The following is a 237,478-nucleotide window of genomic DNA, read 5'->3' as shown; positions in this document are numbered from 1 at the left end:
AGCACCTCCCCTGTGCCAAGTGCTGCCGAGGTGCTTTTCCTACTTCTTCCTCATGGTCATCCTGTGGGATAGTGGGTCTACACGTGAGGAAAGTGAGGCTTAGCAAGAGGGAGTCACAGACCCACGGAGTGATGAGTCAGGTGTGACTCCAAAGCATATGGTCTTTACATTTTAAATGTATTTTCTTTTTATAATTTTTGTTATGTGAATGTGAGGCAGGGTTGGAGGGTCACACGTAGGCCCGATAGCTTGAATATATTGTGTCCCTTGATAACAGGGCAAGCCCAGTTCCCACCTGAGTGTTCGACAAAGCTACAGATGCTGGGCTGTTACTTTTTAATCCCCCACGTATTCTCACTTCTCCCCATCTGACTTTGTTTCTAAAGGCGTTTTGAGAGATTGAGCCACCTTAGCTTCAAAAAGCATATCCTTTGATTACTGAAGATAAAAGATACGACCTCAAGAGAGAACACTGTCTGCGGGATTAATAAGAAAATGAAGTCTTCTACGGAGAAGGCAAGACGCTCTCCCTGCCTGATGTACTTACTGCTTCTCTAAGGGCTGTCACTACAGGGTCTCACCTGATACAACTCCCTGTGGTTGCGAGGGGCTTGTTGTTAGAGTCTCCATTTGACCCCTGAGGGAATTGGGGTTCAGAGAGATTAAGAAATGTGTTTGATACTATATATAAAATAGATAAATAACAAGGACCTACTGTATAGCACAGGGAACTATAATCAATATTCTATAATCTATAATGGAAAAAAATCTGAAAAAGAATGTATATATGTATAACTGAATCACTTTGCTATACGTCTGAAACTAACCAGTTCATTCTTTTTTATTGTTGAAGAATAGTCCCTTATATGGATATACCACAATCTATTTATTCCCTTGGTGATGGAAATTTGGATTATTTCTATTTGGGGGCTATTATGAATAAAGCCACTGAGAACATTGATGTGCCAGTCCTTGTAGTGGACATAGGCTTTCATTTCTTTTAGGTAAATACCCAGAAATGGAATATCTGGGTTCTGTGATAGGTGTATGTTTAAGTTTTTAAGAAGCAGGGAAACTGTTTCCCAGAGCGGTTGTACATTTTTACAGATCAGTAGCATATGAGAGTTCCAGTTTCTCCACATCCTTGACAACACTTGGTATGGTCGGTCTCTCCCATTTTATACATTCTGATAAGTATGTAGTAATAGCTCATTGTGGTTTTAACTTGCGTTTCCTTGATGACTAATGATGATAAATATCTTTTCATGTGCTTACTAGCCATTCATATATCTTCTTTAGTGAGGTGTCTATTCAAATCTTTTGCCCATTTTAAAAATTGGATTGTTTGTCTCTCAAGTGTCACAGCCCTTTGTTTCCTAATGCTCATATTTTGAAAACCACTGTTTTTTTTTTTTTTTCTAGTTTTTTGGTTGCTTTAGGCAGGAATTGTAAATCAAGTCTCTGTTATTTCATCTTGACTGGAAATGACAGACTAACTAACCAAGGTCTTTGACCCCCAAAGCTGTGCTCTTTCCTTAAGAAGCCTGATGTAAGAGAGAGTGGGTAAAATCTCACCTTTAAAAAAAAGATTTCATGAAAAATTGTTTCAATAAATGATTAAAACCCTGTCCCTCACTCCCTGTTGTGTGGTTCCTATACATCAAAGTTTAAATTCCCAAGTTTTGATTCTCATACATTAAATCTATTACTTTGGTTCAGTTCTTTATTATGGAAAGTCACAAAAATTAATCTCATGCCAAGTTTACTCATTTGGAGGTGATGGAAAAGGTACTGTTTCCTCTGTAGTTCTGATATTTCATTGATTTCCTAATATAGAGGACATTAGCCATTTAGTGTGAGAAGTACAAATTTTTCTGATAAATCTTATCTTGTTTGCAAACAGAAAGTAGAATCCAGGACTGTGGGATATTGGTGGCTCTAAACAGAAATACTAATGATTTATCATATATACTTAGCTTCACTTCATTAAATTTTTGGAAATGAATGTGTTGGGAAAGCTAATCTAATGTCATCCATTAAATAAGAAAAATGGAAATTAGATCATTAAAGTGAATGTGGCTGGTGCCAAGGCGAACACAATGAAAAATGCTTTATTACTCTTCCTTATTTCAAAGCAGCCCTTTAATTAAGATTTCTTCCACCAGCAAAACTAATTTCACAAGTTTATACAGCCAGCATATTTCCATTTACACTTCCCGAAAGTGGTCCTTTTGCATTATAGGGATTTTTTTTCTTACTTTTTAAAAAATAAATTTATTTATTTGGCTGCATTGGGTCTTTGTTGCTGCGTGCTGGCAGCAACTCTTCGTTGCAGTGCACGGGCTTCTCATTGCGGTGGCTTCTCTTGTTGCAGAGCATGGGTTCTAGGTGCACGGGCTTCAGTAGTTGTGGCACGTGGGCTCAGTAGTTGTGGCTCATAGGCTCTAGAGCACAGGCTCTGTAGTTGTGGCTCACGGGCTTAGTTGCGCCGCTGCATGTGGGATCTTCCCAGACCAGGGCTCGAACCTGTGTCCTCTGCATTGTCAGGTGGATTCTTAACCACTGTGCCACCAGGGAAGTCCCCATTATAGGGATTTTTTTAAAAAACATCTTTATTGGAGTATAATTGCTTTGCAATGGTGTGTTAGTTTCTGCTGTATAACAAAGTAAATCAGCTATACATATACATATATCCCCATATCTCCTCTCTCTTGTGTCTCCCTCCCACCCTCCCTATCCCACCCCTCTATGTGGTCACAAAGCACTGAGCTGATCTCCCTGTGCTATGTGGCTGCTTCCCACTAGCTACCTATTTTACATTTGGTACTATATATAAGTCCATGCCACTCTCACTTCATCCCGGCTTACCCTGCCCCTAGGTTCTTCATAACCTTTTTTTTTTCTTTTTTTAGATTCCATATATATATGTTAGCATACAGTATTTGTTTTTCTCTTTCTGACTTACTTCACTCTGTATGACAGACTCTAGGTCCGTCCACCTCACTACAAATAACTCAATTTTGTTTCTTTTTATGGCTGAGTAATATTCCATTGTATATATGTGCCACATCTTCTTTATCCATTCATCTGTCGATGGACACTTAGGTTGCTTCCATGTCCTGGCTGTTGTAAATAGAGCTGCAATGAACATTATGGTACATGACTCTTTTTGAATTATGGTTTTCTCAGGATATATGCCCAGTAGTGGGCTTGCTGGGTCGTATGGTAGTTCTTTTTTAGGTTTTTGTTTGTTTAATTATTTATTTATTTATTTTTGGCTGTGTTGGATCTTTGTTTCTGTGTGAGGGCTTTCTCCAGTTGCAGCAAGCGGGGGCCTCTCACTATCGTGGCCTCTCGTTGCGGAGCACAGGCTCCAGATGCGCAGGCTCAGTAGTTGTGGCTCATGGGCCTAGTTGCTCTGCTGCATGTGGGATCTTCTCAGACCAGGGCTCGAACCCATGTCCCCTGCATTGGCAGGCAGATTCTCAACCACTGCGCCACCAGGGAAGCCCCTATTTTTAGTTTTTTAAGGAACCTCCATACTGTTCTCCACAGTGACTGTATCAATTTACATTCCCACCAACACTGCAAGAGGTTTCCCTTTTCTCCACACCCTCTCCAGCAGTTACTGTTTGTAGATTTTTTGATGATGGCCATTCTGACTGGTGTGAGGTGATACGTCATTGTAGTTTGGATTTGGATTTCTCTATTGATTAGTGATGTTGAGCATTCTTTCATGCGTTTGTTGGCAATCTGTATTATCTTCTTTGGAGAAATGTCTATTTAGGTCTCATTATAGTGATTTTATGTTTATTATCCAGGAAGGAAACGAGACCTAAAGGCAAGGGAGACAGCTCAGCATGGTGGGATGACAGTCGTCCTGTTCAGCTCGGGCAGACATAGTGAATGGTAACATTTTCAGTTCCTTAGACCCAACTTAGTATTATCTATTTTTCACATCAACAGCAACTCTAAGAAATATTGTTGGCAGTATCAGGCTGGCTCTGGATTTCATCCCTCCTTGAATGTGTTGATGAAAGTAGAAACCTGAGTACCAGTAACATTTCCAGTTGCTGGCTTCTGTGAAGATGGGGCAGCCGAAATTCGATAACTGTTCAGAATATTAATTTAAGCTTCAACCTGACAGCCAATGATCACTAGAACATATAGTACTGACCCAGCTGCTCAGCTTTCCTAGAAATGACTTGATTACACAGTTAGAACAGCTGCTGGAGCTAACCAAAGACACAGTGGGAAAAAAAACAGTTAAAGGAAAAATAAGGCAGGATTAATTTGTGGTCTAGCTCATTAAGACCTCCTGCTGTCATCCTTTACCAAGCCACTAAGCCTTCACTTTTTAGAAAATGATCACATGCCTCCAGCTACTGTTATTAGTTTCCATGATTTTGCAGAAATCATAACACCAACCCCCAGGAATCATTAAAAGCTCTGGAGCATGTAATTTGTTCAAAGTGGGAAAAGCCTTCCCAAGGAGCCCAGGGATGGTCCACAGGGCTTTGGCCCTTCTCTGGTGGTGGTAAACCACTTGTACAAGTGGCTACACATGCCCAGCGAACTGGTCACATTTCTGCCATCCTCCCCTCCCCCTTCTTCTTTTCTCATCTTCTTTCTTCTCTGCTCTTTCATCTTTCCTTCTCCTTTTCCTTGTCACCCTCTGGATGCTGGAGTACGGTTGAAGGTGAGGCATCAGGGACATAGCCAGATCTGAAGCTACTGACAACGCACTTGAGTCATCTGTATCCATCACTCATTTAATCCTTACAAGAACCTTAAGAGGAGGCATATCTCCCCATTACATAGGTAGAGGAATTGTGGCTTAAAGAGGTCATGTCTGGCTTCCCTGGTGGCGCAGTGGTTGAGAGTCCGCCTGCCGATGCAGGGGACATGGATTCGTGCCCCGGTCTGGGAAGATCCCACATGCCGCGGAGCGGCTGGGCCCGTGAGCCATGGCCGCTGAGCCTGCGCGTCCGGAGCCTGTGCTCCGCAATGGGAGAGGCCACAACGGTGAGAGGCCCACATACCGCAAGAAAAAAAAAAAAGAGAGATTATGTCATTTCTTTAAAACCATTAAACTCGTGATTATGCAATTTCTCTCTGTTTCAAAACCTCTCTTCTCTGCTCTGTTCTGTGATGCTGAGGCTGGGACTCTGCAAATCACATTTCTGCTTTGTCTGTGGCTCTTTCTTGGCATGTGAGGACAGTCTAAGGCTAGACAAGGAAGAAGGGACTTTCTTCTCCCTGCTTGCTTCCTGGTACTGTCAGCATCACCCCAGTAATGGTTTTTCACCTCAGCAGCAGTAATTTTCCACATTCCTAGAACCAGCCCCTCAGAAATACCAACATCAGTTAACTGGCACCCCCTTCCCAGAGGTCTGGGTTCCAGTTATAAAGGCCTCTACTCCGAGCTTCTGGGCTCTAATAACCTTATCCTCTTCTCTTTGTGCCACTAGCCTTGGGGATGGGAACTGCTTCCTAAAGTTACTATCTTTCTGGTGCCCCAATATCTCCTTTTACCTTTTCGGGTCTTTGACATCCTTTTAACCAATTCCCACTATTAAGTTCTTTTCTGTTAAAATTATTGGTTTGGTTTCTGACTACTACGCAGAGAAGCAATAAGATTCAGAAACAAGTATGTCTGACTCCAAATGCAGGCCCTTGATTTTTGTTCTGTGCTATTCCCCTCCATGTCCACCCCCATTTGCAAGCTGGTGACAAAGATTCTTTGCTTGACCAAACTTTATTCAAGCTCCTGAAACTTCTCCTAGGCCATCAGTGCGCTCTCTAGTTTTACCAAGAACCCTGCTAAGTTAGTTTAACCAGATTCCTCTACTCCCCTTGATATCTGATCACCCTGGATATCTGATCAGTTCAGTGATGTCCCACCAAGTGATGTCTGATCACCCTGGCTTGCTTTCAGAAAGAATCCTGTTAGGTCAGTTTAGCCAGAACCCCCTTTATCCCTAATGCTTCCTCTTAGGGATAATTTTCCATCCACTGACCCCCTGCTTCCTGCTCCTTGGCTACAAATCCCATTTGCCTTGAGCCCAGTCTCTCTCTCCCACTGTAAAATCCCATTGCCATGGTCCCTGTACCCTCATGATGGTCCTGAATAAAGTCTACCTTACCATCTTTTTTTTTTTTTTGCGGTACACGGGCCTCTCACTGTTGTGGCCTCTCCCATTGCGGAGCACAGGCTCCGGACGCGCGGGCTCAGCGGCCATGGCTCACGGGCCCAGCTGCTCCGCGGCATGTGGGATCTTCCCGGACCGGGGCACGAACCCGTGTTCCCTGCATCGGCAGGCAGACTCCCAACCACTGCGCCACCAGGGAAGCCCTACCTTACCATCTTTAACAAGTGTCATTAAATATTATTTTCGTTAACATGGACACTCGAAAATCAGTTTGAATCAAGTGTAACTAGGAACTCAAGTTACAGTCTTTCGGTACATTTTTTGGGGAAAGTCCTAAACATTACTGTGTTGATTATTGAAGATTCCACTCACTGTTAAGCGGTTTGGAAAGCACCTTTCCTACCATAAGTGAATATGATAGCCTCAGCTAAGTAAGATGGAGTGCTGATTAATATGTTCCTAAAAAGATCACAGAATTGACACATTGCAAGTCATAGCAAAATGGGAATTTACCAGCTCTGAGTTTTGACTGGAAATCTCATTTCTATAAAAGCAGAACATATGATATATTTTTGACCTTGTCTTGGTGATAATTGCATTTTGCAGAGGAAGAGGAAGAAACAGAAAGAACTTTCCTCCTAGATTTAATTCTGACCTCCCAGGAAGAACTGGTTATTGAAGCAGGAATACAGGAACCTAGAGGACTGGGAATCAGGGAGTGTCTTTCACATGGGGGATTAAAATGCCCAAGAAAAGCAATTCTGGAGAGGCTCTGACATGAATCCTAAATGTCAGTATGCAGCTCTCAGAAGCTCAGAGGAAAGTGTAGTCTAGTCCCATAGCCAGACAATCAGAAAGAGAAATCTGTATAAGAGGGTGACAGGATCTCAAAAATAAAATTCTAAGGATGTAAGAGTGTGGCTCTTGATGAGGAGTGAAAGGGATTGGCCTCCAAAAACACCAGTGTGCCTGCACAGGGAGCAGTTTGATGAGCTTAACATATCAAAGGGCAAAAGATGGAAGAAGTGTACAGCTGACGATGTGTCAACGCCTCTTTGTTTCAGGTACTGTCTAGAGAGGAGCAACCCAAGTCCCTGCCTTCCATATACTTACACTTCTGGGGAGGAAGTGTAATAAATAAACAAGCCAATAAATAAACAATAAGCCTGTAAATATATAAAGGATGACAGGTAAGTACAATAATGTTATATGTGTGCACTAAAACTATTGAAATTGACAATATTCTACCGTTTTTGACCTACAAGAAGGGCAGTTTCATATAGTGCCATCTGCAGTACTGTTGGGAGGGTGAGATTCTACATAAGGTTGTGAGAAAAGGCCTCTCAGAGAAGCTGACATATGAGTAGAAACCAGGACACAGTGAGGGAACGAGCCATGTAAAAACCGTGGGAAGAGTGTTCCAGAAAGTTATAAGGGAAAACCAAGTTACAAGATTTTGAGGTTATAAGGGAAGTTATAAGGGAAAAGCAAGTTACAAGATTTTGAGGGATGCTGGGTCTGTGTCAGGAACATCCAGAGGCCCAGTGTGGATCCAATAGAGGTGTGGAGGCAAAGAACAGTAAGAGGTAAGATGTCAGAGGCAGCCAGAGACAGAGACAATTCACATAGGGTCTTACATGACCTACAGGTCATGACAAAGATTTTGAATTGTATTCTGGGAATAAAATGAGAAGCCCTTAGAAGTATGAGAGCAGAGGTGGTATGATCTGGATATTATTTTTTAAAGATCCATCTTGGGAACCCTACGGAGATTAGCCTATAGAGGGGCAAGCATGGAAGCAGAGTGACCAGTTAGAAGGCCATTGCAGGAATCCAGGAAGGAGCCGATGGCCACAGGGAAAGGTTGTGAGAGGTGAAGGTGGCGAGAAGGGGAAGTGGTAGGCTTTAGGATGTATTTTGAAAGTAAAAGTGGCAGGATTTGCAGATTGAATTTGACCTAACAGTTGAGAGTGAAAGATTACAACAAGACTTTTGGCCTGAGTGACTGGATAAAAGATGGAACCATTTACTGAACTAGAAAAGAAAGAAGGTGAATATTTACTTGGGTGGAAAAAGTAAAGAGTTTGGTTTTAGGTATGTTCAAAGCAACATTGTTCTCAGACAACCAATCTGAGATGCTATATAGGCAGTTAGATAAACAAATTTAGAGTTTTGGGGAAAGGGCAAGACTGGAGATATATATCTGGAAGTTATTAGCCTACAGATTTATTTAATGCATGGGCCTGGTAGAAATCACCTAGGGAATGAATGTAAATGGACCGGAGAAGAGGTCTAAGAGTGCCAGGGGACCCCAACCATTTAGAGGCTGTGAATAAGGGGATCCCTCACAGAAGCCACAGTCCTATTTGGAAGAAGGTCTTATCAGAAGGTATAGGGAAGCTAGAGAAACATCCACAGGAGAATCCTTAGGCTGTAACAGTTCAAAGAAACACGAGGGCTCGACTCCAAAGAACCACTCCCTCCAGTGAGATAAACCACTGTGCCACCTGCACCTCTCCCCAACCCCAAGTGACAAAAGTCAGTTCTACACACCAAACATAAGCAAGTCTGTCAGCCCATATATTTCAGGTATAAAAAACCCTTTTGCCATTCCCATGGGCACAACAATTATAACTAACAAATACTCATCAAAATGCAAGTCACCTTCTGGAAGTTTTTCAGAAAGCAGCTTCCTGCCTAGGGTGTAAAAGGTCTGGGTACAAGGAAACCCAGTGGGCAAATTCCCAGACAAGTATTGGCAAAAATACTAAAAGACAAATGATTAAATTAATTAGAAAACTAAACGGGGAGAAATAGGAGAATTCAACTAGATTGTCAAAGATGAAGTAAATTGCAAATAAAGAGCCATTCCGGGCAGTGCTGTTTGGAGACCACCTCTAGAAAACTGTTATAAACCCATAGAAAAGCCCTCTGGGAGAGACCAGATCTCTGTCACCCAGGGCAATTAAGTCACCAGGACTTGCCCCTCTGGCTACAGAGCTGGGTAGGGGAATCTGTCTGCCCATCCCAACCTCCCTCAGATACCCAGAAGAATAAGAGACCCCCAGCAAGAGAGGGCCCAGTTAGGTACACCAATCAAAACTGCTTCTTGACTCAGGGTGCTTCCACCAGTTGCAAATTAATGTTTCCATTCTAAATATCTATGTAGATAGATCGACAGACAGACAGACAAATGCTGGTCTTGGGGTCATGGGATGTGTACAAAAGCTATTCAGAGTTCATAGATTTAAAATACAAATAAAATACAGTGTTTACCTTGTGCATTACTGGTGGGAATGTAAAATGTTTAGCCCCTGTGGAAAACACCATGGCAGTTCCTCAAAAAAATTAAACATAGTATTACCATAGGATTCAGCAATTCCACTTCCGGGATTCTTTTCACTTCTCTCAAAAGAAATGAAAGCGGGGATTCAAACAGATATTTGTACATCCATGTGCATAGCAACATTATTCACAATAGCCAAAAGGTAGAGGCAATCTAAATGTCCATCAACAGATGAATGGATTAAAAAATGTGGTATATACATCCAATGGAATATTAGCTTGAAAAAGGAAGGAAATTCTGACACACGCTACAACAGGGCTGAAACTTGAAGACATTACGCTCAGTGAATTAAGCCAGCTACAAAAGGACAAATACTGTATGATTCCACTTATATGAGGTACATAGAGTAGTCAAACACAGAGAGACAGAAGTAGAATAGAATGGTGGGCGAAGGAGGTATTAGGGAGTCACTGTTTAATGGGAAAAGAGTTTTAGTTTAGGAAGATGAAAAAATTCTGGAGATGGATGGTGGTAATGGTCGCACAGCAGTGTGAATGTACTTAATGTCACTGAGTAGTACACTTAAAAATGGTTAAAATGGTAAAAACAAAATTACAGTATTCAAAGAGTATAAAGTTAAAAAAATGAATAGCAAAGGTGTCTCAAAAGAATTACTAAAATTGTTTAGTTGGAAACAAAAATCCCATTGTTACTATTAAAGAAGACATCTTTTAAAAATATGTAGGGGTGTGTGTGTGTAAAAGTTGGCGTGTGTGTGTTGACAATAATTTTTGTGTGCATTGCCTTTAAGATTCTATTTCTTCTCTTTGTGTATGTGAAAGCTATAAATTCATCAGTGAAAAATTACAGATCTCAGTATGGTTCTGAAAGCTAGGGGACAGGTGTGCTGGAGGAATAGCACTGGACTTTAAATAATTAAGCCAAAATGATTGTGTTAATTAACTTACATCCTTATCATTAATTGTTCCCCTGACTTTTGGGGAATGAATAGTTTTTGTCTCAAAAGCAGGCTTTAGTGACCTAACGGTGTGAAAAGCAATCAGAGATAATGAGACAAGGAAATTTAAACGGAAACATGCCAGCAATTATTAGTTTAATTGAAAGTTTTTATGATTTTTGGCCTGAACTCAGTGCTTTTTCCTGATGGGCTATAATGTGGGCAGGGGAAGAGTAACAGTTTGTTTCTCTTTTTTATTTTTGTGTGTGTGTGTGTGTTTTTCGTTTGTTTCTCTTTTTTAATGAATGTATTCACTAAGTAATTTTGAAGCTTTTATTGACTTAAAAATTAAAAGTCAGTAAAAACAAATATTCTAACAATTTAAAAATCTGTCATATTTCAGTTAAGAGATTTTCTTTTCTTTCTTTTTAAGCTGAGATGTAATTGACATGTAACATTGTATTAGTTTAAGACAGACAAGTTTAACATCCATCGCCACACACAGTTACAACTTGTTTTTTTCTTGTGATGAGGACTTTTAAGATCTACTTCCTTAGCAACTTTCAAATACAATTCAGTGTTTTTAACTATACTCATCATGTTTGTACTTTATTTCCCAGAAGTTATTTGTCTTTTTTTTTTTTTTTTTTTTTTTTTTTTTTTTTTTTTGCGGTACGCGGGCCTCTCACTGTTGTGGCCTCTCCCGTTGCAGAGCACAGGCTCCGGACGCGCAGGCTCAGCGGCCATGGCTCACGGGCACAACCGCTCCGCAGCACGTGGGATCCTCCCGGACCGGGGCACGAACCCGTGTCCCCTGCATCGGCAGGCGGACTCTCAACCACTGCGCCACCAGGGAAGCCCAAGTTATTTGTCTTTTAACTGGAGGTTTGTACCTTTTGACCCCTTTCATCTATTTCTCCTCCCTACCCCACACCTCTAGCTCTACTAATCTGTTCTCTGAGTCTATCGTTCTATGTAAGCTTTCTGAGTTAGAAAGTAGCCTTGTATTCCGTAATCTTGTACGCACTCACTAAAAAATCTTTATATGCATTTTTATCACATTTCAAATTAATCTGTCTGCCAAAAAGAAAACCTTGTGAGCAGGATTTGCTTTGCCTAGTAGGTCATACTTCTACATTTTAAGTTTCTGAAGAAAAAAAGAAGTCCTTTATCTTATATCTTTAGTGCCCTAACAACTGATCATTAAAATAAAATACTCCTCATTAAAAAAAAAAAAAAAAAGGAACCAAGGGTGAATTAGTACAGGCTCAAAAATAAAATGAAAGAATGTTACCCTAAAAATTCAGATGTTATAAAGACTCCCTAGGGGTCAGAGCAGGAAGAAAGAGGAAGTCTTTCTACAGCAAGGAAAATAAAAAAGAATGAGGGAGAAAACGCCGTAAGATTTTTAAAATAAAAGATAGGGAATTGACGTCTTACAAAAGATGATATCTAAGTGGCCAAGCGCTATATGAAAAAATGTCCAGTTGCATTCATCATAAGGAAAATACAAATCGAAACCATGTGGCAATACCACGATAACCCCACCATGATGGCTAAAAAGAAAAAGATGGAAAATATCAAATGTTGGTGATAATAGGGAGCAAATGGAACTCTTTGACACTGATGAGGGGTGTGTAAGTTGGCACAACTGCTTTGGAAACCTGTTTGGCATTATATACTGAAGTGAAGCATATGCTTATTTATGATGCAGAAATTCCACTCGTAGGAGCCAACAGCAATGCATACATGTGTTACACATGTTCACCAAAAGACATTTACAAAAATGTTTATAACAACAGCCAAAAAAATGTTTATAACAGCACTATTTGAAGTAGCCCCCAAGTGGAAACTGCACAGATGTTCAGCAGTGGGACGGATAGTGTGGTATATTCGTACAGCACCGAGAGTGAGGGATCTATCAGCTAACAAGCAACAATGTGAATGAATTCACAAATATAATGTTGGGTGGCAGAAACCAGACACAAAGGAGTACATCCTGTATGATTGCATTTATTGAAACTATAAAAATTGGGAAAACTTATCTATGCTGTTAGAAGTTACTAGACTCTTGCTTGGGGGTGTGGGGTAGAGACTGAAAGGGAATGCAAGGGGATTTCTGGTTGTTAGTCATGGTCTCAGTCTAGGTGCTAGCTGCATAGATGTAATCAGGTTTTTAACGTTCATCGAATTACACACTTATGTGCACTCTCCTGTATGTATGGTATATTTCAAAAAATGTTTGAAAAATAAGGAGGGAATGAAAAAATAGCACTATTAACAGGAAAATATAAAAATGGGTTCCATAACGGGGCTCTTCTTGTCATTCTAGGGCTGCCAGCCCTAACGATTACCGTGGTGCTCCGGGAGGGTGGGCAGTAGAGGTTGGGTTTTGTTTTCCTTTTCTGAGCTGATGCTACTCTTGGATAGTACCAACCAGTAGATCATAGACTCTGCACTGTTTGGATTTAATTTCTGGACATCTCAACTGAAGGTCAAGAAGGAAGGATGAAAGAAGGAAAAAGAAAAGCATGACCACCACACTTTCCCATGAAGTTTCCACTATGTATTCTGTTTGTAAATCATATTAGTCACCCTAAAACCTAAAATGAAGCCATCAGCACTGTAATTCAAATATAGGATTTGGTGTGATACCGTGTAACATAAAATGTCAAATTTGATAGGAATATATACAAATCATGTATATGTACATATAAGTATATACAAAAGGGTTGGAAAGTTACCTATGTATGTAACAAAATATTAGAAAAACAAAAGGAAGGAACAAGGGCAGGTACACTGAAAGCATCAACATGAGCTAATGCTCTAGGCAAAGTTTCTCAGCCTCAACGCTATTGACATTTGGAGCCAGATAATTCTCTGTGGAGGTGGCTGTTCTCTGTATTGGAGGAGATTTGGCAGCATCCCCGGCCTCGTTTCATTAGACGCCAGTAGTAAACACCCCCAGCGCCAGTCAAGTCATGACAAGTAAAAATGTCCCTGGATAAAAGCCTCCTGGGGGACAAATTCACCCACATTGAGAACCATGCTCTATGGTATGTTGCTGTTTTGGTGCTGTCACTCCTGCAGCCAAAGTCGAAGTCACATCCAGAGTGCAGCATTGACTCCACCTTCTGACCCATCTCATTTTTTTCCACTAAAAGGAGGCAGAGTTCCTTGGAGGATGTTGGAACCTGTCTAAGGAGGAAAGCAAGATAGGCTGAAAACATTTTGAAACTATCAGAAAGCAAGAATACTTTTGGAAAGCTCTAGATTAGTGTTTGAAAAGAAAAAGAAGAGGATTCCCACTGTTAAGGTAGAAAAAAACTAAACAAATTTATAATAATAGTTAATAGTAATAATTGTAGTGGCAGAGTCAGCTGGAATAAGTTACGTCTGTCAAAAGCATTATGATAAAAAAATGGGCAGGTAATATAAAGTGTATATAAGGAAGTTTGTGGTATACACGAGTTTCCAATATTGTTACCACCCTCCAAAAACTGTTTACTAATCCATTTAAACTAGTAAAACTTCTGCTCTAGTTTTAGACAATATCTGTTATACCAGCCACAAATGGTAAATAGAAATAGGAAGGAAACCATTTTTAGGATTGCTTATACAAATCTTCCAATTTTAGAGTTCGTGAGTCTTAAGTGGGGGATTACTAGGATTTATGTTGACCATTCAGAATAGAAGTGAAGTTCTGAGGTCAAAAACTGCTGTAGCCACTTTGCTGCCATGAAGGGAATGGGCATGATGATAAAGAAAAAGCCCAAATGTGTGAAAAACCAAGACTGAGAGTTTGAGTCTCTGGATCTTACTGTACCTGAAGCCAGGGCTAAATTTGGACTATTTAGTTATACACAGCGATTCTCTCCAAGTTTTCTTTTTAAAATTTAAGCCAGTATGCAAAGAGTTTTTGACCACTTGCAACATAAATGGTCCTAACAAATACAATATGTTTAGAAAATTTTTAGAATGATACGCACAAAACATGAAACTGAACAATACAGTTGCCTCTATGGAGAATCACTGGGAGTCTAAGTTAGGAAAGAAAGACCTACTTTCCATTGTCTATATAAATGAACTGTTTTTATTTTTTGTTTGCTTTTTACTTTTTCAATTGGAAAAAAATGGTTGCTAAAATTTTTAATAAACATGTCTTAAATCTGTGGTTTCCTAACTTAAGGCTAGTTGCATCCAAATCACCTCCAGGAACTAGTTACAATCATAGGTTCTCCTTTGGAAAATCTGATTCAGTAGGTCTGGGATAAGACCCAAGAACCTACACCTTTTAAATTTCTCCAGCTGATTGTGAAATCCAGCCACCTTAGGGCATCATTCTAGTGTGTGGTTCTCAGCCCTGGCTGAACATTGGAATAAGCTGGGAGAACTTCCAAAAGTACCAATGCATGAGTCCTGCCCCAGAAGACTCACACAAGGCTCTCTGGGGATGGTACCTTATAATGCTCCCTAAGCTATAATTTTTTTAATTGGATAATACCAACTGCTAGAGAAGGCATAGAGCAGCTGGAACTCTCATACAGTGCTGGTAGGAATATAAATTAATATAGCCATCTTGGAAAATGTTGGACAGTATCTACTAAAGCTAAATATATACTTTCCTTATGACCCAGCAATTCCACGCTTAGGTATGTGCCCAAGAGAATTTGGCACCAAAAGACATGTACAAGGTTATTCACAGAAGCTTTTCTCATAATAGGCAAAAACTGGAAGCAATCCAAGTGTCTGTCAATAGTTGAATGAATTTCCAGAGTCAAGACACAAGAAACACTTAAATTTTTTTAGTTTTTTTTTTTTTTTTAAGTATACTTGACTTACAGTGTTGTGTTAGCTTCTGGTGTACAGCAAAGTGATTCAGGTATGGATATAGATATTCTTTTTCATATTCTTTTCCATTATGGTTTATTACAGGATATTTAATATAGTTCCCTGTGCTATACAATAGGACCTTGTTGTTTATCCATTCTATATACAATAATTTGCATCTGCTAGTCCCAAACTCCCGATCCAACCCTCTACCAACCCCCTTCCCCCTTGGCAACCACAAGTCTGTTCTCTCTGTCTGTGAGTCTGTTTCTGTTCCATAGATAAATCCATTTGTGTCATATTTTAGATTCCACATATAAGCGATATCATGTGGTGTTTGTCTTTCTCTTTCTAACTTACTTCGTTTAGTATGATAATCTCTGGGTCCTTCCATGTAGTGGCAAATGGCATTCTTTAATTGTTTTTTATGGCTGAGTAATATTCTATTGTATATATATACCACATCTTCTTTATCCATTCATCTGTCTATGGACATTTAGGTTGTTTCCATGTCTTGGCTATTGTAAATTGTGCTGCTATGAACATAGGGGTACGTGTATCTTTTCGAATTATAGTTTTCTCTAGATATATGCCCAGGAGTGGGATTACTGGATCATCTGGCAACTCTATTTTTAGTTTTTTGAGGAACCTCCATACTGTTCTTCATAGTGGCTACACCAATTTACATTCTCACCAATAGTGTAAGAGGGCTCCCTTTTCTCCACACCTTCTCCAGCATTTGTTATTTGTACTCTTCAATGATGGCCATTCTGACCTGTGTGAGGTGGCACCTCATTGTAGTTTTGATTTGCATTTCTCTAACAATTTGTGACGTTGAGCATCTTTTCATTTGCCTATTGGCCATCTGTATGTGTTCTTTGGAGAAATGTCTATCTAGGTCTTATGCCCAATTTTTGATGGGGTTGTTTGTTTTTTGGGTTTTTTTTGTTGTTGTTGTTATTGAGTTGTATGAGCTGTCTGTATATTTTGGAAATTAAACCCTTGTCGGCCTCATCATTTCCAAATATCTTCTCCCAGTCCATAGGTTGTCTTTTTGTCTTGTTTATGGTTTCCTTTGCTGTGCAAAAGCTTTATAAGTTTGATTAGGTCCCATTTGTTTATTTTTGCTTTTATTTCTATTGCCTTGATAGACTGACCTAAGAAAACATTGGTATGATTTATGTCAGAGAATGTTTTGCCTCTGTTCTCTTCTAGGAGTTTTATGGTATCATGTTTTATATTTAAGAAAGACTTAATTTAATTTTATTTTTTTATTGTTATTTTTAAAAAATATTTATTTATTTAGTTATTCATTTATTTATTTATTTTTGGCTGCGTTGGGTCTTCGTTGCTGCATGCAGGCTTTCTCTAGTTGCGGCGAGCAGGGGCTACTCTTCGTTGTGGTGCACAGGCTTCTCATTATGGTGGCTTCTCTTGCTGTAGAGCATGGGTTCTAGGTGTGTGGGCTTCAGTAGTTGTGGCATGTGGGCTCAATAGCTGTGACTCACGGCTCTAGTGCGCAGGCTCAGTAGTTGTGGCGCATGGGCTTAGTAGCTCTGCAGCATGTGGGATCTTCCCGGACCAGGGCTCAAACCCGTATCCCCTACATTGGCAGGTGGATTCTTAACCACTGTGCCACCAAGGAAGTCCCGAAGGGCTTAATTTTAAATAAATGTTTAATTTATATGTATTATATATAGCAAATACATTGTACAAAATCAAGAGCTACAAAGAGTTGTATGTAGACAGTGAATTTCTGTCTCTTTCTTGCCCTGTAATCACTCAGTTTCCCTTCCCAGAGAAACTGTTAAATTTTTTCCAGAGATATTCCATTCATGTATAAACAGATCCATTAGCTTTACCCTGAAAAGAAGTCAAGCAGTAGAATAAACTGTGATATATTCATATATTAGAACACTAAACAGCATATATAATATACATACAACATATAAGTATACATACCATTGATGAATCACATAGACATTATATTCAGTAAAAAAAAAAGTGCATAAGAATGTATATTGCATGATCTTATTTATATGAAGTTTGAGATTGGGCAAAATTTGTCCATGGTGATAGAAGTCAGGAGAGCGATTACCCCGAGGGAGGCTTCTAGGGTGCTAGAAATGTTCTATATCCTATCTGATGGTGTACACAGGTAGGTGCCCTTGTAAAAATTCATTAAGCGTTCCACTTAAGATTAGTACACTTCATGGAACATATGTCATATCTCAACAAAAAGTAAAAATAAAAACAAACAGAAAAAAAAATAATGACTCTAATGTACAGCCAGGATTGAAAACCACTGTTTTGTAGCCTCCACCCTCAAAACAGCATTTAACAAATAGGTCACACTCTGCTTTGTTGATGGTATTTACCTTGTACCTCTTATTTCTCTGAAATCCTTTCAATTGACCCCAGTGAAACTTGCCTTCTCATGTATTAATCCCCACTGGCCTGGGGGTTAGTGGGAAGGAGTGAATTAAATGCTGTAAATATCCAACTACTTCTCTAAACTTCTATTTTGAATTATAAGAATTTCTTATACAGTGCTACCACTGGAAGAGATAGCTGAAAACCAAAATTTATCTGGATATTTTCCTCTCCTGTGATTATTTTCTAAACTGCAATATGGATGATGAGTTTCCTTTTAAATATTGTACAGTGAAGAGGTTTCTTAGCATCATTGGCTGAAAGTGCAATTGATCTTAAAATATCTGTTTCTGCCTTCAAATTATGCTCACAGCTATCTGACTAGGATGCAAATTTCATTCATAGCATTACAGCCCCAGCTCCGGCTCATTATTGATAAAGTGCTGTATTTCAGGAGGGAACCAGCACGGTGCTGTTGTTCCATGCCCAAGGCTGACCAAGGCTTTTCTCTCTGATGCCAGTATCTGACATGAAAACAAGTGGTCACATTTTACCTTCAAATTGAAGATGCCGTTCCAGTTCCTGGAATGAACAGAAATCTTGTTCAAGATCGGGATTATGAAATTCTTAAAACTTCCACTATTTAAGGTTGGAATCCTTTTTTCAAGTAGTGGGCTTATCACACACCCTAGAATATACCCTTTCCTTATTTCAGCAATACTTATAGCAGCTATTCTGTTTAAAACACTGTGGTCAGAATACAAAGCAAGTAAGGCCCAGCCTTAACCCTCATGGGGTTCATCAGGGTCGTGTGACATGTGCAAAAGTAAACACACTATGGTACAGACTAGGCACAGGTTAAAACACAAAAATAGTAGTTCAGACAAAGTGCCCCGAGGGTTCAGATGTGGCTGGATCACTTCAGATTAGGGGGAAATGACCAGAAGCCCCTCTTGCCAGTCTCTGTCTCATGGTACATCTAAACAAAGAGCAGTCAGAGGGCAAAAGTAGCTGAAAAGCCATTGCAAGCCCTATGCAACCTCTTGAAAAATGTCAAAGAGAATACACGAGGTTGACTAGAGTAAATCCTGTGTCCCCTCCATTTCTATTTCCCACACTCTCTGACTCTAAGAGCCAAGCAAGCAAAAGGATGGAGAGTGAGAGAGGCCGTGCCAACACTGTGCTAATTACTCTTGTCCTATAGCAGATGGCTTATGTCATCCTCTACCATGAGACTGACATTATTTCACCTCCTTCTCCTCTGCCCATCAAAACAATTTAAAAAAATACTAATAACCAGCACTTGGATGATACTAATGATATGGTTAGTCTCAGTATTTTATCTTCATTTAATTTTCACAACGACTCTGTGAGGTAGATGTAACTCATGTCCATTTTACAGGTGAAGAAACCAAAACACAGAGGAGGCAAGTAGCTTAGCCAGATTCACACGGCTGGTACATGGGAAAGGCAGACCCTGAATCCGGACTCTGAGTTCATGCTCTTCAACCTCTAGATTAATAATCTAGAGATTGAAGGGCATGGTGCTGCTCCTTGAGAAAGTCTCCCATGACCACAGGAGCTCACACTTACAATCCATATTCAGTTGGTCTCAAAGTATTTCTTTATGTTAATCTCTTGCCTTAAACCAAAGCAATCCTGAGCAGGAAGAACAAAGCTGGAGGCATCCTATGCCCTGGTTTCAAAACATACAACAAAGCTATAGTAATCAAAACAGTATGGTACAGGCATAACAGCAGATATTTAGACCCCTGAAACAGAATAGGGAGCACAGAAATAAATCCATGCATATACAGTTGACTGATTTTTGACAAAGGTGCCAAGAATACACAATTGGGAAAGGATGATCTTTTCAACAAATGGTGTTGGGAAAACTGGATATCCACATAGAGAAGAATGAAACTATACCCTTATCTTACACCATATGCAAAAGTCAACTCAAAATGGATTAAAGACCTAAACACAAGACCTAAAACTACTAGGAGAAAACATAGGGAAAAAGCTTCTTGACATTGGTCTGGCCAGTTATTTTTTTGGATATTATCCCAAAAGCAAAGGCAACAAAAGCAAAAATAGACAAATAGGAGTGCATCAAACTAAAAGGCTTCTACACAGCAAAGGAAATAATCAACAGAATGAAGAGAAAACCTACAAAATGGGAGAAAATATTTGCAAACTGTACCTGCTGAGGAGTTAATATCCAAAATATACAAGGAACTCAACTCAAAGCAAGGAAATAGATAACCTGATTTAAAAATGGTTAAACGACCTGGATAGACATTTCTCAAAAGAAGACATGCAAATGGACAACAGGTACATGAAAACTACTCAACATAGCTAATCAACAGGGATATGCAAATTAAAATTATGAGATGTCACCATACACATGTTAGGATAGCTATTATCAACAAGGCAAAAGATAAGTATTGAGGATGTTGAGAAAAGGAAACCTTTGTGCACTGTTGGTAGGAATGTACATTTGTACAGCCATTATGGAAAACAGTATGGAGGTTCCTCAAAAAGTTAAAAATAGAACTGCCATAGATTCGGCAATTTTACTTCTGGATATATATCCAAAGGAAATGAAATCAGTATTTTGAAGAGATATCTGCACTTCCATTTCATTGCAGCATTATTCAGTATGCCGAGATATGGGAACAACCTACGTAACTATCAACGGAAGAATGGATAAAGAAAATGCTGTGTGTGTATATATATATATATATATATGCTCTAATATTATTCAGCCTTTAAAAAGAAGGAGCACTTGGGGCTTCCTTTGTGGCGCAGTGGTTGAGAGTCCACCTGCCGATCCAGGGGACACGGGTTCGTGCCCCGGTCTGGGAGGATCCCATATGCCGTGGAGCAGCTGGGCCTGTGAGCCATGGCCGCTGAGCCTGCGCGTCCGGAGCCTGTGCTCCGCAACGGGCGAGGCCACAACAGTGAGAGGCCTGTGTACCACAAAAAAAAAAAAAAAAAAAGAAGGAACACTTGTCATTTGTGACAACATGGATGAACCTGGTGGACATTATGCTAAGTGAAATAGGCCAGACACAGAAAGACAAATACTGTATGATGTCGCTTATATGTAGAATCTAAAGAAGTCAAACTCTTAGAAGCAGAGTAGAATGGTGGTTTCCAGGGACTGAGGGATGGAGAATATGGGGAAATGTTGGTCAAAGGATAGAAAGTTTCAGATATGCAGGATGAAAGAGTTATAGAAAGCTAATGTACTGCATCACGACTATAGTTAACAATAGTGTATTGTATACTGGAAATTTGCTGAGAGTAGATTTTAATCATTATTACCAAAAAAAAAAAGTAACTATGAAATGATGGATATGTCAATTAGCTTGATTTTAGTAAACATTTCAAAAGGTATACATATGTCAAAACATCATGTTGTAGACCTTAAATACATACAATTTTTCATTTGTTAATTATGTTTCTATAAAGCTGGAAAGAAATACGAGTAACATGAATATGTTATCATTCATGTGTGTGCATGCCATCTCCACTTCTACATTATAAGCTGTTGAGGACAGCCTATGATTTCCAGGGCTCATTAGAAATCCAATATTGTCAGGGTGCCTAACCAGAGTTATGGACTCAATAAACATCTAATTCTCTTTTCCTGTATCCCACCCCTCCCAGTGCCTAGCACAGTGCTATGTCCATACTTGACGCTTCAAAAATATAGCTTGAAGACCATAAGCACGCAAAATAAATTTATTTCAGAATTTTAGGCCTAAGCTCTGTATATGATTTTCATCTCTCAGACTACACTTTGCATATTTTGTGCTGTAAAACAAATAATAATGGCAAGAAGGCTTATTACAGAATTTTCAGATGAATTACGGCAGACTAATAGCCATCTTGTCCTGAAATAACATCTGAACTAATGTATTAGTATGATTACCCTCAGCCTCTGAGTGAATTTAAATCATTTTTTTCCCCTCCTCTCTCTCTTAGAGCAATGATTAACCCATTTGCGAAAGAATGGGAATGGAAAAATAAGACTCACAGGCACAGAATATGACTGATGGTCAGAGAGAGGGGCTAGCAATGCCCACAGAGGTCTGCCCTGGGCTCCCAGTTCCTTCCCCTAGCTCTGCCCCACTCCCCTCGCCACATGGTCTGTGTGCTTTGGGCTCTGTGTTCTGTCATGTGTAGTGGGAGCTGCTGGATTTCCTGCCCAGACTCTGCTGCTATAAATCATGGCTACTCAGGGCTGAGTGTGCCGTGTGCCAAGATTGGAATTGCCGGTATGCCGAATCCTGCAGACAAGCTTCTGCTGTAGGCTTCTCCTTTGCATCTGAAAAGTGCCCTTGTGAAAAACAAGGTATTTAAGTACTGGGGGTGTCCAAAGTTTGCTAGGATGAAGTTGAAGCACTATTCAACCAGGAAAGCTGAACTTTAGATGATTTTGAGGTTACTTTTTAGGGCGTTAGATGTGTGGTTCAGCTTTGCAGACATAGGGATTCTATCTTAGGGGAGCACTTTCAGAAGCTGAGAAAGAAGCACATAGATGCCCTCCTCTGCCTAAAATACTCACGTAATCAACGAAGTCAAGGCATTTTGGTGCAAGGATGGTGCCTCAGAGATTGTATATATCTCTTCCTCTAGCACTCTCTGCCCTGGAGCCTAAACCCCAGGCCCAGCCTGACCCCTTTGTGTTCTGCACCAAACTAAGAAAAACTAGATGAACCAACTACTAGCAATAGATAACATTTATGAAGCACTTACCAAAGCCAGGCACTGTTCTAGCACTTTGTATTCACTCATTTAATTCTCACAACAACCCTAAATGTAGGATTTATATCCACACCCAACCCTACCTCCCAAATTTATGGTTGAACAAACTGAGGCACAGAGAGGTGTGGTAACTTGCTCAAGTTCACAGAGTAGGTAGGTCGTAGAGTTGGGATTCAAACATAGGCAAGTCCAGCCCTGGGGCCCACTCCTGAAACACTGTAATGTGGCTGTGCTGAGAAGGAATATTGGGTAGAGGTGGGGAGGAGGTATGTAGAAGGAATGAGGCTGCACAGTGCATTAGAGATAGCCGCAGATTCTTTGCCACTCTTCCCTTCAGGAGATGGAGTCCCTCTGGGCTGCCCCGTGACTTGCTTTGACCAATAGAATGTAGCGGAAGTGACATTGTGTAGGATACAGGCCTAAGTTTGGAAAGGTCCAGTAGTTTCTGCCTTTCTCCAGTTGGAAGCCAGATATAAGGAAGTCCAGATTATCCTGTTGTAGAGGCCACATGGAGGAGCCTGGAGGTGCCCTAGCTGACAGCACACAGCCCCTAGTCATGTGAGAGAGGCCTTAAGGAACTTCCAGTCCAACTTCGCTGCCAGCCAGATGGAATCATGTGAGTGAACACAAGTGAGACCAACAGAAGAACCACATGGTCAACTCACAGAATGGTGAGAAATAAGAAATCATTGTTTTAAGGCACTAAGTTTTAGGTTTGTTGCACAGCAATAGTTAGCTGATGCAGGTGGTCGCTGAATTACCTGACCTTAAAGCTCCTTCTTCCCATGAAAGTTTGTGAATTGGTAAAGTGAGATAGGCAAATGTGGCTGGAGCAGAGTGCCTATGTAGGAGGAGTATGGTTAGGACTGGATGAGGAATTTGAACTTTGGCTGGTAGGTTCTGAAGATGGAAGTGAAAGGAGGTGACATGAGAAGGTCGTTTTTTAGGGAGACTAACATAGTGGCAGCATATAGACCAGACACGTGAACATATAGAACACATGTGAAAAAGAAGCAGCCAGGGGGATGGGATAGGTGAGCCAAAAATACGCAGTTAAAAATTACTGAGCGGGCTTCCCTGGTGGCGCAGTGGTTGGGAGTCTGCCTGCCGATGCAGGGGACACGGGTTTGTGCCCCGGTCCGGGAGGATCCCTCATGCCGCGGAGTGGCTGGGCCCGTGAGCCATGGCCGCTGAGCCTGCGCGTCCGGAGCCTGTGTTCCGTAACGGAAGGGGCCACAACAGTGAGAGGCCCGCGTACCACACACACACACAAAAAAAATTACTGAGCAAAAAGTCACCAAATGCAGAATCAGTCATTCAGTTTTTGAAGCACAGCTGTTTTCTGCTTTAACTACAGACTATCGACTTCATTGTTTCCAACTCTAAATGTTCTTGCTTTTAGAAATCCATGGGAAAATATATGGTATGCGATTGAGAGCCTGGGTTTTGTTTAACAAAAACTTGGTTTGAAGCCTATTCTCTGCCACCTTCTAGCTATGTGACTATGTCTTAGCTTTCTCATATGTAAAATGGGCATAGTGATACTTGCCGCACTTGGGTATTACAAAGATAAGAAAAGATGATGTCTGATTTTGGTAGATAGCTAAAATGCCTACATAATGCAAAGACTGATGACTGTGTCTCTTCACAGAACAGTCTGTGTTGGGAGTGTCAGGTGGGTGGGTGGCTCTTCCTATCTCCATGTAGGAACTCTTGGTAAGAGCCATCTTCAACACATGCCTTCCAAGGTTATTCTGGGCATGACCTTTCCAACCAGAAGGGAGGGGGATGAGTATGGAGGGGCACATCTAGGAAGTTGTATGGTGCCAGCCCAGAAGTGACACATGCTTCTACTCATATTCCATTGGCAAGAACACAGGCATGTGGCTACCCAGGCTACAAAGAGGGCTGGCAAGTCCCATCTACAATTCTATTCAATGGAAGAGAGAGGGGAGAGAGAGCTGGGTATTAGTTAACCTGACCGAGCTACTCAACCAGCCTGACAATATCTACCACCAGACTGCACCCAGGATAATTAAGTCAGCATCTTTTGGGGTGTAGCCTGGGCATCAGGATTTTTATATCTCCTCAAGTGACTCTAATGTGCAACAAAGTCTGAGAACCACTGGCTTAAGCCACCACTGCTCGGGCTTGCTATTACTTGCAGCCAAAAGCACTTCTAAATTACAGGTTCTCTGGGGCTATGCTTCTCAACTTTGTGTGCACACTAGACTCACCTGGGGAGCTTTAAAAAATTTCAGTGTCCAGACTGTACTCCAGACGAATCACATCAGAATTTCTGGGAGTGGGACTCAGGCACCAGATCAGTGAAATCACCTGAAATCCAGGCGATTTCAACATGCAGGAAAGTTTGAGAACCACCACACTCAGAAGAGGAAAATTATTGGAGATATATCTTTGCACACTTCTATGTCTCATGGTTTAAGACCACACTTCTCAAGCTTCCACGAGCACAGGAGTCACTTGGAGTCCTTATTAAAATGTAGACTCTGGGACTTCTCTGGTGGTGCAGTGGTTAAGAATCTACCTGACAATGCAGGGGACACGGGTTCGAGCCCTGGTCTGGGAATATCCCACATGCCGCGGAGCAACCAAGCCCGTGTGCCACAACTACTGAGCCTGCACTCTAGAGCCCGCGAGCCACAACTACTGAGCCCATGTGCCACAACTACTGAAGCCCACTCACCTAGAGCCCGTGCTCTGCAACGAGAAGCCACCAGCCCCCGCTCACCGCAACTAGAGAAAGCCTGTGTGCAGCAACGAAGACCCCACGCAGCCAAAAATAAAAAGATAAATAAATTTATTTAAAAAAACACGCAGACTCTAATTCAGCAGGTTGGAGGTGGGGCCTGAGATTCTGTGTTTCTAACAAACTCCCAGGCAAGGCTGACCTACTGGTTCATGAACCACACTTCAAGTAGCAAGGGGTAAAGCAACCATACTGAGTTCTGCAACACTACGTTACAATTTAGTAGTTCCATGGGTAAAGATTCTTGATAATCTATACTGATATACTTTCTTGTTCTTTGCTTCAAGGGAACCATCTCCCCATAAAAACACAACGAACACTTCCATATCTTAAACTTGCTAGAGGGCTGTTTCAAATTATGCCATGAGACATCCCCCAAAGAGGAATATTTAGTTGCTATCCTCTTTTTGAGAAAAAATGATTTGACCTTTTGTCCAAGGAAGTTAGAAAACTGGGGGAAAAGAAAGTTCGTGTCATCATTTTTTATTTTAAATAAAGTTTCTCACTTTAATAAATTTATGTCTTTAAAGTGATAAGAAAGCACAGACAATAACTTTTGGAAGAAAATGTAGGAATGCTTTCTTTAAAAGGACACAAAATAAGTACAAACCGCAAAGGAAATGGGTAAGTTTGAACTGGAATTAAAACTTCTGTGCATCAAAGCCAATTAAAACTGTAAAAACACAAGCCATGTCCATTTCTTCTTCTCCCATTCTTTCTTGAACTTTATTCAGGCTTCCCCTACTCTTATTCTTCCAAACCGACACTTACCAATGTCTGATAACCTGCCCTTTGAGGAACCCACTGTTCAATGCTTGGGCCTCAGCTAACTTGATTTTACTATTCTCAAGAAATTTTGTTCACTTGATCTACAGAATACTTATCTCGTTCCTTTTTAAATTATCTTTTTAAAAGAGATAAATTAGGAGTTTGGGATTAACATATACACACTACTATATATAAAATAGATAAACAACTAGGACCTACTGTATAGCACAGGGAACCATATTCAATATCTTGTAATAACCTCTAATGGAAAAGAATCTGACAAAGAATATATATCTACTAATATATATATATATAACGTATATATATAAGCACTTAAAGGCTTATAAATAAAACACTAAGGCCCATTGTCCCATTCTTCACCTCTCCTGATTCCTGTTTCTCAGTGGCAACCACTTTTAACTCTTTAGCTCTTTCTTCCAATATTTAAGTGAATAGTATTCTTAAATTGCTATTGTTTGATTTATCAATTTTAAATTGATATTAAATTAATATTATCTCCTGACTTCTCAGCAGAATAGAGAAGATGAAAATTTGGCTCATGCCCCCGTCTCCCCTGCACCAAATGCTCACGCAGAAGCACATACACACACGCATTTTCACTTCCCTAATTAAATCTGATCGAGTGTATCTGATAACTGTCAATTCCATTTTCCCCTATGGAAAACAGCTTTCTCCCAGAGATTTCCAGCTTCTCCCTTCACTGTTATCTTAGGAACTTCCTCTGCTTCTCTCCTGTGATGAATCCCCTTTTCCTGGGTTTCCTATTGTCCTCTTTCATGGTTAACTCCCTTGCAGATTGTCCAATAGCTTCCTGAGAAAGGGTGGAAGACAGGCAAATCTCTGAGGATTTATCTATCCTCAAATTTGATGCCTAAATTAGCTAGAGGGAGAATTCCAGTTTGAAAATCATTTTCCTGAGACATGTTCAGGTACTGGTCCCTTGTCTTTTATTTCAGAATACTTCTCTTCCTTCTCTTCCTGCTTCACTGGCTTTTCCTTTTTTTTTTTTTTTTTTGCCAGTTTCTCTTCTTCCTAATGACCTCTAGTGTTGGCATATCTCAGGGCTGAGTTTCTAGACATCTTTTCCTCTTTACCTTCACCCACTGCTTAGCTGATCTCAATCAGTTCCAAGGTGTTCAATACTATCACTATGTTGATGACTTGCATTCACCTCATTCCAATATTCACGAAAGTCTCAACCCATTCAATCATCAGTTCAAGGCCAAACTCTCATCTCAATTTTTTCAGCTCAAAAGTCCTATATCTCATCATTTAAATCATCTAAAGGGACAGGAGAGACTCTGGGACGATCATTCCTGGCACAAAATTCCTCTCCATGTAGACTGGTGAAACAAGAATAGTTAACTGCTTCCAAAATCCAGTGGTGGGACAGGCATAGGGTAGTGGTTATAGACATTTACTACAAAAGGGAGAAAACAGACGGTAGAAAGGAATCACATGTCCTAAGCAATAATAAAATCCAGGAAAGCACATTCCATTAGCTTTCAAGGCCTGGGAATAATCATCTGTGGCTCAACTTGGGCCTGTGGCTCTGGCCCTGGGGCCAAGATTATTACACCAGCCTACCTAAACTAGCACTACTAGTCCCTTTCTGTCTTACCCTGCCTTCTCTTCCTTGGTAATACTTGTAACCACCTGACATACATATTTATTTGTTTATTGTCTGTCTTCCTCCTCCCTTAACTACCGCTCTTTGTTTTTTTTTTTTAACATCTTTATTGGAGTATAATTGCTTTACAATGGTGTGTTACTTTCTGCTGTATAACAAAGTGAATCAGCTCTATGAATACATATATCCCCATATCTCCTCCTTCTTGCGTCTCCCTCCCACCCTCCCTATCCCACCCCTCTAGGTAGTCACAAAGCACTGAGCTGATCTCTCTGTGCTATGCGGCTGCTTCCCACTAGCTATCTATTTTACATTTGGTAGTGTATATATGTCCATGTCACTCTCACTTTGTCCCAGCTTACCCTTCCCCCTCCCCATGTCCTTAAGTCCATTCTCTATGTCTGTGTCTTTATTCCTGTCCTGCCCCTAGGTTCTTCAGAACCATTTTTTTTTTAGATTCCATTTATATGTGTTAGCATATGGTATTTGTTTTTCTCTTTCTGACTTAGTTCACTCTGTATGACAGACTCTAGGTCCATCCACCTCATTACAAATGACTCAATTTCGTTTCTTTTTATGGTTGAGTAATATTCCATTGTATATGTGCCACATCTTCTTTATCCGTTCATCTGTTGATGGACGCTTAGGTTGCTTCCCTGTCCTGGCTATTGTAAATAGTGCTGCAGTGAACATTATGGTACATGACTCCTTTTGAATTATGGTTTTCTCTGGGTATATGTCCAGTAGTGGCATTGCTGGGTCATATGGTAGTTCTATTTTTAGTTTTTTAAGGCACCTCCATACTGTTCTCCATAGTGGCTGTACCAGTTCACATTCCCACCAACAGTGCAAGAGGGTTCCCTTTTCTCCACACCCTCTCCAGCATTTATGGTCTGTAGATTTTTTAATGATGGCCATTCTGACTGGTGTGAGGTGATACCTCATTGTAGTTTTGATTTGCATTTCTCTAATGCTTAGTGATGTTGAGCATCCCTTCATGTGTTTGTTGGCAATCTGTATATCTTCTTTGGAGAAATGTCTATCAGAATGGGAGAAAATATTTGCAAACAAAGCAACTGACAAAGGATTAATCTCCAAAATATACAAGCAGCTCATGTAGCTCAATATCAAAAAAACAAACAACCCAATCCAAAAATGGGCAAAAGACCTAAATGGACATTTCTCCAAAGAAGATGAACTACCACTCTTAAAACATAAGCTCATTGAAGGCTGTGTTTTGTTTGCTACTCTATCTTCAGTACCTGTGATAGTATCTGGTATATAGTAGGTACTCAATAAAGGCTCATTGAATGAATAAATACATGAAAGAATGAATGATGGAAAAGAAATAGGAGATGAAAATTAGCTTTCTCTAGAGAACTCTTTGGCAATATCCAGTAAGTTTGAAGATGTACATAACTTTCATCCAGCAATGCAACTCATAGGAATATATGTTAGAGAAACTCTTACACAAATGCCTAAGAACATATGCACAAGAATTATTATTGCTACCTTATTTTATAATAGTGAGAAACTGGAAACAACTGAATATCCACAAATATACTTATTGAGTACTATTTATGTACTAGGTACCATCCCAAATATTGGTACTATAGTGGCTGATATATCAAAAGTGGTTGTTGAAAAGTTAAATTTAGGAATTAAGATTATTGACACCTCAAGAAGCTTACATTCTAATGGGAAGAGAGAGACAGTAAGCAAATAAGTATATAATATGGCAGGTGAGGTTAATGCTGTGAAGAAAAATAAAGGGTCAGATTGTGACTTGGAGCATTTATGTGATGCTTTTTAAATCTAACTGGTTAGCAATTGTACAGGTAGATTTTATTGGGGAACTTAAGTCCAAAGAAATTCTCAGTTTCATTCAACATTTTCATGGATTGATTTATATAGTATACTAAAATGTAACATCTGTGAAATCCCTGGGGCTACTATCAGTGTGTTTCTTCTAATCGTCCTATCTGAGCATCGAACCCTTACTAAGTGAGGAGCTCTCCTTAACTTAGAGTCACATTGAGGAACACAGTTAATGATTCTGGTAGAACTGACCCAAAAGGGACTTTACCAAAGACAAGCAGAGACTTTAGCATAATATTTAAGGGATAAATTTCAAACAAATACAAAAGTCAAAGTAATATTACATTGAGTACCTGCATATCCTTCTAGTTTCAGTAATTGTAATATTTTGCCATATTTTCTCCCTCATTTTCTCTCTCAGCCTCCCCCGTCCCACCCCACATACAAACACATATATATTTGCTGTGGCACTTGAAGGTAAGTGCAGACATCATGATACTTAATGTTAAATACTTCAGCAGCGTCTCCTAAGACTAAGGACATTTTTCTACCTAACCAAAACAGCATGATCACGTCTGAGAAATTATTACTAATTCTCTTATATTTTCTAATATCCTGTTCATATTCAAATTCCCCAGTTGTCCCCAGAATGTCTTTTATATTCATTTAAAAAATCGTGATCAGGACTTCCCTGGTGGCGCTGTGGTTGAGAGTCTGCCTGCCGATGCAGGGGACACGGGTTCGTGTCCCGGTCCGGGAAGATCCCACATGCTGTGGAGCGGCTGGGCTCGTGAGCCATGGCCGCTGAGCCTGCGCGTCCGGAGCCTGTGCTCTGCAACGGGAGAGGCCACAACAGAGAGAGGCCCGCATACAGCAAAAAAAAAAAAAAAAAAAAAAAAATCGTGATCAAATCTAAGTTCATGCATTACTATATTTGGTCACTTTTACGAGTAATCCACCTTAAGTGCGTATTGCTAAGTAAAACAATCAATGTGAAAAGGCTACATACTGTATGATTCCAATTCTATGACATTCTGGAAAAGGCAAAAAAATGGAGACAGTAAAGAGATCAGTGGTTGCCATGGGTTTAGGGAGTGGATGGAAGGATGTATAGGTGGAGCACAGAGGATTTGGGGGGGGGCAGTGAACTATTTGGTATGATTCTGTAATGTTGGATACATGGTATTATACACTTGTCAAAACCCATAGAATGTACAACGCAAATATGAAAATAGTAAACCCTGATGTAAACTATAGCCTTTAGTTAATAATAATGTATTAGTGTGGGTTCATCAATTGTAACAAATATAAAATTAATGCAAGATGTTAATAATAGGAGAAATTACAGGGATTGGAAGAGGGTATATGGGAATTCTGTGCTTTCTGTTCAAATTTTCTGCAAACCTAAAACTTCTCTATAAAATAAAGTATACTAAATTAAAAAAAGAATACTTCTGCTCTTTTTATTACTTTGACTTTTTGAAGAATCTGAGAAAATTAATTACCTTATAGAGTGTATTGCATTCTGAATTTGTCTTATTGTTTGCTCATGATGTTATTAACTTCCCTTTCTCCTCAATTGCCTGTGATCTAGAAAAGCTAGGTCTCAAGGCTTGATTGGATTCAGGTTAAATATTTCTGACAAGAATACTTCAGAGATGTTGTGAACTTCATGTTGCATCATATCAGGAGAACATGCTGTCAGACTGCCACGCTCTTACTGATGTTAAGTTTGATTACTTGGCTAAGGTAAGATCTGCCAAATGTCTCGTTAAAGGAACATTTATCTTCTTTGCAATAAATACTCTGTCTGTACAATGATATTATCTAGTCTCTCAGCAACCTTTCACCTGATAGTTTTATCATCCATTGATTGTTCTTGCTTTAATCAAGTATTACATTAGGAGTTGCAAAATGGTTTTCTAACTATCATTATATCAACATTTCTTATCCAGCATGTTTTCTTTCTTTTTTTCCTCTATCATAGTCATTTAGTGTGTTGCCATTAGTTACACCCATCATTATTTTTGATACTTTCTTTGTTCTAAATTTAGCCAGTGGGAGCCCTCTGAGCCCCTTCCTAGAACCTTCTGACACAATCCCATTAGTCTTTGAGCTGTTTCCTTACTTTCCGAAACAACAATGTGTCAAGGCTCACCTTGTACTTTTCCTGCCTTGGACATGGGCTCAGCCATTTCCCCCAAAGAACCTTAGTTCTTTTTACTGGAAAGCGATTTTTTGTTGTTTTCTGGTTATAAAAGCACTACATGCTCATTGTAGAAAAATTAGAAAATAAAAGAAAGTATAAAAAAAGAAAATGAAAACCACATATTACTCCACCATTTAGAACTAACCACTCTTAACATTTATTGTACTTATTTCCATGGTTTTTAAAATATGTATCTAAAGTGGATATTTTAAATTTAAATTATGGCTTGATACTGTATATTTTGTACTGTACTTTTTTTTAAATCAACTATATCCATGTCATTAGATAGTCTTCAAAATCATGATTTTAATCTTTTTGTACCAGAAACTATGTCTTAAAATGTTTGAATCTTTCCCAGGGCATCACACCTACCTATTGTGATAAAACTAAAACTGTTCCACGGCTGTTAAGCTGCATCATAAAGCTTCACTGAGGAATTAGGGCATTAGTTGAGTATGAAAAAAGTAATAATGCCATGAAATGAAGACATCCCTTGAAAACAGAAATTTCCAAAAGGCAATATATTCATGTGAGTTTTTCTGTACTAGTTACTGTGAGTGGATAAATTTCCTTGAATCTGGGTACCTTTCATGTCTTTAAGACAACCACCTGATAAATGAAACACCAAGGGATCTATTTTAAGTGCCCCCGAATTGGAATCAATTTTTTAAAAATATGATTGACCAACAAATAAAAAGAGATGACTCTTCTTCTACTTATTCCTTGTTATATGATGGTGGGAATGTTATTTAATTGCTTTGTGACTTAGTTTTCTTGTCTATAGATTAATAGTAGTTCCTCCTACACAGCACTATTGTGGCAATTAAGTAATAATTAAAGTGTTTAGCACAGGCTCTGGCATATAGTAAGGGCTCAATAAATGCCAACTCTTAGAATTATCACTGCAAGCTAGAATGGTGAATCGGATTTGAGCTAACATTAATGGAAGAGCAGGATTTAGGCCAATGGTGGTGGGATTAAGGGACATTCTGGGAGCAAAACAAAATGCTAGCACAAAATTCGGAACACACAAGTTCTATTGAGCGAAGCTGCTGAGCTGTTGAGTATTTCTGTGTGAAGATTAAACAAGCTTGCTCTCATTATAGCACTGTAGTGCCGGGGAAGCAGTTACCTTCCGTCCTTCTTCTTTGTCATACACATATCTATCATTTATATTGACTTGGGTCAAAGCATTAGAGGTATTTTTAATAGGGAAAGAGTTGAAAACTTCTCATTGGAAAGTGGACAAAATGTTAGCCAAACCCATGCTCGTGTGGATTTCAATAGTGCCTAAAGAGATTTTTACAGCTTTGAAGTCTTCTCAGCGTCTACCTGATTCCAAGTTTCCTCTACTCTTATTTCCTCTTTCAGATCTGATAAGGGTCTTAGAGTTACCCTAACAGGTGACCCCTGGTCACCCTAACAGGGTTATAAAGAAGTCAAGTGCATGCATAGACCAGTTCTAGCTGCATGACCAGAGGAAAATTACTTAATCCTCTGGGTCCTAAATTTCCTCATCTTTAGAACAGGAATTACAACAATAATATTTACTATATAAGGTCATTGTAAGAACGAAATGCAATTCCATATTTGTAGCACCTAATACCATGCCAGCAATTCAAGTATGTAGAATAAACAACAAATAGCTGTATTTATATTTATGATCATATATCGAAGATTAAACACCCTCCCAGTTTCAGCTTTCAGATCCTCCCTCGCATTGCATTTTTTAAAATCAAATTTGTAAGTTAGAATCTCTGTCAGATACCTCGCCTTAAGTGTGAGGTAATTATGTATTAGGAGTCTCCTATGTCTACTCCCACTCTAGTTATCCATGCAATTTATTCTTTAACTTCACAAACATGTACTGAGCACTTTATTATGCTTCACTGTGCTGGATCCTGGGCATCCAGAGGAGGTGAACATATCTGAGAAAAGGAGAAAGTGTTCAAGTCCCCCGTGATGATGTTCAGGGTTGAAAGTGGGAATACATGTCTGGAAATGCTGCTTATGAAGCAAGTGTCAAATTAGAATAAGTGGAAGATTTAAGCCCTTTAAGAAAACACCTCTTGCAGAGAGCCTCAAAGGCAAGGTGGGCATTTGATAGCTTTATCTGGGACCACACTCTCCAGACTATCTCACCACGAGCAGGAGGGACATGGCTATGTCCCTGAAATGTTTCCAGTTCCTTTTGGAAGGATTTGTCAGGGCAAAGGTGAGAGACTCATGCAGTCGTCTCTGAGAGCATGACAGGATTAGAGGCTAGAGCCACCATTGTGTGTTTAAATTCTGGGTCCCGAAGAAATAGCTCTAGCTCACAGCTTCTAAAAATGTCCTTGGCTTAAAGTTTTGGCTCAGGGGTTGAGGCGTTATACTGCAGAATGTTTCTGGAATAATTCAGTGACCTCAGACAGGCTACTCCAAGTCTCCCTAAACCACCTGCATTGTTCGACTATATTTAGCAATGAACATTTAAACAAAGAGAAGACAGTTTATTGGATTAACAGGTCGGGGAGAGGAGGATATAGAAATGGTACCACTTGCCTGGCCTCCCTCACTCATCCAATAAACACACAGTTTTGAGTGCCTTTTGTGTGCCAGGCACTGTGCGAAGTATATTAACCTGGCAGGTCTCAAGGCATTCCTCTCCTTGGGATGAAATGACTCTGAGATCCAGAATTAATTATTAGTATTAATTGATAAGTATTAATTGTACCAACCACAGATCATTCGCAGGGGTCCCCATGTTTATGGTCCCAGAGGTGACGGGGAGAGAATTGGGGATCAAGGAAATGCCAACTGCAGTAGTCCCAGCTCCTATGAGGAGCGAATCACTGTTCTCTCTTCCTCAAGTCTCAACAGAAGTGAGCATGTTATTTCTCATTGGCTCATTGTTCCCTAAAGCCCCACCAGTAAGAAGATAATCTATTATTATTGGCTCAATTTCTCTACCTTCGTTAGGGACACAAGTTTAATAAATCTGAGCATACTTCTGGCTGAGTCAGGTTGACCAGGATACAATTAACAATTGCTTCAGGATACATTTTGATCTAAACCACTGTCTGTATCTAAACCTTTAAGATGGAAGAAATATCATCATATTCAACATTGGAAAAATGCTAAATACACAGGCTGATGCTTCACCTACCTTTTCTTATAAAAAGCTTGAGTTAGATAATCACAAACAAAACTTTTAAAAATACCCTGATTATCTGTAAAGACGCTTTCTGGAGTAAGTAACAAAACCCCCAATTCAAACTGCATTAAAGAATAAAGAATTACACTGTGGCAGCGCAGGAAGTGCAAGGGTTAGGCAGCCTTCAAGGCCGGTTGATTCAGCAGAGCAACAATGTCTATGAGAATCCAGGTTATTTTTGTCTCTTCACTCACCATCTTCTGTGTTGGCATCATCCTCAGGGGAGAGGCAAGGTGATTACAGCAGTTCAGGTACAAAACCTGGACATAGCAATAGCAATATTCACAAGAAGGAGAGAGAGACAGATCTTCTTGCTGCTGTATCATGGGAGCCTTTCCCCAGAAGCCCCAACAGATTTCAGCCCCCATGTCTCATTGGCTCCTTAACTCAACACTGGCAAGGGAAATGGGATTACACTTGGCCAATGAATGCCACCCCTGGAACTGGAGATGGAATCAGCATCACCTGGGGCACCTAGCTCTGTGGAGGAAGGATGGCTATCTGAACAAAGTTGGGGGTCTCTGAGTGAGAAAGTGGGGGAATGGATGCTGGGTAAATTACATTTAGTTTCAGAAAACCTAACTTACAAGGGACTTAGGCCAAAAAATTGTTTTTCTCTCATAACTTAAAGGACTGCACTAGCTGGCTGCTGGCATTGATTCAGCAGCTTGGTGATGTCATGGATAGAAACTGGGTGATGCTCTTGACCTTTTCCTCCCCCATGTTTGTAACTTTTTGACCCCAAGATGGCCACTCAAGTTCCATACATCAAGTCTGGATGCAATACAGGGAGAAAGGGGGGAAAGGGTATGGGCTGTAAGAAGTACTGTGTCCTGGAATTCATGAAAAAGTAGATTTAATCGCCCTGTCTTACAAGGGTCTACGATTTACACACGGAGACAAAACACACCTTAGGAACCACAACACAATGTCAGTACCAAGAGAAGGATGCAAACAACTCTTCAGGAGCAACTGAATGGGCATCAGGGCTGCCTGCCCCACCCCCGACATCTGGTTGCCCCCACCCACCGTGTCGCAGTCCTGCTGTGTTGCTGGCCTTGCTTCAGCTCCAGGCAAGCTTCCAGAAATCATGCCCTGCACACCTGAAGTGAGCAGATCTCTGTCTACTCGTCCTTTAAATGGACACTGCTTTTTCTGTTGGGAAGACAGATAAATGTATTGGAGGCTCTTGGATGACAGTATTGTCCTGGCAGGGGTCCAGGGTGGCTGGGAAGAGAGAGAGAGCATTTAATGGGTCTGGCAGCAGAGCAGTCGAGGTGTGGCTGCCTGTAGCAGGGGACGAGGACCTTTGGCGATGACATTATCTGAGCTTGGGTGGGCTCTCAGCTCAAGTTTCAGATGGCCAGGCACCTCTGGCTGGCAGCCAGCCAGTTGACAGATTACATTCTGTAACCATGAGGTAAGTTTGGAAGAAGGTTAAGAAAAGCAGTTATTCTTTAGTCAGTCACTTGGGTGTTGCCTGTGTCCCCATAACATCTTAAATTCGGGAAGCACAGGGAATCTATGTCTTGCTTGCCTTTATGCCATTACCCTAACCTCTGGCACACGTGAGCTTCCTCTTGCCTTTAGGAACACACTCCAGGATCTTACAATGGCCTAATGTCACCACTACCCCCTCACCCTCCCCAAATTTCATCTTCTTCCCCATCTCCAGCTTCTCCTCCTGCCTTGCTTCCCCTTCATACACAGATTGGATAGAAGTTCTGACTCCTGAAGTGGCCCTTCAGAGCTTATTCTCCAGCCCTTTCCACAGCACTCAGCACCATGAACTGCAGCTCTCTCTCCCTTGGCTTCTGGAACTCACTCTCTCCTGGGCTTGGTTCCTTGAGCGATTCTTCTCAGGCGACTCTTTAAATGTCTGTTTCCCTCTGAGCCCTGTCCAGGGCTCTCTGCTTTATTTCTTACTCTCCATGTCCTGCCTGGGTCCTTCATTCAAATTTACAACTACAACCTCTGCTTCTGTCTCCAGCCCAGCTCTCTCTCCCAAACTCCACATATTATATAACTCCACCAGCCCAGCCCCCAGGTACACTGAACTCAACGGGGCCAAGACAGGGGACAAGCTCCAAATGGGATTCCTCTCTTTCTAAAGAACACCAGCATCTATAAGCCAGAAACCTGCAAGTCATCCTAGAATCCTCTGGGTATACATCTTATGTGACAGTCACCATTATTAAGATGTTGCCATCTGAATATGTGACATACTTAACCCTTTCTTCAAACCTTCCATCACAGTGTGTCATTGTTTGGTACCCCTCATGTGAAAGACGCCCTGCTGCCTCTTCCCCTCCAAGCCAACCTGAATGAGTTGCCCTGCCTCTGGGACCCAATAGCACCAATAGCCTTCAGCCCCTTCTACTGTAGAACTTATGACTAAATATTTTAATCATGTGTTTCCTTCTTCCTCTCCTATACTAGGCTGTGATTTCCTCCAGGACGACTGTGTCATAACAGTTTTGAAATCTCCAACAAACAGCGTACATAGGGCCTGGCACACAGTAGTTACAAAATCAGTGTTTGTTGCATGAATTATTCAACAAAAGGCTGACAAAACTATAGTACAGTTTTATACTATAAAAGTTCATTGATACATTTTGGTCCACATAGAAAAGAAGAGAAAAAAACCACTGACAGTCCCATCACTGAACTGAACTATAATCACACTTGGGTATATTTTCTTATCTTTACTTCTATGGGTAAGATTTATTTTTACCTAAGTATAATCATACTGCACTTGTAATTTTGAATCCTGCTTTTCTATTACAAATATATATTTTTCATATTATTAAACATTTTTCCAGCTTTATTGAGATATAATTGACATATGACATTGTGTAAATTTAAGGTATACAACATGATGATTTAATATACATATGTATTGTGGAACGATTACCATGATAATAGTTAACACCTCTTCACCTTATAATTATCTTTTTGTGTGTGTGGTGAGACTATTTAAGATGCTCTTAGCAACTTCCAAGTGTACAATACAGTATTATTAACTAAAGTCTTTGTACATTAGATCTCCAGAACTTACTCATCTTCTAACTGTAAGTTTGTACCCTTTGACCAACATCTCACCACTTCCCCTACTCCCCCAGCCCCTGGCAATCACCATTCTACTTTGTTTTTATGAGTTTGGCTCTTTCAGATTCTACATATAGATGAGATCATAATGGTATTTGTCTTTCTCTGTCTGACTTATTTCACTAAGTATAATGCCCTCAAGATCCATCTATGTTGTTGCAAATGGCAGGATTTTTCTTTTTTATGACTGAATAATATTCCATTATATATATATATCATATTGTTTACTCTTTAATTTTATTAATAATTTTACTTATATATAGATTTTGCTGTCTATGTAGTCAATCCACTATTTTCCTTTATGATTTCTTCAACTGATTACAACCTTAGAAAGGGCTTTCCTATCCATAATTCAGACAAATATTTAGCCATCTTTCCTTCTAGGATTTTTATGTTTTGATGGACTGTTATGTCTAATGCTTTTATCCACTTGAATTTATTTTGGCATGTCATGTAAAATAAAGGTCTAACTTGCTCTTTTTCTCTTCAGAGTTAAGCAGTTGGATAAGCATAATTTTTAATAAGATTATATTTTGCATTGTATTGCATTTCAGAACAAGATTGCTAAAAGGAAGTCTGGATAATGTTTCTGATTAAATAAACCTCATCATGTAATTTGGAACATGAGTTAAGTATATGACATTCCAGGAGGTAGGGGCAGGGTAGGGCCAAGTATGAGTTAAGTCTTGGAAACAAGGAAGACTCCCAATTCTGGGGGTATCTTTTAGACTGGTGCATGTGCAAATAGAAAAAGCAGGAATATGCTTATGGACCCCCTAACCCCAGGAGCATTCACAATGCACAAAGGATTGGTTTAGTAATGCCTAGGTATGATGTTGCCACTTCCATTTCTATAGAGGTCTATGAATACAATAAGATGAGAGGAAGAGAGAGCAGATGGAGAAGATATTATTTTTCATTTGCATCACTTCATACAAACCTCAGTCCTGACCCTGTGTTAAACAATGACTCGTATCTCCACAAGTTGCCAAATATTTTAAAGACCATAGGAACACTATATAAGCTGAATGCAAATTGGTCTGCAGAAACCTAGGCTGCCGGCATTAATGTGTACAATTCATATATTTATTCAAAAGTCAGGGTGACTTTCCAATAAGAAATGAATCACTCACGAAGCCATTCCTTCCACCACAGTGTGGATCAAGAGGCTCAGTACACATGATGGTGGTCTGCCTTCAGTTTATAGATCTGGGTTTTGGTTAGAAACTCAAGTTCAGCACCTAGCACCAAGGGCCTCTGGTTGATTTAGTAGGGCAAGGTAAGCTAATGTGCCCATGCACAGTACTGGGAAATTTGCCTTATGACCCTTTTTGTCATCATAACAGAAATACTTTATAATATCAACATTGTCATTTTGCAGAACTGAGTGCATCAGCAAAAAAGAGACAGAAAGAAAATTTTGCAGCTGCACGCAAAAACACACACGCACACACACACACACACACACACACACACACACATACACACACATCTGGCTCAGCTTTACTGATGAGATCTTGGCTTGGAAATGAAACAATTTTGTCATTCACACAATTTAAAAACAGACCCCAAACCATCATTAAATAAGTAGTTGTCACAGAAGCACAGCAACTCCTTAAGTCACCCAGCCACAGCCTATATACCAGCTATCCAGATTTTTCTCTGAAAAAGCGGTCGAATGTTCAAGTTGGAACAAGGAAGGAGTGCAACTTCCTTGTCTTACACTTTGAGGTTTTCAACTTGGTTTTACAATATTCTCTTTATCATTTACTAATTGTTGACTGATAACTATTTCTTAGCTCTCTTTCCCAGCCAGCTTCCAGATTCTCGGAGTGCAGAGGCTGCACCTTGTTGTGTGGCTCGCCAGTGTCTTGTGCGTGAAGGATGCTCAGCGAATGTGGAAGATGGTCCTGGTGCTTCACCTACACCTTTCAGCACAATCCCAGACAAGAAAATACCTCTGGTACAGCTAGCTCATGTGGTTTGATGGCCTTTACGGATGAACAAGGCAAGCTTTAACCATAGTTAATATATGATGATGGCAAAAATAACTGACGTCTGGCAAAAAATGAGTTAGCTACCTTATTATTCAAGAATGATGATCCAAGTAGTGGATTGTCTGGGCCTCTGGCTCTCCTCTCCTTTGTAAGGGGAAGTGAGGACAGAGGAATGAAGACTTTTCAGTCTGGGTGTAGATGCCAGTTGCTCATATCAGTCTGGTCAAATGCAGCTCTTGGAAGTCTTTTCTCTGTGTGTAGTAAATGACAATCAAGGGTTGGGGGAAGGGTTGATTGTTTCTTATACCATCTTTGAAAGTCTTTACTCATGTTTTATTTCTAGGAATTAAAAATAAAAATTTGGTTCACTGGTAATTTAAAGAATTATATATTGTTAACTTTTTTGAAAGTTAGCTTTATCAAGGTATAATTAAAATAATCTAGTTTTTGAGCATTTCTATCACCTCAAAAAGTTTCCTCGGGCTTCCCTAGTGGCGCAGGGGTTGAGAGTCCGCCTGCCGATGCAGGGGACACGGGTTCGTGCCCCGGACTGGGAAGATCCCACATGCCGTGGAGCGACTGGGCCCGTGAGCCATGGCCGCTGAGCCTGCGCATCCGGAGCCTGTGCGCCACAACGGGAGAGGCCACAACAGTGAGAGGCCCGCAAAAAAAAAAAAAAAGATACCGCAAAAAAAAAAGTTTCCTCATGCCCATTTACAGGCATCACAGCTCCCAACTCTAGCCCTAGGCAACCACAGAGCTGTTTCTGTTTCTATAAATTTGCCTTTTCTAAACACTTCATATAAATGGAATCAGACATACAATATACAGTCTTCTGTGTCTGGCCTCTATCACTTAGAATAATGTTTTCGAGGTTCATCCATGTTGTAGCATGAATCAGTAGTTCTTTCATTTTAATTGTTGAATATTATTCCATCTTATGGATTTACCGTATTTTGTTCATGAATATTTACCATAGTCACCAGTTGATGGATATTTTAAGTTTCCAGTTTGGGTGGTTATGAATAATGCTCCTATGAACATTCATATCTGTGTCTTTATGTGGACACATGTTTTCATTTCTCTTGTAAAGATTCCCAGGAGTGGATTGCTACATTGTATGGCAAATTTATGTTTAACTTTTTAAGGAACTGCCAAAGTGGTTTCCAACGTGGCTGCATCATTTTACATTCCCACCAGCAATGCATAAAAGTTTCCATACTAACACATGCTATTGTCTGTCTTTTTGAGTCTAGTCATTCTAGTGGGTTTGTAATTGTATCTCTTTCTGGCTTAAATTTGCATTACACTTGTGATCAATGATGTTGAACATCTTTTCATGTTCTGATTTCCATTCATTCATCTTCTTTGATAAAATGTCTATTTAAATCTTTTGCCCATTAAAGAAATTGGATTATGTTCTTATCATTGAATTATAAGAATTCTTTACATATTCTGGTTACAAGTCCTTTACAGATCTATGATTTGTAAATATTTTTTTCCTAGTCCATGGCCTATCTTTTCATTTTCTAAATGGTGTCTTTTGAAACACAAAAGTATTTAATTTTGATAAGGTCTAACTTAGCAATTTTTTTCTTTAAGTATCATACTTTTGATGTCAACCATTTTTATATTACGTTAAAATTATTGTATAAATATATTTAACATTATATGCAAAATATGTAATTTTATGTAAATATAATGTTTAACGTTATTTCAAATATATGTTAAGAGGGAAATTAGTACCAAAGATTTCTCTGTTATCCCTCCTGACCTGCTTTGTATTTAGAATAGAAGCAACAATAGTACTCTGTTATAAATTAGTGTTAAGGTTTTTCAAAGCCACAATGAGAGATATTCACTGCGTATCACCCAGACCTGGATCCCCAATCTGTCACCTGGGCCACAGTACCAATGCAAGAACACTTCCTAAACCCAGCTTGACTTAACTGTGATAGTAGAGCAAACAAAACATACAGACACTCTTCTGTTGCCTTGTTGATTTCCTGGACTGTGCTTCCTTTGTGTGTTTTTGTCATTTTCCTTCATTTTCTGCCCCCTGCCTCTGCTGGAATTGTCACCATGTGAATTGGTTTCCCAAAGGGCTGCTGGGTTTGTTTCTTCCTTGTGCTAACAGAAACTATGTGCCTGCCTTTTGTTGACCATTAAATACATGCTGGAAGCAGAAGTATCATTAATATAATGCTTTATGCTTCTGAGGCAGCTTTCTCATTAGTGTCTAGCATACTGAGCAAAGAAGTTAAGTTACAGAGATAAAGAGAAGTGTGGCGTTGACTGTGCAAGCAGAGTCCCCTTTTCACATGGCAAGGCAGGAGGAAAAGAAGAAAAATAAAGAATTCTGAATATGAAATTCAAAACCCTTTACAGGAGGCATCTGGAAGTATTTACTCCTCTTCCTGAGTCAGCCATTACTGGGCAGCAAGAGCTGATGAATGGGAGCTGGGATTGAGTATGAGAGAGCAGCAAAGAAAAGAGGGAGAGTCGGAGCCTGGAGAGAGTAAGAGTTGAAGCAGAGGGTCCAGAGCCAGCAGAGAAGGGGGTGGTTGAAGGTGTATGGAAAGAGCACCTTGTTAATCGTGCTAAATGCCAGCAAAATGTGGCGATTTGTGTGGGAGGGTGGAGGCATTGACCTTGAACTGGAGTAGGAATGCATCATCCTCTGAGACGAAGGGATAAAAAGAAAATGGCTACAGATAAACGTGTCATTTGGGTGGAGTATACAGTGGAAAGAGACTGTGCCTGATGAAAGCAATTTTACTTGATGAAGTAGGAGATGAAGTCATCTGAAGTGTTCAAGTAGGGGCAATAGCACCTGAAATTTTGGGATTATCAGGTGAGGGAGATGGAGAGTAGAGAGAACCAAGGTTAAGTTAAAAGATCAATGAATGAGGACAGTTAGGATAAGCCAGAGAACGAGAGGGCTATGTGGTTTTCTGCAGCCACACGTGATGGCTGGTATTTAGGAGGAGCGGGAAAATGGACTGACACACGTTTGAGGTTCCTTGGGGGAGAAGGCTGACACAAGGATACAGAGGGAATATCCCGGTGGGAAGTATAGTTTGGATGATTAACCGTATCTTCCAGGATGGGTAGGAGTGGCAGGGAGGCTAGAAGATGTTGATACCAGTGATTGCCAAACTTATCTGTACCTAGAATCACCTGAGGGTCTCGTAGAAACTTCAAAGCCCAAGCCACATTCCAGGTGAATTGCACCACAATCCTGGGGCGTGGGATGCAAGCACAGACGTCCATACTTTTTGAAGCTCCTCAAGGTAATTCTAACCTGAAGATAATTTGGGAACCACTGGGCATATACGTTAGGACAGTGGTTCTCAAAGCGTGGTCCCCAAACCAGCAACATCAACATCACCCTGGTACTTGTTAAAGATGCAGATTCCTGAGCCCTACCCCATACCCACCGAATCAGAAAATCTGGGGTTGGAGTTCAGCAGGCGGTGGCTTAACAAGTCTTCCAGGTGATTTTGATGCTTGTTAAAACTTAACAAACACTGAATTAGCAGAAAAGAAAGGAATCTTGGTCTTCTCTTGAAGAGCAGGCATAGTGAGGGAGCTTGAAGGTCTGGTGTCCTTTGATGCTAAACATTTCCAGACCATAACTAGCTCAGCTTTGAGACTTGAAAAGTTCAAGGAACTAAACACTACTCTGTTGGATGGTCATTCACAGATAGGTTTTAACATCTCAGAATTATGTCAGGATTTGGCATGGTGAGTAAACTTATGATCTACAGCACACGTCTAGATCTTCAGTGTTTATAGAGGATAGAAAACGGTAACCTCAAATGGCATAAGCTTTGATGGGGTTTACGCAGGATGGAAAAGCAGCACCAGCGAGACGTGTGAATCCTGACCCCAACCCCTGCCTCCTGTCTCAGGGTGTGTGGGAGAAACGGCAGCCTCCACCGGAGACGGAAGCAAGGAAACGCGCACCTTTGGGAGAAGGTAGGCTTCAGTTGATGATGGTGGAAGAACACTGTAGCGAAGAAAACATTGAAACACTTATTGTCTGAAATGGTGGCTTCAGAGGGCATGATGGAAATGGGTGAAGGGTTTGGAGAGAGGGACTGAGAGTGGGAGGGGCAGAAGGGAGCATAAAGCTGCCAAAGGTAAATACAAGCTTGATGTTTGGGCATAAAACGCTGGGGAGGAGGGCAGGTACCGCTTGCCTTTGGGGCAGTGGCCATGGATCATTGGTATGAAAGTACTTGGGAGAAATGACTGGCTTTCTCAACGTGAATTATTTGGTTTCTCTGTGGTTGATGGCCCCAGGCAGTCCTTTCCCCACCTCTCAGGGAGCTCAGTCACCTTGTGAAAGCCACAGTCTTTCACAAGGCGGCTTTGTGTCAGGCGGAGCAGCCATGGGCCTCGGGAAGCCGCCTCAAGGTGGATGGGGGTAGAGGGGCCTGTTATGGGATGAGCTCTTTCACCTGGGCAACTTTCCCCCTCCCCGGAGCTCTGGAAGTTCACTCCAGCAGGATGTGCCGGCCTGAAAATGGTTCCAGGGTGCAATTGTTATCATAAAGGAAAGCAGGACCAGGAGAACCCTGAAAACTTTTAGATAGTACTTATTCTGGCTCTGACTGATAAGTGAGGCAGCAGGAGAAAAGGAGGAAGGAATCAATCAAGGAGATGTTAGCAAAAGCAGAAGAAAACAGGTCCTTTTTGCTGGGCTAAGTAGTTTGGCTTATGATTTCTGTCTGACTCACAGCCACACTGGGGATTCTGGAATGAATTATATCCAGGTATGAATCAGGCATTGTAACGGCCACAAGATGTAGCTTAGTTTACAGATCAATACAATTGCTTGGGCTGGTCCAAGGCTAAATTGTGAAGCTGGCATAACTTGTTTCTGATCGTACTCCGTTTGGGGGCCTGTTTTCCTTCTCTGGAAATCCTTCTCCTCAGATTTTTCTCTCCCTGTAGTCCTGTGCTCACTCTTCAGGAACATCCCCAGGGGCTCAGGGCGAGGGACAGCGTGGAGCATCAGCCTCCTCCTTCTACCTAATGTTTTGATGGGCAGTCATTACAGACCCTCCCTCCCCGGAGACTCATAGCCCACTGTTGCGCTCCCCAAATACCCCTGTCCGGTTCTTCGGAATATCACAGTCCCCAGGCAATTCCTTGGACACAGGACTAATACTCAAAATATGTAACGACTCACAGGGCAAAGGCACTGATTGATGAGTCGGAATAGACGCCAGCTGTAAATACCTCAGGAAAGCAGCGAGGTACATGCTGGGCCCGGAGATGCATCCTGCCCGCCCAGTCTCTCAGCCCTGCAGTGGCCTTGGCCTCTCCCGCCTCAGCTGTCCATCCCGTGTGTATATCCTGGGCTGGTCATTACCATCAACAATGACCCCTTCTCCTCTCTGACTCAAACATTCTCTGCTAAAGTTTCCACTTATCTCCCCTAATCCAAAAACAATTTAATTCCAACAGCTCTTTGACACACCTACATGCTGTTGATCCTACCATTTTTTCTCTATCCCTCCAACCCTCTAGTCCTCCCTCTTATCTAGCTCAGATTCCGTAGCTCATCATTATTATTACTCCCTCACACTCTCATCCCCCTTGCCTCTCTCGTACTCCAGGGTACTCATGGGGCATCCTAGTTAAATCCAGCTCGTCACATACTGCACACTCATGTTTGCATAGCCACTGTTTCCTACCATCTTAAAAACAAAACCCTACCTTGATCCCACACCACCTTCTAGCCGCTGACCCATTCCTCTCCTCCCCTTTATAGTAAAATCCCTTGAAAGAGCTGTCTATCTTCACTGTCTCCAATCTCTCCTCCCATTCTCTGTTAAACTCACACCTATCAGGACTTCCCCTCCACCATTCCAACAACTCTGCTCTCGTCAGGACCACCAGAGACATCCACTGTAAAATCCAGTGGTCAGTTCTCAGCGTTCATCTTACTGGATGGATAGGTAGCATTTCATAGTTGATCACTCCCTTCTTGAAGCATTTTCTTCTTTTGACTTCCAGGATTTCACACTTTCCTGGTTTCCCTCCTCTGTCATGAGCCATTCCTTCTCAGATTCCTTTGCTGGTTCTTTTTCATCCTACTGACTTCTAAATAGTGAGATACTTCAGGGCTCAGTGGTTGGACCTCTTCTCTTCTCCATCTGCGCTCACTCCCTGACTGAGCTCATCTCTTCTCATGGCTTTAAATACCACCTTCCTTTGCCTCGATGATTCCCAATTTTATATTTCTAGCAAAGACCTCTCACCTGTATTCCACTCTCATATGCCAACTGCCTATTGGAAATCTCCACTTGATAGATAATAGGCATCTCATATTTAACATGTTCATAATGGAACTCCTGTTTTTACCTTCCAGTGGTTCCTCCTACAGTTCTTGCAGCTCAGTAAATAGCAACTCTATCCTTCCAGTTACTCAAGACAGAAATCATAGAGCCATCTCTATGTCTTCCCTTCACTCTCAGACCCTATGTCTAATCCATCAGCAAACTTCAATATATATCTAGAAGCTCACCACTTCTCATCACTCCAGTTACTTCTACTATGGTACAAGCTGACAATGTTGCTTACCTGAATTATTGCAATAGCTTCTTAATTGGTTTCCCTGCTTTCATTTTTGCCCCTCCTCCAGTCGTTTCAATATAGCAGTGATTTTTTTCAAACATTAGATGGCAAAGCTCCCTTCTAAAAAACTTCCCCAAAGTATCCATTTCATTCAAAGCAAAAACTAAAAATTTTAATGCTGGCAAGGCTCCACAACACCATCTGTTTCTCTGCCCCTTTTCTCCTCTGACCCATGTCTTCCTACTCTCCCTTATGTTCATGCCACATGGTGGCCTCCTTGCTAGTCCTCAAATGTGCCAGGCATGTTCCAGCCTCAAGGCCTTTGCACTTGCTATTCCCTCTGCCTGGAATGCACTTCCCCTGCTTTGCTAGTTCCCCAACTCCAAACATTGTTTCACTCCAACAGTTTTAATGTCACACTCCCAGGAACCACTGTACTTAATATCTCAACTCACCCCCTCATCCTCTTTTCTGGCATTTCCCATCCCTCTTTGCTTTTAATTTTTTTCCCCCCAGCACCTAATCACCATCCAACATACTGTAGTTATTTGTTTATTTATTGCATGTGTTCCCCAATATAATATAATCTCCATGAGGACAGGATAGGAATTGTTACCTGTTTAGATTGCTGTGTTGTCCTTTGAACAGTCTCTAACACATGTTATGTGCCTAATAAATATTCTCTGAGTGAATGAATGAATATGGATGAGAAGGACAGCAAGGGCAGCCTTGATCCATAAACATAGATTATCAGTATCAGAAACCACAGTCCACAGGGAGAAGTATTGCAGTAAAAAGGGTCACAAAAGAGTAATATGTTGCATGAACAAATAATCCTAAGAGAAAAAAAGGAGAAACTAATTTCCTTCTAGCAGTCAGATATTACCTGGTGCTTTTTCCTTCTCATCTCATGGTCTGTAGGGAGGTGGACTTCAAACATTACCCTAAACTCAGGTTTAACAAAATCTGAAGAAGCCTTAATATAATCAAATTACCTCATGGCCAAAGACAACACAGTGCTACATACATAAGAAATCACAATCTAACACCCAAAAAGTAATTAATTTTTTTCTTCTAGTTTTGTTGAGATATAATTGGCATACAACATTGTGTAAGGTGTACAGCACAATGGTTTGACATATGTGTACATTGCAAAATGATCACCACAGTAAGATCAGTTAACATCCATCACCTCATATAGTTCCAAAAATTTTTTTTTCTTTGTGATGAGAACTTTTAGGATCTACTTTCTTAATAACTTTCTAATATGCCATACAGTGGTGTTAACTAGTCAGCATGTTGTACATTACATCCCCAGTATTTATTTATCTTATTACTGGAAGTTTGTCCCTTTTAAACACCTTCATACAATTCACCCTCCCCCAACCCCGCTTCTGGTAACCACAAATCTGTTCTCCATGTCTATGAGTTTATTTTTTCTTAAGATTCCACATATAAGTAAGATTATACAGTATTTGTCTTTCTCTGACATTTTACTTAGCATAATGTCCTCAAGATCTATTCATGTTGTACAAATGGCAAGATTTCCTTTTTCTCTCTCTCTGTGCGTGTGTGTGTGCGTGTGTGTGTGTGTGTGTGTGTGTGTACGTGTGTGTATATACTGCATTTTCCTTATCCGTTGATGGACATTTTGGTTGTTTCCATGTCTTGGTTATTATAAACAATACTGCTATGAACTCAGGGGTGCAGATATCTCTTTGACATAGTGATTTAATTTCCTTCAGAGATATACCCAGAAGTGGGATTTCTGGATCATATAATAGTTCTATTTTTAATTTTTTGAGTAAACTCCTTACTGTTTTCCATAATGGCTGCAACAATTTACATTTCCGCCAACAGTGTACAAAAGTTCCCTTTCTCCACACCCTCAAGATTTACTTTTGTCTTGCTGTTAATAGCCGTCCTAACAGGTGTGCGGTAATAGCTCATTGTGGTTTTGATTTGCATTTCCCCGATGACAGTGATGTTCAGCACTGTTTCATGTACCTGTTGGCCATTTGAATATCTTCTTTGGAAAAAATCTATTCAGATTCTTTGTGTTTAAAATTGGATTGTTTGGTTTTTTGCTATGGAGTTGTATGAGTTTTTAAAAATATATTTTGGATATTAACCCCTTATCAGATATATGATTGCAAATATTTTCTCCCTTTCCATAGGTTGCCTCTTCATTTTGTTGATCATTTCTTTGGCTGTGCAGAAGCTTTTTAATTTGATTAGTCCCACTTGTTTATTTTTTATTTGTTGCTTGTGCTTAGGTGGCAAATTTAAAAAATCATTCACCAATGTGAAAAAGTTTACCCCCTATGTTTTCTCCTAGGAGTTTTATGGTTTCAGGTCCTATATTTAAGTTTTTTAATATATTTTGAGTTAATTTTTGTGAATGGTGTAAGACAGGGGTCTAGTTTCATCCTTTTAAATGTTAGCATCCAATTTTTCAAGCACCATTTATTGAAGAGACTGCCTTTTCTTCACTGAGTATTCTTGGTTCCCTTATCAAATATTAGGTGACCATTTAAGCATGGGTTTATTTCTGGGCTCTTGATTTTGTTCCATTGGTCTACATATCTGTCTTTATGCTGGTACCATACTGTTTTGGTTACTAGAGCTTTGTAATATAGTTTGAAATCAAGACGTGTGATGCCTCCAGTTTTGTTCCTCTTTCTGAGCCTTGCTTTGGCTATTTGGGGTCTTCTGTGGTTCTATATGAATTGTAGAACTGTTTCTCCAAAAAGTAATTTAAATCTTTTACTGAAATCTCACAAAGAGATACCAAAGTAGAATACGTTATACAACAGGTGGCATAATTCCTAAAGATTCTCTTCACTGTCAAAAGTATTATTTTCAAATTTAAATAAAAACATAATTCTCATAAAAATACATAGTGATTGTGGGTCAAAGTTTTTATTTTAACTCATTAAAATGATGATGAAGCCAGTTCAAGGATGATAAGAGAATATAATGTATATATAGTTAGTGAAAGCAAAAACGAATGTAAGAATAAGACTGTTAGATACAAAACCTATTTATTTACCATAGGGCAATAAACCATTATCTTTGAGCTTCTCTTTTCTACTTTCAGAAATAATTTGCATTTCTACAGGTCAAAAATTATTCTCTATAGGTGCCTTAGTCAGCTCAGGCTGCCATAACAATATACCATAGACTAGGTAGTTTAAACAACAGAAGTTTATTCTTTCATAGTTCTGGAGTCCAAGCTCACCATGTCAACATGGTTAGTTTCTGGTGTGAGATCTCTCTTCCTGGCCTGAGGAGGCCACTTTCTCCTTACATCCTCACATGGCAGAGAGAGAGAAAGTGAACTCTCTGGTGTCTCTTCTTATAAAGACACTAATCCCATAATGAGGGCCCCACCCTCATGACCTCATCTAAATATAATAACCAAATGTTCCATCTCCAAATATGATCATATTGGAGGTTAGAGTTTCAACATATGAATTGGTGTGTGGGGGCGGGTGGTGGAGACAATTCATTCCATAGCAGTAGGCAAAAATATTTGCATTAGCAGGTTTCTGCAAAGTTTAAAGGCTACCCTTACAAAATTGTAAAATGTTCTAATAAATAATTGGAATTAGTAAGTCAAACAACTTTCCAGCCTTCTGAATTCAGATGACCCTTAGGAAGGCTTATTAGACAGGATCCTGGCATGACAGGGAAGACATTTGCCTTTCAAGGTTTGGAAAATTTTTCTTAACATCACTCATTTACTTCTCTGTAGACCCACTCCAAGTTCAGATTTATGAGTTCTGAAGCTTACACAGTTTGAGGGGGGAGGGATGCTCTGTATGTAGAAGAATATAAAATGGGCATGTAGACACAGTACTTGGGTCCCAGGGACTCAGGATGAGCCTTTGCTAATGAAAACTTCATGGAAAATACATGTCTGGCGCTCTTCATAGCAATTTCCACAATTTCTCTCTAAATCTCTCTTTTCCTCTACACATTCCCTGAACATCATCATCTTTCACTGCTGCTCCTTTCCCCACTCAAAACTCTTCTCCAGCTCTTCTTGGCCCATGAATCTCTTCTAATGTCTTTCTAATATAAATCATTTTAACCTCTACAGGTGTCTTCTAATTCTTGATACCTACAATCTCTATAGCAAGAAGCAGGAAGAGTCCTTCTTAGAATCAAGAGTAGGGTAAGATTGTGAACATAAATACAGTAGGGTTTACTCCCTCAAAACCTACTTTTCAGGGAAAGGCCGTTGCTTCTTTCCACTAAGGTGGAGATGACTGAGGAAGCCTAATGTGCACCTCCCTCAGTAATTTTTAGCAATAGTTGGGAAGCCTTAAATCAAAAAAATGAAAACCATTATTTGTGGAATTTCAGGCAGAGGGGACAAGGTCTGTGATATTTGAGGGGCATAAAGAATGGCAATACTGATTTTTAGAAAAGCTCCCAGGAACACACAGCAGATATCACTCACCTGTCACCATAACCAGTTCATCACAGCATCCTTCCAGTGTGCCTTCTGCTGGGATGATGAATGAAATTGCCATCACATCAGTACTGCCACTACTTCCCCACCATTGTTTCCCTTTTTAATAATGAGATTGGTGGCCGTGTGGGTAGTATGGGATACACTGTTTCAGTGGCTTACAGTAGCTGGCTTGAGTCCCACTCAACATGAGTGTCAGAATGCCTTTAAACCCCCTCATCATGCAATACCAACTGAGTTAGAAACATGGCCTTGCTCTCTGGACAATTATTGGAAGAGACAAAAAAAATTGTCAGATACAAAGATCTGTAGAATGCTGACTTCATTCAGAAAGTGTATTGAATAAATAACACACTGAGACTTTTGGAGAAGGTAGAAGAAAGGTATTTTAAGGGCTGACAGGAGAAAGGAAAGCAGGAATTACCTCAGAGGATTCTTGTCTTTCTATTAGCTGGAAGGATGCAAATATGTATTTTTCTATATGTAGAAAATCCTCCAGAGGCTGCCCGGCATCAGCATATAGATTTTGCACAACAGTGCGGGACTGCCCAGCAATGCAATGGTCTCCATCCCAGGGCTTGCCTGGCTTCTCCCTGCCCTGGGCTCCCTGCTGAGGTCACAGCCATGTGGAAGCCAGGCCTTCCCTGGTGACTGACAACAGAGCTTGTCAACCAGCTGGGAGACAAAAGTCAATTGCTTGGGAGAGGTGGCAGATGAAAGGCTGGCTTGGTGCTAATGTGACTCCCTCCAGAGGGTAGCAAGTCAGAAGAAAGCTTTCCCTGCCTTGTGTAGAAGGCTTTGTGCTCGTGTGCTGTGTAGATGCCAGTGCCGCTGGGTGGTGCATAACGAAAAACACATGCTGCTCAATGCTGATGTTGCTAAAGCCACTTTAATTTTCTGGGAGCATCCTTTTCATGGGAAAGAAGAAAAGCATAAGGGATGTCACCTAAGTGGGTTCTGGGAACACAGCTAGGGCTGTAATGAATGCAGTTATTGGGTACATGGCCTGCAGTATTCATTAATAGAATGCAAATGTTCTGGAAATAGATTTTCTTTTTCATTCCCTTTAGGGCATTCCATTTATTTCTGCAATGTCCAAAGAGAACCATTTTCCTGTATGCTCTGAGTATACAACCCTTTTATACAACTCTTTATTATATGCCTGGTTTAAAGATACCCTAAATGCCCACCCTGCTGCTGTATATAAGCAGGGAAGGATACATTCCATGCTGAAAAGAGCTGGGAACTCTGATGGTCGGCAGGGTCTTCACCAAAGTAGTGGAATGCAAATTAACAGAAGGTCAACTCTGTAGAATTAGGCTTTCGCTCCTGGAATTATTAGCAAGACTTAGCTTTTTTTTTTTTTTTTTTAATGCCCTCTCTGAGGAAGGAGCAAAAGAGACAAGAGTAAAGCTTCTAGGCTAACCTGATGTTTATTAATGGCCCTGGGGCTCAGTTGAGGGGAAGAGTTGAGACTGAGATTCAGTAATTACTTATGGGAAGCAGGAAGGAACACTGAACTAATATATCAGATAAGAGTTGTAAAACCCCAGAAAATATGAAGTAAAGACTAGGCATTCATGTTGTTTATTCTCTCCAAACCTAACTTCTGACCTCATTTCTTTTATCTTGAGAAGGAGGAAAATTACTTTTATATTCAGACCTCCGTATCTCCTGGCTCTCTTTATGTGTAATATTTCAGAGGTCCAAGGCTATATAGGTAAATGAGAGGGGTTTTTATGCTGGACTCTTCCCTGCCCACAGCTCTGGAGCATCACCCACCAATGGTTTGAGATAGGATGATTCAGGCATATCAACCCAGTCATCTTCCCCGGGCTCCATGCCTCTCTGCAGACACTTAAGCAGAGGTACCTAAACAAAAACATTTTGGAGAATGGGCTGGGGTGGGGGGACTCTTTTCAGGCAAACAAATAGGATCATCAACCCTTGCTCCCTACCTGCAACTTCCCAACAAGGGAAAGACCCAAATTTATGACGCTCCCAAAGTGTCTTCCTTTCAGAATTGGAAATAAATGTAAACGCTTACCAAAGTAGAAAATCTTAGCTAGAATACTGTATTTTTCTTTTTCCTACCACTCTGTAACTATTAGTCTTGCTGCTGATGGGTGCTTAAAGGAAGAATTAATGTCCAGCCTTGACATTTTCAGGATGAGACGCTGGACCGGGAAAATCATGTTAAAATAAATTTGATAGGTAAGTCGCCCAGGAACTTGGAAGGCGGAGCTGAGTCTGAGAGCATGCCACGTTGTTTTCAGCTTAACCTGACTCCAGACTTTCTTTATCTTTTATCATTTTACCATTAAGAAACTTCAAGTTCCTGCACTGTGTGTTGGCATCTTTCCACCAGTCATGTCCCCTATAAATGTGCCACACAAAATCTGCCTTCAACAAGAAGTCTACTAAGTCTACCTTCAACACTAAATCTACCTTCATCAGTAGCTCCTTGAGCCTGTTCGGCGGCCCCTCCTTACTGGACACAGTCTCGGTTCCCCACTCTGGATGCAACCCCTGGAGCTGCCCAGTTCCCAATCTCTTGAGGGACTTTTCCCCTCCGCGGATGCCCCTCTTCCTCCCCCTTCCACTTGTGTCCCAACCTCTTGAAACACTCTGCATCTTTAGTTTTTCTCCTCAGCCTTGTTCCTGGGTTGTCACGTATTCCGTGAGTTTTCCTGGATAGAGCTGAACAGAGCTTTGGATCCAGTGAGTGGATGCAGAGAGAAGAAAGCCGTGTTAGCCCTTCTGCCCCAGGTCAAGCGTCCAGGAGAGCAGTCTGATTTTTCACACCACTATAAATGACTGCCTTTTAGCACAACTCCTATGCTTATAGCTAGAAGTGAGACCTCCCTTTCTTCTATAGAAGTTACATTATATAAACCAGTCCCTGAGGATTTTCCCATTTGCAGTTTTTGGAGCCCCGAGACCAGGTTCAGTCACACACGTGTATAACTCCTAGAACATATCACCTCCCACCGCAGCAAATGTAGATGAATTAGAGCCCTCATGTATCATTTTTTTTTACCCCTAGAGGTCACAGACAGACTGGGAGGAGGGATCACAAATGTATAATATGAAACCAGTTTAAGATGTAAGAAGATGGGTGGTTCTCTAGAGCAGCGGTCCCCAACCTTTTTGGCACCAGGGACTGGTTTTGTGGAAGACAATTTTTCCACAGACCGGGGATGGTTTCGGGATGATTCAAGCACATTACCTTTATTGTGCACTTTATTTCTATTATTATTACATTGTAATATATAATGAAATAATTTTACAACTCACCATAACGCAGAATCAGTGGGAGTCCTGAGCTTGTTTTCACTTGCCACTCACTGGTAAGGTTTTGATATGAGTCTGCAAGCAGTTGATTTATTATGGTCTCTGTGCAGTCATATCTCTGTGCTAATGATAATCTGTATTTGCAGCCGCTCCCCAGCGCTAACATCACCACCTCAGCTCCACCTCAGATCATCAGGCATTAGATTCTCATAACGAGTGCACAACCTAGATCCCTCACACGCGCAGTTCACAGTAGGGTTCACGCTCCTCTGAGAATCTAATGCCACTGCTGATCTGACAGGACGCGGAACTCAGGAGGTAATGCGAGCGATGGGAGCGGCTGTAAATACGGATGAAGCTTCGCTCACTCACCCGCCGCTCACCTCCTGCTGTGCAGCCCGGTTCCTAACAGGCCATAGACCTGTACTGGTCCGTGGCCCAGGGGTTGGGGACCCCTGCTCTAGAGGGTCACCACTGGTGGGCAAATCAAACAAACTCTACAAAATCGGAGACTTGCCACGGGAGACAGTATGAGATGGGGGAAGCTCAAGAGAAAAGGAGGGAAGGACCAGGACAGCACCACAGGAGCCAAAATTGTAATTAAGTAGTGGTTCTTAAATGCCAGCGTATGAATCAGCTGCGGCAGGCCCCTGTCCAGACGGACTAAACTGGAATCAGTGGCAGTGGGCCCAGGAATCTATACTTTAAACTATTTCCCCAGGGAATTCTGACATTTGCCCAGGTCTGGGAGCCCCATGTTAAGAGGCTCCACCAGGAAAGAGCCCCTCAAAGTTCTATACTAATTCATATAATTCTCACAAGGTTCCTATAAGGAAGGCACTAGTATTATCCCTATTTTACAGATGAGAACACTGAGGCACAGCTCATAAGGAGTGGAGCCTGGATTTGAACCTGGGTAATCTGGCTTCAGAGACCATGATAATATTTCAACAGAACTATTCAAGCAAAACATTAAGGCCCATGGAAGAAAAAAAATAGGAAGAAGTGAGAGGCAAATGAGAAAATCATTCTATAGGAATTAGGAAATGATTGTGAGAAACAGACACACCTTCCAGCATGCAGAGCTAGGGACAAATTTGGTGAAATGCTTTTCTTCAGGGCAGTACAAGGACAACAGTGGTCTCAGTGACAGCCCCCAGATCATTCGAATTCTGTCACGAAAAAAAGAGTAGATTATTTCTAGTAGACTCTACATGAAATAGTGACAAATATATTTAAGAATGATGCTGAACATGAATTAACTCTTCACACATAGCACCCAGAAGGTCCCATCAAGGGAAACATGATGATTTCTGAACATTCTGCCTAAGGAAATTTTTATTCCACTGTATGTTATGTTCCCATTGCCTAAAAGCCCTCCTTTTTTGTCTAATCTATGATGTCATGCTTATTTGCCCTCTTCTGACCTAAACAGTAATGAAATTGAGGTCCTTGTAAAAAAAAAAAAAAACTCTCCTCTTCAGAGCCACGACACTAAAAGCTTATTCAGATATGAGACAGTTGTATTGATAATATCTAGTCTAGACATAGGGGCTCACGAAAGAAGGTACAATTACAGTTTTTAGTCTGGAGTTGAAGTCTTCAGGTTTTCTAAAAATCTGATTCTAATATGCTTTATTTTTGTAGAGATGGTAAGAGAGCAAACATCTTGCTCAGTCTTCACCAGAGCAGTTAATTGTGTTTCTTCTCTCTACATCCTCTAGCGCTGTCAAAGTCAGTAACTGACCCTGTGATCGGTGGGCAGGTTTTTTTTCTGGCAGCAACCCCGGGGCACTGTGCCCCTAAATGAAATGCTGAGAAGCCGGCCCCTCACCATCCCAGCACAGGAGTGGCGTTTCCTGAGTTCCCACCAGAAGAGTCATGGACCTGTTCAGGGTCCAAACTTAATTTAACAAGATGGCAGTTTGGCCTGTGTTGCCAGAGGGATGGCCCACGTGGGACCCTTTTTCACAGAGCACAGGTATTTGCCAGAATTGAAGACAGAAAAAAAAATTCCTCTTCCTCTGGAGATCTCTGCTGCTAATCTTGGTGCCACTGAAGTAGCAAACTGAGAGGTTACAGTGAAAGGCCCACCCGTGTTGTTATAAAGCAGGAGAGGCCGACAACCCAAGTAACTTAGGATTAGCTGAACTATATCAGGTGCTGCAATCAGCACAATTCTTACACAAATCATAGGGAAGGTCTTCAGGGCAAAGACAGAGGAGATGCTTCTTTTATATTAGTGCAGACAAATAGTTGTTGAACGGATAGACGAAGGCACATCCATCTACTCTGGTTTTTTACCCCTAAGAGGACTTGAGAGTTCTCCCCACCTCCTCTTTCTTGCCCTTCTCTCCCTCTTATCTCCTCCCAGATGTTACTAGACAGTTGACCATTTACTGCTATGGAAACCACTCAGACGTGTTGGGTGTCTACTCTAGCCTTCCACGCTACCCCTTTTCAAAGCCTGCCCCGCACTGTCATGGTTTTACCAAAATTCTAACCTGATCATATCAGTCCTCTGACCACACTCTTCTATGCTTCCTCCTTCTCCCAGAGTGGTTGAAATGTCATGGGTGTACTTCCCAAACCGACCCCAGCCCACTGCTGCAATCCACAGTAGGCTTCACCAGCACACCTCGGCCATCTGCTCCCAGATACCAAACCATCATGGCTCGGTCCCACCCTCACGCCTCTGAACAGGCAGGTACCTCAGCCTGAAAAGTCTCCTTTCTCTTACTCAGCCCTCAGCACCATCTCCATTGCTACATCTGTTCTAAAGACTCTCCTGGAAACCCAGGCAAAATAAATCCAACTCCTCCCTACGCTTCCTCTTCTCGGGTTCCCCCATCAGTGTTCCAACAGTGTTTACAAGGCTGTCCCAGCTACTCAACCAGTCTGAAGACACTCAAGTTGGTGAGGTACAAACATGAATCTGTTTTATCTTTCAGATGGCTTCTACCTACTTTGTTGCAGCCAGCTCTCCTTTCCTCTGGGCAGCAAGCTCCCTTAATGATACTTCATTCTATCCTGTAATCCTTCAGTCACTTCTCCATCTCCCCTGGGCAGGCTGGACCAAGGCAGGGAGAGCATCTGCTCTCTGACACAGTCCCCCTTTTACATAAGGTATCAGAGTGAGGGGAAGCAGGAGAAGGTTCCTTTTGTCACTTAGCTTCAGTGGTGAGGTTGCGGGCAACTCCGTTGTTTCTCACAGCTGGTGGGTGGGAATCATTGTATAGTCAGTGTGGTCAGATGGAAGCCCAAAAATCCCACTAAAGAGGACTGGGTCCCCAAAAGGTACCCTAAGCATCGGCAGTTCCTTCCCAGGTGAATCAACAGCAACTTCCAGCTGACCCCGCTGTCCCCCCATCCCCCCTCCACTCCCCACCCCTAGAGGTATCACTCACGTCACTCTGAGGTCCATTCCTCTTTGTCTTTTTTTTTTTTTTTTTACATCTTTATTAGAGTATAATTGCTTTACAATGGTGTGTTAGTTTCTGCTTTATAACAAAGTGAATCAGTTATACATATATCCCCATATCTCTTCCCTCTTGCGTCTCCCTCCCTCCCACCCTCCCTATCCTACCCCTCTAGGTGGTCACAAAGCACCGAGCTGATCTCCCTGTGCTATGCGGCTGCTTCCCACTAGCTATCTACCTTATGTTTGGTAGTGTATATATGTCCATGCCACTCTCTCGCTTTGTCACAGCTTACCCTTCCGCCTCCCCATATCCTCAAGTCCATTCTCTAGTAGGTCTGTGTCTTTATTCCCATCTTACTCCTAGGTTCTTCATGACATTTTTTTTTTCTTAAATTCCATATATATGTGTTAGCATACGGTATTTGTCTTTCTCTTTGTCTTTTGACACAAACTTGCTGAAACAATTGGGAGCTCTTGTGGGGTTTATTGTTAGAGAATTTCACCTGGTAGACCTATGGAAGCTACAATAAAATCTTGAGAAGGAAAATATGTGCTCTGTGCTCAAGTTTAGAGTAAATATTCTGAAGGTCACCTAATTTATTGTAGATCCTTTTTCAATTCTTTTTTTTTTTTCTTTCTCTTTGCTCTCTTAGGAATCTGGCTACAGGCTACATTAGATAATCATATGGAGCCAATCACTTTTTTAAACCTTGTAATTTTAAATCCTAAAAATCCATATATCCTTAAATTACAATTAGAGAAATTAGGCCCAGCATTTCTCAAAGTATGCTCTGAAGAACTCAGATATGTTCTGTGAAGACATGGCTCAGTGGTCAAATACATTTGGGAAACATCATATTCTCTAGAGCCCCCTCCTATTCTATATTCTATTTATTTTCTCCAGAGTCACCATCAATATTGGCATATCAAAAGCTCTGAGAAGTTCTGCAGTAAATGAACCTGTTTAACATTATTGAACCTAAGATTTTGCAAAATTATTTGTGCTCTGAATTTCCTGCCCCAACTTTTTAACCTGTGTGACACCTATTGACCCAGTTTGGAACCTACTGGCTTTTGTGATGAGGCAGAGTTGAATGCCAGAAAGAGTATTAAGAAATGGCAGTTACCGGGCCTGGATCTGTCTGCTTTGTATCTCGGAACCCCCTCGGTGTTACTTCTCTGGCATCTGTAAAACATGGCATGCTTCAGCTCATTGCAGCTCTAACCTTCGGAAAGATAGGCATTCAGAAATGATTTCGTGCCTTTTTATGGCTAATAATAGAAAAAGAAAATGATTTCAATGGTTCAGCTGCTGAAAACTAATAGTAAAGCACCAGTAGCTCTCTGTGTGTGTTCAGCAAACCCATGAAAATTCTGCCTGATTAGGTTTTTAAAACCTTTATATGAAGCATTTGTCAAAAGCAGAAAAAAATTGTTTTAAAAAGAACAATAGATTAATTTTTAAACCATTTGAATCTAAGATATGATAAAAGTCAAGGAAGTAAGTTATCAACAATTTTAGTTTTGTAAACAATTTTAGTTTTTGTATAAAATATATTTTATGTGTTTTGTAATATGCTAGTGCTCTTTTTAGATATTACTAAACACAGATAACACCCAGGCTATGAAAACCATAGAAATCTGGATTAATCAGTTTTTGGAATGTGGTTTTATCAGGGTGTTACAAATTAAAAAAGAGAGAAAAAATAACTATTTTGTATTTCTCCAAGGTTATTAGATAGAAATAAAAATTAATCCAACAAATATTATAAATTAGAGCATTTAGAATCTTAATTTTAAAATTATGAAACTATACAAATAAGAGTAGTTCTAAAAAATGTCCATGAAACCTGTTTTTTCTGTTTTGTTTTCAATCTAACTTAATTCTTCCACCCCAGTTAAATATTTCAGATTTCCTCGCAGTGGGATTCAGGCTTATTACTGAAGGGTTCTAGCACCTGAGAATGGCATCTGTCTTCCTGTCACTGTGCCAACTGCTTGGGCGACAAATGAGGGATTTCCCCTTTTTTTTCCGGTCTTCCCTCCAATGAGGGAGAGACAGGCTCCTACCTCAGGAAGAGCACCATTTCTCATTACAATTGGTTCCTTTCCTCTACTTTGTGTGAGAGAAAGGCTTGAGATGAAATCCTTTGTCTTTTTAGATATGATTTTTGTTTTCTCACTATTCTTACTGACGTCTTTGTGTGGTGCAGTGGCTGGGATCCCATTGCATTTACATGGCAACCAGGAAATCAGTCATTCACAGTTGCCATGGTAACCAGAGGGGGGCAGGGAGGAGAAGTGCATTTGATCACAGTCGGCTGTGTCCCTTCCTGGAACACTACAGAATTTTTAGACAGAGGTCATTATGAACACAACAATAACAAAAAAATACTTTTTGGCATCAAGACAGCTGTGTCCTGGCATCACAAAACATCCTGTGTAGGAGGGTGTGGGTGAGCGTGAGGCAGACATCGCAAGGAGGCCAAGGACGTTGCCTTCTCCCCTCAGAGCTCAGGGTGCTGACCTGGTCGCCTAGTAAATCTGTAGAGGGAGGTCTGTGAGCACCAGCTCCACACTGAATTGCCCAAGCTTCTCTTTAAAGCTTCAGGTCTGCAAAGTAAAAGCAGGTAACCAATGTTGTGCAGGACAGTGAGTATCTCGGTGTGGGTGGGAAACACAGCTCCGCTTTTATGGTAAAAGGAGCCCCAAACTGAGGAAGTGGGGCAGGAGGTGCTGTCCCAAGAAAAACGGAAGTGTCTGCTAAGTTGTTTCCTGCCACATCTGCTTCTGGAGCTGAAGGTCGTCATATTTCAAATTTTTTAAAAAAGTCATGTGAGGTTAACCAATAAGGTTATCTTTTACAAGCATGATAATTAGAATCCTTAATCAATAGTCAGATTATGTTTTATAATAGACAACAGGGGCCCTGGAGTCCAGGAACAGACTTGGTTCCTCTATTTATCTAGTCTGATCTTTGGGAGCCAGAAATGACCTATAACCAATCACATTTATAACTAAAGTTGAGAATGCACTACTTGATCTTAAAAGTCTTCTAAGGGCAATATCCTCATAGGCCAGGAGATAAGAAGGTTACTCTATGAATGTAGATCCTTTTCTTCGCAAAGGGAGGAAAAAATCTCTCATCTTCCTTTTTTTTTTTAACAGCAGAATGTTACTATTTTCCTCTTTTGAAGATGAAATGAGCAAACTCTTGATTTCCACCTCTCCTTCCTCCAAATTGCCCCTCCCCCACTACACACACACACACACACACACACACACACACACTCCCTCTCTCTCTCTCTCTCTCTCTCTCTCTCTCTCTCTCACACTCTCACTCTCCCTTGTGTTCATCTCAATAAATAGCTCCAGCCTTCATCATTCACTTTAGAGTCTTTCTTACTCTTCCTTCTCCCACATTCAATTTAGCAGCAAATTCTTACAGGTCTGGTTTCAAAATATATCCTGAATTCAATCTTTTCTCACAACCTTTATTCATCATACCCAAGCCTCCTTATCTTTGTAAATTCTAAAAGAGTCTCCTGACTGGTCTCTGAGTTTCTATTATATCTACTTACATCCTGGTCTCATAATGAAAGTCAGATCATGCCACGCCCCTGTTCAGACCACTCTCCACCCACCCACAGCTGTACCTAACACTCAGAATGCAATCATGACCCACAGAATGCTGCCTGACATGGCCCCTGACTCCCTCTCCCCTTCACTTTCCTGTTCATGCATTCTACTCTACCCATGCTGACCTCTTTGCTGTTCTTTGAATACATCAAGCATTCCCTCATCCCAGGGTCTTTGCACTTGTGGGAATGTTCTTCCTGACATCACTTCCTTCAAGTCTCCAAATGTTGGCTCCTACAAGGAGGTCTTTGTATCAGCCCGAGTCTTGGTAGGAAATAGAAGACACACATTTCTTACAAGAATGAAGGGACTTGTTACAGAGGTGTGTGCATGGTTAAGGAAAGCAACAGCAAGATTTGATGCCACATCTAGGCTTGAAGGGGCAAAAGGAAGAAATAGCGTTGCAGGAGCGCTGAGAAAGCTGCAGCCCTGGAGACCCATGGGGCTGCCCAGAGGGAGCTGTGGTAACTGCGGGGAGGAGACCAGGGCCAGAGCAGAATGTGTAGGAATAAACACACTGACCTCACTTTTGGTGTGTTGGCCAAACACAGCTGGAAACCCGAGTCCAAGGCAGTTGAGTACTGTACACGTTCTCTATTGTTGCATCACAAATTACCCCAAAACACAACGGCTTGGGACTTCCCTGGTGGCGCAGTGGTTGAGAGTCTGCCTGCCGATGCAGGGGACACGGGTTCGTGCCCCAGTCCAGGAGGATCCCACATGCCACGGAGTGGCTGGGCCCGTGAGCCATGGCCACTGAGCCTGCGCGTCCGGAGCCTGTGCTCCGCAACGGGAGAGGCCACAACAGTGAGAGGCCCGCATACTGCAAAACAAAACAAAAAAACAAAAACAAAACAAAACAAAAAACAGCGGCTTGAAACAATAAACATTTATTATCTCTTACAGTTTCTGTGGGTCAGGAATTCGGAAGCAGCTTATCTTGACATTTCCAGCCCCAGGTCTCGCATAAGATAGCAGTCAAGATGTCAGTGTTTTTGAAGGGGTGGAAGACTCATTTCCAAGGTGGCTCACTTAACATGGTTGGCAAGCTGTTGCTGGTTTTTGGTAGGAGGCCTAAAATCCTGCCCCCAGGTGGGCCTCCACAGGGCTACGTGAGTGTCCATACAACATGGTACCCGGCTTCCCCCCAGAGTGAGTGATCCAAGAACCCAGGTGGAAGCTATAGGGTCTTTTATGAACCAGCCTTGGAAATCACACACTGTCACCTTGGCTGCATTCTACTAGTCATATAGATCCATCTAGGGGATGAGACCACACAAGCTGTGAATAGCAGAAGGCAAGAATGATTGGAGGCCATCTTGGAGATACCATCAGGCCCAGAGCAAACCAAAGAGGGTGGAGAATTAATTGAAAAGAGTGGGCAAAAGGTGGAAATCAGGGAGTAACAGGTAGCCTTCCTGACCATCCTACTTAAAATATTGTATGCCACTCTGTTCTCCTTTATTTTTCTTCTCAAGACTTAATGCTGCTTGACATAACAAGTATCTATTTGTTAACTATTTTATTTTTGATTCCCCTACCATCATATAAACTCCTTCAGATAAGAGCCTTCAACTATTTTGTTTTCCGCTAGCACCTAATAAGCTTCCAATAAATAATTGTGTAGCTGACTGTATAAATTATACCCAATTTTAGATAAAAAGTAAATGCTTTTAAATGACCAATCCAGTGATATCCCCACTTTTTTAAACTGAAAGTTTATTTTTCCCCCAAAAGAATACTACTACTCAGTGAATTAGAATTTGCCTCTGGGAGTTTTACAAGCAACACAGTTGTCTCTTGGTCTTTTCTTCCACTTCATATGGTGGTGGTGGTATTTTTCCCTTCATTTTAAGGTCAAGTTCTCATTTTTATCCTCTTAAAATAAAGTAAGTTACATTGCCTCTTGTTTATTTGGCTCTCAGTTGAGTTCTGTTTTCAGAGGTCTTATTTATTTTTTATAAATTGATTTATTTAATTTATTTATTTTTGGCTGTGTTGGGTCTTTGTCGCTGTGCGCGGGCTTTCTCCAGTTGTGGTGAGCGGGGGCTACTCTTTGCTGCAGTGCGCAGGCTTCTCACTATGGTGGCCTCTCTTGTTGCGAAGCACAGGCTCTAGGCATGTGGGCTTCAGTAGTTGTGGCACATGGGCTCAGTAGTTGTGGCTCGCGGGTTGTAGAGCACAGGCTCAGTAGTTCTGGTGCACGGGCTTCGTTGCTCCGCGGCATGTGGGATCTTCCCCGACCAGGGCTCAAACCTGCATTGGCAGGCGGATTCTTAACCACTGCACCACCAGGGAAGTCCCCAGAGGTCTTATTTAAAACAATGGCTTTCATGAGAAAAATGAACCCTTCCCTTTTAATCTTCCCCCTTATTTCCCCTCTTCTATTTTTTCCTAAAACCTGCCAAGGGCAACTGGGGGGACTTCTGTGGCACCTGTGAGGCTAAAGAGATTGCTGACCTCTGGTTACTGAGGGTCAGAAGAGAACAGATTGCAAGCAGAGAACATTGCTCGTGGAGCCCACGTTCACGATGTCCTCCCTATTGACTGACCGTGAGAAGAAGAAGGCTGCCCCAGGAGCATCTGTACCCGAATCTAGAGTGGGCGGAGGATGCCTTTTCTCCTCCAGCAGCCCTAGAGGGTGCATCATTAACACCTTTCCAGATACAAAGTGGGAGAAACTGATCCCTTATGTTATGAAGCAGCTTCCCTCGGAGTGGAAGAGACAAGCTGGTTGTCAGAGTAGTGAGATGACATGACTTGATGCCCCGTGTGCATACCTATCATTCCACACAACATCTGCACAGAAGCAGTCATTGTAACTGCTTTTTGTAATGTGGTACACCTAGTTTCACCATCCGTACTGGAGCCAGCGGCTTTTATCTTTTGTTAATACTAACCTAATCCTGGCCATCAGCTCAGTTGGTTAGAGTGTGGTGCTACTTCATAACCTTCATCATTTACATGTATCATAAATGTGAATAATGAGTAATTCTTGTAACGTTCACTCCTTCATTTAACAAAGATTTAGTGAGTGCTTACTACGTATCAGGCACCATCAAGACCCTGGCTAATCAAGTTGAGCACACAGTTATCTTCCTAGAAATTTAGGGGTAGAAAGGTGTTTTTCTTTTCCCATCTGATGATTGTTGTAAGTGGCGGGTCTTTGAAGAATTTCCCTGGACTATTATTACAGAATAAAATGGGAGTCTGTCTCACTAACGATTAAGCAAATCCAGTCATTCTGAACACTTTAGTTTCTTCCTTGAAATCTTATTTTTCTCTAGTGGTGTCCTCTCAGTTATGGGCAAGTACAACTTTTTTCCCTCTTGACTGCATTATTTGAGGTTATTGTTGCCACCTTCTTCAGGTATAAAACCATTGATGTATGTAATCCTTAAGTAAGGATTCAGGTCATGTAGTTTCCCATGCTTATATCGGAGCACCAAGTGTGTTTAAATGGATTTTGTTTTTAAGTCATATTTATGCTGTCAGTTTTCAGCTAGTATAACTCGACTTTCTAGATGCAAAAATTTGGTGGTGGGGAGTTAGGGGGAATGTCTGTTAATATTTAATAACAATCAAATGGCTTGGCTGTGGTCTGGGTGAATTTCAGTATTTTGAGCTGGGAAAGAATCAGTGACAATCACTGGTCTTGAGCAAGTAACCCATTCTTTTCATTTGAAAACAAAGCCATTAATGACAATGTATAACTAATGACAGACTTGCTTCCTAACGTGATACTGTAGGATGTAATTTTTTAAAATTATAAATAAATCTACAGATGTTTGGTTTATAATCTTCCTCCTAAAATTAATCTCTGTACCTCACTTGAAATGCTTTTGCCTTCATTCATACATGCAACAAATATTTATTGCACACCTACTATGTGCTGTCCACTGCACACTGTACCAGAGATACAGCATTGAGTAGGACATGACCTATGTGTTCTAGAATTCCACAGGTGGTAGAGGATGGAGAAAGGGAAACACACAAGGACAATACAGTGTGATAAGAGCTATAATCAGGATAAGCAATAGGTGATTTGTGGAGGAGCAGGGGTAACAACTAACCCAGCCATTTCCTTTGAGAAAACTGTACAAGTGAAAGTAGCAATTTGCTAAGAAATCTTATTTATTGACGACGTTTGCCAAATCAGTCATTTGAGATTTTCACATTTACTATACACCGGCGAATCTTCTCTGCTGAAATTACCCTGTGTAATCATACAAGTAATACTTAAAGAATGTTGAATAACTTCTTACAAAAGTAACTTGAATCATTTTTGTAACATTTCATGGGAAGTTATAGCAAATATTTCACATAACTGAAAATGCACTTTCCAAGTTTACAGATTGTGAGGAGAGCCATCAACTGACAAACCTTCACAGGAGCTTTCTACATATACTGGGCTTTCATTACCATCTAAGTAAATAACAGATTTTGCCTCTCGGTTTAATATTCTTACTTGGTTGTCATTTCAAGATATTTCCTGTTTCAGCATCAATAGCACATTTTCCTTCTCTTCTCATTTTCTGAATTTCCTAATTTCCTTCTCATTTCCTAAAACATTTTGGGTCATATTTTAAGCAGCCTTGGTGGTTTGTTTGCTCCTTCTCTTAAAATTCTGTAAAATGTATGCTCTTGTATCTTCAAAGTGGTCAGTAGTACTCGTAACTTTCTTCCACGGGACCTCATGGTTCAGATTCCCCTAAAGTTAACAAACATGTACTGAGCACACACAGCATACAGAGACCAGAGATACAGCCCTGCCCTCAGACAGCGCTCAGTCTAGTTAGACTCCAGCGGACTTGGGAGTAGAGACAGATTCACCACCCAACACTCAACATCACAATTCCCTCCCCAGCGCCTATGGTTCTGTTTCTGAAATTCTATCACAGGAAAATCCAAAGCGAGAAACTTAAGACTTATGAGAAAACTAGAGCTGGGGAGATCAAGGTCATAAGCAAACGTATGAATATTCTTTACAGTAGGGAAATCACCAAAGACACGATGACAGAAGGTCCCCAAACATCTTTTATTGCCCAGCCTTTTGCCACCTTATTTACCATCAAAATAGATCACCCTTTCTGGGAATGTATTTGGCAGAGGAAATCAAATCTTGCCTTTCTGCCTTGCCTGCCAATTACTGGAGTTATTATCGTATAGCTTTTCTTTCAAGACATTTCAAAATGATTTACTCCTGTGATGTTAATCTCACTGATTCGTATCCTTTAATTCTGACGTTCTTTTCAAAGGATTGCTTTTCCCAGACTTTGCTTGTGTACAGTGTTCTCTAGCCTCTGCCAAACTTCATTGCTGACTCCCTCTTCTTGATCTTGTTGCTTGTTTCCTGTTGTCCCTGCTTTTCTGTATGCATCTTCTGAGACTTTTAGAGGGGACAAGTTGTATTTTGCAGAATTACTCTTTGTTTTTATGGTAAGAATGCACTTGGTTTAAACTCTTTCATTACCCTAGTGGACAGTCCAGCCCTACCTTCCACTGGTGGAGGGTTTGAAACATTTTCTGGGAAGACCAGAACTTCAGATATGAAGCAGGCAGTGTCCACTCAGGGAGTGTCTGGCCTTTGTTCCTACTTAAGCTGGCCAAACCCTCCCTGTGCACAGCTGTTTGGATCCACAGCCAGGCCTCTATGGCTCTTTCTTGCCTGTCTCCAGCTCTGATTCAACTGCCTTCCCCAGCTCCTGTGTGCATCCTTTCTGTGTCCCTCCATACCCGGTGTCTCTTCACCAAGACCTCCCGCTTCATGATTAGCCCTCCTCCAGCACCCCTCGGCTTCCATCTACCCTTTGTCTCTGAGCCCACACCCTCCCTCCTTCCCTTCCCATCAACTCTTGTATTTGTTAGGAAAGCAAATTTCTTGAACTCATTGATCATTGGCAACCTCCCCAGGGCTTTATGTATGTAGTACAAACATATATACACTTGGGTTAACAACCCAAATGAGTTCAGTCGTGGTGACATTTCAGGCAATGTGAGGGAAGAATCTGGGGAACTTCACACTATCCAGTTAGCCCCCTAGTTAGCCCCGCCCAGGCAAAGGGAAAGGAGAACTCATGCTTCTCTGGAGGAAGAGGTGGCCATGGCTTGGCAAACCCCTTGTCCTATTAACTTTTGTGCTGAGCTATGCAGCAGAGACTGACATTTCCCATTTGTGAGAGTCAGCGGCACTCTCTCTCTCTCTCTCTCTCTCAAGAAGGATTAGTTCTACCCACCCTGACCCCTGAGTCTCTTTAAACCAAATATGATTCAGTCTCCTTGGCTCTCTAACAGCTGGGGGTAGGCTCAGATGTCTCGGGGGAGGGAATGATCGTGCTGACACAGAGATCAGATCATGACTATGCCTCTTTTTCAAAAGAAGTCTTTAAAGAGACTTCCATTCCTTTTAGTTGATCCAAGAAATGCCTGGAATTCTGGATTTTCTGTGATAAGATAACAGCTCAATGATTCATTTATTTATTCCTTTTTAAAAATTTATTAAATTTATTTTATTTTTGGCTGTGTTGGGTCTTTGTTACTGCACGGGCTTTCTCTATTTGCAATGAGTGAGGGCTGCTCTTCGTTGCGGTGCGCGGGCTTTTCATTGAGGTGGCTTCTCTTGTTGCAGAGCACGGGCTCTAGGCACATGGGCTTCAGTAGTTGTGGCTTCAGTAGTCATGGCATGCGGGCTCTAGAGTGCAGGCTCAGTAGTTGTGGCACACGGGCTCAGTAGTTGTGGCTTGCAGGCTCTAGAGCGCAGGCTCGGTAGTTGTGGCGCACAGGCTTAGTTGCTCCACGGCATGTGGGATCTTCCCGGACCAGGGCTCGAACCCATGTCCCCTGCATCGGCAGGTGGATTCTTAACCACTGTGCCACCAGGAAAGCCTCCATTTATTTATTCTTGATGACTATTTGGCACAACAGTTAAGCAAGCCATTAAATGTATCATTCGTGCATATGAGTGGACAGGATTTATTAATATACGAATTCACCTTCTTATTCTCATTTCACCATTCTGTCTCCAGCGCAGCCCACACATGCCCTCAAGGAGCCGCAGTGCTGGTTAGTTGCTGGCTCGGAGACAATAGAATAAGGAAGGGGAGAGAGAGACCCATACTCCATACTGAGATGTGGGCGGAAAAGCAGGGAGGGCTTAGCCAGAGAAGGCAAGTCAATCAAAACAGTAAAGAAATAGCTGAGCAAGGCAAGGGGGGAGGACAGAGGGAGGAACAGTATTTAACAAGATTAGAGGAAGAGTCTGGGGATTTGGCATGAGAGGTTCTGGGACAGCTGTGAGGTGGCAAAAACCCGAGAATTGTGGGGTGGCAAAAACCCGAGGGGATGTGAAAAGGGTTTCTGCTTATTAATTAGTTTCTGGCTTATGGATTAGTCTCTGGCTTATAAATTAGTGTACTTTAAGTCTCCTTGCATCTGGAAATGCAAGTAAATAGCTTTCTTTCCTTTTTTTGTTTTTTCCTGTTTCTTTTAAAAATTTATTTTCGAAATAACTTTTTGTTGCCAGACTGTGCTTCTTTATAAGCAATTCAGTGCAGAAATGAAACCAGGAGTTGCCCCAGGATTGTTTAGGGTTACCTAGAGAACAAATATTCAGAATTTGGTATGTATGTACCATGACTTTCTGCAGACGATTTGAAAAAAAAAAAAAAAAATAGAGGGATCATTGTTCCTTACCCCATGACCAACTTCTCATATCAGAAACTTCCTTTTTTTCCCTTCCCCAGGCATCCAAAGGAAAACAACAGCAGTTTTGGAATTTCTGCCAATGATGCTTTTTCATTACACAAACTTCTGTTAAGCGCCTGCTATGTGACAAGTAAAGATGAATGGAACCTGGCCCTGGCCTTAAGGGCTGATACTGATGAGTGAGGTGGACATATTAACAACTTGTTAAAACACTGCAGTTAGTGCCTCTATGGAGACAGAGGCAAGGCACTGTGCACTCATGGGGCAAGGAAGACCTGCCTCTGTTTGCATGGTCAGGGGAGGCTTTTGAGAGAAGCTGAGTCTGAAGGGATAAGTGGGGGTCACCAGCAGAAAAATGGAGGAAAGAATAAGGGCGTTTCTGGCAAAAGGAAGAGCATATGCCAAGATGCAGAGGAGAAAAGAGCATGGCCCCAGGAGACACCATGAAGGTGGGTGTAGAACGGGTGGATGTAGGGTTGCAACAGGTTAGCTAAGAAGTTTAGGATGTAGGTGGGTGGTGTTACAGAAGGCCTTGTATGCCATGCAAAGGAATTAAGACTTGTATCCTGCAAGCAATGAGGAAGGGAGATTCTGAAAAATTATAGCAGGGCAGTGATTTGCTCACCTCTTCATTTTAGAGATGAACTTCTAGTGGGCATGGCTTAGAAGAGAGACTGAGGTAGGAGGACAAAGTAGAAAGTATTGCAGTCATCTAGGGAAAACCAAAGTATTGTTGGAATAAGACCATGGCCACGGTAATAGACAGGAAGAGTTTGGTGGAAGAGATAATTTCATGGCGGGTATGAAGGATGAGGAACATTTTTTTTTTTGCGGCACGTGGGCCTCTCACTGCTGTGGCCTCTCCCGTTGCGGAGCACAGGCTCCGGATGTGCAGGCCCAGCGGCCATGGCTCACGGGCCCAGCCGCTCCACGGCATGTGGGATCTTCCCAGACTAGGGCACGAACCCGTGTCCCCTGCATCGGCAGGCGGACTCTCAACCACTGCGCCACCAGGGAAGCCCCATGGACGAGGAACTTTAAATCAGACATGGGGTAACAAAGACAGATGATTCTGATATTCTTATATTCCTGCTCTAGGCAACTGGTTTGCTGTATTCCTCACTCAATAAAATTCAGAAAACAGGAGAACAAGCTTTGGATAAGTCAATATGTATAATTTGGGGACTGTTGATATCAAAGAACTCCAAGGAACATCCAGCTAGGATGCTCAATAACGCAGGAGAGATAACAGACCAAAATCCTGGCCTCCCTATTACCATCGACCTCCTCTGCCAGGGAGATGTAAGAAGTACAGGTATCAGTGCCTACAAACAGGGCCACTGATGACTGTTGGAGCATTTTACAGGCTTCTATTTTATGTATAGGCTCATGTTTAGTTACTGATGGCATGAACGGTTCATGGTGAGATGTAATTATATCTCCTAAGAAATGGACACTTTAAAATCTAACTTTTAGCTTTGAAGAGAGGTTGGTTGACATTTCCCAGCAATGGGCAGGTTAACCTACTGAGAGTTTTTTTTTTTGCGGTACACGGGCCTCTCACTGTCGTGGCCTCTCCCGTTGCGGAGCACAGGCTGCGGACGCGCAGGCTCAGAGGCCATGGCTCACGGGCTCAGCCGCTCCGCGGCACGTGGGATCTTCCCGCACTGGGGCACGAACCCATGTCCCCTGCATCGGCAGGCGGACTCTCAATCACTGCGCCGCCAGGGAAGCCCCTACTGAGAGTTTTATAAGGGCCAGATATGGAAGAACAGATCAGAAGGCAGCAGACCAAATTCCTAGAGATTTTAGTGTCTGAAAGAGATTTCCCTGTGTAGACATAAAGATAAGTACCAGCCCCTCTCTGATGGTTGAGGGAGAGAGAAGGGAGGGAGAGAGGATTTAAACAACAGAAAGGACCTGTTTGAATCCAGAGTTCATGCCAGAATCTGCCACTAGTTTAAAATTAACCAAAGATTTGTTTCCAAAATCTTTCCAACCATTCATAATTGCGCTTCTCATTTTTCTTAGACTTGATTTCATATATATTTAAATGTTCATTTAAAAGCTTCCAGTAACCTTTGGCACCGAGATTCCTGATTTGGAGGAATGTCTGATCTTTGGAGAATGTCTGATCTTCATTGGGTTGTAGGAGGTTGTGGGAACGTTATCCAATCCTCTTTCATGACTACAGTTCTATTTACTGGTGGTTCAAAAGTAGCTTCTCATTTTAAATCTTGAATCAATCCACTTTGTAATTTTTTGATGTTAGTGAGTTAACATCAGGGTCCTTTTTTTAAAATTTATTTTATTTATTTATTTTTGTCTGTGTTGGGTCTTTGCTGCGCGCGGGCTTTCTCTAGTTGTGGCGAGCGGGGGCTACTCTTGGTTACGGTGCACAGGCTTCTCATTGCGGTGGCTTCTCTCGCTGCGGAGCACGGGCTCTAGGTGCGCAGGCTTCAGTAGTTGTGGCATGCGGGCTCAGTAGTTGTAGCTCACGGGCTGTAGAGCGCAGACTCAGTAGTTGTGGCGCACGGGCTTAGTTACTCCGCGGTATGTGGGATCTTCCTGGGCCAGGGCTCGAACCCGTGTCCCCTGCATTGGCAGGAGGATTCTTAACCACTGCGCCACCAGGGAAGCCCCCAGGGTCCTTTTTGATAAAAGATTTCTAGGAAGAAATAAGCAAGCTCTGTTTATGGAACATCAAATCGAAACAAAGAGTATCCTGGGGACTGTCTCAGAACATTCCATAGAAATTAAATTCTGTACCTTCCAGGCTAATGTGATGTAGTCCTCAAGGTGGGTTAGGAAGGCTCACCTGGTGACTTCCCTGACGATAGAGTTATCCTGCATCTGCCTTAGATTTCCAACATTTCTTGTTAGTTTACTTGCTGGAGGGGTAAGGCAAGCCTGGATTAAAAAATAGAGCTGGGAATTAACTGTTGCCCAGGAAGATCAGCTTTCCAGGCACTGATTCTTGAGGAGAGGTTTCTTAATGGTGTTGCCTGGTCACAAGAAGGATTCCCCCAGCCCCACCCTCAGCCTGGGTTTAATCTGTAGCTGCCCCAAAGCACCTTGTGTTCATAGTGGGGAAGAATGACTCACAGGCTGAATAAGTTCAGAGTCCCGAGAGCATTGAGGTTTAGTGGTGAATATCCTACTGTGGGGAATCGGGAAACCAAGTACTGGTCCTGCTTTGGCTGCTGACTGCGAGAGTCACTCACCGTCTCTGAGCGTCGATGTCCTCTAAAAATAATAGGAGCTAATATGTATCGAACGAATCCTGTGTTTCAGGAATGATTATTATCATTTTGTGCGCCATTTCATTTCATCCTCAGAGTTCTGCTATGGGGTATGACTATAATCGCCTCCATTTTGCAGATGAGGAAATCGAGGCATGTAGAAGTTAATTTGCCCAAGTTCATAAATCCGTAATGACCGCTGGGACGCAAATACTGGTGGGCAGATTGGCCTTCAGTCTCTACCCTTATTCCTAACACTGCACCACCTCCTAAAGTGAAGGGAAAGGACAAGAAGATGACGAGGGTTCTTTTAGCCCTGCGAGTGTGGGGTGGAGGGGGAGAGGGCTCTGTTTCTGGGGTGAGAAGATCCAGTGTTCAGCTCTACCTTGCTACTCCCCACCACTGAGAATCTTTCAGGGAATATGGCTTCACTGTTAGGCCACGGGTAGCATTGCAGGACTTGGTTTAGCTCCTATGCCCCACAAGAATACTTATCAGGGCCATTCTTTTCTGAGCACGTGGGTTAAGCGAGATCTCAGTGGTAGTGGAACCTTGGAGAAATGAAGCATCGGGAATGTTGGCCACAGAGAAAAATGCTGCAGCAGGAAGCTGCAAGCTCTCAGCTCGCTGCCTTGATAGGGGCCACGGTAAATCAGGAGGTGCCGTGGAGGCTGGGGCTGGACCTCAGGGGCAGAGCCTAGCCAGGGGCTGGGGACCCCCCAAAACAACAGCAGACCAAGTTCAGGCTGAGAAGGCAGACTCTGTGGGGAAGGGGGCCGAGAGAATGAGGGAGTAAGGGGAAGGAAGGAACAGACGGCCCCCAAAGGGTCTTGGAACAAAGGGGAAAAGGGGATTGTAGTCACATTGGTGTCGGTAGCCCAAGAGAAGAGGAAAGGGCTCCCGTGAGCCCTGAAATGGAAGGAGAGGGAAAGAAGTAAGCAGCTCACAGCAAGCAAGAGGAGGAAGTGGGAGATGCGCTGCTTCCTGTAGAAAGACCGATGACTGAAGACAAAGCTGGGTGGGGACTAGTCCCTGGGCTGCAGGAGCCGCTGCTACACATACACACAGCGGCTGCCGCGCCGTGGGCAGCTCCTACTACTGCGGGGCTGGGCTGGGCTGGGCTGGGCGGGCTGCGCCGGAGCTCGCCTGCACACAGCGGCTCGGAGGGAGGAGGAAAGCCACTCGACTCGGACCAGCTTCGGGAGCCAAGGTAAAGGAAACACTTTTCGTGTTGCTCCTCGCTAAGAGAAAAATGACCCTCGCCTGCGGTTGTAAGGGCAGATTTCGAGGGGGAAGAAAGACACATTGTTCCGGGGATGGGGGGAAATGGTCAGGATGGGTTGTGTTAGCAGGGATTTTTGAGAAGGACCAAATTCGTGACACCTTGATTTGAAAAAAAATAATCCTCATTAGTGCTTAGCTTCGGTGACTCATCAGGAAAACACGCTAAATGTTAAGAAGCTGTTTGCAGTTCTCTTGGAAGGAAAGCAGAGCCCAGTGGAAATCAATTGGGGCTCTGAAGCTGTGGGCTGATCATCTGAACGTTGCAGTCTTGTTTGAGGAGTGTAAAATGTTAATTGCATTATCTTTCTTACACATTGCACTGGGGTAGCTTCTATCTTGCAGCGTAAGGACTGTGATTTGGCTTTTTGTTTGTTTGTTTGGGGGGTTAAATCCTTTTGTACTCAGAATTTGCCAACAAAGGCTGGAATTGCGTATGTGAGGGGCAGTATTTACCATTAAAAAAAAAAAGGTGTCTTCCTCCCTCTGCTCTGTGCAGCTGCTTTCAGGATAACCTCAGAAACAGCTATCATTTACCAGTGTGTCTTATCCTAAAGTTGCATTCTTTCTCAAAAGAGTGTGGCGGGTTTAACTTGTCTAGACTCGGATACCAGTGTATATATGGATTTTATGTTTATATAGATTTTATTCATCTATAGGTCAAGGTGCATATTAGCCTCAGTGATGGACAACATGTAAAAGTGTTGCCAGGTTGTTTCCTTACCTGCCTATGCTGTGGATGGACGAAATAGTGAAATCAGAACTTGATTTTTATTCTTTGATTTTCTTGAGCAATGGGCCCTCTTATTAGAGTCTATGGCCATGGCTTGTTCATATTTGTGAATGATACATACAAGTGCAGTAAATAGGTCTAACGGATTAGAAATGAGATTGTGAGATTTCTTTGGCAGGCTATGTAGGAGGGTTTAATATCCTAGTATAGCCTGATTTAAAAATTAAGCTGTGTCTCCAGCAGAAAATGTGGTTAAGCAATAAGTGATCGTTGATAAAAGGTTTTGTCTTGCATTTTTACAATGAAAGGAGATAATTTTCAAAAGAAAGAACTGATTATAGTGGAGTAAAAATAATAAAAAGGTCATATTTAGACACTCATTCTTAAAGTGTAGGTTTTAAACACTAAATATGCCATGGAAAGTGTATATGCTTCCTCATTTATCATTATTCTCAATTGTGAAGAGCTCTAGTTTTTTTTTTTTTTTAATGTCACCTTATGAAATTGATTTGTCTTCTCAAAATGTGTGGGGTAGCAGTGCATTTTCAGAGATAAGAATCTTTAGGTACTAAAGAAAAAAAAGTCAAATTTTCTGAGCATACTTATGAAACTAAACCTGTGTGATGACTAAGAGGCGAAATAGTGCTGGTATTGAAACCATGGAGCCCCTCTGACAAATCCATTGAATTTAATCAAACCTGTGGGCAAAACAAGTCACGCCACATATTCCATGGTTCCAGTTCCCGTATGTCTGGGAGACATACGGGAACTGGAACCATATGTAAAGATCATCTTCCCAGAGAGGAGATCTCGGGTGCATCTTGGATCCCGAATGCCCCTAACTGGATCTCTGTGATCAAGCTGCCTGTCATTAAATGAAATGGAAAGTTGGGAGTCCGGGCTGTATGAATGAGGATGGGGCTCACGCTCTGGTACTTACTCAGCTACGGGCTGGATTCACGAGATAATGCCAACACCCTGCTTTGTGTGAGGATGTGTAGACAATCTGCTTTACTCCTCACTGTGTGTTTCACAAAAGAGTCAGAAAATGAAACCTTGACTCATAGGCACAGGGGAGTCCAGAGGCCCCCTGCTCCCTTTCAGAAAACATCAAACAAGAGATGCCTATTTTCTGCACAGCCCCAAACGTTCCCTTAATTATGAAATTCCAGCTTGAAGCACAACATGAATGAGTAACGGCAGATCCGTAACTACGATGGCAGGAGGTTTAAGAAAAAGAGGAAAAAGTTCCTGTCCTGTAAAATGGGACTATTTCCTCTTCTTCTGGCCAAATGGAATATTAAAAGACATACTACTTTTGTCCACAGTGTTCGGAGGCTTTTGAGGGAGTCAACCAACACTGAAATTTTAATTGTGTGTGTGCGTGTTTTTCTGCCATATGGCCAACGGCAGAGTGGAAACACGACTCCTGGTTGGTCCTGGGCCTCATGGTGGGCTCGTAGTGAATGCATTTGGTCGGCTGACTTTTTTAGCCTACTTCAGAAGGCAGGCTCAACTTTTAAGTATAAAAGCTCTATAGTCAAAGCACAAAGGCTCTTCAGAGACAACTGTGGGTAGCAGAAAACAGCATGGTGGAGTGAAAAGAATGCAGGCTTCAAGAGTCAGGCAGATCTGCCTTTGAATCCTACCACTGGTTCTCACTCCTTCAGCTGGTACGTTGTTATGAACCTTGCTTTCTTCACTGTAAAAAAGGGTTAATAGTACATAATCAGGGTATTTTTTGTTATTGTTTATTTGTTGTGTTTTATTTGGTTTTTGCTTTTGCGTGTGATTTGTGAGTGCCTGCCTGGTACCTAGTAGGTACTCAGATGTCATTTTTTCTTCTGCGTCGGGAAAAGTTAGCGTATTCTTGATCTTTGCCACTATCTCAAAGATTCAGGAGACATTTTTTTTTAACTGTAGTGAAATATATATAACATAAAAGTTCCCATTTTAACTATTTGTAAGTGTGCCATTCTGTGGCATTAAGTATACTGACACTGCTGTGCAACTGTCACTACCATCCATCTCCAGAGCTTTTTCATCTTCTCAAACTGAAAATCTGTTCCCATTAAACAGTAACGCCCCATTCCCTCCTCCCCCCAGCCCCTGGCACCACCATTCTACCTTCTGTCTATGACGACTCTAGGTACCTCATGTGAGTGGAATCATACAGTATTTGTCCTTTTGTGACTGGCTTGTTTCACTTACCAAAATGTCTTCAAGGTTCATCCATGTTACGGCATATGTTGGAATTTCCTTCCTTTTTTAGGCTGAATACTATTCCATTGTATGTATATACTATAGTTTTTTATCCATTAATCTGTTGATGGACACTTGGGTTGCTTCCATGTTTTAGCTATTGTGACTAGATCATGGGTGTACAAATATCCCTGCTTTCACTTCTTTTGGGGTACCCAGAAGTGTAATTGCTGTATTATATGGTAACTGTGTTTAATTTTTTGAAGAATGGCCATACTGTTTTCCATAGCCACTACACACCATTTTCTATTCCCACAGCAGTACACGAGGGTCCCAATTTCTCCAAATCCTCACCAACATTTGTTATTTCCTGGGGTTTTTTGTTTGTTTGTTTTTGACAGTAACTATCCCAGTGGGTGTGAATTGGTATCTCTTTGTGGTTTCAATTTGCATTTCCCTGAGGATTAGTGACGTTGAATATCTTTTCACGTGCCTGTTGGCGATTTGTATGTCTCCTTTAGAGAAATGTCTATTCAAGTCCTTTACCCATTTTTTAATTGGGTTGTTTTCGAGGAGACGTTTTGAAATGGCGGCATCTCTTAACATAGTTTGTCAGAAAGATCATGATTATAATATTTGTATTCAGTCTCTTGCATACACCAGTATTATCCCTGCCCAAGTGAAATACATCTCTCAAAAGTAACTTTTAAACGCAAAAGGAGAAAGAAAATCTGCGTAGATCCTGATAATTAGTGATATCAAGAACCTGATAGTGAAATTCAAACCCTAATTGTAGACCAGTGATCCTGCTGGTCAGGTGCAGGCCAGGCCCCCCCAGGAGGGGGCCATCACTTCAGTGTCTTTCTAGTCTCTACTCATTAGCTGCAGGAGAAAAAGTGCCCAATAGGTAGCAAGTTCAGAAAAAGGGAGGAGAAACTACATGCTAAATTGTTCTCAAACTCTTTATAATGGAGAGGATTAACCTTGGAAAGGGGCTATAGTAGTTAAACAACAATAGATTCTGAGAGAAGTTTCTACTAATGCAATGTGATTCTAGTCTAAATTTCACTTTTGAAAATAAGAATCCTGTGTTTCACTTTCCACCACAGATTTCACTCTCCATTCCAAAACCAGTGAGGCAGGGTATGGATGGGGCTGAGGCGATCTGGGCAGAAAGATTAGGGAAGACTCTTGAACAGCAGTGATACCTGAGGTTTATGGTGTGGGTGCAGATGTTGACCTTGAATGGTTTGAAGAGCTCCTGAAAAACTGTATGTTAATTTTTTGTAATGCACTCTGTGTGTGTACTAGGAGGTTGGATAATGACCTCCAACTTTTTAAAATTTGCAAATCTGTTGGTTCTGTGGTTACTGGGAAGACCCATGACTGGCTTTACTAGACCCAGGTGGGAGAGGGGAACAGAGCTGGGTTAAGACTTTGTCCCAGCCTATGACATCATAGAATTGCAGAGCTAAAAATGACCTGGGAACAAACCTAGCCTGTATCAACCCCTCCATGACGGATCACAAAATAGGACCAGAATTTGTTACCTTTCTAGAGCTGCACAGTTGATTAATACCTCACCTCCCAATTTAATTTCCATTTTACTTCCATCCACAGTAGGGCAAATGGATAGAGAAAGTCATTATACTTTGTCACTTTAAAAATTGTTTGGAAGACCATATTCTTTTGTTTAAAAAGAAGAGGGTAATGTTTAAAGTTAATATGCTATGTTTCTGTGTTCAAATTTGTTCAAATGTAAAGATGCCAATGTGGAATTGAGATTCAGATTTTCAGGTAAGAGCGTTAGAGATATATGTGGTTCCTTAAAACTCTTACGTTAAAGAAAATCAGTTATAGTTAATGGGAGTCAATGTTCAGACAATGTTCAGAATCTCTAGAGGACTTCCTTAAACATTAGAAAAGAGGGAGCTCAATTCTCAAACTCTAGAGATAACATGTTTCTTAGAAGTGAAGGTATAAGACAGGGTCAGCTCTTTTATCTCTTGTTATACAGTCAAGCTCTTAATGGAAAGACTTAGTAAAGCCAGTCACCTGACCCTTCCTCCCTATTTCTTTGGCCTTCCCTTGTCCCCCTGCCAGTCTGGTTGTCAGGGTCAGACCTTCCCATTATCCTCTGCCCCAGGCATCTGGCAATAGAGCTGAAGGAGAGGGTCTGGAAACTGGAGTGATGGGCTCTACTCCAGATTCCTTGCAACATGAGCAGGGCCATTGCTGTTCTTAGGAAATCCTTTTTTTTTTTAATTTCACTTTTTACTATCCCCTCTGCATTTTCAATGAAAACCATTAAACCCAAGCCCCCACTCCCTTTATTCATTACAGGTGACCTCACCTCCTGTTATTTGGAGAAGGCATATATTATGGAATTCCTCAACCTCATTCTTTACCACCTCACAATTTCTCATGTCTTCATTCATTTTCTTCTCCTCCCTTCCTAGGTCAAATTAGCACAGCTTTTCTTTCAAGCCTGGACTTGGACTCTTCTTTCCTTTTACTTTCTAGGGGACTATGTTCTGACAATAATTCTATCTCCTTACACATTTGGCTTCTTCTTTTTATTGGCCCTTGCCTCTTTGCCTGCAAACATGCTTAGTTTACACATATAAATTTAAACAAACCAGTTGCCAACAAAGCTTCCCCTTGACTTTGGTAACCTCTACTAACTTTGTTTTCTTCCTACCTGTAGCGAAGGAAAAATAGTTTTCCCTCCACCTTTCTCAGTGCTGAGAAGCCTGTAACAAAAGACAGATTGATAAGAGAAAAACAAATGGACATTTATTAACTTGTATACCTCATGTGTACATGGGAGATACCAGGGAAAAATGAGGAGCTCTCAGAAGTGGTTTAGAACTCAGGCTTAAATACCATCTTGAGCTAAAGACAAAATTAAGGAGGAGTGGAGGAGGGCAGTTATGGGGAGGCGGCCAGGAAAAGTGTGGTAAATAAGAGTAAGATTTGATATACATATTTAAGTTGGTTCCACTCCTTCTTTTCCTGGAACAGAGAGGGAGGCACCCTTACAGGAGATTTCCTTTATAATGTAAATTTCCCTTACAAAAATGTAACCTCTAGTATGTTTTCATAATCTCTCCAGTGTCTCCTGTTTCCACGATAATCTGCCTGAAATAATTCTTATGCCAAACAGGCATATTTTGGAGTGGCATATTCTGCCACCCTTCATGCCTCTCTGAAGGCTCCCAACATCTCCATTAACTCCAAGTTCTGCTCCCCAAATATGAGTGTTCTCAAGATTTGATTCTTCTGCCACTAAATTTCTCCCTCTTCCTTTATCAAACCCTTTTCTATGATTTCTGACATTGTCACCAGGGTGGGGGGCAGTTCCAAATCTGATTCTCCATCCTGATCTCTCACCTACTCTAAACGTGCACATCGAGCACCCTGCAAACTTGCCAGAACATCCAACCCACTGAAACTGAGACTCCAAATCAGTGCTTGCCATTGCCTTTCCCCACTCAAAACCAGCTCCTCACCTGATTCCACAACTATTAATGACACCCCATTCTCAGTCCCTCAATTAGGAAAACCCAATTTCATTGTTTTCCTCACCAAACAACCAAGTTGGAGTCAGTTGCTCAGACCTTTGCATTGTCACTGGAAACATATCTTGACACCATCTAATCTTTCCCATGTTGACAGCCAGTGTCTTGTTCTAGCCCTCCTGACCTCCACCTGGGCTGATTTGTTGTTTGTGTTCTTCCCTCTCCCTGGAAGAACTTTCCTGCTTCTCCTTCCACACTTCACCCCTGTAGTCTTGCTTCTCTGCGTAGCCAAATTCCATTCATCCTGTGAGGCTCAGTTCAAATGCTGTCTCTTCCATGAAGTCTTCCTTGGTTTCTTCCTTTCCCAATAAAAAGCAATTTTTACTTCCCCTGAAGTCTTTTGTTCTTTCGTCACAGCAATTAGTGCCTTCTTGTGTGTATAATGAAAATCTGCTTTTTTTTTTTTTTTCTTTTGCAAACTCTTTGAGGACAGCAGCCACACCCAGTTTCATCTTTGTCTTCCTTACAGCACACAAATACAGCTTGGGTTTTTGTTTGTTTTCAATTTCAGTTTTATTGAAGTGTAATTGGCAAATAAAATTATAAGATATTTAAAGTGTTCATCATGGTGATTGGATATACATATATACTGTGAAAGGATTCCTCCCATCTAGTTAATTAACACATACATCACCTCACATATATTTGTGGGATTTTTGTTTTTGTTTTGTTTGTTTGTTTTTGGTGAGAACATTTGGGTTCACAAATGCAGTTTGTTTATCATTCGTTTAATGAACTTTCTTGAGTCACTTATTTTTTTATGCAGAGTGGACTAGATATTCTAGGAGCTTATAAACTACTGGGAAAACAGACAAATACTGACAGAACTACAATACAGTCAGTCTGTCCGCAAGTCTTAACGGAATGTCTGCAATGTGCCATGTGTCCTTCGAGGGGCCAGGGACACTTGGATGAACAAAACAGGCCAGTTCTTTGTTTTCTTGGAAATTACCTTCTATTGAGAGAGACCTGGTAAACACATAAACAAATGGTTTACAGATCTAGCTGCACATTAGAAATCACTGAGGGGTACTTTGAAAAAACACCTATGACCCAGCCTCAACCTAGACTAATCAGATCAGAATTAGCCAGGATCGGACCCCATTGACAGAAACAAATTACAATACAAGAAAATATCAGGTAGTGATAAGTGCTGAGGTGGATTAAAATAGAAACAGATTGAATGATAGAGATTGTGTGTATGATGGTGTGGCCATGGGAATTTTACCTTTGTTGGGTAATCCCTGAAGGCCTCTCTGAGATGACATTCACAACTCATGTGCCTTCCCTATTAGTAGTGAGGCAGACAGAGCTGCTGTGATTGGCTAGTTCAAGTGTCCTGTGAGGCCATGGCGCAGGCCCGCCTCTCTGAAAAACTGGTCTGGTCACCAGACTCCAGAAAAAGGTCTAGCTCTATTAGCAAGGAAGAAGGGGTGAATGGGTATCGGGTGTTCAACAGAATCTGCCACTATTATTGTTTCCATCCTATACATGAAGATATCAAGGCCCAAAAGGTTAAACTTATCAAAATCATACAACTTTGAGTTGAACAGTGTTTCCATGCATTCTCCTTTCAGAAAAACAAACATACACAAATACACACAAATGAAAAGCTTGCTTTAGTTGATGGTGATGATCTAGGTAGACTAGAGAAAGAGTCCTGGAAGAAAATACAAAATGGCTCCTGTGAGATGAAGCAAAGAATCACCTTCTAAACAAATGATTCCAGAAGAAATTACATCAGGTCCTAGTAAGTGATAAGAATGGCATTTAATTTAGACAACTAGCCCTGCATTTCTGCATTGTAAAATACACATATATATAATTAAATTGAGTCTTCCTGACTCGTCATTTAAATCAATTTGATCTAAATAAAATCCACCCTGGGCCAAGAAATAAACAAGAGAGGCCAAGGGTTCTGTTTATGATGTCTATCAGACTTAAAGGAAAACACTGTTTTGTCTAGAGAGGTATGCATTTTGTGGATTACAGCACATGTAAGAGAAGCAAGAATGCTCTCTGAAAATTCTGATTATGAGTTATTTTGAAAATAGTTTTCCACTTTCCAACTGCAGAGGCAACATGCAGTTCTATTATTGTTGCATTGTCTTCATGGTTCCTATTTTTCATTCTGATATTTCATTTCAGAGGCTAGGTTTGTGAGGCAGCAGGAGTGAAAAAGGGAAATTGCAGTGAAGCTGCCGTCAGTACAGTGTTTTTACTGCTTGCCTCTAGGTGTATTTCTGTGCATTCTCTTCGTAACAGATTAAGTGTTAATGGTAGGAATACCTTCTCTGTAATAAATGATCGAATGCTTCCTACTCGTATATTTGCATCTTTAAACAGGAAAGTAAAAGTTCATTTCTAAGCTTTGCCAACAGAGCTGTGTTTAAGAAGGGTATTTATCTGATCTGCACAGAACCATATGAGAAAAATTGTGAAAAAATTTACACAGAAAAAAAAATTAACAGTCCTTTTAGTCTAGTCTTTCTTTGGAGAATTGAATGGATCCTTTGCCATTATTTTTTAAACTTCATGAATGATGGCTGTGTTTAGAGAACATTACTGTATATAGGCATTAAAGTAATTTTGCTAACAGTTTTATTATTTTTTTTCCATTGGGGGAAAAGAAAACTTGATATCAAACAGTCCCCACATTTTTTTTAAAATTAAACTAATAAAAAATTTAAGTTAAAAAAAATGAAAATTTCTAAGCAAAAAAAAATTGATTTTTTATTATGTTTTAAAATAATCTGAAAATACTACAGTATACAAAAATAATATTCTAAGGTTTAATACACAGGAGAGCATAGTAGTTAAAGAACATTGGTTTGGAATCAGAATGTCCTGGACAAGTTGCTTAAACTATCTGTGCCTCTGTTTCCTTATCTATAGATTGGGATATAATGACAATACCTACTTCACAAAATAGGGGAAAATTATATAATGTATGTAAAATGTTTATTTTACATGTCATAGTGCCTGACATATAGTAACTAACTATTCAGAATTGTAGCTATTATTAGTATAATTATTATTGTTACCACAAAGATGGAGTAGAGGATCTTCAGTTCTAGCCATGGGGTTCTCAGCCAGTTTTAGCAGAAATGATTATGGCCCAACATGAACCACAGGTGCTCAGAACTTGAAGTAAGAAATCACCTGAGGAAGCCTGCTTCCTCGGCATAGTCAGACGTCAGTGTTGTGACTTAGTTAAGTGACAGTCTCAGGCTTGCACTATTTGTTCACCAATGCATGTGATTAGGCAAAAATATTTCTGGTTTTCCTTCCCAGCTCATGATAGGCTTACAGGTCTCCATCTGCTTTAGTTAGGTGTAGCCCTGTGTCTTGCATTGACCAGTGAAGTGAAAGCAGAAGTGATGTTCACCTCTAGGAGGAAGCTTATAATGACCAGAATGTGAGCACATTCCTTGGCAATTGACAGTGGTGGAAACACAGGGACAGTGGCTGAGCTCTTAAGCCTGGGTCTTAGAATAAAGACAACACAGAGATGGTCTCTCCACTGACCTGCAATGGACACATAGTGAGAGTGAAAAATGAGTTTTTCTGTCTTAAAAGATTTGGGGGTTGTTTCCACAGTATAACCTTAGCCTATCCTGACTGATAGGCTCTGGTTATCCCTTCAAGCTCTAGAGAAAAAAATATTATTGGTAACAATACATAAAATATGTAGCAATTTAGAGATAGTTGTTTTTTAAAAATTTTTTAAATTTAATTTATTTTTTTATACAGCAGATTCTTATTAGTCATCAATTTTATACACATCAGTGTATACATGTCAGTCCCAATCACCCAATTCATCACACTACCACCCCCACTCCCCCGCCGCTTTCCCCCCTTGGTGTCCATACGTTTGTTCTCTACATCTGTGTCTCAATTTCCGCCCTGCAAACTGGTTCATCTGTACCATTTTTCTAGGTTCCACATATATGCGTTAATATACAATATTTGTTTTTCTCTTTCTGACTAACTTCACTCTGTATGACAGTCTCTAGATCCATCCACGTCTCAACAAATGACCCAATATCGTTCCTTTTTATGGCTGAGTAATGTTCCATTGTATATATGTACCACATCTTCTTTATCCATTTGTCTGTCAATGGGCATTTAGGTTGCTTCCATGACCTAGCTATTGTAAATAGTGCTGCAATGAACATTGGGGTGTATGTGTCTTTTTGAATTATGGTTTTCTCTGGGTATATGCCCAGTAGTGGGATTGCTGGATCAAATGGTAATTCTATTTTTAATTTTTTAAGGAACCTCCATACTGTTCTCCACAGTGGCTGTATCAATTTAGATTCCCACCAACAGTGCAAGAGGGTTCTCTTTTCTCCACACCCTCTCCAGCATTTGTTGTTTGTAGATTTTCTGATGATGCCCATTCTAACTGGTGTGAGGTGATACCTCATAGTAGTTTTGATGTGCATGTCTCTAATAACTAGTGATGTTGAGCAGCTTTTCATTTGCTTCTTGGCCATCTGTAAGTCTTCTTTGGAGAAATGTCTATTTAGGTCTTCTGCCCATTTTTGGATTGGGTTGTTTGTTCTTTTTTAATGTTGAGCTGCATGAGCTGTTTATATATTTTGGAGATTCATCCTTTGTCCATTGATTCATTGGCAAATATTTTCTCCCATTCTGAGGGTTGTCTTTTCATCTTGTTTATGGTTTCCTTTGCTGTGTAAAAGCTTTGAAGTTTCATTAGGTCCCATTTGTTTATTTTTGTTTTTATTTCCATTACTCTAGGAGGTCTAGAGCAGGTCTCTAATCCATTTTGAGTTTATTTTTGTGTATGGTGTTAGGGAGTGTTCTAATTTCATTCTTTTACATGTAGCTGTCCAGTTTTCCCAGCACCACTTATTGAAGAGACTGTCTTTTCTCCATTGTATATCCTTGCCACCTTTGTCATAGATTAGTTGACCATAGGTGCATGGGTTTATCTCTGGGCTTTCTACCTTGTTCCATTGATCTATGTTTCTGTTTTTGTGCCAGTACCATATTGTCTTGATTACTGTAGCTTTGTAGTATAGTCTGAAGTCAGGGAGTCTGATTCTTCCAGCTCCATTTTTTTCCCTCAAGACTGCTTTGGCTATTCGGGGTCTTTTGTGTCTCCATACAAATTTTAAGGTTTTTTGTTCTAGTTCCGTAAAAAATGCCATTGGTAATTTGGTAGTGATTGCATTGACTCTGTAGATTGCTTTGGGTAGTATAGTCATTTTCACAATATTGATTCTTCCAATCCAAGAATGTGGTATATCTCTCCATCTGTTGGTATCATCTTTAATTTCTTTCATCAGTGTCTTAAAGTTTTCTGCATACAGGTCTTTTGTCTCCCTAGGTAGGTTTATTCCTAGGTGTTTTGTTCTTTTTGTTGCAGTGGTAAATGGGAGTGTTTCCTTAATTTCTCTTTCAGATTTTTCATCATTAGTGTATAGGAATGTAAGAGATTTCTGTGCATTAATTTTGTATCCTGCAACTTTACCAAATTCATTGATTAGCTCTAGTAGTTTTCTGGTGACATCTTTAGGATTCTCTATGTATAGTATCATGTCATCTGCAAACAGTGACAGCTTTACTTCTTCTTTTCCAATTTGTATTCCTTTTATTTCTTTTTCTTCTCTGATTGCTGGTGCTAGGACTTCCAAAACTATGTTGAATAATAGTGGTGAGAGTGGGCAACCTGGTCTTGTTCCTGATCTTAGAGGAAATGCTTTCAGTTTTCACCATTGAGGACGATGTTTGCTGTGGGTTTGTCATATATGGCCTTTATTATGTTGAGGTAGGTTCCCTCTATGCCCACATTCTGGAGAGTTTTTATCGTAAATGGTTGTTGAATTTTGTCAAAAGCTTTTTCTGCATCTATTGAGATGATCATATGATTTTTATTCTTCAATTTGTTAATATGGTGTATCATATTGATTTGTGTATATTGAAGAATCCTTGCATCTCTGGGATAAATCCCACTTGATCATGGTGTATGATCCTTTTAATGTGTTTTTGGATTCTGTTTGCTAATATTTTGTTGAGGATTTTTGCCTCTATATTCATCAGTGATATTGGTCTGTAATTTTCTTTTCTTGTAGTATATTTGGTTTTGTTATCAGGGTGATGGCGGCCTCATAGAATGAGTTTGGGAGTGTTCCTTCATCTGCAATATTTTGGAAGCGTTTGAGAAGGATGGGTGTTAGCTCTTTTCTAAATGTTTGATAGAATTCACCTGTGAAGCCATCTGGTCCTGGACTTTTGTTTGTTGGAAGATTTTTAATCGCAGTCTCAATTTCATTACTTGTGATTGGTCTGTTCATATTTTCTATTTCTTCCTGGTTCAGTCTTGGAAGGTTATACCTTTCTAAGAATTTGTCCATTTCTTCCAGCTTGTCCATTTTGTTGGCATAGAGTTGCTTGTAGTAGTCTCTTAGGATGCTTTGCATTTCTGCAGTGTCTGTTGTAACTTCTCCTTTTTCATTTCTAATTTTATTGATTTGAGTCCTCTCCCTTTTTTTTGATAAGTCTGGCTAATGGTTTATCAATTTTGTTTATCTTCTCAAAGAACCAGCTTTTAGTTTTATTGATCTTTGCTATTGTTTTCTTTGTTTCTATTTCATTTATTTCTTCTCTGATCTTTACGATTTCTTTCCTTCTGCTAACTTTGGGTTTTGTTTGTTCTTCTTTCTCTAGTTCCTTTAGGTGTAAGGTTAGATTGTTTATTTGAGATTTTTCTTGTTTCTTGAGGTAGGCTTGTATAGCTATAACCTTCCCTATTAGAACTGCTTTTGCTGCATCCCATAGATTTTGGATCGTCCTGTTTTCATTGTCATTTGTCTCTAAGTATTTTTTGATTTCCTCTTTGATTTCTTCAGTGATCTCTTGGTTGTTTAATAACATATTGTTTAGCCTCCATGTGTTTGTGTTTTTTACGGTTTTTGCCTGTAATTGATTTCTAATCTCATAGCTTTTTGGTCAGAAAAGATGCTTGATATGATTTCAATTTTCTTAAATTTACTGAGGCTTGATTTGTAACCCAAGATGTGATCTATCCTGGAGAATATTCCGTGCGCACTTGAGAAGAAAGTGTAATCTGCTGTTTTTGGATGGAATGTCCTATAAATATGAATTAAATCTATCTGGTCTATCATGTCATTTAAAGCTTGTGTTTCCTTATTTATTTTCATTTTGGATGATCTGTCCATTGGTGTAAGTGAGGTGTTAAAGTCCCCCACTATTACTGTGTTACTGTTGATTTCCTCTTTTATAGCTCTTAGCTGTTGCCTTATGTATTGAGGTGCTCCTATGTTGGGTGCATATATATTTATAATTGCTATATCTTCTTCTTTGATTGATCCCTTGATCATTATGTAGTGTCCTTCCTTGTCTCTTGTAACATTCTTTATTTTAAAGTCTATTTTATCTGATATGAGTATTTCTACTCCAGCTTTCTTTTGATTTCCATTTGCATGGAATATCTTTTTCCATCCCCTCACTTTCAGTCTGTATGTGTCGCTAGGTCTGAAGTGGGTCTCTTGTAGACAGCATATACATGAGTCTTGTTTTGTATCCATTCAGGAAGTCTGGTTCTTTTGGTTGGAACATTTAATCCATTCACGTTTAAGGCAATTATCAATATGTATGTTCCTATGACCATTTTCTTAATTGTTTTGGGTTTGTTTTTGTAGGTCCTTTTCTCCTCTTGTGTTTCCCTCTTAGCGAAGTTCCTTTAGCGTTTGTTGTAGAGCTGGTTTTGTGGTGCTGAATTCTCTTAGCTTTTGCTTGTCTGTAAAGCTTTTGATTTCTCCATTGAATCTGAATGAGATCCTTGCCAGGTAGAGTAATCTTGGTTGTACATTCTTTGCTTTCATCACTTTAAGTATATCATGCCACTCCCTTCTGGCTTGTAGAGTTTCTGCTGAGAAATCAGCTGTTAACCTTATGGGAGTTCCCTTGTATATTATTTGTCATTTTTCTCTTGCTGCTTTCAATAATTTTTCTTTGTCTTTAATTTTTGCCAGTTTGATTACTATGTGTGTTGACGTGTATCTCCTTGGGTTTATCCTGTATGGAACTCACTGCGCTTCCTGGACTTGGGTGGCTACTTCCCATGTTAGGGAAGTTTTCAATTATAATGTCTTCAAATATTTTCTCTGGTCCTTTCTCTCTCTCTTCTCCTTCTGGGACCCCTATAATGCGAATGTTGTTGCATTTAATGTTGTCCCAGAGGTCTCTTAGGCTGTCTTCATTTCTTTTCATTCTTTTTCTTGTTCTGTTCCGCAGCAGTGAATTCTACCATTCTGTCTTCCAGGTTACTTATCCTTTCTTCTGCCTCAGTAATTCTGCTATTGATTCCAGCTAGTGTAGTTTTCATTTCAGTTATTGTACTGTTCATCTCTGTTTGTTTGTTCTTTAATTCTTCTAGGTCTTTGTTAAACATTTCTTGCATCTTCTTGATCTTTGCCTCCATTCTTTTTCCGAGGTCCTGGGTCATCTTCACTATCACTATTCTGAATTCTTTTTCTGGAAGGTTGCCTATCTCCCCTTCATTTAGTTGTTTTTCTGGGGTTTTGTCTTGTTCCTTCATCTGGTACATAGCCCTCTGCCTTTTCATCTTGTCTATATTTCTGTGAATGTGGTTTTTGTTCCACAGGCTGCAGGATTGTAGTTCTTCTTGCTTCTGCTGTCTGCCCTCAGCCCTGCTAGTGTTGGAGGGTCTCCTGCAGAGGCAGGGTGTGGCTGTGTCTCACCGTGAGGACAAGTACACTGGCAGCAGAAGTTCTGGGAGGTACTCCTTGTCATGAGCCCTCCCAGAGTCCTGGAGATAGTCATTTTTAATGAATTGTGTATGTGTGTGTGTCTGCTTATCATATGTTGTACCATAAGTAAATATCAGGGTACTTCGCATTTTAATTTATATAGATTTATATAAAATTTTTCATTTAAATTTCTTTTTTTTTAATTAATTTATTTTTTTTGCTGAGTTGGGTCTTCGTTTGTGTGCGAGGGCTTTCTCTAGTTGTGGCAAGTGGGGGCCACTCTTCATTGTCGTGCGCAGGCCTCTCACTATTGCGGCCTCTCTTGTTGCAGAGCACAGGCTCCAGACGCGCAGGCTCAGTAATTGTGGCTCACGGGCCCAGCTGCTCCACGGCATGCAGGATCTTCCCAGACCAGGGCTCGAACCCGTGTCCCCTGCATTGGCAGGCAGACTCTCAAACACTGCACCACCAGGGAAGCCTAAATTTCTTTTAAAATAGGGTTTATTTCCATTTCGTACAGAGGAAAATCAATATACCAAAATTACCAACATCTATTTTTTTTTGGAGAGAGCCACCCATGATGCCCACGTCAGGACTCTGAATTCTAGGCCTGATGTGATCACTGGGTCATGGTCCCTCTCACTAAAAGCTCATCCAGAATGGTGCCTTGTGACACAAAGGATCTTCTGAGAGAAGATGAAGGACTCAGCCATGCCCATGACCTTTGTCTTCAGTAAGAAAATAGTCTTCCCTAAGTCCTATTACAATGTTCAGTTATAAACAGTGGTGCTTAGTACATAGAGGGTCTTAAATAATATGTATTGATAAATAGATGGAAGTAGTCCACAGTTCTTCCAAATATCTGGACTCTTTCATGTTTGCTTTTTAAAAATAAATCTCTTTATTTTAGACCTTAGTTTAAAAACATCTCGGCATTAAGACTTACATTTACCCTAGAATCAAGTTATATTGTTACGATCAGACAGTGTTAAGGAAAAGAAAATGCATTTTTAATTTTAAAAAAGGACTTACATTTATTCTTTTAAAACACTTTACATATGATCGCCCATGTATGCACCGATGTAGGCTATTTTATTTGATAATTTTTACTGTTGATTTTATTTCACCTGATAATTTTATTTGGGTCCCTAAAACTACATTATGAACTACCTTAATTATTTAAATTAGAAACAGATTACTTTTCTCCAGTGTACAAACCCAAATTAATTTCATTATTAACCCGAGTTTTAAATTGATTAATCTTGGAGTGTTTAAAAAACCAAGTGGGGTTTTTTCATCCTTAAGGAGATGGGCATATTGATTTGATGACTCTCTTGCTGTCACACCAGTTGTGCTATGAAGAGCAAGACATTTGCAAGAAAACTTTGGATAGATTTTATAAACCAGCCAGAAACCTGTGTGTCTGGGGTTTCTGGGGGAACAATCTGTGAGTCATTTTAAAAAACAAACACACTCATAATCACGGTGCATGGTGTTACCATGGTAATTAGGCCTGTGGAGTTGGGTTGCTTATGTTCCTGTAAAGGGAAGAGGCGGAGAGAAACTGAGAATTCAGAGCGTTGACTATCAGCTTCAATTTGACTATCACAAGAGAGTGTAGGGTTTCTTGAAAATGTACTGGCACAGTTGTCCTGAGAGGGAATTAAAGAAACTCTGGCATCCTCCCTTTGTTACTGAATATAAGTTAGCCGTTTTACTGTTGGGTGTTGTGATTCACAGGAGAGAAAAGGGCCATTTGGCATTCTCTCAGGAAGAAGGGGGGTAAATTTGTCCTTTATCTGCTATATAATTACATATAAGTCTCTCAGATCTACCCGGTAAGTGTCTGGTGTGAAGGTGCACAGGGCTTTAGTGAGTCTCTAAAAGGTGCCAAAATGCCACTGGCATAATATTATTACAGATTTAAACGCTCCTCAGTGCATTATTCTAATACAGTTAGAGACGGGTTTTAGTGAGGCCATTGTTTCAGATCTGATCCCCAAGTAGACCAGGTCTCTTTTCTCTATTTTATGGAGTAGATATGACTCCTTTATCTTGGATAGTCATCTTATAATATAGGTCCCTGGATCACAGAGGAGACCAAGGAGGTTATGTGAACTCTGCCAAATCTGTCATCACACCAGGGGAAAGTAAAATCAACATACGTGCTTCCCCCCCCCCATTTATTTATTTATTTTTTGGCTGCGTTGGGTCTTCGTTGCTGCACGTGGGCTTTCTCTAGTTGTGGTGAACAGGGGCTACTCTTCATTGCTGTGCTCAGGCCTCTCATTGCAGTGGCTTCTCTTGTGGTGGAGCATGGGCTCCAGGTGCGCAGGCTTCAGTAGTTGTGGCGCGCGGGCTCAGCAGTTGTGGCTCGCGGGCTCTAGAGCACAGGTTCAGTAGCATTCGGGCTACTGTGGCATAGTGGCATAGTGGCATAGTGGTGCACGGGCTTAGTTGCTCCACAGCATGTGAGATCTTCCTGGACCAGGGCTCAAACCTGTGTCCCCTGCATTGGCAGACAGATTCTTAACCGCTGCACCACCAGGGAAATCCCAACATACATGCTTTTTTGATGGACAGTCAACAAAGTGGGATTACTGAGGAGTGATTCATTATGATTCTGTATGGAGAACAATCAACACCCTTAAGTTAAAGGTATGAGTTAGTGCACCTACAAAACTGGTTTTTAAGAATGATTTAAGATTACTTTAAGAAGCCTAGGTATCCTCTTAAATGGATAATACATTGACTAGAGGTTTTCTTAGAGTATTCCTCATGCAGATTTTATTTCTACAACTTTTCCTTATTAAAACTATTTTTCGAAAGGCTTGAAATAAAGTGCCGTGGAGTTTGATTAAAGGGTCATGCAAATGCAGGGAGTTTGTGTGTGATTTTGCCCTGGCATATGGTGTAAAAACTATTTCTTAAAACTGTGGATTTCATTTTTCCTCTCATATGTGGGAAGAAGGCACATGTTACCCAAACTTCATTCTATGCTGTCTTAATCTTTTTAAGATTAGTAAACAATACTTAACTTAAACTTTTTCTGATGGTGAAAGTAATTCATGGTGATCATTGAAAATTTGGAAAATACTTAAAGTGTAAAAAAAAATTAAGACTGACCCCTTCCATTAATTAGGTTTTTGGTTGAACCACATAGAACAGAGACCTGATTTCACAGTGGCTTACAGAAGTGAGAAGTTATTTCTCTCTCACATAATAATCCAGAGGTGTGTGGTCCAGGGCTGGTAAGGTAACTCTCCTCCACAAGATCATCCAGGTATCCAGTCTCCTGGATACATCATTCCAAGCATATTTTCCTTGCTTTATGGTCTAAAGTGGCTTCCTACCATAAGGACCTCACTATAGCCAGTAGGAAGGGAGAAAGTTGGAAAGGGGACGGCATGACCCAGAAGTTGCACCCATCACTGCTGCAGCAATCCCCTTGAACTTTGTCACATGGCCACACACCTAGCAACAAGGGAGGCTGGGAAAAGCAGTTATTCTTGACATGTATGTGCCTAGCTTAGGTTCTATCACAAGCATGGAAGAAGGGGAAAGCAGATACTGGGGCATATCTAGCAATTTCTGGTACTTCCATTTTCTATACAAAAGGGATAATACACTGTTAACATTTTGACATACCTTCTTCCAATCTTTTTTCTAGAAAAATATGTATCAGAAAGATATGTATAATATTTACTAGAAAATATTGTATGTGATATATTAGAATATTAAAAATATGAAAATGTATTCAAAAATGCATGTATATAATATATAGATATTAGAAAATTAGCTGAGGTCATACTCTATATATAATGTTGTATTCTCTTTTCGCATAACTTTATTCCATGTGTATTCTTCCTCATCACTTAAATTTTTTGTATTTATTGTTTCCAAGTTCCATCGTGTGGAATTTTTCTGTTTTACTTAATGGGTTATGTTATTCATATTTAGGCTATTTCTAACACCTTGGTAATACTTCTTTGTCTATACTTTGCATTTTTTGGATCAAGTCAAGGAGTGACATCACCAAGACAATGGGTGAGAACATATTTGGAATCTTGATAAATATTGCCCAACTGCTTTCCAGAGAGATTGTGTTGATTTATGCTCTCCCAAGAACGTATGAGAGTGCTGGACTCAGAGCTCCCTTCGAGGCTTATTTTGCAAGTCCCACTAATCATTGTTATCCCTAGGGTTTATTCTCTGAAAATAGGTTGTTTTCTGCCCTTGGCTTGTTTTTGTTTCCTTTGCTGTCATTAATCATGAGATAATGGTTTTCTAATCATGTTGGCTCATTTAAAAACACATGGTCCCGTATAGTCATCTGGGAATATAATCAGTTGGGCTGAGATTTTAGCACACGTGCCAGTCTTAGGCAATGGGAGACCTCTAGAGACACTGCTGTTCATTTGGTCTCAGGACCCAACATGAATCTGATTTACACTCCCAGTCATAATGCTCTAGATGCTGAGTAACTCTTAGTTCCGAGACACAGCAAAATATGAATGGTAAAGCATTCCCTGAGGCTTAGGCAGTTCCCTTTGAGCTGGCTGCTGGATATCTTTTCAGAAGTAAAGACAGGAACTTTCTTAGATAGGAACCACACTCACACAAGGCGGAATTAGGCCGACTCTGCCCAGCATCCCAGAGATCATGAGTGGCTAAGGGTATAGGTGTTTCTACTTCTAAACAGCCTTCAGCTTTGGATGCTAACGACGTTTTTTAACCATTAACTTGTCCAACCTACCCTCTTAAAGGGTTAGATATACACGAATGGAGCCCCACCCCTGTCCCTAACACCTGGAGAAAGAGTGTATCTGGGACTTCGGTCCTGCTGGGAGCTAATCAAGTTAGGTCAGGAGGAAAGCTTGTTCTTATTCATCTCAGCGGTACACAGCCTCTGTCACCAAGAACTGTGCTTGCCCTAGGTTCCCAAGCCGACTTGGTATTTTCATGTTTTCTTTCAGGTTAGGGAAGTTCACAAAGAAAGGGACTCCTATTTTCACAAATCTGTTTCTTCAAAGAAAAAGAGTTAACAAAATGTTTGTTTATTGGCTCAGAAAGGTAGACCTGTGAGCCCCTCTGCCCCTTGAGCTATTCAGCCATCACCACCAAACCCTATTTACAGAAACATTTATTTGCTTGTTCAGCGTTTGTGTATCATGTTATTTCCCTTTTTTTTTAAAAAAAAAAAAAACCAATACATTCTCCACTCTGCTTTCTCAACAGCCAGATCTGCCAGTGAGCTTCAGGCTTTGGGAACTGAAGAGGTAAGAATTCTGAAATATTTTCTTCTAGGATCTTAAATCTAATCAGAACTTCAAGAGTTAAAGAAAAATCTTAAGCCCAGAGATGAAAGCATTTAACATGTGATGTTGATCAAAAAGAAACATTCATAGTCTTTAGCAATGTTGACATGACTTTAGGATTTAAAGGGGAAAAAAATGGCTCTCCTTAATGATAGTTAAAAATCAGATTTCTCGGGGCTTCCCTGGTGGCGCAGTGGTTGAGAGTCCACCTGCCGATGCAGGGGACACAGGTTCGTGCCCCGGTCCAGGAAGATCCCACATGCTGCGGAGCGGCTGGGCCCGTGAGCCATGGCCGCTGAGCCTGCGCGTCCGGAGCCTGTGCTCCGCAATGGGAGAGGCCACAACAGTGAGAGGCCCGCATAACGCAAACAAAACAAAACAAAACAATCAGATTTCACCCATTTTCTTCTAAAAACCTGAGTTTGGAAGCCTTTGAGGTCACTGCCTTAACAAATTGTGTCTCTGTGGAACCGAACATGATTAATTGGTGGCAGCCATTGAGGATAGTGAAAGACAGATGTCAGAGTAGATTAGCCCAGAGAAGTGTAAACCCTGTTCTTAACAGATTGGTTGTAGACATTATAAGGGCTTTTTCAGCAGCAACAACAGTCACAATAAAAGGTCAATTTGATACTGGTGGGGTTTCTTCTTGAAGAAACTGACTTGGCTTTTGAAACTGAGTAAAGCCATTTGAATCTAGCTGTAGACTTGAAAGGTCACCATATTGCTGAGATAGGTGATAATGTGTTTTCTCTCCCCAACCGAGATGCAGTTTCCTTTAGTCCTGACATGGACTTCCCCCCATTTTATTTAATTTAATTTTATTTATTTATTTATAAATTTATTTATTTTTTGGCTGCGTTGGGTCTTCGTTGCTGCGCATGAGCTTTCTCTAGTTGCGGCGAGTGGGAGCTACTCTTCGTTGTGGTGCATGGGCTTCTCATTGCGGTGGCTTCTCTTGTTGTGGAGCACAGGCTCTAGGCACGTGGGCTTCAGTAGTTGTGGCATGAGGGCTCAGTAGTTGTGGCTCGTGGGTTCTAGAGCGCAGGCTCAGTGATTGTGGCGCATGGGCTTAGTTGCTCCACGGTGTGTGGGATCTTCCCAGACCAGGGCTCGAACCCATGTCCCCTGCATTGGCAGGTGGATTCTTAACCACTGCACCACCAGGGAAGTCCTCCCCCCCCTTTTAAAATTAACTTCATTCTGATAAATTTCAAGCATATACCAAATAGAGAGGATAATATAATGAACTTCTATATCCCTATCACTCAGTTTTAACAATTATAACTCATGACCAGTATTGTTTCATCTATACCTCCACCCCTTCTCTTCTTTTCCCATTGGAGCATTGGATTATATGATGATGGCTTGAATTTGGCTGTTAGATTTTTAATTGTTTATACAACTATTTAGTGGCTACAGCAAAATGCAAATAAAAAATAAAACCTGCTTTTAACCTAACTTACTTTGCTGAAGCTAGCCATTTATCCATGTACTCATTCAGCCGATATTTAGTATTTACTAGTATCAAAACCTTCTTAAGAGAAAAAATAGAGAAAAGCTAATGGAAGGGAGACCAGTAGACTTCTTGGATTTGCAAATGATGGGCTGGATATGGGAGAACTGATGAAATTGCTGATTGAAGATGAAGGAGAGGAGGACATTTAGAAAAACTCCCCAATTTGTCTTTTGGGAAATTCAGTGAGTGATGATAACTGGGCTACAGATACAGGAAGAGAGGAACAGATTCAAATCTGTGGAGTGGCCACATCCAGACGGATATGTCCAATAGACTGCTCATGGATGGTACAGAGCAGTGATTCTCAGTCCTGGGTGCATGTCAGAATCTCCAGGGAAGTGTTTGAAAGCACTGATATGTAAACCCTACCCAGACCACTTGAGTCAGAATCCCTTGGGGAGGGGTCTGACCATCTGTAGTTTATAAGATCTCCCCAGGTGATTACAATGTGTAGTCACGACTGAGAATCTCTGGTCTAGAGCTTATTAGAAGGAAGGCCTGTGTGTATGTATGCTTTTAATGCCATGTATAGCTTTTGCAACCCCATAATGAGGTTCTTTTGGCGTTAAGTACTTAATATCTTCAGGTGAGGGCTAAGCCATCCCTATACTCTACCAAATATTATTAATAATGAAGGCTTTTAAAATAAGTTTTTCATGTTCTCTGTCTGATGTTGGTGTTGATTTCTTTCATACTAATCACTGTATTTAAATGTTTCAAATCAATCCAAGCAGAGTTTCTCGGTGCGGGTTGCTGACACGTTGAATGGGGCAATTCTTCCTCGTATTCTCTGGTATCCCTGTCCTTGGCTCACAAAAGGCCAGTGGCATCTTCCAGCCATTGGGGTATCCAGAGTGCCCTAAGGAGACATTGAGAACTACTGTGTCGTTACACACCTTTAAAGAGGTTGTTTGTCATGTTACTCTTACCTACAAGCATTTTTGCTTCATGCAAAATTACTGGTTTCAGTTATGCAAAGTAGTTCCTTATGTAAGTGGTCTCTGTGCTAACAAACTAAAGAAAGAAACTAAACAAAATAGACATGTAAAAGGAAATATTGTTTTGCACTGTTGGAGGGATTTTGAGCATATTTGTTCTAGTACCAAATCTATTTTTTATGTCTGTACAGAGAAGCAAATTAAACACTAGGCAAGAAATGGTCAAATATTGAGATTTAAAGCAAAATACTACTAAGGCATTATGCAAATTGAACAGCAGTGATGAAGGATGTATTCCTCTCTTGTTTGCTGCTGTAACAAATTGTAACAAACTTGGTGGATTAAAACAAATCCACCAAATACAAATATGTTATCTTACAGTTCTGCAAGTTAGATTCTGTAGAGATCTCACTGGTCTAAAGGCAAAGTACTGACAGAGCTGTGTTCCTTTCTGGAGGCTCTAGGGAAGAATTCTAGAGTCCCCTTTCCTCCATTTTCAAAGCCAACAGCCTTCCATCTCCGTATGTCTTTCCACCATATTCATTCCTCTGAACTGAGCCAGGAAATGTTCTTTGACTTTAAGGACCCATGTGATAAGATTTGGCACACCTAGATAATACAAGATACTCTCCCCATCCCAAGGTCCTTAATTGAATCATATCTTCAAAGTCCCTTTTTCCACATAAGTTTATATATTCACAGGTTCCAGGGATTAGGGCATGGACCTATTTGGGGGCTATTATTCTGCCTACTACAAAGTAAAAGAGATTAATTGTTCAGAAAGGTAGAAATGCCTCAGGTAGCAGAGATAGGATTATCTTACATTTCATTGTATAGAGTTGAGAAGGTTTAGGGTTCCAAGTTGATGAAGCAAGTTCTTGTCTTGACTCTGCAAAACCTGTTTGTAAATACAGGCACTGAAGGCTTTTAGTTTTCTTGGAGTATTTGGCATTGGATCAAGTGGACAGGTTGAAGTCCAATGGCTCCTTCCTTGGCCAGACTTTCTGGTACTATGGGTGTGGCCTCTGGAGAGCGTGCTGCCTTTGGCATTTCTCCAACTCTGGAGAGTTTGCCTACAGTGTGCAGGTTCCAAGGTCTTTGAATGGCACCAAAGAAATGTGAGATTTTTATTTTATGCTGTTATGTCTGCCTGTCACATTGTGCTTTATTTATTAGGCTCTAACATGTGGAAGTTGGAGGAAAAAATAACATAATATTTTAGAACCTTACTGTAGTGGTATTTATTATAGCTAATTTCTAAGTATGGTTTAATTTCCACCATACATTAGGTAAGTCATCCCCACAAAGTAAGAAACCATTGCTCACCTAGTGAATGAAATGGATCACTGGGTTATTTTTTAAAAACCATCTCCAGGGTAGAATATAGCCAGAATTTTTAAAAATTTTATTTATATTTTATTTATTTATTTTTGGCTGCATTAGGTCTTCGTTGCTGCCCGCGGGCTTTCTCTAGTTGCGGTGAGCAGGGGGTACTCTGCGTTGCGGTGCATGGGCTTCTCATTGCGGTGGCTTCACTTGTGGTGGAGCATGGGCTTTAGGTGCACGGGCTTCAGTAGTTGTGGCACACAGGCTCAGTAGTTGTGGCTCGTGGGCTCTAGAACGCAGGCTCAGTAGTTGTGGCGCATGGGCTTAGTTGTTCCGTGGCATGTGGGATCTTCCCAGACCAGGGCTTGAACCCGTGTCCCCTGCATTGGCAGGCGGATTCTCAACCACGGTGCCACCAGGGAGGTCCCTAGCCAGAGATTTTTGATGGAGATTTTAAATGTTGCAGCTATTTTTGTAGCGAGTCCCCTTTTTATCCACTTCAAGACAGGTCAGCAATACAGATCTGAAGGCCAAACTTAGGGCTAGCTGTAGAGTAACGAACCATCCTGATTTGTCCAAGACTGGGAGGTTACCTGGGACTTGGGAGCTTCAGTGCTAAAACTCCTAGAGTTCTGGGTAATTTGGGACAGTTGGGCGCCTAGCTGTCTAAAAACAGCTCTAGTGGAGAGTGACTGTCATGCCGATGAATTGTGAAAATAGAAAATCTGATTGAATGAAATAATGACAGTAACCTCAAGGGTTTGGGCTGAGGGTGAGGGTGAATCTAACTCTGGAAAAATCTGTATCCACATATACATGTTTGCCCGAAACCAACTCAGAAGAACCAGCAACATTTATAAAATGTTATTAGATTTCATGGCCCACTCTTTTAATTCCCCAGTGTTACTGGCTTCTCTGATGATCACAGCTTTGATAGCTTTCTTATTGAGGTGACCACAGAACCTCATTGGATCTTTTTCAGCATGTCAGCATGTATGGAAATTACAAGTTTGCCAAAGCAGCATGGTGCTCTCTTCGTTTGAATCCTGCCTTTTGTATAACAAAATTGAACTTTTTCCCTCTAAGAGACAGCACAGAATGTTCAAGAATAGATAAGTACTAGGAATACTATCTTGATGCCCAAGGGGAGGGGATTGGAGAGGATCATGTCTTGGAGTCTTATCCAGCTCTAAGACATCGGTGCTCTCTGACTCCCAGTGGTAGAGCATGAGCTACTTACCCTGATGTAAGTAATTGGCTGCATCTGGGTGAAGATTCTTACTCAGCCCTTCCTCCATGCTTCCATAACGCTCTGCCCTGCCCTCACCCACAGCAAAGCCAGACCAGGAAAACAGGAATACAGAAGGAGCCTCATTTCTTACATTTCTGTGACCTTCATTTGGAGATTTTTATTCTCTAAGCCACTGGGACAAAGAGTTTGTAAGTGTACTTGGAAGGGCAGTACATTATCTTCCCTAGAACAGGCTTTGACTTTGAGGAGCTGGCAATATATATTTTTTTTAATGTGTGTTTTCTGTCTTCTAAAATGTTCTAGTTGGTAGGTACAAGGAATTCTCTTTCAATTGTTTTTTTTTTTTCTTCCAAAAAAAAGATTGAACACTATCAGTCTTGGAGCTAAGATCTGGGTTTCTGATGAGGATAGATTGTGAGTTATTCTGATATTCTTGTCAATCCCTTTTTGGGGTTCCTTCCTTCTAAGACTCTCAATCCTGCCTGGTTTCATTTTGTTAAGACTAGCCTGCTTTCAGCTTTGAGCCTCAGCTGTTTTGTTTTTTTTTGTGAATCAAACAAGCTCCAGAAGAAATGAAAGGAGATGAAATCCTTATGCTGTTGTTTAAACTCAGCTTCTTTTATTCCTTTCCAAAGAGAAATTACAGAGTAAATGTAAATAGGAGATCCAAATGATCCAAGCTACTCTGGTGCAGGGTTTCTTTGGGAGTAATAGAAATGTCTTGGAACTAAATAGGGATGATGGCTACGTGACATCGTAAATGTATGAAATGGCTGTTGAATTGTACACTTTAAAGTGGTTAATGATTAATTTCATGTTTTGTGAATTTTACCTCAAAAAGAAATGTTGAACTTCAAGAGGAAGAAAAAAAAAGACTGTTTCTCCCTATCTTCAAATTCTGGAGGAAGTCTCATCCATTTTAATACACTCATGTTTTTAAATTTCTAGACCAAAATTGTTGTTCATCCTGTCCCATTACTGGGAGAAGATATTTGGACTTAAAAGTGTCTGTCAGGCAGAACCGATCAGGAAATTCATAGAGTTAAGACACTAGTTGTTAGTATTAAGATGCATGGTTTTTGTTACTGGATTATAAACTGGCCTATAATTTGCAAAGCTGATTGCAATAAAAAAATTTTTTTAAAGTTTAACAATTTAAAACACTGGACTTTTTTCCACCTCTCACGGGATAGAAGTTATATCAACTAGGTTAGAAAGTTTTTTAATATCCTATAGTAGCGGACTGCGATTGGGTATGACAAAACAGGAAGAGTCCAGATGTGGTAACTTTAATGAAATGTGAGCATGGTAAAAAATTCCGTATATAGAAATGTCTTTTATTAAAATATCTCCTTGGACATTCCCAAGGGCTACCACCTGATCAAAGTCTGACGGGCACTTATTTTAAGGGATGACTGCCTAGGGTTTCACACATAATCATTGGTTTAATGGTGAAACTTTAAGGTTTTTAATTACTTCTAGATTTAGAGACAACTTTTTTGGCCTTTTGCAGAGATGTAACTAGGCAACCAGTATAGCACTTAACTGGTGCACAGCATCCAAACTTCATAGCCATTGCATCATTTTTTAAATGCTGTTTAAATCTGTCTTTTAGCTTTGGCATATGCTGCCATGTAACCTTTAATTTCTTAGAAAATATCGTGCAAACCCCCAGCTGTAAGATAGTATGGTTCCTAGAACCCCAGCATGCTCTGTGTGATGTTAATCAGTGTGCTTACAAGAACAGTGGTAATAGAGTCGAGAGGTAGCCCAATGTACCGTGTTTTATGATTGGGCGTTAAGAAGGTAGGTTTCAGTTTTGGTGTGTGAAGGTGTAAGAGTTTAAAACCATATCCTCAGCAGGTGGTAATGAGCATTTCTCACAATGTGATTCATGGAAAATGTACATTCACAGAGATGAGAGGTGGCCTTTATTCTAGTCAAGTTGATTTTACTTTGCTGGATAGGTGGTAACTAGAAATGCCTACTTTGATTAATAAGCCAGAATGTATTGAAAGCTTTTTAAGTGTCAGACACTATTTTAGGTATATACCATATTCCTTTTCTGTGATAACTAAGCTTTTAATTTTTTAATTAGTTTTTTTAATTATGAAAGGAATGTATATGTGAGATTTTTAAAAATTCAAGTAGTAGACACAGGAATAAATGAAAAAGAGAAGTTTCTTTCCAAACATCAACTCCTAGCCCACTCCCTAGAGATAACCACTGTTAATAGTATCGTGTGTGCCCTCCAGAAATTTTCCATCTCCTGGTTAATCTGTATTGAAATGTGAGTATGAAGAGTGCCATTAAACCGTCTGTTCATAAATTTCTCTTCTGGACCAAATCTCTTCATTTTGAGACACCATTTGATGCTTTTTTCTGAAATGTGCTTTTTTAAAACTGAAAGAGTAAAAATGTCAGAACCAAAATGATGCCAACAGAGGGCTGGTGGTAGGGAGGGTGACAACTGAAGACTGTTACTGTGAATTCTAGCCTCTGTAAGATTTACATACAGAATGTAAGTAATAAACCTTAAGGTAGTTCTTCATCATTTTCAAAGTCATCTGGAGTACGTTACCTCCCTTCATCCTTTTGATGACCCTGTGACACAGAAGTTGTTTATTTTACAAAGGAGGAAGCTGTGGTTCCCAGAGGTTAGGTAACTTGCCCATGAACACAGCTGACGAGTGACAGGATTGGGACGAGAATCGAGGCTTTTCCAAGTTTTAGCCTTGAACCAGACCACACTGGCAACCATGAGGAAGAGAGGGGCTCGGTGACACCATTGTGGTCCCTGTAGTGGGAGGCTGGAAGTGAAGGGGAGGCTTGCAGTCTGAAGATCCAGTTAGAAGTTGTTCTGACTCTGCTCCTTGGACAAGTTGTTTAATGCAGTCCGTATGCCCTCCTCACAGTTTCCTCACTGGCTATGTCTATTCCTGTTCTGTTTGTTTGGGTGGTACTGGCCAGAGGGTTGGGGACTTGACCCAAGCTGGGGATGCCATAGTATTTCATCACCATGCTACAGGAGTTGGTCTGAAGGGTGGGCATGCAACCCAGCAAGGGACAATAGATTCTTTCTCTGGAATTTTCCAACTCAAGTTGAGGGAGGAGAGGTCCTATCCTTTCTAGTCTCAAGGGAGTAAGAATCATGTAAGGCCATGTTTCAGTCTGTTGAGAGAGTAAAGTCTGACTCACAAAGGGGGAGCAAAAGAGAGAGAGAGACAGAGTGATAAAGAGAAGGAAAGAGATAGCCCAGTGAGAATTGGAGTCCATCAATCCAGTTGATGTGAGCCAATATATTCCCATTTTTTACCTAACCTAAGTCAAGTTGCTACTAAAGGAATCCTGTGTGATATCTTCGGGCCTTAGTTTCCTCATCTGTAAAATGGGGGTTTTAATATTTTCCCTGAAGTACTGTATATCTGAACTACTGTAAAGATGAGTTGAGATAATGAATAGGAAAGTACTTTGTACATTGTAAAACACTGTACAAATGCAAGATGGTATTATTCATTAATATGTTGCATTGAACTAGGAAAAGTTGAAAGAATGAAATTACCACTCATTTGGAAAATAGGAAGTGAGAGCTTTGCAAGAGCCATCTGGTATTGTGCCGAAGTCAATGGAAGCTGCCAGATTTTCTTTGGGGATCCCCTTTCATACACTCTTAAGTTCTAATAGAGACCCATCATAAATACAGGGATAGATCTTACCTCACTGGCTCAGGTTAATTCAATGAGTTTCCTTTTTCTATCTCCCGTCCTAATCTATGGTAAACATACACACAATAACAGAAACCAAACAAAAATAAACACATCATATTAATATTTCAACATTTTAGCTTTTTCACTTAAAAGAACTTTACGGATTTATAAATGACATTTTGGCATCATCAAAGAAAATCAACCTTAAAGTGGCTATTCTATTTTTAGTACTTCATTTGGGAATGATACAGTTGAGGCGATTCTTGGGATGGGAGGTTAGCTATTTTGTGCTTAGATAGGATCAAAATCCATCTTTTACCTTCAGGGACTTACATCTTTGATATATAAACTATAAGTAATCAAAATCTACTTGAAATTACATCTTATGCATGACACAGGAAGCATCACTTCACTTCTACAGCATTTTTCACTATATATGATAATATCTCTCAGTGAGAGAAAACAGATGGCACAGAACAAATTTGTTCTCTTTCTTAGATTTGCCATTTAGGCAGTTTTTATTGTAGCAAACATATCTTTCTTTAAATTTGATCATTCAAGCCAAAAAAAAAAGTGGTTTAAAGTCTCAATCTAAGTAGAATAGCATGTGCAAAAAGGTCAAAGTCACCATGGAAACATGGTCTGTAAGCATAAAGAAGCATGATATAGCAACCTGAATGTCTTACATGTCTCACATTTTAAAATCTGAGAAATATATCCACCACTTTCACTGTTCTTGCAAATCTAAACCTTTGCCTTACAAAATCACCAAGGCAGGAAGGTTGAATCAGTGCTGTTTGACCACCCCACTCCACACCTCACCTAGCCATTGTTTATCTTTGTCTGGGCTTGATATCAACCCCATGAATGTCAGTGTTTTCATATAAATTGAGGACTTGCAATAAGTTCATTTTCTGAATAAGCATGCTCTTAACCCTCAGAAAATGTCAACTGTACTGAAAACAGTTGGCATCCTCAAATCAATTAATTTTAGGAGAGCTTAATAAAGAGAATATTTACAAGGACATGAGCAGAGTATAGGGAAACTGCAAGGGAGAGTGTACCTTTTCAGGGCTCCTTTACTACCCGTAGACTGGAAAGGATGAGGGCTGGGAGAAGAGAATCCTGCTGAGTGGAGCTGTGACCTCCAGGAAAGGGCTGTAGCCAGCTTATAATGACCCTGCAGGCAGGGATGCCAGGAAACAAATACCCTGAAATGCTTCTCCTCTTTCCTTCTATCTGCTTATGCTCCCCATTGACCAAACCTAACTGGAAGACAAGGAAGCCTGCCTCTGAGTCTGTAGTTCAGTCTCCTAGGGTGTAGAGCCGGGTAGAACAGGATGGAGAATGGGTTTGGAGGGGCAAATGAAAGGTATCCAGCACAGTTAACCTTCATTGTGAAAGTCTTGCATGAAAGAAATAGTACCCCTTTCTCTCCCAAATCTAGCTGTCTTATCAAAAAGAAAAAAATTGTTTTAACCAACTTTCACTTTTTCATTAATTGTATTTAATCAAGTTCATGGTCCATATTATTCAAATGGACCCAAATGCGATTGGTAGCATTTGGAGAACATTCCCTTGTTTGTGTGATGAAGCACGATCTGGAGGAGGTACAGAGGTGACGAAACCACCCTCGTGCTTGTCCTGCTCAGACTTGGATGGCAACCTAGACTTGAAGTTCAAGTTTAGGGGAAGGGGTGGTAAAAAGTAATTAGATACCTCAGAGCAACTCTGAATAGTCCACATTTGTGGGCCTCCCGTAATCAAAGGAATGACTATTGTCCCAGAGAAGTACAATGTCCACTTCTGGTGGGTTGAGTAGCCAGTTTTTGGTTTTGTCCAGCTTGCTTTTAATCTCAGACAAATTATTTTCACTCCTTTGACCTAGGCACCGGGATTACTTGCCTTGATCTAATCCAGATTAACTACTTTGATCCACTGAGAATGAATCAATCAATTGAATCAGATAAATCCCCATAATTAGAGAGGCATTTGTGGCAACATAAAATGATAGGCAAAAGAAAACAAACTTGGAATACCACGCTAAAGCATAAACTTCTGTGGACCAGAAAATTCCCTGACTTGGGAAATGCTGGGACCCAAGGATTCCAGAAGAGTTGGGTCTATAACAGAAGCAGTGAGAGGCAGTGTGGTGTAGTGAAAAGGGCATGGCCTTTGAGATCTCAGCCTGGTACTGACTGTGACCATCTTGGCAAATTTCTGTGCTTTCTCAATCTCAAATTTCCTTGTGTGTAAAAAGAGAGTCATTTAACTTGTTACAAAATTAATTGAAACCATATATGCAAAATAAAGGCAGTGTTTTCCACATATTCAAACACTTTTTGGGGGGAGGTATACTTACTTTTTAAAAAACAGTGTTTCTTTACAGCTCTATTGAGATATAATTGACATAAAATATAATGGACATACAATAAATGATATGTATATGAAGCTGATGAATATTGGCTGCATACATCCGTGACAGCATAGCCACAATCAAAATAATGAACAAACCCATCCAAAGGTTTCCTCATGCCCAGTAACAGTCTCTTCTTCCCCTTTCCCATCTTCAGACAACCACTGATCTGCTCTCTGTCAGTCTAGAAGAGTTTGCATTTTCTAGGGGTTTATGTAAATGCAGTTATATATTATGTATTCACTTTTGTCTGGCTTCTTTTGCTCAGCAGAATTACACGGAGATGCCTCCATGGTGTATGTATCAATATGTTATTCCTTTTATTACCGAGTAGTATTCTAGACTATTGGTATGCCACAATTTGTTTATCTGCTCACCTATTGAAGGATATTACTCAATTATGTTTTAATTCTGTTTCCCTTCTTCTTCCCTCACTAATAGTATAAGAAAAAAAATTTCTTATCCGTGTTACCACAGCTGATATTTCTAGTAACAATCTCTAGGAATAGCGTGGTTTACAAGAATGGGGTATAAATGCAGGTATCACAGTAACTGTCTCTTAGTCTGGGGCTTAGGTTGAGTTTCTGAGCTGAGGGCCATTTCCTTCTGCTTTCTAGACTTTCTTTTGTTCTTTATCATTAATGATCAAGCCAAATGCCCATCGACTGACGAATGGATAAAATTATGGTATATCTATACAATGGAATATTATTTGCCATAAAAAGGAAGTACTGATTCAATATTACAATGTGGATGAACCTTGAAAACATTATCCTAAGTGAAAGAAACCAGGCACAACAGGCTATGTGATATATGGTTCCATTTATTGAAATGTCCAGAACAGGAAAATCCATAGAAATAAGGAGTAGATTTATGGTTGCAGGAGCTGGGTGGAGTGGGGAGGGGAAAATGGGGAGTGACTGCTAAAAACTATGGATTTTCTTTTTGGGGTGATGAAAATGCTCTGGAATTCAATAATGGTGATGGACGCACAATTTTTTTTTTTTTTTTTTTTTGCGGTACGCGGGCCTCTCACTGTTGTGGCCTCTCCCATTGCGGAGCACAGGCTCCGGACGCGCAGGCCCAGAGGCCATGGGTCATGGGCCCAGCCACTCCGCGGCATGTGGGATCCTCCCGGACCGGGGCACGAACCCGTGTCCCCTGCATCAGCAGGCGGACTCTCAACCACTGTGCCACCAGGGAAGCCCCTGGATGCACAATTTTGAATTTTCTAAAAGTCACTGAATTGTGTATACTTTAAAAGGGTAAAATTTTATGTGCATTATATTTCAATAAAGCCCATATTTAAAAAAGCAATCTGTGCACCTTTGCTTAGGGAAAAGCATTCAAGGACAGCAATTAATTTAATTTCCCATTTTTCATTTGCTAAAGAGAAAACTTAGAGCCTCGTTGATTATGCTGCACCTGCATTTCCAGGTCATGAGCACAAAATGGAACTTTCTAGCATGAGGAAGTAAACATGTCGCATCTGTAAATAACTCATATTTGGGGAGGTAGTTTGGCATCATATTGTTTTGGTTTACTTGAGACGATGAAGGGCCTGTACCACTTTAACTTTTTTGTCTTTTCCTTTCCTTTTAAAAATAATGTGCATTCAGATTGTCTAATCACTCTTTCCTCTAGCCTTAGTTAACCATCTACAGGATATCCTGTCAGTAAAGCATCTTAGCTAAATCAGATTATTTACCAAACTCCTAACAGCAGTAGACAGAACAGAGTAAAGTAGACATCCAAATATTCAAAATAATCCTTGGGAAAGGAAAGAAGCCAGTAGCTTAGAATTAGTAGTGATTCAATTAGAGGAACAACTTTGGTTTCCAACAGCTGTGGAGGATGAGAGTAAGGACAGACTTCCTCCCTTTCTAATTTTCTTCCTTCACCTGGTGAAACACTGCCTTATATAGAAGGCTTTTAGCTGCTCCACTGCAGTGAATCAGGACCAACATTGTAATATCTGGAAACAGAGCACCATCTGGTCTACTCCCAATAAATCAGTATTTCATAGGTACTCACAATTTGTAACCGAGAAAAAGCATTTTTTCCCCCTGCTTTTGAAAATCTTACCAGCCAAGGTTTGAGTTTTGGTGTCATTTAGTTTAAATCATAAAGTGGATGAAAAGGATAACCCGGGGTGAAAGTAAAACCCATGTAACTCTACCCAGAAATGTTACCTCTGTTTTGTGCTGCAACTTAACAAATACAGTTTTCCCAAGGTGACTTGAAAAATTGTATGTCTGTGTGTGTGTTCATCTTGGATTTTTCTGTTATACTCTCTCCGGCTTCTGGTACACTACAAAAAAATTGCATGGGAGAAATTTCCACTTTACCCTGGCCCTGGAAGAACATGGCTTCCAGGGTTGTTCCTTTGAGTATTACTCTAAAATATATCCATTCATTTATATATTAAGCACTTACAATGCAAAGCATACCTGCAAGATGGTTAAGTGACTTCTCCAGTACTAGGATAGGCTTTGTAGGCACAAGCAGGCATTGCCCTAGATTCTTTCTGTGTGTGCACACGTGTGTGTGAGTGAAACATACCATACATCCAAAGAATATATGCATGTATACACACATATATATATACACGAAAGACTGTTAGTAAAACAAACATACATACATTCCCTGTCTTTTTTCCCTCTAGCTTTATTGATGAGTACCACTTTTTTAATATTTATTTTATTGATTGATCGATTTAAAAAATTTTTGGCCGTGATGGGCCTTAGTTCCAGCACTCGGGATATTCATTGCAGTGCGCAGACTTCTCTCTAGTTGTGGCATGCTGGCTTTCTCTCTCTAGTTGAGGTGCAGGGGCTTAGGCGTCCAGCAGCATGTGGAATCTTAGTTCCCCGACCAGGGATCGAACCTGCATCCCCTGCACTGGAAGGCGGGCGATTCCTTACCACTGGACCACCGGGGAAGCCCCATGTTGAGTACCACTTTTAAAGACTCCTGTTTGCTTCTCCCAGACCCATTCCTCCTTCTGCCTCTTCCTATAAAGCTGTAATCTGGACTTTTTATTTGTCATTTCCCTGCTTTTTCTTAAATTGTTTAGTGTCACCTCTTTTGGAAATGGAATCGTACTTTATCTCTGGCTTAGATTTTTACCTAACATTTTATTTTGAGATTACCTAGGTGGATGTGTGCAGCTAAAGTTCACTCATTTTCACTGCTGTCTAGTATTAACTAGTACATCAGTATTCTTCTTCCTCTGTGTGAAATATACCATACTTTATTTATCCATTCTACCCATTTGGGGCATTTGGGTTGCTTCGAGCTTTTTGCTGTCGTGAAAATGCTGCACAGTACACTCTGTACATGTGTCCTAGTCCTATCCAGGAGTTTTTCTAGGACATATACTTTGGCATTCAGTTGCTAGGTCATAGAATATGCAATGCTCAACTTTATTAGGTAATGCCAAGTTGTTTGAAAGTGATTACATCAATTTACTCTTCATTAGCAGTGTAAAAGTGGTCCTCTTGCTGCACCTGTCAATACTTAATGTTCTCTGAATCTTTGTTTTTCCTAATCTTACTGCAAATTCTGAAATTTGTTTTAGGTAACAAATAATTGGTTGGGTTTTTATTTTGAACCATCTTGTTGAAAGAGACAAGGAAATAAATTGGTTTTTGTTCACTACATTCGATAAAGTTAAATGGACCATTGCTATAGATGCTGCCCCTAGATATATTTTCAGGTAATAGCCAGCCTGAGAGTCTTGTTTCTTTTCTGTTTTTTCTCTACATTTTTATTTATTAGATATGTTTAATTTGCAAAATTTTTAACAAGTAAACCAGTGCAAAGATGTATGAAGAAGTTGTTCATTTCTCCTTTCCTCCCTTACCCGCCCCCCCCAAGCAGGTTACCAGTGTTAATGCTTGGGGTGTATCAGTCTACATTTTTTTCATGCTCATAAATATGTAAAAATTTATGTTATATTGTGATTTATGAGACTGCCATTTTATTAGATCAAAAAGAGTTGAATATCAGCAATTTTGTACAGTTCAATCACACATATCCTATCTTTGAGGATTTTTCAAATGTAAGCGTTCCCATGCAGCTATGTTTTCATGATAAATGTCACAGACATTCACCCAGCTCATAGGTTTGGCTGTAACTCACTCATGTTAATGATTGCATTGTGTTCACTCCACTGACCCCTGTGGAGAGAAATTAACATTGTCTCCCTTGGTTGTGCTTGTGTTTCCCGTAACTAACCTCTCCTTATATACCAGTGCTTCACTCTGGTTGAATCCCAAAAGTGGGGAAGGGGAGGGGACAAGGGGTTGAGTCAAAGGACACATGCATCTCAAATTTTAAAGTATGTTGCCAGATTTCTTTCCAAAAACATACCAGTTCAGGCTTCCATTAGCAAGTGTGAGATGGCTTGTTTTCTATGTTGTAGTCATCATTGAGTATTGTTACTCTACTAGGTGAAAAGTGGTATATTCTATTTTCACTTATATTCCCTTGAATTTTGGTAAGGTTGAGCATATTTTCACGTTTTATTGTTCTTTTGCATTTCTTCTGTGAATTGTTTTCATATCCTTTTCTCATGCCTCTTGAAGGTGATTTGACGCCTCAATTTGTAGGGAGCTCTTAGTTTATTAATGATAGTAATATTTTGTTTGTTCTACATGATACAGTTCTATATTTCCCAGTCTACTATTTGTCTTTGATTTTGTTTATATTCTCTTTTGCCATACAAACTTTTTTTATATTGGGCTGGCCAAAAAGTTCATTTGGGTTTTTCTGTAAGGTATGAACTTTTGGGCCAACCCAATATTTAGTCACATATATCTATCTTTTCCTTTATGGTTTCTCTCTTAGGAAGGCTTCATCTATCCAAACCAGTATACTTTTAACTCTTCTTCTAATATTTTGATTGATTTATTTTAAAAATACATATATTAAATTCATCTAGAATATATTTTGTATATGGTATGAGATATGAATGTAAATTTATGTTCTTTCAAATGTATAACCAGTTTGATGACACCATGTACTTTATCTGTGAATTGAGATGCTGCCTTAGTCATATGTTGTTCCACATATACTTCTATCAATTTCTATACCTTGTATTATATTTCCTGAGTCTATTTTCCATTCCTGTATCAATATGATACTATCTTGATTATAGTAGTTATAGTTTAGGTTTTAGTATATAGAAAAGCAACTGAGTCCCATTTTACTCTTCTTTTAAAATATTTCTTGGTGTTGTTTGGCATTTTTTCCCAATAAATTTTAGACTCATTTTGTTACAATCTAAAATCTCAGTGGAGATTCTGATTAAAACTGCATTAAAATTATATATTAGGGCTTCCCTGGTGGCGCAGTGGTTGAGAGTCCACCTGCCGATGCAGGGAACACGGGTTCATGCACCGGTCCGGGAAGATCCCACATGCCATGGAGCGGCTGCGCCCGTGAGCCATGGCCGCTAAGCCTGCACGTCCGGAGCCTGTGCTCCGCAATGGGAGAGCCACAACAGTGAGAGACCCGTGTACCGAAAAAAAAAAATTATATATTAATTTGGAAAGGATCAACTTTTTTACATTCAGTTTTTTCCATCCAGGAAGTCTCTCTGTTCAAGTCTTGTTTTATATCTTTTAAAAACACTTTATAATGGTTTTCAAATAAATACTGAGCTTTCTTTTAAAATGTATTCTTCAGTATATAAGAGTTTTTGTTTTCTTTCGGAATTGGAAATTTGGTTAAATGGCTAGATAAAAGATAAATATAAATTGCTTTCCTTCTCTTACGGGTAAAACTTGTTCTCAGGCTAAAATACAGAAGAGTCCCTAGGTCCCGTCCCCCGGGACAGATGTGATAAGCTGACTTAAAGACTGTTAAAGAAGAGCTTTGTGGGCCTTCCCTGGTGCTGCAGTGGTTAAGAGTCTGCCTGCCAATGCAGGGGGCACGGGTTTGATCCCTGGCCCAGGAAGATCCCATATGCTGCGGAACAACTAAGCCTGTGCGCCACAACTACTGAGCCTGCGCTCTAGAGCCCACAAGCCACAACTGCTCAGCACATGTGCCACAACTACTGAAGCCCGCACGCCTAGAGCCCATGCTCTGCAACAAGAGAACCCATGACAATGGGAAGCCCGCACACTGCAACAAAGAGTAGCCCCTGCTCACCACAGCTAGAGAAAGACTGCACATAGCCACAAAGACCCAACACGGCCAAAAAAGGCAAAAGCTCTGTGCTACTTGACCTCATTGCAACTTTGCTAACGTGGGGCAGGCGAAGGCTACACTCTGAGCTTTGTGTCGTTAGGCATGTCATTTCTTCTCTTAGTTCTGGATTAGACATGACTTATTTAAAGGTGGGATCTTAGAAGAAACTAATTACTATATTTACATTTTAGTTTTCTTTGAAGCATAATTTTATCTGTATAGAGGCTTATTTGAAGATAAAACTTCAAGATATGAAATAGATGAGGAATATTACTTATTGGAAATGATTTATCATCTGTTTAAAAAATATCTATGGTGCTCCGGTATTTACTTTTAAAGACTAGAATTTACAAGTAGAAATATTTTTACCTCTTGGAAACCAATAGCCTAAGTAGCAGTGTAGACAACCTTCTTCATATTAAACCCATTAAAATGCCAATGAAAATGTCTCAAGCAAACATCTTTAATAGCATAACCTCAGTATTCAAAAAGCAAATCAAAGAATAATTTTCAAAATAACCCAACTAAATTTTAAATGTTGCAATTCCAAAGAACAAAATTACAAAAGAACAATAAACTTTAAAATTGTCTGATACAGAACAACCAAAAAGTCTCAGAGTTCAAAAAATGTCTCAAATAGGGACTTCCCTGGTGGCACAGTGGTTAAGAATCCACCTGCCAATGCAGGGGACACGGGTACAAGCCCTGGTCCAGGACGATCCCACATGCCTCAGAGCAACTAAGCCCGTGCACTACAACTACTGAGCCTGCACTCTAGAGCCTGTGAGCTACAGCTACTGAGCCCATGTGCCACAACTACTGAAGTTTGCGCACCTAGAGCCCATGCTCCGCAGCAAGAGAGGCCACCGCGCTGAGAAGCCCGCACACTGCAATGAAGAGTAACCCCTGCTCACCGCAACTAGAGAAAGCCCATGCACAGCAACAAAGGCCCAACGCAGCCAAAAACAAATAAATAAGTAAATAAAAAAAAATTTGTAAAAGAAGAAAAGATGACTCAAATATACTCTAAATGATAAGAAAGATGATATAAGGCCATGAAGCAAAAGCCATGTAGTGAAATTGCAATACCATAAATAAGGACATTTCTAGAAGTAGTGAAGAGTTTACATTGATAACTGCTAAATAGTTAATTAGGGTAGTATGCTTATTAACTACTGAATGAAATCCAAAATTAGATGGCTTAAGTAAACGTGTATAAATAGTGGTGGATCAAAATGACTCATTTCTAGAAAACTGAGCATAGTATTTTAACTTAAAAATAATAGAGTAAGTACTTGAGCCAATAAAATAAATAAATTTTGAAGAATCAACAATTTAAGGTAAAAGTGTTTTCAGAATTGATTAAAGACTTGGTCTATAAATGGAAATGAACACCCAGAGAAAGATATCAAGATATTTACTACTTATAACATCTTCAGTCTTTAGTGAGGAAGAAATTTTAAAACATCTGGAAAGAAAGTCCAGATAATATTCAAATAATGATTTCAGATGCAGCCACAATTGAGACCATGAACTCCCCAAGGAAATGAAACAACATCTGTAACTCTTTTTAAGAAAAAAAAAAAAAAGATCCAGGCAAGATGTCGTTCATTTGGGAAAGCGTAAAGAAAGATTTTCACATATCCTACCAACCCCAAATTGTCACTGACAGTTTGGATCCAAAACAAGAACTTCTTCATATTGTGGCTGCCTTAACTCAAGATGGGAGACTAAAAACATCAACTAGGAGGGATCAATGCTTCTGACCATATCATCCCATTTCAGAATGGGATTGTGATCTAAAATGTAAAAGGAAGAGAGGAAGGGAACTAATATTTAGGGAGCAACTGCTGTGTATCAAGTTCTTTACTATACATTGTTTCATTTAATCTTCAAAAAACCCTAATGGTATGATCCCCTGGTTTCAGATGAAAAAACAGTCTCAGAGAAGTTAAGGAACTCCCTTTGGTAAGTAGTAGAGTTAGAATTTGAATTCATGTCTTTCTGAACCCCCAAGAAAAGTAGAAGTTTCAGAATAACAGTCCAAAAACTAAGAATTAGATAAGATAGGGAAGAGCTGAAGCCAATAACTCATATATATTTTTTACTCATATAAAAAAAGAAAAAGCCTAAGGATATGATGTTTATTATCATGGCTATAACTAGAAAACAACAGAAAAATGAATTTGATGATTGTTGACATGGTTGTGTGTGTGTTGGTGTACAGATTTAAGTGAAAATAGTTTTACTCAATGTTTTCTTCTGAACATATTTCAAAAGAAAGGAGAGGGCTTCCCTGGTGGTGCAGTGGTTGGGGGTCTGCTGCCGATGCAGGGGACGCGGGTTCGTGCCCCGGTCCGGGAGGATCCCACATGCCGCGGAGCGGCTGGGCCCGTGAGCCGTGGCCGCTGGGCCTGCGCGTCCGGGGCCTGTGCTCCACAGAGGGAGAGGCCACAACAGTGAGAGGCCCGCGTACCGCAAAAAAAAAATAAAATAAAATAAGAAAGGAGAAAGGAGTATATATACAGTGTTTAATTAATACCAATGGCATGTATTAAGCATAAATAAGAAATAGCAAAAATAAGATGAAATAAAGAATGATAGCTGATGGTCCAAATATAACAATCATAACAGATATAAATTTAATTATGCCACATAAAACAGATGTAGTTAAAACAAAAGATTATATATTAAAATACAAGTCAGGACTATGATACATTAATTAAGCAAATTATAAGGAAAGGGAGAATAATAATATCTGAGAATATCACAACAAAATGGTTAAAGGGGGAAACTGTTAGAAACAAAAGGAAGAAGCGAATAATGATAAAATGTACAAGTGGTGATATTAGAGTGAGTTTTCTCCTTGGGGGAAAACTTCGCTTCCAAGAGTGAAGGTTGACATCATAGGGTATATTCCAGGAGCCCTCAGGGCCAGGGAAAAGCTTTGGCCTTTTGAAATTTGGGAGTAAGTGTTGTATACCTCCTGGTTGACTAACACTGAGTAGAGTTGGACCATCCGGCCTAATCTGGAGTGGATATAGTTGAGTCAAACCATTCATTCACTTATAGTTAGGAAATGTGTAAGTTTCCTTGGCTTGATCGTCTTGAGGAGGAAAGAGACTTCCTGAGGCCATGCAGCTGATGGCTCCTATAGCTAACAAGAATGAGGATAGATGTGGCAGGGTTATGTCACTCACAACTCCAGGGAAAGTTGTGAGCATGAAGCTGTGATGTAAAAAGGATAATGTTAGAATTGAGAGGTATCAGTTGAGCAGGTTATACAGATGGAACCAAGTTTGCAATTGAATCAGAACTCTAGTGGTCACTTCAAGAAGGAGAGATGGATTGAGAAGTTTGATGAAAAATTTATTGGGTGGGGGAATCAGTGATCAAATTTGCTTTCCAGGGACATAAGCCTGTCTGTAATATGGTCTGTATTTCCCTGAGGAGATTACCAAATAGTCTGGGGCCCTGCTCATCTTATCTCGTTTTGGGAGGGCAGGGAACTCCTTTGGTGAAAGGCTAGATGGAGCTGACTGGGGCCAGGTAGACAGAACATGTCCTTGGCCCTGCCAGGTTTGAGGCCAGGGTCCCACAGGGTTATAACAGCCACATGTCCTACAATGTATTGAAGGAATAATGTTTTAAAGGAAGACCGTGGGAAATATCTGCATAATAGTAATAGTCTTTCCAAGTCCTGCCTTGAAATGAGGTTGTTGGGAGGCAGGTCACTATGAAAGGAGCCCAATCCTTCGACTGTGGATTTAACACTCTGAGTGTTCTCTAGAAGGTTCTTTCTCTCAGGGTATTGTTTTCGATTTATTTTGTTTTCCCTCCAAGGCCCTGGTTTCTCAAGTGAATTGTCTCTGAACTGTCGTTACCTATGTTAGAGACCACAGATTCTCGTTTATACATCTCATATTCTGAAAAATTTGGAGTGGTATTATTCCAACCTTTGAGGCTAATATTATTGCTTACAAATGATTGTGAAATATTTAAATTATACAGGAAAGGACAGAGAATTTCTTTCTTTCTTAGTGGTTCTTTTGAATGACTTGCATGAACAATTTTAAGGGTAGAAAGAGCCCTGCATTTAGGTTTTTCTGGGTCTGATGTAGACGTGTGTTGGGGTAAGTATAGGAAGGAACATCACAGACCTGGCCAGGAATAAGGATTGTCCTCAGAGTTCTTTCCTTCCTCATTCCTATTTAATAAAAGTGAAAAATACAAGAAAGTAACATGAAACAAAGCTGAAAAGATCACTCATTAAAAAAAGAAAGAGGGGACTACCCTGGCGGTCCAGTGGTTAAGACTCTGTGCTTCCACTGCAGGGGACATGGGTTCAATCCCTGGTCAGGGAACTAAGATCCCATATGCTGCGTGGCGTGGCCAAAAAACAAAGAAAGAAAAAACTGTGAAAATAATAGCTCTAACAAAAGCCCAATGGAACAAACAAAATAGCCACAAAGGACCAGGGAAAGTTCTTTGTATGAATTAAAAATAACAACAACCAAAAAATGGTAGGAGGTGCATTGAACACAAATGTTTGTTTCATTGCAGAGTCCTTCAGCTCTGTAACTTTGCAGTCCCTGCCACTACAGGGAAGAACTTCCCAGACAAGTGTTGCTAGGGCCAAGTCACTGTCCCTTGCTTTCTTTTCTTTTTATTTAAATTGAGATATAATTAATATATAACACACTAGTTTTGCGTGTACAACATGATGATTCAATATGTGTATATATTGCAAAATTTTCACCATGATAAGTCTAGTTTATATCCATCACCACACAGTTACAAATTTATTTTTCTTGGGATGAGAACTTTTAAGATCTACTCTTTTTTTTTTTTTTTCGGTACGCGGGCCTCTTACTGTTGTGGCCTCTCCCGTTGCGGAGCACAGGCTCCGGACGCGCAGGCTCAGCGGCCATGGCTCACAGGCCCAGCTGCTCTGCGGCATGTGGGATCTTCCCGGACTGGGGCACAAACCCGTGTCCCCTGCATCGGCAGGCGGACTCTCAACCACTGAGCCACCAGGGAAGTCCAAGATCTACTCTTTAGCAATGTCAGATAGGGACTTCCCTGGTGGCACAGGAATCTGCCTGCCAATGCAGGGGACAGGGTTTCAAGCCCTGGTCCAGAAGGATCCCACATGCTGTGGAGCACCTAAGCCCGTGCACCACAACGACTGAGCCTGCGCTCTAGAGCCCACGAGCCACAACTACTGTGCCCATGTGCCACAATTACTGAAGCCTAGAGCCCGTGCTCCACAGCAAGAGAAGCCACCACAATAAGAAGCCCACACACCGCAAAGAAGAGTAGCCCCCACTCGCTGCAACTAGAGAAGCCCGCGTACAGCAGCAAAGACCCAGCACAGCCAAAAATGAATAAATAAATAAGTTAATCAATTTATTTATTAAAAAAACTGTCAAATACACGATACAGTATTGTTAACTGTAGTCACCATGCTATACATTACATCCCCAGGACTTATTTATCCTATAACTGGAAGTTTGTACCTTTTGACCATTTTCACCCATTTCACACAGTGTCCCCCCACCCCACTGCCTCTGGCAATCACCAGTCTGTTCCATCTATGAATTTGGTGGTGCGGGGGGGTTGTTTTGTTTTGTTTCTTTTGTTTTAAGATTCCACGTATAAGCCAGAGCATATGGTATTTGTCTTCTCTGTCTGACTTGTTTCAATTATGCCCTTGGGGTCCATTCATGATGGCGTAAATAGCAAGATTTCCTTCTTCTTTATGGCTGAGTAATATTCCATTGTATACACGTGCTTGTGTGTGTGTGTGTGTGTGTGTGTATGTATGTGTGTGTGTATCACATTTTCTTTATCTCTTCACTGACGGTCATTTAGGTTGTTTGCACGTCTTTGCTATTGTAAGTAATGCTGCTATGACCATGGGGGTGCAGATATCTTTTCAAGTTGGTATTTTGTTTCCTTCAGGTAAATATCCACAAGTGGAATTGCTGGATCATATGATACTTCTATTTTTAATTTTTTGAGGACCCTCCTCCTACCTTCTTTGGTAGTCCACTACAGCACTTAGACATTGTCAACTCTGCCTTCTAGGTTCTAGCTGCGATATCATGAGGATTTGGTGAAAATAAAATAGGTAGGGTGATCCGGACTACTAATTAAGAAAGACCTTAAGATTCTTCAGCAGCTGTGAGGAAAGATGGAAAAGAAAGAGGAGGAAGGGTAGCTGTGATAAAATCTCCATCTCTGTCAGTGTCTTGTCAGCTGTTTGGAAACCTGTCTCTACTCTAGAATTGATCTCCAAGGACTAGGTTGTTTATGAAACTTTCCTCTGTCTTGTAGCATAGTTCTGACCCTGACACCTTGCTGACAAATAAGAGTTTGCTTCTAGGCTCTTTGGGGGGAACTCACTGTTTCTCCCTCTCCCGGCACATTTCTGCCTATCAGCTCTTGCTTGGCCTTGCCTCGGTTAAGGTCCAGCCATTCTCTGGCTGAACCCACAGACTCTGAACCAGCCCCTTCCCTGGGGCTTGGGCCATGCTCAGCCCAGGCCTCAGCTGGAACTAAAGCAAGAATGGTACCAACAGTAAGGCAGAATTATTATGATTTATGACAAAATTAAGGGTAGAGAAAGGAAAATACACATCTTGGGGTTTTTTTGAGGTTTCTTGTTTTGAAACTGTGGTAAAATACACATAACATAAAATTTACCATCTTAACCATTTTTAAATGTACAGTTCAGTGATATTAAGCACATTCTCATTGTGCAATCATCACCGCCATCCACCTCCAGAACTCTCTTCATCTTGCAAAACTGAAGCTCTGTACCCATTAAACAGTAATGTTCCATGCCTCCCTGCCCCCAGCCCCTGGCAACCCCCATTCTACTTTCTTTTCTAGGAACTTGACTATCCTGGGTACCTCATATAAGAATTTATATACAGAGTATTTATATACAGTATTTGTCTTTTTGTGACTGCCTTATTTCACTTAGCATAATGTCCTCAAAGTTTATCCATGTTGTAGCATGTCAGAATTTCTTTTTAAGTATGAATAATATTCCATTGTGTGTGTGTGTGTGTGTGTATCACAATTTGTTTATCCATTCATATACTGACGGACACTTGGTTTGCTTCTACTTCTTGGCTGTTGTAAATAAGGCTGATATGAGCATGGGTGTACAAATATCTCTTCAAGACTCTACTTTCAATTCTTTTGGGTATATACTTAGAAGTGGAATTGCTGGATCGTATGGTATATCTATTTTAAATTTTTTGTGAAACAGCCATACTGTTTTCCACAGCAGCTGTACCATTTTATATTCTCAGTAAAAGTACACAAGCAAAAGCAAATATTAGTGACACTGAGCACCCTTTCATGTACTTGTTGACCATTTCTATATCTTCTTTGGAGAAAGGTATATTAAGTCATTTGCCCATTTCTTAGTTGGGTTGTTAGTTATTATTGAGTTATAGGAGTTCTTTATGTATTCTGGCTATTAACCCCTTATATGATTTGCAAATGTCTTCTTCCACTTTAGGTGTTGCCTGTTTGCTCTGTTGATCGTGTCCTTTGCTGCACAGAAGTTTTAAATTTTGATGTATTCCAATTTATCTATTTTTATTTTTGTTGGCAGTGGAAAATACATATTTTTTCTCTCAGATATACGGGGAGTTATAAAAATGTATTGTTTACTTGAACACATAGAAACTTTCAATAAGAACAAAAAATTAGAACTTATATGTCATATTTTATGACCATAGTACAACTCACCCAAAAATATTTGTAGTAAAAATACTATGTATAAAATAATTAGGTCATAGACAGGCAATACAAAGGGAGAAATCTGTCACTTTCAGGCTTGTTTATTCTTTGTTTCTTTCTTCTGTGGAATAAAGAAAACTGTTAATCAGATAGGAAAGAGAAGGGGGCTACCATATTTGAGAATAGGAAGAAGGGAAAAGGCAGTGACATTCTGGAGCATCTGCAAATTGGCAGGTGATTTGCATATGTTGTTTTATTAATTTCTTATAGCAGACTCTGAGGGAGGCATTGCTGTTGCCATTTCATAGGCTAAGGCTCAGTATCTTGCCTAAAGCCGCAGAGTTACAGAGCAGCAGAGCTGGGATGGGAGCCCAAAGCCTGTTTTTTTCTAACCCATCACCAAGTGAACTAATAGTTAACTAATAGTTAACCAAGTTAACACTTTCAGTTGACATGTTGACAGGACACTTTATGGACTATAACAAAATTATTTTAAAACTAATTGGTGAGAATTAATTTTCAAACTATCAAAGAAAAATAGTCAAGGATGATTTAAAACATATTAATGTCTCACAATTCAAAATGGTGTGATATAGAATTAAAAATGGAAACGTAGATTGTTGTGACAGAAAAGACCTCAAGAACAAGGCTTCATATATGTAGGATTTACTATCGAATACTCTGAGTGTAAACAGTTATTGGGAAAAAGCAACTCATCATTTTATCAAGGCTGAGATTACTATAAATCCACATGTAGAAAAGGTAATAGACAGGGGTCTGACACTTACCAGTAGAAGTTTCGTTTGACCAGGGCGGTGTGCGCGTGTGTGTGTGTGTGTGTGTGTGTGTGTGTGTGTGTGTGTGTGTGTGTATCTGTGTGTGTCTGTGTGTCTGAATTTGAATGCTTCTGTGTGGGACATCGGGGCTGCAGTTTGCCAGAGACTCTACATTTCCTTATAATCCTCATCTTGTCAAAATTTCATTTTTGTCCCTGCCTGGCCGCTTTGCCATTTAGGCTTGTGATTTCTGATGTGTATTCATTCTAGGTGAGTGAGTCTCGTAAAAATGAGCAGGCATCACAGTCACCTCAGGTCTTGTTAAAACACAGATGGCTGGGCACCACCCCAGAGTTTTTGCTTCAGCAAATCTGGGATGAGGCCCAAGAATTTGCATTTCTAACAAATTCCCAAATGAAGTAAAATCCCTGGACCTAAGTACACAAATTGAGAAACTTTTCTACTTTTAAAAGGAACTTCTATATTGAAGAGTAATTTGGATTTTATTGAATCTAGTGATTAAAAAAAAATTGGGCCTTCATTTTCTATGGCTTTTTAAAAATTGCATCTTTGGGCTTCCCTGGTGGTGCAGTGGTTGAGAGTCCGCCTGCCGATGCAGGGGACACGGGTTCGTGCCCCGGTCCAGGAAGATCCCACATGCCGCAGAGCGGCTGGGCCTGTGAGCTATGGCTGCTGAGCCTGCGCGTCTGGAGCCTGTGCTCCACAACGGTAGAGGCCACAGCAGTAAGAGGCCCGCGTACCGCAAAAAAAAAAAAGAAAAATGAAAAATCGCATCTTCCTGGTAATGTATTTTTATTAAATTTTATAAAAGTATTGGTCCGCAGGGACTGGAAATCAAAAAAAAAAAAAAAAATGAACGAAAAACGTCTCCAGAACCACAGATAGTTTGAGAAGCACTGTCACCAGAGTTCTGACCAACTGGCATTTCCCTTGGTGGGATCACGTGGTCTGGGGTAGGCCACAGCTTGCAGGCCTAGAAACTCGATCTAGTTGACGAACCAGAGTTGATTGAAGTCACAACACAGATACACGCTGTCAGGTTCCACAAAGAACTGGAATCTGAAACCACATGCCAATGACAATTTATTAATTTACAGTGAAAAATGAAACTACAGTCTGGCTGGGTTACTCATGCTGGCCTGACCAGTGAGTCATTTCCCTGCCTGAGGAACCATCCTATAATAGGTTACTCAGTGAGCTTGAAAATGGAAAGAAGGGAGCTTGATATATGGTTTGTATGTTAGTGGCATCAGGCTGGTTACCTACTGAAGACATAGGGATGTACCTGCCAGGTGGCCCACATTCCCTTGGGCAGTGCTTAGATGGGTGGACATTTACTTACAAAGCTTCCACTGCTGGTCCACCCATTTCCCCTTCCTAACTGACAGCTGATGAAATTAATTCAGTTGAGTCACTGCCATCAATCTAGTCAGATCTGTCTGGAAGTACGTAATTCTGTCTCTTTGATGATGTCTTTGCAAATCTCCATTGCACCCCATTAAATTATGATTGTCAAAGTCAATTTTGAAAGAGTTAAAAACATGAGTCTCATCCAAATACATAGTGATCACATGTCGAAGATTTAATTAACTCATTAAAGGAAATAGCAAATGAAAAAAACTGATTAAAGAAGTAAATACAGTCAATGAGGGAAAGAATGCTGAAATAATGTTACCAAGTTATATATGAAACTGGTTAATGTCCTATAGGGCAATAAAGAAATAACCTTTGGGGTTATTTTTTCAATCAACTAATTTGCATGTCTACCAGAAAAAAATCATTTGTAATTTATCAAGCTTCTACACGTGAATGTCTAGCTTTACAGAGTCAGGCCCTAATCAATAGTGAGTCAAAAAACTGTCCTCCTGCAGTGTCAGATGAAGCTGGATGAGTTTGTTAGACAGTGCTCTTGTGTGACATTGAAGGGTACACAGTAATCATTCTGCCTTATTTCTGAGTTTTAGAAGATTTTTCTTAACAGACTTAATAGTTTTAGTCTCAGAGAGCAATCCTGTTTCCTTCTTTCCAGGTTCTCTGGAAGAGGGTGGAGATCGTCTAGGGGAGAACAGAGAGAAACTTCTCAGTCACTTAACTTTCACTGTTCTAAGTTCTTCCCAGCCAGAGGGACTTGGCCTTAAAGAGATTTGGACCTATTGGTTGTCTGAATGCCAGAAAAAGGAACTCAGTATTCACAGTTGAATAAAAGTGATGGTGTAAATGTACCTCCTGGCATTTAAATGCTCTTGTCAGCTGACTTTGGGTTTGGTTCATTTGGGTTAGATAGTCAGCCAGTGCATGCAGAGTTCAAATGTGGAGCATTTAAGGACGATTCCAATGTGTTCCTACATCCTGCCAAGTTGACCGTCTAGAGTATTTGGGAACGTTTAGGATCTGTTATCTAAGCAGGTGTCAAATCTGCAGGAATTATATTTCTGAATAATAATTTCATGTAAAACATTTCTTATGGGGTAGCCAGGGCTAACCATCAGCTGGTACATTGTGGTAGAGCTGCATTGAGTGTTAATATACTACAGTGTTTTCATATCAGTACAGAGAAATTATCTCTTGATTAAGATTATAAGGTATGTAATGATGTCACCCACCAGTGGCCATGGAGGTGGTAATGGACCTGGGAGGAGTGCCAGCTAGAGGCTGGTGGCTGCAGAAGCCACTGAGTGGTCTGGAAGGCAATAATGGAGGTGTGCATGGTGTCCTCCCTCTGGGCCAGGGCTGCCTAGAGTTGCAAGGGTGGCAGAGCTGGCACAGGCCCTCTGGGAGGCATTGGCATCCTGGTCTATGCCTGTTGTGAAGGGCCTGCAGTATGTTCAGCTGCAACGAAGATACCAGAGGTTGCGTGACTGTCAATATCATGGTGAAGTCATTGATGTGGTACTTCTATGGTTTGAACAGGGGCATCACTTATCTAGGTGACAGCTACATCAACTTAAGATCACCACAACAATTTGTAAAAGTCAACAATTGATTTAGAAATTTCTAGAATATTTTGGTGAGTCATTTTCTCTATAGCATATCATTCATGAATATTTTAGGATGTAGTTAATTCAGCAACTAAAAGGAATGTTAAATATGTTTTGGTTAAATATTTTTGAGTTATTATATTATGTATTAATATTTTATCTTGCCAGTTAAATATTTTGAATATGACTCATTTCTGGCTATTTAAAAATTAAAATTATTCAACTCAACCATCAAAACTAAGGAAAAAATTAATTGAGAGGATATTGGCTTTATAATAGGTAAAGATTTATTGTCTGAATTTAAATAAGTAAAGTGTTTATTCAAAGCTTAAAAGATGACACAGCCTCTAATAGTCGGATGGCTGAATTTTAGTAGGAACTTTGTATAAAAGTAAAGACAGGCAGAGGGGAGGTTCCCCAAGGGCAGGGACAGTATCTGACATAAGCCTTGTGTCAGGTAGGGACTTGATAAATGTTAATTGACTAAATGAATAACTGTATCAGTATATGAAAAAGCTCTTCATCCTCACCAGTGATTAAGTAAATACAAACTAAAACAATCATGAGATACAATTTCACAGCAATTAATTTAGCAAATTAAAGGAGTAAAACCAACACGGAAGAACCATTGGGGAAACAGGAAAGCTTGTCAACACTTTCTGAAAGGACTTAGTTCATTTATAGTTACTAGTAATCAGGGATGCTCACTTTCTTCACCCATTTTAGGGAGCTATCCTCAGAAAACAATGTTTTTAAAAAAATGAAAAACTTTTCTTGAAAAATGTTTATTGTAGAGCTGTTTAAAATAGCAAAACTTGGAAGCAATCAAAACGTCCGACAGCTCAGTGGAATATTGTGCACTCATTTGAAATGATACACGTGAATATTACATATAGAAGTTTAGAAGAAATGTTAACTAATATGCATATTCTGTTTGCAGCCATGTTTAAAAACAAAACATCATCTATTGAATGAAAGTTTGAGGGGCAGCGGAGAGCATCTAGATGGAAAGCTGTTGGGATGTAATTTTTATTAAGCTGCTTTGCTAATGAATGAACAAGAAATTTTAAAGAACCATTTACCTCCCTTATAGATTGCTAATGTAGAAATCACTACAGATCGTTCTTAGCACATTAAAGTTTAACCCCAAATTAATTTTCTCAAAACTGAAGATTGTTTTCTCTTTGCAATTTATATTGCTCCTCACAGATTCATGACAGATAAATTCGAAAGGATGGTGTGTAATAACAGTGTTCAAAAGCAGTTTCATGGTACGCAGGAATATTTCTCTGAACGAAGTATACAGTTGTTCCTCTATTTGCAAATTCCATATTTGTGAATTGGCCTACTTACTAAAATTTATTTGTAACCCCCCAATCGAAACTCAACGGCACTTTCACAGTCATTCACAGACATAAGCAGAGGAAGGAAAAGTCTGAGTTGCTCAGCGTGTATAATATGTTCCCAGCTTAGGCCAAACCAAAGCGGCGCTCTGCCTTTTTGTTTCAGCTCTCATACTTTAAACAAAGTGTTCTTTTCATGGTCTATTTAGTGCCATGTTTTTCACATTATTGTGCCCTTTTTTTTTGTTGGTGGTGATTATACTATTTAAAATGTTCCCCAAAGCATAGTGCTGACGTGCTGTCTGGCATTCCTAAGCGGAAGAAGTCTGTGATGTGCCTTATGGAGAAAATACATGTGTTAGATAAGCTTCCTTCAGTCATGAATTGTACTGTTGTTGACCCTGAGTTCAATGTGAATGAATCAACAATATATATTAGATAAGGCATCTTAATAAACAGAAACACACATAAAACAAGGTTACATGTTGATCGATTGACCACTAGTGTGACCAGAGGCTCCCAGGAACCTAATCCTATATTTCCCCTGGATGCAATGCTTCAGTGTTTGCTCATTGATCGTTTGTGGCAACTTAGAGAACACACTGCCATGAATAATAAGAATTGACTGTATGTGGTTCTAGTGGGAGCATAGACTTACATGTTCACATCTGGTCAGATATCATCAGTGATATTCAAAATCTTGGGCAAGGTGGAAAAAGACATCTGTTTTTAGGTTATTGTAATCTTTACTGCCCCATGGCAGTGGGCACACACCTTTCCAGACCTCCATGGCTTTTAGTTGTTTGTAGAGTTTTTCTTTTTTCTTTTCTTTGTTTTAAAAGGAGCCTAACACCACCAATGTTTATGGGGTTTTTGTTTTGTTTTGTTTTGAATTTATTTATTTTATGTATTTATTTTTGGCTGTGTTGGGTCTTCGCTGCTGCGCACGGACTTTCTCTAGTTGTGGAGAGCATGGGCTACTTTTTGTTGAGGTGTCCAGGCTTCTCATTGCGGTGGCCTCTCGCTGCGGAGCACGGGCTCTAGGGTGCACGGGCTCCAGTAGTGGCAGCACACGGGCTCAGTAGTTGTGGCTCACGGGCTCTAGAGCGCAGGCTCAGTAGTTGTGGTGCACAGGCTTAGTTGCTCCACGGCATGTGGGATCTTCCCGGACCAGGGCTAGAACCCGTGTCCCCTGAATTGGCAGGTGGATTCTCAACCACTGCGCCACCAGGGAAGCCCTGTAGAGTTTTTCTTATTCCCTTTTTTTCCCTCTAAGATCAACAAGAATATTTTTATTTGAGTAACATAGACCTGCATAATAAATCCTAAGGAGATGGCAAGAACCTTAGAAGATGTATCCAATATTTTTCTTTATGAACCCATGAGATCAGAAACTGACAACTACAACCAATTCTATGGTTGGGAAGAACTCAGATAGTGACAGGGTGACTGTGACCTGACTCCTAATCAGATGGCCCATGCTGGATATAATGAAGACTCAGAGCTCAGAGAACTGTGTTCTGTTCCCCCCTCTATCCACTGTCTGGTCTATAGCTCTATTCCAGCAAGATCCATGTGGGTGCCTGGGCTGCCGGACTGCTGCAACTGCTCTGTGTACACCCCCCTTTCACTCTACTGTTAGGAGAGAGAGGGGGATTAAAAAAAATCACTTTTAAAGAACAACCAAACAAATCTCAAGCCTTTTGACTCATGCCTGTTCCCAAATGATGCCCCAAATCCAGGCTCTAAAAGGCTCTACCTCTGCATCCATTGTGAGATTCAGATACGATTTTCAGGGCCATATTTGTGTCTTGGCAAGTTGTTGTTTTTTTTTTTAAAGAAGATGTTGGGGGTAGGAGTTTATTAATTAATTTATTTATTTTTGGCTGTGTTGGGTCTTTGTTTCTGTGAGAGGGCTTTCTCTAGTTGTGACGAGCAGGGGCCACTCTTCATCGTGGTGCGTGGGCCTCTCACTGTTGCGGCCTCTTGTTGCGGAGCACAGGCTCCAGACACACAGGCTCAGTAGTTGTGGCTCATGGGCCTAGTTGCTCCGCGGCATGTGGGATCCTCCCAGACCAGGGCTCGAACCCGTGTCCCCTGCATTAGCAGGCAGATTCTCAACCACTGCGCCACCAGGGAAGCCCCTTGGCTAGTTTTTGATCAGCTTTATTTCTTTAAAAAGTTATTCTTCAGAAGGCACTTTGTACCCATTGATAATAGAAGACATCTTCAAACAGTTTCTACATCTGCCTGATTGCCCAGATAGCTGGGGACACACAGAACACCATGGTTTGGATAGACCTTACCAGCAAATACATCCGCATCTATATGCTTTTCTTTTGCCATCTTATTTACTATCTTTCACTATAAATTCCTTGTTACATGAGTGTGAAGGGGTGCAGGGGTAGGCAGGCTGTGCTCTCTGTGATTTCTGGCACTCCATCATCCAGGGACTGGAAGTAGTTGGTCCAAAATAATTATTTACCTTTTGCTGTGGCCCCGTCTTTAGGAAACTCTGGTATTGTTTTCTAGAGATTTGAGATTCAATAATATTTCATTTTAAAGAGTTTTCTTGGCAGAACAATTTTTAACTATTTTTTACTAACACAGCTGTGGTTATCATTTCTGGGTATTTACCATATAATTGAAAACAATAGTGGGTAGGTAGCTCGAAAATAAAGATGTTAGTTATCTGGGTTAAAACTGCAATCAAATTTTCACCCTAAATTCCTCGTCTACATGGTTTAGCTGAGTTTTTCTGAACACACCTTTAGATTAAAAGTATAAAATAAAAATAAATTTAGAGAAATTGGATTCACTTAAATTACTTTTTCATTTTGAACCATAGACAAGCTCAGAAAGAAGGGAAGCCGAACTTGCCATGGAAATGGGTCACCCATAACTACGGAGGGGGTGACATCATATACAACAGAGACCTGATACAGACACATTTTCCTTCACCTTCTAAGCCAGTACACGCAAAGGGATTATTGCTGTCACTGGTCCACTGAAGTTTCTAGAATCTTCCATATGAGGCAGAAGTTTCTACTCCCTGCCTTTCCTACACCTGGCCCTCAAAGGCCTTGCTCTGTTTCTTCTTTCCTCCCCTTTCCTTCTTTATTTTACAATTTCATACAATTTTTTTTTACCCAGTAGGAATCATGACATTATGATGGTACATTTTATATACCATCCTTTATAATGAAACTTCTCTTCTTTTCTAAAATATGTATTCTGTAAATGTAAATGTATGCATGGAGCATGATTTGCTTCAACCAGTGTACCAGATTTCACATTCAGGCAGTGGGTGAAACAATTAGAATACAGTTACATTTCAGTGGAGACCAAGAATTTTTTTATCTCCCTGTAGCATTTCTAGAACAATGATTCTCAACATGTCAACTGAAAAAGTCTTCTTTTAAATAAAATTTTACAAATCTCAGTATATTATATAATAGAAGGTACACTTTTAATGTCCGTTAAGAAAGCCCTGAATTGAAGAGTGCTTTTAAATGAATTTGCATTTAATGTATCACACTGTCATCTACGTATATTTGTGAAAACGGAAGAACACATATGTGTAGAATATATTTTACGTGCAGCCTGTCGGAGAACCCCTTGCAGGGCTCCATGACTTTGTTACTAAGCCACACTAGAGGCACGGGCATGACAGTTCCTGGATTGTACTCAGGCTGGTGTCCACTGCCAAGTCTCCTTGGCCCAAGCTGGCAGCGAATTGATGGTGCCTTGGGAGAGATTGGTTCTCCCTGAACATGCTGGCCATGCTTCCCAACCTCTCATTGATTTTTGAGATGGTGGTTCATACACATGTTTTTTTTCAGTTATGCAGAAACACACAATACAAGTGCAAACCATTTAAAAACAGAAAATAAAAGCCATTCCTAGAACAACTTAAACAGATGCTTATGACTGGATTAAAAACCATTGAAAATAAGGGTCTTGAGTGGAAACACACCAACAATAAAAGCAGAAAAGACTACAGCAGTGAAAGCTCACTTCCCTCACTGCACTGGACATTGAGGAGAATTAAACCCACGTATGAAAGGAGTTCATTTCTTTCATCAGAGACCCTCACTTACAAGAAAATAATGGACAGCTCTTTCAGCTCTTCTGTCCTTTTCTCTTTGTTGGGAGTGTCCTCTTGTGACATTTCATTTGAATTACTGCCTGAGTCAATAAAGTAATGGTTTGAAAAGGCAGAAATCTTTTTAAAAGCACAGGATTTTAACTTGAAGTTTTGAGACCAAGTCAGTTCCAGGCTCCGGTGACCTCTCTTGGATTCAGTCCCCCTCCCCTCATCATTGTGGAGACCTCCCAAGGACAGAGCAAAATGCCCGATACTGACTTTAGTTGCCAGTCGTTACCAATTTGAGGTTGGTGCAAAGTGGGAACCAATGTGAGACTAAGTTTAGAGCATAAAGATGGTAATTTAAAAGGCTCTATGTGTAGGTTGAGAAACAGGCACTAAAAATTACATAGTTCAGGTCCTGTATTAGTTATCTATGACTACGTAACAAATTAACCCAAACACAGTGTCTTTAAACCACAAACGTTTCTTGTCTAACACTTTCTGTGAGTCAGGCATCTGGGAGTGGCTTAGCTGGGTGTGTGTGGCTCAGGTGCTCTCAGGAAGCTGCAATTAAGGTGTCAGCTGGGACTGCAGTCATCTGAGGCTTGACTGGACGGGAGCATCTGGTTCCAGGATCATTCATGTGGGTGTTGGCAGGAGGCCTCAGTTCCTCACCCCAGGGGCCTCTCTGTACAATTGCTCGTGACATGGTTTCCCCTGGAGCAAGAGATCTGGGAGAAAGAAAGCCCCAAGACTTAAGCTATAGTCGTTTAGAACCTGATTTTAGATGTAACATATCATCATTTCTGCCACACTCTGTTGGTCTCACAAGGGTGTGAATACCAGGAGGCAGGAATTATTGCAGGCAGGTCCTCATGGAGGCTGGCTACCACAGGTCCAAATGACCAGCTTTTCTAGAAACCGTGATTGGATAGCTGCTTGATCAAGTTAATAATAATGATCTATCATATTTTGAAAACAAATTTTATATCTAGGCTTAAAATGTAAACTTGATTTTTATTATAGTTAAGTAAAATATGGTTATAAAGCCTGTAAATAATAGATAATAGTGTACAATATAGAAGTTTAAAGTTTCATGTAAACTCCTTATAACCACAGTTAATATATATTTATATATCACTATAAAAACATATTTATTCTAAAAACTACAGTTAACAATATATATTTATACAACACTCTAAACCACAGTTAATAAAATACATTTAAATATCACTATAAAATTATTTAAACTTTTTTCCCTAAATAGTATATTGTAGATCTCTTTCAATGTCAGGATATAAATTCATTCTTTTTACTAGCTGCATAATATTCTATTGAATGATTGTACCAAATAGGGTAACTGTATCAGGATTATCTAACCAGTTTCTACTGTCAGACAGTTGAGTTTTTCCCCATTTTTTGACAAAATAAGAATCGTGTTTGTACACATATCTTTGCATGCTGTTTGAGAATTCTTCAGGGTAAATTTTCAAAGTGAATTCTTGAGTAAAAAAGGTATGCGCATTAAAAATTTACTAGATATCACTGAGTTGTCTGCTAAAAATAGTGTACTTACACTCTTTCCAGCGGTGACAAACGCACTGAAAACACCTGCCTTCTAATGTCAGCATTATTTCCCTTTGCTACTTGTTGTGATTTTGAGGAAGGCATATGGTGTTGCACTTGGCAAAGAAACCTGACAAAAAGAAGGGGAGCAAAGGTCTGCGGTGAGATCAGGGCAACCATCAGGGAGAGTGAAAAGGAGCCCGTGAGTGGCTGGTCCCCAGGTAGAAGAAGCCCTTCTGCACATAGATCCAGAGCCCAAATTTGGCTTCTCCGCTTTGCGTATGAACACTGGGGATGTGTATCCCTTAACGAGATAACTCTGATGTCTTCAGGTGTCTGTCCGTGCATCGGTGAGGGCAGTAATAGAATAGACGAGAAGATAAGGGGGTTGTAGAAAGCAGCTTCGCCAGGTCTCCCCGACAGCCTGGCACCATTCCTGCTGAAAACCTCACTGTTGCTTTGCCTGACACCTTGGACTCAAGATCCTTTAAACAGCATACAAACTGTCTGAGAAAAGTAATGCATTGATATCAGCCACTAATGTGTAAGCCGAGATTAACATTTCACATTAGTTGAAGAGGCCATTCGTTCACTCGTTCATGGGTTCATTCAACAGATACCGACTGGGTACCCACTGAGGGCCAGATGCTATCATAGACCCTGGGTATATAATCGTCACCCAAAACAGGCATCAACATGGAGTCGTCAGTCTAGTGGAGGAGACGGACAGTGATCAAATAATTCCCAATATAGTTACAAACTAATTCTGTCTAGGAATGAGTCAGGACACTGGAAATCTAAAGGATGAGTTGAGATCAGTAGGGGAGACTCTGCTAGGCAGGAAACAAAGCAACAAATAGCATGCTTGCAAAGGCTTGGAGGTGGGAAGGCGTTGGGCTCTTCTGAGAAACTGTAGAAAGCCAGTGTGGCCAGCAGAAGGCATAGTCAGGGGGATGAGGCTGGAGAAGGGGCCCGGGGCCAGGTCATACAGGGCCTACATATCTGGAAATGTTCAAAGGGGCAGATAGGGAGGGGAGGGGGAAGTGATGGACATTGGGCTGGAAGGGAGAGATGTCGGCTGGGTAAGAAGGCCCCAGCAGCTCCCTTAGCCACGTCTGTCCTTCCCCTCATTGTCTACCTGGGTTTCGTGGGCAGAGCACTGTCGGGTTGGGACCTGCTCTACATTTGGCACTCGCTCTAGGGGTGGAGCAGCGTTGCCAGGGCCCACCTTCCTACCCTCATGGACTTAAAAGTCCGTGCCCCACTTTGCCTTTCAGCCGCCTGGGAGGATTCCAACAAAAGTCCATCTCTGATTCTATTAATTGAATTACAGAGGAAAGGCCCTAGTGCATTCAGCAAACCTTAATCCAACTCCACGTTACCTTAGAACATTCCATGTTTTAAAAAGCCCAGCGCAGCGTGCCTCCAAAGCGGCACTTAATTGACATAATATGGGTCACCTGTCTGCATGGAATTAGCTGGCAGAGCTTCCAGAACAACCTACTTTCCCTTCCTTTGGCCTCTAGTGTTTGAACTTCTGAAGTGCGTTGCTGCCGCTGAAGTCAGTTCTGAGTCATTATTTAACAAAGAGACGTAGGGTTGAGAGCTCCTAGCTTCAGGGTTGGTCCGGCGGTGCGGTTGAGGGGTGAGGAGGGAATGTGGTCAGGCGCTTGGGAACTGGGCCAGGGGCCTGTCAGCTTCCAAGCTGCTCAGCTTCAGCTTTTGCAAGCATGCAAAACAAAGAGTATCCTATGGCTTGGTGTGCTGCTTTCATGGTGTCATGCCTTTGATGTCAGGCTTTATAAAAACTGTGCCTGTGTGTGGATTTGGGATGGGGACAGTGAATGAGCAACTTCTGTTATGGGGCAGAGAAGGGAATGCTCCCCAGCCCTGGAGAATGGAATAGTCCCTGAGCATTACCTTGGTGTCCCTGTGTCCTGACCTGGGAAGCCACAGAGCTGAAAGGCTAAGAAAGTGGCCTGGGAGATCCACCATCTGAGCTCAGATCCTGGCACCACTGCTCAGGGTCCAAGCTCTTAACCGCTTTCCTGCGCTGCGTCTCAGCCATGCATACATGTTAGCTTTCGTTATTATTGGGAGAGAGGGAAGAACGGATGGGGGAAATATGGTAGAAATGGCCAGGAGAGGAAGATGAGAGTGCTGAATTCCCTGTACCTTGGGCAGGACTGTGAGCCTCTCTGCTCTCCACACCCTCACCTCTTGCCCTTTTCACCCTCTACCCGCCAATCCCTTAATTCCAGTGAGTCAGACTAAATACAGAGTGTGACCTGAGAGTGTTACACCCTCACTGAAACCTCCTGAGCCCGCTTAGGTGAGGGAGAGACTGTCACTTCCTGCTGTTGCTACAGCTGCCCAGGTTAGTGAAGGCTGCCAAGGGTCTGTCCAGGGGTACCTGCAACCATGGCCGGGGCAGAGCCCCTCTTGTGGGTTGAGTCCTGTCCGCTTTCATTACTGATGGGCTTCCTCAGACCAGAAGAAGTTCCCTGGGGGTGAAATTCTCAGAACAGAATTGTATCATTGACCAAATCTGACATTCTAGAGAAGAGTTATTCCCTCCAGGGTTACAGCCTAGATTCTTTCTTCTAATATGTCAATAATTCTAATCTAAGGCCAAAGTCACCACACAGGGGAACATCATGTGAGCAGTCCTTTCTAAAATCCTTACTCCAGATACTATGCTGCAATCCGTGTCTCAGTTGCCTGGCTTGGTTTTGTTTCATTTCCTTGAGGTGGGAGATTGCCCAGGAAAGGCTAAAATAAATATTTAGGTAAAACTGCTAAAGTTCATTAACTCTGCTGGGAGTTAGCTTAACCTGTAATCTTATAGTTTTGCTTTCAAAGGGATGCTACCGCTGAAACGTTCAGACGCGGAGCCTACTGATGTCTGCTATCTAGTTTTGAACAGTGGGTGGGGACACAGAGAAAGCAGAAGTGACAGTTGTTAAATCCAGGTGGATGGTATATGGTTTTATTCTTTCAACTTTTCTGTATGTTTCCAATTTTAAAAAATAAGTTGGGGATATCATATGATATTGCTTATATGTGGAATCTTAAAAAAATGATACAAATGAACTTACACACAAAACAGAAATAGACTCACAGACATAGAAAACAAACTTATGGTTACCAAAGGGGAAAGGGGGGGAGGGATAAATAGGAGTTTGGGATTAACATATGGTATGCACACTACCATATATAAAATAGATAATGAACAAGGACCTGCTGTATAGCAAAGGGAACTATATCAATATTTTTTTTAATAATCTATAAGGGAAAAGAAGCTGGAAAAAAAAGATATAACTGAATCACTCTGCTGTATACCTGAAACTAACACAAAATTGTAAAGCAACTATACTTCAATTTAAAAACAATAAGTTGGGGAAAAATAAACATATTAAAAAAAATAAGGTTTATGGGGAAGAGTTAAAAAACACAGTTACTATTGGTGGGGTCTGTACTATTGGTGGCCTTTTCTCCCATGTCATCATCCACAGAACCAGCAGAGACCTGGAGAGGTTGTGTGTGGCAGGGGCAACAGAAGGAAAAGCGGTGCTCCAGATAAAGAAATAAGTCCCATGGCTGTTGATACTGCTTCAGAACTCTAAGTTACTGCGGGAGTGAAGTTTACAACCTTTAAGTTATATTTTTAACTCTAATGTTAAGATCAAGGTCCTCCCTATTTTCCCTTGAAACTGATCCAGCAACATCAACAAAAATGTTGCACATATATATGAAATATTTTTCCTTGATGTGTTTCATTTCACATATATGAAAAATAATGAAAAGAACCTCATTAAAAATTTCTCTCTACATGGTGGGATTACAGATGCTTTTTATATTTTTCATATTACCTCTCTGAATTTTCCAGATTTTTTTCAAGTGACACATATTATTTTATAATCAGGAAAAAGTCAGTATTATATGAAAAATAAATGTCATATAGGTAGTATCTCTATGTAACTTGTTTTCTATACTTATCACTATTAACTACCACAATGAATGGGATGTATTTCTTTTAGTTAGAAATTAAAGTGAGAAATTTCCAGAGAGTCTGCCCTATATCTTAAAAGGAGTTAATAAATAAACGTTTGATGGCTTTCTTCATACTTTTAATATTATGAGTCTTGACCACCTTAATAATTTGCCCAATTTTGAGGAGTTTTTCACATTTACTGATTTTTAACAGTGCTTTGGCCAGTACCTCCACAATTTCAACCTTACTTTCTGTAAAACTCTTGAGCGGGCTTCCCTGGTGGCGCAGTGGTTGAGAGTCTGCCTGCTGATGCGGGGGACGCGGGTTCGTGCCCCGGTCCGGGAAGATCCCATATGCCGCGGAGCAGCTGGGCCCGTGAGCCATGGCCGCTGAGCCTGTGCGTCCGGAGCCTGTGCTCCGCAACGGGAGAGGCCACAACAGTGAGAGGCCCGCGTACCGCAAAAATCAAACAAACAAACAAAACTCTGGAGCAAAAACATCTTGGCCTGGTAACTTCTCTAGATGGCAGTCAGTCTGGTCAAGGATGTTATGTGGATTGACCACTGTTTGACTTAATTGCTCAGACATTTCTCTTTCCCAAGATTATTTTCAGATCAGAATCTCCCCAGTGGTTTCCTCAATAAAGACCAATGCCAATAATTCATTTAGTTTCTTGACAAACATATTTTCATCCGTAGGCCCATATTATGTCTACAAATAACCAAATGCTTTTTTTTAATTTGCATGAATGAATTTTATAAAGGACTCACAAAATTCTTTCTGCCCTAATTTCAAATTTTTACCCAATTTGCCATATTTAGTAGGTCTATTTGAACCATGTTTAGGTAGGAATTTCCAGATACGTGCTTAATACTGGGAGTCACTGTATCGAGTATAAAGTTCAAGGTTTTTTGTTTGCTTGCTTGTGGCCTCTCCCGTTGCGGAGCACAGGCTCTGGATGCGCAGGCTCAGCGGCCATGGCTCACGGGCCCAGCCGTTACGCGAAATGTGGGGTCTTCCTGGACCGGGGCACGAACCCGCGTCCCCCGCATCGGCAGGCAGACTCTCAACCACTGCACCACCAGGGAAGCCCACTTGTTTGCATTTTTATATACTTTTGCAGAAGGTACTTAAGTTGTGACCATCTTCTGTTTCTTGAGGATGTAGTCGTTCCATTTTTGCTCTTCTTTGTATCTGTCTCTACTTTTATTCCAGCTAGAGGCTGCCAGACATGGCAGCATCATTGCATAGGGGTCACTGGGCAACAAGAAATAGATATCAGACCAAGGGAAAATGGGAGAGGACTGCCATCTTGGGCAGCTTTGGTAGACCCAAAGAAACATGACCACAGTGACTATAACTCCTGCTTAATCCTTTCTCCCTGAATCTTCTTGGAAAATCCTTCCTGCTAAGGGTGCAGAGTGAAGAAGAAATTAGAATAAATGGAAACTGTTTTGACAGGAAGTTTGGTAAATCATCTTGGGTGCTAAGCCCCATGCAACACTATCTGAGAGCAATGAGATGGCCTCAGTTTTTTACCTAGTTAAAGCTTTAAAGACACCATGTGCGTAATGTACTTCGGGTGCTTACCACTAATTCATTCATTCATTTGTAAGTGAAATACCTAACTGAAGGAGTTTAAGGGAGCTCCTTTGCAGCCATAATCTGGTGGGTCCAGTAACAGAGAGAGATGTTACTCTTGGCCGATGAAACTTGTTGGACAGATTCCCATGGGCTAGTTAGCTTGATCACACTTTATTTGAACAATGTGGTTTTTTTTTTTTTAAAGTGTAATACAGGTTCGAATAGGTCTTTAATATTGACCTGAGTCACTCACATATTCATAAGTCTTTGAAGAAACCTAAAGATAATATGATGGGGAGCTCTTTCAATAAGACAGGGGAAATGGAGAAAAGATATACATGGCTTCCTGTTGTGGCTTACTGCCTTGCCCTCTGCCATCAAGAAGGGCCAAAGAGCCTGCCACTTCATGAGTTCCCCCTTGGGTTTAACTTCAGGGGCATTTCTTTCTACTTGTGAGTTTGCTTTGCTTTTACCTTGTCAGAAAATGATGTAACCCAAAGTACTCACCGTTGTGCCTCTGCTATTCAGAAACTTTGGCCATGTTTAGCAATTGAGTATATTGATCAGTTCAATTATCTGTTCCCTATGCTTCCTTTCATCTTTGTTCTTTTCTTAGAATAAGGGCATCACCCTTACAGGAAAAGAGCCCTATCGAGGCCATTAACTAGCTTATGGATAAGAATGGCAAATTTTGGTAGAGAAATTTATGTTCTATCTTAATGTGCCTTTGTTCCATTAATGAGAGAAAAGGAAGTGTTTGAGTGTAATAATTATGACTGATTTATAATATAATGTGTTTTGTTCCTTGTAAACTGTTACTGCCTCAAATAAAATGAAAAGAACAAAGAGCATAAATTAATTCATAAAAGACACCTAAGCTGCTCCCAGGATATGGGAGGATTTAGAGAAGCAGCAGGAAAACAAATTAAACTTGGGATAAATGGAAAGTTAGGGGGAAATGGGTAAATATGATATATTAACAGCTGCCTGTTCTCTTCTGTAGTAGACTTGTCAGTATGCGGTGGGGCTCACACCACCCTTCAAGCAGACTCCAATCCTTGCCAGCACCTTTCCCCAGTAAGATTAAAGTGACCTTCTATTGAAAAAACAAAAACAAAACTTCTTCTGTGAACGTTAGGCCCTTAAAATAATTTCTCCTGAACAAAAAAAATGATGTTTTCCTAAAATGTTTTGTGACAAAATGCTATTTTTTAAAAAAGTAGCATTGCTCTGAATTAGTTCTTTGAAAGGTGCACGTACTTAGCATGGAATAATCATTTTTGCCTACATATGTAAATTAAAGGTCATGTACTTAGAACTTTGGAAATAAATAGTATACTCTTTTCTCAGGTAGAAACACACTGCAGAATACCACCTTTGGGCTTTTTCATTCTCCTGGGAGTGTGACAGTAGGTGACAAGTGACAACAATATTTATTGTAAGAATAACCTATAATTACTGTCATTTTTCAGAGAGGGAGGCATTAGAAATACAAAGGATATAGTGGGACTGTTATAAAAGTCAACCTTAAAGATAAATTCCTTGAGAACAGGACCTCTTCTTGTTTCTTTGTTCCCTACTTTACAACATGCTACATAGAGTAGGCACCAAATGAGTAAAGAATGATTGATTCAATTAACAAAATCAGGCATCGTTCTATCTACATAATCATTTTATTTCTGTATGAAAGTTCCTTGTGTTGAGTGGTAGCTGATAGTGTCTAACCAAGGGCTAATTTTAGATAGAAAGCCATGTTTTAGATCTAGTGTTATTTTAGCCAGAAGAAAATACAGAGATTGAGTGGGTGCTGGAACATCTCCATTAATTGCCCCCTGAAGATGTATGGAGTGGCTGAGAATAGTGCACCAATGGCAGAGCATGGTGGGAAAATTTGCACATTGGCTTCCCACAAGGACCTATTTTGTGCTGTTATTTCATATTTCAGTCTCTAGGATACCAATGTTATAACATCTTAAAGTACTTAAATTTCACCACCAAAATAATTCTGAAAAAAAAAAAAAAGAAATGGAAATTAATGAAATTAAACACATTCTCCTGGGAGAACAGAATTTGTAGGTGGTGCGGCGTCAGCGGTGGTCGGTAAGAGGGGAGGAAGCCAGGAGCAGAAGAGTGCGACCTAGGGAGACCCAGCTGCCTGCAGGGCAGTGGGGACAACGCAGGGTGCCTGGGATCACACTCGGGTTGGTGTAAGTATCCCAGGTGCCGTGTGATGGACAGAGGATGTCAGGTAGTGAATAGAGTCAGGGTTTCATCTGCCAGCTTCGATGCTGCCTTCTAATAGCATTCATTAAGATTCAGGAAGGAAGGTCTGGCCATCGGGGGTTGAGGCCTGGCAGAATGCCCAACTAAATGGGCAGGATGCAGGGAACGTTACCTGGGTGCCTAGGTGTTCCCCAGTTCCCTGGCCATAAGGCTTAAGAAGCAAAATCTATTTCAGACCTTACCCATTGCTGGAGATCTGATTTTATATACACTGCTAGGTTTGTCCAGGGCTGCTTGGGTACCAGGTGGGCAGAGTCTGCCGAAAGTAAAGCAGATTTTTAAAATATCTATCCATCCCAACTTATACAAAGGTATTTTCTAAAAATCAAAAACCAGATGGTAGCTGGAAAGGAGGAGGGACGGGCTAGGGAAGACTTGGCCTAACAGACTTTCCCTAAACCTTCGGAAGTCCTTAGGCATGTGAGTGCAACTTCAGCTGATCCCTCTCCCTTTCAAAATGATATCGCCTTTCTGAAATTTCTTCCATCCAAAGTGAAAACAGTCCTGGGACTTTCCTGGCGGTCCAGTGGTTAAGACTGCAGGGGGCACGGGTTTGATCCCTGGTAGGGGGAGTAAGATCCCGTATGCCGTGAGGCGAGGTGAAAAGGAAAAAAAAAAAGTGAAAACAGTCCCCCCAAATGCTCTGGAGTCAAAATACCAACAGTAAAACACTTCCCAGCAAAACCCAGCCACTGCCAGGAAGAGTGACGGAGAAGGGGTGATTTTTCCATAGATGTACTTGCTAAGCCCCAGGAGGAAAACACAAGAAAATTGCATCCCATTTGTCAGACGGCAATGATGTGATTGGTTTCCTTCGTACTGCAATCTCCTCTGGAATCTTCCTTCAGGATTCAACATCCTCTAGGGGGTTAGAGCCAGAAACTTAACCTGGTGCCCCGTTTATCAGAGCCATGTCTTTTTATTACTTAATATCCGGCAAATGGTATAAATCCTGCACATACTGATGTCCTCTAATTAAAGGTAGCTAGGATTAATCAAGGGTGTTCTCTTGTTCCCTGAAAGTAAAAATCAGGCTTTAAAACAAAAATAAAAACCATACCATTGAGCTATTTAGGCATGTTTATTTCAATCACAAAAGTAAATCTGACTCTTTATTTATTTATTTATTAACATCTTTATTGGAGTACAATTGCAGATTTTTCAGTTTCACCTGGATGAGATGAGGCTATGGGTTGAATCTAAATTTTTAAAACATCTATCCATCCCAACATACTGAAAGGTATTTTTTCTTAATTTTTAAAATTTTTTAAATTAATTTTTATTGCAGTATAGTTGCTTTACAATGTTCTGTTAGTTTCTGCTGTATAACAAAGTGAATCAGCTATACATATACATATATCCGCATATCCCCTCCCTCTTCCATCTCCCTCGCACCCTCCCTATCCCACCCCTCTAGGTGGTCACAGAGCACCGAGCTGATCTCCCTGTGTTATTCAGCTGCTTCCCACTGGCTATTTTACATTTGGTAGTAAATGCTACTCTCTCACTTCATCCCAGCTTCCCCTTCCCCCTCCCCGTGTCCTCAAGTCCATTCTCTATGTCTGCGCCTTTATTCCTGTCCTGCCCCTAGGTTCATCAGAATCTTTTTTTTTTTTTTAGATTCCACATATATGTGTTAGCATAAGGTATATCTGTTTTTCTCTTTCTGACTTACTTCATTCTGTATGACAGACTCTAGGTCCATCCACCTCACTACAAATAACTCAATTTCATTTCTTTTTATGACTGAGTAATATTCCATTGTATATATGTGCCACATCTTCTTTATCCATTCATCTGTCAATGGACACTTAGGTTGCTTCCATGTCCTGGCTATTGTAAATAGTGCTGCAATGAACATTGTGGTACAAATGCTGGAGAGAGAAAAGGGAACCCTCTTTGATCATTTATTAATCATCAGACACGCTATATTATATTCAAAATGAACAAACAAGCCCCACTTTTCTCTCCAGAAAAGGGAAAAAGACTGAAGCTACAGGGTAATGAGCCAGAAGTGATGGGGGGAAACAGCGGGAGACAGTGGGATAGGAACGATCCCCAAAGCCTGTTTATTTGACAGCGTCAAAGGCAGCTGCCAAGGTTGAGACCTAATAAGATTTAGCCACGTCATGGAGATGTAGTCGTGCACGTTGATAAAGAGCTGCACTATCTCTGCACTGCGCAGAGCAGTTTTCGGCCATGGTTCCTATGTAGACATTAGTCCCAAGAGAGAGCACTTTTAAAAATACAAAGTTGACTTTTATCTTCATTTTAAAAAGAGAGCGGATTTTTCAGTTTCACCTGGATGAGATAAGGCTAAGGGTTGAATCTAAATTTTTAAAATAACTAATCCCAACTTACGGAAAGGTATTTTTTTAATTTTTAAAATTTTTTAAAATTAATTTTTATTGGAGTATAGTTGCTTTACAATGTTGTGTTAGTTTCTGCTGTACAGCAAATCAGAGGTATTTTCTAAAAATAAAAGAGCAACTCTTCATCTTTGACAGGGTCACCATGAGAGAGCACTTCACCTTGTGTTTTGCAGTCTCTCTTGCCAATAATTTATGCTTTTCAAAATAAGTAAGTAAATAAATAAATGCACTAACATATATAGCACAAAAATAAGACAGCTTTTACTTGGATTCAGCTATAGGTCAGAAACTAAAGCAGATTAGTTACTTAGGCACAAAATTAATGCTACTGGTTTGAATCTGTTTTCTTCATTTTGAAAGTGTTAAAAGACAAGATGTTATTTTTTGGAGACATTTTTATATATCATCATTAAGAAAATAGAAGTTAGAAAACTTTTTATAATTCAGCTAGAGTAAAAGCTTTGTTAATTTAAATTCTATTAATTCCCAGTTTGTTTTGTTTCAGGTAGTGACTGGATTGACATTTAATTTTACTTAGCAAACCTCTTCTTTGTGGATAATAATGCAAGTGATTATAATGCAGTAATGTGTAAACAAGCTTGTAAGAGTAATGTTTAAAATAGTAAAAGAATAATTTGTTTTTGAAGATCCTTAAGGTCTTTTGAAATAGCCCTTTACATATAAAGAATGAACATACCAAACAAAAATTATTTTATGTGGTCTTTTCTTTTTCTTTTAAAGAAGATGTTGTGGGTAGGAGTTAATTAATTAATTCATTTTGCTGTGTTGGGTCGTCGTTTCTGTGCGAGGGCTTTCTCTAGTTGTGGCAAGCGGGGGCCACTCTTCATCGTGGTGCGCGGGCCTCTCACTATCGCGGCCTCTCTTGTTGCGGAGCACAGGCTCCAGACGCGCAGGCTCAGTAGTTGTGGCTCACGGGCCCAGCTGCTCCGCGGCATGTGGGATCCTCCCAGGCCAGGGCTCGAACCCGTGTCCCCTGCATTAGCAGGCAGATTCTCAACCACTGCGCCACCAGGGAAGCCCGCTTATGTGGTCTTTTAAGCAGGTCTTCAGAGAAGCATCTAGCAGAAAACTCTGTTCACGTACTTTAAGTTACCCTGGAACTTAAAAGTAATCCAGTTGACCCTTGAACAATGCGGGTTGAAACTGCATGGGTCCACTTATAAGCAGATTCTTTTCGATAGTAAATAATACAGGACTACACGATCCGTAGTTGGTTGAATCCTCGGATTCGGAGCAGCGGATACCATGTATATGGAGGGGTGACTATAAGTTATCCTTGGATTTTTCAACTGCGAGGAGGGGTGGTGCCCCCACCCCTGAGCTGTTCAAGGGTCAGCCGTACATTTCCTCCCAATATATCCCATAATTTAGATGTTTTAGACTGTTTTTTCCTTCTACTTAGTTTGATAATTGAGGTTTGACAGTATAGCCAGCCCCACTCAGTGGGTTCCTGGACCCTGAATGAAAGGTAGATTTGTAAGCCAACTAGGCTTCTGCTGCTTGAGACTTTGGCTGTTAGAACATGTTCTGCCCTGGTAATGGATATGGTCCATTGACTGTGTAAAGGTAATGGGCACTGAAGCATAGATGTCCATTAGGCAAAATATGGAGCAGCCTAAGATTATCTTTTAACACTGTGTTGTTGAGTTTTTGATGTGAGTTCATTTAACAAATATTAATTGAGCACCTATTATGTACCAGGTTCTAGATATTTATAGGCAAATAAAAAAGATATGGCCCCTGCCCTCATCAAGCTTACAGTCTAGCTGGGGAGACAGGAAGTAAACACAGAACTATATATATATATTTACAAATTATTATACAGAAGTATTCGGAAGGATAGGAACAGGCTGCCATGAGATACAGTAGGAAGACTTACTTTGGATAGAACTTATAAATGGAAGGGTCCAGGTGAACATTAGGGATTTTGAGCTCTTAGAATAGTCTCCATTGAATGATTCTTAGTCTCTCCTTCCCTCTCATCATTTTTAGACAATGGACGATAACAAGAATGCCCCAACCATGAATTTTTCCTGTGTTACTGCCAATATTGATCTTTCTTAACCAAGATATAATGAATTTACAGAGCCCTGATAAATTGCAATCATTGGGGTCATGGAAACATGGAAGGCAATGTGGAATCTTGAAAAGAGTACCGATCTCCTCAGGAAGACCTGAATTCTTCTAAGGGTCACGGAGCGGGGTGGGGAGAGAAGAGGACAATATTTACATATTTCATTAGGATTAGAGTGATGTTGGTTCTGCTCTGGACTTTGCCAAGAACTTGCTGTATGTGCCAAGATGAGTCTTCTAACTTCATTGAATCTCATTCTTTCTTCTATAAAATGAGAGAATTGAAATGAGATGATTTCTGAGGTCCTTTTAGATCCAAAGTCCTGAAGGACTGTATAGTATGGTGATAAAAAGTACAGACTCTGAAACCAGATTGTAAGCTTTGTCACCTACTGGTTGCATGACCTAGAGTAAGCTTCTTAACTTCTCTGTGCATTCATTTCCAAAAATGTAAAATGGAGGATAATATTAGTACCCACCTCATAGTGTTGTGAGAATTCAATGAATTAGAGAACTTAAAACACTGCCTGCCTCATAGTAAGTACTTAAGTGTTACTATTATTAATATCCTCTGAAAGGAAGTTACCTCCTTAAAGGATGGGACTCCAATAGAGGCAGAATGCTCAAGACACTGGAGCGAACATATAAACAGAACAGTGTGTAGGAACCAAGATTTACATTTCCACAATTCCTGTCACACTTCCCTTTGTTTCAGCATGGTTTAAAGGGGCAACTTCTTATTGCTGGAAGAGGAGCTACAACCATAGAATGCTCTATTGGATACCTACAGGGACTCTCCTCTTCCTTAGGACATAGGCAAGTAATTAAGCCTCTGGTTATGAGGTGTGTACAGGATATGAAACTAGTGCTTACTTCATAATGCTCTCACACCTGCAGCCAGGACCACAAAGCAGCAGAGATAAATGCCGTGACCAAAGGTGCTGAGATGTGGATTCTCTTAAGGCAATGAGTTTTTGTTCTTTTTAAGCAACATAATGAGACCTCATAAATTAAACTTGGGAAGGAGTTTTGAAATCATGAAAAAATTTATTAAAATATTATAAGCATTAACTTCTGTCTATTGCAGAGACTCTTTTAATGAAGCTAATGAAGAATTGCAGCATCATTTTCTCTTCATTCCTTCATGCATCCAAATCTCTAAAACCCTGTCATTTTTTCTTTGTAGTAGTTTCCTTAGCACTTTCTTCATAAATGGTACTCCCTGGATTCAGTTGGTACCTGAATTTTTATTAAATGTTTAATTAATAAAGAATAAATTGAGACTTTACTTTATATCTTCTTCTTTTTTTTTTTTTTCCTGTGTGCTTGTGTGTATAATCATGTGACAGCCAAATAAGTCAAACTGTAAAACTCTAGCCTCTTCCTACATACTCCTTAGATTGCGGGAATATCTCAAATAGTTTAGAAGATTATGCTTCTTTAGTAAAAGAGAGACAAACTAGGATAGTATGATGGGAAGAAAATTGTTTGTGAATCTTGCAAAATATAAAATGTAGCTTTTAAGAGACTTCCGGGGAGGTCCGGTGGTTACGATTGCACGCTTCCACTGTAGGGGGCACAGGTTCCATCCCTGGTTGGGAGCTAAGATCGCGCATGCCGCGTGCGTGGCAAGAAAAAAATATATATAGCTTTTTAGATAAAAAGAAAAGGAGAAAAAAGAGAAAAGAAATTAAGTCTACTTAGAGAAAACATAGTTCCCTGACATTTTTCTGGAGACCAGGGCACTAGGATTCCTTCTAAATGGTCCTTGCGTAGATCGATCCCTTTCTGGGGGAGAAGACCCCAAGTGGTTGTGAGAGCCAGCACCTCTTAGCCCTGAGCACACAGCCAGACCTCACTCCCAATCATCCACCAAACCCGGGACCCTTTACTCAGAAAAGTCTCTGCTGCTTCCCACTGCCCCTCTGTCGTCCCCAGTCGTGTAGCATCTCCGTGGAGCCTCTCCCCGTCTTTGGTTTCTCCTCCCTCTCCAAAAACTGTTCAGAAGGAGCTCAGTTTTTCCTAAAGAGTAAGAAACAAAAATGTCTTTATGTGGGAGTCTGCTTAAGAAATAACCGACTCCTGTTTATAAAGGCCCCTTTCATTCTGTTTGCTGGTCTGTGCTTCCTGAGCAGCCGCGGGTGGGACGGCTCAATGGAGCCCAGTCACAGGCTGCAACTGCTGATTTCCATCCAAGGCTGCGCGGGGGAGGAGAGGGGGAGGGGGAGGAAAGGGTGCTCGTGGCCCTGTAGACGCTCTCCCAGGTCACCCAGAGCCACCAGCTCTGCCTTTAAACAGACCAAAGCACATTTCCTGAGCAGGGCGGTCCTTTCTACCAAATAACTTTCTTTATGGTTTGCCATGTACAGGGTGGTTTTATTTTTCACAAAATGCCCTTACTTAAAAATAACAACTGAGCAGAGAAAATAATAGGCATTAAGTAGAAAATGGTTGGAACCTAAGGTTTCTTTCTGTGGCAGGCCTGCAAAGTGGTACCCTGGTAAGCCAGCCTGCGGCGTTTCCTGTTGCAACCATCAGGGTGGTGCCCACGGAGAGGCGGAGCTATTCTGAGAGTTCCCTCTCGGTCTCCGGTCTTAGCTTAGAATTACATAGAAGTCATCACACAGTCCGCACCTTGAATCGGAACTGTGGAGGTAAAGAGAGGGTCGGTTTAGTGATGCACAACTTTTTTTTTTTGAAGCTGTGAAATCAAATGGTTAGTTTCAGTTTTCCCCATGCATATACAATACATATGTATACACATTTTCATTTTTCCATTCTGAATTGGTAAATATATATATTTTGTATACATATTTAAACTCTATAAATATATTTTATATTTTTATATAAATTTTATACTATATAAATATGCAAATATTTAAAATATATATTTATATATTATGTATATATGATTTAGATTTAAATGAAAAGAAATTTGTATGTGGGACTCTAAATGAATTTCATAGCATCTTTATAAATGGAGAATGCACCATGTACCAGGATTAATACGGTAAAAGTTTCACGCTTTCTTATTTTGAAAAATTTTACGTTAAACATGGAATATAATGCAAAATGGATATGGATTTAAGACAAAAATGGGATGTAACCCTTGCTTGTGGAAGGAAAGGCTCAGATTCCCTAGGGGCACGGATTTCCTCTCCTCTCTCAGCCTCAGCAGATACCCTGAGACACTGGGCAGCAAAAATCAGAAAGATTCTCTGATCAAAGATAGTTAAATCCCCCACCCCTACCCTCATTCTGTAATTGTAAATTCAGTAGCCTTTTCAGGTCTCTCTTTTTAAAAGCATATGTCTCTTGATTTACGCTGTTGGTCCTTCACATCTTAGTTTTGCTAAGTTGAATTACTTTAAACAGCTGGCTTTCTGTTCTGATTAGCTTCACAGACCAAATCAGAAGCCGTGAGTTCCTGATGTACGGTCCCTTAACAATTTTGTGGACTAGAGCAAATCAGTTCATTCACTTGAGCCCCAGTTTCCTAAATGAAAATAGGCATGATAGCACCTGCTTTGCCATCAGAGAACAGCTATGGAGTCCAAGTGACATGATGTACATGGAAGACCTCTAGTAAATGATAAAGTAAATATGTCATCCCTCTGAATCATTTTAGTTGAGATTAGTGGCACATTATCATGCTTAATAATGCATTTTACTAATGTATTAGTCAGCAGATGAAGAAGAATGGTGTCGGGAGAGGTAATTTTGAAGTATTGTGTTGGCCAAAAAGTTCGTTCGGGTTTTTCCTGTAACAGGAGAAAGCGGAACTAATTTTTTGGCCCTCCCAATAGACATCTAGGAAGATCAGACCAACAGCGTTACTTCAGTGAAGGATTTCAGTATTTGAAAGTATCACAGGTCAGGGGAGAGAAGGAAGAAGAAAGAGGTGAGTAAATGCCAGAACAAAGTTCTGCTGTGTGGTTCAGCACAGGGAACTTGAGGTCAAAACAGCCCCTGATGACCCAAGTTGCTCTAAAGGAAAAAGTCCATAGATGACATTTATCTTCAGTTGTTAGGCAGCCCCCAAGACACAGACTGTGGAGTTCTAAGTATAGTATTTCTCAAAGCAAGGATCTGCCCAAAGTGCCAATAGGTCAATACTGGTTCCACTTAGCTTTCAAAATAAGCAATGCTCTTGTCTGGTGCAGCCTGTGTCTCCTCCCTGGTGGACATCCTCCTCATGACAGCCAGCGGTTTCTAAGCATGTGCTATGTATGGGGCACTATTCCAGCACGGTGCATGCATGACTCATTTTAACCTCACAGCAACCCGAAGAACTAGATACTTTAATATTACCATTTTACAGTTGACAAAACTGAGGCCGAGTGTTTAAGAAACTTGACCAGTTTGTATAGGGCAGAAGGTCCCACCGAACGGCGGTAGTGTAACTATAGAACTGGATAGATTCTGTGTCTCCCTGTACTTCCTCCCAACCGATGGCATAGCCATTGCAGACCAAGTGCAGAAGACAGGAAGCTCTTGCAGTCTGCTCCTCTGAAAACCAGAGGACGTGCCCTTCTTGGGGACCTGGTGCTCAAGTTCTCTTCTTCAAGACTTGACATTGAAGTCTTAAATATACTTGGAGAGGTGAGGACAGAGTAGAGCCAGAAAAGGAAAGTCTCCAAGGAAGTGACCAGTTGTGCTTCTGTTTTCAAAGTTGAATAAGGATTTGAGAAGAACAGAGATTTAGGGAATGAAAATGTCCATTTTTTAAAAAGTGATCTGTTCGTATTTAGTGAGCTCTCAAATCTGCTCTTGGCACTGGCTTGTTTTGCTGTCTTCCAAATCTTCTGAAATCCCTCAATTTGACATTATGTTTGCTTCTAACTCCCTGCTTCACCGAGACGCACTTAAGTTTATTTAGAGAAAAGTCATGAAGAGCAAAGCAAAATAGTGGATTTTAGATCTTAACTTTTAACAATGTCCCATCTCTTCCCTTCTAAACAAATCATAGAAATTACAGGCAAGAGTAGATCCTTATGTTAGGAAAACAACAGAGGGTTTATAGCTGTCTCTAGAGTGAGCTTTGGACTAATTTGGGGGAGGGGGTGCAGTGGGCAGAAATGTAGGCCAAAGTTTCATGTTCTAGCGCATGACCGACCCAAAATGACCATTGACACAGGAGCATGGTGGCTCCAATGCTGCTCCCTGTCAGAGATTTCTAATTTTTTGAAAGATTACTTTTGTTATCCTTCACCAACTATTATTAAGTCAATAAAAAATAGACTAACATTTATAATAGTCTAGGTATTAAAGTCACCCAAAGACAGTAATCAGTTTGAGGAAACCCTTGGATATAGGCGCCAGATGTTTATATTTCTTTATTTTCAGGCTCATTCATTTCACTCATGGCCCAATCAATAACTCAATGTGTGGGCACCTTTCATAAGCTCTTCTCCAGTCAGAAAGAGGCAGCCAGTTGGGGCAGATAACGACTGTCTGAATTGGGGCAGGTTGCCAAACGTACTTCAATGATTCCTTTTCTTGGGCTTTTAATGAAGAGAAGAGTCTTCCCTCCTGCCTGGGCTGTGCTGGCCTTCTCATTTTTTGTCCCCCCTGACCATTAGCGGTTCCATTTGGTAAGATAATTCTATCTGAGTGAATAGTCAGTCCATCAACATGGGAAATAATTTTGTCTGGAATCAAATGTCTATTGCTTATCTGGAGCTGAGGTCATGTTGAATTATGATCACCACTCTTCTTTCCTCTGATCCCTTTTCCCAATTTAATAGCATTAAAATTCCTCATATTCAGATTTTCTTTTGTAAGTCAGGGTCTCTAGTTCAATTAAGACCCAGCTGCCGTGGGATGAATAACAGTGAACTGTATCAGGCCTCTGAAGTCAGGCGGGTCGGATTCTTTGTGTCATTGGCTCAAATTGCAATTCCACTGGTTCAGTTTGTCTTGATCATGGATGTGGCCAAGGATCAAATATCAATTCATGTCCAAAGCTGGAGAAGACTGCTGGCATCTTTCTTTTCTGCTTCTGTTGTCAGCTTCTGTCACATACTTAAATTAAGCTCCTTGCCTTTCTCACTGTCACTTGGACCGTTTCATTCACCTTTAAGTATATGACTTGGACCAATTATATACTTCTGTACTGAACATGCCCTCAAGTGCTTTGCATTTATTAGCTAGAGAAAAATTATTATTTTTGGACTTCAATGTTTCATTATTCAAGATTGAATCATAATGTTCCTTACACAGGTATTACAAAACAAGTTTATATTAGTACTTATTTTGTTTCCAGGGGGACCCTTTATGTATCAGAGTCTCTTTTTTTTTTCCAGCTTTATTGAGATATAATTAGTATGTAACATTGTATAAGTTCAAGATGTGTGATGCAATGTATTTAGAAGTAATTACCAAAATAATGTTAGTTAACATATCCATTGCCTCACATACTTAGCTTTTTTGTGTGTATGTAGGCACTAAGAACATGTAAGTTCTGCTCTCTTAGCAACTTTCAAGTCTATAATACAGTATTGTTAACTATAGAACTATATTCACCATGCTGTACATTAGAGTCCCAGAACTTATTCATCTTGTAGCTGGACGTTTGTACCCTTTGACTGACATCTCCCCATATCCCTCACTCCCAACCCCCGGCAAACACCATCTTACTACTTAGAGAGAAATTCTTACTTAACACATCACTATATTTCACAGTAGTACTGTAAACTCTAATTTTTTTTCTTTCTCTCTCTGGAAAAGAAGTGGGTTAGGTACCCTTCCTAGATGCTTTCGTTATACCCTGGGCTTCCTCCTAGCTTCGCACACAAGACACCATGTTGAAACTACCTATTTGTGGTCTCTTTTACCTATAGTGTGGGCTTCTTGTAAACTGGGGTTGCGTCTGGTTCTCTGTTCTACCCCTGGCTCCCAGTACTGCCTGACACGTTAAGTAGGCAAGCTCGAAATCTCTTGATTATACTGAGATTTGAAAGGAAAGTAGTGCCAGAGGGCTGGCAAGATTTCTGTTTAGTTGCCCAGTTACGTTAAATAAGGCCACCCAGATGCTGAGAAAGAATGATATGTTACTTAAACGAAGACAATGTTTTTGAAACTACACCTTCCGGCGTTCTCAGCAAATAATGAACCGATCCCCTTGTGTAACTGGATTCATAAGGTTTTGTCATGATACCAAAACACTTCATGGAAATACCCAGTCTTCTCTGAAGTCTCTGCTGGGTGTTTGGCTTTTGCCAGCCTTTGAACCATCACAGTAAATGGTAGGAACTGAACCACAGTCTCATATAATTTATGTACTCTCTTTGTTCTTACCAGACCATAACTCTAGTCACTTTTACAGACTTTTATTTACAATAAGAAGCATTTTACAAGCAAGTGGGATTACTGATATTAGGGTTTTGGGGACCAAATCCCAGGGATTTCAAATGAATCTGTAATGCCAGAGTATTAATTAGACCTCTGTAAAATGAATTGGGCTCATTTGCCTAATCAGGGGTCACCTGAATGACGGCCCAGCAAGCAAACTGGCGTAGATACAGGGCTAGTTGTTGTTTCTTTTCCAGCTATTTGAAATAGCTGCTCTAATGGGGCCGTTGACCGCTTCTGTTCATCCCATTCCTGTCTACTCCCCAATGGTGGATGCAACGCACATCCGCAGGACCCATTTAACATTTGCCGAAGACGTGAAAAGGTGTGAGGATGCTGAGTCCGGAGTCACTCACTAAGCAGCCTTTCAGGACACGCAGGCTTTCTGAAAATGAGTATCCATAAACCACAGAATTCTCTAGGAGCTCTGGCAGAATTTGTTTCTCCAAGCAAGACAAAAAGCAAAGAAAGAATACACAGGCTTTAGTCATAAATATAAGCCTTGTGTGCTACCGCCCAAAGTAACTGAGTGTGGGTGAGGTTAATGGACATCCACATGTTGCAGCTACAAGTACGTCTACCTCTCTTTTCTCTCAGTTTTGGTGTGATTTTCATGGAAATATTCTTTTTTGTTGTTTGCGGTACGCGGGCCTCTCACTGTTGTGGCCTCTCCCGTTGCGGAGCACAGGCTCCGGACACACAGGCTCAGTGGCCGTGGCTCATGGGCCCAACCGCTCTGCGGCATGTGGGATCTTCCCAGACCGGGGCACGAACCCGTGTCCCCTGCATCGGCAGGCGGACTCTCAACCACTGCGCCACCAGGGAGGCCCCATGGAAATATTCTTTAGGATGAGAGAAGACCAAATCCCTTGATCTTTCTATGCTTGGTAGGGTGGAAAACACAAGGAGGAGGTGAGGCTGTTTTTTGTTTGTTTGTTTGTTTGTTTTTAACATCTTTATTGGAGTATAATTGCTTTACAATGGTGTGTTACTTTCTGCCTTATAACAAAGTGAATCAGTTATACATATACATATATCCCCATATCTCTTCCCTCTTGCATCTCCCTCCCTCCCACCCTCCCTATCCCACCCCTCTAGGTGGTCACAAAACACCGAGCTGATCTCCCTGTGCTATGCGGCTGCTTCCCACTAGCTATCTATTTTACGTTGGGTAGTGTATATATGTCCATGCCGCTCTCTCACTTTGTCCCAGCTTACCCTTCCCCTCCCCGTATCCTCAAGTCCATTCGCTAGTAGGTCTGTGTCTTTATTCCCGTCTTACCCCTAGGTTCTTCATGACTTTTTTTTTTTTTCTTAGATTCCATATATATGAGGCTGGTTTTGAGAGATGAGGCTGGCAGTAGTAATTGAAGTAGGTTGCTCTGATGCCACTTTGACAGATAAATGAAAGTTTTCATAGCAGATTTTCAGTGCCTCTGGAAAACTATTTGCTAGGATGATATTATCTGTTCTCTCCAGCCAGAAGTAAATGTGTCATCCTAGTTTTAAACTCACCAGTAATGAAAGCATTTATCTCTAGAAATTCCAGAATATGTTTCTATACAGATGACTAATCACCACCCCCGTCTGTGAAGTGGCCCATTTATCTTAGCCTCAACCTGCATGACAGTGTAAATAACCCTTAGCCAAGACAATAATGCTCTACTGGGCATGCATTTCTCTTCTGACTCTTCTGTGCATACTTCCTTTGATGTATTTGGTTAGCACACTGTACAAATACGGTCTGAACACTTTCATTCCTCTGCGGCAGAATCAGCTTTGCTTTATTTCAGGACCACAAACTGCTTGATCAGCCCTGTCCTGTCTGTACCTTGGTGATGGGGGACACAGTAGCCATGAGCCTGACCCATCCATCACCACCATAAGCAAAATGTTCTGGATGTGAGCTCCATCCTTGGCCCTGCTTCATGGAAGAAACTAGTCATTTTCATAGGAACGACCTAGTAAGAAAAGGGATTCTATTTTCTGGGGTTTTCTAGTGAAAGTACTAGTTCTCAGAGACGTAAGAATTGGCTCGTAGTCACCATCTGTGACCTTCGTCAGGTCACCTGATCTCTTTATTTCTTCATCTGCAAATCTGGTTCTGGTTTGCCTCAGAGGTGTTTCCCCCAAACAGTGGAAAATACAATATGAGTTCTTGAAGGTAAGCTTCCACTACTGTACTTATCATTCTATATTGATGTCCTAAAATTAAATGGAACAAATAAGCCTCAGGAATGTCACCTAGAAGTTAGTATCAAATCCCCTAACCTTCAGGTAAGGGCAACGTTTAGAGTGTCCATCAGGAAACGTGCTTTAAAGCTAACTTCCTGTAATTTTTTTTTTAAGTTCCAAAATACCAAAGCTCTCAAAGCCCATCTATAAATGATCAGTAAAAGCAAACCCCCTTCTGGGAAATGACTTTTTTGGACAAAGGTATTATAGGTGCCTCATTCATTCATTCATTCTACAAATAGTTATTTAAAGCCTGCTGTGAGCCAGGCGCTGTTCTAGGCACCAGTGATTCAGCAGTGATCAAAACAGATGAATTCCCTATGCTCAAGGAGCTTATATTTTAGTAAGCAATACAAGCCATAGAAATAAATAAAGATAAAATATGTCAGATGGTGATAAGTGCTAAGAAAGAACATAAAACTGGGTAAGGGGGATGAGAGGTGTAAGAAGGAGGGGTGATTTTTCAGACAGGAAGGCCAGGGAAGGCCTCTGATAAGTTGGTATTTGAGCAGACACCTGAATAAAGTGAGGAGGTGAACTATAAGAAGAGCATTCCAGAGGGGTCAGGAGGTGCAAAGGCCCTGGGACAGGAGTAGACTCGCCATGTTCAAGAAACAGCAAGGAGACACTGTAGCTGTATTAGAGTGAAAAGATGAAAGATGAAATCAGAGACATGCCCATGGAGCTTATTATTCATCTCTTGTAGACCATGTAAAGGACTGAGCTTCTTTACTCTGAATGAGGTGGGAAGCCATTGGAGAGTTACAGGCAGAGAACTGACGTCCTTCTGACATACCTTTTATTAACAAACACTCTGGTCGCTACATGAAGAGAAGACTGAAAGGAGTGAGGGCAAAATCAGGGAAGACAGGATGATATTGAAATGTTCAAGCAGCAAATAAAGGTGGCTAAGCCAGTGTGGCAGAAGTGGAAGGGAGGAGAGAGGGGTGATTCTGGATATATTTTGAAGAACAGTTCAGGGATTTGCTGGGAGATTGGAGGTCAGATGTGAAACAAAGAAGCAACAAGAATGTCCTAGAAGTTTTTAATCTGAGCAACCAGAAGAATGGAACTGCCATTGACTGCATGAGGAACACTGTGGGAGGAGCAGGTCTCGGGGGAGAAAAATTAAAAATTTGGTGTGGGGGGCTTCCCTCGTGGTGCAGTGGTTGAGAGTCCACCTGCCGATGCAGGGGACACGGGTTCGTGCCCTGGTCCGGGAAGATCCCACATGCCGCGGAGCGGCTGGGCCCGTGAGCCATAGCCACTGAGCCTGCGCGTCCGGAGCCTGTGCTCCGCAGCGGGAGAGGCCACAGCAGTGGGAGGCCCGCGTGCCGCAAAAAAACCAAACCAAACCAAAACAAAAAAAGAATTTGGTTTGGGACATATCAAGCCTGAGATGCCCATTCAAGTAGAGAGATTGAGTAGGTAGTTGGATATATGAGTCTGTAGTTCAGGAGCAAAACTAGTAATTGAGATACAGATTTGAGAGGTGTAAGCAAAACAATGGTACAATGATACAACCATGGGTCTGAGTGAGATTAGCAGGGCAGGGTGGCGATGGCTATTGAATGTAAACATAGAAAGTGCAAACATACTGAGACCTGGGGATTGAGGAGATGAATAAAACCAAGAAGGGAGACTGAGATGGAACTGACAGTAAAGTAAAATAAGAATCAAGAAAGACAGATTGCCTGGCGGTCCAGTGGTTAAGACTTCGCCTTCCAATGCAGGGGATGCGGGTTCGATCTCTGATCTGGGAGCTAAGATCCCACATGCCTCGCAGCCAAGAAACCAAAAAAAACCATAAAACAAGCAATATTGTAACAAATTCCAAAAAGACTTTAAAAGTTTTAAAAAAGAAAGAAAATAACAAGTGTTGGCAAGGAGGTGGAGAAATTGAAACCCTTGTGCACTGCACTGGTGGTGGGAATGTAAAATAGTACATCTGCTATGGAGAACAGTATGGAGAAGCAGCCGCATAGCACAGGGAGATCAGCTCGGGGCTTTGTGACCACCTAGAGGGGTGGGATAGGGAGGGTGGGAGGGAGGGAGACGCAAGAGGGAAGAGATATGGGGACATATGTATAACTGGTTCACTTTGTTATAAAGCAGAAACTAACACACCATTATAAAGCAATTATACTCCAATAAAGATGTTTAAAACTAAATAAATAAATAAAAATTTAAAACTAAAGTATTGTCCCTTAAAAAAATTTTTAGAAAATAGGATTAACATATAATCCAGCAGTCCCACTTCTGGGCATATTGAAAGCAGGATCTTGAAGAGGTATTTGTACTTCCATGTTCATAACGGCATTATTCACAATAGCCAAGAGGTGGAAGCAACCCCAGTGTTCATCAATGGATGAATGGATAAACAAAATGTGATATAAACATACAATGATATATTACTTAGCCTTAAAACAGGTAGAAATTCTACCACATGCTGCAATATAGATGAACCTCGAGGACATTATGCTAAATGAGATAAGCTGGTCACAAAAAGACAAATACTGTATGATTTCACTTACATCGGGTGTCTAAAGTAGTCAAACTCATAGAAACAGAAAGTAAAATTGTGGTTGCCAAGGGGTAGTGGGCGGGGGAAATGAGTTCAGTGGGCATAGAGTTGCAGTTTTGCAAGATGAAAAAGTTCTAGGGATCTGTTGTACAACAATGCGAATATAGTTAACACTACTAAACTGTACACTTAAAGATGGTTACAATGGTAGATTTTGTTCTGTGCCCTTTACCACCATTCTGAATGAATCAATCAGGAAAGAAAGGGCAGCATCCCTGAAGTCAAATGAAGAAAGTGTTTAGGAAAAGGAAGCAAAGCACTGCGTTAAACGCTGCTAGAAGGTTATAGTTGCTGAATAATGACCCCCAAAGATATCAAGTCCTAATCCCTGGAATCTGCAAATATTAACCTTATAAGGGTAAAGAGTCTTTGCAGATGTGATTAAGTTAAGGTTCTTGACATGAAGTCATCATCCTAGATTATCCTGGTCAGTCCTAAATTCAATGATAAGTATCTTTACAAGACAGAGGCAGAGGGAGGTGACTCACAGAAGAGGAGGAGGAATTGCGACCACAGAGGCAGACATTGGGGTGATTTGGCCACAAGTCAAGGAATGCCAGCAGCCACCAGAAGCTGAAAGAGGCAAGAAATGGATTCTTTCCTGGAAAGTCCAGGGTAAATCATGGCCCTGCTTTCCACTTAGTGGCACTGATTTTGAACTTCTAGCTTCCAGAACTGGGAGAGAGTAAATTTCTGCTGTTTTAAGCCATGATGTTGGTAGTAATTTGTTACAGCAACCATAGCAAACTAATTTGTTACAGCAACCATAGCAAACTAAGATCAAGGTCAAGTAAGATGAGGACCGAGAAATGCCCATTGGACTCGGCAAGCTGGGAGCTGGACCTGCTGGTGACCAAGACAAATGTAGTTTCTATAGAGTGGTGGGGGAAAGGCTATTTGGAGTGAGCACAGGAAGGAACTGCAGGAAGAGAAATGGATGCAGCGAGGCCAGACAAGCTTTCCAGGCCATCTGTAAGGGAAAGCCGAGAAATGGGTTTCTTGCTGGGGAGGGCGTGCAGAGTCAAGGGACAGGTTTTGTTGTTGTTGTTTTTCTTAAGATGGGAGATATTTTAGCATATTTGTATGCTGATGGGATTGTTCCCATAAAGAGGAGAGGAAAACTGGTGATGCAGGAGAAAATGAGAAAAAAAGGGCAAGGATCAAGTCCTTTAATAGATAAGAAAATATGGGATCCCAGGCTGAAGTGAAGGGACTCCTCACCAAGACAGAGGAAACAACAGGGCACAAGCAGTTCCTCATCACAAGAGAAGAGAAGGCAGAGTTTACGAGCATAGAAGTGCACATGCACATAGGTTGGTGGGATTGGTCATGGTAGAATATGGGCGTTCTCTTCTAGGTGCTGCTCACTTTTCAGTGAAATAAGAAGTAAGGCCACCAGCTAAGAATGACGATGGAGAGAGAGAAGAGGTATTAGAGGCTCAAGGAGAAAGGAGAAGATGTGAGAAAAGTCAGTGGAAGTTGACTAAGGAAATGTGGAAGAAAAGCTGGACAGCACTAAGGACCCACTTGAAGTTAATATCTGTGAATTTGTGCTTATATGTTTACTCAACACTCTTAGCTGCTCAAGGGTAGATTGCGAGTTGGATTCAACCAGGGTTGGGGATTTTAGCAGCTGGTGTGATGGAGGGAGAAAGAGGCAGAGTTGCTGTTTGTTTAAGGGGAGTGGCCACATGATGGACTGTGGGAGATAAGCCAGGTGAGGTGGCACACGAGGACATGAGGGTCGTGAGAGAGAGTGAAAAGGCAGCAGACTCAATGGATTGGTGTCCTGAATTCTTAGAATCAGGGTGCAGTGGGAGTAATCTGGAAAGACAGGAAATGAACATGAGAGAATGGGAAGCTTGAAACCGTTCTCTCAACCAGCTGGTCACAGGGCTTTTCTTCATATTTATCTACTTCCCTTGGACATTGAGTTTTGGAATTTGGGCTGAAACTTAACTACATTGAGAGAGTCCCAGAGCTGTGGGATTTAATGATAGAGTGACAAGAGTGAAGCTACATTATTATCTCTTGAGCAACAAGCAAAAAAACTAGAAAGGAATCAAGCAGTCCTCCACCCCAATCCTCTCATTTTACAGAAGAGGAAACTGAGGCCCAGAGGGGCGAAAGGACTTGTTCATGATTACTCAGCCAAGTTGAAACTCGAATCCAGACCTCCAGCCTCAGAACCGACAGCTCTCTTTAATAGCCTCCACTGATCCTCACAGTTTCTTCATGAACGTCAGTTCAGTACCTTGGAGAGCTATGACTGACAGCTCATTAAGCATCCTTGTGGCTCTGCTACCTCCATGCCCCTTTGTCTTTCCCTTCAGATTTTCATCAAAAGACACCACACATTTACTAAAACAAGATAGCTTCTAAAAAATTCCTTGGAAATCTACACAATTATCTCTTTCTCCTTCCACATAACATTAAACCTATTCTATTAAAATGTAGAGATCTGCTTAGCAAATACTATTCACTCACTAATCAAGGAACCCTTGTATCACATTTGCTGGCTATTTAGGTTCTTTGCAAAAATAGTACAAAAAATAACTAAGGTGGAAAAATCAAGCCCAGTTCCTCTAGTCTAAATCAATTAAAATGTCTCACTGCTGGGTAGTGATCACCATAGGGTATTGAAGGGTCAGGAGAGAGAATAGGATATTATTTTTATTTCATTGACCCCTCCCACATTCTCCTAATACGGTTTCTCTAACGGTGACCACACATGGGAGGGTATGTGGGGTAGGTGGGGAATTTAGTAAGAAATCTGAACCTTAATAATGCTTCCAATTTAGGGGGTAACAAAATGTTAGAAATAAGAAACAGTGAAAAGTGCATCTAACCAGGTATCTTAAACCCAGATTTAAGTCCTTGATTCTGACACTGGGTTGTAGACACCTTTTCTAAGGCAATTCATTTAATCACTCTAGCCCTTAAGTTTTGTTTTGTTTTTAATCTGTGAAGTTAGAGTCTTGGTTTAGAGGGTTTCAAATGTCTCATATTTAGCTTGTCTTTAAGGATTAGTGGCACAAATTTGCAGAAGAGCCATTTTCTAACTTGCTCATTCCTAGAAAAATCCTCAACCCTAATTCTGAAGAGGCCTTCCTTTTTATGAGCCCCCAGGACCTGCCAAAGCTGGACCAAACTTGTTAAATAAAACATAGGGCCGCTCGGGTTCCACATGTTTATAGATATTTTCTTAACATGTGTCACCAGTGATTAAAGTGTATTAATTCAGTGGTTATAAAACAGATTTCTGTTTTGGGTAGAGGGTTCTGCAAGGTAACTTCTGGGTCCTGCTAAACTCTGAGATTTAATAACGTCATGAACTCCATGGTATATTAAGTAAGGCGAGTTAAGTTCACAGCCTTTCGTTTCGCAGAACTGCTCTTAGTACCTGGGGACTGGTCTCAAAAGTGTTCATTCTGAGGGCAGGCTAGAAAAGGAATAAAGTGAGTGGTCAAGGTAGTTAAATAGCTCCTAAAAATAGTATCTACCGTTGAAGTGGTTTCAGGACTATATATACACAATTGTCAAAACCTTTTATCAGCACATGAAAGAAGGGTGAATTTTAATGTGTATAAATTATACCTTGATAAATCTGACTTTAAAAAAAACAGTATCTGTAAGATGACTGGTTCCCAAGTCAACATTTCAGACAGTTCCTTTCACCCTTTGGAGATGGCAAATAAATAGTTGTCCTGGGGAGAAGAGTCCCTTTCTTGATTCTGCTCCCCACCAGCCCAGGGTATTTCTGAAGCAGTGTGGGCAATAGCTGTCCTTACTTTATGACAAAGTAAAAGAAAACTTGTCCCTTTCTCTTTAATTTCTTACATTTTTCTTCTATTCACTCCATATAATCAAGGGGATGTTGGTATGGAAATTTATTTTATGCACCTAGGGCAGTAGTTCTAAGAACAATATTGATTAAAAGAAGAAAAAATGACTCTGTACTATGTATCAGAGCTGTGTAATAGCCTTAAAAGATGTGATATAAAATTTGACACTTGAGTAATGGGGAAACATTAAAATAACTTCATTTTCTTAAGAATGTGGGGGGCAGAGGGAAAGGATAAATCTTGCAGAATGGATAATGAGAAAACATCTCAGAAGGTCAGCATTTACGCAGGACCCACCAAATGATTATGTATATTAGTTAATATTATCTTCCCAGCATGATATTACACACCAAAAATAAACACTTCAAGTGGGAGAAAGGCACTTGAAAATTACTGTGAAGGTGAACTTGGTTGTCTTTCGGTGGTAGGATTATAGGAAATTTTTGTTTTCTGAATCTCTGTTTTTTTCAGCCTTCCAATAATGGCTATGTATTTCTTTTATAAGAAAAAAATACATTTAAAAAAGTGAATTGCTCCCTGCTGTCCCTGAAACTCAACTAATAAAAAGGAGATGAGCCCTCCTGGTTTATGTTCTCAGGACTGTGGGATTCTGTCTGAGATGAGTGGTCACAGATTGGTCAAGGGGCCAGTGCTACAAAGGAGTGCTCCGTATCAGACTGATGTTTACGCTTCCAAACTGCGTTTGTGTGTAATGTTGCACCTGGGAAAAGTTATTGATGATGTAGATGTTGCCCAAAACAACCAAATAATGGTGAGAGGGAAGGATGTGCACCGGTCTCAAGCTTCTATTTTGGCCCAAGAATGTGGGGATACTTGAAGATCAGATGAGATACAGCTAAGAGTCTGGGAGGCGCCCTTTCAGGGAACATGCTTTGTAAGCCCATTCGCTACCAAACGAAAGCCAGTGTAAGCAATCTGTATCCAGGAGCATCTGTTTGGTGGGGCTGTGGTGAGGGGCATGGATGATGCTGCGTGCCAGGTACTCATCCTCAGAAGCAGCAAACGTTTACTGAGGATCTACGGGGTGCTGGGGGTGATGGAGGACTTTCATTCTTTTAACAGTTATTTCTTGAGCACCTACTATGAACACGACAGACGAGGTCTTTGCTCTGAGCTTACATCTAGAGGAGGAGAGAGGCTGATCATCAATAAATTAATTTGATAATTCCAGATTATTTTAATACATTGAAGAAAATAAACAGGGTGATGTGCAGGAGAATGACAGGGGCTGGACAGGGGTCCTTTAGATAGTGTGATCAAGAGGAGACTTGGTGTTTGAATATAGGCCAGAAGGAGAAAGTAATAGCTATGGGTCACACCACCCGGAGGCCTTGCAGCATTGCAAACAGGGGAGACAGCAAGTACAAGGGCCCCTTGATGAAACCTAGCTGAGTCTGTTTAACCAGTAAAGACAGACAGATTTAAAGCAATTTTGGAGCTAGAATAGCAGGTTTAATAAATATTTATGAGAACAATGGCTGGATAAAATAAAGATAATTAATAACACCAGTCAGCATGCTGTACTTTCTAAAGCCAGAGAAATGGCTTGCATTATTATTATTATTATTTGCAGTACGCGGGCCTCTCACTGTTGTGGCCTCTCCCGTTGCGGAGCACAGGCTCCGGACGCGCAAGCTCAGCGGCCATATCTCACAGGCCCAGCCGCTCCGCGGCATGTGGGATCTTCCCGGACCGGGGCACGAACCTTGTGTCCCCTGCATCGGCAGCCGGACCCTCAACCACTGCGCCACCAGGGAAGCCCTGGCTTGCATTATTATAGCACAGGCTCGTAGGCTGGTGTGGCCTTGAGGGGCTGAGGAGGGTGCTATAGTCGCCGAGGAACATTCCTTGGCAGAAAAGAGGCTTGAGCTGGGCTATACAATATAGATGGGTGTGAGGGACGAGAGAGATGGCAAAGCCATGGCTGCTGAGGGATGAGCTGTGTTTGGAGAACAGAGAACAGGCTGATTTGGCTGAAGATTAGGGCTGGTGATGTGGAGGAGCAGCTGGCAGGGGAGACTTTGATGGAAATTGTTGCTATGTGTGCACGGACACCTGCCGGCTTTGCATACAGGAAATTAAATCATCCTGAGGCGGAGGCAGAAGCCTGTCGGCCTCAGATACTAGGCTTGCAAGTTTAATTCTGTGACCACAGAGAACCTTTCAAACACTGTATGTGGATGTGAGCCTTTCCTTCCAGAAGATCCCAATGAAACAAAGTGCCGTCCTAGAATTATTGAGGTGGCCCACAGCGTGCTCACATCCGCCCAGTGGCCGGTTTCCTTAGAAACTTACTATGTGTAACAAGTGCACATGCTTCTGGGCCACACACACTAAACGTTCAATAAATCCTTGTTAACTAATTTTGTATCACAGCTGATTTTCAAAAAAATCAAATCTCTTTAAGGTTGTCAACACAAATTGGAAATTTCAAAATTGGAGGTAAAGATGGGTAAAGATTACCCATCCTCCCTCCTCCCCAAAAAAAGGTTCCCCCACTCTTTGGATTGTTTATTGAGTTCTTGCTTATTATTAAGGTCTTGATTAATAGTCACAGTTAGTCATAATCGTAGATTTTCCCCTTTGCCTTTCTTAGTCCCTGATTCCCTTTCCATGTTCCTTCCAGGTTACAGTGCTTAGTAGTTGCTCAATAAATGGTGGTGGTCATTCTCTCTATTCATGCCTGCTCCTTGTATAGCACTCCAGAATTTACAAAACACTGTCACAAATGTTAGACACACATGTGCAGTCTGGGAGTTGTCATTCCCACTCGACAACTGAGCCACTGAGTCCCAGAACGATTAAATGATTTCCCCGCTGTAAACAGCTGGGAGTATCAGCCCAGACTAGAATCCAGGTCTTCTCCTAGTACCTGTTTTTCCACTTTTGTACTATCTCTCAGTTGCATCACTGGGAATATCCCCAGACAACACAGTGATTAAAAACTAACCTGAATGGAGGACGTCCGATTCTTACTGGGGGGACTGTATTGGGGAGCTTAGCCAAGGGACTTCTGGTGTCACCATTTTGTAAACCTAAGGAGCCATCCGAGCAGTGGTGAGGCAGCTTGGGCAGGTGAGTCTTCCTGGACTCCAGGGGCTGCCTAAGGCTTGAGATCCACCAAGGATTTAGGATTAAGGCTGTGGGGTTTTTTTAAAGAAATTAATTAACCGATAGGTAATTTCCTACAGAGAGGCAGAGGGCTGCTGCCTGTCAGATCTGCCTCGCCTCTTGTTGTGGAGTATTAGACATCAGTAGGTTCACAGAGCCATTTCTGTGGAAACAGGCTCATTATTTTTCTTTTGTTGGAACCCTACTGATTCGTGGTCTGGGCTTCCATATTAAAAAAAAGAAAACCCAACATATGCCATATAAAATAATCATCTTGTTTCCTTGGAGTGAACAAAGCCCATCTAACATCTAAAAATGCCAGCTCCCATTTGTGGACACAAGCCATTTCCTTGTCCAAGGCTCAGATAAGAACTAAAAGCTTACATGTCATTTCTTAAGCTGCAACATGGCCTATTCACTCCTGCGGCATTTTACAAAATCCGTGAAATCCATGACTTTGAGTCAACATTTTTCCAGGGTTATGTGTTTGTCAAGGTCTTTAAAAGCGGCTAACTGAGGATCCTTCTTCCAAGAGGAAGCTGTATCTGTGGAGATGTGTTGTTTTGAAAACAACAGTTTGCTGGAAAGCGGAGAGCTGTCATTTCAATGAATGGTTTCTGGCAGCAAGTGAGACAGGGAGGCTTGTTGTGTCTTACTCTCCACCTACACAGCCTAGACGGCCCCCATGCTGATTTGAGGAAGTCAGACATCATCTTGTCTTTCTCCCATTTGGCAAGTGGCACCATCCCAGCAAACCACATGGAAATAGTACAGAATGGATTGATTGCTCCCTTGGTTCATTCTGTTCCCTCTTGGCCCCAGAGCACTTTTGGTTGGTACAGCTTCCACGTCAGCCCTCGTTCGCCTTAGCTCTCCCTGTAGCTGTACAGACAGTGAAAATTGCTATTATGTTTGTGAAAATGGCCAACCTGTACCATAGTCTCCAGGTTAGGATCAGTCTGCTGCCTCTAAAAACATGAATTGAGGTGGGCTAAAGGAAAAAATCTTTCCCTGGGGACCTTGCTTTAGAAACAGCTTTCTTGCTCACATTCTGACTTAATCTAAGTCTCCTCCAACCGGGGATGCGGTGCTTAATTCTCTGGAACTGTTGTGAGGATTAAATAGGATAATTCTTTAAAGTGCTTGGCCCAGTTCCTGACACATGGCAAGCCTTTGATTTATAAGCTAATATTCATTTTTAGTCTGAGTTCCTGGTGCTCTGCTGAAAGAACAGAGCTTTAGGCCTGGAAAATCGAGTTCTGGGAAATGGGAAACACTCAAAGATGTGGAGGGGAGATAGGAGGAGGGGAAAGTCACTTGGAAGGCTCCTGTTTGGTTTTGTTTACAAATTCGTCACCTTAGCCAGCATGGTGGTGGTGTCTGGCTGTCTGCATCCTCTCGGCCCCGTGAGCTCCCTGAGGCTCCCTGGGGAGGATACCTTCCCATGCCTCCTTCCCTGCTCCCCTCCCTCTTGCTATGCTCACCAGTGCCTCCTGGACTCCTGGATCATTCCACAGCCTCCATCCTATGCAAGCCCTTCCATTCCTAAGCCTATGTGCACATACCCTCCCCTACACCCTGCCTATTCCCCCAACTTGCTCTCCATCTCTCCATTTTATTCCCATCTCTCCATTTTATTCTCCATCTCTAACCTCTACACTGCTCCTCAAAGATGAGCAAAGGCAAGTGAGGAAACCACGACATTGTGACACCCAAAAGAAACCTTTGTGACATCTCCAGTTGTTGAAACACATGATTGGGAAAAAAGTGAGTGAACAAGATGAATTCCACCCCTGATGCCCTGCGCCTTGAAAGTGTTGAGGGAAAAGCAACGAGCTTCACAAATAAATCCCTTATGGATTTTAAACGTCCCTAGTGGCTGGAGAACCAAAAGGAAATTCATGTTTGCTGAGGAGTAGAGATTGCAATGTGCTATTTTGGGATTTTCAAGTCAAAATGGCCAACTGGTATTAGAGGATAATGCCTGACAAAAAAACAACCCTGAAAGCTAGCAGGCTATTTTACAATTCCTATTTGATTCACAGTGTAGCCACTGTTCATACGTTTACTAGTGTTCTGACTCTGAAAGCCCTTCACAGGAAAGGATATTAAATGTCCTCCCTATATAGAATCTAATCCATTTGATGATGATGTACTTACTTGTTGCAGAATAAATTAGAGTGGGGATCAAAAAATGAGTGGCAGAATGGCCAAGCTCAAACTTGGGTTGTGTGTCTGAACAGTTAACAAAGTCATTTTTCCAGGTGACTAATTGTAGAAACTCTGAAGAATTCTAAATTGGAATAGTTTGGAATTAGTCCTCTAATATAAAAGCAGCTACTAACCAATCCGCTATGCTAGGGCTAACTGACAAATGAGAATAATAAAGATAGCGAGTGACTGGGAAACTAAACCTCGAATTTGTTTTCTAGACCTAGACATTGTTTGTTTTATTGCCAATGTAATCCTAACCTGGAAATATACAAAACAAATAAATCAAACCCCCTCAGCACCTACTGCAAATATCAAAATGTAGTTCAGAGAAACACACAGTTGTAATTAAAATGAAAGGCTATAGGGAAACCTGCCTGGATCCACACTTTAAAAACACCATTAAAGTATGAAAAGAATGGAATCCTCCACAATTAACCTACAGTCTCTAAGGCAAAGATCCCTCAATCAAAACATTTCTTTATCTTTGTGCCACGGAAATAAGGGGTTGTGTGTTGATTCCCGACACTAAATGACAAGAAAATGTATGGTTTCTTAACAGAAAAGTTCCTCCTGAAAGAAATTAAAATACTGGATGTATTTTTAGAAAAAGAAAACTCATCTGATGGTTATAACAGGCCTGTCCCTCATTTGGGGGGATGGGGAACAAGTCTCATCAGTTGAAAATAATAAAATGTCTTCTGTTATTATTCACGGGTTGGAATTGGTGGGATAATTAGGACATTCTTCCATCAATCTCTAACACAAAAGCTCTGTGATTATTCTAGGGGTTTCTGTGGTTTGTAATTTTTTTTCCTCACTGGCAGATATAACTCAGCATAATCTCATTCCACCAGTGCATTGCAAGAAAGAGACTATGCTCTTTTTTTAAATGAACATGGACTAAGCATCCATAAAGCGTAATAATGCTAATGAGAATTAAGAGCACTTACACTTATTCATCACTGGGAAGGTAATAGGGATCATAAGACATAAGTACGAAAGCCCAGTGTGTTGAACCTTTTCTTATGGAGTACTTTCTTTGAGCAGATTTTTCATTCATGGCTCTATGGCTATGTTTTCAGTGTCCTTTCTCACTGAGGGTACTGTGGACCTTTGGAACAGCATGATTCATTGTTGCCTGGCATTCTGCAGGGCATTAGAGTTCCTGCCTCTGCTCGCTAAATGTCAGTAGCCCCCTAGTTATTGTCATAACTCAGTCCACCCCCGCACATTTCCAAATGGTTCCTATTGGGTGACATCTCCCCTGGCTGAGAACTACTGCTGGTGGTTCTAGTGTGGGGCTTGGAGAATAAATTGAACCCCATTTGGAATTTCCAGAGAGTAGACTTTAGAATTTTAAAATGAGATATTGGCTGTAGGATTCTGAAAGAATGAATCTGCAGCATTATACCTCCTGATTCAAATTCAGAGATGTATAACCACTCATAGTCTGTGCCATAACTTGGTTGTCAGTCTGGGCCACTGCAAAGGTAAACTCCAGGGCATCGCAAAGCAGGCTAAAGACTAGGCTGATGGGGTGAGGGGGAGTGGTGTCCATAAATTAATCACCCTTTCTTATTAACTAAAAGGGGTTTTTTCGGTTTGTTTATTTTTAAGAGGGTTGTATCTGTATGTATTTTAAAGCTTTGTCTACATGATCTTTTCGGAGAATTTTACTTTTAGCTATTTCAGTTGTCAGTGTATTTAAACCATTTCCTTCCCTCTTAGAAAAATAATTTCAGCCCAATTTGGGTTACATGTAAAATGAAACAGAAACATTAGCAAAGAGTATCTGTGCTTGCCTGTTGAAACAGCCTGTGCATCTAACAGGATTCTGTCAACACTTTATCTTGGCCCCATTATGTTCACAAGGTACAGTGCCCTCTCCTCAACGGCACTTCTCACTGCATGCAATTACTCTCAACTCAGGCAAGGGGCGGAAGGCAAAAGGTTTCCTCTTCCCCATTAAGAATCAGTGGTCTAGCATTTCTATACACTAAGGATAAACAAGCTGGAAAGGAAATTAAGAACACAATTCCATTTCCAATATCATGAAAAAGAATAAAATACTTAGGAATTAACTAAGGAGGTAAAAGAATTGTACAATAAAAACTTCAAAACATTGCTGAAAGAAATTTAAGAAGACATAAATAAACAGAAAGACATCCCATGTTCATAGATTGGAAGAATTAATATTGTTAAAATATCAGTATTACTCAAAGCAATCTACAGATTCGATGTAATCTGTATTAAAATTCCAGAAATAATTTTTGCAGAAATAGAAAAATCCATCCTAAAATTTGTGTGGAAGGTCAAGGGCCCTGAATAGCCAAAAAGAATCTTGAAAAAGAACAAGTTGGAGGACTCACACTTCATAATTTCAAAACTCACTACAAAGCTACAGTAATAAAAAATTATGATACAGGCATAAAGATAGACATAGACCAATGGAATAGAGTAGAGAACCCAGAAATAAACCCTCGCATATATAGTCGAATGATTTTCAACAACAGTGATGAGACCATTCAATAGAGAATGAACAATCTTTTCAACAACTGGTGCTGGGAAAACTAGATATCCACATGCAATAATAATAATAATAATAGAGTTGGACCCTTACCTCACGCCATACACAAAAATTAACTCAAAATGGATCAAAGACATAAATATAAGGGCTAAAACTATAAAACTCTTAGAAGAAAATGTAACAGAGGAAAACTTTTTGCTATAATTACCTGCATTTCTAACAAAGATAACCACAATAAGACTAACTTGTTCACAAATTAAGTCTAATTTCAATAAACTTGGCCTGATTATTTAGTGATTAACCATAGAGACTCTTTCAAAGTTTGCTTTGCTGGAACTTTTTATAAGAAATCTCAGATTAAACTCTTAAAAGCCTCTCTAGGCTAGGAAGAGAAGCAGAGAATTTGCTGTCAGACTTTGCTTGCAGTACCTATAGATTTGGATGCATTTTTCTCTTTTTGAAATCAGCAAAATATCCTAAGGCTCCCAGACCTGCCAGGAGGTGACGTTCCTTACTCACCTGGTAAGGCTGCCAGGAACCCTGTAAACAGGGTTGGCTGATTTTTCCAAGGCGTTTTATTGGCTCCATAAAGTCAGCTTTAGTTCCTTAAAGCTTTCTGGTCATATCTGAGTCTATGTTTGTCTCTCTCAAATATAACATTCCAGTCAAAGCCTTGGACCAATGTTTCCAATTGTGTCCTGTTACAAGGAAAACAGATTCTTATTGAACTTATGCAAATAATTATATTGCCATGAAAATAAGAATACTCATGGAGAGTTTCTTAATTCCTGAGGGACAAAGTAGGGAGAAAAAGTAAATGTTTCATCTTTGTCCACAGAGGTATAATTTACCAAATTGCTCTAAGTCATGGGTAGCTTAAGAGAAAAGGGAAAATTTTTTCCTTAAATCTGGAAAAACAAAACATTAAAGAACCAGCAGTGTTTCAAATGAAAAGTCATAAAAATTATAATCATCCTCTTCAGTTCATTCAGTTCCATGTATAATAATGAATTCTTGTTGATCTTGGTCTTTTGTTAGCAGTTTTGTGAATCCAGTTTTCCTTAGAGTTCTATAAATCCTTACCCAGTTCAGTGGTATGATCTAAAAGTTATCAGAAGTCTGTATTCCACAGGACTTCTCAGAGTCCTTTCCATGAATTTCTCCGAAGATGAAACACATTTGCAAAAGTCATCAAAGTAAAACAAAAATTATAAATGACAAAAGACTTTAAAATGTCCAGGGTTAAAGATCTAATGAAAGCTCATTACAATGCTATTAACAAGGAAATTTAGTTATTTCTGTGACATACATTCTAAGATAATAACTAGTAATAACATTATACCTGGACATATCAGATTTCTAGGAATTTCATATAATTTCTGGAACACTTATATACCTATACAAGTATAACATAAAGCAGGCCTGTATTAACTTATAATTTGACAATGCTTCCCATGTAATTTAACATATCAAATAAGCCTAATTAGTTAAACATCTTCCCTTTTTTTAATAAGTAGAGAGAACAAACCTTTTGAGATGTTCCAGGGAACCTCTGGAAAATCCCAAGTTACTTCCAGATCAAAAGACTTCATTTAGAATTTGATTTGGGGAAGTTTGTCAAAAATATCAAAGGGTTTGGACACTTGACTAAATAAGATCACAGATAATTATGAAACAATAATTATTTAATTAAAATGATAAAAGATTTTAAAGGCAAATACAGAAGGTTACATAGTTTTAAGCAAAATTTAGCTCTTATTATTAAGGCTCACTTAGGTAATCAAAGACCTGATAAAGACAACATGAAAGCACAGAAAATTATTTTAGTAAAACATAAAATCTTTGCTTCCTAGGCAGATTACTTACAAGGTAAAGAAAAACCTTTCACAATCTCTTATCAGGAGCAGACCAAGGGTTCAATAAAACTTGCTCTTTTAAGCAGAAAATTAAACTTTAGTTTTACATAAGCACACTGTTGATATTAAAGCTTATTTTTAAACCCTTATATTAACAATTCATTTTAGCCAGCTCCATTACCCAAGGTAAAAGTCTCTCTTTCTCTCTCACTTCCCAACTTTCTATTTTCATTTAGTTTGTCTTTTGTTTCTCTTTTTCCCATTGTGAAATAACAAGCCTTACTTTAAGATAAAGTTACCTTCATTTCCCTTAAGAAAAATGCATCTTCATACCTCATACCTTTTTTTTTAACATCTTTATTGGAGTATAATTGCTTTACAATGGTGTGTTAGTTTCTGCTTTATAACAAAGTGAATCAGTTATACATATACATATGTTCCCATATCTCTTCCCTCTTGCATCTCCCTCCCTCCCACCCTCCCTATCCCACCCCTCTAGGTGGTCATGAACCACGTAGCTTATCTCCCTGTGCTATGCAGATACTTCCCACTAGCAATCTATTTTACGTTTGGTAGTGTATATATGTCCATGCCACTCTCTCACTTTGTCACAGCTCACCATTCCCCCTCCCCATATCCTCAAGTCCATGCTCTAGTAGGTCTGTGTCTTTATTCCTGTCTTATCCCTATCCCATGACCTTTTCTTTTTCTCTTAGATTCCATATATATGTGTTAGCATACGGTATTTGTTTTTCTGTTTCTGACTTACTTCACTCTGTATGACAGACTCTACGTCCATCCACCTCACTACAAATAACTCAATTTCGTTTCTTTTTATGGCTGAGTAATATTCCATTGTATATATGTGCCACATCTTCTTTATCCATTCATCTGTTGATGGACACTTAGGTTGCTTCCATGTCCTGGCTATTGTAAATAGAGCTGCAATGAACATTTTGGTACATGACTCTTTTTGAATTATGGTTTTCTCAGGGTATACGCCCAGTAGTGGGATTGCTGTGTTGTATGGTAGTTCTATTTGTAGTTTTTTAAGGAACCTCCATACTGTTCTCCATAGTGGCTGTATCAATTTACATTCCCACCAACAGTGCAAGAGTGTTCCCTTTTCTCCACACCCTCTCCAGCATTTATTGTTTCTAGATTTTTTGATGATGGCCATTCTGACTGGTGTGAGATGATACCTTATTATAGCTTGGATTTGAATTTCTGTAATGATTAGTGATGTTGAGCATCATTTCATGTGTTTGTTGGCAATCTGTATATCTTCTTTGGAGAAATGTCTGTTTAGGTCTTCTGCCCATTTTTGGATTGGGTTGTTTGTTTTTTTGTTATTGAGCTGCATGAGCTGCTTGTAAATTTTGGAGACTAATCCTGGTTGTCTTTTTGTCTTCTTTATGGTTTCCTTTGCTGTGCAAAAGCTTTGAAGTTTCATTAGGTCCCATTTGTTTATTTTTGTTTTTATTTCCATTTCTCTAGGAGGTGGGTCAAAAAGGATCTTGCTGTGATTTATGTCATAGAGTGTTCTGCCTATGTTTTCCTCTAAGAGTTTGATAGTGTCTGGCCTTACATTTAGGTCTTTAATCCATTTTGAGTTTATTTTTGTGTGTGGTGTTAAGGAGTGTTCTAATTTCATTCTTTTACATGTAGCTGTCCAGTTTTCCCAGCACCACTTATTGAAGAGGCTGTCTTTTCTACACTGTATATTATTGCCTCCTTTATCAAAGATAAGGTGACCATATGAGCGTGGGTTTATCTCTGAGCTTTCTAACCTGTTCCATTGATCTATCTTTCTGTTTTTGTGCCAGTACCATACTGTCTTGATTACTGTAGCTTTGTAGTATAGTCTGAAATCAGGAATCCTGATTTCTCCAGCTCCGTTTTTCGTTCTCAAGATTGCTTTGGCTTTTCGGGGTCTTTTGTGTTTCCATACAAATTGTGAAATTTTTTGTTCTAGTTCTGTGAAAAATGCCACTGGTAGTTTGATAGGGATTGCATTGAATCTGTAGATTGCTTTGGGTAGTAGAGTCATTTTCACAATGTTGATTCATCCAATCAAAGGACATGGTATATCTCTCCATCTGTTGGTATCATCTTTAATTTCTTTCATCAGTGTCTTATAATTTTCTGCATACAGGTCTTTTGTCTCCTTAGGTAGGTTTATTCCTAGATATTTTATTCTTTTTGTTGCAGTGGTAAATGGGAGTGTTTTCTTGATTTCACTTTCAGATTTTTCATCACTAGCGTATATGAAAGACAGATTTCTGTGCATTAATTTTGTATCCTGCTGCTTTACCGGATTCATTGATTACCTCTAGTAGTTTTCTGGTAGCATCTTTAGGATTCTCTATGTAGAGTATCATGTCATCTGCAAACAGTGACAGATTTACTTCTTTTATGATTTGGATTCCTTTTATTTCCTTTTCTTCTCTGATTGCTGTGGCTAAAACTTCCAAAACTATGTTGAATAAGAGTGGTGAGAGTGGGCAACCTTGTCTTGTTCCTGATCTTAGTGGAAATGCTTTCAGATTTTCACCATTGAGGACGATGTTGGCTGTGGGTTTGTCATATATGGCCTTTATTATGTTGAGGAAAGTTCCCTCTATGCCTACTTTCTGCAGGATTTTTATCATAAATGGGTATTGAATATTGTTGAAAGCTTTCTCTGCATCTATTGAGATGATCATATGGTTTTTCTCCTTCAATTTGTTAATATGGTGTATCACATTGATTGATTTGCACATATTGAAGAATCCTTGCATTCCTGGGATAAACCCCACTTGGTCATGGTGTATGATCCTTTTAATGTGCTGTTGGATTCTGTTGCTAGTATTTTGTTGAGGACTTTTGCATCTATGTTCATCAGTGATATTGGCCTGTAGTTTTCTTTCTTTGTGACATCTTTTTCTGGTTTTGGTATCAGGGTGATGGTAGAATGAGTTTGTGAGTGTTCCTCCCTCTGCTGTATTTTGGAAGAGTTTGAGAAGGAGAGGTGTTAGCTCTTCTCTAAATGTTTGATAGAATTCGCCTGTGAAGCCATCTGGTCCTGGGCTTTTGTTTGTTGGAAGATTTTTAATCACAGTTTCAATTTCAGTGCTTGTGATTGGTCTGTTCATATTTTCTATTTCTTTCTGGTTCAGTCTCAGCAGGTTGTGCATTTCTAAGAATTTGTCCATTTCTTCCAGGTTGTCCATTTTATTGGCATACAGTTGCTTGTAGTAATCTCTCATGATCCTTTGTATTTCTGTACTGTCAGTTGCTACTTCTCCTTTTTCATTTCTAATTCTATTGATTTGAGTCTTCTCCCTTTTTGTCTTGATGAGTCTGGCTAATGGTTTATCAATTTTGTTTACCTTCTCAAAGAACCAACTTTTACTTTAATTGATCTTTGCTATCATTTCCTTCATTTCTTTTTCATTTATTTCTGATCTGATCTTTATGATTTCTTTCCGTCGGCTAACTTTGGGGTTTTTTGGTCTTCTTTCTCTAATTGCTTTAGGGGAAAGGTTAGGTGGTTTATTTGAGATGTTTCCTGTTTCTTAAGGTAGGATTGTATTGCTATAAACTTCCCTCTTAGAACTGCTTTTCCTGCATCCCATAGGTTTTGGGTCATCGTGTCTCCATTGTCATTTGTTTCTAGGTATTTTTTGATTTCCTCTTTGATTTCTTCAGTGATCACTTCGTTATGAAGTAGTGTATTGTTTAGCCTCCATGTGTTTGTATTTTTTACAGATCTTTTCCAGTAATTTATATCTAGTCTCATGGCATTGTGGTCAGAAAAGATACTTGATATGATTTCAATTTTCTTAACTTTACCAAGGCTTGATTTGTGACCCAAGATATGATCTATCCTGGGGAATGTTCCATGAGCACTTGAGAAAAACGTGTATTCTGTTGTTTTTGGATGGAATGCTCTATAAATATCAATTAAGTCCATCTTGTTTAATGCATCATTTAAAGCTTGTGTTTCCTTATTTATTTTCATTTTGGATGATCTGTCCATTGGTGAAAGTGGGGTGTTAAAGTCCCCTCCTATGATTGTGTTACTGTTGATTTCCCCTTTTATGGCTGTTAGTATTTGCCTTATGTATTGAGGTGCTCCTATGTTGGGTGCATAAATATTTACAATTGTTATATCTTCTTCTTGGATTGATCCCTTGATCATTATGTAGTGTCCTTCTTTGTCTTTTGTAAAAGTCTTTATTTTAAAGTCTATTTTGTCTGATATGAGAATTGCTACCCCAGCTTTCTTCTGATTTGCATTTGCATGGAATATCTTTTTCCATCCCCTCACTTTCAGTCTGTATGTGTCCCTAGGTCTGAAGTGGGTCTCTTGTAGACAGCATATATAAAGGTCTTGTTTTTGTATCCATTTAGCCAGTCTGTGTCTTTTGGTGGGAGCATTTAATCCATTTACATTTAAGGTAATTATTGATATGTATGTTCCTATTCCCATTTTGTTAATTGTTTTGGGTTTGTTACTGTAGGTGTTTTCCTCCTCTTGTGTTTCTTGCCTAGAGAAGTTCCTTTAGCATTTGTTGTAAAGCTGGTTTGGTGGTGCTGAACTCTCTCAGCTTTTGCTTGTCTGTAAAGGTTTTAATTTCTCTATCAAATCTGAATGAGATCCTTGCTGGGTAGAGTAATCTTGTTTGTAGGTTTTTCTCCTTCATTACTTTAAATATGTCCTGCCACTCCCTTCTGGCTTGCAGAGTTTCTGCTGAAAGATCAGCTGTTAACCTTAAGGGGATTCCCCTGTGTGTTGTTTGTTGTTTTTCCATTGCTGCTTCTAATATATTTTCTTTGTATTTAATTTTTGATAGTTTGATTAATATGTGTCTTGGTGTGTTTCTCCTTGGATTTATCCTGTATGGGACTCTCTGTGCTTCCTGGACTTGATTAACTATTTTCTTTCCCATATTAGGGAAGTTTTCAACTATAGTCTCTTCAAATATTTTCTCAGTCCCTTTCTTTTGCTCTTCTTCTTCTGGGACCCCTTCAATTCGAATGTTGGTGCATTTAATGTTGTCCCAGACATCTCTGAGACTGTCCTCAGTTCTTTTCATTCTTTTTTCTTTATTCTGCTCTGCATTAGTTATTTCCACTATTTTATCTTCCAGGTCACTTATCCGTTCTTCTGCCTCAGTTATTCTGCTATTGATCCCATCTAGAGTATTTTTAATTTCATTTATTGTGTTGTTGATCGTTGTTTGTTTCATCTTTAGTTCTTCTAGGTCCTTGTTAAATGTTTCTTGCATTTTGTCTATTCTATTTCCAAGATTTTGGATCATCTTTACTATCATTATTCTGAATTCTTTTTCAAGTAGACTGCCTATTTCCTCTTCATTTGTTAGGTCTGGTGGGTGTTACCTTGCTCCTTCATCTGCTGTGTGTTTTTCTGTCTTTTCATTTTGCCTATCTTACTGTGTTTGGGGTCTCCTTTTCGTAGGCTGCAGGTTCGTAGTTCCCATTGTTTTTGGTGTCTGTCCCCAGTGGCTAAGGTTGGTTCAGTGGGTTGTGTAGGTTTCCTGGTGGAGGGGACTAGTGCTTGTGTTCTGGTGAATGAGGCTGGATCTTGTCTTTCTGGTGGGCAGGTCCACGTCTGGTGGTGTGTTGTGGAGTGTCTGTGGCCTCATTATGATTTTAGGCAGCCTCTCTGCTAATGGATGAAGCTGTGTCTGTCTTGCTAGTTGTTTGGCATAGGTTGTCCAGCACTGTAGCTTACTGGTCGTTGAGTGAAGCTGGGTGTTGTTGTTGAGATGGAGATCTCTGGGAGATTTTCGCCATTTGATATTACGTGGAGCTGGGAGGTCTCTTGTGGACCAGTGTCCTGGAGTTGGCTCTCCAACCTCAGTGGCAAGCCCTGACACCTGGCTAGAGCACCAAGAGACTGTCCTCCACACGGCTCAGAATAAAAGGGAGAAAAAATAGAAAGAAAGAGGATAAAATAAAATAAAGAAAAAATAAAATAAAGTTATTAAAATAAAAAAATAATTATTAAGAAGAAAATTTTAAAAAGTAAAAACAAACAAAAAATGGACGGACAGAACCCTAGGACAAATGGTGACAGCAAAGCTATACAGACAAAATCTCACACTGAAGCATACACATACACGCTCACAAAAAGAGGAAAAGGGGAAAAAATCATCTATCTTGCTCCCAAAGTCCACCTCAGTTTGGGATGATTCGTTGTCTATTCAGGTATTCCACAGATGCAGGGTACATCAAGTTGATTGTGGAGATTTAATCCACTGCTCCTGAGGCTGCTGGGAGAAATTTCCCTTTCTCTGCTTTGTTCGCAGGGTTCCCGGGGTTCAGCTTTGGATTTGGCCCCGCCTCTGCATGTAGGTCGCCTGAGGGCGTCTGTTCTTTGCTCAGACAGGACAGGGTTAAAGGAACTGCTGATTCAGGGGCTCTGGCTCACTCAGGCCAGGGGGAGGGAAGGGTACGGATGAGGGGCGAGCCTGCAGCGGCAGAGGCCAGCGGGATGTTGCACCAGCCTGAGGCACGCCGTGCGTTCTCCTGGGGAAGTTGTCCCTGGATCACAGGACCCTGGCAGTGGTGGGTTGTGCAGGCTCCCAGGAGGGGCGGTGGGGATAGTGACCTGTGCTCACACACAGGCTTCTTGGTGGTGGCAGCAGCAGCCTTAGCATCTCATGCCTGTCTGTGGGGTCCGCGCCGATAGCTGCGGGTCGCGCCGTCTCTGGAGCTCCTTTAAGCAGCGCTCTTAATCCCCTCTCCTCGCGCCCCAGGAAACAAAGAGGCAAGAAAAAGTCTCTTGCCTTTTCGGCAGGTCCAGACGTTTTCCCGGACTCCCTTCCTGCTAGCCGTGGCGCACTAGCCCCCTTCAGGCTGTGTTCACGCCGCCGACCCCAGTCCTCTCCCGGCGCTCCGACCGAAGCCCGAGCCTCAGCTCTCAGCCCCCTCCCGCCCCGGCGGGTGAGCAGACAAGCCTCTTGGGCTGGTGAGTGCTGGTCGGCACCGATCCTCTGTGCAGGAATCTCTCCGCTTTGCCCTCCGCACCCGGGTGGCTGCGCTCTCCTCCGCGGTGCCGAAGCGTCCCCGCTCCGCCACCCGCAGTCTCCGCCCTCAAAGGGGCTTCCTAGTTTGTGGAAACCTTTCCTCCTTCACAGCTCCCTCGCGCTGGTGCAGGGCCCGTCCCTATTCTTTTGTCTCTGTTTATTCTTTTTTCTTTTGCCCTGCCCAGGTACGTGGGGAGTTTCTTGCCTTTTGGGAGGTCTGAGGTCTTCTGTCAGCGTTCAGTGGGTGATCTATAGGAGTTGTTCCACATGTAGATGTATTTCTGATGTATCTGTGGGGAGGAAGGTAATCTCTCTGGCGTCCTACTCTTCTGCCATCTTCTCCTGAATCCCCCTCATACCTTTTTTAACCCTAAACACAACCTACTTTTCTTACACAGAAACGTTTTTCTTATTATTTTTGGTAGTTCCAATTGCATTTATTAATTAGAATTTTTAATTTGTAGAAACCTTAATTTCTAGTAAAAACCAAGAAGTAAGCAGTTGTGAATTGTACATTATACCAGCATTCTTGGATTGGCAAATTTATGAATACATTTTATAATTTCTAAAAGCATATGTTTCTTTGTATTGTAACCTTTCAATGTGGTACATAATATTTCCTAATAGACCCAAATATCTTTAGTTTCTCTGTAATCAGAAACCAAAAGTGGATAAACCCATGTTCAATAATTAATGTTTCTGTGTCTTATCTTATTTGGAAATTATCTAGATATTCCATACATTTCTATCATTTAATTTAACTTAGCAAAACTCTAAGGGTATAAGTTACCAAAGGGAGTTGGGAAACTATTTAAGTATATATCATAAAACATAATTATTATTGAAAAGTTCACTTAAAAATTTTTAGCCCACTTACATTTATTTAATTCACTTGTTCCCAACAGTCATATCTAGATCACTCATGAAAATTTCCTAAGACATCAAAGTGGCCAGCCATCATTTTGAGTTATTTTTCTTGTTTACAAATTTTGCAACAGAGATAACATGAGCTTACTTGACTAGTAAACCCAGGTAGAATAAAAGTTGCATGTCTGCATTATATTTAATGCTGATGATTCTGAAGACATGTCTATTTTAACGAACTTAAACTAGCATTTATTTAGCAAAGGATATCCCACATCACATGAACTTGAAAAACATTTGAGTTAGTTTCTATGTTTCTGAGTTTTAGGAATGCTTAATTCATAAGAGCTTAAGTTTAAGCCAGTTAAATAGAGCTCATTTACAAAATGATTTTGGCAATACCATACAGAGGTAGAAAAATATCACATATACATAACATAGATTTATAGACATATGTAAACACACAGACAGACACAGAGACTTTATAGCTTTTGTTCTAAAACTTTAGCCATGAATCAGGTACAATAAAATAACACTCGCTAGTTTATAAATAACAGTTGAATTCAAATTATATCTCTGTAGGACAGAACAAGTTAAGCTCACTCTCTTAAATGGCTAAAGCTTTTTACTAATGTTTGTGCAGGAGACTTTTAAGATTTGTGTTTGTCCTTGACAAGTAATCTTATGAATGCTGTGGGCTAGATTTAGGCCAGTGAGTTTATAGTAGTTTGTATTTTTAAAAGCCCCCCCCCTCCTTTTTTTATCTTGTGTCTCAGGCAATTGTGAGCAGTGTTCTATTTACCTCTTGAGCTGTTTGCTTTATAAATACATGATAAGATTTAGATCTTCAAGGGACAGGGAAAGAATGTAGGAATTTGGGAGTGTATCTATTATCAGAAGTCTAAGGTAATTACTATTTAATTTTTTCCTTCTTTTTCTTAAGTCAGGACAATTGTACTTCCAATGTCTTGATTTTTTAATTATATCTGCAAATACCTGAAGGCAAATGGGAAAGGGTCTGAGTGGACTTTGAGCTGCTCTCAGAGCTATGCTTTTGTTTTTCTGAAGATTCAAGTTGCAAATCAAGTATTGTTGATTATAGTTCCTTTTTTTCTCCTGCAATCTGTCTTCAAAGAATTGGGTAGCTGCTTCCATCATAATGCTTAGAGGTTGACTAGTTCACCCAGGCACACTATTTTGAATTTGCCTTTTTAAATTTAGGAGAAAATTTCATATTAAGGAAGAAATTAAAAGATTTCTGTTTTCTGGAGCTTCAGGGCTTAATGCAGTATGCCTTTGAAAAGTCTGTACAAAGCATTTTATAAAGGCCTTTGGATGTTCTCCTTTTTCTGAGTGTACAATTTAACCTTAGACCAATTCACCTTGGGCAGGAAAGCCTCTACCTTTGCATATCATATATAATATTTAATATATAATATAGTGTAATATTTGCTAAACATCAGCCTCCACCTGGTCCATTTCCTGACCATTTTATAGGAGGGCCTGGGAGAAATTCTGGTCATCTGTTTCCTCTGGGAGAAGGGCTGTAAATGGCCAATACTCTTTTAAATACATCTTTAAATTTGGTAGGATCTTCTCAAAGTGGAGGTAAAGGGCTTTGTCATTTAAAAGGTCTGTTGCTTTCCAGGGGATATGAATTCTTTGTGGTGTTGGGTGGAGGGGTCCAGGATACATCTACAAAGGACATTGTATAGAAAGACCTGAAGCTGGCAGAGCCTGATTATGAGCCCTGGAAAGTAGGAGGAGTTGTAAGGAATAGCAAAGAAGGCCTTACTCTCCATCCTGGATACGTCTGTTAAATTTACTTCCCGGCTTTCGGCATTTGCATGAGTAACCTGTATACTTGAGGCCTAGAGATCAGAGTGCTCTCTATAAATCTTTTAGGGAATGGGAAGTTAAAACAGGCAGCTGGGTGTTTAAGGGGAAGATGGAGGAGTTTGAGGAGCTAAGGGAATTTACTGAGGAGATGGGGCCAGATTTTTTAAAGGGGGAATTTATGTTGGATGTGGTCTTTAATTTTTTTTCTAAGTCAAATGTCTGTTCTTTCATCTTGTTAAGAGGGTCCCTAAGGCTAGACATTATATTCCTTTGTGTTCTCTTTTTTTTTTTTTTTTTTTGCGGTACGCGGGCCTCTCACTGTTGTAGCCTCTCCCATTGCGGAGCACAGGCTCCGGACACGCACGCTCAGCGGCCATGGCTCATGGGCCTACCCGCTCCGCGGCATGTGGGATCTTCCCGGACCAGGGCACGAACCCGTGTCCCCTGCATTGGCAGGCGGACTCTCAACCACTACGCCACCAGGGAAGCCCTTGTGTTCTCTTTTTAATTTGGTCTTTCCATAGGTACCAGTAAGACAGTCGTTTAGAATGAGAGTGCTCTTAAAAACTCTCTTTCTTTCAAATATTGCCAGTTCAAAGGATCCTTTGGCCATTGATGAGTAGGAACTTACATTAATCTCAATAGAGACTCAAACCAGTAAGTCTTTTTACAGTTTAACCATGGATGCAAGAGGCATCACAAAGGACAGTACAAAAGACATAGTCCTCAGAAGATCCAGAGACTTCATTCCATATTTAACCTAAGAAAGCAAAGTTGTCATAGGTAGTAAGAACGGTATAGTGCAAACAGTGTCTCTGGTCTCTCACAAGAGCATGAGGCCACTCTAGTCACAGACCTACTAATCTATGACACCAGGCAGGCATTAATAGAATGAGACTTTTCCAGCACTAGCAAGACAACGAAGGCTGAGATGACAAAGGCCCCTTATGACAAACTTCCCTGAAAGCTGGCACAGTTGGACAAAGAGAACATTGCTTGTGACTTCATGTCTTGGAATCCAGTCTATTCAACTGGCCACCAAGTGCAAGCTATTACTTGCATTCTCCGGCTAGCAGAAACCAGAGAATATTCTTACTGCTCATAGAGTTATGCTTTCAGGACATAGAACAAGATGAAAGGAAAACTTCACCCAGTTTTTACATTAGAGGACCCAGAGCAAAGTTTGTCTAAATAGCTCCCAGTCTCTTGAGAACCGTGAACTCACCAGCGTGTGAAACCAGATCAGACAACAGGCTTCTAGAACCTATGCCTGTGTTCTGCCCTATGGTTCTTCTCCTTATGAGAAATGACACAAAAGGCAGAGAAAAAGGAAAACAATGCCCATCTCTGGGAGAAAAGGAATAAATAGATAACAAGAGTACTCACAACGTATCTTTACAAGTCGCCATACCCAAGGAACTAATTCATAAAAATATTTTCTCCTACTAATCTGAATTTAGAAAAAGAAAAGGATTCTTACCATTCTCACTTCTATGAGAGCTTGCAGGCAGAGACCTGGGAGACTGATTTGGTACGAATTCTTTCCTTCTGCCAGCACCCACCAGAGCTCCCAGGGTCTCTCAGCTGCCGCAGCCCGAGAGTGAACTGTGTACAGGCACCAAAACTGGAGAGGAGGAAAACTTTCCCCTTCTTCCATTCTCGATTCTTTGGCTTGTCTAATAATTAAATTGACATAAGATTAACAGGAGAGGGCTCCCCTGGTGGCGCAGTGGTTGAGAGTCCGCCTGCCGATTCATGGGGACACGGGTTTGTGCCCCGGTCCGGGAAGATCCCATATGCCGCGGAGCGGCTGGGCCCGTGAGCCACGGCCGCTGAGCCTGCGCGTCCGGAGCCTGTGCTCCACAATGGGAGAGGCCACAACAGTGAGAGGGCCGCGTACCGCAAAAAAAAAAAAAAAAAAAAAAAAAAAAAGATTAACAGGAGAAAAACAAATTTAATTTTGTACATATACATGAGCCCATAAAGAAATGAGACTCAAAGAAGTGACCAAAGCAGGCAGCTTTTATACCTTTTAGACAGGGAAACAATATGTTTGTGAATCAACAAGATGAATGGACCTGGGCTTGGGATAGCAAATTACTGAAGAAGTAACAAGGTTTGTCGATACAGCCTTCTGGGCTCTGAATTTCCTGTCTCTGGCAATAAGGATGCCTTCTACCTTCCTGGTAGAGGGAGGGTGCCTTCACACAGGAGATTTATTTCCTGCTTTCAGGGGGACAAAGAGAGTGAGGGTATTCTTGCACTGGCTATTTTCTTAACTAACTTCAATTCAAAATAACCAGTATGCCATAGTGACATATCTTGGAGTGGCATATTCTTTTCTCCTTCAAAATAATGGAGCATAACATTCACAACTTTAGTTTTGGCAGTGATTTCCCAGCTCTAACACCAAAGGCATAGGCAACCAAAGAAAAAAATAGAAAAATTTGACTTCCTGAAAATTAAAAACTTTTATGCATCAAAGTACACTATCAACAGAGTGACAAGACAATCCATGGAATGGGAGAAAATATTTGCAAACCATATATCTGATTAGAGATTGGTATCCAGAATATATAGAAAATTCCTAAAACTCAACAACAAGAATCCTGATTTTAAAAGGCTTGAATAGACATTTCTCCAAAAAAAGATATCCAAATGGCCAATGAGCACATGAAAAGTCATATCACTACTCATTTGGGAAATGCAAATTGAACTATAATGAGGTACCACCTCACACCCATTAGGATGGCTACTATTTTAAAAAAAGAAAAAAAAAGAATGTGTTCATGAGGATGAAGAGAAACTGGAACCCTTGTGCACTTTTAGTGATAATGTAAAATGGTACAGCTGCTACGGAAAACAGTATTGCTGTCCCTCAAAAAATTAAAAATAGACTTACCCTATATGATCCAACAACTCCATTTCTGGGTATATACTCAAAAGAACTGAAAGCAGAGTCTTGAAGAGATATGTGTACTCCCATATTCACAGCAACATTACTCACAGTAGCTAGAACGTGAAAGCATCCCAAGTGTCCGTCAACAGATGAATTGATAAAATATGGTGTATACATAGAATGTAATATTATTCAGCCTTAAAAAGGAAGGAAATTCTGACACATGCTACAACATGAATGAACCTTGAGGACATTATGCTAAGTGAAACAGGACAGTCATGTAAAGACAAATACTGTATGATTCCACTTCTGTGAGGTACCTAGAGTAATCAAAATCATAGAGACGGAAAGTAGAATGGTGGTTTCCCAGGCTGCGGGAGAAAGGAATGGGTGTTATTGTTTAATGGGTACAGAGTTTCAGATTTGTAAGATGAAAAGAGGTGTGTGTGTGTGTGTGTGTGTGTGTGTGTGTGTGTGTGTGAGAGTGTGAGTGTGTGTGATGCATTGTCCAAATGCTTCAAGCTTAGAAGATAAGCTAACTTTATCTTATTTACCATAGTCACTTTTTAGGAAAATACATACTTCAGTAGGGCTCCAGGACCCAATCCCAGTGTGTGGAGGGGGGCAGTTCCCTTCACACCAATAAACAATCCTCTGACACCAGTTGAGTGTCCTACAATTTAACTTAATTCTTTAATTCTGACACTGCCTACCCAGGGATAGCATCAGGTTCCACAGGTTAAGGGTTGATCTTACAAGACTGCCTTCTCCTCCCCCTACCCACCAACACAATTCAGGCCCCCCATTGCAAGCCCAGGTTGTTACCTGTACTTCTGACTGACTGGCTATAAATCAGAGATTCCCATGACCTCTTCCTTGGTTTTGATTAATTTACTATTACAGAACTCAGAGAAACATTTTACATACTAGGTTACCAGTTTATTATAAAGGAATGTAACTCAGGAACAACCCGATGGGAGAGATGCAAAGGGCAAGGTATGGAGAAAGGGTGCAGAGCTCCCATACCCTCTCTGGGTGGGCCACTCTTCCAGCATCTCCACGCGTTCACCGACCTGGAAGCTCTCCAAACCTTGTCCTTTTGGGTTTTTATGGAGCCTTCTTTACATAGTCGTGATTAATTAAATCATTGGCCACTGGCAACTGATTCAACCTTCAGCCCTTTTTTCCTTTCAGGAGGTTGGGGTTGGGGGTGAGTTCTGAAAGTTTCAACCGTCTAATCACATGGTTGGTTCTCGTGGCAAACAGCTCCCCCATCCTCAGGTTGCCTAAGGGCTTTCCAAAAGTCACCTCATTAACATAACTAAAGACATTTATTGGTCTTACCACAGGAGATTCCAAGGGTTTTAGGAGCTCTGTGCCAAGAATAGGTCAAAGACCAAATATATATTTCTTATAAATCTCAATATCACATACTTCTTTGGAACACTGGTCTAGGACTCTACAGTTCTTTCAGTTTTCAGGAGGGGGATTTCTTCATTGCTTTTACGGGAAAGCAGCCGGATGTGAAAAAGAGGAAAATGCACTAAGTGATTCTGAAAGTGGCCCTAGATTTTGTTGGGTCATATGGTGAAAGAAAAACATACAGGATCTTTGTAAAGCTAGAAGCACAAACCAAAGTCTTTGTCTACTTTTTTTTCTTAAGTCCATTTAGGTTTTATTTGTTCTCTCCCCAGCATTTCTAATCTTACGTCCTGCCCCATCCCTCTTCTTTCCCACCTCAACATCCCACCTTTCCACTTTCCTTCTCTACCTGCACAGAGGTCTCCTTCCATTGTAGGTAGAATAAAGGCCCCCAAAGATGTCCATGTCCCCATACCTGGAACCTGCAGATTGTTATGTTACATGGCAAAGGGAATTAAGGTTGCAAATGGAATTAAGGTTGCTAATCAGTTGACCTAAAGATACAGAGATTAACCTGTATTATCAGAGTGGACCCAGTGTGGTTACAATGGTTCCTAAAAGTGGAAGAAGGAGGCAGAGGAGAGTCAGAGAGAGAGGTGACTACCGAAGAGGTTAGAGTGATGTAGAGTGAGAAGGAGTCAACTCACCTTTGTTGGTTTTGAAGATGAAGAAAAAAGCCAAGAGCCCAGGAATGCCGGCAACCTTTAGAAGCTATGTGAGGAAAGGAGACATTTTCCTTTAGACCTCCAGAAGGAATGAAGCCCTGCCAATATCTTGACTTTAGCCCAGTGGGATCTCTTTCAGACTTCTAACCTCCAGAACTATTAAGATACATTTATATTCTTTAAGCTACTAAATTTGTAGTAAGGTGTTACAGCAGCAATAGAAAACTCATACACTTTCCATCTCAGCCTCCTCAGGACAGCTACAGCTTTTTCCAGGGAACATTAACAGGCATTAGGACATAGACTTTCCTGGATACTCAAATAAAAATAATGGGTTATTTAATCAGTTAATGGCAGACCTGTGAGCCAACAGTAGAGAAACCCTTAATAATAGTGGTGTAAACAAGATAGGTGCTTATTTCTCTTCACATAGATGGCAGCCAGTTCACAGCTGGCATGGTGTCTCTACAGTATCAGTAAGGACCCAGATCCTTCCTGCTCCTCCTGGAGTGTAGCCCAGATGTTCAAGATGGAGCTCTGTGGTCAATATGACTATCTTCTAGGCCAGTAACAAGAAGAAGGGGAGGCAAAGGGCACATCCCTTCCCTTCACGACACTTCTGCTTATGTCTCATTGGCCAAACTTAGTCATATCAGCACACCAAGCTGCAAAGGAGCCTGAGAATGCACCTTTCAGCAAAATGTCCCCAACTAAAATTCAAGGTTCTTGTGGTCTCTGTTAAAAAAAAAATTGTTATCACTAATGAAGAAGAGGAAAAGGGGTATTGGGAGCAAGCAGTGGTCTCTGCCACAGGTTACTATGTTATCTGGTTTAGATTCAAGGGCAGAAGAATAGCTGACCAGACTCTCAGAGGTCCCTCAAGCCCAATGAGGATTTGGAAATTCTGTGATAGTCTGTATTCTAGTGTGATAAGTTCTAGTTTGGAGGAAACATGAACTTTACAGAACAGTGTCCAGAGGCCTGTAGACCAGGACTCCTTCCACTTTGGATCACTGGAAGAGTTAGGCTACTCTACTGGATAAGTCAATACTCCATCTTGGCCCTGTGAAGTTTTGCAAGGCTGGTGGATGTCCATTTGATTTGGGGGCACATAATTTCCCTGTGGGGCTAAGATGATTAGGTCCCTAACCATGCTGATGAAATCGCAGTTGTTGTTAAAGCCTCCTTTTTTGTTTGTTTGTTTTTGCATGCAGGATCCCTCCCTTGATCTTCAAGCATTTGAAAGTAGAGTTCGGAGATCTTTGTGGCTTCAAAATTCTTTCAGTCTTCCTTCCCATTTTATTGTCTCCAAACCCTTTGAAAATAAATTGAGGGAACAGTGTACTATCCTCCAATTTATACTATAAATGTTATTGGGCTGGCTTTTGCAGTATTCTTTATAAAATAACACTATCCACGAAGGGACCTCTTTGTTTACAGAGAGTTAAATGTCAAGAAATAAGAACCAAAGAAGATAATTTATAGACTTTTGCTTTTTTGGTAATTAAAATAAAAATTTTCTTGATTTTCATGGATATGTAAAAACCTATGTACTGAACTTATTATGGGTTATTTTTCTTTCTGTAGGTTTTCTATGTGTCCTCTTTCCTTTTTGAGGTAGTAGCCTGATCCTACCTTATCCCTAGATAAAAATATTCCCCAAAGCTACTAGAAGTCACGGTTTTTAATATAATGTCTTCAGAACAAGATATGACTGGTGGTGACTGAAGCAGTGTTTAATGTTTCTCATTTCTTGGGTCGTGCACTCTAGTTAAATTGCAGCTCTCAGACATTCCTTCACTATTGGGTGTCAGTGACCTCAAGGGGCAAATTTACATCGACGGCCCTGAAATAGTATATGGCACCTTGACATGGAGCAAGACCTGATGAGAATGTGGGGGAAATGGGCACTGAAAATAAATAGGATACTTTCTGAGATGAACAACAAGAATAAAGTGAGATGGTGGGTCAAGAAATCATTAGAAGAGAAATGAAATTGGGATAGGACTTGAAGGGATTAGGGGACAAGGATGGGAGTGGGTCTGGTAGAGCCAGAGACAAAGAAACCATCTCACCATCTACATAGGTACAGAACTCCACTCTCTAAACATTTATGTTCCATTCCATATTCATAAAAATATTAAGTCTGTTGTACTTAATTTAGAATACCACTGGTCTACTCATCGATGCAAGTAACAATTTAGACATAGCAACGCCTACCCCTTGACATTATAGTTTGTTCCTGAAGAATTATGAGTAAAGTAATTGGTTGTGAATCAAGCCATATTTCAAATAGACCGTGTTGGATAAATAACACAAAAAACCCACAAGTCCTGTTGCAGTGTCTCTGCAGTGTAATAGACTGAGGTGCTTACAGTTAACCAGAGAGTCAGCATTTGAGCCCATCAAGAGAACATTGTAAACATAGTGTTTTTAGTCCTTAGGGATTATATAATTTACCATTCCTGCCTCTGCTCACCTTTCATTCCTCATCCTCTGAGGGCACTTAACACAGTATCTAACAATGGCAGTACCCAATAAATAACAACCGTAATTATGCATACTGTCACCCTTACCATTTTGAACTTATTTCATAAATTGACATAAATTTAATAACTAGCTTTCTTAATGTGGCAGCATATCTTATCTGATTTGATGAACTTTCTTCTTTTTTTTTCCCCCCAAAGAAGGATGGAAGGGCAGAGGTAGGGAGTTGGAAAAGCAAACCTCATCTTCTGGCCTGCCTGCCACTCAGACTCAGTGCTGGATTGGGGATGTAGATGGCTGGAGGAGCCTAGCCTGACTATAGCCATTTTGGGTGGGATCCCCCAGCTATGATGAATCTGCACATTTGGCAGCTGGAGAATTCTCTGATGCATTTTTCCTTCTTGTTTTCTTTCCCAGTGTGTCTGAAAAACCCACCCAGCATTCCAATGGCCAGCAACAACACCGCCAGCATAGCTCAAGCCAGGAAACTGGTAGAACAGCTGAAGATGGAAGCCAACATCGATAGGATAAAGGTAAGGATGGCGTAACCCACACAGCCCAGCGAGCCTTGATTGTCAGGAGCATGACTTGCAGCCATGTGTCATTTGGCTACTTTTCTGTTGAGAGTGATGAAACCAGTGACGGTGGAAGAGAAACTTAATGGTTAGGCAGAAGTTCATTTTTCTAATGTGTCTTTGCCTCTTCTGGATTTCTCCAGAATAAAATGATAGTATAAATTAAAACTGGTTCTCTATGTGGACGTCAAAACAAAACTTCGGCTCATGGCTGAATTCTAGTCAAGGGATTTGGAAAACCCATAAAACATAGAAATCTACCAGTTCATTTCTCTGACCTTGTAAAGACCCCCTTCTCACTTGGGTTTAATTTTTTCTGTCCTTATGTCAGTTCTAATTTTTAGTGTCTATTGTCATGTCTAATCCTTCTATCCACCACTGCCTGTTATTTTTTTTCTTCTTTATACCTTACTGGAGTTTTTTTCTTCAGAACGCAAAAACCACATGTGGTCTCCCTGAGAAGTCAAACAGCATAGAGGTTTCATGGAACTTAATACTCCACTTCTTTCTTTCTCTCACTCCCCAGATCTAACCTGACAGCTTTGCCTTAAGTTGGACCTAACATATTAAGCCAGGACTTTAAACCTTTTGTTGGCAGATTTTCATTGTAAATTAATCCACACAGATAGCTACTGTAGGGTAGTAAAGTAAATTTATGTCAACTATCAAAGCTTCACTTTCCCAGAAGACCTGAGCATTTTATGAAATGGAACTCAGCAACATATCTCATTTTACTAAAATTAGAACATTCTTTCAGATACCTTTTTTAAACTGGAAGATTCGTCCATACCTGACTTAGCAATCTGAACAATCCAGCCATCCTTTGGAATGTGATTCTAAAACGAGGGTCAATAAATTATGGCTCACGAGCCAAGTCCAGCCCAATGACTGTTTTTCTCAATAAAACTTTATTAGAACACAGCCCCACCCATTCGTTTACATACTGTCTGTGGCTACTTTCACACTACAGCAGGGTAGAGTAGTTGCAGCAGAGACCCTGTGGCCCACAAAGCCTAAAATTTTTACTCTCTGGCCTTTTAGAGAAAAGCTTTGCTGACCACTGGTGTATAGCCGTGGTTCTCAGCCCACCTGTATATTCATATCACCCAGGGAATTTTATAAAAGGACCAATTCTAAGACCACACTGTAGACCAATTAAATTAGAGTCTATTAGGGTATGATTCAGGCAGCAGTATTTCTTTTAATTATCAGTTAATTTCAATGTATAGTTAAGGTTGGGAACCATGGTCCTATAGGAAGGGGTTTACTCCTTACAACTCCCATCAGGTCTGGGCTAGAGCATGAAGGGAGAGCTGGTCTTCCTCCATAAGTAAACTGAGCAAATTTCCATCTATCCTGAATCTGCTTTGTAAAATTCAAGTCCTGGTAATGGACCACAAAATGTAAACAGCTTCTTTCTTGCAATAACTTTAATTCTTTATTTATGAATATGATAAAGGGTCTTCACCATCTGTCTTGTGCTTTTTTTACCTTCCTCTTCTCCTTTTCTGCCTCTTCTTTTTTTATTTCCTTTCTTAAAAAAAGTATAATATGGCAAGTGCGCACAGTACCTGCTGAGAGAAGTGAGGTGGCCCAAAGATTGTGGCACCAAAAAGAGTCATTCGGTTCTTTGTTTGTTTTTGGTTCTGCCCATGAACCTTCTGGAAAATGCCACCTTGCCTTTTGGCGTGGCCCAACGAAGAAAAAAGTGTTTGAAAAGCACTGCTGTGGTTGGCATTTTCTGTTACTACTCAGCATCCCCAGGCCCACATCCTGAAGGAGGGTGTGATGGTGTTGGTGGTGATGAAAAGCTGACAGTGGGAAGAACAGGACAAAACCAAACCTTTTCAGCCATAGGTCAGACCTTCATCACCTCTCACCTGAATTACTGATTGAAAGGTGCTCTTAGCTGATCTTTGCAATCCCGTCTCAACCCCATCTCCATCCCTGCCGTCGCTTACTCTCCATGTGGCCACAGACAGCTTTCTACAAGAAAACCTCATTAGGTTCCTCTCTTACTGAAGATCTTTTCATGATTCCCATCACCTGGAAAATGAAATTCAAACTCGATAGCAAAGCCCCTGCCCCACTTTTCGGCTTCATCCCCTTCCTCTCACCCACATGCTATATTGAACCATTTTTAATTCCCTTGATGGCTATTTCAAATGCCTTTAACATTCACTCTCCTCCTCTCTACGTTTCTGCTTTACCAACTCCAGTGACTCCTTGAAGACTCAGTCATTGTATCCTTTAAGACACTTTCCCAAACCTTCATCATTAGGTTGGACTTTTGCTATTTTTCGGTTATTCATTTATTCCTTTAACCAATAAATATTTTATTGAGAGCTTTCTAAATCGCCAGGCCTTGTCAGATCTCTATAGCTCTATAGAGGTGTAGAGCTAGATGAAAAAGAAGACACGATTCTTGCTCTCAAGGATCTCCTAGTCTGGTAAGAGGTTGCCCAAAAAATGAACAGGACCTATTATTAACACAAATAAGGTATCCAAAAAGCATAATTACCAAATACCATGAGAAAGAGATCAACACCACACCCTGATTCCCTTTGAATACTGCTTCTGAAGACACCAAATAAATCACTGTCTGTTCTAGAGCGACAAAGCATTAGCCTGATGAGCTGAACAATGAGTGACTGCCTTCCTACATGGTCGTCACTTTCATATCTCTGAATTCCTCTTGACGTCATTAGACCTGAAATTGTTGGAAATGCAGTGGCAGCCTGTATCTCAGCATTTGTTCTGCGCATCAGAGCCAGGCAGGCATGCTGTGGTGAAGTGTCAGATTATTTTTAGTTTAGCTCTTGGGTAAAACTGCGACTGTGTTGACACTGTTGACAGCTAGCTGGTTTAGGGCTTGCCTTTTGGAGTCCCTTCCAGGCTTCTGAGTGGTCAGGCTTCTCCACCTACTTTTGGTACATGATCCCGTCAGCAAGAAGGGGCTTCTCTCTGAAGATCTCAGGTTTCTGATTTTCCAATTAGAGTAGTGACCTCTTCAAGCTATAAAGGTGGCAGTGGCTTTATGTCCATCTGGCAGAGCCTAGTACAGCTGAGGCAACAAGGAACAAGGAAAAGGAGGGCCTTCCCTGGTAGTCCAGTGGGTAAGACTCTGTGCTCCCAATGCAGGGGGCCCAGGGTCTATCCCTGGTTGGGGAACTAGATCCTGCATGCATGCCACAACTAAGAGTCTGCATGTTACAACTAAGTCCGCAGCTAAAGATCCCATGTGCCACAAGTAAGACTCAGTGCAGCCAAAATAAATAAATAAATAATTTTTTTAAAAAAAAGGAACAAGGAAAAGGGGACACAGCTGACACTGGAGCTGTCAAAGGTCCCTTAAGCAGGGGGTGGCCTTATCCCTCCTGTGGCCTCCAGAATAACCTGGAGAGGCCCTACCTTGAGAGGGTCTGAATAACATATTCATTTTTAAACCTTCTTGTTTCCTATCCCTTTGCATCACAGATCCTGAGAGATTTGGACTAATGAACCCATTATCTGTACATAAGCCTCAGGCATATATAAATGATACTCCCAGCCTCTCTGTGTTTCTTTGTTAGCATTTCATTCAAGGAGAGAAAGGAAAGAGAAACCAAAGAAAGCTGGGAAGGGATCTGGGGAAAGGAGCAGAGAGAGGTTGTGGACACTGTGACACTCAGATGTACAAAACAACAAGATACACTGCTGTCGAGCAAAGGCCAGTGAAAGAAAGCTTGTCCTGAGAGCACAATTTGAGAGAGCATGTATAAAAGCAAAGGACAGTAGGACTTCAGTTAAATCTATTTATTCATCATTATGTTAGGACTCTGGGTTTCTAATAAGAGAAACCTAACCCAAGCTGACTTAAGCAGAAAGAAGGGATCGATTATAAAAGATACAGGGCGTCTCAGAATCTAAGAGCAGAAATGTAGTTGATTAAGCAGGGGGAGTGAGAGCTGGAAGGCCAGCGGGAACTGCAAGTGCTCTGTGATATGCCTCTGTTTCTCCCTGTATAGCTGCCTCTTTCTTTTCCTGAGAGGAATAGATTTCTCAGCTGCCTGTTCCATATGGCAGACACAAGGTGGCTGCCCATGGCTCTGAGGATCACATGTCATACTTTCAGCTCCATGAAGAAAGAGATAGATTCATGTCAACCCTTTTAGTCTCACTCCCATATTCCTAGAGTGGTATATTTGTTCTACCAAGGATGAGCCATGCAGCTTCAATCAACTGACGCTAGAATTGAACCACGCTGCACAAACATAGCTCCTAGGAACTAACCCACCCATATGGTTGGGAAGGGGACAGATAGTTAAGGAGGAGTGAGAATCATTGTAAGCTAGAAGAATGCCCTTTAACAGAGGGTGTTGTTGACATCATGAATAATGTAGATGTAAGTGCAAAAGAAAGCCAAGGCCAGGAGCCTGGGTGAAATGATTGCTTCTTATCTAGTTGGATGCCCTTTAAATTGCACATAAAAATGTCAAATTTATTTCTCATTTCTCCCAAATGGTTCCGATAGACCTTTCCAACTGGCTCTTCTCACTATCTCAAGAATATGCTATGCAGATTCCCATCTCTCTGGTTATTCTGGATCCCTCACTGAGAACACCCTTCCTCTTATTCTTTTCCTATGTCCTATAGACCTAATGTTTGTGTCCCTCCCAAAATTCATATGTTAAAATCCTAACACCCAATGGAATAGTATTTGGAGGTGGGGCCTTTGGGAAGTGATTGGGTCATGAAGGCAGAGCCCTCCGGAATGGAATTAGTGCCCTTATAAAGACTCAGGGAACTCCCTTGCCCCGTCTACCATGTGAGGTTACAGCAAGAACACGGGCATCTATGAACCAGGAAGCAAGACCCTCAACAGACACTAAACCTGCTGGCACCTTGATCTTAGACGTTACATCCTCCAGAGCTCTGAGAAATCAATTTCTGTTGTTTACAATCCACCCATTTTTGGTATTTTATTACGGCAGCCCAGCTAGACTAGGGCATTATCCAAATCTTACTCCTCTCTTACAGGTCAGCTTAAATCCCCACTTGTTCATGAACCTCCTTTTCCATTCTGATCCTACTTACTAGTCAATTTACTAAATAATTTTACCTTCATCAGATAATTTTTCAAACTAGACTACACAGTCCTCAACGTCAAAGACATTGTTGTCTACTTCTTGGTGATGAGATATGCAGGCAGTCAGAAAACATTTTTGTTAGTGGATAGCTTTAAGTTCACAGACTAAGGGTGTCATATAACAAGACATTAGGAACTATATTTTGCATGACATTTCCAATTACATTTATAGTTTGGGAAATTCCAAGCATGATGTCACTGGCCAAATAAAACTCATTGTAACAGGATAAAATTCAGTGAAATACCAAAAAGAAGGGCATAATTGATCATTTTAAGACAGTAAATTGTTTCATGTCAAATGTATGGTTATAAGTAGCCAGCATTTATAGTATACCTTCTTTCGAAAACAGTTCAAGATAAAAAGAACAGACCGATTTTCGTAACTGACAAATATGTGTAATTATGGAACCAAATATATACGTTTCTAATAAGTAAATCATCTTTCTGACAATTGACTCATAATACATTGGAACTGAACTTCAGGGAAAGCTGTAGTGAGAAACAAGCCAGGTAGACATCATGCTTCATTCTAGAGAGTGGACAGACATCTTAGGTTTGGGACTTTTCAAATACTTTTCCAGCATTTGAATTGAAAGTTTTAACATCTCTTCCCTAAAATGCTTGCATTCAACTTATTAGAAACAGTAAGATTCAACCTTCCTTATAGGCCAATTGAGAGTATTTTCAGGGTTAATAAAATAGGTATAGTATGTCTAGGATTTATAGAGGAAAAGGCTGTGTTCAAAGATATCCAGTCCTAATTCATTTGATTTGCTGAAAGTGGAGCAAAAAATTTAATTTGAACCCAGGCATACATTAATAATTGAGCATAAAACTTCATTTTTATGAGGGTTGATATAATTTTTAAAATTCAGTAGATATTTGTTAAGCACCAAGTATATTCTTAGCCTTGTGCATTATACCTAGGAGCTAGAGAAGCAGTACTGCTAAAGCTTGATAATTCAAAATCCCTAGGAAATGTAGTTTTCTGAATAGCCTCGTTTTCAGGCCAGATAAAGTTCTCCCTTCTTAAAAAACATAACTATTTTGGATGATAATTTTGAATGTCTTTTCTTTATTGAGATTTATCAATTAAATATCATGTACTTTTCTTTCTTTTTTTTTTTTTTTTTTTGCTGTACGCGGGCCCCCCACCTCTGTGGCCTCTCCCGTTGCGGAGCACAGGCTCCGGACGCGCAGGCTCAGCGGCGATGGCCCACAGGCCCAGCTGCTCCGCGGCATGTGGGATCCTCCCGGACCGGGGCACGAACCCGTGTCCCCTGCATCGGCAGGCGGACTCCCAACCACTGCGCCACCAGGGAAGCCCATCATGTACTTTTCTTGATGCGTGTTTTGAAAATTAATTCTTCTATATCCTTTTTTAAAAAAATCCTATTGATGTGTATCATCAGTTTAATATCTTCTTGGAGGAACAGGGAGGGCAAGATAATTTAGAATATTCACTTTATTTTACAAATTTAAAATAGTAGATATTTATCCATACAATTATACTTTCTCTATATCACAGTCAAAGTTTGATCCTGGGTGCTTTGCACAATCATAGTGGAGAGATCCTTTAGGCTCACCTTTGGCCGCCAGCAGTGATACGGGCACCTGGTGATGTAGGACATCATGGTGATATGGTGCTTTCCATTTCTGGCATTACTAATCTTGCTGACCATTCCACCTGTTGTATTTTCAGTATAATTCCAAGGCATAGCAAAGAATACGGATGTTTCTTCTGCATTTACTAAGGATCAAACTAGATGTTTTAATTTTCCCTTACTTGAATTACATATTAATGATTCAAAGAAAAATAAAGACTTTAAAGTAGCCAGCAGCTTTTGACCTGAGTAAAAAGATCTTTCTAGACAAATATCAGGTCAATCGCTCCTAGTGTGAAAATCTTATGATCTCTTCCCAGAGGTGTGGCAGTTTCTTTTGCCTTCAGCTATCTTGCCAGGCTTGTGGCAGGCAATGTTCGATGTTCACAATAACTTCTCATTCTAAGCCTCCGTCCCAGCGTGATCTTTCAAGTCCTTTTAAGCATCAATTTAAAGTTGTCAACCCTTGATGGCTCCATTAGTGCAGGCAACTCAACTGAAGGAGTGATTGAATGACTGATACCCTTATCACACAGGCAACTTCCCACGTGCATAGGCAGTGACGACCTATCAGTGCTTGTTGGCCTGGTGGCTTGCAAGCATTTTGCAACATTAATTTTAAGATGTGTTTCAATTTCAGGGTGTAATGAAGACGGAGCTATAGACTTACTCACCATTTAAATTCTTGGGTCTGGTTTTTATCCTTACTGGCAACTAATTCTTCTTAAAGCTGTCAGGGCATTTGCCTAGAATGGGTTCCTATTTTTTCAGAACCTAAAATCACAATCTGGTGGCTTTTATTGGAACTGTCTAGAGTCCCCCTCCCCTTACTCCCTGGTTCTCAGCCCCAGTCTAGTTTGGTGACGTTGCTGGGTAGCTGGGTTTCAGCAGTTGTCAATCCAGGGAGATCCTTGCTCTTATCAAAAGTAAATTCCTTTCCTGCACATCAGATCTCATCTCCCTCATCAGGAACGCGCTCCAGCAGTTCACTGCCCATTCTGAATCACCAGTTTTGGTTCTCTATTTCATCCTTTCCAACAACATTCAAACATAGTGTTATTTCTCCATCTTAAATAAAATTTAAATTTCTTCTCTTGAACCTCCCGTTTCCTTCTCCAGCAACTGCCTCATTTGTTTGCTCTGCTTTGCAACGTAACTTCTTGAGAAAGTTGTCCATATTCACTGTTTCTAATATCTCTTTTCCCTTTCTTTAGAAAAAATATTTTTACTCCAGAAATAACCTCAAAGGTACAGAAGAGTTTCAAATACAAGGCAAAGAATTTTGTTGTTCCCTGAACCATTTGAGAAAAGTTGTTAACAGGTGCCCTATCACCTCTGGATACTTTAATATTTCCTACAAGTAAAAACATTCTTCTACATAATCATAATATAGTCATCATGCATAATTAACATTGATACATCACTACCTTCTACTCCTCAGACCCCATTTAAGTATTGCAAATCATCCCAATAATGTCCCTTTGAGCAAAAGAACCCAGTTCAGAATCATGGGTTGCATTTAGCTGTCCTGTCAGGCACAGTTCCGTAGACTTCCTTGACTCTTATGACCTTGACAGTTTTTAAGATTATAGGCCATTATTTTATAGAATGTCACTCAATTTAGGTTTGTCTGCTGTTTCTTTATGATTTAATTAAAGTAACAGAACATTAATAGCAGAGAACTGATGGGGTGTCCATCTCACTGCATTCTATCAGTGGCACATGATTTCAAATTGTCACTGGTGATATTAACCTTAAGCACTTGATTAAGGTGGTGTCTTCCAGGTTTCTCCATGTAAAGGTATTCTTTTTTCCTTTGTAGTTAAGAACTATTTGGAATTTGAGGGAAGGATCTTGAGGCTATATAACTATCCCATTCCTCATCAAACATTCTATTTTTTTAAATTTATTATGCACTTGTGGTTTCCTCTTTTATTGAATGATTTATAATCTGATACTGTCATCATTAATTTTTTTATGTTTAAATTGGCACAGGCTAAATCATTGGCTACTGTGTCCTTTGAAATGTCTCCCTCATTCTTTGAGTACTTCCTTAGTTTTCAGCACAAAAAGATTCTCCAGGGTCCTCTTGTTATTTCCCTGGCCCAGCCCTGGAATCATTCTTTTCTCCAAGAGCACTAGTTCCCTTGAGAATGGTATTTAGAAATCAAGATCTCAATGCTAAGTGTGCTCATTGCTGAAGAGTTGCTGCTCCTGGGTCCTCTCAGTGGACAGAGCTAGAGAATTCATACACACATGCACACAAGGACATGTGTGTGCACGCACACACACACACACACACTTTTACATCTATATTTCTTTATCTGTACATATGTGTATAGGTAACCATGAGTTCACATCGACACCACCGGGTCCTGTCCTACACCACAGGGTTCATTCCAGCTTTCTACTTTCCATATTTGTAACTCCTCTCACTGTTGGTGAGAAACCTGGCTCCCCTTATCCTTATTTGATCAACTCCCATGTATGGAACCAAGCTCCCACTCCATAACCTCTCTGCCTGATGCAGACACCTTCACATCCCACTTGGGCTCCCATACGCCTCACCAGGCTGCCCCCTGCACAGATGCTCTCCTCACATTGCTCCAGCTCTGACATCCCACCACGGGCCCCTGACCTACTGTAGAAACTATAATACCTTGCTTGGTCCTACCCTAAGCCTTTAAGATTGAATTGTTCATAAAGAAGAAGGAGGAGGAGGCCCCATTTGCTCTACACCCATTTCACTCCACCATTCCACTGAAACTTCTCTCATCAAGGTCACCAATGACTTCAAATTGCTAAATCTAGTAGTCAGTTCTCAGTTCTCATCTCACTTGACCTATTGACATGGTTGATGATTCGTTATGCCTTGAAGCACTTTCTTCATTTGGCTCTCAGTGCTCCCCACTGTCACAAGCTACTCCTTTTAAATTTCCTTTGCTGTTCCTCTTAGGCTCCTCAACTTCTTACATTGAAGTTGTTCCAGGTTCAATCCTTGTTCCTCTCTTTTCTATCTAAATGTACTCCTTTGGTGATCTTGCTCATTCCCAAGGCTTTATGTACCATCTGTATGGCCTCAAGTCCCAAATTTATGTCTCTAGTCTAAATTTTGCTTCTAACTCCAGCATTGTATCTCATTAACAAATGTTTCAATTTCAACCTTTCTAAAACTGAATTCCCAGTCTTCCTCCCCAAATCTTCTCTCCCTGCAGCTGAAATGATGGCAACTCCATCTTTCCATTAGATCAGTCCAAAAACTTAGAGTTATCCTTAGTTCTTATTTTTTATTCACACACTATCTCTAATCCATCATAAAATCCTGTGATTCTAGATTCAAATGCTGTTTATCCAGAATTATACTTCTCATCACCACCTCTGCTGCTATTTCTCTGTTCTGAACCACTGTCACCTCTCACTTAGATTACAGCAATAGTCTCCAGGAATCTCCACTTCTACCCTTACTCCCATAGAGTCCTATTCTCAACAGCAGCATCAAGAATGCTTCTTTAAAATACGTCAATGGCTCCCCATTTCTCTTACCATAAGCTTTATTGTATAAGTTTTTACTCAAAGATTGATTACCTTCTCAATTAAGCCTAACTATTGCAACCTGTCGTCCTTGACCCCCCACCCGTATATACACTCTTAATCCCTTTTACCCTTCTCTCCTTTTCATTTTCTTATAAAACTTACTACCATCTAACATTCTCTATAGCTATTTATTATGTTTCATTTTCTTCTCTCCATCCTCCTGCTCAAATACTATATAAGCAATTTGATTACGCTGTGCATTGGTGTAGTTTGATTCATATTTTTTCATTTGGATTTTGTTGAGTTACTTAAACCTGTGGGTTTGTAGTTTTTATCAAATTTGGAAATTTTCAGTTATTAAGTCTTCAAATATTTTTTCTTTCCTCTCATCCACACACCATCTTTCTCCTCTCCTCAGAGACTCCAATTATATATATATTAGGCCACTTGAAGTTGTCTCCTAGCTCAGTGTGTTCTGGGATTTTTTTGCAGGGGGTTGTTTTTTGTATTGGGGGGGGTTTGTTGTTGTTTTCAGTCTGTTTTCTCTCTGTGCTTCACTTTGGAGAGTTCCCATTATTGTCTTCAAGTTCACTAATCTTTTCTTCTGCAATGTCTAATCAGGTGGTAATTCCATTCAGTGTGTTTTTTATCTCTAGAAATTTGATTTGGGTCATTTTAATATCTTCCATGTCTCTTTTAATCCTATTTTGCTTTCCTCTATTTTCTTGATTATATAGAAAATATTTACAATAGCTGTTTTAACAGCATCCTTATCTAGTAATTTTATCATCTATGTCAGTTCTGGGTCTTTTTCTCCTCATTATGAGATTAATCAATTTGGATTAATTTTTCTCCTCATTATGGGATAGATTTATTCCCCCTACTTATTTGTATGTCTGGATTTTTTTTTTTTTTTTTTTTTTGGATTCCAGACATTGTGAATTTTATTTTGTGGCAAACTGAAATTTCTTGTTTCTTTAAATATTTGGGGGTTTTGTTCTGTGGTCCAATTAAGTTATTTGGAAACATTTTGATCTATTCAAGGCTTACTTTTAAACTTTGATAGGTGGGTCCACAACAGCCTTTAACCAAGGCCTACTTGGCACCACTACTGAACACACCCTTTTTAAGACTCTACTTAATCCCCTATGTGTTATGTGATCTATGTACTCTAGCCAGTAGAAACACAAACTATTCCAGCCCTGTGTGATCACCAGGGATTATTTCACTTGATCCTTTCTGAAATTCTTTGCACAGCCTCAAGAAGTTTTCTCCCACATATGTGCTGATCAGTAATTAGCTAAAGACTCAAAAGGAATCCTCTGGAGGCCTCCAGATTGCTCTCTCACTCTCTCTCACTCTCTCTCTCTCTCTCTCTCTTTGTTTGTGTAAGTGTGTAGCTCTTTCTTCTCTGTCACTCTCTCCTCAACTCAAGGAGGTTCATGAAATCTGTTTGGGTAGCTCCTCCCTGTGCTGTGGCCTAGAAACCATTTTCAAGCAGTACTGCTGAAACATTCTTGGGGCTTTTCTTGCCTCCCTTCTCTCAGGGATCACTGTCCTCTGCTGCCTGTTCTCTACTATTTAAAAAACATTTGTTCACATATTTTTGTTTTCAGTTTTTAAGTTAAAGCAGGAGGGTTTAATTGGTTGCTGTTCCTCCATCATCATCAGAATTGGAAGTCTAGAATACTGCATAAGTTCCACAAGGACAGGAAGCTTTGTTTATTTTGTTCCCTGATTATGCCAATCCCCCAGAACTGTGACTGGCAATTAGGTACTCAGTAAATATTAGGTGAATGGAATATTTGTTGATTAAGCTTGTATTTGAGAACTTCTTCAGCAATTATTTGAGTGTTTCCTATGTGCTGGTACTGATGACACAGTCGTGAATAAAATAGATATGATTGTTGCCTTCATAGAGCAGAATGCCAAAAGGGAAACATCAAACATCAAATAAACAAACAATGGTTGTAATTATAAATTGTAATAAATGTTTTTCTGTGAAGGAAAAGAATGGGATGCTCTGAAAGAGACTAATGATGAAAGTCATTATTGGATGAGGTAGTCAGTAAAGACCCTGCAAAGAATGCTAGTTCACCCCTGAAGGAAGAGAAGGAGCCAGCCTGGTGAGGAGATGGGGAGAAGACCGTTCCAGGGAATTGTATATGTGAAGCTCTGAGGCAGAAAAGAACTTGGAACTTTCACGAACTTAGAGAGAGGAGACCTGTGTGGGAGGAAAAAAATGCTACAACATGAAATTGGAGAGATGGCAGGCCCAAAGTAAGCAGGACCCACAGGCTGTTTTTATGATGTCTTGGCTTTCCACAAAGTACAATGGGAAGCTCTTGAAAGTTTTAAATAGGGGAGTGATATGAGCCAATTTATATTTTTAAAATATCTTTCTAGCTGTAGTACAGAGAGTACTACTCCTGGCACAATTGTAAAAGTAGAGAAGTTATTTACAACTGAGATTCTTAAAATCTTTTGTGCCCCAGACCTGTTTGGCTGTCTGCCGAAGCATATGGTCTCCTTCTCAGAATAATGCTTTTAAATTACAAAGGAAACGAATTATATTAAAATATAGTTTATCAGAAAACATTTGTGGTACAGCTAAATATATATACTTCTTTATTAACTGATTATATAGGATGTAATAGTGGGTCTATACTTATAAAGCAAAAGAACATAAATAAATGTTGAGATATCTGCAGTAACTGTAATGTGATGGAAAAGATCTGATTTTTATTGGTGACTAAGTCACAGAAACTGTTAATGCTAATTGTGTTGTCTACAACTATAATGGAAAGAAATGTTAGATTTCCATTTCAGGTTAGTGAAAATAAAGATGTAATTTTTTTTAAATCATTGAACTTAACAGACCACACCCTGCATTCTATTCATGGATCCTGTCTTAGTCCATTTGAGCTACTATAACAGAACGCCATACACTAGGTGGCTTATGAACAACAGATATTTATTTCTCACAATTCTGAGACTAGAAGTCCAAGATCAAGGTGTCAGTATATGTGGTGTCTAGTAAGGGCCTGCTTCCTGATTTGTAGAAGGCTACCTTCTCTCTGTGACCTCACATGGTTAAAGGGGCAAGGGAGCTCTCCAGGGTCTCTTTTATAAGAGTACTAATTCCATTCATGAGGGCTCTACTCTCATGACCTAGTCACCCTACAAAGGTCCCAACTCCAAACACCATCACACTGGGGATTAGATTTCAACATATGAATTGGGGGTGGGGGGGAAATAAACATTCAGTCTATAAAATATCCCTTGGAATTTTTTATTTAAGAGGTTATTTCAGTAATTGTGGGAAAAGAAGACGGAGGCTTGGACCAGGGTAGTTGCAAGAGAGGTGACAATAAGGGGACAAATTTGAGATATTTTTCTGGGAGCATCCCTATACAGTCTGCATGTACTCAATGGCTTTGGTGGGAGAGCTGGATTTGACGTGAACACAAGTCATGTCTTTCCTCAGGGTGTGCTGGCAGCTATCACCTAGGTAGGAGGTGGGGCTGGAGATGGAGAGGCTAGGGCCAGAGCCAGGTGCGAGCCAGGGCTTCCTGTCTGCTCAGTGGCTGTTACTGCCCTAATTGGGGTGCGGGCAGGTCCCAAGTTGCTGGAGCAGAAGCTCTGAGGGTCAGGTTTGAGCTGGCTCTGTTCCCTTTAAGTGTGAACTCTCCCCTCTCCCAGCACCAGCACCCTTGGGAGCAGTGCTGGAGCAAGAGGGGCCCACTTGATCTCTCAGCGTCTGACAGGGTACAAGCTGCAGTGGTCCAGCCACAGAGTCCCAGGCTGCTTCTGATGCATTGCCTGTGCGAGTGCCAGTAATGGCTGCCCCCACCCTGCTCACACAGTGCTTCAGGTCTGAGCCACCTCTGTGTCTCTTAGCTGAGTTCTTTCTCTCATGGCAGCGCTCACTCCAGTGTGGAGCTACGACATGAAGTAAACAGGGCTGGAGCATTCACTCCTCAAGCTGGAGAGCACCAGGCAGACATGGGAAACCAGCCAGCCACCCACGCAGTTTGTCAGCCCTCTCCGCTCTGCCTCAGGAGAAATCAAGCACGCATGTGCATTCCTCACAAGCAGAAAGAGTCCGGGCTTCCCACAGCCCTTGTGTTAGTCCCCCCCAGCCCTCCAATCAGCCCTCCAATTGTCTTCTCTGTGCCAGACCCCAGGACTGGAGCCTACAATAGGTAGCTCGAACCATTCACTCCCCAGGGAGGATCTCTACCCCTATAATCTCCCTTTTCTTCTGAGTTCCCTCCCTGGGCCACAGGTCCTGACCTGATTGCTTCTCTTCCCTTCCTACCCAATTCCGTGTACATCTTTCTTTCAGCCTTGGTTGTTCAGGAGTTTTCTGCCAGTTTCCAGTTCGGTTTCAGTGAGAATTGTTCCACATTTAGGTGTTTTTTTGTTGTATTTGTGGGGGGAGGTAAGTTCCAGGTCCTCCTACTCTGCCATCTTGATCACCTCCCAGATTTGAGATATTTTTGTAGGAAGAATCAACAGGATGGAAAAGGGAGAGATTACCTAAAGTTACTGGTGAAATCTTCATGGAAGAACTAGGCCTAGGAATGTGAAACGTAAAAGAATCTGTATGCACAATGTTAGCAAGTATAGTTAGAAAGCAAGAAGATTTGCCAGGCAGACTATTGCTGTGACTCACTGAAAAGTAAGGAACAAGGATGAAGCTATGGGTTCGAAAGAAAGAGCATTCATAAAGAATAAATCAAGAACACTGAGACTCATGACTCAGGTACTCACGAGCTGTGAGAACTAGGGCAAATGTTTACCTAATGAAGCCTCAGCTTCACATATTAAAAATGAGGATAATAATAATAGCTTGTGACCCATAATGTTGTTGTAAGGATTAAATAAAATACTGTATGTAAAGTGGTCAGCACAGTTCTGACATGTAGCAAGGGCAGATAAATATTAGCAATTGTTCTAATTACTGCTAGGATTCTGACATTGTATTGGACCATCACCCACAGGAGATTGCAATCTAGTTGAGGAAACATGATAAAACACATGATATATTTTTAGAAGGAAATTGTTCAGAGTCAAGTGTTCAAATACAAGATATGAGCAACTCTAAGCTATTAAATTTTGCCCAGTATAGTACTTCCTGTACCATAAAAAGATTTTGAGAGTTTCTGCCACATATTTGTATGTGAGCATTGCAGATGAGTAGGGATACTGTTGGATCTCTTGTTAACAAGTAAGTTTTACATAGTACTATTGTCCAGTGTCTGCTGCTTGCAGCTAAGCTCCCATTTGGCATAATAATGACTACAGCTCAAACAATTAAAAACAAAACAAAACAAAAAAGAGGTAATTGAGATTCTGAAAGTCTGTTCTTTGCTTTCATTTACAGGAGCTAAGACAAGAACAGGCTGTTTCCTTTTGTTCTGTCATAATACCATTTCATAAAGATGCACAAAAAATTTCAATCAACCTTTGGAACTACCCGTGCATTTGAGTAGTTTGTATGTAGATGGCTGTGGCTTAATGGCAAAACATTTAACATTCAAGTTCTTCTTCTGCTGTGTACTTTGCTATATGACATTGAACCACTCATGCAATGTACTGAGCCTAAATTTTTCATCTATAAAAGGAGGATAGGGCTTCCCTGGTGGCACAGTGGTTGAGAGTCCGCCTGCCGATGCAGGGGACACGGGTTTGTGCCCCGGTCTGGGAAGATCCCACATGCCGCGGAGCGGCTGGGCCCGTGAGCCATGGCCGCTGAGCTTGCGCTACCGGAGCCTGTGCTCCGCAACGGGAGAGGCCACAACAGTGAGAGGCCCGCGTACCGCAAAAAAAAAAAAAAAAAAAAAAGGAAGATAGGGCTTCTCTGGTGGCGCAGTGGTTGGGAGTCCGCCTGCCAATGCAGGGCACACGGGTTCGTGCCCTAGTCCAGGAGGATCCCGCTATGCCTCAGAGCGTCTGGGCCCATGAGCAATGGCTGCTGAGTCTGCGCATCCGGAGCCTGTGCTCCGCGGCAGGAGAGGCCGCAGCAGTGAGAGGCCCGCGTACCGCAAAAAAAAAAAAAAAAAAGGAAAATAGTTCCTACCTCAGGATTATTTTGTAGATCAATAAAGAAAACAATGTCTGGAACAAAATAGAAACACAATAAAAATATTTTTATAAGCAATGTAATACCTATTAAAGAGTGAGAATTTAAGTCAAAACTTGTAACAAGAGACAAAGAAAGTCATTATATAATAACTAGGTTAATTTATTAAAAGGTTACAATAATCATAAATATATACACACCCAAAATCAGAGTACCTATTTAGCAAATATTAACCATTAGTACCATTAAGAAAATATTAACAGACCTAAAGGGAGAAATAGACAATACAGTCATAGCTGGGAACTTTAATACCTCACTTTCAACAATGGATAGATCATCCAGACAGAAAATCAATATGGAAATGTTGAACTTGAACTATACTTTAGACCAAGTTAACCTAACAAACATATACAGAACATCGCATCCAACAGCCACAGAATATACATTCTTCTTAAGTGCACATGGAACATTCTCTAGGATAGGTCAAATGATAGGTCATAAAACAAGTCTTGGCAAATTTAAGAAGCTTGAAGTCATACCAAAAATCTTTTCCAATCACAATTGTATGAAACTAGAAATCAATAACAGGAGTAAAACTGAGAAGTTCACCAATATGCAGAAATTAAACAAAACACTTGTGAATAATCAGCAATGGATCAAAGAAGAAATACAAAAAATAATTTTTTTAAATCTTGAAACAAACAAAAAGAGGAAACAAAACATACCAAAATGTATGGGATGCAGCAAAAGCAGTTCTAAGAGGGAAGTTTATAGTGATAAACACCTACATTAAGAAAAAACTAAAAATGATTTCAAATAAACAACCTAACTGTATACCTCAAGGAACTAGAAAAAAATAGCTTAAGCACAAAATTACCAGAAGGAAGCAAACACAAAGAGCAGAAATAAATGAAATAGAGACCAGAAAAACAACAGAAAAAATCAGCAAACATAAGGGCTGTGTTTTTTGAAAAGATGGAACAAAATTGACAAATCTTTAGCTAGACTAAGAAAAAAAGAAAAGACTCAAATAAGTAAAATTAGAAATGAAAGAAGAGACATTACAACTGATATCACAGAAATACAAAGGATCCTGAGACTACTTATGAACAATCACATGAAACAAATTGGATAACCTAAAAGACATGGATATGTTTTTAGAAATACATAACCTACCAAGACTGAATCATTAAGAAATAAAAAATCTGGGGACTTCCCTTGTGGTGCAGTGGTTAAGAATCCACCTGCTAATGCAGGAGACATGGGTTCAAGCCCTGATCTGGGAAGATCCCACATGCCACAGAGCAACTAATCCCATGCACCACAACTGCTGAGCCTGTGCTCTAGAGCCCGTGAGCCACAACTACTGAAGCCCGTGTGCCTAGAGCCCATGCTCTGCAACAAAGAGAAGCCACCACAGTGAGAAGTCCATGCACCACAACGAAGTGTAGCTCCCACTCTCCACAACTAAAGGAAGCCCACACACACAGCAATGAAGACCCAATGCAGCCAAAAATAGAAAATAAATAACTAAAATTATTTTAAAAAAAGAAAGAAATAGAAAATCTGAACAGACAAATTACTAGTAAGGAATTGAATCAGTAATCAAAAATTTCCCAATAAAGAAAATCTCAGGACCAGATGGCTTTCCTGGTGAATTCTACCAAACATTTAAAAAATTAATGCCAGTTCTTCTCAAATTCTTCCAAAAAATTGAAGAGTAGGGAACACTTCCAAACTATTTTACAAGCCAGCATTACCCTGATACCAAAGCCAGATAAGGACATTACAAGAAAAGAAAACTGTAAACCAATATCCCTGATGAATATGAATGCTAAAATTCTCAACAAAATATTAGCAAACCGAATTCAACAGCACATTAAAAGGATCATATACCACAAACGAGTGGGATTTATTCCTGTGATACAAGGATAGTGCAATGTATGCATGTCAATAAATGTGATATATCACATTAATAGAATGAAAGATAAAAATCATATCATCTCATTTAGATGCAGAAAGAAAATTTAACAAAATACAACACCATTTCATGATAAAAACTCTCAACAAATTGGGTATAGAAGGAATGTACTTCAACATAATAAAGTCCATATATATATCAAGCCCACAGCTGACATCATACTCAATGGTAAAAGATTAAAAGCTTTTCCTGTAAGATCAGAAATAGGACAAGGTTACCCACTCTCATGACTCTATTTAACATAGTACTGGAAGTCCTAGCCAGAACAATCAGGGAAGAAAAAATAAAAGACATTTAAATAGAAACAAAAAAAGTAAAATTGTCTCTGTTTGTAGATGATGATCTTATATAGAGAAAACCCTAAAAATTTCACCAAAAAACCCCACAAAATCCTATTAGAGCTAATCAATGAACTCAGTAAAGTAGCCGGATAAAAAATCAACATACAAAAATCAATTGTGTTTCTGTACACTAACAATGAAATAACTGAAAAAGAAATAAAGAAAATCCCATTCACAATAGCTTCAAAAATAAAATACTTAGGAATAAATTTCCTCAAGGAGTTGAAAGATCTGTACACTAAAAATTATAAGACTCTGATGAAAGAGATTAAGACATAAATAAATGGAAAGATATCCTGTGTTCATGGGTCAGAAGAATTAATTTTTTTAATTTTATTTTATTTATTTTTTTATACAGCAGGTTCTTATTAGTCATCAATTTTATACACATCAGTGTATACATGTCAATCCGAATTGCCCATTTCATCACACCACCACCACCACCCCCCCATGGCTTTCCCCCCTTGGTGTCCATACGTTTCTTCCCTACATCTGTAAAATGTCCATATTACCCAAAGCCATCTATAGATTCAATGCAATCTCTATCAAAATTCCAATGGAAGTTTTCACAGAAATAAAAAAATAAATCATAAAAATTCATATGGAACCACAAAAGGCTCCAAATAGCCAAAGCAATTCTGAGAAAGAGGAACAAAGCTGGAGGCATTACACGCCCTGTTTTCAAACTATATTACAAAGCTATAGTAATAAAATCAGTATGGCATAAAAAATAGACACATGAAACAATGAAACAGAATCAAGAACCCAGAAATAAACCCTAGCATGTACCATCAACTAATATTTGACAAAGGAACCAGAGTGCTTGATGGGAAAATGATAGTCTCTTCAATAGTGGTGTTGGGAAAAATGGATAATCACATGCAGCAAAGTGAAACTGGACCCCTGCCTTATCCTACTCACAAAAGTTAACTCAAAATGGATCAAAGACTTCAATATAAGATCTAAAACTGTTAAACTCCTAGAAGAAAACATAGAGAGGGTAAACTCCTTGACATTGATCTTGGCAATGATTTCTTGGATATGACACCAAAAGTACATGCAAGAAAAGCAAAAATAAATAAGTGCAAGTACATGAAACTAAAAAGCTTCCACACATTAAAAGAAAGAGTCAACAAAATGAAAAAGCAAACTATGGAATGGGAGAAAAATGTCAAACCTTGTATCTGATAAAGGGTTAATGTAAAGAATTCATACAACTTAATAGCAAACAAGCAATCTGATTTAAAAATGGACAGGGCTTCCCTGGTGGCACAGTGGTTGAGAGTCCACCTGCCGATGCAGGGGACATGGGTTCATGCCCCGGTCCGGGAAGATCCCACATGCCGCGGAGCAGCTGGGCCCATGAGCCATGGCCGCTGAGCCTGTGCATCCGGAGCCTGTGCTCTGCAACGGGAGAGGCCACAACAGTGGGAGACCCGTGTACCACCAAAAAAAAAAAAAAAAAAAATGGACAGAGGAACTGAATAGACATTATTCCAAAGAAGATATAAATGTCCAATGAATGTGTGAAACGATGCTCAATATCACTAATCAGGGAAGCACAAATTAAAACCACAATGAGATATCACTTTACACTTGTTAGAATGGCTATTACCAAAAAAGACGAGCAATAACAAGTGTTGGCAAGGATGTGGAGAAAAGGGAACCCTTGTGTACTACTGATGGGAATATAAATTGGTACAGCCACTATGGAAAACAGTACAGAGGTTCCTCAAAAAATTAAAAATAGAACTATCATAGGATCTAGCAATCCTACTTCTGATATATATATATATATATATATATATATATATATATATCCAATCAACATCTCAAAGAGGTATCTGCACTTGCATATTCATGGCAGCCCTATTCACAATAGCCAAGTCATGGAAACAGCCTAAGTCCATCTGCAGATGAATAAAGAAAGAAGATGTATCATGTATTATATATTTACAGTGGAGTATTATTCAGCCATGAGAAAGAAGGATATTCTGCCATTTGGGTGGACTTGGAGGGCATTATGTTAGTGAGACACGTCAGACAGAGAAAGATGAATATCGTCACTTATATGTGGAATCTAAAAAACCTGAACTCAGAGAAACAGAGTAGAATGGTGGTTGTCAGGGGCTGGGGGTGGTGAGGGATATGGGGAGATGTCAGTCAAAGGATACAAACTTCCAGTTATAAGAAGAATAAGTTCTGGGGAGCTAATGTACAATGTGGTGACTGTAGTTAACAATATGAATTACATACTTGAAGTTGCTAAGAAAGTAACTCTTAAATGTTCTCACCACAATTAAAGAAAAAGGCAAATATGTGATGTGTTAGGGGTGTTAACTAACCATACTGTGGTAATCATTTCACAATATAGAAGTGTATCAAATGATTACACCGTATACCTTAAACTCACACAACATTATATGTGAATTATATCTCAGTGGAGCTGGAATAAAGATAAATAAAAAATTATTTACAATTTAAAAATAGTGAGACTGACTTTTACACAAATATGCTGGGTTGAAGAGCATCCCCTAAAATTGATGCCCACCTAGAACCTTAGAATATGATCTTATTTGGAAGTAGGGTGTTTGTAGATGTAATCAAGTTAAGTGGAGGTCATACTGGATTAGGGTGGGCCTAATCTGATGACTGGTGGGTAGGATATTTGGACATAGGCAAAGAGAAGAATGCCATGCGAGGACAGAGACACACAGGAGAGAATACCATGTGAAGGTGGAGGCAGAAAGTGGAATGATGCATCTACAAGCCAGGGTACTCCAAGTGCCAGCGACCACCAGACACTGATTGAGAAGCATGGAACAGATGCTTCTCCATCAGAGGCTCCAGTAGGGACCAAGCCTGCAGACACTTTGATCTCAACCTTCTAGCCTCTAGCACTGACTGAGGGAGTAAATTACTGTTATTTTAAGCCACCCTGATTGGGTTTTCTTTAGCCAGAAAGAGGAAACTAACACACATATCAGTACCCATACCTCTTTGTATCAGTCAGCATAGACTCGGTTTTGTTGCAGTAAAAAAAGACTCTCTCCTCCGATTCTTAGAGGCTACAATAGCAAAGATATACTTTTCATTCTTCTCACCCACATGTCATCACAGATAGCTGCCCCTCCACACCATGTTACCTTCAAGCAACCTCTACTTGGAATATTGCCTCTATCTGGTATGAGAAACATGGAAGATAGAGTCCAAACATTCAAAGATTTATGGGATTAGAAGATGAAATTGATTCTCATTTCCAACCTGTAAACTATAATATTGAAAAGCCTTTAAGTGACAAAGTTCTAATCAACTCAATCCTGGGACAAGGAACAAATCAAGAGTAGGGCCACCATGTTTTACTAAAACCTCTGAATCAATTAAGGTGGTTTACAGTAAATGATTTCAGTCAGACAAAATGGCAGAGGCAAACTATGCATTGGTTCTTGAAGCTTCTGCCCCAGAGTGACTCACATCACTTCTACTCACGTCTCATTGGCCAGAGCAAGTCTGATGCCATTGTATGGGTATGTATAACCCACATATAGGAGGGGCAGTAAATCTTTTCAGAAATACTGCAATCTCCCCACTCTTACAGAGGATTATCCTTTCAGTAGTCACTTTGAGAGGCTATTTTAGTAGTACAGTGATGTGGAGAATGTTTGGAGTGATTTCCAGAGCAAACGTATGAGGTCACATAAGAAATTGACTCTTGACTTTATGATTTTTGACCCCCAGTGACATTCTCCAGATAGATCATCATCCACCTAGTCTCCAGATGTGGTTACAAATAACTTCTAGTTTACTACCCCAAATTAAATCCCCTCTCAAGTAGTGAAAATTTGCCACTGTCAAAGCTGATCAAAGGAAGGTACTCCAGAAGACTACCAACAAGGAGCTACAGAAGTGTTGTGAGAAGTGTTATGAAACAACGGCATCACTGAGATGAGATCACTGACCAGCCTCCCAGTGGGACTCCCTAAAAGGTGCAATGCTTGATTGAAGGAATATATATAATGTGTAATAAATGATAACATATTAATATCTTATCGTACATAATATATATAAAATATAAAAATGCATAACGTATAAGGTTATATGTGTATGTATAAGTTTATAATACCTCTGATGTGTTTGTTAAAAAAGGAAATCAACATGGCTTTAGGCATCCCTAACACAATTTCTGAAGCAGAGAGACACAACTACAGAATGATAATGATGGCCAGCCTATGTGGAAATCTTCCTGTGTTCCAGGCACTAAATGATTTATGTGAATTACCTCACTTAATCCTTGCAGCCAGGGCTGGGACTAGGACGAGGGAAGCAACCTACCTAGGGCACAGAATTTGAGGAGACACCCACTCTCAGGGCTGGACAAATACAAGGTTGATATTTGCATGACCCTGAACGCCTCCTTCAGTGTTGTACCCTCAGAGCCTCACCTCACCCTAATCCCGGACCTGCTTGTAACAGTCCTGTAAGGTCAAGATCATCAGCTCCTTTCTTCGCAGATGAGGAAACAGAGGCTTATGGGGCATGAGTATCTTGCTTCACTTGAACCCAGGCAGTTTGGAGACCCAGGCCTTAGCCTTGACTCGTTGCGCCTGCATCAATGCCTTCGTCGACGCCCCATCTCAAGTTTTGGTTGTTTTTGTCGTCTTTTCCAGGTGTCCAAGGCAGCTGCAGACTTGATGGCCTACTGTGAAGCGCATGCCAAGGAAGATCCCCTCCTGACGCCTGTTCCGGCTTCAGAGAACCCATTTAGGGAGAAGAAGTTTTTCTGTGCTATCCTTTAAGTCTTCAAGAGGAACCTGAGGAGCCTCGGGGCTCCAGGGACACTGATGTAGAGTTTTTAGCAAAGTGGGCGCCTTTCTAGTCCACAGCATTTAAAGAGAGGGAGGAGAACCATCCTGGAGACTCCAGGCTATGCATGTTTAAAGAACTGGTCCCCTTTATGAGAATGAGAGCTGATCCACACCCCCGAGTTAAGAGATCTGATGTCTGCAGAATTGCCTGGAGGAGGGGAGTATGTAAAGATAAAATCGGTGTCATTTCTTTCCTGCTATCCCTCCCAAACCTTATGTTTCTGCTTCATATTTAAAAAATAAAACAGACAGCTGTACTGAGCTCAGATATGTATGACCTTCTTGGAATGAATATTGCCTTTAGAATACCCTTTGATGAGCTGAGTCGTCCAGTGTAGGTGCGGTTCGGTTTAATGGCGTTGATATTTCGTCTTTGTGCCTTTCTTTTTCTTTTTCCCTTCTCCCCTACCCCTCCTTCCACCCCTCCCCATTAGAGTAGTAAAGAGATAAGGCTGGATTTGTCTGTAAGATTGAACTCAAAGGATGAGCGCCCAAAGGGTTTAAGGAGATGTTCCCCGTGGTTTATCCTCATGGTAATAACAACAACAACAACAAATGCCGGTTGTCTGTATTCTTTTATCACTGTTCCTAACATTTGTACATGGTAGCTTTGATTCTGCAAGTAAAAGTAGATCATGTGTTGTGACTGGTGCTTTCATATATTTGTGACAATTTTTGAGTAATACTGCATGAAAATGTCCCCATGTTACATCCATTCAGTTTTACTATAAAGTAAAGAAAAAGTTTTACTATAAACTTTAGAAAAAGAATGAAAGAGAAAGGAAGCTGGGGAGGAAAAAACTCAGTATCTTGAAAATTGAGATGACTTCAGAGCCTTAGCCATGCCTAAAATACCTCCTAGTTAACAGTGGCATCCACACCTCTTCCACATATTTTCCAGAATCCAAAGCATTTTGGTTTGATCCAGGACCCAGGACAGCACAGGGAGGGCCAAGTGACAGAGGCAAGGATTCACCCTGAGTTGGGAAGTGCTTTAATCGAAGAGTCAGAGCAAATTCCCTTTTTCCCTGAATCACAGAAACTCTAGATTGAAAGAAGCCTTTCTGTGCTGTTCTTAACGAGAAAAAACGTGGCCCTTGTTTGTTTAAGTATCAGGAGAAATAAACCCACAACTCCAGACCAGACCCACTCTCAGAACCTGGCTGCTCACGGGCTAGGGAGAAGGGGGCAGCTGCTGCCCCCAGCAGCTCCACCAGAAAGGGTTCTGGCTCTTTTTGCCCCTGAAATGACCTTTGTTTTTTACCCACCAAAATTTTCAATAGAATCTTTTCTTTGTTTTTGTTCTCTGCTTTGTTTGTTAGAGTCTTATTTACAAACTTCCTTGCAGCTCGGGCTCTCTCTTCCCAAGAAATGATGTTGAAAGTGATTTTTCTTTGTGGCTCCACCAGTAATAGGAGGTCTGGAAGTCTGTCTCATTTCTTTCTGTGTCATTCCCAGGCAGGTGTGGGCTCTCTTACAATTCCTTATTTGCTTTGAAATCCCGAAAGACCATTTCTGAATTAATTTTATTCTCTTTCCATTCTCTTCCTCCCACTAAAAAAAAAAAAAAAGATGGAAAGGAAGGGAAAAAAGAAGATAAAAAGATGTAATATGCCAAGGACAGATCTTGAAACAGACTTGATAAACATTCTCCTCAGCTCCTTGTATGGGCATGATGGTAAAAGAATAAATACATCCAGTTAAAACTCATGCCTGGGGAGGGGGAGGAGAATATTAAGACATTGTGAAGTGTATGAATGCACTCCTATAACCAGATACTTCTGTTCAAACCTTGGGATTTTGCTACAGTCAGTGGGACACTGAAGAAGATTTAGAGGGGAAAAACCCTGGCAGAGTATTTATTAAACTACAGTATTGTACCATTGGCTTAGTAATACTGTGGAATCAGCTAAAACCCAACCACATTTTTAAAATGAGCAGAAATATGAATTGAATATGTGGTCACATGAAAACAACTGTGAATAAAACACTCTTTGGTGGTGATTAAGGCGTCATTATAAGACCCTGATGCTTTTCATAATCCACACCATTTACTTTTCTCAGAAGGACTCTATATTTTCATGTAAAGCTAGGTCTTTGGAGCAATTAAAATGTAATTAAAACTTTTAGGAATACAGCTCTGGTAATTAAAAGTTAAGGAAGTTCCAAACTTCATGTGACCTTGTTTATCAAAGGAGAAAGAAGGCAGAAAATACACAGCCCATCTGAAATTAAATTTAAGAAAAATGTTTGACTTTTTCATAATTTCATGTGCTACAGAAGGGAATTATAATCCCAGAGTTTTTCTATGAGTTTTGACTTATTGGTATTTTTACTTGTTAAGGGGGAACTAATCTTTTGATTACTTATGCCTCTAAAGAGTTTTAATTCTTTTAGAAATTTAACAATCATTTTCACCAGCATAATTTTATCTTAAGGGGTATACTAATAGGAAAACTTAGCTTAATTATTCAAGGCCCTAATTTACATATATAATATATTGGGTAGTAATGAAAATCTGCCATGGAATTCTTTAAACAGTAATAATAAAGCTCATATTTAGAATGCAAACTCTATTAAGAAAAAAACCAATCTTGCCTCATCCTCAATATTAAATCTGTTTTCTTTGTTTTTTCTTTCCATTTTAAACCAAGTGCTATTTAAGTCAGAGTGTGTGAATAAGTACTTTGAACTGAGGCTAATTTTGCTAATAATATTTGAAAGAGATTGCTCACCAAGGAAAAGTTTTAAACCATTTCTCCATATACTCATATTTACAAAAGACATTTTGAGAAGCATGCTGTCTTAAGGGATTTTTGTACTTTTTTTTTTTAATATTTGCTTCTAGCTGCTCCTGGCAATGGTGAATTGTTACGTATACATTAATGTTTTCCCAGCCCTAGAACTGTTCACATTTTTCCTATATAAGATCTATGGAGTGTATCTTTCAAAGAGAGGGAAATACAGAAATGTTAAAGCAGAAAAACCTGAATGTGATGTGTACATTTTCATCCCCCCATGGACAATGTATTTGTTTTAATAAATGGAATTTTCAGATTCATTTCATATGCAATCGATTTTATTGTGAAAGCCCGTGGACCACCTCGCCCACGTAACAAGATAGATGAGGAAACAGGAATTCGTGCCTTTTCTTTAGGGGTTTGTTAATAGAGGCGCCTAAGGAGGGAACATCTCACATAAGGCTCTTTAAAAGCCTTTCTCCCTGGGGACAGTGCCTGGGGACAGAGAAAGGTGACGGGGAAGAGTCCAGGCTCTGGCAGGCTGGACCGTGAAGATACCCGAGGTGCACTCACACTTGAACATGTTATGGGTATGCCACACGGGGATTCCTCCTCTCCAAAAAGAAAACATTGAACAGAAAACATGCTGTTCTCCATAAGCTGCTCATGATTTAAAAGGAGGACTAGAGAAGATAAAGGCTTAGAACTCTAGATTCACAGCTTCTTGGAGATTTCTCAGTCAAGATACCCTTCTGTATGTCCTTCAAATTATGCCAGTGAGTAACAGAGCCTGTTAGTAAGGAGATGCTGGATCTCCCAGGATTCGTGCCTGCGACAAAAGCATCTTTAAACTTCCAGGGAAGGGGCCACTTGGAGTCTGTGCATTTGTCCACTTACATCATTGTTTCTCAGACTGTGATCCCTGGATCACCTGTTTCAGAATCACCTGGAATGCCGATGAAAAAGGCAGACATTGGGCCCCCCCACTAACTCAGAATTGCTAGCAATGGTGCTTAAGACCGTGCACTCCGTTGCTGGCTTTTCATCACGCCTCACGAAAGGCACAAACTAATTGACAACACGCTGGCTCTTATTCCCACAGCTGCAGGAAGTAGCTGCCCTGGAGTGAACACGTGACCCGCGACTGAGAATCTCGGCAGCTCCCAGACGTGCGACGCAGAGAGGAGGAAGCTGGTGGGTTTTAACTCTGCTCCTGTTCTGTTGAGCCCCCAGGGGAGGATTGCCTCCAGCTCTGGTTCTTTAATAAGCTGCTAACATTTTACATAGCACAATGACGTGGGAATTGGAGCTGGGTCAGCTCCAATCCACAAATTGCAAATAATTTGCCAAGGGAAATCCCTTTCCCTTCGGTTCTGCCCCAAATCTACATTCTCTTCTATTTAGAACCAGGAGACTCAGGCAGAATTTATTTTTAATGAAGGGGGTCACGGGCTCCCGGGCCTTCCTCAGTAAGAACTCCTACTGCTTCTCCATGTCCATAATAAAAGAAGCCCAGAGGCGGGGTGTACCTCCACACCAAGGTGACAGACAGATGGTGCCTGGTGACCTCAGTTCATACTGTAGGCAAGCCAGAGCCCAGCCAGCATGAGCTGGAGAACAGGAACAAGGCCCCAGAGTTCCATGTGACCTTGGCCAAGTCCTTTAACCTCTCCATGCTATAAAATGGGGACAGTGTACCTGATTCACTTGCCTCACACAGTTGTCTAAGCCAAATGAAAGAGAGTAGGTAAAGTGCATTGTGAAGAAAGAGGTGATAAAGAATCACTAGACCCTGCTTGCACAACTTTCGAAGAGAGGAAAAATCTAGATCATTCCTTCTTGCCTTTTGACTCACTGCCTTTTCTCTCTACCCCAGGGCTCTGTGGTTCAGACCCTCAATGCCTCATGTCCACCCACTGGTGTAGCCACTCTCTCATCTCCTCCCACTCTAAGTCATGCCACTTACCCCCGAGCATTCATTAATCAGGAGTCCTCTGGAGGCAAGTGGCAGAAATCTAGCTGAAACTGGCTAATAACCGAAGAGCTCAGAAACAGATCCCCATTCAGCCTCAGCTGGATCCAGGTGCTCAGATGATGTCATCAGATGTCTCTCTCATTTCCTCGGCTCTGCTTTCTTTTGTGCTGGTTTAATTCTCAGACAGACTCTTCCCCTGCAGCATCAGGATGGTATCTGCAGCTCCAGGCTTATAGCCCACCAGTTTAGCCATCACAGAAGAAAGATAATGGCAGCTCCAGCAAAAGTCCCTGGCTGTATCCCCGAAACACTTCCTAAGACTCTTATTGGCTGGATCTGGTTCATGTGCCCACCCATCCCTGAACCTGGGCATAGAGATCACTCTGCCACACAGGCAGGACAGTGGTTCCAAGGAAATTGAAGTACTTGTACTAGAGGATCAGGGATTGAAGGTTAAAGGCAAAAATAACTGGTGCCAACCACATCCTGCCTGACGTATTGATGTAACCCAGACCTCCCCACATGCAGCCACCCAGGGTAATCTGGCTCACGGAGCTCTTATCAACCCATCAGGTCCACACGCAGCTGCCTGGCTGGCAAGGCCCTGGAGAGGCAAACCCACCTGACTATTCCTACTTTGTTTTCTAAACTCTCCTCTGATTCATCCTGTCTCCTGTAAATGTAAGATCTTCAACCCTACCTCTATGCCTTTGCCTATGATGTTACCCCCTCGGGAATGCCATTACTCAGCTCCTCAAGTAAGCAAATCTCGCTAGGTTTCAAGCCCAGTCTGAATTCCACGCTGTCTGTGAATGACTTCAGGGAATACTCATCTCTTTCCTCGCTCAGCTGCTGTTGCCCTTGTCATCGGCACCAAAAAATCTAGTATTTGACTGAGTCTGAGGCATTGTGCTAAGGTGGACACCATGGGCCCTGCCTTTGTGGAGCTCCTGGTTTAGTAGAGGAAGTATGCAAGTAGACAGTAATTATCAGTCACGGTGAGAAGTTCTAGGACACAGGAAGCCGAGGGGCAGAGGAGGGCAGAGGTGGATCGCCAGCCAGAGGAGGTGACGTTGGAGTTAATGACTTCTTTTATGAGAATCTTGTCTCCCAGGGTAAACTGTCATTTTCTAGGGAGCAGAGAACACCAGCTGAGCAGGCGTCTCTTTAATCCTCCTCGGTGTGTAGCACAGCACTTGAGGACACAGGAGGTACTCAGCAATGATCATTGATGCATTGAGCACAGGGCAAATGCCTGCAGAGAAATGGGACAAGGAAGAGGCATAACTATAAAAGCCATCTTGTGAGCCTGAGAATGAAGCCCCGACTCCAGCTGCCCCCCGCCCCCCCCCCCACCGATGGTCAGCAGCGGGCTCTGTGCACAGAGTGATGGACCAAGTCTCAGGGTGCCTGTGGCCTCTCCTCTCTAGCTGGTGCCAGCTCCATGTCCCCACGACTTCATTCTCTTTAGCTAGCAGCCCCTTGGTCTAGAAGATACCGCCACTTCCCAACCTGGAAGTGAGATTTGGGGGCCCCTGTGGGCCCAGGGGCCAGAGGAAACACTGCTAACTGCATCGCCTTAATTTTAGCCCCAGGGAGGGGGTCCATTCCACTCTCCACTGAGAACACTTTCTCTAATTGCCCTCCACTGTGTCTACATGTGGCTTTTGAAAAAATTGAAGTAGAGTTGATTTACAATGTTGTGTTGGTTTCAAGGGTAGAGCAAAGTGATTTGGTTATACATACCACACTAACCATAGTTTAAGTGTCCAATAGCCACGTGCAGCTAGTGACTAGTGTATTGGACGGCAGAGACATAGGACATTCCCATCATTCAGGAAGTTCTATGGGCAAGTGCTACTCCAGAGCAATGGTTAGCAACTTTTTTCCACCCCACACAACTGACAGAATATGCCTTTTCCTTGTACCCAAATTTTGACAACACACACACACATACACACACAAAGGGAGAAAGTAAAAATACCGTAATAATCCACGATAACCATAACAACGGGCCATAGGTCATGGTAAATGATGGTATGAAAGAGACAGGCTGTAGATTATGTTCTTTCCTAGAGTCCTCTAAACCGTAAACTTACCCCTGTCTCTCTCATTCAAGAAAGTGCAGTGATAATAATCGTGATGATGATGATAATAATAACAGCAGCAGCAACAGTAAAGTGAACACTTATTAAGCACTTAACTCTGTGCCAAGCCTGATGCTAAACATTGCATAGACGTCATTGCATTTAATTCTCACAGTAACTCTATGACATGGATATCACTGCTCTCGCGTAGCAAACATCTTTGTTGCCTCATGTCACATCTGGTGACCCACTTCTGATTTCAGCCATAACGGCAGCAGAGACTCATTCTTGTCCAGAGGGGGGAGGGGGGGAGGGGAGAATGAATACCTCAGGGACAATCCCCAACCAATGAGGGATGAGGCGCCCGCCTTGCAGAGTCTGATTTAGGGGTGCATTTTGTAGGATTTCTCGGATAGTCTCTGGCAGGCCTGAGTCTTAATTGACCAGAATAAAAACCAGGCCAATAACACATGACATTGGTTTTTTCCTCCTGATCTGTTTCATTTTCTTTACTCCTACATTTCTGCTTTCTGAGATCACCAGCCCCAATGAATTACCTGCATCCAAGTCCTTGATACAGGCTCTGCATTAGGGGACTCAAACGAATTCACCCCCATTTTATAGACGAGGAATTTGAAACTTAGAACGTCTGACATTTCCCCCAAGTTCCCACTGCTATTAAGTGGGAAATCGAGGACATGAACCTAAATCTGCCTTGATTCTAAAAACTTAACTCCCAATTACTATCTTATAAATTAGAATGCAAGTGCATCAGAGGGAGGTGATTAAAAAAATTCTGAATCTGCTCTTATCTATAGAATAAGCAGAGTGTTTGTAAACTTCAAGCCTCCGAATCACTTCTCTGGAATGAAGAAATCAGTGAATTCTTTCTTGTCAATACTTAGCTTTTCTTCACTGTAGTCATTTGGTACCTAGAAAGTATTCACCTGGCACAGAAAATATATCCTGGTATCGAGAAGCCTGAGCAAGGAAAACCAAGAAGGGTGATTTTAACAGGGAAGGTCGGAGTGTTTCTTTTCCTTCAGGACTTTCGGGAGGGGAAAATCCCTTCCCTTTCTAGCAACTGCTCCCCTGCGATCTCAGAGCCCAGTAACCCCCCAAAGGTCAGAAGCAGAGTCTGAGTGGCAGTGGAGGCTTCCACGGGTTTCACTGGAGAAAAGGGTCAGGGAAGAAGCCCAGGAAAAAGGCTCTTGCAAATGTAGCTTCAAGGTCTCACCCAGTCCATCTCTGGGAAAGGATGAGAATGGTGCTCATTTCCTTCCCCCACCCCCAACCCATTTCCTGTCCCTGCTGCAAGAATACGCAGTATCCCACTCAAGCTCGGAATGCAGAATCCCAGCACAGATCAACAGATGTCGCTGCCCTGCACTGGCATCCGATGCACGCACACGGGAGGAAAAGCTTACTGCTCCAGAGCACCTGCAAAAGCAAACTGGCACCCTAAGAAAGGGGTCAGCATGAGGTACTGGTACAGCCCATCACTACTCCCACCTGCAGGTTATCTCCATTTACTTTACAACAGCAGGTCTCCAAGAGTGTTCCGGGAATTCCTAAGGGTCCCTGAGATCCTTTCAGGGGGTCTGCTAGGTCAAAATTATTTTTATAATAATACTAGGTTGTTAGTTGCCTCTTCTGCTTTCATTCATGAGCGTGTAGAGAGGAGATTTGAGAGGCTACAATGATATCGATGTCACAACAGATCGAATGCAAACACACATGAGAATTCAGCAGCCTTCTGTTAAGCTGATCACTAAAAAGATTTGCAAAATTGTAAAACAAAGCCACTCTTCTCATTATATACATTTTTCGTTTTGGACAACATAGTTATGTATGTTAACGTGTAATGGGTTTGTTATTTTCAATGAATTAATAGATGCATATGTTAAGAAAAATTTTCAGTTTTAATTCCTAATATGGTAAATAGAATAGATACAATCCACCTAAACCAGTCTTCATAATTCAAAGAGGTTATCAATAATTTTTAAAAGTGAAAAGGAGTCCTTAGACCATAAAGTTTGAGAAATACTGCTTTATCAATAGTTTTCTAGTCCAACCCCTTCTTTGGCAGGTGGGAAAATTTAAGCGGCATTTAAAATCATGCAGCTATTTTGTGGCAGAGTCGTGAGTAGAATTTGAGGAGAGAAGATGATTTGATTCGAAAGGGGAAGATAGAAGTGTTTTAGGTTGTCCCCTTGGATGCTGCTCAAATGTCTTCTAGGAAAACATTCCTGAATTCAATTTCACAATTAAACAGCGTGTTAGGAGATAATTTTCCACCAAAAAAAAAACAAAAAACGGTAGAATCATGATTCTCACACAGGTGTAAAATAAACACATATCAAAGATTTGATTTAACTCATTGTTGATAAGGAAACCAGGCAAGTGTTACAATAGGTACAAAGAAAAAGTCAAACAGCAGAATTTACAGATCAGGAATACTGAAGTGGATTTGCAAATGGATGTAAAACTAGCCTCTTTCACAAAGCGGGAGAGAAGCGAATTGAACCTTCACTAGACAGAACGTAGTTGCTTGTCTAACCAAGAGCTATTTCACAGTGCTATCAGTTATCTACAACTCACAGAGTCATACAGCAGCTCAAAGGCAAGGAAAGGGACAGAGCCCCCAGGAACTAGAACTGAATAACTCAGAGGAGTGTACTTTGCCCTGAAGCACAGGTTTTTCCCTACAACTGAGATCCCCTTGGATGCCAAGCACTGAGCTAAACTGAGTAAGAAAAAGATGAACTTGGTGTGTACCCTGCTCTCAAAAGGCTCTTACAATCCATTTCACACCAGAAAAAGTAGTTGTGGTGACCCTTGAGAATCATGTGTTTTTAATAACTTCTGAATTTTCAACAGCTCTTTGCTCAGTAATAGACATAGCAGGACCTCAAAGAGATGTTTGGTTCCTTCATCTTTCTTGGAGGCTGAATATTTCTAGATGGTCCCAGAGAGAAAAATTTACAAGGATATTCTCTCAAAGAGATATAGAAATTACAGATGGAGTTAAAAGTTTGTGTCGAGAGATAGCTTAGAGCGGGAGTTGGCAAACTGCAGTCCATGGGATAAACCCGGCTGGGTTTTGTATGGCCTATAAGCTAAAAATAATTTTTGCATTTTTAAATGGTTGAAAAAAACAAAAGAAAAATTGTGACCTGTGAAAATTATATAAAATCCAAATTTCAGGGTCCCTAAATTAGGTTTCATTAGAATACAGCCACGCCGACTCACTTTGTATTTTCTGTACCGGCTTTTGAGCTACAACAGCAGATTTGAGACGTTGTGACAGAAACTATATGGCCTGCAAAAGTGAAAACGCCTATTAGTACCAGAAAAAGTTTGCCAACTCTCGGTTCAGAGTGACTTTCTGCTTGAATATTGAGAATAATTTCTCAGGAACCCAGAGTAAGTAGTTCCGAAGGACTTCAGCGTGGCATGACCTAAATGTGGCAGGTTTCAGAATTACTTGGGAGGAAATCCTGTTATTGCAGGAATCTTTAAGGAGGCAAAACCCTACTGGAGGCTTCAAATTCTCATCTGAGTACCACTTTGCGTAAGTTCTTCTGCTGGGTTTCGCGCCTTTGGCACCTCTATCACTCCGTGGCTCTTCTGGTTTACGTCCTGAGGAAGCTCTGCTTGCATTCACCGTGAATTACAATAATTAAAATTAAGTGGTGCCTCCTGTGTGGGAATTTTCCAGTCCCTGACAGGAAGACGCTTCCAAAGGATTCTTCTTTCTCAAGAGCACCCTCTGCTGGTCAGTTCTCAGAAGGCACCTTATCATCACGTTTACAGCTGCAGGTGGGTTTTGATGCCAGGAAGAAGCCAGAGGCGGGTTTTGATCTAGAGACAAAAGCATTTTGGTTACTGTCTCCATGCCTGGGCAAGTTTTTCACAGTACATGGGCATTAGCATCTGAAGATATAGAACTTATTCATCGTTGAACTTGGTGAGGGAACAAAACTCTCGTTGAATGCAAACGAACAATCCCTAGTTAGGCAGGAGAGTACACACAGCCTTGTTGAATGAATGGCGGCTTTCAAACCACCCGTTACTATGGCAAAGCTGTGTTCATTGTTTGCCACCCTAAGGAAGGCTGATAGTGTCTTGATAAGGGAAGGGCAAGGTCTGATTTATTAAGACTTTGAGGTCTACTTTAAGGCAGATCAGAGAGGCCTAATTAGGACGGGGAGAGGATTGTGGTATAACAGATTAGGATTGGCGGATACAACAGGGTAAGGTGAGTCGACGAATGCAAACTGTCTACTGATGACTTGAGACCTGCCAGAAATTTCTACAATGAAACAAAGATTTGCAACCTGCTTTTCCAAGGTAAGGGTCTCTGGACTAGTAAAGTTATGCTAATTAAAGTGACATAATGTAGACAGGAAGCTGTGGAGGTTAGGAGGGACGCTAGTTTGAGTTCTAGGTTCTGTCGACTGAACCTAAAAGTTCAGTGAATAACCTAAAAGTTAAGAATTATGTTTTACTTGGCTGACAAAACTGAGGACTTAAGCCCGGGACGCAGCCTCTCAGATAGCTCTAAGGGACTGCTCCAAAGAGGTAAGGGAGAAGCCAGGATAATTTTTTGCAACAAAGACCAGGCAGTTGGAACTTCAAAAGATTATTGTTAATATAAAAACAACCAGGGGCTTCCCTGGTGGCGCAGTGGTTGAGAGTCCGCCTGCCGATGTAGGGGACACGGGTTCGTGCCCCGGTCCGGGAAGATCCCACATGCCGCGGAGCGGCTAGGCCCGTGAGCCATGGCCGCTGGGCCTGCGTGTCCGGAGCCTGTGCTCCGCAACGGGAGAGGCCACAACAGTGAGAGGCCCGCGTACTGCAAAAAAAAAAACCCAATAAACAAAAAAACCCCAGATATCTCAAGTTAATGAATTTAGCACTTTTCTATGTATGGGAACATGTGAGAGTCTGGGCTCATTGAAATCATTCCTTTGATATGCACCTTAGCTATGTAGGGCCACTAACTTATTCTTTCCCATCCTGAGTCCCCTCAGGGATCACTTTTGGGGAGGCTATATTGGCTTGATGCCTGCCACAGTCTTCATTTACTGATATGGCGGGTGGCATTTTTCATTCACACTTCTTAAGATGGTCAGTGTTGTCTAAGAGGTCTAGTGTGGATGGGAGGTGGGCTTAGTGCCCTGGTGACTTCAGACAAAATGTTGGGCCTGCTCTGGACTTCCAGTTTTGTTTGGGGTGAATGGAACTGTGTTAATAACTCTTCGTGTTTGGATGTGGGCACTCTGCAGCTATAGGGGAGCTGGTGAGAGAAACCAGACTATGTCACCCCAAACTATGCCTCTCTGACATAAAACTTATTTTGAGCTGAAGGCAATTAAGAAGCAGCAAACCCAGGAAAAGCTCTCCCTTTTTTTGCCTAAAGGCAGGAAATAAATTCTCCTTTGACTGGAGATAGACTCTTATCAGCCCAGAGATGGCACCGGAGGAATCTGCAAACAAACCTTGTTAAACTAACACTTATCCTTATTAAGGAAGATAAGGGTTGAGGGAGATAAGGACTACCTTGGCCTAGTTGAACCATCCCTAGCCCAAACTCCTTTGTCTTGTCAATTCTTCACAAATGTATTGTTTCTTTGTCTAAGAAATATAAAATCTTCCTGCTCTGGTCACTTCGTTGAGTCTTCCTCCTCTTGTGAGGAATCTTACATACATGTAAAAAAATTTTTTTAATTCATATGCTTTTCTCCTGTTAATCTGCCTTTGTCAGTTTAATTTTTAGACCCATTCAGGGACCCTAAGAGGGTCAAGGAAAGCTTTCTCCTTCCCAGCACCTGTCAGGAAGAGGGTTGGTCTCTGTAGGCTGCTGAGTGCTGGTTTCACAGGAGTATGTGCATTGGGCCCTGCGGGGGCCAGGGTGAGTGAGAGACCACCCCTCTGCAGAAGCCCTGCCCTCACTGAAGAGATCCTGATGGTGCCGAGGACAGGGCCCAGGCTTGGCTGGATGCAGGGAAAAGTCAAGGAACCTGCACAGGGTTGACATGAGAGCTGGGATTCCAGGGATGGTGGGAAAGGAGAGGCTTCGGGAAGGTCTCCCAGACCAGGAGGCCAGAAAGTTCCCAGCATGTCCAGTGTGCTTTGGGATCAAGGTAGGAAAAGAAGTCTGGGGCCGGGTGCTTGAGGGCCTTATTTGCAAAGGTGTTGAACTTGACCCTGGAGGTGGTACGGAGCCCCTGAAAAAGCTTTAGCAGCAAAGTGCTAAATATGCTAGTGGTTTTACTTGTTATTTAGAATTCCACTCCAGCCTGGAAAATAACAATAACATATTGAGGGCCTTCACTAAGAAAGTGGCTTCAGGATGGAGAGGAGGAAAGATTCAGGATGAAGAGGTAGAATCACCATAACTTGAAGACCCCTTAAATGTGGGAGTGAGGAAGAGAGAAGGTTTTCTAGCTTGGATGATACAGTAGACTTTGGTTCCGTAAGCTGAGATGGGAAATGCAAGAGAACAGGTGGATTCATCGCAGACAGTGCCCCTTTGGTATATGGATTATTTTGAGCTGATTGTTTTTTAAAACAGCAGACAGCAGATAAGCTCTGAAAGTAGAGTACAAGTTACCCTTTCGTATGGGAAGTTTATATTTATAAAGGAACTCTCCATTTGTAAGGGTGTCTCCCTCTCTGTACCAGGAAGAGAAGGGTGACCCGAAATCACAAGACACTCTTATCCATGGAGAAGGCAGGGACTTAAATCTGCGTAACAAACCACCGTGCTTTTCCTGGTCATTGCCCCCATGACCGGCCTTCCCCACACCGGTTTTTTGTTTTTAGCGAAGATGGTATTTCAGCCTGAATTCTAAGCCACCTCTTGGAGAGTTACTCAGTTTTTCCTGGGTGTCTCCCATATACATATACACGAGGTATATCTGTGAATAAACTTGTTTGTGTTTCTCTCATTAATCAATCTCTTTTGTAACGGGGCCCCAGCTGAGAATTTAGAAGGCTAGAGGGAAGAGGTTTTCTCCTTCCCCACAAAGGTGAAATGTTCAGCTTTGCAGTTGCTGGCTATGAGGTACAGAGGATGGGGCTAGCCTGGGAAATGCAGAATTAGAGCTTATCTGAGAGGTGGGGTTGGACAGACAGGTTTAGGCTTCACAGCTGAAGCTACAAAATAGCTGAAGTCAGCAAAGAAGAGAGTGCAAGTGGAGAACAGAAGTGAAAAAACCCTGAAGGAAACAGTGGTACCTCTGCTGTAGTGTCAGGAGCTGAGCAAAGCCAAATCCTTACAAGGTCCTATGCTTCTCCCTCCAGGGACGGAGGCTCTTGTCAAAGGACAAGAAAGTGTCTTAGAGCATCTGTGGACATCTGGGGGCCTCCTACCACCTGCCCAGTGGTGAGAGGGCCATCAACCACATGGAGGACCAAGCTGGGTCAAAGAGGAACAAGGACTCCCACATCTCACAGGACAGAACGAGGAGGACAGAGAAGGTAATTAGTTTTTATGGAACAGAGGATGTGACCTGTTTCTTCCCCTGAAGTTGATCAACTCAATGCTTGAAAGGTTGGGAAACAATAGACGTGGGAAGGAAATTGTACCAAAAGAAGCTGCCTCTGTGGGGATCCAGCTGTGTGAGCCGCAGGAAAAGCAGGTGTGTGTTCTCATGGTTGTTCCAGTCTCAGCTGTTGAACGGGGACAGATGAATAGCCCTGAAGGAGGCAGGGCTGAGCCAAGGCTTAGGAAAGGGTCTGAGTGAGGGACTCCTGTGTAGAAGCGGTCAGCTCATGACGGCCCAGAAATGTCTCCAACAGCTGTTCTCAATCTTGAGCACATCACCTGGAGGGCTTGTCAAACACAGATTGCTAGCCTCACCCTCCGAGACTCGGATTCAGTATGTCTGGGGTGGGGCTGGAGAACATGCATTTCTACCGAGTTCCCAGGGGATGCTGATGTTACTGGTCCAGGGATCACTCTTTGAGAACCACTGGTCTATGAGATCCCCAAAGGGTAGTGTGCATACCTTTACCCAAGATGATGGTAGACAGTATATAGGGGAATGTTACATGCTGAAACAGTTGTGTATATATTTTCGTGTGTATTTAAAAAGTACTACGTGCCTATAAAATTCATGATTTTAAGAATATTGTGGTATAGAACAAGGCTAAAGTAGGTATAAGCAAAAAGTGAGTCAAATTTAAATAAAAATACTTAGCCAAAAAAGTAGTGTAGGTAAAGTGAGAATACAGGGTAAATCAGAAAGTGGTATGCAGATGACTAATATTTAGTAAACATGAACATCAAAAGGAAGTGACCATACATTTATACTTACTATGTAGTTAGGGGTCAGGGTGGATATTCAAAAATTAACAAATAGAAAGGCATGGACACTGCACAGTCAGAACAGACATGGTCCAAAGCAGTCAGTTCTGCCATAGAAGGGACTGCAGATAAATATCAACCCAGTCAGGGCAGTTGATTGGGTCTCTGTTTTATAGATGAGAGAACTGAAGTTTCGAGAATTTGTTTCCCAAGATCACAGTCAAATTAGGAGCAAAGCTACAACCAGAGCATATAGAGCATTGCAGAGGTAAGAACAGCAGAATGTGCCCAGGATATTCACATGCGAAGCTGGACATACTCCTGTGTTAATGCTGTTCCTTCCACACAACCTCCACCCCCAGAAACAGAGGGGCTTCTTCCTTCGTGCCATGGCCCTACACTGAGCCCTCCTTCCTCTCCTATGGATGACCCAGGCCCTCCACAGGGGTCACTGGCCCATGTGTACATATGTATATACAAGTCCTGCCTATAAGTCATTTTAATTGTTTACACTTTTCAACAAATATTTCTAGAGCACTGCTGGAGCCAGGACACTGTGCTAGATGCAGGATACAAAACAATGAAACACAAACCCTACCCTCAAGGAGCTCACAGTCACTGACGGCAGCAGACTAGAAATGATTACACGGAGTCATGATGCACTGAGGGAAGTTGCACACCACCAGGTGGAAAGAGGGTGGTCCAAGGCACCCCAAAGGTGGTGACCTGACCGGGGTCGTGAAGGCCAGGAGGACTTCCCCAAGTAGAGGAAGGATACTAGGCTATTCCAGGCTGAGAGGGGAGCAAGTGCAAAGGGGCAGAGAAGAGAGGTCATGGTGCCCTGCGGAACCAACACTGGTTCAGTGTGGTTCAAGCACTGAGTGTGGGAGGGCGTGATAGGAAATTAGCACAGCGTGTGCTTCGTGCCAGGCACTGCTGCAAGCACTGTGTACACACACACACACACACACACACACACACACACACTCTTTGCATATCAATTCATACATACACATACATGCACAAATGAATTAATATACATGTATACATATTATTAACATATGCACATATCATACACATATGCGATATGTGTGCATTATGTGTTGATACATATAAATTCATATACACATGTGTATATGTGTATCATATATGTAATATGTTGATGAATAAAGATAATTTTAATCTTCACAGCCTACCAGGTAAGTACTATTACTAATCTCATTTAAAGGACAGGAAACTGGGACTTCCCTAGTGGCGCAGTGGTTAAGAACCCGCCTGCCAATGCAGGGGGCACGGGTTCGAGCCCTGGTCCGGGAAGATCCCACATGCCTCAGAGCAACTCAGCCCGTGTGCCACAACTAGTGAGCATGCACTCTAGAGCCTGCGAGCTACAGCTACTGAGCCCATGTGCCACAACTACTGAAGCCCGTGTGCCTAGAGACTGTGCTCTGCAACAAGAGAAGCCACTGCAATGAGAAGCCCACGCACCACAACAAAGAGTAGACCTTGCTCCCTGCAATTAGAGAAAACCCGCACACAGCAACAAAGACCCAACACAGCCAAAAATAAATTAATTAATTAAAATTAATTAATTAATAATTTTAAAAAGACAGGAGACTGAGGCACAGAAAGCTTTAATAATTTTCCCAGGGAAAATAATTAGTAAGTAGAAAAAATATTAGTAGTAAAATTATTAGTAATATTCCAAAGAAAATTATTAGTAAGTGGCACAGCTGGGATCCCTGAACCCAGGCCATCAGATTATAAAACTTGAACTCTTACCCACTAGACTATACAGGACCCAGGACCAACAGAATGAGGGTGAAAAGGAATGTAGACAGGCTTCAGACATATAGGGCCTCAGACCCCATGCTGAATGGATGGGACTTTAGGACTGCCAGCTTGAAGTGTTTTAAGCAGAGGAGAGACAGGATTCATTTATTCAGTCAGTCTGTCAATACATAATTATTAAGTGCCTACAGCATTCTGGGTACCATATACCAGACCCTGGCAATAGAGCAGCAAACAAGGTAGAAACGATCCATACAGTCAAGGGGTTTATCTGCTATCAGTGGGAACAGTCATAAAAAGAAAAAGTCCACAATTAATTAACTTCTCACCATGGTGGTAAGTAAACAGAATAGCAAGTCAGTTGGATGAAAGTGTGTGGCCAGGGGCCCAGCCTGTTCCAAGGAGTTAGTGGCAGCTTTCCGGAGTAAGGGAAATGCCATCTTAGGGCTGCGTAGGCAGGAACTGGGCAAAGGGGAATGGCGGGGACAGGTGAGAGGGAGTTCCAGGCTGGGTCTTGTCATGGTCAACTGGATCTGGAGCACAGAATCAGAGATTGGGGAATACGAAAGGAAAAGGAAGAGAGAGTGGGCTTTATTTTTGGAAACACTGAGTTTGAGGTGTCAAGAGGGATGGAAATGTCCAGTGGACATTGGGTACAAAGACTGTATACAAGGATCTGGGCTTCAGGAGAGAGGCCAGACATGAGGGTATATAGATCTGACAGTCGGCAAACATGGCAGTTCGAACCCTAAGAATGAATGAGATTGTCAGGGAATGTTTGAATAGAGAGAGAAAATGGCTGCAAATGGTTCCCAAGGTAGAATAGGAGGCAAATATCTGAACTCTTTGGGGCAGAAAGGAGGGGAAATCAGCCATAAACCATCAGAAGTGGGTCTTCCTACCACCAACCTCAACCCCCATCCCAGGCCTCATACTCACAAACAGCCTTACATACAGACATTGAGCTAAATTTCCACATGAGGCTACATATGCAGTCTTCTTATCTGTGAGAGAGAGAGAGAGAGAGAGAGAGAGAGAGAGAGAGAGAGTGAGTGTGTGTGTGTGTGTGTGTGTGTGTGTGTGTGCAAAAAGTGTTAATTTGCTGTACATTAAACATTTAATGTATACCACAATTTTTACAAGGTTTGGTGGTCCTTGATTTTAAAAACATACCTAAAACCTCAAAAACTAGAAATAGTCTGACCTCCCTCAACTTCAAAGAGGCCCTGAAAGGGTAGGCAGGGTTTTCCACATCTTTGCTATCGCTCCCAAGCTGCCTGGTTCCTTCATTGTTCCAGCTCTCCAGAGTGTTCTTTTCCAAGAACAGTCTCTCTGAGGCTGGATGAACTCCTGCCAGCAGCCCCCTTAGTAATATCCCTTTTGGATTTCTCAGTCCTCTGGAGTCCCTCCCCCGCCCCTTTTTTTAAGCTGGAAAGAGAATCAGGAATGACCAAATCTTGGGTGAACGTGAACATGTGGATTCTAATTCCAGGGCCTTTTCATGTGCTTCCTCAAGGTGCCTGAGCCTTCATTCAAATTCAGTAAGACATTCAGATTGTCAAATTTCATTTGGCAATAATAAATAGACCTATGGTTTTCTTCTGTTCATCAGATTTTTCTGTGATCCTCTATAATAGAGATCTCAAGTTTTAAGGCTATTTTTTTGAGAATTCTTGAGAATGAAACTAAGAGCCTGAGTTTTGTTCCCACCTCTGCCACTAATGCTATGTGAGCAACCCAGTGGATCTTTGTTTTTTGTTGTCGTCTTTTGTTTTTTAATTAATTTATTTTATTTTATTTATTTTTGGCTGCATTGGGTCTTCGTTGCTGCGTGCAGGCTTTCTCTAGTTGGTGGCGAGCGGGGGCTACTCTTCGACGCGGTGCACGGGCTTCTCATTGCGGTGGCTTCTTTTGTTGCGGAGCACGGGCTCTAGGTGCGTGGGCTCAGTAGTTGTGGCTCGCAGGCTCAGTAGTTGTGGCACATGGGCTTAGTTGCTCCACGGCATGTGGGATCTTCCCGGACCAGGGATCGAACCCATGTCCCCTGCTTTGGCAGGCAGATTTTTAACCACTGAGCCACCGGGGAAGTCCTGGTATCTTTATTTTTTTTAACTGAAGTATCAAATCAGCAAGCATGTGTTGACAGCTTACTAGATACAAGGCTCTGTGTTAGTACCATGGGAAAGAAAGTCCTCAAGCTCAGGAAGTGGAATATCAGGCCAGGGTATAATGACACCAGTACACCATGATCATAATACAATGCCCAAAGGATGACAGTCAATCTGTGTTCCATGGGGGCTCAAAGAGCAGGAAAGATGCCTCCTAGCAGAGATGGCATTTGAAAGGACCTTGGAAGATCAGGAGGTCTTGAGAAGAAGAGCCTGAAGGCCAGGGAAGGCAGGGAGGGTGGACAGCAATGGGCACAGCATTCAAGGTGGAGGAACAGCATAAGAAAAGGCACAGAAGCAGAGAAATCTGGGAGTTGTTCAGGGCCGTGCTTACAACTGCTACTGATCTACAATGAGTTAAGTAGAGAAACTGAGAGTAAGCATTTTAAAAATTTATATAGTAATTTGAAGGAGTAATTTTCTGTTCAAACTAATACTTTTTTAAAAATTGAGCTTGTGTTTATGTCCTTTTATTTCATTTTTCATTTACTGTTAAACTCTTTTGTCTTTTACTATTGCAATCAATTGGAAATTTTTAAATTGGTCCTTCGCCACAAATAGTTTAAGAAGCACTGGGGTTCAGGGAATGTCAAGTCTCTAGCTCCATACAGTGTTGAATGTGAAGCAGAACTGGAAAAAGTAAGCTTGAAGTGGTATTTTGAGGCATATTGCAAGGGGTGGCTTTTTAAAGGTGATATAAGTCTATTGATGGGCTCAGAGAAGGCAAGGAGACAGGAAAGGATGGGAGGAGGATCTGAAATATGTGAAATCTTCTGACTTCTAAGTGTTGGATCTAATTGTAATTTTGTAGTAGTCCAGATGAAACAAAACATATCTGAGGACCACGTGTGGGCCACTGGTTTGCAGTCTGACATAGGCAGATGGGGCTGAGTTACTCAGTTAAACAGGCAGCAGCAGAGGATCAGCGCTGCAGTCCCCTGGGTCCCAGAGGCCATGGAAGTGGAGTTCTGTCACTTAGATGGTGCAAGAGCAGTGAGATGTTCCAGAACAACTGAGGGCAGTACAGCACAGAGAACCTAGAGACTTGGCTGTGGGCATGAAGGGGGCCAGCAGTGACTTGTGCACCAACAACCAAAGACTGGGCAGAAATGAGAACATCCTGGGGTACTGGGGGTGGTCTGTGAGGGCACTGATCCACCACCCACTCCTTGGCATTTCTGAGTGTCCCCCAAATTCAGGCATAACCCTTGGAAACGAGATCGTAATGGACTCATCATATCATAAGCTGACTGTGATTGAGCTTCTACCACAAGTGGAAAGGAGGTTCAAGCAGAAATTCGGTTCACATTTGTGAACTGTTTTATTTCACTTTCTCCAGCAATGCTTGGATTGGACAGGCTGGCACCTACTTTATTTCCCATGAGCGCTATCAAAGAGGCCCATGGTCAGAAGCAGATCTGTACTTTAAAAAAAAAAAAAAAAATCCCAGGGCTTCTCTGGTGGTGCAGTGGTTAAGAGTCCGCCTGCCAACGCAGGGGACACAGGTTCGGGCCCTGGTCCAGGAAGATCCCACATGCCGCGGAGCAACTAAGCCCGTGCGCCACAGCTACTGAGCCTGCACTCTAGAGCCCGTGCTCCACAACAAGAGAAGCCACCGCAACGAGAAGCCCACGCACCGCAACGAAGAGTAGCCGCCGCTTGCCACCAACTAGAGAAAGCCTGCGCACAGCAACGAAGACCCAACGGAGCCAAAAATAAATAAATAAAATTTATAAAAACAAACAAAAATCCCAAATACTTCCTGACTGTGAGGAAAGAGTGTGAAAAAGGCAGAACTTTTAAAGACACACACTCTGCTGAACTCTGAAGACTAGGGCTGCCAGAAAGTTGGGTTCATTGGGGAAATAGCTCAAACCCTCATTAACAATCTAAATTATTTATTCCTGCATAGTCATTAGTGGGACCAGTGAGGTCAGGTCTCAGGTTCCAACACCACCATTGGGGAGATTTCGTGATGACAGCTGGAGAGGAAAGGATGAGAGAGAATGCCGGTCCCAGAGGCTAACACCCGTGCCCAGCATGGGATGTTAGGCACTGAACATGGAATTCCCAGGAGGCTGCTGCCGCTGCTCTCATTGGCCAAAGCTAAGTAAGAATGATGCAGCAAACATGAAAAATAAAGAGAAACAGTGTTCAAGGGGGGATGAGAGTGAAGAGCAAAACTTTTCCTCTATTATTAAGCCTCAATTTACCATATTTACCATATTTTCCAGGGAGCTTTTCAAAAGAAAAAGCTTTTCCTGAGCCGAGGAGAGGAATTGGGGCCTGCATCTCACTGGAAAATAGGAAAATCTGTTTGAATTAAGAGTCAAAATGGGAGAGCTGAGAAATACGTCTTGACTGACAGGGGCTGTATTTCTCCTTTTCTATCTAATGTGCTCTTGCTGTTTAGAATGTATTTTACTATAAAGGAAAAATTATCCAAATGTCTCTCCAGCTCTTCCAGCAATGCTGAGTAATAAACAGGAGTTATGAGGGTGAATAGTTTATAGGGATGACACTCCATCATCCATAAACATGGCTGAAAAGAGGGGAAAGGGTAATTTGCAATAGCTAATCCCCTCTCATATACATGAAAATATACCAGACAGCCTGCCCTGAAATTCGCCCCTGTTCCCTAATCATTGCAGCAGCCTCCTAACAGGCCTCCCAGTTTCTTATGCGTTACCAGCTACTTTCCGTTGTCCACCCACCCGGCAGCCAGGAGGATCATAAAGCCCAAGTCGCAGCTTGTCACCCTCTGTTTAATACCATCAATGGCTTGCTTTTGCACTTAGAAGAAAATCCAGATTACTTGGCCTCCAAGGCCCTGCTGACCTGTGTCAAAGATAAACAAAGCCAGACGCTAGTTAAAGTGGTAAGGACAGATTTTAATCAGCAATACAGTTTGCAACAAGAAAGAGTCCACCATGAACGGAACTCAACCTGGATTTGCCAAGGAAGTGCAAGATTGCAAAGCGCTAGTCAGTATAAGTGCAATTAGACTGGCTGTGTCTGTTGGCTGGCCACTATGGAAGTTAGGATACTATCTTCCAATAGAGACTGAGAGACAGAGGCCTTATCCTCAGGTCATGGCCAGAACAGACAGCAAATTTTTTGACAGCCTTGAGTTTTCTTAGGTAGGTACTTTAAGCAGGGGGGCGGGAGGCTAGGGTTATCTTAGGGATGTGGCCTTGAGCTGTTAGAAAATATGTTAGTGTTTGTTCAAGTCTTTATAGATCAAGCTTGAGACCTAGTCGAGGAGAGGGCTCCGAGGAGCCTGGCTCAAGGTAGGCTGAGAAGAGAATCTTTATCACCTGCCCTTTCCCTACCATCACTCCCTCCCCACTTAACACAAACATACCCACCACCCACCTTGCTCACGCCCTCCTCCACCCTGCTCTGCCTTCGGTTCCACAGTATCATGTCCTTCCTGCCAAAGAGATTTTTGGCTCATACTATTTTCTCTGCCTTTTTTCTCATTTGAACATCCAGTAATAGCTCATCCTTTATGACTCAGCCCAAAGGTCACCACCTTCAAGAGACCTCTTCTGACTACCCTGTCTAAATCAGAGACCTTTCTGTTTGTCTCTATCTCCTTTGCCTTGTTGCTGTTTTCTGTCTCCCTGTTGGGCTATAAGTTCCATGATGATAAAGATCAGATCTGTCTTTATCATCAGTATATCTCAAGTATCTAGCATGGTACAGAACAGATGCTCAATAAATATCTGGTGAATGAATGCTCTCCACCCTCACCCAGGTCTGACTTCCTCCTAGATTGACCCACTGTGAGTTACTTGGGGTTTACCTGTCATTTGAGCACAGAATAGTTCTGCGAGACTTTGAAGTACAAGGTAGAGAATCCTGTGTTCCTGCTCCAAAATAAAATTTTACATAAAATGTCCTCGTATCTGAGAGCCAGTGTAGGATTAGGGCAAGTCTGGAGGAGTTCCCCATCTCCTCCCTTCTTTGCAGCCTGCAGGCTGAGCTCCAGTGCTGTGGTTTGCAGAGAGGAATCCTGGGAAGTCTGGCTCCAATGTGAAGCCTGCATTTGGAGCCCACTTGTCAGGACAATGCCCTTTACAAGATGATCAAAGGGCCTTTGAGAAACCTGACTTCCCAAAACCATAGGGAGCCCTGTAGTGGCAGCCCCTGCCCAACTCCTAGTATCCTGGAGAAAGACCAGTTCTCAGAAATTTGAAAAAAGGACGATTTAGCCAGTACTATGCTTAGTGAAATAAGTCAGAGACAGACAAATATTGTATGATATCACTTAGATGTGGAATCTAAAAAAATAAACTAGTGAATATAACAAAACAGAAACAGACTCATAGAGAACAAACCAGTGGTTACCAGTGGGGAGAGGGAAGAAGGGAAAGGCAAGATAGGGGTAGGGGATTAAAAGGTACAAATTACTGTGTATAAAATAAATAAGCTACAAGGATATAGTGTACATCACAGAGAATACAGCCTATATTAAATAATAGCTATAAATGTAGTATAATCTTTAAAAAATGTGAATCACTATGTTGTACATCTGAAACATATAATATTGTAGTTCAACTATACCTCAATAAAATAATAATAATTAAAAAATATTAAAGGGGGCTTCCCTGGTGGCGCAGTGGTTGAGAGTCCACCTGCCGATGCAGGGGACACGGGTTCGTGCCCCGGTCCGGGAAGATCCCACATGCCGCGGAGCGGCTGGGCCCGTGAGCCATGGCCTCTGAGCCTGCGCGTCCGGAGCCTGTGCTCCGCAACGGGAGAGGCCACAGCAGTGAGAGGCCCGTGTACCGCAAAAAAAAAAAAAAAAAAAATTAGAAAAAAGGGAAATGACTAAGCCTTTGTGGGTGATTCAGAGAGTTAGCAAATCTACCTGAGGGTTCACTGGGGTGCCGAGGAGAGGAAAGAGGGAATAACAGTGTCCACAGGAGATCTGGAAAGCAGATTATTTAAATTTATATGTTAATCTATGAGATCATAAGCTCTGCCTTATTCATTACCTGCTTTCAAGCATTCAGAATCGGCTCTTCTATAATGTTTAGGGGAAGCTTTGTCAAAATTCTGTCAACGCAAATGTTGATCTCCATTGCCCTGCTCCCAACGCTTCCTCTCCAAACCCTGCCTCTCCAAACCCTTTCCTCGCTGCCTTTTGGGACGTGACATATTCCTGGTTTTCTTTCTCTTTCCAACCATTTTTCTCATGAAATTCACTTTTCTGTGACTTTCTCTCTTACTCCCACTTAACTATGAATACCGGGTTTTCCTAGGATGCAGTCACCAGCACCCTCTTTTCTTTCCGTGGTTTCTCAGGGAGCCCATCCTCACGGTTCAACTACAGCTTTATACCGACAGCTCCTCAGTTGACATCTCTCGCCTGGACCACTCACTCAAGCTCACTCCTGAATCTCAGGAGTGTTCACGGGTGTAAGCGAAGAAACATCATAATTCTCCCTCTGCCCTCTGAGTTCTTGGCTGAAACCCCTGTAACAACAACAACAACAAAAACAGGTTAACCAGAGAAAAGCAATCCAGTTATTAACACGTGCAGCACTCATCATGCAGGAGAACCTAAACCAAAAGTAACTCAAAATGGCAGCTTAGAATTCCAGCTTACAGAGCATTTTCGACAGAGAACAGTACATTTGTAGAGAAATAACAGGACAGAGCAGTTTTAGTCTTCCAAGGGTAGCCAACTAAGGAGGGAAGATAAATACATGGGAGGAAACTAATGGAGGAAGGTTTGTTTGCAGATTTCTCTGTTGCATCTCTGGGCTGATGAGAATCTACCTCTAGTAAAAGGAGAATTTATAACCTGCCTTTAGGCAAAAAAAGGGGAGCTTTTTCTGGGTTTGTTGCTTCTCAATTGCCTTCAGCTCAAAATAATTTTTATGTCACAGAGGTACACCTATTTGGCGGTGACATATTCTGGTTTCCTTCACATTTACATCAACCATCACCTCAAACTCAGTAGGTCCTGAACGTGATTCCTCATGTTCCCCAGCTGGGTCATTTGTACCGATGCTCCTGCTTCTATGCCTGCATCCACCATTCTTCAATTCTCTGATGTGTGACATTCCCGAGGTCACCTTTAAGCCATCCCCGGCTTATCCCATGCTGAGTCCCACCGGCTCTGGATTGTTTCTTTTGACTCTCTCTGGCCTCTGTCCTCATGTTAAGACTATTTCAATCATAAGTGACAAAACCCTAACCCAACCTGGATCAAGCACCCAAAGGAATTTATGGGCTCACATATCTGAAAAGCAAGACATTTTCAGGAATTGTCTTTTTCTACCTCTTGGCTCTGTTTTCTTTGTGTTGCTTTCATTGTCAGGCAAGCTTTTCTCCTGAGTATCAAGTATGGAAGGTGAATCCTTCATGCTCCCTGTATAGGACTAAGGAAATTCCTATTCATTCCTATTCCATTTCTACCATTAAATTTGAGATTCACTGGCCTGCTTTTTGCTTTTAATATTAAATCATGAAATTCCAGAGCCTGACCTAAAAAAAAAAAAAAAAAGGTGCAAGTCTTCAAAATTAACAGAAGAGTCTCAGAAAGAGATGAAGGAGATGTTCTCTCCCAAGGAAGAATAAAGACCTCTCTGCATTTACATCTTGTTAAAAAAGATCTGATTTAATGGGGCATTAAATTGACAGCATTCATTAGAATATCAAACTTGTCTTTCTATGTGATAGAGACTTGTTACCAACTTATTCTGTTGTCTTCGGAAGAATAATTTGAACAAAGGGCTCTAGTAAAAACTGCTAAGACTTTAAAAAAATGTTGCAAGTTGTGAAAATAACCTCAAAGAGCAACCTGTATCTCTGATTTGTTGTCTGACTTGATAATGCGTTGGCCTGGTAATAATGTTGACATTGCCTCCTCTACATTTCTGAAACCATATGAACTCTTGCAAATATTCTAGGCTCTGTGAGCCATGTGTCTCTGTCATAGCCATTCAGCTCTACGCTTATAGCACCAGAGCAGTCAGTAAGCAAATGGGTGTGGCTGTGTTCCAATACCACTTTATTTAGGGACACAAAATTTGAATTTCATATAATTGTCATGTGCCCTGAAATATTCTTTTGATTTTTCAATTATTTAAAAATATATCAACCTTCCCCATCTCTCGTTTACACTGAGTACTCTACTAGAACTGTCTTTCCCCATTTATTCATGTGGCTAACTCCCTTACCTCCTTACATCTCTACATTTACCTTCTCAATGAGGCCTAACCTGACCATCCTGTTGAAAACTGCAAGCTGCATCGTTTCCCACTGCCTCCACTGTCCCCACCTCCCCTCCTATTCCTCTTATCTTATGACTTTCCCATAGGACTTACTGCCTTCTAAAATATGAAATAATTTACTTATTTATAATTATATTGCTCATCTTCCCTTGCCAGATGGCAAGCTCTCCGAGGGCAGAGGTTTCTGTGTAAAAGTTCACAGGTGCATCCAAAATGCCTAGAAGACTGCCTGGCACACAGACAATATTGAACAACTTTGTTGAATAATTAAACAGATGGATTAATGACCTATCAACCCCCTGCTCAACTATTAGATTGGAGTTCAGGTCATCTGATAATAAAAGTCGAATTCCCCTTCTTTTTTTTTTTTTTTTTTTTTTTTAGCGGTATGCGGGCCTCTCACTGTTGTGGCCTCTCCCGTTTGCAGAGCACAGGCTCCAGACGCACAGGCTCAGCGGCCATGGCTCACGGGCCCAGCCGCTCCGCGGCATGCGGGATCCTCCCAGACCGGGGCACGAACCCGTGTCCCCTGCATCGGCAGGCGGACTCTCAACCACTGCGCCACCAGGGAAGCCCCTACTTCCCCTTCTTGACGTAAATACATAGAGGGCTCGGTCTTCAGAAATGGAATTGTCTAAGATTCACTTCTTGTTGGACACTTCATTCAAGGTAGGCCAAATGCAGGAAAAAAAGACAAAATGGTTTGTAAATAAAAAAGAAGTTGAATGCTTATAATCTGCTATACGTCTTTTCCAAAATTAGCTTTAACCCCTGCTCGAGTCTGGGGGTCCCTGCAGCCTTCTCTGTGTCTGAATCCTCTTCCAATCTTCTCACACCTGGTGGTGATGACCAGAGTTTCAAGTGGCTGATAACTTTGGGCCTGAAATAGACATGGTTAGGAGCAAACAACTTAGTTTTTTGCACTAAAGAGTCAATTCCAGAAAATAAAATTGAAAAGCTGCTTTCCCCCACTTTTTACCTTAGTGTGGCATGAAAGGTCTTTCTTGATCGGGTCCTTGCCTCTGTCCAAGTCTCATCAGCTGTCATTCTCTCCTACCCTCCAGCTCCCATAAGCTCTAGCCCCTCTGGGCCGTGCTGCTGCTCACTCCTTCCCTTTGTACATCCTCTTCCCTCAAAACAAGTTACCCTTTTGACTGCAAAAGAGTGTGTCTGTGTGTCTGTTTATTGCTTGTTTTCCCTCAAGGGCCTTTTAAACTTCATGAAAGTAGAAGCTTGGTCTGTCTTGCTCACTGTTGTCTCTCCAGTGTCTGAAAGCAGATGGGACTGGATCCGAAAGGGTGTTAAATAAAAGTTTTGATTATTACTAGAAGGCAACGAGGACCCACTAAAAGATTCTAAGCATTAAACTGTTATGGACAGGTTTTTGTTTTAGAAAATCAGTATCATTGCTGTGTGGGGGAATGGATTGGAGAAGGCAAGACTGGACCTAAGAAATCAGACAATTAGAGTAAGCAAAAATGATGAGGGCCTGATTTGAGGCAGCATCAGTGGGGTTGGGAGAAGATGAGGGATTTGAGAGAGACATGAGAGAGAACAGCAGAAATCAATGAACTAGTGGATGTTGTAACTTCAGTAAGAGGGAGTAAAGGATAAGTCCAGGTTTCTGGCTTCAAGATTCTGGCTGCTGGTGATGTCTGGAACTCTCACACAGTATTACAGTTGTATGTTTACCTGTGGGTCACTCCCAACGAGTCG

The 237,478-nt window shown here is 41.0% G+C and overlaps 1 protein-coding gene across 1 annotated transcript; it reads left to right on the top strand.

Annotated features, from left to right (window-relative positions):
* The first annotated feature begins 73,337 nt into the window (after positions 1-73,337).
* GNG2 (G protein subunit gamma 2) lies at positions 73,338-209,697 on the top strand. Its single transcript, XM_060004562.1, has 4 exons — positions 73,338-73,473; positions 94,061-94,101; positions 185,735-185,850; positions 209,236-209,697. The coding sequence occupies exons 3-4, from the start codon at positions 185,764-185,766 to the stop codon at positions 209,362-209,364; spliced, it is 216 nt and encodes a 71-aa protein (XP_059860545.1). The 5' UTR covers positions 73,338-73,473; positions 94,061-94,101; positions 185,735-185,763; the 3' UTR covers positions 209,365-209,697.
* Positions 209,698-237,478: the final 27,781 nt, after the last annotated feature.

Source organism: Delphinus delphis, chromosome 2 (genome assembly GCF_949987515.2).
Source record: "Delphinus delphis chromosome 2, mDelDel1.2, whole genome shotgun sequence".
In the NCBI taxonomy this organism is placed as follows: domain Eukaryota; kingdom Metazoa; phylum Chordata; class Mammalia; order Artiodactyla; family Delphinidae; genus Delphinus; species Delphinus delphis.
Note: the sequence above shows the minus strand (reverse complement) of the source record. Positions and strands in the feature narration are given on the sequence as shown.

Bases quoted from the DNA above. Each gene is read 5' to 3' on its own strand.
- GNG2 (XM_060004562.1), top strand. From the start codon at position 185,764: ATGGCCAGCAACAACACCGCCAGCATAGCTCAAGCCAGGAAACTGGTA. The intron at 185,851-209,235 runs GTAAGGATGGCG...CGTCTTTTCCAG, and splicing joins CCAACATCGATAGGATAAAG to GTGTCCAAGGCAGCTGCAGA.